This window comes from Syngnathoides biaculeatus, chromosome 13 (genome assembly GCF_019802595.1).
Source record: "Syngnathoides biaculeatus isolate LvHL_M chromosome 13, ASM1980259v1, whole genome shotgun sequence".
In the NCBI taxonomy this organism is placed as follows: Eukaryota; Metazoa; Chordata; class Actinopteri; order Syngnathiformes; family Syngnathidae; genus Syngnathoides; species Syngnathoides biaculeatus.
The window spans coordinates 6,052,691-6,338,925 of NC_084652.1; the positions used below are offsets into that span (position 1 = coordinate 6,052,691).

General features: G+C 43.0%; 11 protein-coding genes, 6 long non-coding RNA genes and 1 other non-coding gene across 31 annotated transcripts; 10 read left to right on the forward strand and 8 right to left on the reverse strand.

Moving 5' to 3' along the window:
• Positions 1-7,349: 7,349 nt before the first annotated feature.
• On the reverse strand, positions 7,350-23,571 carry mfsd14a2 (major facilitator superfamily domain containing 14A2). Its single transcript, XM_061838271.1, has 12 exons — positions 23,216-23,571; positions 20,233-20,328; positions 18,198-18,260; positions 17,661-17,788; positions 17,463-17,577; positions 15,911-16,129; positions 14,473-14,586; positions 13,845-13,916; positions 13,650-13,762; positions 11,760-11,857; positions 11,508-11,665; positions 7,350-10,222 (listed from the first exon to the last, which is right to left on the reverse strand). Exons 1-12 carry the CDS (start codon positions 23,297-23,299, stop codon positions 10,010-10,012), a joined length of 1,473 nt encoding a protein of 490 aa, XP_061694255.1. The 5' UTR covers positions 23,300-23,571; the 3' UTR covers positions 7,350-10,009.
• A 627-nt stretch (positions 23,572-24,198) lies between these two features.
• myo9b (myosin IXb) lies at positions 24,199-58,709 on the reverse strand. 5 transcript variants are annotated; one of them, XM_061838267.1, is made up of 42 exons: positions 58,450-58,709; positions 58,295-58,338; positions 56,049-56,781; positions 52,582-52,676; positions 52,454-52,516; positions 52,264-52,363; positions 50,763-50,863; positions 49,245-49,368; positions 49,039-49,128; positions 48,842-48,958; positions 46,987-47,121; positions 46,768-46,880; positions 46,530-46,671; positions 44,944-45,133; positions 44,738-44,813; positions 43,458-43,550; positions 43,272-43,311; positions 43,100-43,198; positions 42,938-43,018; positions 41,716-41,826; positions 41,520-41,642; positions 41,303-41,452; positions 39,488-39,633; positions 39,048-39,389; positions 37,574-37,655; positions 37,243-37,440; positions 35,939-36,045; positions 35,753-35,835; positions 35,243-35,427; positions 34,207-34,314; positions 33,949-34,119; positions 33,837-33,878; positions 33,339-33,450; positions 32,224-32,297; positions 31,963-32,155; positions 30,695-30,823; positions 30,322-30,427; positions 30,094-30,225; positions 28,995-29,118; positions 27,640-27,734; positions 27,441-27,565; positions 24,199-26,346 (listed from the first exon to the last, which is right to left on the reverse strand). In XM_061838267.1, exons 3-42 carry the CDS (start codon positions 56,778-56,780, stop codon positions 26,141-26,143), a joined length of 5,535 nt encoding a protein of 1,844 aa, XP_061694251.1. In that variant the 5' UTR covers position 56,781; positions 58,295-58,338; positions 58,450-58,709; the 3' UTR covers positions 24,199-26,140. The 5 variants fall into 5 exon arrangements, with proteins under 5 accessions (XP_061694251.1, XP_061694249.1, XP_061694253.1 ...); XM_061838265.1 differs by having other exon boundaries at positions 24,200-26,346; positions 58,295-58,708; XM_061838270.1 differs by having other exon boundaries at positions 26,210-26,346; positions 27,429-27,565; positions 58,295-58,708.
• On the forward strand, positions 58,626-61,373 carry LOC133510407 (uncharacterized). 2 transcript variants are annotated; one of them, XR_009797603.1, is made up of 4 exons: positions 58,626-58,737; positions 58,859-58,893; positions 59,318-59,475; positions 60,452-61,373. It is a non-coding gene; the product is annotated as an uncharacterized LOC133510407 (long non-coding RNA). The 2 variants fall into 2 exon arrangements; XR_009797602.1 differs by having other exon boundaries at positions 58,859-59,475.
• A 278-nt stretch (positions 61,374-61,651) lies between these two features.
• LOC133511074 (uncharacterized) lies at positions 61,652-85,696 on the reverse strand. 3 transcript variants are annotated; one of them, XR_009797786.1, is made up of 5 exons: positions 83,046-85,696; positions 81,020-81,215; positions 67,578-67,661; positions 67,100-67,417; positions 61,652-62,228 (listed from the first exon to the last, which is right to left on the reverse strand). It is a non-coding gene; the product is annotated as an uncharacterized LOC133511074 (long non-coding RNA). The 3 variants fall into 3 exon arrangements; XR_009797785.1 differs by having other exon boundaries at positions 61,654-62,228; positions 67,100-67,396; XR_009797784.1 differs by lacking the exons at positions 67,100-67,417; positions 67,578-67,661 and having other exon boundaries at positions 61,671-62,228; positions 83,046-85,628.
• Positions 71,620-81,181, forward strand: LOC133511073 (uncharacterized). 2 transcript variants are annotated; one of them, XM_061839664.1, is made up of 3 exons: positions 71,620-72,638; positions 73,933-74,543; positions 81,045-81,181. In XM_061839664.1, exons 1-2 carry the CDS (start codon positions 71,739-71,741, stop codon positions 74,425-74,427), a joined length of 1,395 nt encoding a protein of 464 aa, XP_061695648.1. In that variant the 5' UTR covers positions 71,620-71,738; the 3' UTR covers positions 74,428-74,543; positions 81,045-81,181. The 2 variants fall into 2 exon arrangements, with proteins under 2 accessions (XP_061695648.1, XP_061695649.1); XM_061839665.1 differs by having other exon boundaries at positions 81,048-81,180.
• Positions 85,697-87,010: 1,314 nt separating the features above from the next.
• Positions 87,011-90,485, forward strand: LOC133511075 (uncharacterized). The gene is made up of 4 exons (XR_009797787.1): positions 87,011-87,268; positions 87,834-87,997; positions 88,113-88,302; positions 88,979-90,485. It is a non-coding gene; the product is annotated as an uncharacterized LOC133511075 (long non-coding RNA).
• A 2,817-nt stretch (positions 90,486-93,302) lies between these two features.
• On the reverse strand, positions 93,303-97,455 carry LOC133510899 (protein-lysine 6-oxidase-like). Its single transcript, XM_061839362.1, has 6 exons — positions 96,897-97,455; positions 95,731-95,839; positions 95,511-95,648; positions 94,887-95,043; positions 93,628-93,723; positions 93,303-93,554 (listed from the first exon to the last, which is right to left on the reverse strand). Exons 1-6 carry the CDS (start codon positions 97,453-97,455, stop codon positions 93,432-93,434), a joined length of 1,182 nt encoding a protein of 393 aa, XP_061695346.1. The 3' UTR covers positions 93,303-93,431.
• Positions 97,456-99,562: 2,107 nt separating this feature from the next.
• Positions 99,563-117,207, forward strand: LOC133510451 (uncharacterized). Its single transcript, XR_009797610.1, has 3 exons — positions 99,563-99,625; positions 99,809-99,878; positions 117,126-117,207. It is a non-coding gene; the product is annotated as an uncharacterized LOC133510451 (long non-coding RNA).
• Positions 103,252-107,518, reverse strand: LOC133510450 (nicotinamide riboside kinase 2-like). 2 transcript variants are annotated; one of them, XM_061838350.1, is made up of 8 exons: positions 107,481-107,518; positions 107,316-107,406; positions 105,724-105,772; positions 105,305-105,482; positions 105,151-105,222; positions 104,960-105,066; positions 103,836-103,921; positions 103,252-103,693 (listed from the first exon to the last, which is right to left on the reverse strand). In XM_061838350.1, the coding sequence occupies exons 1-7, from the start codon at positions 107,504-107,506 to the stop codon at positions 103,836-103,838; spliced, it is 609 nt and encodes a 202-aa protein (XP_061694334.1). In that variant the 5' UTR covers positions 107,507-107,518; the 3' UTR covers positions 103,252-103,693. The 2 variants fall into 2 exon arrangements, with proteins under 2 accessions (XP_061694334.1, XP_061694333.1); XM_061838349.1 differs by having other exon boundaries at positions 103,252-103,696.
• Positions 109,055-129,720, reverse strand: LOC133510448 (caytaxin-like). Of its 3 annotated transcripts, none has more exons than XM_061838345.1 (14): positions 129,591-129,720; positions 122,581-122,719; positions 120,223-120,330; positions 119,519-119,571; positions 119,162-119,374; positions 118,564-118,722; positions 117,358-117,460; positions 117,161-117,292; positions 117,004-117,090; positions 115,817-115,915; positions 115,696-115,722; positions 114,993-115,040; positions 114,702-114,750; positions 109,055-109,637 (listed from the first exon to the last, which is right to left on the reverse strand). In XM_061838345.1, the coding sequence occupies exons 3-13, from the start codon at positions 120,297-120,299 to the stop codon at positions 114,711-114,713; spliced, it is 1,038 nt and encodes a 345-aa protein (XP_061694329.1). In that variant the 5' UTR covers positions 120,300-120,330; positions 122,581-122,719; positions 129,591-129,720; the 3' UTR covers positions 109,055-109,637; positions 114,702-114,710. The 3 variants fall into 3 exon arrangements, with proteins under 3 accessions (XP_061694329.1, XP_061694328.1, XP_061694330.1); XM_061838344.1 differs by lacking the exon at positions 129,591-129,720 and adding an exon at positions 125,203-125,341; XM_061838346.1 differs by lacking the exon at positions 129,591-129,720 and having other exon boundaries at positions 122,484-122,590.
• On the forward strand, positions 124,624-133,579 carry LOC133510453 (uncharacterized). Its single transcript, XR_009797612.1, has 3 exons — positions 124,624-124,928; positions 129,600-130,109; positions 133,328-133,579. It is a non-coding gene; the product is annotated as an uncharacterized LOC133510453 (long non-coding RNA).
• Positions 133,580-135,255: 1,676 nt separating this feature from the next.
• Positions 135,256-140,409, forward strand: LOC133510449 (retinal homeobox protein Rx2-like). The gene is made up of 3 exons (XM_061838348.1): positions 135,256-135,770; positions 137,265-137,515; positions 138,885-140,409. The coding sequence occupies exons 1-3, from the start codon at positions 135,488-135,490 to the stop codon at positions 139,323-139,325; spliced, it is 975 nt and encodes a 324-aa protein (XP_061694332.1). The 5' UTR covers positions 135,256-135,487; the 3' UTR covers positions 139,326-140,409.
• A 419-nt stretch (positions 140,410-140,828) lies between these two features.
• On the forward strand, positions 140,829-146,527 carry LOC133510452 (uncharacterized). Its single transcript, XR_009797611.1, has 3 exons — positions 140,829-141,122; positions 145,729-145,805; positions 146,392-146,527. It is a non-coding gene; the product is annotated as an uncharacterized LOC133510452 (long non-coding RNA).
• On the reverse strand, positions 143,330-196,772 carry LOC133510447 (dynein axonemal heavy chain 8-like). The gene is given in 94 exon segments (XM_061838343.1): positions 143,330-145,969; positions 145,972-145,999; positions 146,353-146,474; positions 147,878-148,067; positions 148,489-148,641; positions 148,719-148,875; positions 149,655-149,815; positions 150,760-150,861; positions 150,948-151,064; positions 152,190-152,345; positions 152,537-152,689; positions 153,859-153,932; positions 154,005-154,207; positions 154,760-154,875; positions 154,952-155,073; positions 155,390-155,580; positions 155,674-155,926; positions 156,007-156,112; positions 156,696-156,878; positions 157,107-157,262; positions 157,332-157,487; positions 157,563-157,731; positions 157,874-158,001; positions 158,075-158,212; positions 159,537-159,752; positions 160,014-160,184; positions 160,825-161,001; positions 161,096-161,199; positions 162,437-162,555; positions 162,961-163,187; positions 163,305-163,469; positions 163,555-163,708; positions 164,647-164,777; positions 165,665-165,787; positions 165,866-166,058; positions 167,395-167,558; positions 168,864-168,973; positions 169,058-169,271; positions 169,764-169,886; positions 169,966-170,100; positions 170,174-170,316; positions 171,354-171,585; positions 171,649-171,789; positions 171,907-172,148; positions 173,102-173,348; positions 173,422-173,583; positions 174,112-174,246; positions 174,403-174,510; positions 174,581-174,667; positions 174,755-174,942; positions 176,322-176,500; positions 176,612-176,781; positions 176,869-177,093; positions 177,643-177,804; positions 177,929-178,033; positions 178,201-178,303; positions 179,644-179,807; positions 180,091-180,244; positions 180,574-180,773; positions 180,868-181,108; positions 181,300-181,437; positions 181,515-181,615; positions 182,652-182,714; positions 182,796-182,909; positions 183,002-183,106; positions 183,178-183,413; positions 184,403-184,529; positions 184,598-184,835; positions 184,837-184,961; positions 185,534-185,609; positions 185,693-185,799; positions 186,509-186,597; positions 187,254-187,392; positions 187,467-187,586; positions 187,770-187,886; positions 187,999-188,079; positions 188,163-188,350; positions 188,506-188,641; positions 188,712-188,831; positions 188,905-189,004; positions 189,463-189,539; positions 190,704-190,901; positions 191,681-191,827; positions 191,924-192,022; positions 192,096-192,203; positions 192,293-192,406; positions 193,287-193,463; positions 193,547-193,707; positions 193,779-193,956; positions 195,235-195,377; positions 195,455-195,539; positions 195,895-196,026; positions 196,117-196,200; positions 196,566-196,772. Coding segments are annotated over 93 exon segments (13,671 nt in total). The 5' UTR covers positions 196,144-196,200; positions 196,566-196,772; the 3' UTR covers positions 143,330-145,712.
• Positions 196,773-197,585: 813 nt separating this feature from the next.
• LOC133510706 (calreticulin-like) lies at positions 197,586-202,018 on the forward strand. The gene is made up of 9 exons (XM_061838944.1): positions 197,586-197,769; positions 198,017-198,118; positions 199,019-199,222; positions 199,307-199,401; positions 199,480-199,689; positions 199,775-199,888; positions 201,001-201,144; positions 201,253-201,345; positions 201,420-202,018. The coding sequence occupies exons 1-9, from the start codon at positions 197,673-197,675 to the stop codon at positions 201,612-201,614; spliced, it is 1,254 nt and encodes a 417-aa protein (XP_061694928.1). The 5' UTR covers positions 197,586-197,672; the 3' UTR covers positions 201,615-202,018.
• A 113-nt stretch (positions 202,019-202,131) lies between these two features.
• Positions 202,132-202,203, forward strand: trnae-cuc (transfer RNA glutamic acid (anticodon CUC)). The gene has a single exon. It is a non-coding gene; the product is annotated as a tRNA-Glu (tRNA).
• A 95-nt stretch (positions 202,204-202,298) lies between these two features.
• LOC133510705 (epidermal growth factor receptor substrate 15-like 1) lies at positions 202,299-223,749 on the forward strand. 3 transcript variants are annotated; one of them, XM_061838942.1, is made up of 23 exons: positions 202,299-202,438; positions 202,968-203,009; positions 203,098-203,187; positions 203,570-203,617; positions 203,713-203,808; positions 204,751-204,810; positions 204,902-205,027; positions 205,319-205,378; positions 205,452-205,706; positions 209,118-209,275; positions 210,360-210,537; positions 211,508-211,590; positions 212,754-212,826; positions 212,914-213,075; positions 213,157-213,354; positions 213,889-214,050; positions 214,132-214,240; positions 214,308-214,426; positions 214,503-214,563; positions 216,127-216,212; positions 217,800-217,863; positions 219,927-219,961; positions 222,395-223,749. In XM_061838942.1, exons 1-23 carry the CDS (start codon positions 202,436-202,438, stop codon positions 222,539-222,541), a joined length of 2,415 nt encoding a protein of 804 aa, XP_061694926.1. In that variant the 5' UTR covers positions 202,299-202,435; the 3' UTR covers positions 222,542-223,749. The 3 variants fall into 3 exon arrangements, with proteins under 3 accessions (XP_061694926.1, XP_061694925.1, XP_061694927.1); XM_061838941.1 differs by lacking the exon at positions 202,299-202,438 and adding an exon at positions 202,464-202,634; XM_061838943.1 differs by lacking the exons at positions 202,299-202,438; positions 219,927-219,961 and adding an exon at positions 202,466-202,634 and having other exon boundaries at positions 222,395-222,537.
• Positions 223,750-228,681: 4,932 nt separating this feature from the next.
• Positions 228,682-230,993, reverse strand: klf2b (Kruppel like factor 2b). The gene is made up of 3 exons (XM_061840146.1): positions 230,597-230,993; positions 229,519-230,425; positions 228,682-229,426 (listed from the first exon to the last, which is right to left on the reverse strand). Exons 1-3 carry the CDS (start codon positions 230,666-230,668, stop codon positions 229,251-229,253), a joined length of 1,155 nt encoding a protein of 384 aa, XP_061696130.1. The 5' UTR covers positions 230,669-230,993; the 3' UTR covers positions 228,682-229,250.
• Positions 230,994-286,235: the final 55,242 nt, after the last annotated feature.

Genomic DNA, 286,235 nt, shown 5'->3' on the forward strand with positions numbered 1-286,235 from the left:
TAACATAATTCATAACATTGACATAAAACAACAGTAATAGTTAAAAAAAAAAAAGATTACCCTTGATTTGGGGTTACAAAACAAGCTCATAAATTTTATCGGTAAATATGATGAGGTGAAAGATTTTTAATGGTTTCACATTCATAACGCCCCCCTGAGGGCTCTCTGTAACTACAACGTGGCCTGCGACAAAAATGAGTTCGACACCCCTGCAGTTCAGTATTTTACCCAAGAAAAACAAAGTAACAGCGTCGTTAAATTGAATGTAAAGAATTAAAAAGTTTGGGTGTCATGATGTCATGTTTCAATGGTTGCTGAAATTGTGCTGCGCCTACTAGTTGCAGAATCCTTGGGCAAAAATCCTCCTATCCCATTGAAATGAATGGAAATGCCATTAATCTGTTCCACTAGCCCGCCCCACCCCCCCCAAAAAATGTGTAAGATTGCTTTTGATATGAAAAATAGCACTCAAGAGTGTTGGGCGACAATGAAATACAATGCGCTACTGTGCGCACCGTCGTCACCCGGGGGCAGAATAACAGCCAAAAAGACAAAATACACAGATTTCATGGTGCAGCGTGATGGAGACTTTGCTGTAGTAATGTTTTGGGGTTTTTTTTTCAGAGAGGGTTAAAACATTTATGTGTGTGTGTGTGTTGTGATATTGTCTGTCTCGATGCGTTGCTGCACCATTTGTCTTCAGATCTAGTATTGCATGAAGGGTTATCACACCTGTGACCTTGAGGCCGTCCTGAGGCGTTTTGCATCGTATGTTAGCATTAAACTAGCAGACTTACGCATGGCCACGTTAGTGTACACGGACGGCACAGGTGTCAAACTTATGGCCCGGGGGCCAGATGCAGCCTGCCACATGATTTTATGCGGCCCGTGAAGGCAAATCATCTGTCAACTTCTACCATTCTTGTAAAAATCTGTGGCAAAATACCCTATTGTCGTATATCATAAATGATAACATTAAGATATGATGAGCATTTTCAACAACTGACGGCACAGGTGTCAAACTTAAGGTCCGGGGGCCAGATGCGGCCTGCCACCTGATTTTATGCGGCCCGTGAAAGCAAATCATCTGTCAGCTTCCACGAAGCTTGCGAAAATCTTGGGCAAAATACCCCATTGTTGTATATCATAAATAATATCATGGAGATATTATAAGCATTTTGAACAACACACTACGCTTGATTTCTTATTCCAAAACTAGTTAATTAAAGTTGCGTGTAAATATGATGAGACGATTAAAGATATCGATGGTTCCACAGTCATGACGGCCTTCGACAATGCGGCCCGCGACAAAAATTAGCTTGTTTAGCTTGATCGAGAGCCTGCGATTATTTCACCGCCACGTACGGATGAAGGCTTGCGACTTCCCCCCCGGTCGTCCCCTTTGAAGCAAAAACAAACGTTGGGCTCATGACTCATTTGTTGCTTGCGTGCGAGCAACAAAAAAAACAAAACAAAAAACACGTCGATAGTTCCGAAGTCGTAATTGAGGCTAAAGGTAGATCGCCGGACCCGAGTTCACACGGTCCTCTCGCGCGGCGCCGGCTCGCCTGACCCGAAGCCGACGCGCGTATTTGATTCAACGCTTATTTGAAAGTCAATCACTGCGGCGGGCGAATTAGCAGCTCGAGGTGATGGTGGCAAAACATAACAAAAACAGACGAGTGAGAAGAGCTGAGATGTCTTTTTCCATGTTCCTGTCCGGGATCACGCGGGAGGGGTGGAAAAAAAAAAAAAGGGGGAGAGAGGACAAAAAAAAAAAAAGTCAGCTTCCGCTTTTCAACAATGCTTTAAGGATTTTTCTATGAGAATCTTCACAGATTCCCGTCTGAATTCAGTCTGGTGGATTCAGAGGGGAAAAAAGGTGAAATCGGATCGTGGGGTCGACAAAAACAAAACAAAGAAATTTAAATTTAAATCTACCCTAATTTCCGGCCTACAGAGCGCACCTGATTATAAGCCTCACCCAGTACTTTCGTAAAGGAAATACCATTTGGTACACGCATAAGCCACACCTGTGTAAAAGTGAAGCGCGACATATTTACAAAGAGAGACGGTACACAGAAAGCGTTTCCAAAGTATGAATACCTTTGTTTATCTTAACATAGCAACAACATGGTAAAACGAATAGGGCTGGTTAAAAAAAAACAAAAACAACAAAAAAAAACCCAGCAGCGGCAGCTACACAGTAGCAACACGGTAGCAGAGCACAAACAGAGCCAGTTGAAAAAAAAAACATACCTAAATCACTGAGACGCGACAGGAACACAGCACAAACACGCTAGCGCGGCGCTCACACTAGCGCGGCACTAATGCTAGCACAGCGCTAACGCTAGCGCGGGGCTAACAGGGTCAGTTAAAAAAAATACTGGTAAAAATCAGAGATGCGGCAGTAACACAGCAGCAACACGCTAGCACAGCATTAACAGAGCCGGTAAAAAAAAAAAAAAAAATACCTAAATCACTGAGAAGCAGCAGTAACACAGCAGAAACACGCTAGCGCGGCACTAACGGTAGCGCGGGGCTAACAGAGTGAGTAAAAAAAAAAAAAAAAAAACATACCGGTAAAAATCACAGAGACACGGCAGTAACACAGCAGCGCAAACAGGGCAGGTTAAAGAAAACAACATACTGGTAAAAGTCACTTCCTCGGCACATGTATTCCACCGGTCTCACTCTAACCTTCTGCGCCTGAATGCCCCTTGCGGCCATCAGAAAAAAATGCACAAACTGACCGCATAAGCCACAGGGTTGAAAGCATGTGAAAAAAAGTTGCCGGAAATTTACGGTACTACATGAACTAAAATGGAGCTGGGAGGGGTACACCGAAAACTCGCAAACCTTTAACGTTACCTGAAGTCCAAAATGAAAGGCAGAGGAAATGAAAAGTCTACACACCCTCGTTGGAAAAGACCAAGACAATGCATTTGGAAACGTTTCCCAGCGCTAATGCGACTTGCACCACTCGGTGGATTTCTTCCTCTTTTCAAGAGGGGGGGATCAAAATAAACAGACGGGATTGCATAAGTGTGCACACTCTTAGAACTGGGATGTGGGGGGTGTCCAGAGTGAACCGCTTTTAACATTCAAATTCGTGTCACCACATTGCTACTTTATTTTAAAGCGGTACTCAATAAGTTCTGATGTTCTAGGAGGCTTTCTAGCAGATGTCAGGAGGTTTTGCGTGAACACCGACTGGAACCTTTTCGGAACTGTTCAGAAATCCTTCCGTCACCTTGTTTCCCCAAAAGCGGGATCCAATTATTAAAAGTAGAAGCAATTCGGGTGAGCTCGGCCCGTTTTCCTCGGAGGACCCCCCAAAACGTGCAGGGGACGCCGCCGCCTCCGCGTGTCCCCGCGGGCTCCCTGCGCCTGCGCCAGGAAGTCACGCGCGGCGTGCGTACGGATCATGGGAACGCGGGCTCGGCGGGCTCCCGCCCGACCGCGAGAACAATAAGGTTCACGCATGATTCATCCCCCGGGCTCTTCCTCGACGCTCGGGTCTCGCTTCCCCTTCCCGCTTCGCGAGGCCAAGATTCCTTCCTGCTGCCAGCGTCGGAAAAATACAAGGCGCGTGATGGACGCGCGGGGCGAGGCGCGCTTTTTTAGCCGCGATGGGACGCCGGCGGCCTAATTGAAGCCTGCGTGGTAAATGTGCTACGACAGCAACCCCGCATCACAATACGTGACCCCCGCCCCCGCCCCTTCGAACTCTCAAGTGAAGCGACCGCCAAAGTGCATTGAAGTTTGTGAGGCCCTTTACGTGCCTCATTCCAAGAACTCTGGAAGAATGGCGTCTTGCCATCGGGGCGAGCGTTTGTTCTCATAATGGATTTGCTTCAACGGCGTGGCTCAAACCCATTGCAGGGGTGTTCGTTTGAAGGGGGCGTCTTTTTCGGGGAACCCTTTTGTTATTGTTCTTTTAGAAAATACAGTTTTTACTCAAATACAGGCCAAAAAAATCAACTGCAGAGTACACATCGTGCTGGCTCAAACAACTCCAAAAAAACGTGGGATTTACTTGCATCCATTATCTGCTGCTTTTCCGGGTCAGGTCGCGACTTCCCCTTCCCCAGCCACTTCTTCCAGCTCTTCCGGAGGGATCCCGAGGCGTTCCCAAGCAAGCCGAGAGACATAAGTCTCTCCGGCGTGTCCTGGGTCGTCCTCGGGGTCTCTTTGCGGTGGGACATGCCCGGAACACCTCACCAGGGAGGCGTCCGGGCCGTGTCCCTAGAGCTAGTTTCTGTTCCCGGGGATCGCATCGCCAAGGTCCCCGCCCAACTCACTTCACACCCAGGTGGTGAGCCCATGGGAAGGGGGACCCATGTTACCCCTTTCGGGCTGTGCCTTCGAGCCCCACCTCCAGGCCTGGCTCCAAAGTGGGGCCCCAGTGACCTGCATCTGGGCAAGGGAACCCAAGATCCAATTTTTGTACTCATCATAGGGGTTTTGGGGTCGTACTATGTCTGGTCCCCCACCTAGGACCCGTTTGCCATGGGTGACCCTGCTCGGGGCATGAAGCCCCAGACAACTTAGCTCCTAAGAACATCGGGACACACAAACCCGTCCACCATGATAAGATGACGGCTCGAGGAATCATCAATTTTCTTCACTGCTTATCCTCACGAGGATCGCGGGGCGTGCTGGAGCCTATCCCAAATGTCAACGGGCAGGAGGCGGGCTACACCCTGAACTGGTCACCAGCCAATCGCAGGGCACATCGAGACAAAACAGCCGCACTCACATTCACAATCACACCTTGGGACAATTTAGTGTCCAATTAATGTTGCATGTTTTTGGGTTGTGGGAGAGAAACCGCAGTGCCCGAAGAATCATACCCAAAAAATAAATAAATAAATAAATTCTCCAAATAGCTGCTCAAACTCAACTGCAGAGTCAAGCCTATTAAAAACGAGGACTTCATATGTGAATTCTGCTGAGCAAAAAAGTGAACAAAGAAGTCTTGAAAACTTCTGGCACAAACGGAATGAAGCTCGGCCGCGGCTTAACCTTTAAGAGTCTTATTATGAATATAACCGGGATTATCTCCCAGGTCAAAACCTCCAAACAGCTGCCGCTCCTCGCGCACACTTTGCTCGCATCAGCACATTACGGCGACACGTAATCAGCACCGCGTGCTTCGGACCGCATCGGATGAGCTTTTTATTGCACCTACGGTGTATTCTGTCATTTTATTGCGAGGCAAACAACATTTTTAAGAGGTGCAGCCCTCACTTGCACAGCGTCCGCGACTCGAGCGTAAGAGAGAGCCCGCGTGGGAGAATTCCAAGATGAAAACGACCGCATAAAAAGATTAAGGCTAATCTTAATTTTGCTATAAGACGTTTTGATGATCCCGAAGACCTTAGGGAAAATATCGAGACAAAAGTTCTTTTTTTTTTGGGGGGGGGGGAGTGTACACCCAAGAACATCATACCAACAGTACAATGCCAAAGGTTTACATATACTTTAAAAACATTTTTTTTTTTGTCTCAGATTGAAGTCAAACCAGATTAAACCTCTCCTGTTTCAGGTTAGTCAGGATCACCAAAATTATTTCATTTTGTTAAATATTCAATATTTCTGCTAGAATCCTGGCCCATTCCTCCTAACAGAACTGCTGTAACTGAGTCAGGTTTGCCTATACTGTATACAGTGAAGAAAATAAGTATTTGAACACCCTGCTACATTGCAAGTTCTCCCGCTTACAAATCATGGAGGGCTCTGAAATTTTCATCGTAGGTACATGTCCACTGTTGGAGAGATAATCTAAAAAGAAAAAAAACAAAAATTACAATGTATGATTTTTTTTTAACAATTTATTCGTGTGATACAGCCACAAATAAGTATTTGAACACCTGTCTGTCAGCTAGTATTCAGACCCTCAAAGACCTGTTAGTCCGCCTTTAAAAGTCCACCTCCACTAATCACCCTGAATCAGATGTACCTGTGTGCGGTCCTGAGCTGCATAAAGACACCTGTCCACCCCATACAATCAGTAAGACGAGAACTTGTAACATGGCCAAGACCAAAGAACTGTCCAAAGACACCAGAGACAAAATCGTACAACCACACACGGCTGGGAAGGGCTACGGAGAAATTGCCATGCAGCTTGGTGGAAAAAGGTCCACTGTTGGAGCAAGAAGCGAAACATGACGGTCAATCTCAATCGAAGTGGAGCCCCGTGGAAGATATCACCTCGTGGGGTCTCAATGATCCTTAGAAAGGTGAAGAATCAGCCCGGGACTACACGACAGGACTTGGTCAATGACCTGAAAAGAGCTGGGACCACCGTTTCCAAGGTGACAGTTGGTACTACACTAAGACGTCATGGTTTAATATCAAGCGTGGCACGGAATGTTCCCCTGCTTAAACCAGCACATGTCAAGACCCGTCTTAAATTTGCCAATCACCATTTGGATGATACAGAGAAGTCATGGGAGGTTTTGTGGTCAGATGAGACCAAAATGGAACTTTTTGGTCATCATTCCACTAACCGTGTTTGGAGGAAGACGAACAAGGAGTTCCATCCCAAGAACACCATCCCCACTGTGAAGCATGGGGGTGGTAACATCATGCTTTGGGGTTTTTTTTTCTGCACTTGGGACAGGACGACTGCACTGTATTAAGGAGAGGACGACCGCGGCCATGTATTGTGAGATTTTGGGGAACAACCTCTTTTCCTCAGTCAGGGCATTGAAGATGGGTCGTGACTGGGTCTTTCGACATCACAATGACCCGAAGCACACAGCCAGGAAAACCAAGGAGTGGCTCCGTAAGAAGCACATCAAGGTTCTGGCGTGGCCTAGCCAGTGTCCAGACTTAAGCCCAATATTAAATCTTTGGAGGGAGCTGAAACTCCGTGTTTCTCAGCAACAGCCTCGAAACCTGTCTGATTTCGGGAAGATCTGTGTGGAGGAGTGGGCCAAAATCCCTCCTGCAGTGTGTGCAAACCTGGTGAACAAATACAGCAAACGTTTGACCTCTGTAATTGCAAACAAAGCCACTGTACCAAATATTAACATTGGTTTTCTCAGGTGTTCAAATACTTATTTGCAGCTGTATCACACAAATAAATCGTTAAAAAAAATCCTACATTGTGATTTCTGGATTTTTCTTTTTAGATGATCTCTATCAGAGTGGACATGCACCTACGATAAGTGGGAGAACTCGCAATATAGCAGGGTGTTCAAATACTTATTTTCTTCACTGTATATTTGTTGAAATAAAGCAACTTTTATTTGAAACAATCATTTTTTTTATAAAAAGGAAATTAAAGAAAAAAAATACCATCTTTAAACCCAGAACAAAGTCAAACAGAATCGCCCAAGTTGTACAATAAACCTTTAATAAATAGCTTCATTAGTTTCCCATATTTACATCATAACCACCTCGACTTTAAATGTCGCCATTACTCGTTTTCTTGGCTAATTTTAGGCACACAGAGAAAGAGGGAGGGGCGGGGGGGGGGGTGAGTTTTCATATTCCATTTCTTTGTCGTACGTTCAAATGTGCAATCAGAACCACCCATACTGAGAAAGAAGAAAAAAAAAAAAGGGGGGAGGGGGGGGGGATTCCAAAATAATTTTTAGGTCACTTATACAGTCTGCTCAGGCTGAACAATTTACACTGTGTAGCGCCGAATATACATTTTAGTCCAGTATATGATAAATAAAACTAAATTACCGTCTTCTAACATCCCCTTTTAGTTATGCTTAAAAAAAGTGAAAAAAATATTATATAGCGGGCTGCAACAAACTGGGGGTCCATAGAATGCCCCTCCCCCCGCTGCACAGTTCATCTTAGAACGTGGACCCGAAGAAGAATAATGTGCGTTTAAAACAAAAATGTCACCAACCAAAGTGAAATGCTTGTCATGTGAAAGGAAATAGATGTCTGATTTTTTTCAATCATTACTAAAAAAAAACAAAACATTTTTTTAAAAGGCTATACATATTTATAGAGATTTAAAAAAAAGTCTTACATCAGCAGCAAACAAATTAAGACAAAACAAAAAAGCAAAAAATAAAATTGGCACAAATGTCAAACATGGCTGGCGAGTGACTTTGAAATGCACTTGAAACTTTTACACTGACACAAAAACAATAGAGGTTAATGAAGCTGGAGAGAAAATGCCGCCGCAAGAAATATGATAACTTAAAAGAAGCAACAATAGCCTGTGACACATTTTTTTTAACACATTTGAGTGACATCACGCTTAACTGAGTCGAGTTTGAGAGCGACGGTTCCCAATCTGGGAATTGTGGGCCTAAAAAGAGGTCCACAGTCCATTTTTTTCAGGCCGGGGAGGAGTTTACAGTATATGTCCATATATATAGCAATAAGACAAAATTTTAATGTGCATTGAGCCGATATGCACAAAATATAACCTGTGATGGAGACGAGGAAGGACGTAGTTGGAAATTGAGGTGCGAAATTGAGACGGGAGGGATGAAGTGGGGCGAGATCAAAATGAAAGGCAACAAGATGGGGGGGGGGGGGGAATGTGAGATGCCATAGGAGGAGGAAGTCGAAATTAAAAGACAAGGAAGTTGGGGGGTGGAATTGAGGAAGTGGGGCAAATTCAGGTACACGGGGTAAAAGTGAGAAATCAGGGAAATGAAAGATGGCAAGCAGGAAGTGAGGGTAAAAAAAAACAAAAACAAAAACATGTTTTGGGGGCTCCGATGGGAGCGATATGATCAGATTACAGCGCCTTGTCAGACCGCGGTCGTCATACAGGTTACGTAATATCCATAGAAATCTATATACTATATTTATCCGAAGTCACTTCAAGGCAACGTTTGTGGAATTTAAAAAAACAAAAACAAAAAAAGTGGAGAAAACAACAAATTGTACAGTCGGCGTGTGCGTGTGATGAGAATGAATGGCAACAGCAAGGCTGCAAAATGAGGGAAATTGCAAAAACCTTCCACGGGGAATTGATAAAAAATTGACACACAATGATGGCCGCCACTTAGTAGGGATCGTAAATATGGTTGGGGAAATGATATTTGAGCATCCCGGCTAAAGCGAAGTCATGTTGAATAAACCGCGTGGCATGAAACGCTTTAAGGCGAAGCTTAAAAAGTTGGAAAGATGAGTTTTCATTTTCATGTTTTATCAAATGGGACTTTTGGTACTTGGTGTGGATTTCGTTACATTTGGAATGGATTTGAGGACAAGACCACGTTCACATTTTTTGCTCTTCTGTGAAAATTTGGCTGATTCAATAACTCAAAAGTTATCTGTTGAAATATCCATCCACTTTCTTCGCCGCTTATCCTCACGAGGGTCGCGGAGAGTGCTGGAGCCTATCCCAGCTGTCGACGTGCAAGAGGCGGGGTACACCATGAACTGGTCGCCAGCCAATCACGGGGAACATCAAGACAAACAACCAATCACATTCACAATCACACCGAGGGGCAATTTAGTGTCCAATTAATGTCGCGTGTTTTTCGGGATGTGGGAGGAAACCGGAGTGACCTGGATGGAGAAAACCCACGCAGGAAAGGGGAGAACATGAAAACTCCACACAGGTGGGTGCGGGATTGAGCCCGGGACCTCGGAACTGTGAGGCCAACAATTTACCAGCTTCTCCGTGGTGCCGCCCTGTTGAAATCCATTTTTTTTCGTTAATTGTATAGAATATCCCTTTTATGGCATTGATGTCTTTTGACAAAACTAAACGCAATTTATGCTTATCACTTCCATAATTCCCCATCTAAACACCCCACGGAAAGTTCACCGGGAATTTTCCAGCCGTTTGCGACCCTGGTAAGCAGTGATGACGAAAAAGAAGGAAGAGAGCTTGAAGCTGATCCGAGTGGTTTCTACAGTGGTTTGCGTTCCCGGATCCCCGGTAAAGTTTGTCCCCCACCCCACCCCCCTCCCCGACTGGCAGCATGTGACGAGTTACAGGTAACAGATTGAAACCCCACCACCACCCCTCACACACACACACACAAAAAGTTCAAAATGTGGTTCGAGGTTATACGCTGCTGTCGTCCAGCAGAGGTTCTTTCCCCTCGGCCCCGCTGCCCTGCGGACTGTGCGAGTGGCTCTGAGCCCCGTTGCTGTGCTTCTTGTAGGCGCCCGGGCGAGCGCCGGGCCCCGTGTGCTCGGGGATGAACAGCGCCACCAGCAGGGAGAGCAGCACTGAGCAAGCGCCAAAGAGGAAGGGAGGCCCTGGGATGATGGCGCTCTGAAAGGAGGGACGGCGACAGGCACATTAGCTCCACGAGATGGCGACGTGGGGCCGAAGGCTTGTTTACCAACAATGTTTTGGTAGCCGTGTCCAAATTGAGAAAGCAAACAAAAGTCTCAAGAAAAAATATGAGTCAAACATCTTGATTAGCTAGTTATTGTTTTTATTCCCCCTCCTGCGGTTCACTCGACGCACTAAAGTCGACATCTTCCTTATCGGAGTTGAAAAGCCTCGGAAAGTCTTTGAACCGTTGGGCTCCAACAAATTCTTGTTCTACATTTAAAATTATAGTCTCGCGACAAAAATATAATCTTGCCACATCGTTAAATATGCCGCACGGTTCACATCGCAGGAAAAAATTTGCGGCTTGTCGCCTGGAAATTATATTACCGTAATTGGTTAGGCGACTTTTTTCCCCCACACGATTTCAACTCTGTGGTTTATGCGGTGATGCGGCTAATTTGTGCATTTTTTTTTTTCCTAACGGCCGCAAGGGGGGACTTGAGTGGAAAAGGTAAGCATGAGACCGGTGGAATATGTGTGCCGAGGAAATGGCTTTTACTGGCCCTGTTAGCGCTGTGCTAGCGTGTTGCTGCTATGTTACTGTCGTGTCTCAGTGATATTTACTGGTAAGTTTTATTTTAATCGGTCCTGTTAGCATTAGCGCTAGCTTTAGCGGTTAAACTCTTTCTGTGTGCAGTCTTTCTTTGTACATACCTTGTGTTTCAATCTGGGCATACGTATGTACCAAATGGTATTTCCTTTACAAATGTACTCGGTGAGGCTTGTAACCAGGTGCGCTCTGTAGGCCGGGAATTACGGTGCTTTAAGTATCATACGAGCGGGCGACAAGATGTTACTGAGCCTTGCAAGCTAGTGCTAATGGTTGTGTGTAAAAATGCTAATGTCCCGTTGAATACATGATCTGACCAGAGCAGTTATTTCCTACCTTTATGGACCAAAGGCACAAAACTGTACAGATGAAAAAGTCTCAAAACTGTTTTGGCTATTTTGAGGGGTACTTTAAAGTCTGTTATTAAGAGGCCCCATATCTCAGTGGTTAGAGGATTGGTTTGGTAAGCCAGGGGTCAAGAGGTCGTATCTCAATGGGGCCTCCACTCCCCGAGAGGGGTTGCGTCACGAAGGGATCCGGCGTAAAAAACCGCGCTAGACAAATATGAGCGTTCATCTGAGATGTCACGCAGTGGCGATCCCTAACGGGACAAGCCGAAAGAAACTTTTACTTTCAAGTCTGTTATTTCTATTCCCTGCTCGTACCCACCTCATCCGTTGGGTTGGCCATGTTGGGCTTTCCGCCTTTCTCCGAGACGTCCGCGTCGGTCAGCTCCACGTGGAAAAGGTAGAAGACGAAGCCGTAGAGCGCCGGGCCCAGGCCGTTGCACAGGCCCCGGATGCCCGTGATCATGCCCTGGACCACGCCTGCGGGGGTGAAAACAATGGTAAACAAACAGACGGGGTGGGGAGCGTCACCAATTGCTGTATCCTGTGAACGACTTCAGTTGTGTTGACTCACCTTGTTGGTCTGGGTCGGCGTTCCGAGACACAATAGCGCTGATAGCGGGGAACGTGATGCTTGACATGGCTGCGACGGCGCCAGCGGCCCACATCATCCTGAAACACAAGAGGATTGCGACATGACATGACAGCTAATAAGACACTTTATTAGATACTTTCGGCACAATTGCGGCTACATCTGTCCACAGAGTTATTGATATAACTGTTGCGATCCAAAACAGCAGCAATTACAATAAGTTCCATAAATATTATGACCAATGACTGGATGAACAAGTTAACGTGGCTCCAAGATAAGGATCAGAAATGCACCCAGGTGAGCAATTACTGTGGTCAGGTTAATGTAAGAATTGCATTTGTTGATGTACTCAATGTTGGGGTTTCCCTGGGCGCTCCGGTTTCCTCCCACACAATCAAAACATGCATTAATGGGGGACTCGAAATTGCCCTTAAGTGTGATTGTTTGTTTCTATGCGGCGTGTGATTGGCTGGAAACCAGTTCAAGGTGGACCCCGCCTGCTGTCTGAAGTTAGCTGGGCTAGGCTCTAAGCACTCCTGCGACGCTTGTGTGGATAAGCAACTCAGAAGCGATGGCTGATGGATAGATGATTTATACAATGCCTCCCCCTGGTGGCAATAGCCGACATTATAACAACAACAGCAAAGTTACTTTGAAACAATACTTTTAAATGTTACAATTTTTTTACGTGCTTTGAATCATGTAAAGCACACCGAGTTATGTTACGTACGAAATTAATTATACACAGACGTGATTTGACTGAATGAAAAGCGACTGAAAAATAATCAGGGGGTCTGGGGGCTGCAAGCGTGATCAAAAGATGATCACCAATTTTAACGTGCAAGTTTTAAGAATTATATTATGAAGGAAATATATCTAGTACACCTACAAATACATTTTATTCTGTTTTCAAAATGTACACAATATGATTGTTCACTATTTAGGGACAAACCTTTACCCCAAAAAAAATGACATTCAAATACAAATTCAACCGAGTAAACTACGAAATTGAATTCAGATTTGCATCATGGCATGCAAGCGTGCTTTCATTGCGTGTGTATCGTATCAATTCAAAAATGTTTTAAATTCTTGTTTTGATGAATGATTGAAACGCATTAGTTTTATTAATTCTTAACATCATGTGTCGTTATCAGTAAAGAAGATAGATTTTGCGAATGTAGTCGCTTAACAGAGTGGTAACTTCCTTCTTTCCAACGGCATCGACAATTGCTTGTTCCGTCCAATCCCATCGGACCTTATTTTTTTACATATCTATCAATTTCTTTCACTCGAGAGGCGTCCTTCCTCTTGAGCACCGTCATCACGATCACTTGAAAACGGCCCCGTGATCTGCCTCGTATACAATGAGCGTTTTCATTGGTCAGGAGGAACACATTCGACCAATCAACAGACGTGTATCTAATCTTCTACCTTGCTCGCAAAAGTCGAACCGGAATTTGAACGAGGGTGGATTCTGGCATGGGGTACGGTCAGAATATTAGAGAAAAACTGAAGTTTATAAAGTTTTTTTTTTTTTTTTTTTTTTTTAATCAACACAATTTAAAAGGACGGATTACCACCTATAAACGGAAATATCACGTCTGTATATATAAACATTTGCTTTGCTTCAATGCATCTTGGTACCAAAGAACAACGTTGAAGCGAGGAGAAGACAGGCCAACGGCGCACGTAATCGAAAAGTAGTGCTAGGTCGCCAACTTGTGGTATTCGTAGGCAATTTGAAACTTTTTTTGGGGTGGCATCAACCACTCAAATTTTCTATATGCGCAGTAGGTCACGGTTCCTCACCCCTTATGATGGATGGTACAGCGCACACAAGAAAACAGGGAGGGCCTGTTGACGTTCACTTACCAGGGCTGCGAGCCGAAGCCATACCAGGCCAGCTGCAGGATCTGAAAGCCGAGGCCCAGCAGGATGGTGTTCTTGTTCCCGATGGAGCGCATCAGGATGCCCAGCACCACAGTCTACTTGACAAACACACAAAGGTCAGCCAGGGGAACACACGTGACCTGACTCAAACTAATAAGACTACTGATTACTGCCGACCTGAGCTAATATGGAGAGGATCCCCACTACGGCGATGAAGGCGGCCACAGTCTCCGATGAGAAGCGGATGACCTGATGAGTGTTTGGATTAAAAAAAAAAGTCAGAGGGTGTTGTGTCAACCTTGTTTGTTGACTTCATCAATAACAGCTACGACAACATCACCAGCCGCAACATTAGCTTGTCAACTCGTATATTTGGGCCACAAACACTGGCATTTGTCAAACTTAGAGGACACGCGAAAGCCTTCGGGCACGTGTGTGAGCGCACTTCAGGCTGGTTCAACCAGTTTATGGAACGCTATTTGCATAAACTGACGTGGACAAAGATGCTGGAACCTCAAAAGTAGGTGGAAGGATCGGCTTGCGTAAATTGACACTTTAATTAATTGTGGGATTTTTCTTCAGCTGAGCCTTCAATGAATTACTTTTATTTAAAGTAAAATTAGAAATATTTATTACTGAATCCCAAAATGGGAGTGTAATGATTTAATTCCGTTTATGTAACGTGGGTTTGCTGGTTTGAAAGACAACGTGTCCTCAGCTCTTCTGTACTACATTTGCCTTCACAAGTGTCACCCAAGTATCTACGCCCAATGATGATCTCAATTGGGTGTTGCGGACGAGTTACCTGTCTGAGATAGAGGAAGAAGCTTGAGTACTGGCCCGCCTCGGGGAGGTAGGAGAGAAACACTGTGATGCAGATGAGCAGCACCGTCGAGTCCTGGCCCACTTTGCGTAGAGACTGAAAGGCGATAACGGCAACAATGACTCCAGCGTTCGCACATTTGCAGCAAAAACTCCGCATCAGTATAAATTTATCAACGCACTTTTTAGCCATCGTATACAAGATAATATTTGTTGTACACAATTTTTTTTTTTTATGTTCTTGAATAAAAGTTCCTACAAGATTATTTTTTGTTGCTGGTAATATAAAAAAGTGAATGCAACAGTTGTAATTTTTTTTTTTTTTGGGGGGGGGAGATTTTTTTTTTTTTTTTAAATGAAATTTGACGAAAGTAACATTTTCTAAACTTAAAAAAAACAGTCACAAAATTGGGCCGTTTCTCATTTTGTGAACAATTTTGTGAGATTATTTCAATTAAATTTGCTCACGGAATATGGTATTAAGATTGTGAAAGTGTTTTATTTTCAAGTATAAAATGTTCACAAAGGAAAGATTATATAAAAATGTTTTAAATAATGGTCCATTTATTGGACAATTAAAAAAAAGTCAATTTTAATCCATCAATTTTCTTAGCCGCTTATCCTCACAAGGGTCGCGGGGAGTGCTGGAGCCAATCCCAGCTGTCAACAGGCAGGAGGCGGGGGACACCCTGAACTGGTTGCCAGCCAATCGCAGGGCACATGGAGACAAACAGCCGCACTCACAATCACACCCTGCTGCAATTTAGACTGTCCAATTAATGTTGCATGTTTTTGGGATGTGGGAGGAAACCGGAGTGCCCGGAGAAAACCCACGCAGGCACTGTGAAAACGTGCAAACTCCACACAGGTGGCGCTGGGATCGAAGCCGGGACCTTAGAACTGTGAGGCTAACGTTTTACCAGCTGATCCACCACGCCGCCACAATGAATAAATAAATTTTTTTTATCATGGAACAAGATTATAACAGGAAAAATATACTGTAATAGGGAAAAACATAACCCAAAAAATAATGTTTTTTTTAATTGTAATAATTGTCAATATTTATGATTTTAAAATGAAATTGGTCCTTTATTTTTTTTTTTTTAATTGTATAATAAAATCTGCCCAAGCGACATTCACAAAACTTAATATTTTATTCATAAAATTAAAATTGGCCATGTAAAAATATTGCATTTTTAGTTAACATTTTTTGGGAGGGGTGGGGGGGTTGGGGCAGAATTATGTGCACTGAGAAATGTGCACCAGAAATTCATTTATCCTTTAATCGCTCATCTCTCAACGTTAACCCATATTAAATTACACAACTAACCACGCCAAAGCTGTCCTTAATTTATTTTGAACAACATGTACGTCGTTGTTTTGCTTTTTTATATTTATTTGTGTTAAAAATTGTGACTCACGGCGAAAGGATCGGCCTGTTCCCATGAGATGGGCGCGCCCCACGACGCCGGGCGCATTTTCTCCGGAAGCGACTCGGGCACGGCTACCAGGATGAAGCAGATGTCCAGCAGCGCAATGGCCGTGGCCAGGATCACCACCAGGGTGTCCCCGTAGGCCACCGACAGGTAGGCGCCGATGGCCGGGCTGGTGACCAGGCTCGCGGCGAATGTGGCTGACACCTGAGGGAAAAGAGTGTGGCGCAAACACAAAAAAGAAAAAAAGTTGTTAGGTGGAGTGATATTTTTGTGCCTTGCTTTTCATAGTGGTTGTGCAAACCTGTTTGTTTACTTGCTTGGGTTCAAGCCAAATCATTAAGTTTTCTTCCACCCATAATGAGTGGCCAATCGAACACCAAGCATACACCTTAGCGTTGTCATTTCTACCTTATACAAGTCTATTATACCAATGTTTTGCAACATTTATTAACCCCAGGCACACATTTTACGTAACAAAAAACCTCAGGGTCCAAACTAGCAATGTCACAAGAACTGTGAATACCACAATAATCATGACAGCTAAATGTACTTCCAAGTCTAAAAATCTGGGCCTGTTTTCAACATTTGAGTCAACACAAAGATAATATACTTGCACGAAGTCATGACTTGTCCCATCTTATGAATCCCAAAAAGGATTGTTTTTACTTCTGCCATTTTATGGAAGAGCATTTACCGTAATACCCGTCCTACAGAGCGCACCTGGTTATAAGCCTCACCCAGTACATTTGTAAAGTAAATACCATTTGGTACATACATACGCTGCAGCCGTGTAAAACCCACAAGTGCCCACATTGAAACATGAGGTATTTGCAAAGAAAGACGGTACACAGAACGTTTAACCGCTAGTGCTAACATTGTCAGTAAAAATAAAACTTACCGGTAAATACCACTACGTAAATATCAGAGTTAACGCTAGAGCCGCGCTAAGCGGGCCGGTTGAAAAAAAATAACATACCGGTAAAAATCACCAAGACACGGCAGTAACACGCTAGTGCAGCGCTAACAGGGCCGGACCGGTAAAAAGTCACTTCCTCGGCACATATATTCGGTCTCACTTTTACCTTTTCCGCACGAGTGCTCCCTCTCGGCAGTCAGAAAAAATGCACAAATTAGTCGCATCGCCGCATAAACTGCAGAGTTGAAAGCGTGTGAAAAAAATGTCACAGCTTATAGGTCGGAAATTACGGTAATGGTTTTGCCTGTCTCTATAGGTCGCTAGTATAGATAGGTGAACAAAGATATACCATTTTTTCCGGACAACAAGCCGGTACTTTTTTTTTTTTTTTTTTTTGCGAACCCTGCGGCAGATTGAACGTTTCGATTAAAATTTCATTTTTTTTGTCGCTAGAGGCTATGAGTTTAAAAATACAACAAAAACTTGCTAGAATGAAACCTTAGTGACACCACCCACAAATAAATCATTAAATACGCCTGAGAAAAGCAGCGGGTTGTCGTCTCAAAAATATATCTTTGAAAAGGAAGAATATTTGAATCAGATCTCACTGGATTTCCTTACCAAGCCGTACGCCGTGCTCCTCTCGTGTTCCTGCGTGATGTCGGCCACATACGCAAAGATGACAGAGAAGGTGACGGCGAAGACGCCTGACATGGAAATGACGGCAAAGTACCACCTGAAGGAAAAAGCCGGGTCAGAGCGAGATTGACATTGGGTGGTCCGGCGTCACCTGTCATCCTTATGAACCCACTCACTTACCAAGGGCTGATCTTCATCAGCGGGATGGGGGCGCATGTGAAGAAGACAGTGAGCAGCAGGAAGGACTTACGACCCCAAACGTCCGACAAGGCCCCGATGAGCGGCGCGCTGAGAAATGACAACAGACCCTGTGGACAAGCAGAGACGGATAAGTCAACTGATAAGACATGATAAATTGTATATTCATCTCATATTTTGGGAAGTACTTGTAAAAAATATAGGTTTTATAAATGTTTCTAGCATTTGTGCATTTTTTTCTAACATTTGACTTAATAATTTGAAGATGTGTATTTTTCCATCTAATCTTTCTGTAATATTTGAGTATTTTGGGGGGATATTTTTGCATTTCAGACTGCACAAGTGTCCCTAAAGTTTTGACTCGAGCCCCTCTGAAGCAAATCCCCGACACCTTTCATGTAGCAAATTGCCGATAACAGCCTTGCTTTGATAACGGGCGATGTAAAATTTTCATCGCGTTTATTTCTGATCTCAAAATATTGGTAGAATCCTTTGTTCTTTCGTGCACACGTTGCTTACCTTGACGCCATGGATGAGGCCATTCATCAGGAATGTGTGGCGGGGGAATGTCTGGTGCAATACCTGCAAAACAATAATCAGAAAACGCAACGTGAACGCAAGATTGAAGTAGGGAACAAATAAAATAAAGACACAAATAGGAAAGGTGGAGGGTTAAGTGGAGTTCAAATCAATGGTCGCACAGTTTAGAGTCCACACGTTGTTACGTGTGCTGCGTAGTTTGCTGCACTGCTGTTGCGTTATCTTGTGGCTTTAAGGCACACAAGTGCTGTGGGAATCCAAATAAGTGTGTAACATAAAGGCTAGAATAATTAAAATACGTTAGGAAGAAAACAACAGTGAAATGAAAATATTAAATAACTTACAATATAAATGATAAATAGTATGAGTTTAAATCTGAAAAATACATGACAGTAATGACTAAATTAAAATAAATACATAAAATGAAATGACTTAAATAAAATAAATATGTATGACAATCCTGGTTTAAGGTGTAAATAAAAGTAACATTAAAAATGAAAATTAAATCTAAGCTATTAAAAGTTTATAAAAAAAAATGGTACAAAAACCAAAACAAAACAGGTAAATACATTCTATAAATTGAATGAAAGTAAACCATGACTAACCCGGCAAGGAAAAAGGTATGGCCCAAAAAAAGACATCAAATTGACAGCGCATACAATACAAACAAATTGAGTTACTGGTATGATTTGCAACATCTCATAAAATCGGCAAAATGTTTCCTCATTATTTTCCAAAGTGAAAGCGGATGATTCCAAATGTCTTATTTGTGTTTTTAATCAAACAATGAGATAATCATTCTGCTTTCGAAGAGGACTTCAGAAGTATGAAAATATCTACTACTGAGAGGCCGAAATTATGAAGATAGACAAATTTGAGTTAAACTCGAACTCTAAACGGTTTATCAATTATCCAAATAGGATGCAATTAATCAGATAATTGATCGTCAATTAATTATTTCGTGCAACTGAAGAAAAATGTAACAAACTATGTTGATATGGCACAAATTAATAAAAAAGAAATTAAAATACTGTATAGATAAATTACATGACTAAATTAAGAAAATCATACACCGTTTATAAAATTTAATGAACTTTACACGCATTAATCTGGCTTGAGCGAAATAGAAAAAGAGCAAAACAGCAACAAAATGAGTAAAACAAGTCATATGAAAAAGGAAATATTGAAAATTAACTAAAAAAAAAAAGGGAAACAAATAATAGACATAAATTTGAAAAAAATAGATACAAATTAAAACAAGTCTGAGCCCGCAACAACAGGATGTCGATTGTGTTCTCAGTAAATATTGGAAAGAAGCCCTCATCGCCCCCGAGTGAAGGTTGTTGTTGGAGATGGATGCGAAAGACACAAAAAAGGCCCACTTGCCGGCTGCGCGCGCCTTGTGATTGGCTCGCGGTCTCAATTACATACATACAGTTTTTTCGAGGGGAGGTGAGAAGGTAATAGCAGGAGGCACTAACCCCGAACAACAGTAAAAGTAAGTTTCTTTCGGCTTGTCCCTTTCGGGGTCGCCACAGCGTGTCATCTCAGATGAACGCACATATGTTTGGCACAATTTTTACGCCGGATGCCCTTCCTGACGCAACCCTTCTCAGGGAGTGGAGGCCCCAGTGGGATACGAACCCACAACCCCTGGTTTATCAAACCAGTGCTCTAACCACTGAGCTACAGTAATCGTCAACAATTATGTTTGTGGTTACAAGGTGACTTGATTAGTATAAGAGTGACAACACTTTGCTTGCTTGTCAGAAGACGTCGTTTTACTGCATTCTATTCATTCCTTACTTCTTTATACCCGGCAAATAACTACAACTAATTGGATGTTCGTCATGATGTGCCCGCTTTAGGATTAGGGAGACAGCATCGTCATCGTCAGAAGATATTTTGTTACTGGATGGCCTTCCTGTGTTTAGTTTGTACTTTCTTCAATTTGGAATTTGGAAAAAAAAAAATGAGAAAAGACAGCTACCACGAAGCCCAGCGGTGGCCTTACCGTGAGCATGGGGGTGGTGAGCAGACCCCACGCAAAAAACTCCAGGAAGATGACCACCACGGCGTGGTAAACACTGGGCTCGCCGATTCCCTGAGGCTGCGTGGATACGTGGAAAGGACAGAGGGAAAAAAACAACACTTAGCAAATTCACTTCATTGTAGCCTAATTTCACAGCGGTTGGCTGAAAGGAATTCATGAGCCTAATAAAAAAGAATTCATAAAAAAAAAAAAAATAGAAATGTTACACATCTAAAAACATTCACAGTAAATCAATTGCTAACTTAATGAGCTATGACCCAAAAGTAATAATAATAATAATAATAAGCATATCATGTTTTTGTATTCTATCACCCCACGCCCCTGGTTAATACAATGATTTTATCTATTATTAATCTATAATCAATGCTCACTTCTTAATTTTATTAAAATGATAATTAAGGGGCAACCCGGTGGATCAGCTAGTAAAGCGTTGGCCTCACAGTTCTGAGGTCCCGGGTTCAATCCCGGCCCCACTTGTGTGGAGTTTGCATGTTCTCCCCGTGCCTGTGTGGGTTTCCTCCAGGGCACTCCGGTTTCCTTCCCACATCCCAAAAACATGCAACATTAATGGGACACTCTAAATTGTCCAGAGGTGTGATTGTGAGTGCGGCTGTTTGTCTCTCTGTGCCCTGTGATTGGCTGGCAACCAGTTCAGGGTGTACCCCGCCTCCTGCCCATTGACAGCTGGAATAAGCTCAAGCATTCCCCGCGACCCTCGTGAGGATGAACTGCTAAGAAAATGGATGGATGGACGATAATTAAGGAACTATATATCGAATAGACTGTTAAATATATTACCTCCACACTCAAGACACTAGCGGCTATTGAACCGGCCTGTGCGCTTGTCGCTCACGTAAATAACGCCTCCATCCACACTCACAATGCGTGTCAGCCTCCCGTCAATGGATGTTGCAGCATCCACATTAAATAATAATGGGCTGCTTTGCTATTCACTCGTGTGCGGGTTATAATGGAAGCCTGCGTAGCCGGGACAATCGGCATTATTGGAAGCGAGGGCCTCGCTGGAGTGGAGCCACAGCATTTCCGTTGTACTCTGCACACCAGAACGTCCTGACAGTCCAGATGTCTTCGTAAACACCCAGATCTGTTCATACATTAATCCACAAAACAATAATGCGTCAATTATACTACCTGTGCAATCTTTACCTTTGCTACTTGCATGAGATTTACAGCAGCCCGACTATAACCTGTGACATTTCACGGATTTACTGCACCACAGAAGCTCAAGAGAAAACAAGCGGCGGTGCAAAAGCAACTTCTGGCGGCATCGAAACAGCTGCTTACATAAGTGCCATTGGTGTATTTATAGTATTGCTAATAATCACCCTACCAAACATGTGAAACACACTAACTTATTAAAACACTGCAAATATATTTAAGTAGAGTGTGAGTGACTGGAAATGAGCTGTGGCCAAACGCAGATCTTGGGCAAGCATGTTTGTGCGTGCTGCTGTTCAATAAATGGTACACAAGTGCATCGGTAACTCTCTACTCTCCCACAAGAGGGTATTACTGCAAGTCTACTGAAACAAACAATGCAACTTGTACTGTTATTCAATGTTAAACTGGTGTGGTTGTACTTTATTTCTTCAAAATATCACAAATTATTTATGTTACACTCACTTTAAACCAACAAAGTCACAAAGCTAAAGACATTTTGCAGCCATATTGTATGAAATTAAATTTCACTGGGGCGGCACAGTGGCTCAGCTGGTGAAGCGTTGGCCTCACAGTTCTGAGAACCCAGGGTTCGATCCCAGCCCCACCTGTGTGGAGTTTGCATGTTCTCCCCCCGCCTGCGTGGGTTTTCTACGGGCACTCCGGTTTCCTCCCACATCCCAAAAACATGCAACATTAATTGGACACTCTAAAATGCCCTGCGATTGGCTGACAACCAGTTCAGGGCGTACCCGCCTCCTGCCCGTTGACAGCCGGGATAGGCTCCAGCACTCCCTGCAACCCTTGTGAGGATAAGCAGCAATGAAAACTGATGGATCGATGGATAAATTTGACTACTTTCAATTGTCATGGTCCTCCTCGGTTTCAAAGCCTTTTTGAGCATGTAAGATTTTGATTTCGTGTTTAAAAACATGAAGTATAAGTTTCAAAGGCAATTTTCAAGCGATAGTTTTTTTTTCTTTACTGTTTAAAACTTGCGTAAAAGTGGGTCGCTGTGGTTGTCGTGGGACAACGGGTGAGAACCACTGCTGTAAAACATTTATTCGTAAAGACTCAAAGCACACTTAAGGGGACATTTTTGGAAGAGTTTCCTCGTCTCTTGGTAGGAACTTTAGCCATAACTCCACTAATGTTTTGACAGCGAGCGTGCTAACTTAGCTAACAGACAACGACAGACCGCGATCTCCGTCTTGTCGTTTTCTCGTCGGTCATAAATGGTGAGCGAGTTCAAAGTTTCAAGATTGTCCCCCGAGTTGTGGATATACGTCGGCCACGACGTGTCTCGAAACTTGACGTATGCTCTGGGGTGCTAACGTGTAACCAATTAGCTTAGCATCTCCCATCACTTTCGCGGGTGGACTAAATTTGGTGAGCGAAACATCCGCCAGGGAGGGCGGTTGATCGTTTAGAGAGAAAACAACAACAACAAGCAGGGCTTGCTCGTCTGTGCGGAAGTTTTACTTCAGTTTAGAGGAGGGGAAAGCCCCAACAGTAGCCGAGTTGACGTGTAAAACCAACGGCAAACATACATCGCTAGGCCCGTCAGCTTAACGGTTAGCCGCCTGGCCGTGTTTCCACAGCGCCGGGCTAACGGTAAATATTAGCCCACTTTAAAAAACTATAACAAACGCGGTTGAACACAGAAGGGTTACTGTTACTTTGAAAATACAGTATAACATTTTTTTTTTTTTTTTTTTTTTGCAAGTGAAATCCATTTCCGGAAAAAAATAAATATTTAACTCACACTTCCTCCATCTTTTATGATAATTTTCTTGGCCAGAAGAATGCTGCGGTTGAGCCGCTTCTTCTTCTTTTTCTCCCCCGTCATTGTTCGCTTGTGCCCATCCTCGGCGGTCAGCGGCTTATCGTCATGGCGCCTCAATAACAAAACGAGTGGAACGATCCGCCGATGTCGACGGCTAAGCTCATTACACCCAGTCGAAGGCAAGATAGCGGCGAGCTAACTTGGACGGCGAGTCCTCATTCTCCACCACAGCGACACCACCTCGCTTCCGGCACTCTTCCGGAGACAAACGATTGCCCCGCCCCTTGTCCGAGCAGTCCAGGCCCAGCGATTGGTCGGCCCGGCAAATCGGCGCATCATTGGCCGAAAAGAAATCAGTCGGTTACGAGTGAAGCGGACCATCACGGGTACGTCCGGAAATGAACTCCGTGGTTGCTCTTTTACCCTCCGGAACATTCGGAAACTCCGCATGTGTCGTTAGACGCCAAGATAAATTCGACAAATACATGACACTTTGTTCCTACCTCCCATTTTCTTCGAAGTGAATATCAAAAGATTGTCCATTTTTTTTTTTTTTTTTTTTTTTAGCATAACCTGATCATAATGGTTTTAATCAGTGGTCTCAAACATGCGGCCCGCGAGCAATTTGCGGCCCCCACCTTAACATGACAGTATATTGGTCGTGCGGCCCTTGAGTTTTATATGGATGGCACTTTTGCAGTGTTGTGTGCGGAGCGGACCAATCGCAGTGGGGTAGATGGCTCGCTGGCGTGTGACATCGACTGAGCTTGATGCAAGCAGGGAAACAATTTTGAATGAGAAAGTTGCAACAGCGTTGCCAAGGAGACACACGAGTTGTAAACACCAGCGTCCTTCATCTTATTTTGTGTTTTAAAAAAGAAGTTTGAGAAGATACGATTGTTTTTAATATCTACTTTTAATTCCACATAAATCCATGTGCACTGAGGCTGTGGCCCAGCCTCAGGTAGACACCACCCCCAGGGGCCCCAAGTTAAATTGGAGACCCCTGGTTTAAATTATAATTTACAAGTCTGATAAATCTGTTCCAAAGAAAAGAGCCTGAGCCCGATTTATTTCTTTTACTTTTTACACGTAAAGCAGCAGATCTTTTTGAGACACATCGTCATTGGGCCCGTCCACTAAAGATTGTTGCAGAAACAGATGTTGACAGTAGTGTCATGTAACCCATGTAATTTTTATGGGATTTACATTAGCCTTATTTTGACCTATCCCAAATTGCATGGCATAGTATTATTTTAACGTGCATACGTTTTTATGCGATTTATGTCCGCTTGTGAAGCTTCTACGGCAGGGGTGTCAAACTCAATTTCACAGAGGGCCAAAATTTTAAATCGAACAAAGCCGCGGGCCAAGGCTGAACAAATGAACCTTCTAATACGGCACCAAACAGGTGGGACTGCCTCAGGGATCCGCAATGAGCCCCCTTCTTGTTTGCGGTAGTAATAGATAGGCTGACAGATTAGGTTAGACTGGAATCCGCTTGGACTACGATGTTATTGTGATCTGCAGTGAAAGCAGGGGAGGAGGGAGAGGAACAATTAGAAAAATGGAGGCTCGCACTGGAAAGGAATGACGATTAGCCGAAGTAAAACGGAATATATGTGCGTGAATGTGAGGGGAGGAGGAGGAGTGAAGCTCCACGGAGAAGCGATGGCGAGGGTGGATGACTTCAAATACTTGGGGTCAACAATACAGAGCAAATTTTGTCTGCAACTTTTATAGAGTTGACAGTTGTCTTATCTAAACACTTGCAACCTTGACATGATTTATTTTAATCTGTGCAAACGTTTAGATTTACAATGCTCAAACAGCTGCAACCTTTACAGGATTTACCGTTGTCCTGTCCTAACATATGTGTTTCGCCTGTTTTTTCAAATCTGTAATTTTTGGGATAGGATTTCTGATAGTTTTATCTTAACCTGTGTACCATTGATGGGTTTTCACAAGAGAAATTTGAATCATTTAGTGATAAATTGCTTTTTAGGTATGTCAATTAAGTGTTAATGTTCATTTTAACTACCGTATTTTCTGCACTGTAAGGCGCATCTAAGAGCCTTTAATTTTCTCAAAAGCGACAGTGCGCCTTATAATCAGGTGCGGCTTATATATGGATCAACATTGAGCCTTTAGCGCAGCCCATCTAATGGCTACATAACGTAACCCCAGCCTCTAACTGTACTGTCTATTCTATGCGCCTTATAATGTGGTGAACAAAGTTTTAAAATAAGCCCGTCATTGAAGGTGCGCTTTATAGTGCGGAAAATATGGTCCTCTAGTACGATGCAAGTGGCCAGTTTATTACAATAATCAGATCAAAAGTAATTAGCTTGCCATGGATGCTATTTATAGAAAATAGGCAAGCGTGCACATGTGGAAGAAAAATTGAAACAAGAAAATATCAGTCTGAAAAGCAACAATAGGTAAATTGTATCAGTCAAAGGGGGGAAAAAAAATCAGATGGAAATACAATGTACAATATGAACTTTTGTACAGTTACAAAGATTTTTTTGTTCGTATAATCGTAGCTCATACTTGGTCATAATTAGTATCTTGATAAAACGTGGAATGTACAATAAAACGGCAGTGGCGTCACGCTCAAAAAGGGTCGGGAAGTCTTCTGAGGACATGCGAAATTTGTTGGGAAAATAATACGATGCAAATGTTCATTATCCATTACTGCAGCAAATGTCTTTTGACGCATGAATTGTGTTCCGAATGGCACGTGTGGCCGCCTCAAATGTGCTGGCGGGGCTGTAGGTTGTCCATCCCAAATGTGACAGATTTTGGGGAAGTATGTGGAATCATCTATTAATATTTCCATCGCAGTGCCGGGTATCGGAAAATTCTAGAAGGCAAAAAGCGCACTCGGCGACGAGGTTGCCGTTAACTGGCCGTCGCCTTTCTCTCTTCCTCCACCTCTTCGTCAATGTAAGGAATGTCCAGGTTGTCAAAGCTTCCGCTGAACGCTTTGTTGCCGTCCGCGATAGGTGAAGCGACGAAGTACGCGGGCTTGACGACGTCTTCCGAAACGGGTCCGACGTTGCTCGTCGAGTCGACTGGCGAGTGCGCGCTTGTCTTTGCTGCAGTCACTGTACACCACAACGTTATACGACGTCAAGTCGACTGGAAAGTTACGGAAGGTCAGAAACGAATCGCTGGGATGAATGAAAGTGTGGATATTTAAAATCTCTCTCTCTCTCTCTCTCTCTATATATATATATATCTCCATCTATCTATTTTCTTAACCGCTTATCCTCACAAGGGTCACTGGGAGTGCTGGATCCACTCTGAGCTGTCAATGGGCAGCAGGCGGGGTACACCCTGAACTGGTTGCCAGCCAATCACATTCACAATCACACCTAAGGACAATTTAGGGTGTCCAATCAATGTTGCATCTTTTTGGGAATGTGGGAGGAAACCGGAGTGCCCGAAGAAAACCCGCACAGGGAGAACATGCAAACTCCACACAGGCTGGTCTGGGATCTTTCTTTCTTTCTCTCTCTCTCTCTCTCTCTCTCTCTCTCTCTTTCTCTCTCTCTATACACACACACGAGTGGTATATTCAAGAAAGAAAAAGTCATACATTTTTAAGAAAAGGGTCATCCAGTTTCAGGATGAAAGTTGTATTTGAGAAAAAAAAGCTCTACATTTTACATTTAGTATTTAGGAAAAAAAAAAATATATTCAGGAAAAGTTGTTTTTTTTTTTTTTTTTTTTAATTTTTCGAGGAAAAAGTTAAACTTGAAGAAAAAAGGTTTCATATTTTGAGAATAAAATGACAAAAGTCTTGTACTGCCCCCCAAAAAAGGTATGCTTTCAAGAAAAAGAAGTGATATTTTCAGGATAAAATATTTTTGGGGGGTAAAGGTCCTGCATTTTGAAGAAAAAAATCTAGATAAAATATTTTCAGGATAAAAAAATTGTGGATTTTAAATGAATATAAATATTTGAGACAAAAAAAAAAGTGTATTCAGGAAAGGTTCTTCCATTTAAGAAAAGAAAATCATGTTTCAAAATAATATATATTTTCAAGACAAAACTACTACATTTGTACATACATTTAATACATTTGAGGAAAAAAAAACATGTAGAACATTTTTGAGAAAAGTAGTGAATTTTGTCCAAAATTTGTACGACATTTAGGGCAGGGAGGAAGGTTAGGCCTCCTTACCTCCCTACTGACCTTCCGAGTCCAGACTGCCCAGATGGTCGTCCAGACTTTCGGTGCTCATGGACGACGACGAGTCGAGGATGTCGTTGTCCGAGTTTTCCTGCTCCAGATCAGGTAACGTGCAGGCTAAGTCCAGCCTTGGGAGATGAATGGATCAGCTTTAGAAAGGCCCCAAAAGAGTAACAGAGCCCGTGAAGCCGGTGGCGCTTACTTTTCCTGCTTGATGGACCGGATTCTTTCAATGAGAGTCCTCTCCTCTGAATCAGTCTGGTCAGGATTTTCCAGCTCAGATTGTTTTTCCACAATCTGCGGGGAGAGCAGCGAAAGGCCACTCATCATTTCACAAGCCTTGCTAGGTGCTGCTATTTTGGTTAGCAACAGAGTTTAAATTAGATTGGTTAAACCTCTCGTTTGTTTTCAAACCACAGGAAACCCGGGCGGCACAGTGGAGGAGCTACAGTAGTAAAGCGTTGGCCTCACAGTTCTGAGGACCCGGGTTCAATCCCGGCCCCGCCTATGTGGAGTTTGCATGTTCTCCCCGTGCCTGCGTGGGTTTTCTCCGGGCACTCCGGTTTCCTCCCACATCCCAAAAACATGAAACATTAATTGGACACTCTCAATTGGCCCTAGGTTTGATTGTTAATGTGGCTATTTTTCTCTACGTGTCCTGCGATTGGCTGGCGACGAGTCCAGCGTGTACCCTGCCTCCTGCCCGTTGACAGCCGGGATCCTTGTGAGGATAAACGTCCAAGAAAATGGATGGATTATACACCAACTGGATGTCTTCGTGGTGCTGATATTTTTGTGAGCAAAGGGGCTCCGTGTTTGCGTGTGAGTCTCTTATATATTAGATTTTTGCCCAATATTTTGCCCTATTTTCTATATTTTTGCATGTGTTGTAATATTTTTTGTACTTGTAAAATGCTTCTCTTTTCAAAGAAAGTATTTAACTATTTGTTAATGTGTAAAATGCGTACTTTTCTCCTTTTTGTATTTTAAAGTCCTTTTATTAGTATGTGTCTAATTAATATTGATCAAATATTCATAAGATTTCTAAAATATTTTTCTGTTGGTAATAATGGATTTTTGTGTATTTTTAATATTCTTTTGATTATATTTGTGTGTTTATTTTTCGTGTAATTTTTTTTATCCACTGAAATTAATAAACAGTATTAATTTCTCATTTTAGTGTTTTTTTTAGTAGATATTTTTTTTTGTAATATTGTGAGCATTATGGCTTGGATGCCCGTTAAACTAAGGGTGTACCTAATGTTGGGTTTGTCTTTTATCCAATATTTGTGTATCCTTTTGTTCAATATTTCCATATTTTTGGCTATGTTTTAAGGTAATATTTGTAGGATAATTGCTTTGCCTCTGACTAGATTGTGCTGGTGTGTCAAATATTTTGACTGGACCACTTATATCCACCTCTCTGAAAGTTAACAATTAGGCTTGGCAGAGGTCCGCGCTTCACTGAGTGCATTTGTTGTTTGCCCAGTTTAATAAGAGGATAAAAAAAATTAATCAGAACCACTTTTCTGGTAACCCCCCCCCCCCCCATCTTACTGTGTTTTGTCTCTTCAGCTTGAGTTGATTGATAGCCACGTCCTCGGCGTACTCCAACTGTTGAATGTTCTGCAGCGTCTCCTTGTAGCGCCTGAACTGCTCCGAGATGAGGATCTCCACGCACCTGAACGCAGACACATGTGAATGTGCAATGCAAACACGTGTAGTGTGTAGAGCAGGGGTGCACAGACTTTTTTTTTTTTTTTTTTTTAACCCCAAGATCTACTTTTCAAGCAGCAAGTGAATGTTATGTTCCCTCCTTTATTTAAAATACAGAATTAGCTTTCTATGCACTGTATTGTCTGTGCTTTCATCCTGGAACAGGCTGTGCCAAGGTGTAATTTTAACATTACACGCCGTCTCATCCTGCACTTTCTACTTTGGCTTCAGACCAAATATTTCCCACTTGGGAAAAGAGAAAATTTCGTCCAAGTTTAACCACTTTTACTTCGATTATTCACATTCACCGACAGTAATTGCAGCATTTCCTTTTTTAATTATCTTCATTCAAATCTAAAATAAACATAAGCAGTATGTCTAGCTCGTCTTTGCTCTACGTTGCCCAGACTGTGTTGCTAACTAAAGCAGCGGTGGTGGACGCTGTCATTATAAAACCCTTTGATGGGCTCCGTGAGTACTGCAACATTTGTAATAGTGAGTGTACGTCTTTAAGAGTGGCAAGGTAAACTAGGAAAAAGAAAGTGTGGCGGGACAGTGGTCGTTCTTCGAGAAAGTTCCGTGTGCTGCCTAAAAGAAACCAGTGGCTTCTTCTTTTCGTTTTTTACAGTACGTATATGAATTGTGCTATTGGATGCAGCAATCAGTCATCCCTCACTCATTGAATCACATTGCAAAATGCCAGAAATTGAATAGCTGTATGTTATACTTTCAATTTGCATTGGATTTTTTTTTTTTTTGCGTGCAACGCAGAATATCTGGGAAGAGACTGCATGAGTGGTGCACAATTGCACACGCGCGCAGTTTAGAGGGAACATTGGCTGACGTCTTTTTTTTTTTTTTGTTTTTTTTTTTGGGGGGGCGCGCCGTCCTGCATTGAGCACCCCTGGGTGTAGAGGATAGAGAGTAGAGTGTGACCCACGTGGTCGTCTTAGCTACGTCCTTCATGCCCAGGAAGGGGTCATCGAAGTCGGGCGAGCGCAGGATGCAGGGCGCGAAGACGATGGCGAGGGAACTGGGTGTCATCTTGTTGGAATCTTGCTCCTTAGCCACCCTAGAATCACAAGTCGGCTCTGTCCAAGATGCCTTCCAAAAAACCCTTTCAACATTGTTCCACTGCCTGTAATCGCCGTCTGAAATGCCTTTTTACCGGACAAGGTGTAAGATGAGCCGCTCTAATGTTTTGTAATTGGAGAGGGGAAGTTCATCCACTTTTTGGTAAACGGCACGTATTCTCTCAGCCCGCTCTGGGAATTCTGCAAACAAAAGGGTCAATGAAATTCCTGAACACATGACAGAATGTTCTGAATCCTCCCGTCATGCAGTGATCCTATGAAAAGACTGCATCGGAGCTGTACCAACAGATGATAGAATTGAAATGCCCGAAGAATCGTTTTAAATCTGCCAAAGTACTGCTTGTTGTGATATAACATCATAACTCAAATTTTTGCTTGGAACGACAGCCCGTATCTCAAAAACCCAAATCTCATCGAGGTAAAGTACCGCCGTACGTACGGACTCACCCACGGCGTGCAAGAAGTCGCTGTAGAGTGAAAAAGTCATGAGCGGGTCAGGCAGCTCTCGCAGCCACCGTTTCACAAGGCCTGTGATGGTATGGATGGGGTAGTTGTCCAGATTGGCTGCCTCGGGGTCTAACAGGACAAAACCAGCGAGAAGTCAGCAAATCCTGAATACTTGGGTCGGTGCGTTTTGAAGGGCCCATCTCCAAAGTTTTATTTAAATTTTTTTTGTGATGCCAAGGGAAGTGTTTGACAAGCATAGAACAGGAAAAGTGACGTGTTAATACAGGAAATTGCTAAAATATCCATAACATACACCATTTTTTTCCCAAGCAGATGGTAACAATTAAATACCTCACCCTGAGTTACTTAAACCCTGTTTTACACTTCTCATTCATCTCAGCAATAACTAAAATCCACCATTAGTTGACAGTAGTGCTCTACTTTACATCTGTCAAGGGGTCTGAAAACTGACTGGTTTTATTCATCACATTGTTGCCATACCAGACTTGAAAAAAATGTCGACAACTATTTCAATATTTTTGCGAAACATTTTTTAATTGAATATTTTTTACCCTTCACATTTTTTTTACACTTCCATGACAGTTAATATTTTTAGGCTGATATTTTTGCTCGTTTTATGTAATATTTTTGAATTATTTTCATTTTTTTAAAATCTGTATTCATTATATTTGTACTTGAAGACATTTTTGTAATATTTCACACCTGATTGCTTTGGGTCTTGTTAGTGTGCCTATTTTTGTGTTACGTGTGCAACAACCAAAATCTAACCCCTGAGAAAATAAAAGCTTGACATTTTGACCCAGGAATAAATTATTTTTAAGGTATTTAAATGTTACTCTATCATTTTAGCGGCACGGTGGAGCAGCTGTTGAGCGTTGGGCTCGCAGTTCTGAGGACCCCGGGTTTAATCCCGGCCTTACCTGTGTGGAGTTTGCGTGTTCTGCTCGTGCCTGCGTGAGTTTTCTCCAGGCACTCCGGTTTCCTCCCACATCCCAAAAACATGCAACATCAATTGGAGACACTAAATTGCCCCTAGGTGTGATTGTGAGTGCGACTGTTGTCTGTCTCCATGTGCCCTGCGATTGACTGGCGACCAGTTCCCTGCCTCCTGCCCGATGACGGGTGGCATAGGCTCCAGCACTCCCCGCGACCCTTGTGAGGATAAGCGGCTAAGAAAATGGATGGATGATATCGATGGAAGGCTGGATAAGCCATGTGCAATAGCGTTGAGAGTAGTCACATCCTACCCATCTCCATGATTTGATGGAGCTCCCGGGCGCGGCAGGCGGACCCCGACTTGCGGTAGATTCCCTCCGTGTAGAGGCCGTTCATCTCCACGTACATCAGCAGCAGCTCCACCACTTTGGGCACGGGATTGGTCTTGCTGGTCAGAACGCACACCTGCACCCCAAAGTGAAGGGCGCCGGGAACACAGTCATCCTGCCACAAGACATATGCAAATTAATTTGTTCGTGTGCGTCTAGAACCTTTTCTAAACCGTCTCTCACCTGCCGAGCGCAGCGTGTTGAGCAGTCGGTGATGATTTTGCTCAGGCATTTTTTGTGGCATATTAACTTGCAGGCTACGACACAAAACGCAAGTATCAGTCAACCGTATGACTTGAAAGCACACTGATCAAATGTATGAAATGAATAGACAACAATTTTCAAAACATTTTGAACACTCTCCTTATAAGCACAGGAAGTCAACTACTATTTAATAAAACAAATGAGAACTGATAACAGGTTTTGACTGCAATTTGGTTTAATATTGTATTTATATTACTAACATACTGTTTAGTATATTTGTATACATTTTTAAAATTGTATATATGTATGGTTCGTGTAATATTTTTGTATTACTGTATGTTCTTTTTGTGTAATGTCTATTGTGTTTTTCTTTCAACATGATTTTTTTCTGTTTTCATTTAATAATGATTTAGTTATTTTGGGATTATTCCTAAATATTTTTTGCATAATATCAGTTGCATTTTTTCCAAATGTTAGTGTAATTTTTTAATCTTTCATCTTTGGTTTTTAATAAGGGTCTAATACAGTATTATTTAAAAAAATAATTTGTTTCCCCCAATATTTTATGTATTTTTTTCTTTCTAATAATTGTGTATTTTAGTAATAATTTGTATTACATTTAATATTTTTGTCCATCTCATATGATTGTATATTTTCTGTAGTTTATAATTTTGTGTATTTTTTTTAATCCAACTTGTCCTCAAATGTATGTATATGTCAACTCAGATTTGTATATTTTTAAAACTCTAGACCAGTTTTAGATTGTTCTTACGTTTTGTGGAATACTTCTGATTATTACTGATATTCTTTTCAATTTTCTAATATTATGGTTGCTTCGTGATTGTAATTGTACTCTTGGATTTGCACTCTTGTATTGTTTAATATTTTTGTTGTATATCGAGCATCGCTGCTTGACCTCTCAGATCGTTCCACAAATTGCACTCGGATTTTTCTTTGCGATATGGTGATAAAACTGATACCCGTCATCATTTTTGCTCACAATCATATGAAATTTCAATAGCATTTTTATCTCTCGTTGCGCATGGTGTACTAAACGAAGTGGCGCCGTGATTTTCCGTTTCGTGTAAACAAACCGCTGCACACGTAGGCTTTCTCCATTGCCCAGATGTAGGAGCCGCACAGGTCACATGACTGCATGATGGTCACTTGGTAGGTGCTGAAGCGGTGATCGAGTGGACTATCAGGCTATCAAAACAAAATATTTTTAAAATTATAACTGCATATATACTTTTTTTTTTTTTTTTTTTTTTAAACAATGTAGACCACAGGTGTCAAACTCTAGGCACGGGGGCCAGTTCCAGCCCACCACATGGTATTATGTGGCCCGCAAAAGGCAAATCGTCTGTTAACTTCCATGAGTCTTGTGAAAATCTCTGCCCAAATTTCAAATTGTAATGTATCATAATTGATCATATTGAGATCTTATAAGCATTTTTGCGCTCCCAAATGATTTCCGATTCCAAACATAGTTCCAAAAAAATTGTGTAAAAATAATGACGCAATAGTGGGCCGCGATGAAAATGAGTTTGACACCCCTGATTATTTTAGACGAATGTGCACATTCATCTTACACATTTGTGCTTTTTTCTTCTCTTCTTTGTAGTCTTGGTGGCCTAAAGAAAGCCACAGGGTCAAATTTACAGGATATTTAAATGTACGATACGCGGTAAGACAAGAACCAACCTTGTCCGGCTCGGAGTCCATCCTCTTGAGCTCGCCCCTGATGAAGCCGTCCACCATCGACTGGAACAAGTTGACCACCAGCGACACCTCGTTCTTATTCTTGGGGCCGGCCAGAGAACTGACTTTGTTTTGGTAGCCTTTCATCAGATCTTTGTAGCCGATCTGAGGCTTCTGCAGAAGGCACGGAGAGCATGACTGGAGGAAAAGGTCCAGGGTCTTCATCTATACTGCAAGGGGACACAGAGGAAGTACACTGACCTGGACAGAGAACATGCCTTTAATGGTCTCTCTGAACTGCATGGTGGCCATGAGGAAGATATTTTCTGTTGGTGACAGCTCTTTGATCCGTAGCCGCAAGTCATTCATCTGTGGAACAAAAGCCAAAAAAGTAAAAAATGGCATTCAAGTTATATAGACTCACTGTACGATTTATACAGGATAGTTATGAGCTACATGAAAAAAATATACTAGCCTTTGCTAAGATCATGTTCACTATGATAGAGATTTACATTTGTAATATCTGCATTTTGATCATCTAATAATTTTCTAATTTTTGTATTTTTTTTTTTACATTTACTCAGTTCTGTATTTTTCATCAAATATTTCTGTATTTTTCTGGTAACGATATTTCATGGTACATACTGTAAAATGCATGGGTCTTGTATTTGTGCATTTTTCACTTTTTTTGTACTTTATTTACATTCACATTCGTGTTTTCCATGATTATTTGTGCATTTTTCATATTTACACATCCACTTGTATTTTCTTTTTCCAAGAATTGAGTGTGTATATATATTTTTTGTATTATATATAATCATACAAGTGTAGATACAAACGTGCATATACACGCACAGATGTATTCACAAACACACACACACACAGGTGCACGCATACCTATAAATATACACACACACACAGACTTATTTTTAACATTTTCTACGCTTTTGGGTCAACTATTTTTTACCTTGTCTCTCATATATTCTTATAATTTTTGCAATCCATCAAGGGAAATTCAATTTATTTGGTAAATATCCATTAATTTTCAAAGACGATTTCCACAAAATATGATGCCATAAAAAAACAACTTAGGGATGGCTTATTTGATTCAATTGGATGATGTACCAAGGTGTTTACCTGAGAAATGACATCTCTAAATTAGAATGAGGTGGGGGGGGGGGGGGAGAGACACATTATCAGTTAATGTTATAAAAACACGTGTGCAAATAATGGCCTGCTTAATGTCTCCTGTTAAAGCTGCTGAAAAGTTGCAAAAGGTGTGTCCCATTGCCCTCACTTGGTTGCCGAGAAACTCGTCCAGGTTGCGCAGCTCTTTGGGGTCTTGGATCTCGCGGTCCAATGAGCAGTTCCACTGCGGGGCTCGCGTGGCCCGACTGATTTTGATGGTGGGGTTGCGCGCTGGCCGCCCGGAGTTCTGCTCGGGCATCTTGTAGGGGTCAGGCTTGTAGCTGGCGAGGGTCACTATAAGGAGACAATACATTTCAATTTAGTTAAAGGTCCTGTATTTAGGCTATTTAGACCTCTATAGAGTGACCTCTCTTATATGGACTTAGTATAAAAGCGTCAATTTCAATTAAAAAAAAAAAAAATAAAAATAAAAAAAAATAAAAACACCTTACAAGATATGGTTTTGTCATTACGATTGTCCAGAAAAGGCCCCTTTGCCAGCCACTAGTTGGGGGCATCATAAAACCAATGCTCTGGTCTTACTTTTGCATCGCTAAGGTTCAACGTGCTGTACACTTAAAAACAAAAGAACAGCTTCATCATTTAGAAAGACCCTTACTAGATTTTTCTTGCGAGGGAACGTCAATGTTGGTGGGTATTTTAGGTGGCCGCTTGCGAAGGAATCTACCAAGGCGCCAAATTCTGCGGCAAATAAAATCTCCTATCAGCAACGTGTTTAAAAAAAAAATCAAACAAAAAAATCATACAAACAGGTGGGGGCATCGTGTAGTGAGAGGGATTTTACTTCTCAGGGGTAGTGAGCGGCGACTGGTTGGATCGGTGTTGTACGGAATCCTCGTTGGAATTCGTGACAGGAAGGCTGTACCTGGACCCGTCTGGCTCAGTTCGTCTCTACGAGGCAGGCAATTGTGTCAGTTGGGGTAAAATTAATAAAACAAACAAATAAATAAATACATAAGGTGAGTATTCCACCTCTTTGGAAGCCGAGCCCACCTCCTGCTGTTATGTCACCAGCAGACTACGGTATTTGCTTGGCAGTCAAAGACTTTCACCATTGAACAGGTCACCAATTGCCATGCAAAACTGCTCTAAATGTTACAGCCACCAGCCCTATTTCTGCCTCATGCATTTTTTTTTTTTTTTTGCGTGGCATTATTCATGTGCACACAGACACACACACACACACACAAAATGGAAATACATTTTTTTTGACGAAAATTTATTTTAAAAAAATGTTTTCATTGTTAGTGGATAGTGTTATTGAAACACTTTTTAAAAATCTAGTTCTTTCCTTTCATTGATGATGCACTGTACCCATTCAAGATCACAATTCTTTAGCCATAGAGAAATACAAAAAGCAAAATTAAAAAATTCCATAAATATTTAAATACATCTTGGTAAAGATTTTTCTCAATTAAAATGACAAGGTATATTACCCTTTAAAATTAAGTGTTGTACTTTTTATTCAAGCTGCTTTCTTTTAACAATGAGGTATTGTACCCATTTATTTACTTGAGACATAAGGGTCTCTCTTTTTGACCTGAATTTGAAAAAAACTAAATTAATTTAGATAAAATTAAAAAAAGGTTTCAATACATAACTAGATATTTTTTTTTATTTTTGGAGGAGTATGACTTTTTTTTTTTTTTTTTTTACACAAAAGTAGTTGAGAAATAACTCCAGGATCACATGATTTAAAAAAAAATAAATAAATTAAAGCAACAACAATAACATGCATACTATTTAAAATGCTAATCATGACCAGAATAATTTTAGAGCAGCCTGGTGGAATTCGTGGTTTACACATCTGCCTCAAAGTGAAATTTCAGCTTAGGTCCTCCTGGTTGGGCGTTGCATGTTAATGTACTGTATGTATGCACCAATTTAGGGGGAACTCCAATTGTACACTCATGATTCAGAAACAAGCGGTTGAAACACAGAAGCATTTCCTTTTCTTTTCGAAAAAGCAACAGTGCATTTAGCTATGCTCTATGACAGGTCCCACAACGTTGCAGTGGTCCATCTCATTCAGGGCGACATGCACACATGCAAGACGTGCAATGGGGAGCAGCCTCCTCCCCTCTGTACCTTGACCAGAGATTTGAGGCCGCGGACATCCGCGCTACTGGCTGAACTCTTCAAGGTGGACGCGCGGGGACTCAAAGGGGGAAGCGGAAAGCTCCAGTATTCGCTCTCCTTGGAGCCGCCAAAGTTAATCATCAAGCCGCTGCGGGCGTAGGCTAAACGCCGCTTGCGCTTGGGATTTTTGCGCAGGCGCACCCTGACCTGTCAGGGGGGCCAGGGAAAGCGATGAAGCATGATTGCTAAAGAACTTGTGTGGTTTAATACATAAGGAGGCACCATTTGCTCGTGAAGTACTAGTAAAATGAAAATAAATGTTTCTAAAATGTGACATTACCTCGCTAGCAGACGGTGAGCTGTCAGAACCGGACGAGCTGATCTTGGACAGTTCATCGGCAGACATGGACTTGCCCTTGTGCCTGGGGTGGACACCAACATGATTGGAATGGAAATTTGTATCTTTATGTGAAGTGCAACCATATCCATGTTGTGGGTACAAAAGTTACAAAACCGTCTCCCTTCTGCATGTGGCTCAAAAAAATATATATATTCTTAAAACATCCCTAAACATCATCCATCCTTCCTTCCGGAGCAGAATATTCACAATGCCCGAGACTTGTTGTGCTGTTGGTTGTCACAACAGACGAGATAGATATTCAAAGAGATCATTCGATGGAATACCAGCTGAAAAGACGAGAAAAGATCGATGGATTTCGGCAATTAAATGTGATGGATGGTGCCCGACCAAATGCACATGACTGTGTAGCGATCATTTCATTTCAGGTAGGAATTATTCTTCTCAATCTCGAATTCCCAAGTCGTATTTATAATGCCAAGTTGGCTCGTTTGAGAACAATGCATAAAAAAAAAGAAAAAAAAAAAGACGGAGTCGTCTCCAATATACACGGAAGCATGTTGCGGCCACACATTAACCTTCAGTGAACCTCTCCTCAACAGGTGTTTTTTTTTCTTTTTTTATAACCATTGTTCTCAGATGAGCCAAAGGCGTATTTAAAAACAGAAAATAAACCGTCGGTCACAGTAATGTTTACGAAGGTTAACGTGTGCCTGCAACACACTTCCGTGTACGGGGGCGGAAGCCTATCCCAGTGGTTTATTTTCCTTTTTTTCTTCGGTTGACATTGCTGTCTTTTTCTTTTTTTATCCACCCAATCATAGTTGATGAATTCGAGTTTGTGTAAAACCAGGGGTCATTTATTTAAATATTGGTATTTGTATTGAAAAAAATCTGAGTGGCTCCATGACTATGTGGGATTTATTCTTGATTGAGAACAGATCCAGCAACAAAGCATTTGTATGCGTCCTGACATTTATACGCTTTCAAACTCTTCCGTGTAAATCTCAATGACTTATTCACCAGATACATGTGTAGATCCAGTTGTCCAAGACGAGCAGAAGCGAATTAACGGTCCAATTTCTTATCGGCGAAAACATCGACTTTGGCATTAAATATGGGTCCTCTATGCCGAGTGACACTAATTTTTCCACGTAGCTTCGTTTATTATCACCTTCTAAATGTCTGACGGTATCGGACAAAACTCTGGGCGTCGTGCTAAAAGACATATTTTCGTGCCGTCTCCAACCGACTTAGCATTGAAGCATGCTTTGCTAGACCGTCAATATGGCCAGTCACGTGACTTCGGTGACGTAGGTGCAAGAGCTCTATACCAGTGGAGTCTGTTGAACACCCCCGCCTTAAAAAAATAAAGAATAAAAAAGAAGGGGAAAAAAAAAAAAAAACTTCGACACTGGACATCTAGTATTTTGAAAGTCAGACATGAAAAACTTACTGAAAGTCATCTCTGCGTTTAAGTTGGCGCCTGTTCACCTCCGGACTCGACTCATCACTTATTTTTTCCCGCCACCTCTCGGCCTTCTCCTTAAAATTTCCCGTGTCTTTGTAGCGCTGGAGGGAACTGCTCTTCTGGGACTCACCGGCGCCGTCCCCATCATCGCTACCAACTTTGGGGTCCAAAGGCAGTGACAGGGGCCGGGTGAGGGGCGGGGGAGAACCGCGGCCTCCTCGCCTTTCCTTGCTTGCAGGGGACTGACCGTTGTCAGCGTCGCCCTGCTCGGTCCTGTTGGGGCTCAGCTCCACTTTGTGTTGTCGACGTATGCCTTTTCTTGACGAGCTGTCGGGGGTGGGGGTGGGGGGGGGTGTCATTTCAAGTGCTCTACTCACGAGTATGTTATACATAATTACGTGACACGGTCACTGAAAGGAGGCTACCTGGCTCGTGAGGGTCGACTTCCGGTTGACATCCCTTCCGTGCTCATCTTGAGCTCCTCCTCCGGCTTCTTGAGTGAAGCCTGCCATGCAGTCTGGATGACCGAGGCCGCCCTGTTTCGGTTCTCCTGAAACTCACGCCAATTCCTCTGGAACAGTAAAAGTAAACTGTATTCTCTCTCACCCTCAGTCTTCTCTTACTTCATGACAGTAAAAGTTTTAAAAATGATTCTAGGTGAGCTGCACTTATATCTTTAGTGTGGTTAAAAAGCTCTAACTCCATGCATTCTACAGTACCATAATTTTATTTTCAACGTCACTACAGTACAAATCATCCATCCTAACAGAGCTCGTGCATGTGACGTCACCATTTTCACGGCGCCATATTGCCGGTCTAACAGAGATGGTCGACATTTTGGGAGACATTGAACCGGAGCAGAATATTCACAATGCCCGAGACCTGTTGTGCTGTTGATTGTCACAACAGACGACACAGAGATCATTCGAAGGAATACCAGCTGAAAAGACCAGAAAATATTGATGGATTTCGGCAATTAAACATGATGGATGGTGCCCAACCAAAATAGACACACGCCTATTACGTAAGAATTATTATTCTCAATCTCAAATTACCAAGAAGTATTTATAATGCCAAATTGGCTCATTTGAGAACAATGCGTATTTTAAAAACAAATCTGTCGCAGAGGTTTACGGAGGTTAAGTGTGACCACAATCGCTTCCATGTACGTTCCATGGAGAAGACTGAGTCCTCTTTTTTTTATTTCAATCATAGTTAATGCTTGCGAGTTTGTGTAAAACCAGAGGTCATTTATTTAAATATTGGTATTTGGATTGAAAAAAATCTGAGTAGCTCCATCACTATGTGGGATTTATTCCTGATGAGAACCGATCCAGCAACAAAGTATTCGTGTGCGTCCAGACTTTTATATGCTTTCAAACTTTTCCGTGTAAATCTCGACGACTTACTCACCAGATCTAAGTGTATATCCAATTGTCCAAGACGAGCGGAAGCGAATTAGCAGTCCAATTTCTTATTGGTGAAAACATCGACTTCGGCATTAAATACGGGTCCTCTATGCCGAGTTTATCTCATTTTTCTACGTACCGTCGTTTATTTTCACCTTCTAAATGTCTGACAAGATTCTGGGCGTAGTGCTACAAGACATATTTCCGTGTCGTCTCCAACCAACTTAGCATTGAGCAATGCTTAGCTCGACCGGCAACATGGCGAGATAAACAAAAGTCGTGTGATTTTATGGCGTAGGTGCACGAGCTCTACAGCTAGAGGCGTGAAAAGTATTGCCCCTCGTCAGTCTTTTATATTTTTGCATAGTTTCCACACTTCAACGTTTAAGATCAAACAAATCACAAAGAAACTTGGAACAATATGTAAAGAACTTCAGATGTCTGTTGCCTCAGTTCAGGACTCAAAAGTAAGGAAGAGCCTGACAAAGTTCTGAGGCAAAAAACAAAAACAAACACCAAAAAATGTAAGCATTGATTTTACTTTTGCGAAAGGACATTTTAATTAATCCCCAGACCTTTTTTTGCAGTTTACATTTACTTGTCTTATCATTGATTGATATTCTCATTTTCTTGATGTTCTTAAATTATAACGCGGGGGAACTAAAGATCGCTGTAGGTCTTCCATCCTTCGTGTGTCTTCAAGTCTGGTGCAAGGATATCCGGCTCGCGCGTGAAAAAGCTAAAACTACATTCCTTCTACACGACTACAAGCATCCATCCTTATAATGACTTAAATTGAAATCATACTCTCGTAGTAAATATGAAACCTACCTGTATGATGAGCGAGGCATCTCTCTTCTGCAGGAAGTGCATTCTTATCAGACACGCGCGGAACCAGCGCTGGAGAACGACGATGTGACGCATCACTTCCTTGTTGAGTGTGTCCTGCAGCAACTGTCTCTCCTTTTCTTTAAGGAATACCTATAGTAACAAAGTCTTAAGGAACAGGAAGTGATGAGGGACACTCTTCCTCTTATTTCTAGCTTACCTTGGTTTTTCCTATTTGGTAGGCCGTTTGATCCAACCCCAGCCTTGTGAATAACTTAGTTATCTGTTCAGTGTACTCTGTTGCCTCCTTTGGAAGTAATATTTGGAATTTTTTAACAAATTCCTGTCATAGAGACACAGACGTTAGCTCTCTAATGTACTGAAAACCAGACATAATAATACCAACAAGTGTGCACCTGAAAAGTATATTTGGCATTGTAGCCAGACTTCAGCGCATGAACCACGTGTAGGATGCCGGTGTAGCGGATTTGGTGTCGCAAAAGCTTGTCGTCAACGTGATTTTCTTTCTGTAAAAAATTTTTTTTAAAAATTGAAGCTAGAAGCAGCAATCAGCGTGCCCACATCCCATTTTTTCATATGGACACTTCCAAATGATCACCAAACTTTGACACGTTCAGTCCACATTAGATGGCAAAGGCAAACAAAACTGGCAACTTCACGGTCCACAGAACAGCGAGGGCCTATTTACTAACCAGTAGGTCACCGTGCCGCCCGATTTGAGTTTAATTTGTTCAAATTCTCTCGTCGGTGTTAAAGGATGGGATCTCCCCCAAATGGACGACTCCCTGTTCAATTTCAGGCATTAACCCTTGAGACTGGGGACTCCGTTGTTGTACTGGGGGATTCAACACTCACGTGGGCAATGACGGTGATAATTGGAAAGGCGTGATTGCAAGGAACGCTGCTCCCGTGACCAAAAGAACAAGCTCACATATGAATGAAGAAAATTTCCACCACAGGGTTTCTGGGCTCTCCCTTGGCGACAAGGCGAGAAGCCGAGTCATCCGAGAGGGCATCAGAGTCTAGCCACTGCTCTTCTGCATCAGGAGGAGTCAGATTAGGTTTCTCAGGCATCTAGTTAAGATTGGACGCCTCCCTGATGAGGTGTTCCGGGCACGCCCCACTGTGAGGACACCCTGGGATGACCCGTGAAACCCATAGAGAAAGACTGCCTCTTGGTTTGGCTGGGAACACCTCAGCATTACCCGGAATGAGATGGCTAATCTGGGTGGTGAGAGCAAAGTCTGAGTATCCCTGCTAAAGATAGTACCCTCGCGACCCATCCCTGGAAAAGTGGCAGAAAATTAATGCATGGATGGTCCCTGAGACGTTTTTGTGTCCGTTGTTGAAATGCTCACCAGATTTTGAGCTGAATGGTAAACTGGGATTGGTGAAAATTGGCTTTATCTGTTCATGGGAAAATATAGGCCCTTGTGAGGATAAGCGGCACAGAAAATGGATGGATGCAAAACCTACACCAGGATACTTACAAAAAACAGTCAAGTTTCGGTCATGTGGAAGTACCCAAGATTAAGAGTCCTAGATATCTCATACTTTGGCCCAAAATATATTCATGTGGACAGCAAAATGATATATAAAAGTATATGCAAGGTGTACCTTTTCTGCATTAGAGCGCAAGCAGAAAATAAAGAAAGGTTCAGCTTTTCTGACAGTGTCCATCAGCTTTGCGAGTGCTGCCTGTGAGTAGAACAAGGAGTGTAAATACACGTTTAAGTTTTTGCTTTCATAGGGTAGTAAATAAAAACTAAGCCGACAGACCTCAAACTGCATGCAAACGGTCGCTGCTTCAGGCTGACGCTCTGATTTCCAGGTCTTAAAACCCAAAACGTGCTGGAGTGAGCGCAAAGTCATGAGATTCTAATGGGAGGGGGGACAAAAAAAAGTCAACCCTAAGCCAAGTAGAATTGTAAAACAACATTTTTTTCTTTACCTTTGGAATGAGTTGCTTCCGTCGACCGGCTTTAGTTTTCCTGCACAAAATGTAGGGTTAGGGTTAGAGTCTTTATTTACGCAATGTAGGTAGTACCGTTTCAGTTATCAACAGAGTTCGGATAGTTTAGGTGAATCAATGCATTTAGGTAACAGCAGTTAAAACCCATTTTTTTTTCCCACTCACTTCCTCTTTTCATAGTCGGAAAAGATATCCTCAAAGACGTCAAGGGGATGTTCGTCAGAGCGATCGAAGGAGAAGTCCAGTGTACAGCTGTTGCTACAGATGTCAAACAATATGCTCATAGTGACTTGAAGTGAGGTGCAGACTTACAGGAACTAGTACGTATGTAGAAAAAAAAAATCTGTATCTTATCATATAGCAGTCTTCAAGGGACAGAGAGATATTTATGACATACAATTGAATCCCTTCTGGACATATGACTGAAAAAAATACATATTCCCACTGTGTTCCGATAGGTCAGGGGTGGCCAGACTTTTTTTTTTACCCCAAGATCTACTTTTCAAGCAGCCAGCTTCTCGCAAGTTACCGACGATGATCATGCTCCCAAACATTTTTATGTTTTACTTTTAATGTTATGTTGTCTCCTATATTTAAAATACAGAATGAGCTTTTTGTGCACTGCATTGTCTGTGCTTTCATCCTGGATCAGGCTGTGCCAAGGTGGAATTTTAACATTACACGCCATCTCTCCTGCACTTTCTACTTTGGCTTCAGACCAGCCCTTTCCCACTCGGAAAAGAGAAAATCTCATCCAGTTTAACCACTTCTACTTCTATTATTCCCATACCCTGACAGTCATTGCATCTTAAAACAACAGCATTTCTTTTTTTTTAACTTTCTCCATTAATATCGAAAGTAAACGTAAGCAGCATGTCTAGCTCATCTTTGCTCTACGTTGCTAAGAATTAGTTGCTAACTAAAGCAGCGGTGGTGGATGGTGTCAGAAAACACATTGATGGGCTACGTAAGTACTGTAACATTTGTAATTATGAGTGTACGTCTTTAAGAGCGGAGGAGAGGGGGGTGTAAGGTAAACTAGGAAAAAGAGTGTGGCGGAGCAGCGGTCGTTCTTAGAGAAAGTTCGGTGTGCTGCCTAAAAGAAACCAGTGGCTTCTTCTTTTCATATTTAACAGTATGCGTGTGATTTGTGCCATTGAATGTAACAACCAGTCATCCCTCACTCATTGAATCACATTGCAAAATTCCAACTAAATAGCTGTATGTTATACTTTCATTTTGCATTGGATTATTTTTTTTTTGACCGATTGACCAAGAATGGTCGATCGCGATCGACGCATTGAGCACCCCTCCTATCATCTATTCTGATCATGACTTTAAGTGGAGTGTGCATTTCACACACGGAACCACAAAAGAATAAAAAAAGTTTTGCAAAATAACATCGGTAGCGAAAAAGCAAAATAGAGATACAGGAAAATTCGTACCTGGAAGTTCTGTCCATGTGGCTGCTACTATGTTTTATGTCTTTGAGAGATTTTCGAGAGGGGCGTTGGGCGACCACTGAGGTGACAAACACAAAACACACGTATGAGTCATACGCGTGTTTGTGCGGAAGGGCGTCCACCACGTGATAAACGCTATGACACACGGTGGCCGCACTTTGGCACAATTATCAGCGAAAGCTACCAACTCTTCTCTGCATGTTTGCGTCCCAGGTTCTTGAATACTGCCAGGATGTGGAAGGTGGCTCGGAGGACACCCCAACGGAAGACCGCCTCGGGACTGGATGCCACCAATTGGTGCAGAAATGCCCGCTCGCTGCCACGGAGAAGAGATATGACCTCAGGCCTCACATGCTCTGTGTTTTTCTCAAGGAAGCCCTACAATAATACAAAAGATGGTGATTAAATTGTCAGTGAGATTGTCATCTTCTTGACGCTATGAAGATACAATGGATATCATTACAATTACCTGCCTAAATATGCATATAATCATCCAAAAAAAATTGTGGAATATGTTTTCCAATGATCCGGGACGGGTCACTGCGGCACCACTCTGGAGCCAGGCCTGGAGGTGGGGCTCGAAGGTGAGCCCTTGGTGGCTGGGCAGGCACCCAAGGGGGCTAGCCGGGCACAACCCTAAAGGATAACGTGGGTCCGCCTTTCCACGGGCTCACGACTTGTGGGAGAAGGTCACAAGGGTCAGGTGCGGTGTGAGCTGGGCAATGGCCCAAGACAGGACTTGGACGTCGGATCTCTGAAGAGAGCTCTCCTATTTCTGTAGTTAAGGTCACCAAGGTGATTAAACAGCTCCTCGGTGGCAAGGCTTGAGGGTTGGATGAGATTTGCCTGGAGTTTGTAAAGGGTTTGGATGCGTGTGGGGTTACCCTGCTTGATACGTCTCTTCAACACAGGGTGGACATGAGGGACAGTGCCTCCGGACTGACAAAGTGGGTTGGTAACCCCCTCACCTTTTCGAAGCGGGACCAGAGGATGTGTTCCAACTACAGTAGAATCATACACCTCAACTTCCCTGATAAAGTCTATTCAGGTGTCCTGGAGAGGGTCTATCGGGAAGTAAAATCTCAGATTCAGGAGAAGCAGTGGGGTTTTCGTCCTGGCTGTGGAACAGTGGACCAGCTCTAGACCCTCGGCCTCCTTGAGGATGCATGGGAGTTTTGTTTTGGGAACTTGGAGAAGGCGTTCGACCGTGTCCCTGGAGAGTCCTGAGTGGGGTGTTTCAGGAGTATGGGATAGCGGCAAATTGGTGGTGCACATTGTACGTTGGTAGAAGGGTTTTCCTGATTTTTTTAGGTCAACTTTGGGGGTGCGCGTTATACTCGAGAAATTATGGTATGTCGCCTTCTCCCTGGTCAAGCTTTTCATGTTGGGTGCATCTTTTAAACAGATATCGCCAGATGGGGTATTTTGAAAGCATTGTAGTATTCCTGTGTATATTGGAGTGAGATTTTTCAGGCATCCAAACTGTGGCATGTTACTATGAAATGCTACAGACACACACTGACACACACACGCATACGCACACACCTGACAACACTCATTTCAGGGAAGGCTATTTGTTTCTCTCATACAAGGATTCCAAGAATTTAATTTAATAACATAATGTAAAAATACTCCATTTTATATACAAGATGGGAATTCATTGTTCCAGTACTGTAGTTCTTTTAAGTAAGGCACCATAGATTATCCTCTTATTACAAGATCTCAAAGAAATGTAATAAGGTCAATTCTACAGTGGTGGGATAAATAGACTCACCTTGATGGAATACGTAACACTGCCAGCAAAGTGTTGAATGACAAACGACGACTCACGGTCAACAGAGGCTGCAAAGAGTGAGTTGTCCTTGAACTGCAGTACTAACTTGCCCAAAAGCAATTTGTCTTTTGCTTGAGGAAGGCTAAGAGAAGCATAAACACAGACATTTAAATCTACTAAAGTGGCTTCTATTATACGTTGCACAAGGGAAAAGAACTTTTAATGAGTGTGGTATTACGTGCTCTCCTCATCCAACAGGTTGAAGAGGCCTTGACTGATAAGCTGAATACACATGCTGTTGTCGCTGTACTCAAACCTTTGCCAGCTGATGCCTTCTGCCTCGTAATCTTTCTGTAAAATTGTTGTTACGATCGCATTCAAGTCACACACACACACACACACACACACACAAAAAGTGCTTTGCGTGTGTGGCACAAAGATTAGCAGTTTTTCCTACTTGCTGAAATGTGAAGATTTGCTGGTTAATGTAATACTGAAGCTTCTCGTTGCTGTAGTTGATGCACAGCTGCTCAAAATGGTTTGTGTGCAAGTTTTCCAGGCCAAAAAGATCCAGGACCCCGATGGACAAGCACTGTAACAAACACAAGGCAAGATAGAAACGTGAGGTAATGCCACGAAACAGAGGGTAACGCAACAGTACATACTGTGGAACAACATTAGATATCGTCGCATATCATAAGATAATGTAACATACCGGTACTTAAAATGTAACTTCCTCCAATCTCCAATCTGTATGTACGATATAGTAGCATACCATAACGTCATGTAACTTACGATAGCATAATGTATTGAAGCGTATTGTATCCTACTGCCGTGTGAAATAAGGCAACGTGAATGACTACAACATACCGCATACTGTCACAAACCTAAACGTGGCATACCATGTTGATGTATGTAACATACCCTGTTTGAAATTCTCAGCCCCTAACCCGGGGGGCTATATATAATCTGACATGATGTAACATAGCATAATGAAACAAACTATAACCTAACATACTCTAACATGAATATAACATGGCACAACTTATATCATATAACATACTGAATTGTGTCACTGTAACTTACCAAAACATTCTACAATGTAACCAACATAATGTAACCCAGGGGTGCCCAGACTTTTTTACCCCAAGATCTACTTTTCAAGCATGCAGCCTCTCGCGATCAACAGGGGAGGGGAGAGCTTTTTTTGTTTTTTTAGAATGACCAATGATGAAATGGAATGACCAAGTCACAAAGATCTACCCACTACAAAAATGCAAAACATATTTAAAGCATATTGAGGATTCTTTGTGTGTAAATGTATGTTTGTGTGCCTTGCATAACCGCAAGTTAACGTTGATGATCACTAAACAACATACGAATAAAAATGCGCACCTGGGCTGTGTCACTCATGTCAGTGGATTCGTCCAACTAACCTTCCTCACTAAACCTTGATGTCCTTCCACACATCAGCCATGGCTTCACGGCGCCATTTAACTGTACTCCTTTACAGCTGCATGGATTTTATTGAAGATACTATTTCCGCCTTATTTTTAAAAGATCGGAACGAGTCAGCGATGCCACTTTTACCATTTCTCCGTCTTGGAAGGACTACTTGTTATTAATGATGATGTGACAAACCCGGAACGATGCTTCAGTGGCAGATTTCACTGTTGAACCATATTGTGGGAAAAGTGACTGCTGTGCGCCCAAATTGGGATTTTAGTTCATTCACTTTTTCCTTCTCAGCTTGCTTTTCGGCGGAATCTCGGTGTCTTATTTTCCATAAACAGTTCAAAAATGCCGCTCCACATTTCACTACAGTGGCAGATGAGGCAAACGCACTTCGAAAATGACATTGTTAAAAAGTTGGCTGCCTCCCATTCCGTATGAAACTGACATGTTTTTGTCTTCTTTACTGTAGCATCCATACTCGTTTAAGATTTCTTAAGCGAGAGCTTAAAATAGGGGGGAACTCACTGACAGCGTGTTTTCCTGAACTGTTGTTGTTTGCACATGCACAATAATCTTAAGTTAAAAAAAAATGCAGCCGATGTCTTTTTTTTTCCACCATCATGCCGTCGCAATCGACTGAAACTGCCACTCGATCGCGATCGACGCATAGAGCACCCCTGATGGAACCAATTATGTCACAAAGTAGCATCCCATGTGACATACTAGAACACAGACGTAACATACGGTACCTCATTTTAGCATATCACAGAGTAATATATTGTAACATATTATACAGTAACACACTATGAAGCATAAACAATACAGACTGTTGTGAAGAAAAACAAAAAATGACTGACAGAAACTGATTCCTCCATGTCCCGCCTGTTCAGCATTGCATGGTTGATGTGAAGGATAATCCAGTCGAACAGAGCGCCGTACAAACACTTGGCCATGGAGTCCCGTACCGCCAGGGCCTTGAAACAAAAACAATAATAACAAACTCCAGTTACAAACTTCAAGACGCAATGCAAAGAACCGACAAGTCAACGTGTACCTCCTGCAGGGTGTACTGTGAATACACCGTGTCATTGTCGCTTGAAACTCTCCTCTCAGTCAAGGTCTTCACCAGCAGCTCCTTTCTGACCTGAAATGAACACAACCAGCTTTAATTTAGCGCGGTTGCCGGCGCACATTCATTCTAATCGAAGCACATTCAGGGAAACATTATATATGCGTAATCGTGATCTTCTCCCCTCATACCTTGAGGAGGTCTGACAAGGTGGACAAAATTTCAGCCGGCCCCGCCTCCACAGCTTTGTTGTTTTCTGGCAGGGTAAAGGTCACGTTGCCCAAAAGCAAGATGGCAGAAAGCGTGGAAAATATGCTGCAGACAAGCACGTACACACTTTTAATGAATGTAAACGTAGCGTAAATCATTTACAAACACTGCTAATATTGCGTGGCGGCGAGTCAATTAATATTCGGCATCAAAACGGACTTCATGCTGTCACGCGCTTCCTTCCAGGCAAGCCACATTTTTGTCCGACTCGGCTCAACGAGCTCGGACTTGTCGCCGATACCATTACACGCGGCAGAAACTGGATCGGGTGAAAGTCTTTCTGATGTCATCCTGACATCATTCTACCACTTGGACCCTCTAATGAGTAGCTTTCCAGGTTGCACCTGTGGTGTTGGTCTTTTATGATTACTAATACTTTGGGGACCTGACTTCCATTATTCACTAGTGTTAAGTTTTTTTTTTTTCCTTCGCATGAAAGAGCCTCTTAAATGAATTATAATGTGTAAAAATGTTCCCTGCATGGTAATTAGGATTATCTTGCGTTTTCCGGTGACCTCTGGCGTACACTTAGACATGACCACTCCATTATGTCTTATGCATCATTTTCTATTATGTATTGAACACCTACATATTTGTGGTTAGCTTTCACAAATACCCTATTTGTTTTTTTCACCCCATAGAACCTCTCTTTGGCTAGGTGCTTAAAAAAAAAAAAAATCAGCGGTTTTTATTATCCTCTAAAATGCCACATGACGGTGCCAAAGGCATGGCTCATAGTGAAGTGATTGGTGTCAAGGAGGTAAGAAACCCTGGTGCGTTATCAATGTCTTTGGATGTTACGTAGGTGGTTTAGCCTGGGTTGTTACTGGAAGTTATGAAACAATCTGAAAGACATTTCTTTTTACGTATAATGTTCGAAGATGAGTTTGAAATGATACTGAAGTGTTGTGGGAATCATAGCTCATAGTTAGAGCTCAAACTATTAATAAAAACATTTTTAGGGGATTTTTATTTTTTTTTTTTTTCATACACCGGTGGCGGCACCGTGGTCCAGCTGGAAAGCGTTGGCCTCACAGTTCTGAGGTCCCGGATTCAATCCCAGACCTGCCTATGTGGAGTTTCCATGTTCTCCGCGTGCCTGCATGAGTTTCCGGTTTCCTCCCACATCCCAAAAATCATGCAACAATAATTGGACACTCTAAATTGCCCCTAGGTGTGATTGTGGGTGCGGCTGTTTGTCTCTATGTGCCCTGTGACTGGCTGGCAACCACTTCAGGGTGTACGCTGCCTCCTGCTCGTTGACAGCTGGGCTAGGCTCCAGCACTCCTGCGACTTTCATGAGGATGAGCAGCAAAGAAAATGGTTGGATGGATATACACTGATATATAAATGGCATTGGTTGGACACTCTCCTCTGCGAATATTCTGAATTTGCTGTATTTGCAGGAAATACGGGAAACTTTAAAACGGCATACATACTGTTTTTTGGTGGAAGGCAGGAAGCCAACCATATCCATGGCTTGATGGAGTCTTTTGTACCCCTGCACGAGCTTCTCCTCATCATCTAAGCAAAGGTCTTCCTGGAAAACAAGAAGATCAGATAGAATGATAAAAGGTATCATTTTTAGCATCTTCAATTTACCTATCATGCATGTTTTTGGAAATGAGGAAGGATGCCAAGAGAGCCTGCAGAAACTCCACATAAGAACAGGGAGAACATGCAAACTCCACACAGGAGGACCCCGGACTAATTGGAAACAGAGAGCTTCTTGAATGATCATATCATAGGGGTAAAATACTGAAAGGTAAAAAATGGGAGTGCAGAAATATCTTTATTTGGTAAATTTTCTATTACCGTAATTTCCGGCCTATAAACTGCCACTTTTTTCCAAACACTTTCAACCCTGCGGCTTATGCGGTAATGCAGGTAATTTGTGCATTTTTCTTTCTAACGGCCGCAAGAGGGCACTCGAGCGGAAAAGTCAAGATTGAGACTGGTGGAATATATGTGCCGAGGAAGTGACTTTTACTGATATGTTTTTTTTTTTTTTAACCGGCCGTGTTAGCGCTGCGCTAGCGTTAGCGCTGCGCTAGCGTGTTGCTGCTGTGTTATTAACGTGTCTCAGTGATTTTTACCAGTATGTTTTTTTTTTTTTTTTTTTCAACAGGACAATTTGAAAAAAACGATGTTTTTTTTTTTAACCGGGTCTGTTAGCACAGCGCTAGCATTATCACAGCGCCAGCGTGTTGCTGCTGTGCTACTGCCGCATCTCAGTGATTTAGGTTTTTTTTTTTTTTTTTTTTTTTAACCAGCCCAGTTCGTGCTACTGTGTTGTTGCTATGTCATAGGCTAAGCGAAGATATTATAACTTTGAAAACTCTTTTTGTGTACCAAATTTCTTTGTAAATATCTCGTGTTTCAATGTGAGTTTCAATGTGGGCAGTTGCGGAATTTACACAGGTGTGGCTTATGTATGTACCCAAATGTACCAAAATTTACAAATATACTGGGTGAGGCTTATAATCAGGTCCGCTCAGTAGGCCGGAAATTACGGTAACCTGTTTTTAATATCTTTTCTGCAGTGTTACGTTTGAAAGTGGGTCATTTTGACCCATAGATTTTTTTTTTTAATCATCCGATATGGATGTCCGATTCAGTAGAATGATTCCATTGTTTTCTGCTCAATACGTTATGTTCCTCATCCAAGGTCAGCAGCTTCTTTCAGATAAGAAAGCTGAGATTTCAGAGGCCCTTCGAAGGCACGTCAATAGACCTGAATAGAAGCTATGTCAGTTTCTGGCAGTGAATTGCCCTCTCTTTGTTGTGTAAAAACACCTTGCTGACATCACAGCATTTTGCCTGATGTAACCATACAACCCATCACTGCTTAAAATACAATGACTTTTCATTGACAACGTCATTGATTAGTGTAAAATTCAATGCTCCGACCCTCCCTTGCTTGAGAAAGAGCAAAGATACCTGCTTGAGGTAGAGATAATCCTGAGGCGCTAAGAGACTAAACTCTTCACGCTCTTCTTTGGATGCTCCCGCCAGCAGGTAATAAAAGACGTGGTAGTTCCTGCATGTGTAAAAAAAGTCATAAAAGCTTTCGTTAGTGGACAGATGTTACTGTATAATGACTGGATCTGAAAAGTTAGTTTATTCTTACCGCTCTCTCTTATCTCTGTGAACCAGTCGGCACTTTTCGAGGAGGTACTTCTTGATAACAGCCCTGTCGAGAAGATTGCGTTAATGCATTCCTTGCAGAATATCCTCCAATAGTACGCAACGCCTTACCCTCGGATAACGCCGCTCTCCAGGTAGTTGAGCTGCATGAACTTTCCAAAGCGACTGGAGTTATCATTCGCGATAGTCTTTGCGTTGCCAAAAGCCTGTTGGAGACAAAGGAAGCCCGTTTTTAATCATAAATGTCGATGTGTGACGGTGATGATGAGCATTTGTGGGTTAAATGACTGGGCATGTCTATCATGAGTAGATCTAGACTTAAATAGATGTTTAAGAGTCAATCTGGTGAAAATACACATTTCGAAACCACTTTACTGAGATACCTGAAATTTGGTAGGTGTATTACTGTATATTTTAAAAAATCCCCAAGAATCCATGGCCAAAAATACACGGGAAGTGTGGCCATTTTAGGTCATATTGTGGTGAAAATGAGACCCCAGTCGTCCAAGGGTGGGAACCTTTGTTCCTCATTTCATCGTCAGCATAGCTGAGCATCGTGTCTTAACAGGCCAACGCGTAGGTAAACTCCAGTGCACCTGAACAATGTACTCACGATACACGCCTGGCACGTACTGTACAGTAGATGGAATATATGGAATCTTTCACTTGGATGTTTTCTGTTCGGTCTCTTAAATCAAATTTGGGTATGCAGGAATGAAGATGGAGAGAAAGTTACTACACGGGGAGTATTCTCAACCGGGTAACAACTTAGTTGATATCAAATGTGAATGCTTAGTGTCAGCCGTCAACTAATACTATAAATACAAAGGTCTATTTTTTATGTAATGTCTTGTGGTAAAAAGAATAATCTAGGTTACACGTTTGCATATTGACATCGTTCATGACGACTTTTACCAAACTAGTGCACAGACCTCCACCAAGGCCTAATTTAGAATAAACCTCTTGTCCCACCTCTTGTACTGGCAGGAACTTGATGGCTTGCAAAAATTCAACTTTTGCTATTTTTTAACAATTCGAGTGGAAAGAGAAATACTACCATATCCTTTTACAAATACCTTTACACATTACAAACAAGTAGCAGGGAATTTGTGCGCGTGGGCATGCACGTCTGTGTGGTGTGATGCGGCGCGCGTATTCCTCAGCAAACCTGGCCAAGCCTGTTCTGACACGTTTCACCTTCCCGCTCTGGTGTTACCTCTCCAAAAGGCAACGCCCTGCGCATTCCCATCGCGGAGCTCTGCGCTCCAGATACAAACAATGCGCTGCTCACGCGAGTCACCGCGACAAAGGGGAATCCTAGACGTGGAGGGGAAAAGTGCGCCGAAGCATTTCCATTAAATCGTCGACAAAATCTCCACAGACACACAGTTTGGAATCCAGCGGCAGGGTTCTGTTGGCCTATCACTATGGTTCCATTTGTGACCCAATTATGAATGGGATGTCAAAGGCCACACCACTACACATTCTCTCTTCCAATTCTAAGAAGCTGACGTAATTATCCTGGTAGTTTGTCTTCCCCCTTTGTTACTATCCCAAACAACTACCATCATACATTATTTATAGGATTATAGTTTGGGGATTATTATCCATCCATCCCTCTTCTTTCACTTATCCGGGTTCCGGTTGTAGACCGCTCCGACAGTGCAGACTCGGCCCCCATTTTCACGCTTTGCACAAAAATACGTGCTGACACTTCTTCAAAATCATTGAACAGGTTTGTTGTGTTCCCTGTTTTCGAACGCACCGCTGGGTTCCGTGCAGGTCAGGTTCTGCCCACACTCAGAAGCCGGCCAAGTCTCATAATTTGGCCTAGTTTCATATCCGTCAAAAGTCAAACAATGTCACACTGACGTGGGAACTGAAAACAAAAGCTGATATGACCGCTGACCGACTGCTACTTTCAAAAAAGGGTGTCAAAGTGCCACAAACTGACAGTAATAAAACAGGAAGATCGGCTAGATGTTATATTATTGTCTGATTGGCCAGATTATCTTTGTTCATCTCATTTATCGTTGTGAAAATGTATGTACTAGATGAGTCCCGAACTCAAGGCCACAAAAGTAATTCAGTTGCGCCTAATGGAAAATGTCAAGGTTTTCCATTTTCCAAGCCGCTTATCCTCACAAGGTGCATGAATTTGATATTAAACAATGTTTTTGCTCCTGATACCAGTTTCATAAATTGAGAAAAAAAAAACTACCATTGAATAACCCTTGAAGGGAGTTTCTCTTAAACAGGTCACCACGGGGCTTCCAAGCTTTGTGATCACGCGGCATTTTTTTTTTGTCACAGTCAGATGTCAGAAACGCAAACGTACGGCATTTCCTGTACTGCCTGCTTTCAGTTTTGGAGCAGAAGTGAGTATGAACGCGTCCTAAAAAAAAAAAAAAAAAAAAGAGGATCTGAGTCAAGAGGGTCTTACAAAATATGTAAAAATCAGTACTTGTGACAGGTTGCTGATGAACCAGAGATACAAAACAATGGAATTTCAAATGTTTGTGCTTGTTTGCCTTTTACGTCTACTTAACTCTTACTGTATCTCGTTTGCACTAACAATACAATGGAATCCTACAACAATTGGCATATTCAATCTGAATCAAATGTGTCAACAATTCTATTGTTATATGAAATTTGGCACTGGAAAGTACAGAAACAAGTCAGTCTAGAAGGATGTGTGCCAATCTAGATTGATAAAGATTACAGAGATGGATAGACTGACTGGTTCACTGGTCAAACCATTGGTTTATATTGTTTTACTTTTAACATTTTTCTCTAATATTTATGCATTTTTAATTGAATATTTTCACATTTTTTTATTAAACCTAAAATATATTTCCAACATATTTTTACCTTTTTTTAAAAAGTATTTTTTATCTACTGTCATTTTTTTTCTACTATTTGCATCTTAAAATCTTTTTTCAATTTTCCCCCCAGAATGTTATGTATAAATATAAAAAAAAAATCATGTTTTGCATTTTTATTAAACAGTTTCTATCATTTTAAAGTATTTGCCATAATTCCTTTGTATTTTACATTTTTTGTTTGTGACTATTTGTGAATCTCATACCTTTTGTTGAATAAAATGTAATTTAAAAAAATCATTTGTTTTCATCTACAACAGGGGTGTCAAACTCATTTTTGTCGCAGGCCACATCATAGTTATGGTTTCCCTGAGAGGTGCCGTTATGACTAAAACCATAATTTTTAATCGCCTCATCATATTTACATTAGTTTTGAATCAGAGCTCAAGTGTAATGGGGTTTTTTCAAACATTGTTCATGATTGTTAACACAAAAATAGTTAGAATATCTCAATGTTATCATTTATGATGGGTGACTTGGAAATTTTGGTACACATTTTCATCATTTCATCATGGAAGTTCACACGGATGATTTGCCTCCGCGGGCCACACAAAATCATGGAGAGGGCCAGATCTGGCCCCCGGGCCTTGAGTTTGACACCTGCGGTCTACAAGGTCGTGTTATTTCGAATATTTTTATATTTATTAGATTTTTCTTTGATGAATTTCTTTGAGCAATTTGTACTGTGAGACCTACCTGGAGCACCGGACTGGACCCGAGGATGATGCGCTCCATGCCGCTGCAATACGTCTGCTGGCTGAGCGCCGTCAGACAGTGGACCAGGTAGCTGCTGCTCTCCGTCTTGCCTGATCCACTCTCGCCGGAGATCACCATGCACTGGTCCACTTTGCGGTTCAGCATTGTCCTGTAGGCCATGTCAGCCACGGCGAAGATGTGCGGGCTGAGCTTGCCGAGCGGCTGGTTCTCGTACATCTTGACGTACTTCGGGTTGTAGTACGCCGGGAGGAATTTGTTCGGGTTGAGCGCAATGAGAACGTTGCCAGCGTACGTGTAGATTTTGCGCTTGAGGAAACGCCGCCGTAAAGCCTCCACGACTGTATCCTCGGTCACGGCGGGGAGGCAGCAAAGATCGTCATATTCCTCCGCGGGTTTCTGCTCAGCCTCCTCCAGGACAAAGTAGTAACCGAGGCTCAGCGGGTGCCACTTCTGGGCCTCCGGGGGCCACAGCAGGACCCTCTCGAGGGGTGAGTCGTCGACTCTCAGCCGCCGCTCCTCGCTCCTGCTCGTCCTCACCTCCAGCAGGCTGTACCGGCGAGTGGTGTCTAGCCCCAGAGTGACCACAGCGTTGGAAACCACCGCCCCGGCCGTGTCCTCTGGGCCCACTTCCAGCGGGCAGTGGGGGGCCGCATCCTTAGACAGTCTCTGGTAGATCTGCACGACACGGGCGTCTCCATTGGAAGTGCTCATCCTGATAGAGAGAAGCAGCCAGATGGAAGCCAGAAATGTAATATTTGTCAACAGTAGCTAAACCACTCACTGAATAGATGATCAAATATGATTTAACTGTGAGCAAATTGTTCATCATTATCTTGCAATTGCTTAAAGAAATACATGAGGGATTTGCCTATGGGACTGATAAACCAAGCCAACATTGCCCAAAATATTACAACAAACACGGTATTTAAAAAATACATATGTATTTAAGAAGCCAGTAGAAAGCCGTTTATTCAACAATCCATCCATTTCTTTGCCGCTTATCCTCACAAGGGTCGCGGGGAGTGCTGGAGCCTATTCCAGCTGTCAGCGGGCAGGAGGCGGGGTGCACACTGAACTGGTCGCCAGCTAATCGCAGGGCACATAGAGACAAGAAGCCGCACTCACAATCACTCCTAGGGGAAATTTAGAGTGTCCAATTAATGTTGCATGTTTATGGGATTTGGGAGGAAACCGGAGTGCCCGAAGAAAACCCACACAGGCACGGGGAGAACATGCAATCTCCACACAAGCGGGTCCGGGATTGAACCCCGAGACCTCAGAAATGTGAGGTCAACGCTTTACCAGCTGATCCATCGTGCCGCCTTGTTCAACCATTATTCCGTTTACTTTAAAAGTGCAATTGATGATAAAAAAAATACTTGCAATGTCTCAAATTAATATCAGTGAGGATAACTTACAATTTTGGCATTCATAGCAAGAAACAAAGCTGGCATGATTCGCTTGCACGGACCACATAAAATGATGAGGCGTGCCAGATCTGGCCCCCGGGCCTTGGGTTTTACAGAAGGGCAACAACTATGGATCACATGATCTAAAATGATCAATAAAATGCCTTTTACCTAGTTGCTTTGTTGTAACAGATGCATATTAGATTTTAGTTTTCTTGGGGTTTTTTTTGGGGGGGGGGTTTCTTCAACAGTTCATGTCTTTTACATCTGACTGGAGAAACTGAAAGCAAAAACCTCTCTAATTGAGGCAGTTGTGGTTACAAATATTGAAACCACAATGACAGTCTGAAAGGTGAGCACGGTTTATTAATAAATCATTGAATCTAGAATAGTAGATACGTATGTTTTTATACATGATTTAAGAAAATTTGTCATTTTTATTTGATTATGATTGACGGGATAAATTGTCTGAATCAGCTAAATACAAACCGAAAAGATGTTTTTTTTTTTAATTTCTGAATCTAAAAATGTGTAAATTATAAAGCATTTTAGGCAGGTAATGTTATCAAGGTAGTGTAACGTTAATTGTCACATATAAAATAACACATAAGTTTGACGGAGCAATGGCGGATCCGTTTACTTTGTGATTCAAGTTGTATTAATTGTGTCGTATAAATAAACTTTAATCGCTGACCTTTGAAATGAATCTTTTCCAATCTCAAAAATTACCTTCACGCTGAAGTCACACCCTATCAACACCGCTACGTTGGCTGAAGTAACATTTTATTAAAAAAAAAAAAAAAAAATCAAACTTACCTTTAAGAATAAAACACTCATTTCATCTCGGAAAATGAGCACTTCTGTCAATGGAGGTTGGCGGAATTCAATATATTGTTGATATATATAAACACGTTTAAAAAAAATCCAACGGCACGACAGGTGGGAAGAAAAAAGATGAAATTTCTTTTCACCTGCGCTCCCTTGCGAAGGTATACCGAAAGAAACACTTTCATTCAGTTATAAATGACGCGGACCAACTTGGGAGCACTTCGGCGTCGATAGCGTTCCTTTTAAAAAAAAGAAACGGGAAGTGTATCGGGAGAAGTTTGGACGATTCGTGTGACGACTTCTCCTGCTGTTGATCGTCGTCAGAGGAAAGTTGAAAAGTTACTTCCTACATTTTCACCCCCACCCTCCACCACCGCCACATCCCCAAGAGGAAAACCGCTCAGAGTTGTGTCTCAAATATATGTCACCTTGTAAGGAATATAATATAAATGTAAAGCGCAAGCGTCAGGTTTATAGGTTTAGAGTTTGCGAGGATTAAATTGTGAACGGCACGTGCACGCTAATGAAGCTAACAATAACATGTCATTACAGGTGTACTTGTGGGATCGGGCGCCCCCCAGATGCAGGTACGTATCACTACACTTATTTTTCCAGGGCAAACCTGATCCAAAGTATGTTATGAAGTATGTCGTGAATTTCATTTCATCTCATTTACATGCAGCGTGATATGACTTACTGGCATTTCTTGCACAAACAGATATTACAAATAACATCCATATGCTTTCCAGAATGCATTTCTACCATTTTAAACAAAGCTTGATAACAAATTAAAAGATACGACCTTTTTTTTTTTTTTTAACTTAAATGGTAATCACTAGGTGGGGCATCTGGTAAAGTGTCAGTTCTGGGGACCCGGGTTCGATCCCAGCCCCCCCTCTGTGCAGTTTGCATGTTCTCCCTGTGCCTGCGTGGGTTTTCTCCGGGCACTCCGGTTTCCTCCCACATCCCAAAAACACGCAACATGAATTGGACACTCTAAATTGCCCGTAGGTGTGACTGTGAGTGCAGCTGTTTTTCTCCATGTGCCCTGTGATTGGCTGGCAACCGGTTCAGGGTCTACTCCACCTCCTGCCCGTTGACAGCTGGGATATTCTCCGGCACTTCCTGCGACCCTTGTGAGGATAAGCGGCAAAGAAAATGGATGGATGGTAATCACTAATTGTGAATCTGATAGCACAATAACTCTCATTTTAATCACAAATGCTTTATTCTTTCTAATATTTGCTCTTATTTAATATGTATTTTCCGAAGATTTTAGATCTTCTGTATTCCTAATATTTGTGTATTTGTCAAATAATATTTTAACAGTTATGGAATAGTGGTACACACGGCTGACTTTGGGGCGGGCAGCGTGGGATCGATTCCCGCTCCGTGAGGGTGTTGATATCTGCACTGCGACTGACTGGCGACCAGTTCAGGGTGTAGTCTGCCTTTCGCCCGAAACTAGCGGGATAGGCTCTGGCTCTCCCACAACCCTTGTGAGGATAAGTGGCTTGGATAATGACATGAAACATAACAAGAAAAATAACAGCAACGACTACAAATGCACTCCACATAATACTGTAAATATAACAGGCTAAGAGTACAAAAATATTACGACAAAATTTTGAATATGAGAAGAAATATGCATTGTATTACAGACAAATACACAAACAGAAAAACTATTCAAAAATGTCACCTACACTATTAGATTATTTTTGAAAATGTTTTCTAATGTTTGTGTATTTGACTGTAATGCAATGCATATTTCTTCTCACATTCAAAATTTTGTCAGGATATTTTTGTACTCTTGCCGCGTTATATTTACAGTATTACGTGGAGTGTATTTGGAGTCATTGCTGTTATTTTTCTTGTGATCCAAACAATTTTGTTTTAATTTTGTCATGTCATTATCCTCAACAGGGTTACGGGAAAGCTGGAGCCTATCCCAGCTAGCTTCGAACGAAAGGCAAGAACACACCCTGAACTGGTCGCCAGTCAGTCGCAGGGAAGATAGCGACACCATCGCTGAGCGGGAATCGATTCCACGGTGCCCGCAACGAAGTCAGCCGTGTGTACACTACACCATTAGTGATTCATTGTTTTAATAATTATTTAGTTAGTAAATCCTACTCTTTTCAAAAGGTCAAAAGGTATCCAGGGCAAGGTTACCTGAGCCCGCACCGCCATGATGTCACTTGTCGCCCGGACGCTCCCGCGGCAGAAACGAGGCAGCTGCGTCTTTTGTCGTCGTTTCCCGGCTGCGGGTAGATGTGTCACCTGTGAGGGGTGCTGACAACACCTGCGAAGTTCTCGCCTTCACGCCCCGGCCGGTGACACCCCTTCAGGATGGATCGCATTATGACGGGAAAACACAAATAAGGTCGTGATGATCGCAACGTAAAAGGAAATCGAACTGATGTTCACCATCGGGAAGGTTGGGGTGGGGCTTTGGGAGGTGGGAAATATTTGTCGCTCCCAAGGACCAAAAAAGCCAATAGCTGCTGTGGCTTAATAAAGTTTAAAAAAAATCCTTGATTTTTTTTTTTACCTACTGTCGATTTCAAGTATACAATGATCCATTTGTGTTTTTGGAATGTGGAAAGAAGTACCAGGAGAAAATACACGGAAGAGGCAAACTTCACACAAAAAGGCCAGGGGTCAGATTCAAACTCCTAAATTCAGAAATGTGCGGCAGACATGCAAACCAGCAGGCCACCGTGCTGACTGTACTTGTTTTATTAGGTTTTTTTTTTTTTTTTATGTCCAGTGCAGTATATCCATCCATTTTCTTAGGCGCTTATCCTCACAAGGGTCGCGGGGAATGCTGGAGCCTATCCCAGCTGTCAATGGGCAGGAGGCAGGGTACACCCAGAACCGGTCGCCAGCCAATCGCAGGGCACATCGAGACAAACAACTGCACTCACAATCACACCTACGGGCAATTTAGAGTGTCCAATTAGTGTTGCATGTTTTTGGAATGTGGGAGGAAACCGGAGGGCCCAGAGAAAACCCACGCACTCACTGGGAGAACATGGGAACTCCACACAGGCGGGGCCAGGGTTGAACCCGGAACCTCACAAGCGTGAGGCCAATGCTTTACCAGCTGATCCACCGTGGCACCTATTTTAATAATATATATATATTAAAATATATATATTTTTAAATTTTTATTGGTTTTACTATATATCTTTCATATTTTATTGGCTCAAATTAAGTGTAGATTTCACAAATTTAGGCTCTAATCTATCGCTGTTTATTTTACTTTGAATTTAGTATTAATGTAGTACACTTCAAAAATAGTAAACGTGTACTATTTTTCATATTTATTGTTTTGTATTCAAATGGGACACATTTAGGACACTGAAAATTTATTATACAGTCCCAATTTTTATTTATTTGCCTAATTAATTGATTAATCAGCTAATTAATTAATTAATGTATTTATTTATTAACTACCCAAATAATGGAGGCATTCAGACAAAATCAACTTGTTGACTTTTCCTTTTTTTTGGGGGGGGGGGACTATGCGGAAGCTTCTGAGTGTGAAATCAGATCCGGTCTGGAGCGACGGGCAGAGCACGGCGAGGATTCCTGGGTCCGGGCTAATGGTTTAGCTGACCCCCAAGAGGCCCGACCGGTCCATTAATGCGGCCATGACTGGTAGACTTTCAAGGTAAACTACTGCAAATGACGCACGTTACAGCACGTTGGTTAAAAGCCTTAATGTGTTATTGCATTTAAAATGTTATTTTTTTTTACATTTTTGTCTTATTACTACAATGTCACGACCCTTGTTCCACTGAGGTGTCTATTAATAGTCTGACTTTAAGGACGGTAATGAGGAACTCGTGTGTACTGTGCCTCCTCCGTATAGAGTACAGGATGTTGGCAGTTAACTGAAGCGTCTCGTGTGGCGAGTCTGCAAAAAAAAAAAAAAAAAAAAAAAAAAGACAGCATGAGTTAACCGAAGACAAAGGAATTTGCCGCCTTTGTCTAAAAACACGGCGATGGCTGGATTTTGCCACAGCTCCAAGAACCCGTGCCTGTAAAGTGACAAAGCAACAAGTCGTAACTTGACATTTTTGACCAAGAAATGTTTTTACGCATAACCCGGCGAAGGCCAGATTTTGTTGCTTTCACACTGCAGCTCGGTGTTGCAGTTCAACACGTGTCGAACTGCGACGCAGCCGCTTTTTGCAGGCAGTGGGAAAGCGGTGAAGTACTTGTCGCCTCCTTGAGGCACAGAACAAAGTCAGTTAAATGAGATTCTTCACATTGTCAACTTGGAGAAATGTGATAGAGAAAGAAGGAGGGAAGGTTTTTGGATGTTCTGCTCGGAATTTGGAAGCTGGACCATAGAGGGCACTGTTGCCTTTATCAAACAAACCCCCCCACCACACCCCCCTCCCCGATATGACTAAGTGGCCAGACATTTGGGCTTTTACACACAAATATAAGAACCATAACACAATGAGTTATTTACGTATTTACCTTTAATACAGGATCGAGTGAAAACAGGAAATTGCTGTAATGGACTGTTCAGACTGGCGATCTTCAGCTGCGCGCCCCCTTAGCTACAGTTGCCATGCCCCATAATCTACTAAATGGCGACTGAACATAACGGGTTTGAACTGGATTCTCTTTTGCATATTCCAGATCATTTTAGCGTATGTTTTTTTGCCAAATGCGTCAGACTTGTCCAAGAGAGTTCTACAGAGAGGTCTCCATTATTTCCCACAAGGCTATGTGCATGGAATTAAGATTTTGGCCGGAGCAGGACGCAATGTCAGAATTACAGCGAAACGTTGATATTTTTTACATTTAGATGTACGTGCGCCTTAATCCATCGTAGACACTTCGTCAACTGTGTTTTAGGCTTTGGAAAATGAATCAAGCGGGCCCTTCGTAACCTAGCAGGATATCTTTCCTCAGAATGGCACGCATCTGAGGACCATTTTCTTCGGAACATAAACTTTTCCAAGCGCGCGCTACTGACAACCAGCATTGCTTGTACGACAATACGGCAAGAGGGGCGTGTTAAGACAACGCGGCTATCTGATTGGCTATTATTGTAAGAGTGATTGACAGGTCGGAAAGGTCCATCGCGTGTGCTTTCACCATCCACCTTTGCCTCGTGTACAGAACCGAGCAAAGGCAGCATGTTGCTCCAACCACGTGCTTTCTTTTACACAGTGATACATTATTAATGTTGTAAAAGAACCTTTTATACAGAACCCAGTAAAGGCGAGCTATTAATACAAGTGTATCCACCTTCTTCCAGGAAATCAGGTTCAGAACAGTAACAGAAGACATTTATCGGTCTTTGCCTTTTACGCGGAACCCAGTCACGACGGAATATTGCTCGCACATGTGCATCTCAGCACATCAATAACAATATTAAGTATGGCATATACCATACGTACTATGCTACGACTTTTACCCAGCAACACGGTATCATAGTTGTGACATATATTCACCTTTGGCTTTTTTTTTTTTAAAGATATGGCTACAACTGCGTGTCTTATACAGGCGCATTCCGCTTTCGAGGTTCCACTTCGTCTAACCGTCTATGTATTGTGCTCAATTGGACCACAGCGCGAACGGCTTCTTCCGGATTGCCTTCACGCCAGCGCGGACGATATTTCAGAGACGCCACGGCGCTCGCAGACACGCCGGCACTAAATAAAAGGCCGCCACTTAGGAAAATAAGAGGTCCCATCAGCTCCGAGCCAAGAAAGGACGCTGAAGCGCGCCAGCTCCGCATTTTAAAAAGCAGACATCTTCTCCGGGCTTGGCTCTTGCTTCTTGATTGGTTTCAGCCAAGGTCTCACAGCGTTGGCCGCCTCCCTTTTAGCAGCTGCTTGTAGAAGTACTTAAAGGACTACTCGAGCTTTCTCTAAATGAGGTCATCCATCAGTTGAAATTGTAGTCGCCATTGTTGTTTATGGCAATATTCCAAAATGGATCGCAAGCCGTGATGTTGGTCGACTGCCAAGTTATTCTAAATTTGAGCGCGTTATTTCGGAACTGCAGAGCTACATTTTAACAAGTAAAACGATTAAGAGGACAATTTTACAGTTACATTTATTTTTATCCATCCATTTTCTTAGCCGCTTATCCTCACAGGGGTCGGGGGGAGTGTTGGAGCCTATCCCAGCCGTCAACGAGCAGGAGGGGGGTACACCCTGAACTGGTTGCCAGCCAATCGCAAGGCACATCGAGACAAACAGCCGCACTCACATTCACACCCAGGGGCAATTTAGAGGAAACCGGAGTGCCTGGAGAAAACCCACGCAGGCACGGGTAGAACATGCAAACTCCACACAGGCGGGGCAGGGATCGAACCCGGGTCCTCAGAACTGTGAGGCCAACGCTTTTCCAGCTGATTCACCGTGCTGCCCGTTTGTTTTTATTTCCATTTTCATTGCTTGATTCAAATTACATAAATCATGAATGTCTGCCTCACAGTTCTGAGGACCAAGATATAAATCCTGGCTCTGCCTGTGTGGAGTTTGCATGTTCTCCCCGTGCCTACGTGGGTTTTCTACGGGCACCCTGGTTTCCTCCCACATCAGAAAAACATGCACGGTAGGCTAATTGAAGACGCTAAATTGCCCGTAAGTGTGAATGTCAAGGTTGTTTGTTTCTATGTCCCTTGCGATTGGCTGGCAACGAGTTCAGGGTGTACCGCTCCTCCTGCCCGAAGATAGCCTGGGATTGACTCCAGCTCTCCTGCGACCCTAATGAGGATAAGCGGATCAGAAAATGGGTGGCTGTTTTTCATTAACTTGTTTTTTTTCGTTTTTTTTTTTTACATCTCATCAACAGTTGGTCTGGCCCAGCTGACCATTTTAAAAATGAAATGTGGCCATTGAGTACGACAGATTGCCCGTTCCTGCTTTTGACGCTCAGTGAATATCACAAAAATTGCCGAAATCTTGTGTGACAAACTTTTGTATTTGTTGAACGCCAAATTAGACCCCGTTTGGGGAATTCAACTTCCGGGGTTATAGAAATACCCAAGATGACCAATCAGATGCTCAGTGGCATTATTTCTGTTTCTTCTCACAAAAGCAAATAGCTTCTTTGACATACAGATACTGGAACAAAAGTAAATGCGACATTTGGTCATCGGCCTTTGTTTGTTTGTTTTTTTTTTTTTTTCCCCCACAGATCCCAACGAGGGCAGACGGGACATTGCTGCAACTACGACACGCCGTTCTACAGTCATATAATTAGACGTCCGCGACGTAGAAAATGCCTGTGGGAAAGCAACATTGTTTTCGACACAAAGTGTTGCGTGTGTTTAACTTCGCATCCCTCTCAGGACGTTCGAATGCCGTCACACACAAGCCTCTGTTGCGGCTCAGTTTTTGAGGCTTCGAGGTTATAAACGGCACGCAATTAACTAGTTTGCTTGTTTACTTTTATGAATGGAGCACAATGAATTAGTTGCTGCAGCAATATGTCGGGATGTGACACAAGAAGGAACAATCGCTTCCATCCATCCATCATCTACCACTTTTCCGGGTCGGGTCACGGGGGAAGTAGTTTCAGCAGGGATACCCAGACTTCCCTTTCCCCAGCCACTTCTTCTTCCAGCTCTTCCGGAGGGATCCCGAGGCGTTCCCAAGCCAGCCGAGAGACGTAGTCTCTCCAGCGTGTCTTGGGTCGTCCTCGGGGTCTCTTTCCAGTGGGACATGCCCGTAACACCTCACCAGGGAGGCGACCAGGCCATGTCCCGAGCGCTTGTTTCTGTAGCCAGGGATCGGATTGCCAAGAAAGTTTTGGCCACCGCCCAACTCACTTCGCACCCGACCCCTATGGCCCCTTTCATAGGTGATGAGCCCATGGAAAAGGGGACCGATGTTACCCTTTCGGGCTGTGCCCAGCCGAGCCCCATGGGTGCAGACCCGGCCAGCAGGTGCTCGCCTTCGAGCCCGACCTCCAGGCCTGGCTCCAGAGGGGGGCCCTGGTGACCAGGCTCCAGGCAAGTGAAACTGAGATCTAATTTTTGTACTCGTCATAGGGGTTTTGGAGTCGTACTTTGTCTGGTCCCTCACCTAGGACCTGTTTGCCATGGGTGACCCTAGCAGGGCCATGAAGCCCCAAACAACTTAGCTCCAAGAAACATCGGGACACACAAACCCCTCCACCACGATAAGGTGACGGCTCGAGGAATAATCCATCGATCCATCAATTTTCTTTGCCGACGTGCCCGGAAAACCTCACCAGGGAGGCGTCCGGGAGGCATCCGAATCAGACGCCCCAGCCACCTCATCTGGCTCCTCTCAATGCGGAGGAGCAGCGGCTCGACACCGAGCCACTCCCGGATGACCGAGCCCGGACACCCTGCGGAGGAAACTAATTTCTTGTATCTGGGATCTTGTTCTTTCGGTCACGACCCACAGCTCATGCCCATAGGTGAGGGTAGGATTGTAGATCAACTGGTAAATTGAGAGCCTTTCGACTTAGCTCCCTCTTTACCACAACGAACCGATACAAAGTCCGCATCACTGCAAACGCTGCACCGATACAATCGGTTCCCGTCGTATTTATTGTTGTTCATTTGAGTGTTTTAGATTTATGAACTTGAAGTCTATTCAAGCATTCACTATAATTCCGACTGCGTTAGCACAGCTCAGTGACAGACTACGGCGCTTTGCAGCTATTGTACACATTCGGGTTACGTCGCCAAGTCGCTGCGGTATTAATGGAATTCCACCATAAACCAACAAACCATAAACCAAAATAGCAGTGACATAAGGAAAGCGGCAGAAAAATGCTGACCTTTACATGAAATGTTGGAGGGACTAATGAATTTAGCAGTCGTCACTTCGCATTCCAATCACCAGAAGCTTCTTCTGTGCGGCGCTGTCCGTTTAACGAAAAATGGAATGTGCCTTATGTGGGTCAGCGCGCGTGAAAAGAGGCTCCTGCTGTTGAATCGAAAATCGGGCCCCCGGATGACCTTGGACTGTCCGGCGTCAGGACGGCCTTCACGCCGGATGACTGGATCAATGTCATGCGGCGAGGAATGGTGCACTTAATAGTTGGTCACCTTTGCATCCCATCATCCGAAGGCTTCTGTTTTAGTCAAGAAAATGGCTTTGGTACATGTTAATGAACAAAGAGTCAGCGCATCGCGGGTATCTGATACTTGGAAATAAATTTTCCCGTTTTTTTTTTTTTTTTTACTTGCGAATAATCCCATAAAAATGGTAGAAGGCCATTACAATTGCATTAGAAGTGATGCGGGTGGATTTACCTCTTAAAATGCACTCCTGCGTTTTGGAGCAAAAGCAGATGGGGACGGGAAAGTTGAGTGCTCGGTCCTGGATGGCAGCGCCAGCTGTGGCCGTCAGCAGAAGTTAATTAGGAAATGATTCAGTTTCTAATCAAACATGCTACCTCGGTTTAATTGCCTTTTCTAGCACCTGCTAGAAACACTTTCTTTTCAGTCATGGTTTGTGTTCATTGAACACGTCCTCGTTACATTTTGGGGCTCGCGTCTTATAATTGGATGCGTACATTTTTGGATTAATGCCAGATCGTATGCTCTTTCCTTCCCTCAATTATTAGCTGAAACCTGCTCTTTTAAACACTAAACTTTTTTTTCTAAACACACCGTTGTCCAGTTGACCGCTAAACGGTTAAAACTAGCGACAATCGTTGATCGGTCTTCTGTTTCTCTTCAATTGATCTTTGGTCTCTTCCGTCGATTACGTCAATCTTCGGTTTATTTTGCAGACCTTTGCTTGATCCTCGGTTGATTGGTTGTTGAGGTTCAGTTGATTTTCAGATGATCTTCAGATAATCCTCAGTTGCTTTTCGGTTGATATTTGGTTGATCTGGTTGCTCTTCTATCGATGGATTAGTCCATTAGATAGGTCATTAGGCAGATTGATCATTTGTTGCTTATTTTGCTATTTAGCCTAAAAGCCTATGAAATAATCTACATTATTATTGAATTCATCCACAAGATGAAAATAAAGTGAAAAGGGAGATAAACATGAACTGTGCTGTGGTTCATTAATTGGTCACCAAGCATTTTCAGACTACTTTTTAATAGATGTCAGGAGTAATCTTTACATATCTTCCCTCGTGTCAAACAGTCAGGAGTCAATCTAGAACCTAGATTCTAGATGAAAGTATTACCCCCGCCTCACCCTCTATTTTTTTCTTCATCTCCTCTTGGCGAATGTAATTTCACGCCAACGGGACATGCAGTCGCGAGTAATTCACACTTTGGTTTTTGTTAGCCTCTGCCGTGACAACAACTGTTGGCTGTGCACCACGGGTTCTTAAGGCATCCCCCCCCCCGACCCACCCCATCATCACCCCGTCCATTAGTGCTTTTTGCCATTGTCTCGTGGATCTCAGGACATCTTAGTAGCCTTGCTTTTGTCCCCGTGGCTCGGCACATCGAGACAAATTGGCTGCAGCACCCTCAGGTCTCTTCGTGCTCATGTACATTATCACGCGAAATCCTTTTAACGCACAGTCATTGGACACTGACTGAACTCAAAGACTAAAAGTGGTACCTTGAGGTTCAAACGCCCCGAAACTGAGGCAGTGTTGATTATTTGCCGGGTAGTACTTTGTTTATTTCCAGAAATAAAACCACATGCCAATCCAAGTGTGCCTGGTACTTCACAATCAAGGCTGCACCGCAGGGGCTAATGTACCCACACTCAAACGAGGCCAACCTCATCTGAGGAGGCGAAGTGCGAAAAAACATCTGTCAGAGATTTGTCGCCAAACAAAAAATAAAAAAAGGCCAGGGCAATGCAACCTATGCGGCACATTTTCAAAATGAAATGTATGTAATACGTACTTTTTTGGTATCAAATATCCCACAGACAGCTCCACGACTTGGTGGTTGGCGACCGCATTTCTAGTACACTGAACACGTGATTATAAAAGCGCACAAATTTGCATGCAGTATTTTGTTTGCCATTCAAAGTACAGTAGACGGAATAGCCTTTAAGAAAAACTAGAACCACATTGCTCGCAATACACCCTGGCAAATCTGCAAGGTGCCAGTTTGTCTTTCCCTACATAATTATGAGTGATTGCAGGCAAAACATACAGTAAGAACATAGATAACCAGCAAAAATGACAATTCTTAAGCAGACGTTAAAGTCCCGCCAGCCGCGCTTCCGCTACAAACACAATCAGCAGATGGGAGCAGACTGCTGGTCCTGGTGGGACAAATGAACCCCCTTCATCCTCCTCTGCGCTTACTCTCAGTACAGTGCTCGTCCGCAGAATCCATTGTTACCAGAGTTCCTGTTATTTTCTTTGAAAAGAGACGCTGACTGCACTTGGTGAGGACATGAGAGCCTCGGTGAAGGCGCGCTACTCTGAAGTGTTTACTCCTCCTGTGCTTCAAAGTTTTCGTCATTCAAAGAGTGACTTAGCGGTAATGAAATGAACTCTTAGCTGTTATTTCAAAAGTCTAAAACTGTGGTTTAAAAGTTTGGAAAGTAACGGAGTCACAAGGTGTCACACGTACTGTACATATAGGTGCTTGAAATTTGTAAAAGAAATAAAAATACTGAATTACGGTTTGAGATGTGCTTGAATTTTTTTACCGTAGTTCTTGAATCAGAATCTGCTTGAAATTTTTGAAAATGCTTGAATTTTAATGGTAATTTGAGGGCATCTAAGAATTAAGACCTGGTCATGAAGTACAGACAGGATTTGTACAGGTGTTGGACTTTTTTTTTTTTTAATTCTTGTCTTTTTCGTTGACTCTTTAAAGTTCGAGAGGTGTTTTTATTTATTAAATTAATTTTAATTCATTCATTAATTTTAGAAGTACTACAGGGTGAAATCGATGCTAAAAAAATACTGGAAAGTCAAATGTCCAAGGTTTAAGTGCTTGAATGTTGAATATTAGCTCTTAACCTCAAAATAATCTAAAGTACCTTGAACTATAATAAAAAGCATGATTTATTTAATAAATGTGTCTGTGTGTCAACGTTCCAAATGTTGCTTGACTTTTGAATATCAGTTTTTTAAAATTAATATTACAACAGGATTTCGGTGGGTGCTTAAACTTCTCAAAAAAAGTTTTAGCGTTTCTTTTTTTTTTTTTTTAAGATTTGAGAAATTGTTATGTTTTGGTTCACATTTTGATTTTAATTTAATAATTTTAATTGTAATCATGTTAGCCTTTTTTTGTTAGTTTATACTAGTAAAGGTCTGCGAGTACATTATTTTTAGTTTCTTTTTTTGTTTTTTTCAGTGACAGAACTATGGACATTAGGGAAAGTTTTGTGCAGGTACGTTTTTATTGTTTTTGTCATACCGAGTTATAAAAACCTTTGTAAATACAGTTTCTGCAAAATGTCATTTCTCATGTTTTATTTTTCCAGTTCGTTGAAGTACCTGTAGTCCAGCACAGTGTGAGAGTGTGTTTGCCACCTCATTTAAACTGAATGTGTTGCCCCTACAGCTGAATGGAAAATGGGCGTAAGGATCCGTTTCCCCAGACGTAAGGTGCGAACGTGCGGATAAAGATAGCGCGACTTTGGCCGAGATCGCAAAGGACAAAAAGACGGTCCGATGTAGGTAGCACGTAAGCGTGTGGTGCGGAATGTTCCAGGCAGTGTCAATGTCTCCTTGAATCAGAGCGCTGCCCACTTCCACGCCGGCGTTGTCGGAAACCCCACCTACCCCCCCCCTTTTTTTTTTTTTGCTTCTCTCCTCCCACCCCCTTCCCTACAATCCCCTCCTCTCTTGCTCCGTCTCCGGCCAAGGAATCTCGGGCAGTGTTTTAATTGCGCCGCGCGTTGTAAGACTTCAGTTGGGCTGATGGACTGAGCTCCAGAACTGGTTCTCTTTCTCTTGAGATGTCCAAAGCCGTATGGTGCCTGCTACTGCAGGACCTCTGGATGAGGAGACGAAAGAGGGGGCTGCAAAAATCCAGGTACGGCGACTATATGTGAGCGGATGAAGACCGAGTAAGAGGTGGAGAAGAGTGGAGGGGAGGGGAAGAAGCCGGAATACAGAAAGAAAGAGAGAAAGAGTGAGAGAGAGAGAGAGGGAGAGAGAGAGAGAGCGACTCCTCAGGCAGCAAATTAGACAGAACTGGGAAGCGTGAGCGCTAGAAAGACAGAGAAGAGAGGGAGGGAAGGAGGGAAGAGGAGGACAGGGGCCCCGTTCAGGAGAGAGGAAGAAGGAAAAAGTTGGGTGAAAGAAAAGAGAGAGGGGAGGGAAACTGAGCTGGAGAGGAGAAGTGGGGGGAAACAACAGACAGGAAGGAAGGGGAGGGAGATGTCTTGGGTGGAGGGAGAAGAGGTGGTGTTGGGGGGGGGCTGGGGACAAGTTTTCTCTTCTGGAGGTACTGGATGAGGAAAACAGAATGAGTGAATGACGGGACTTCACAGAGCTATTGGAGGTTTTTCCAGACCCGTTTTCCATGCGAGCCTCTTTGGACATGTACACCGAAGGCGCACAAGCAACGGGACACCGGCGATTCCTCCAGTCCAACGGCACCGTTGATCTGTGCCCCTGCCAGCGCTGCGCCCACCATGGTGGACCGAGGTACCAAGCAGACCACCCGCATTTGGATGGCCGCAGAGACACCCAGCCTCTTTGGGTTAAGGACGCGGGGGGGAGGATATCCAGAGGCGGTCATTGCAGCCCCCAGAGACGGCCCGTGTTTCTCGGCCCTCTCATCCAGTCGAGTGACTTGCCCCAGCCCAGTCCCCCGTGGGAGTTGAACCCTGCCCAGTGGAGCCACTTGCCGGAGCCTGGCACTAGACATTGGCCATCTTTCAGGGAGCAGTGTGACTGTGTGACCGGACACAACCACGCCAGGGCACATCCCTTTCAATTCCAGATACCACATCCACTCCCTCATCTGCGTGTCAACGGTCCAGCGTATGGATTAAGCAGGACTATGTTCTATGATGAGTTTGTGGACAAAGGGGCCAATGGTTCTGCTTGCACCCCACAAAATGGCCATTTGGATCATCCCTTTCCCCTGGTTAATGGGCACTCCGCACCAAAGCCTGGACCCTCAAAGAGAAGAGATACCTATTTTGACTCTGGCGGATCAGATTGTAATGGACACCCTCACAAAGGTTTCTTCCCAACCGAAGTCCCACAAAAGCACTTGAACCGAGACAAACCGAAGGGGATTATCGGCCGGAGCCCAGTCGTCATCAGTACAGAAGCGCCGGTCTCCAACCAGCACCAGGAATTGGGGAAGCAACCAAGAGGGCAGGATTCAGTGAGGGATCAGATTCGACAAGTGGTGACGGATCTGGAGGACGTGTTGGGGGGGTTGAAGCAAGTTCACGTGGAGATGAAAGAGGTAGGAGTCTTCTCTTGTGGGTTTGTCCTCATTTTTCCAATCAATATTCCTCGAGATATTATGATACTGAAGTCCATGAATACTGTTCTAGGTCAGGTGGTTTTGAGATCAGTCGTCATCGATACAGTTCTCTGCCAGTTTTTTTTTCTGCATGGTCACAGGACAATATCAGGATGTATGACGCTGTGATTCAAAATAATTTTAACTTGACTTTTTTGGAATCTTCCTGGTGAGCCCGCCTTGAGACTGATACGAAATGTCCGATCCATATCCTTATTTTCTTGATTTACGCGTGCTCTCTGTCTTCTTGTTTTGGAAATCAGCATACGTGTCAGTCAAAAGTACAACAACAGTGGAGCAACATATAATTTGTCGGTCCATAATTCTGCCCGTTTGCAACTGATCCAGTGAGGCTTACATTATTATTTTTTCATGAAAGTCTTTGATGGGACCTTGTTTTGTCTGATCTGATTCATTTTGAACGTTTCTTGTTGTTGCTTTTTGTCTTGTTTTGCCGTCGTTGCCCCTTTTGTTTTTATTCGCTTGTGGTGTCTATGATCGTCTTTATGATTATTCTGCAAAGTGTTATATTTTGAATCCTTTCAAAACCAGCTCAGATCTCAAACTCTTACAATGAATAATTTACACATCTAAAGCGTATATTTGTAAAATTGTGCTTTAACAGGGGCGGTATGGTGGGTCAGCTGGTAAAGCCTTGGCCTCACAGTTCTGAGGACCCGGGTTCGATCCCGGCCCTGCCCGTGTGGAGTTTGCATGTTCTCCCCCGTGCCTGCGTGGGTTTTCTCCGGGTGGGCACTCCGGTTTCCTCCCACATCCTAAAAATATGGAACATTAATCTGACACTCTAAATTGCCCCAAGGTGTGATTGTGATTGGCTGTTTGTCTCTCTGCGCCCTGCGATTGGCTGGCAACCAGTTCAGGGTGTACCCCGCCTCCTGCCCGTTGACAGCTGGGATAGGCTCCAGCGCTCCCCGCGGCCCTCGTGACGATAAGCAGCAAAAGAAAATGGATGGATGGATGCTTCAACAGAGGAGCATTGTAGCATTTACCTGGTCACATTCTTGTAACAAAATTCTATGGTTGTGGGGAATTAGTCATTGATGGACCAGAGTCGTGCTGGAACAGGAAAGGATCTTCCCCCAACATGGGTCAATTGTCCAAATGTCCGAGGGGTGTGTTCCAAAGGCAACCGCTATAAAAGCTTATTCAAATATTCAAATGAGATTTAGAGCATCAGTGCATTTGTATGAGACCATCCATTTGATTCCATTAGGTCATCGAGCAGATTGATCATCTCACGGCCAACATGGATCTCGGCGAGAAGCCGCGCAGCGTTGCTTACGGGTCGTCAAGCGGCGTTCTCGTAGCCGTTCACCGAGGGGAACTCGTGGCGTCGCCCCAGTCCGGTCGCAGGGCCGCCCCGGTCGAGTGGTCGAGGCGTTCCGACGAGGAGCGCATCATCCTGAGGACAAACTCTCCATCCCCGGTTCACATGGCGGCAGTGGTCAAAACCCGCTGCTTCACTCAGCCTGGTCACGCTAAGGACCTCAAGCATGTAAACGGGCATCCGCCTCTGCCGGACCACGACTACAAAGCGGACAACCCGGAGTCCCGTTCGCAGAACCTAAACCCCGAAATTGTCATCGGGAACAGCACTACGATTCACTCGAGGACTCAAAAGCCTCCGCTGTATCCGCACGAATCTACCAAAGCAGCCAGGACCGCCGAGTACGCCTGGAGGGGCCGCCAGAACAACAGCATGGTGTGAGGAAGGGGAGAGGCGGCGGCGGCGGCCTGCACTGGTGCCATCGGGGGGCTTGAAACATGAAACCCTGCGACAGCAAGTGGAGGTCAGCGAACGAGCACGCAGGAGAAAAACTCAGGGTGAGTTCGCACACAACAAGACCTCTTTCATACTTTTTACAACAGTGGCGGTTGTGCATTTGAGTACGTGGGCCTTCACTGGGGACGGAACCAACTAACTTAATCCATGTGTACTACTACCGACACCGCACAATTATAGACACAATTCAGTACTATACAAGAGAAAGAGCAGACAACAACTGCGACACAAACATCGTATGGAACAGTTTGTGATGAAATAACCTTAAATACATCAAAAAGAGAAAGAGGCCACAAAACACTAGTAAGGAGATTTGATTGTCGGGAATAAATGAAAACAATTTCATGGAACAAAGTCTTTGAAAGAATTCGCGTTGTAACTGTTGGTCATTCCTTATCCTGCGCACGACTGCGTTACGCCGTTGATGTCGACCATGTTTACAAACAGCGTCGTCGCAGTCGGCGACTGAATTGCGGCTGGCTTTCCTGTGACTGGAAAGGGTTTATGTGTTTTTGCCGTGTATGTGTGTGTAGCGTCTAAGCGTGGGCGGCAGGCAGGGCAGCATGTCTGCAATTGTTGATGTCACATGACTTCCCAGTCTGCACTGTAAAAGCTGTCCTGTTTAAAAGATCCAAAAGCAGTGGTTGAAACCAAGAAAATAAAAATACATAATTACAGTACTTGAGTACATTTCTCAGTTATCTGTCCCTTACTTTTGACTTTCACTAACTTTTGTACTTTCTACTCCTTTCTTCGTCTTAAAAAGTTCATTTACTTACTTTTCCCAACCCCTGCACATGATGTAAAAAAAGACTTACAAAGGGGTAAATCAGGCACTCATGTGACGAGTCCGACCGCGCTCGTGCGCCTCCGTGCTCGCAAATCTACACAGTCGAGCACGAAAAATCACGTCGCTTATTTTGTGTAGTCTTGACATTAATTAACGTGTTTATTTCATAAACCAAACAAGCCTGCTCCTAAACAATCAGTCTTCACCCGGAAACAGGAACTGCAAGTTAACCGTACTGAGCGTGTACGGACGTTAGGCCGAAAGCGCATGTTCAGAGCTGCTTCACGTACTGCGAGCGCATTTACGTCGAAAGTCATTAACATAATGAGCCATGCCAGAGGAAATTGAGTTACACCAGTGGTGCTCAATGCGTCCATCGCGAGGCAGTTTTGGTTGATCGTGTGATGGTGTGCCCCCTCACCCCCAACAACAATACATCACGATTGCCGACAGGAATTCTGAATTTGAAATTTTTGTTTATTTTAGTTATGTATTTGTTTTGTTATATTTCATTTACAGTTATATTAATCCAATAAATTATTTTAAAGGGGAAATCCAGTGCTTTGCATCAACAGTGTATCAAGTAGGTCATGTAATATGTACTCTATTTTGACAATGTGATGTTAAATTCTCTCTCATTTAATCGTGTTTTGAGAAGATGTTTATCGACAATTTGGAATTTTCAGGGGTGCTGCCATGTTCGCGAGTCACATGACCTACGTGCGCGGATGTGACGTGTACCGTGACGTAACAAAGGCTCAATTACATGGGACACCATTTATGCCCAGCGCCGATTTCTGGTATTTATCCTCATCTGATGAAGACATAGCAGTATCGGTTGATCGGGAAGACGGAGGAATACTTCCATACAGATTTGAACCTGTGGCTGTAATTAATATCGAATATTCGTCTGGTTCTTAGGGCAGAATGACGCGGAGTCTGACTACTCGGAGGCCTACGCGCGGGACATAACTGCGTAAACAAAGGTCCCCGGAGCTCCGGGCTAGGAGCCGCGGATGATATGGAATGGCGCGGAGTCTGACGGGCTTCGATGTCCGGGGAGGGCTTTAGCCAAGCTTCGGTGGCGGCGCAGGCCTTTAGCCGAGCTTCGGCTTCCGGGGCTAATGGCCTCCGCCGCCTGGAAGCTTTACACACTTATGTCGCGCGTAGGTCTCAGATTAGTCAGACTCCGTGTCATTCCACCCGAAGAACCATCCGAATATTCAACATTCATTACAGCCACAGGTTCAAGCCCCAGAAAATTTGTAATTGTCGATAAAAATCTTCTCAAAACTTAATTAAATGAGAGAGGATTTAACATCACATTGTCAAAATAGGGTACATATTACATGACCTACTGGATACAATGTTCATGCAAAGCACTGGATTGCTCCTTTAAGGTCTTGAGATTCCATCCCTAACTCAACTTTATCGCGCAACTTTATCCGCGAGCACGACTGACCACACCCGCACATTTTTCAAATCCGAGTGACTGGGTAAATTCACGACTGAGATTTTGATTGTTCACGGAGACTTGCGGGAAAAACTGACAGCCGTCACATGGAAGAATGTAAACTAGCGAGGATTAACGAGTCTAACGGTGATGACGCAAGAGATATTCCCCATTTACCTTCGAATGAAGAGAATTGCTTTCTTGAAGGATGAGGCAGAAATAATTGAGCACATTTGAAAAAGACAGGTATGGTATAATTTTCTCATTAGCCCGTGTGATTTTTTTTTTTTTTTTTTGTGAGTTCACAACAATAGCACCGCTCTGGGAACACATTTCTTTTATAGCCTGAACTAGCGCGATCCAACTTTTTTTTTTTTCACATCTCAGTATGAGCGCCACGCAACTTGATAAAAGAAGGATTTTTTTGGTGCCGAGATTTTTTTTGCCAATGTATCAAAACATGAATAGCGAAAATCTGTAATTGTTGCTCCCTGAAGAGGATTAGAATAGTCTAGAGATGCCACGAGATTGTGCCAAGGCAAAACTTTTATCACAGACACGGCTTTTGGCGAGGCACAAAAGCAGTCAATTTAAAAAAAAGTTTTTAAGTGACTAACAGAATAGTTTGAAAAGAAAAATCTGATCTGCAAATATTATGCCAATATATGTCTATCTATACAGTATATTTGTATATATATCTTATTACTTAAATCACCGAATCAGTGCTTCTACTTTTGCCAGGGTTTTTGTTATGATTATTATTTTTTTAACTTAAGTATTTTTACTTCTCCTTGAGAGCAAGTACAGTGTGTGAGAAATGTTTCCACGTCTGCCCAAAAGTAGATGCCTCTCTGCTATCTTGAGATTTTCAACTCCGCTAGGTACAGTAATTACATTTTATATTTTGTCCATTCAGCATTAAAATCAGAGACCACGAAGGCAGATAAAATCTCAAAACTTTTTTTTTTTTTTCCCCCCCCCGCAGCGCGCATTAGTCATGCCTGAACTGAGAGTTGGCGGCGGCTCAGACGCGCATTTTGGCACAAAGAGACCCCCGCGGCCTATTGCCTGCAGTCACGTGACGCGACGGAGGCGTCGTCATATTTACAGGATGATCGCGGCTCTGACTCAAAATTGCCATCATTAACCCGCCGACGACTTTTCCTCTTAACGGTGATTACCCATTACATCCCAAGAAAGCCTCCTCAGAAAGCGACCCCCCCCCCCCCCCCCCGCAAAAAAAAAAAAAAAGACCACCTTAGCAGATGTTGCGGCCGACTCCCTGCACTTCCCTCTTGTGCAGAGTATGCGCAACTGCAGTGTATTTTTCTTTTTGGGCAAGCACAGTCTGGTTTTAATCATAAAACCCCCTGGCCACCTGCCATACGAAGTGAGGCGAGCGCTCGGTATATTTGCGGCGTCCCTGCAAACCCGGTTGCGCCTCCTCCACCGCACTGAGGGACGGGAGTGCGTTTAGCTCCGTCGAGTTTGTTCACTTTGATAGGTTTTTTTCACTCGCTTTTGAAGCAGACGTACAGTTTAATGCGATTGCTTTGTTCGCTTTGCCAGCTTCCTCCCACAAACATGGCAACTGGGTTTGGTGGGCTCGAGATTTGGGGTCTGTAATAAATTTCATCCATCCATCCAATCATTTTCTTAGCCGCTTATCCTCACAAGGGTTGCGGGGAGTGCCGGAGCCTATCCCAGCTGTCAACGGGCAGGAGGCGGTTTTCACCCAGAACTGGTTGGCAGCCAATCGGAGAGCCGCACTCACAATCACACCTTGGGGCAATTTAGAGTTTTTGGGATGTGGGACGAAACCGAAGTACCCTGAGGAAACCCACGCAGGCACGAAGAGAACATGCAAACTCCACACAGGCGGGTCAGGGATTGAACCCGGGACCTCAGAGCTGTGAGGCCAACGCTTTCCAGCTGCCCCACCGCGCACCCCTGCATGAATAAACTTACTTTATTTATTTTTAACAAAACAAAATGTTTTTTTCCCAGCAATGAAGTCCCATTTTTTTTATGAACAAAAGGCATATTTTCCCAAGAATTACATCTTCAATAATGAAAGGCATATTATTATGAGGATGAAATGTTTCAAATTAATTTGTTTGGATATGACTTTCATTCCTCACTCATCTCTGATTTAATATTATAATAAATTTTGATTAATATTAATACATTACTGTATAACTATCTTTAAAATATTGTAAGATTTTTATTTTTACAAAATACCTTCTTGTTAAGATTACAACTTATTCTAAGGATTATCTGAAATCATCCATCCATCCATTTTCTTTGCCGCTTATCCTCACAATAGTGGCGGGGAGTGCTGGGGCCTATCCCAGCTGTCAGCGGGCACACCTTGAATTGGTTGCCAGCCAATGACAGGGCATATCTGACCTTTTAATCTAAACTTTTTTTGTTCTTTGAATGTAACAATAACAGACTCAATGTGGGGGCGCTGAGCTGCGTAATTTCACACTTGATCGGTGGGAAGGTCCTCCAGACACCCAACTATTTGCATATAGGCAAATAAAAGGTTTTCGTAATTTGTCCCCTTGAGTGTGATCGACTTAATTAGATTCAAGTGATGCCGTTGACATTTTAAAGCGCCAAATGCCAAGGATTAATCACCAGGAGTGGGTCCAAATGTTAAATGGCTGCCACAACAGATTGGGTGTAATGTTACTCAGGCACGCGCGCGATCCGATTCGCGTCGAACGAGCCCGGAGAAATTCTGAATTCCAGAAAAATGTTATGGGAAAATCAACCACGACCAAACTCCATTCATTTGCGTTTTCCCAACATTTATTAAATCAAGGTACATATTTTACATTAAAAACATGCCACGGTGCAGCATCAAAAAGTGTCACTAACAAATCATGAAAAAAAAATGAAATGGAAGAAAAAAAGTCCCAACCTACTGTATAGGAGTCATAAATTTATTTAGGCAATGTGAAATCTGGGCCTGTTAAATTCATCACGGAGCTGCTTAATATATGTCACCGGCATGGATTACAGTTATAACAAATATTTTTTTATTTTTCCCACAGCACACCTGATGATCTTTTTGTGGATTTTTTTTCGCCACTAATTAAAATTAAAGTAAAACGCAGCCTCAAACAAGTAAGATTTCAGTTTATGGATGACAGCCCCCCAAAATTGACATGCTTTTTATCTATTATTATTTCAATCAAACTTCTTTTACTGAATGAATTCTGTGAAGGAATAAAAATATAAATGCAGATATTGCCAAACCTACGCAATTAGTGTGCCGTGAATGTATTTCATTCAATATTTACTGGTAATTTTAATTTGAGTCACAGAGTATTTTGAAATAGCCATTCTGTAATTGTTACATCATTCACAATTCAGTCTAAAATAAAAAAAGTCAAAATATATAAATAACTCTTACTTTTAAATTAATTATAATATATATAATAATAATAAATTTAAATTACTCCTGTATTTTTTATATAATGTTATGATGAGAAATAGAGTACTTTATTCTAGATTTACCAAACGCATTTTGCATACATTATTTGCACCAAGCACCCGCTTCAGAGCAGTACTTAAAAATCACCTTCTTTGGTACTTGTAGGCATGCTTCAGTTTTGCTCCTGATCTGCATCACATTGATTTCCGCAAGTTGTTTTAATCTGATTTTGATTTTATTTCTCTGCAATTGGCAACCAGTTGAGGATGTACCCCGCGCCTCCCGCCCGTTGACAGCTGGGATGGGCTCCGGCGCTCCCCGCGACCCTCGTGAGGCTAAGCGGCTATGAAAATGGATGGACGGTTTTTATTCCTGCAAGTTTATCTAACCCCGACCTGATTTTATTTAAAGAGCCTGCAGCGGTACCGCAAGCGGTGCCTCGACGCACTTCCAGCCTCGCTCATTTATCGCGATCCTGATGCAAAGCAATCCATTTTCTTTCATTTCTTCTCATCAAGGCATCGGTTTTCTTTCTATGTGCAGGTGTGAAGGTCTGAGCTCACCATTGGTTGGTGCCGAGACTCTCCCACAGACTACCACTTGCTAATTTGATGTATTTATATAAAAAAACAGAGAAAAAAAAAAAACAAGTGAAGGGAACATGACTCACAAGGACACTGAAAAGAAAAAAAAAAAACTGTTTTTCAGCACAGGAAGAGATGAACACTCAGCTTTTTGGTAGCCCGCCAATGTTATTTAACAAGAAAATCCTTGAGAAGAAGTACAGCTTGTATGGGTGGTTCGATGTGATGAAAAGATGTGAACTCACCAATGTTACTCATTTCTCTTTCCAGCAGGAGTAGCTGTGGAGCGAAGCGAGGGGAAAAAAAAAACACCCTCCCCCGTGAAAGTCGGACGGTTCCGCCGGCGGAGCTCCCAAACCAGTTGACAGATAATCCCCAACCCAACAGGCGCCGCGAGGACGTGCGCCCCGATTCCCGGATTCCGGGATACGGGCCATCCGGCTGGGAAAAAAATGATACCACTCATTGTTCCGTACATTGAGTCATAGACATATCAACTGCTTAACCAGAAACCCTAAAAAAAATGACTTTGATTAAAATAAGGGCGCGGTTATCCAGTCATGTGTTGGCCTCTGACAATCACCAAAGATGGGTTTCCTGGACTTTTATCAGGAGGTGTCCACGAGATGGAACTTGGGGTTCAGCGAACCGAGTTGCAGTAAATTATTATCCGGTATCATTAAAAACAAAAGTGACCGACCGGTGCGCCAATAAAACAAACATACGGAACATCAATTATTCCTCCCTAAAGATATTATTGAGATGTATCACATGACTCAAACATCATCAACAAATCTAGCGTGGTCTCGGTCTTTCCTCGTCTGAGGCAAGGCGACCACGGCAAAATATTTTCGCTTGGAAGCGCATACCTTGAGTTAAAAATTTTCCAACTTCCAGTATAGAGCTCGTGCACCTACGTCATCAAATCACGTCACCGACCGGAAGTGCCGGTCAGACAAAGCATTGCTCAATGCTAAATCGTTTGGAAACGACTGCGAAAATACGCCTTATAGCACGACGCCAAGAATTTTGTCCGACACTGTTAAACATTTACAAGGTGATAATAAACGAAGGTACGTGGAAAAAAGAAAGACACTTGGCAAGGAGGACCCATATTTAATGCCAAGTTGGTTCATTTGAGAACCTAAAAAAAAGAAAGTCGTCTCCAATGTACAAGAAGCGTGTTGCGGCCACACGTTAAACTTTGGGAAACTTCTCCGTGACAGACGCTTCTTTTTAAAAAGAAAATGGATAGGCTTCAGCCCCCGTACACGAAAGCGTGTTGCAGCCACACGTTGTACTTCAGGAAACCTCTGTGTGACCGACGGTTTATTTTCTTTTTTTAAATACGCATTGGACTCATTTGAGAACAAAAAAAAACATCTATCGGAGAGAGGTTTACTGAACGTTAACGTGTGGCCGCAACACGCTTCCGTGTACATTGGAGACGACTTTCTTTTTTTTAGGTTCTCAAATGAACCAACTTGGCATTATAAATACTTCTTGGGAACTTGAGATTCAGAAGAATAATTGCTACCTGAAATGAAGTGATCGCTGCACAGTCGTGTGTATTTGGTCGGACACCATCCATCACGTTTAATTGCTGAAATCCTTTCTGGCCTTTTCAGCTGGTATTCCATAGAATGGCCTCTTTCAATATCTATCTCGTCTGTTGTAACAACCAACAGCGCAAGTCTCAGGCATTGTGAATATTCTCCTCTGTTTCAATGTCCCCCACACCTTCGAGCAGCTCTTTTTGACCGCCAATATGGCGCCGTGAAAATGATGACGTCACGTGCACGAGCTCTGTGTTACTTTGGCTGTGACTTCCACACGGCTATTTTTTTTTAATCATACGGAAAAAGATTCAGCTCATGTTTGTTTTTTTTTTTTTTTTTTAGCGGGGATTAAAATCATTCATCACTTTGGGGAAAAATAGTCGCTGGGGTTTTCGGAAAACTGGCAACTAAAATGCTACGTTGACAACACTGACTGCAACACTGCACTTGTAAAAAAAAATGTTACTCGTGGTTGAATGTTGCTGTATAGATAAATATTAAATTCAATTAGAGTTCGGTTGCTGTTTTAAAACCGCTTGCAAGAATTGATTGTAGACTCATTTGACAAATTCATAAATGGGGTGTGATTATTACAGTGTGTGGTTGTGATCAACTGTCACATAGAACACAATCGGATTGAATTAAAAAAATATATCAGCACTACAATACTGAGCAGGCATTAATAGTGTAAACAAGCCAAAGTTAACCATACCTGTTACGTTGACATATTTGCACTGAGGTCCCTTTGCTTATGTTTGCTAGTCGTTTTCGTATGAGGGATGGACAACTGTTTTTAAATTTCCAGATGTTGATCATCCAAAATAGTTTCAGCACAGCTCCTGAAGCCCAAGCCAACAGGTCAGCGCAAAGCTGAATGCAAATGACTGAGGACGAAGTACAGGCACGTTGGACCTCCGGTGATTAGCCGTGGACAATCACGATCCGGGACGGATCTTCGGATGCTAGCTCGCGCTTGCGGTTCACCGCACAAAAATCACCACCCGCTCAGGTTTTCCCTCAAAGATTCGCCTCTTCGCCGCTGCCTGTCCCGGAGGCCTTTCCACATTTTTTTTTCCTGGCTCGCTGTCGCCACGTTAAAGTCCAAGCTGTGGATTTGCTGTTGTCTGTTGTAACCTTATACCCCAAATCGTGGTTCACTACGTTCAATGCGTCAAATGCTGATTTTTTTTTCCCCCCCGGTGAGGTTCAATCATGACAAAGGAGGTGCAACGACCAGTTCATCACTGTGACCACCTGTCTATATGAAGGCGTCCATCTATTTAATTTCCAAAAACTGCTAACGTAGCACTTGAAGATCCCAGCTGGGATAATTTATAGGCAGCGTGCATACATGCACAACCACAAGAGGGGGTACAAGCTCTTCTTTGGTCCTAATTTTTTTTTTTACACTAATTCGCGCGTCTAAAAAAAACGCACAACTCTCCAACGACTGACCTAAAAAAAACAAACAAAAAAAAAACTGGATCGCGCATCCACATCTAGCAATATGGAGATTGGTTGAAACCAGTTGGCCGCCATCTTGGTACTCCCAAAACGTCTGGAGGACATGGTTTACACAGGTTGGATTATGGTGGGGGTTTTTCCTCAAAGTTTGGCATGTAGAATTAAAACTGGTCGTGTGAGCTGGATATTTTTTTTTTCAGTTCTGGTAACATGAAGGATTTTTATTTCAAACAAAAAAGGCTAAGTGTAAAGGAAAGACATAACACCGTGACTACCAAGAAACCTTCCATAAATTACATCGGACCTGATTTCCGTGACATGTTAACTTTTCCCAAAATACGCTGTGAAGCACTATCATCATAACACAGCAAAAAAAACCTAAGCATTTTTTGTCATAAAAAAAATTACATTTCAAGTCAAATCAGTTTGATATATTTTTGGAAATAAGGACTCGCAATGGGCAAATACACGCTAAACGCAATATTCATTTGTTGTCTCTGTGACGTCATATTTCAGACAGAAAATTTTAACTTGTTTCCTCGGATTTGAAAATCAAATTCAATTTGCAGAGTTCTGTATTATGCAATTCATCCAAAAAAATTTCACAGAAAATGTGTTTTTGTACTTATCCATTGATGAAGTTTGGGAAAATATTTACATCGCTTTTTCGGGAAAACCCGTCAGCCTATAAAGGTGAAGCAGAGAGTCAACAACCGTAAACAAAGATTTGTCCGAGTGAATTAAGCTCATCAGAAAATATAAAAACCTTTACTAACAAACTTGAACAGTGTCAAAGTAAATCTTTCTAACTTACCTGTGGAATGTTTTCTCACAGCCACCAAACTGGCAATTAACTCAGTTAATCGCTGTCCCTGCTCAGGTCGGGATGGTTGTTTTGGGAGTATCAAGATGGCGGATGGCGGATTTTTTTTTGGGTCCACCACCATGACCAACATTAAAATGGACTCCCATAGTATCCCAAGTGTTCATCAAATACTAGACAGAGCTTAGAGCAGCGGTGTCAAACTCATTTTTGTCACGGGCCACATTGTAGTGATGGTTTCCCTCAGAGCGCCGTGATGGGGCCGCAATACCTCAACTTTATCATTCATGGTATGAAAATTTTAAATTCTAGTACAGATTTAACAAGAATAATGGAAGTTAACAAGCATGATTTGCCTTCGTGGGCCAGATAAAATAAGGTGGCGGGCCAAATCTGGCCCCCGGGCCTTGGGTTTGACACCTGTGGGTTAGAGTGTCCTATAACCAATATTTTTTTTAAGCCAAAGTAATATTTGAACATTAATGCCGCACTTGTACTTCAATTATAACTCTGTCAAAATCTATTGCACATAACTTGATTATTATCCTTCTAAATATATCTTTAAAAATAAATGGTTGTTAAATATTAAAGGCAAATGTATTGAACTGAAAGTTAAAAAACTGAACTGTATTTGGGCCGTGATTCTTTCATTTATAACTAAAAGGAGTTTGCGTACCAAACTTTGAGAGTAACTGCTTGAAATGTTCCGGGGGAAATAAATGACTTGTACATAGAGTACAAACAAAGCTATCTTTTGCAACGTGATTAATTTATTATAGTTAACGGCAGAATGTCAGTGGCAGCTAGAGTCAAGGTAGCTATGTATCACTAAAGCTATTTTTTAAAAACAATGGATTTTTTTTGGGGGGGGGGGTTTACTGTACGCTAGATGAGATGGGAGTGCAGTAAGGGCGAGTTCTTCTGTGTGTCTGTGTTTCTCCACTAAATCATTTTGACATCTCAATTAACTAGCGAAAGAGATAACGCAGCGCCGAATGTCCCACATTACAACTTTGAAATAAAAAAAAAAAAGAAGTGATTCTCGTATTTCAGTGTCCTTGTCAAGTGATTTAGGGGAGATGAATTCCCCAAAAAGTTTTGAGTCGCAAGGAAATCTCTTGTGGATCAGAAGGTGGCACTGTGTGACCTCATCCTGTCTCAGGGCTTCCTCTTTTCCTCTCTTTTTCCAGCACGAGCCACCTCGGACAGGGTTTTGGCCAGCATCTGCACGTGTGTTTGTTTAAATCTTGTCTGAGAATTTCACCCGGCTGCTCTCGCGAGCTCCTGCTGCTATCACATCTTGACGCGTTGGCCCGACAACAAATGCAGTGATCTCTGGGCCAAGTGTTTGACTGACTGATTGCGAGTCTGTCAGGGTAAGATGATCATACAGTATGTGGGTATTTTTTTTTTTTAAAACATCTTCCAAATTAGGCTTTTTCTGTCACACACCCAAAATGCGAACTGGCCAATCGCTGCAGGCCAGAATAAAAGTTCCGTGCTTCCCTGAAGTATGAATGTCCTGATTTTTAAGGGGATTTTTTTTTTTTTGAGACACAAGCTGTCGACTGGCTGAGTTTTTTCTTTCATTTGCAAACCTAAACTTGAGATATAAGTACTGTACCACTCGTCCTCAAAAAGAGGCTTCAAGTTGTTGATTGCCACGAGCAGTTGGAGTTAACTGTCAAAGCAAACGTAAAACAAAAAGAATTACACACGGTTGTGTATTTGAAAACAACAACGTCCATCAAGCACACAATGGAAGCCACACGAGCTAACAGCTAGCTACAAAAATAACACCAGCTAAGGATGTTTAAAACAATTTTAAGAAATCAGTGTGTGCCTGTGCGTGTATGCTATTAGCATATGTTTTTATTGAGTACAATATTCTAGAAGGTTAGTTTCCTTGATTAAAAAAAAAAAAACTGTTCCCTTTTTTTGCGGGAGAACTGGAACAGATTCCTGGATTTTCCATTCATTCCAATTAGTGAGAGAGGGTTTGAGATATGAATGTTTGACTGCACCTGTAGCATCTGTAAAGTAATGTGATACAGTTCCCTTGTTAATGGATAAAACTATCTGGTCTGTGGTCTAATCCAAGGTTAGCAATTTACTGATATTATCTTTTGCTTGTTCGTAGCCTTATTAGCAATGCAGTTGATTGCATATTTATTTTCTGTCTGCCAAATGTAAAAGGGAAGAACATTGCCTCATCCACCAATACACTACAACAATAAATTAGTGTGACGCTGTCGTTAGCTCATTAATTGGCTAAAGCTATGCACCATTAGCATATGGTCATGTCATCTGCATAATTAAGCATATCTGAGAAAAAATAAACGGCCACACTTTGGTTGTCTCCAAGGTAAACGATGTTCTAATATTAGCTGTAAAATTTGAATAATGCCGTGGTGCTGTTAGCTTAATATTTAATAAAACTGTGTGGTCTACTGACTAGTGATATCAATCTGTCCAAAATCAACAGGCACTTGCACTCGCGTCCTCCAACATAAGCAATGTAGCCGACTTGTAAAATGCTGTTGTTGGCCCAAAACATGATGAGCCTGTAACCGGGTAAGATAGCTTAGCTGCTGGCTACGTTTGTAACTGGCTAAGCTACGATAGCTGCTGGCAACGTTTGTAACCGGGTAAGCTAACATAGCTGCTGGCTATGTTTTAACAGGCTAAGCTAAGATAGCTGCTGGCAACGTAGCTGCTGGCTACGTTTGTAACCGGGTAAGCTAACATAGCTGCTGGCTATGTTTTAACTGGCTAAGCTAAGATAGCTGCTGGCAACGTTTGTAACTGGCTAAGCTAACGTAGCTGCTGGCTACGTTTGTAACCGGGTAAGCAAACACAGCTGCTGGCTACATTTGTATGCAGGCCTGTTGTGTTGGGTTTTTGTTGTTGTTGTTGTTGTTTTTTTGCTTTTGAGTGATTGAAAAGCTAACTAGAGATTAAACCTGCTTTGCAGATACACTGTTGCTTTTTATAGCCTTTTGCTCTGCGTGATCTATGCTTTAGCTTCCATCTTTGTTTCAATCAATCTCATTGTACCTCTGTGATACGTGACCTTCAGACGCTCACATCCCCGAGCCTGCCACCGGCGGTTTACAACCCTGGCGCGGTAGCAGTCAAGGCTTTTAAATCACGATGGAAGGGAGAATGCATTTTTGCCATTTTGTAAATACCGGAGTTGCTCTGGAATTTCAGACGGCGAACCAAGAACAACACTCCATAGTCTCCTCGCTTTTGTCGACCGGAGGATGCTGTTTCGCAAGACTCTCAAGGACGCAGTACTCAGCTTGCCTGATATTGGAGCAGCTTGTTGCCAGTGTTTGCAAAACACACACACACACACACACACAAGTACAAAGGTAAAAAAGGTGAAAGAAAACGAAACTACATACAAAGTTCTTTCACTTTTATATTCATTGTTTTGTATGGTTTTATTGAGAATACTTACTTAATATAATGCATGTGGAAATGCAGATCCGGTCTTTTTCATCCTTTTACTGAACACCAGTCGACGAGGACAACACATAAAAACGATGAACACGTTGACGTTGGAACTGCTGTCGGCCACAGCTCATGCCCAGACGCTCACCTGCTAACTTGTTGAAATCACTCGTCAGCTCATCAGGCCCCGCCTTTTAAAGGCACGTCCATGCATCGTTCACAGGTGGTTCAATACGCGCAGTATTTAAACTCTCGTTTTTTTTCCTCCCCGCATCAGTTCAAATACGTTTCCAATTGGTTTGAAAAGTGTATTTTAATAAGTTTAAATGAGGTGGCACGGTGCGTTAGCTGGTAAAGCGTTGGCCTCACAGTCCTGAGGACCCAGGTTCGATCCCGGCCCTGCCTGTGTGCAGTTTGCATGTTCTTCCTGTGTTTGCATGGGTTTTCTCCGGGCACTCGGGTTTCCTCCCAGGTCCCAAAAACACGCAACATTAATTGGACACAAAATTCCCCCTAGGTGTGATTGTGAGTGCGGCTGTTTGTCTCGATGTGCCCTGCGATTGTCTGGAAACCAGTTCAGGGTGTACCCCGCCTCCTGCCCGTTGACAGCTAGGATAGGCTCCAGCGCTCCCCGCGACCCTCGTGAGGATAAGCGGCAAAGAAAATGGATGGATGTCTATATCGGGGATTTTCACCAAGTGCAGCTGGGTTGATGAACATGCCATCACAGAACAGATAACTGAAAAATCTACTTAAGTACAGTAAGAAAGTACTTATTACTTGTGCGTTAATTCCAAATAGTGACTTTCTATACTTTCTATAGCAGCACAACAGAATCTAAATTAACACAGCGCGGTATCGGTACGGCTAACCTCACAAACTGTGATCTTTCCCACCAGGCCTTCTTCCTGTGGGTGATCGGGAGCGCAGGAAGACAAAGAAAAGCCTTCCAGACGCAGTGCAAGGAATCAACAAAGAAAAGAAACAGCAAATCCTCAAGCAAATACCACCCAAGTCATCGTACCACCCAGCTCGAAAGGGGAAACATTTCCTCGCAGGTCCCCCCGCTCAAGAAGAAGCGTTCCAGCACGTCTGCGTTGACGTTGTTCTTAATCTCAGGCGGACGACAGATGCCGAGGAATTTCTCTGCCCGGTGGCTAAACGGGACAGCCGAGATGCTTTCTTCTGTCCCTGTCAGTTCTCACATAGTCCTGGCTTTTTGTAGAAATTCGACCCTTAACGCTGAATCCCAAAACTTGGCTTCAGAAATGTCTCCAAACACCTCCCGGAAACGCTCTGTCCTGGTGACATGTTCCCAATTTGTGTGCAGTGAGCTCCCCAGTCGAATTTTTCTGTCGACCTGACAACCGTTTTTTCCCGCCACCATTCGCCCAAAGGTGCGAGGAGAGGATTAGCTAGCGTTGGCTAACAGAGGCTAACATCAGAGTGACGCCCGACAAGCAGACGAGGCTCGTTGGTCGATGCTGGGAAAACAAAGTGGTAAACTTTTTAAGAAAGTTCAAAGAGAATTGCCGATCGCTATTGGCAGTGTTGGAAGTTAACGGCTAGCTTCGCAGTGTAAGGTGTACTGTACTTCCGGAAGTACCAATTGAAGTTAACTCAAGTGCGCCGTAACCTACAGGTTTTTCCAAGTTCATTTTTTGCTTTCTTTTACCGGCAGTTTTTTTTTTTTTTTTTTTACGAATGGGGAAAATTCTATTCATCAAGGGAAGAATTACATTTGCGGCACTACCGTAGCATCCAGCGTAAAAACTGTGCCAAACAAATACGATCGTTCATCCGAGATGACACGCTGTGGCGACCCCTAACGAGACAAGCTGAAAGAAAAAGTATTAGCCCATATGCACTTGAGAAAAAAAATGAGAATTCTGTATTTATGGATCACTTGGTCAAGAACTTTATGGAATGGCTAATAGAAAATTGGTTATTGGTATTTTTATGGACTGTCGCTTACAGTGACTAGCTCGCACATTATAAGTTTAAAAGTAAGACTTGGCACATTGTACATACCCAGTACACTGTACCCAGCTGGAGTGTGGTCCAGATCCAGATGGTCAGCTCTGCCCACCTGCACGCTGTCTTGTATTTGCACGGGTCAAACTTGGCATTGGCAGCGTTTGAGCAGTTTCGCAGCTACGCGCTCGCGCCACGCTCGGTGAGATCCTGGCTCCACACGTCGGTGTGAAGGTTCGCAGCTTTTCTCTGCGGCACGACATCTTTAAAATGACGCGCGGGTCCAAAAAGATGGCGGCCAGCTGAGCCGGGAGTTCTGTGCGTTGTCCCGATTTGAGAAATGTGCAAAAGTTGAACCGTCGTGTTTTCGGCGGCAAGTTCTCTCAAAGTCTGTATAGCCATCTATAAAAATCATGCTGAAATTTATTGCCACTATGTTTCATGACTTCTGTTTTCAAAATAATATTTGTTGTGTAAATATGTACAGTCTATTAACAATTACATGCTGAGTATATTTTGAATATAATCAAAAATGAGTTTATACCCTTGGACTACCGGCTTCTGATGCAGACGTTATCATTTCGCGACTGTTTTCCATTTTAGCTCAACGCACATCCAATTAGCCGGCCGACCTTGTCTTGAAACAGCAGTCTGCCGGTCCAGAACATTCCAATTTGAACGGAACCGGACAGGACTTGGGCAGACTTTCCAGACACTTTGAACAACACAGACAATCTACTCTGGCAAGGAAAACGTCTTGGCAGTGTCAAATGTAAACCATTTTAATTGGGATTTATTCCGCTGCATCTCTGCCTCGGTGCGCTGGAAGTAGCCAACATCTGCGCCTTGACGCCGCGCCGTTTGTTCGCTCCAGGTTTCGCTCGTTATTTCCACCAAAACATGCAGGAAAGAAACAAAATTAGCATGATGACTGACTCTGCTGTGGGTGCGTTGGGCTAACGGCAGCCAAATCCACGTTTCAGTGAAGATTGTCTTTGCCGGCGGCGGAGAAGGCCTTCATTCATGCGACTTCGCGCGGGCCTGTCAGCAAACATGCCGCCAACTGTCGGCTCGGCAACTGTCTCTCGATCTGCGGCCGCCGTGCCGGAGCACTACAGCAAAAATACCTGGAAAGGAAGTCCTTTGAAGGTTGTACTTCAAATAGACCCGCCTCAGTTCACAGACGCTGTGGTTTACACCCAGACATTAGACTAGGCCCATTTGAAACACCACTTGCTAACCAAAACAGCAGCAGATTTACAAATGATAAATGTTGTGGTAAACATAATCGTGTGCTGCAGGGAACATTGATGCAACTTTGTAGCAGTTTCTCCAATGTTAAGTTCAATGGTGTTGCTAACCAAAACAGCAACACATACTATAATACCGATTTGCATTTCAGTGGACTGCGACATGTGGACATGTGGTTTGTCTTCCGGACAACAACTTTGCACACAGTTTTTATAACGACGATTAGCGTTCCGGTGGATTGCAAGGTGCGGACACGCCACATTGTCGTGTAGCTTGACGTTCTTGTTGTGGAGATCGACTTCGCATCACTTCCGTCAGTTCAGAAACGTTATTTGCCGAGCAAAACAGAAGACAAAAACTCCCCCTCCTTATTAAAGTCTTTATTGTATCGAATCTGACAAACAATAACATTAACAAACGTGTTCAACTGTTATTAACATTTTGAAACGACTCTAAGGCATATTGCACATCCTCTCTGAACATTCCCTACGTGACACTCTTGGCTCTCATTTTGTTAAAAATCTCAAATTAACAAAGAGTTGTGGAAGGTTGAACAGTGGCATTTATGTCCCATCCATCCGTCCGTTTTCCAAGGGATGCCCAGGCTTGCCCTTCCCCAGCCATTACATCCAGCTATTCTGGTCCCGAGGCGTTCCCAGGGCAACCGGGAGACAAAGACTCCCCAGCGTGTCCTGGGTCGCACATGGGGCCCTCCGTCAGGAGATGGGACACACCCGGAACACCTCACCCGGAAAGAGTCCGGGAGGTATCCCATCCTGGCTGGCTCCTCTCAATGCGGAGGAGCAGCAGCAGCTCAACGTTGAGCCCCCCCCCCCCCCCCACCCACCCCTCCTAGATGAGCGAGCTTCTCACTCGGTTTCTCGGGGAGAGCCTGGACACCCCCCGCGGAAGAGACTCATTTGGACTGCTTGTCACCGCCATTTTCCTTTTTCGATCACGACCCATTTATGTTCCGCACTTTCTAAATATTCCTACAAACCCATAAAGAAGTTCTGCATTAGAGCCACTCGGAAAAATGATAAGTATTTTATTTTATCAGTTTTTTAATAAGAAAAAGTGGCATCTTTCCTTGGAGATATTTTTTTTTCCAGGAAAAAAAATATTTTCACGAAAAAGCTACATTTTTGACAAAGAAGTCATGATCTTTAAAGATTGGATTTTTATACTTTATTACATTATATTATTTTATATTTTTATTTTAAAAAGGGATTTTGTATAAATAGTTGCATATTTTCAAGATTAAAAACAAAATCATGAATAAAAACTTTATTTAAAAGATAAAACTCATATGTTAATGTTACTTTGCTTAAATTTTTTTTCATTTTATGCCCAAAATGCACCAAAATCTGCAGCTGAAATATATATAATAATAAATAAATAAAATATTATTATCTTTGGAAGGAAAGATAAAACATATAGCGCAACGGAATACATCAGTGAGCAAGAACTAAATAATTTATTTTCTTAGTTTTTTTAACAAGAAAAAGTTGCATCCTTCCTGGGGGATATTTTTTTTTCAGGAAAAAGATTTTCAAGAATTTCAAGAAAAAGCTACATTTTTGACAAAAAATCCCGATCTTTAAAGATTATATTTTTACATTTTATTACATTATATTATTTTATATTTTTATTTTAAAAGGGGATTTTATATAAATAGTTGTGTATTTTCAAGATTAAAGACAAAATCATGAATAAAGACTTTTTTAAAAGATAATAATCATATGTAAATGTTACTTTGATTTTCTTAAAATGTATTTTTATTTTATGCCCAAAATGCAGCAGAAAATATATAATAATAAATAAATAAAATATTATTATCTTTGGAAGGAATAATACAACATATGGCGCCACAGAATACATCAGTGAGCAATAACAATTATTAAAAAAAATAATAAAACACATCTAGACCAATGACATATCAAATACGAAGAAACTACATCGAATGCGACATCTGGAGTTTGAATATACCCCCCCCCCAAAAAAAATAGAAAAATCCCATGTCACGAATTGCTGTTGAAATTTCATGAATTTTCAGTCCCCAAAAATTGGAGTAAAAAAAAACGTGAATAAACCTTGACACTCGCGTCGGACGCACGCGAATCGCTTTCAGGACCTCGTTAGCCGACAACTGCGCGTCTGAACGTAAACGCCCGTGTACGTGACGTCGCACCGCACAATGTTGTTGCTGAAGTCCGACTCGAGTACGTGGAAATTGGGATTGACGGTGATCTGATAAAAAGAAAATATGAATTACGACAGCGTTTCACAGGAACAAACTCATGTTTTTTCCCCCTTTTTTTACCTTCAGAACGTAGTTTCCCGGCTTAACGTCGGTGATGTCGATCCACTGGCAGTCGATGTTGGCGGCGTAAAGGTCGTGACAGCCCGGGCTCAGTCCCTGAAAACAACATTTTTGAACAAAACATTCAATTTCCTTCAATTTCACCTCCACGAGATGATCATTAAAATCTCGCAGAAAACCTCCAAACTCAAAATCACGCGAGTCTTGTGAAAATGTGCCAATGTCACGTGAGATTTACAAATCCGAATTCAGACAACATTTTTGAAAAATATGCTCGCACACTTGCATCTACAGGAAAGCCTCGGTTCTCAAACCTCCCCGTTTTCGAACAAATTGGTTTTCAAACGAAAATTTTCAGATTTTTTTTTTTTCTGTTTTCGAACGAAAATCACTTTGGTTAATAAAAACGTTTACAAGGCTGGGGGCCGAGTTGCTACTGATACGGTAATGCACTCCCAGTCTCCATACTCTATTAATAATGGATACATTTTAAGCAAAAAATAAATATATTTCAGAAATTATTTTATTATATAAAGTACTTAAACTATACATGGATTTCTACTAAGCAGTTTATTATCAGGAAAAGCTAAAAAAAATGCTTTAAAAAGCCTAATTTTTTACACTTGGAACGCATCATTTCTTTTTCCATTCATTGTAATGGGAAACAATGATTTGGTTTTCGGACAAATCACTTCTCGAACTGTTTTCTGGAACGGATCTTGGTCGAGAACCGAGGCGTCACTGTACTTCATTTGAAGAACTTTGTGAGATGTGCCAAAATCTCACGATATCCTGCACTCTTTAAGATGATTTGCCGAAGTCTCATGAGATTTGTTGAAGGTAAAACTAAAATTGCTGAAATATCACAAGATTTTCCCCCCAAATTTGTACGGATTCGCAGTCTGACTGAAACCTTCGGAACGAGTAAAGTTGGATAACTGTCATGCATCGGAAGATTGAGTGAAGTCTCGCGAAATCTCGTGAGATTTTCTGAAGTTTCAAATCCCCCCGTAGTGTTGGAGGAAGTCATGTAAACCTTTGCGAGATCTCACAAAATCTGCTGTACGTCTCCGAAGTGCTTAAAGTCGAAACGATCGGAGCTCAACTGAGTCCGTCAAAGGTGGCACAAAACTGCGATGGGTAAATCCGCATGAGATTTTATCAGATTTTCCGGAATCCGGTATTTTTTTTTTCAACATTTTTGGCACTAAACGTGCTAAATCAGATCGGGAGTTTGGGGCGTTGAGGGGTGGCCTCACCTGCGTGTGGGCTGTGCAGGCGTAGCGCCGGCGGAATCCGGCGTCGCACGCCGTGTCCTCCAGGCAGAAGCTGGCCTTGTGACCCTCAGCCACCTTGCGGCCGCTGGCGGCGTCCAGAAGGTCGTAGTTGCTGAAGGCCTCCATGCTGTGGTAGTGCCTGAAACAATAATCAGAAAAAAAATAAATAAATAAAATTGAAGCAGGAGATGAGATCAAATAGATCCACCCATAAAATAATAGGATAATAAGTAAATAACTAAAACAATGTAAAGATATACAATATAGTCTTCTCAAAGTATCACATTCAGACTAAATATGAGGTGAAATGATCGTCCACAAAAGTACATAAAAATAAAAAAATAATAAAAATATGCAAATAAAAAAAATTACATAAATTCACCTATAGTTTACATCGAGGAAAATTCACAGAATTTAAGTCTAAAAAAATATTATACATACAGTACATAATTGTAGTTGGACAGCTGGGGGCCCCTGAAATGATCAGGGCCTCTTAAGAAGGTATTATTTTCCAAAAAATGATCATAATTATCATAATAAAAAGTGAATGTGTCATTTATTTGGAGTGTGGTTCCTAAATCCAAATGGGGGGGGGGGGGCACTTACTGGTGACAGCTGTGCCAGTCCCACTGGTGCCTGGGCTTGACGGGAAGGAAGTCGGCCGTGCCCTGGTTCTTCACTTTCTGCGGGAAGCGGAGGAGCACCCGGAAGTCGATGTCTCGCACCGACGGTCCGTAGGCCGACCTGCAAGGGCCCAACATTTACGCTTATGCTCACAAAAAAAAAAAAAAAAGCGGTCTCATTGTGTGCGTTTGTGCGCGCCCACCTGGCCAGACAGTCCTCCTCGGCTGCACAACGCAACGCAAACATCTGCATGCGCTGGATGTACGCGCCCGCTTGGACGGCGTACGGGTCTGGCACAAGGTCGGGAAGCCCTGGGAGGACACATTAAAGCGGGGGTGTCAAACTCACTCATGTCGCGGGCCACATTGTCGTGACGGTTTCCCTGGGAGGGCCGTTATGACTGTGAAACCATGAAAATCTTTCGCCTTCATCATATTTACACAAGAAATTTATGAGCTAGTTTTGGAATTACAAATCAAGATTCATGTTTTTTTTTTTCAAGTATTGCTGATGCGGGGTACACAATAATGCTTGCAATATCTCAACATAATCATTTATGATATGACAATTTGATATTTTGGTACAGATTCTAATAAAAATTATGGAAGTTAATACTCATGATTTGCCTTCGCGGGCCACATAAAATCATGCGGCGGGCCGGATCCGGCCCCTGGGCCTTGAGTTTGACATCTTGCATTATGCCGTTTTGATCCCAAAACACATTCAAGGTAAGGGCGGAGAACAAAGTGAGGGAAGTGACAAAAAAAATAATAATAATAAAAAACAGGGGTGGGAAACCTGCGGCAGGTGGGTCATATACAGTCCACCGGATCATTTGACGCAGCTGGGCATAGAATTCCTAAAACCAAATTAAAACATATATATTTTTGTTTTTTTTCTTCAGATGTACAGTCACTCATATTTCTGCTTTAATGTCACGTAAAAATAAAACATGCCCTTCACCTGAATTGTTTTTCTTTTTTTATGCAAAAAAATAAACCTCGTGTTTGTTTTGGATTGCAATAAAAAGCGATGACTGTGTCTTATTTCAATAAAAAGGAGGAAAATGTATCCTACATTGGTGCCTTTTTTAAAAAAAAAATATGGAATGAAAAAACAAAATAAAATGATATAATACAATTGTAATAACCATTTTATATTTTAAAAAGCTGTACTAAATTTACTATTTATGCAGGATTAGGAAAGCAATATATACAAATGACAAGATATAATAAATGTTGAAAAATAAAAATGCTAAAAAATACAGCATACTACACCCTGAAAATACAAAATATATAACTACATTTGAGCCATTTTTTTTTTTTAAATTTTAACCTTTATATATAATATGCGCTGTGTGGGAGCTACCGTTTTGGAAGAATCTCGTCCCGTGTCCCGCGTCCGGAGGTGGTCGCCCGCGGGCTCCAGATCGCGACCCGGGCGGGTACATGTTGTACAGCACCGAATTCCCGTGGGGCGACTGCAGCGAGTCGTCGTTAAACATGTCGTCCGCTCGGTCCGCGGGGTTCTCTTCCAGCGGTAGGAACGGCGAGGGGTGGCCCGGCTCCCCCTCTGCCGGGCGCCTGCCGGCGGTCGCATCTTCCCGGAGTCCGTGCGGCACCGAGCCGTCCACGGTGAGCCCGTCGGCCCACGCGAACGTCGCCCTCCGCGACGGTGGCGCTCGGGGGGCGCCGGCTTGGCCCCTCCCCCTGGTCCGGCTGCTGACGTAGACGCGCGCCGGAGCCTGGAACTCGGAACCGGTGCTGACGAGACTGTGGATCTGGCCGTTGTTCTCCCACTGGATGCGGTGACGCCAGGGGCCCGCGGCGTGCGCCGGCTCGGGTTGCCCCCCTTGCCGCTGCCCGCTGATGACTTGGACGAATCCGCGCAGGGAAAGATAGAAGAAGAGAAGAGACGCAATTGCCATGGCAACCGCAACACCAAGCCGAACTAAAAACAGAGAACAGTTAAGGGAGTCCACGCGCGTCACCTTCCTGCGTGTCGATCCACTCGATCAAGGCTCGAAGTGGGCTGCCCCCCCCGCCCCCCCGCCCCCCCTTGACGCCCCCCCACCACATTTTTCTTTTCTTTTTTTTAGGTCAAAATTCAGCCTACTGAGCTCCTGATGGTCAAACCTTCTTTAACCCTTCACTCGATGGAAGTTTGCTGGGTAAACTTTGACGCTTGGATGTTAACCTGGGGGGTGGGGGGAGGGGGGTCCTTGCCGGCATTTTCGACACCCCACTTACCCGCGAGCGGTAGCTGTGGCAGCATGAAAGGCTGACGTGTAATTAAAGCACATAAAAACCCCACTGATATTATTAATATCATTATTATTTGAAATGATACTCAAAAGATGAGGAAATACTACGAAAAATCCACATATCGCAGGTTAATTCGTCACAACATCGTGGAAAGGGCGTCCTCTTGTGGTCAATATTTTGTCAACATTACTCGAATGAAAACATCTTACAATAACATTATTTTGTAGAGAGGTTCCAAAATTTTTTAAAAAAGAAAAAAAAATAATTCAAATATTTTATGAATAAAAATGTATGCTGTTTTCATTTAAATCTCTCTTTCTAAATTTCTCTCTCTCTCGCTCCGTCTCTCTCTTTATGTATATATTATTTGTTGATGGAGCTGTAAAAACAATTTAAAAAAAAATTCAAATAAAATTAAAAAAACTTTTACATTTTTTTGTGGCGCTTAGGAAGCCAAGAAAATTCTCAAATAAAATTGCTTAAAACCCAACATTTCCAATTATTTGTGTATAATAAAATAAAAAACATTAGCAATTCTTTTTAAAAATAGCGCTAAATAAAAAAATACTTGATGCAGTTCTAATATAAAATACAAAATACACTTGAAAAATATTTTGAATGACATATTGTTAGTTTGCTGATTGAGTTCTAACATTGAGACGAATATTCGAAATAAATAGCTCAAAATCATTTAAAAAATACATTTTTCTTGACTCAGTTTTAAAGTTCAAAAATCCAATTATTTCTTGTATATTTAACCGAAACTATATATTAAAACAAGTACTGCAAACACGTGCCAAATATTACCAATATACCACAGTATAGTAAAATGTACCTCATGCAGTTAGAATAGAACAGAATATGGAATGGGAAAAAATAATAATGTCGATGTGTGCCCTGCGAGTGACTGGCGACCAGTTCAAGGTCTAATTCAATTTATATCAAATGGGAAATCCCGCGACCCTTGTGAGGATTACCGGATCAGATAATGGATGGATGGATATTATAATATTATTCGGAAAGAACACACGGCGGCGCTCTTGCCTCGCTGCTCCACCCTTTCCCACATTTTGGAAAGCTGAAAGTTCACGAATTATTTATTCCATCAAGTACACAAGTTTTTTTTTTTTAATACAGCACACAATGGTGTACTTTTATATATTCTTATTATCATAGATATATAGATATTTAAAAAAATTCTTAAAACTATATGGTATACCCTGGTAAAGATGACTTGATAAGAAAAATATTTTCTTGAAATTAAAATTGATAAGAATAAATCACTTGTTAACTCATCAAAATTGTCCCCCCCCCCCGTCAAAAAATCCATTCCCGACACTGAAAACCAACTTTTTTTTCCTGTATAAAATGATTTTGAAGTTTTTTTCCATCTCTGATATATATATATATATATATATATATATATATATATATATCTCTGAAGATCAACGTCTATGGCAATGAATGGCTTACAAGGTATTTAGAGGGCTTTAGTTTTACCCTGGAACAGATCGTTTGCGTCTCCATTGATTTTCTTTGTGGGGGCGGGGGTGGCTGTGAAATGGCAGCGTGGACAAGTACAGGAATTTGTGACGTGGATCACACCTCACAGCGTTGACATTGTCACATTGTGTCCCGTCCACGCCCCCCCCCCCCCCCCCATCTCGACAGAACTCCGCGGCCCACCAAATAGGGCCAATCGGCATCTTTCTATTCTGGGTTCCCCCCTCCCGCACCCCGCCCGCCGGCTTTATAAGAGCGTGGCAGCCTGGGCACTGGTTTGGCACCAGACCTCCCAGAGCAGGACATGTAAAAGGCACAAAATAATTGCCAGTAAGTATTATATATGATATGATGCTGAATTGAGACTTGAATTGCGCGCGCAAAGTGAAGCAATCACATCAAAAATGGTACCACACCAAAAAATGAAGCAAACTAACCTCTTTAACGTTATGCTATGGAAATAAAAATTGCACTTCAATACGTGACACTTTGGATATTTGTTATAATCTGTAGGTGTCCTCCATGGCCACGATGATGATGATGATGATTTATGGAACTTAATGATAAGAGCTGCACTCTGCAGGTGAGATGCTGAAAACCTTATCGTGCAATGTGTGATCAGATCAGGTTAGATAGATAGATAGGATAGATAGATAGATGATAGATAGATAGATAGATAGATAGATAGATAGATAGATAGATAGATAGATAGATAGATAGATAGATAGATAGATAGATAGATAGATAGATAGATAGATAGATCGATAGATAGATAGATAGATAGATAGATAGATAGATAGATATAGATAGATAGATAGATAGATAGATAGATAGATAGATATAGATAGATAGATAGATCGATAGATAGATAGATATAGATAGATAGATAGATAGATAGATAGATAGATGTGTGAGAATTTTACACAGCAGCCTTCACTTTTCGTCTCGTGACTTTGTCTCTAAAAGCATCAGTGTGCCCGCAAAGGACACTTGATAGTTTATTCTAGGAAAGCAACATGTCTGTGTGCGTGCGTGTTTGGAAAGTTTTCAAGTCAACATAATGAGAAAATATAAACATAATTTAAAACACATGACAGTGGCATGGCAAAGTCCAACAATAAAAGGGCGTTTATGAATGGCCGTGTCAATCGAAAGTGAACTTTATAATCTTTTTGATTGACATTTTGTGCAGTTCTGCTTAGTTATACAATGTTATTCATGACTTTTTAGACATCTGTGATTTGGAAGTGCGATGACGGGGGCCACCAATTTTGTTGTGTTGTTGTGTGTATGTAAAACTGGGACTATTTTGAATTTTGTTATTTATTCATTATGTATATTATAACTGCATTTGTAATACAATGCTCATACAGAAATTATGTTAACTTATGGGACTGCTGATTGTTTGATTAGTATTTTTTTAATCAAAAAATTGTTAATTTGAGTCTTGAATAAAATACAATGACATAATCCACTTTATAGCAAAAATATTTTTATTAATAAAATGAAACTTCTAATAAAAATAAATATATAAAAATACAAAAATGTGCTTGAAAAAATTTTAACATTAAATTTAAAAAACAAACATTTCTTTGTCAATAATACAACTTTGTTTTAAATGGAAAAATACACTATATTCTCATGTTGGAAATTTTTATTGAAAAAAAAAAACATTTTCATCATTATTATTAACTTTAAAATAAATTAATACCAATAGATACGCCTTAAAAATCTTGATCAAAATATTAATAAAGAATAAAATTTTCCTCAAAATATAAAACAATTTTAAAGAAAAATGTTATATGTCAAGTTATAACTTGAGAAATATCTGCATGAAAATCTCAAGGAACGTAGAATTTGTCTCTCTCACTTTTGAGTACAACAAAAATGGACTCATCATTATTTATTACATTTGGATAAAATAAGTCTATATTTGAATACATGTTGTTTTTGTGCCTCGTAAGTTGTGAAAAAATGTTTCAAAGGGGCTGGAGGAGTTTGCACTTATTATTATTATTATTATTTAATGACGCGAATGACGGCGTTCACTCAGGACGCTCAAGTCATCGCCACGTTCATCTCCCGTGGCGACCATGTAAGGATGGGCCGACTGTATTTTTGGGTGGTTGCTACGGCAGCGGCTGACGTTGAGCTGTTCCACCCCCCCCCCCCCCCAGACTCGTGGTCCGGTGGCATGTTTTTAAAAATAACTGCCTCCCTCCTGACACCTCAGGCACTTGGCCAGAATATAACGTGTCAGGCCAGCTGCCATCTACTCAAGGGCTGGCATGTCGAGACCACCCCGCGCCCCCCAAACATATCACAAGATCCCCTCAATATGGTTTTGGAACATACTCTTATCGATTTGACAGCAGACGTACTGTACATTTTGTTCAAATGCATTGACAGTGTTTTGAAAAAAAAAAAAAAAAAAAAAAAACCATGCTTAGTTTCCATATTTATTCAACTCAGATATTACATTATAAATCAAATTTTAGCAGCTAGACTTACGAGTGAATTTGTATTTAACCATAACGTATTAATTTTGACTAGCTTGTTATACTAGCTTAATGCTAACAATGCAAAACTCAAACTGACGGCCCGGAAAATCAGTTCTAGATTTTTCCATCGCAGCAAATTGTCCAGGTTCTGAAAAGCAAAGCAGCCCCAGACCATTAGACAACCATATACATGTCATAATATTTTTCTATGTGTTGATGTGTTGATAAAATAACCCAAGAATGGTTCATGGACATCATAATCCTCATCCCGCGGAGGTCTGGATTGAGACTGATACTCAAAATCAACGAGGAAAATCAGATCACAGACTGATCTGCCCTCAGTTGAAATCCCGTAAGACGGGTCAAAATGAGTTCCGGTAGTGTGAGTAGCCTCCATGTACCAGTACTGTAGAGTACCGCAATGCCTCGGCACGTCCCTGATGAGACTGAATGTGGCCCCGAGGGATCTCTTCCCAGACCTGGATCAGAGGAGCATCTAACTCCTCAACAATCTGTTGTGTGACGTCGCATTGGTGGATTGTACGATACATGATGCCGATCGCATACTCAATTGGATTCGGGTCTGGGGAACTGGCAGGCCCCTCGGCTGACACATGAGACCGAGCATTCCCATGCATCAAATCATAGCTAATCATAATTAGGTACTGAATTACCAGGTAAAAAAAAAATCTTGTGATTTAACAAGAGGTCACTGACTTTTTCACATTGGATTTTTTTCATTTGAATAAGATCGCCATTTAGAAGCTGCACTCTATATTTACGTGTTTTGTCTCTGTGAGAAAACTGAAATAAAATTACCCCGATGAGCCAAGACAAAGCAAAATGTTAAACATTTCCTGTTCATTAGATATTTAAAATATACAATATATCACAACATGCTATATATCATCAATATAATGAATTATTTGCAAAGAAAAAGACTATATAAATTAAACATATGTACATATGTAAGTACATGCATGTATGTACAATAAACATGTACATACATGCCGTAATTACTTTTACTTTTTTCACACGCTTTCAACCCTGCGGTTTATGTGGTGATGCGGCGCCAGTGTTAGCGCGGCGGTAGCGTTAGTACGGCGCTAGCGTTACCGCACCTGGTTATAACCCTCGGTAAACAGAAATAGTTTTAACGCCAGCGCCGCGCTAATGCTAGCACCGCGCTAGCGTTAAACTCTTTCTGTGTACCGAGGTTTATAACCAGGTGCGCTCTGTAGGCCGGGAATTACGGTACATATATATTTAGATTTAGAAAAACAAATATTTGTTATGGATTTGCAATCATCTAAAATTAAATAGATAAATAAAATAGTAAAATTTACTAACAACTCTTACATATCTATTGGAGGTGTGCTGTGTGTTTTTTCATGACAAATGGCCATATTATGTTAATGTGTCATATTTGACATTGCATTCAAGGTTCAACTCAAGGAAACGTACGTAACCAGTAATTTTAGAGATTTAAAACGTCTCCTGGCATTTCAAGGCAGCTTTTAATGCAGACAAAATGTAGCAAAAAAAAAAAAAATACAAGGTCACAATTTTTTTCTCCCCTGGAAGTTGGTTTAGATCATATAAAAAAAAGTTTATGTCATTGGACTTGATCTAATCTATATTGTTATAAAAGTGCTAGTGTGTGAAAAAGACAACAGGAAACAGGTTGTTGCATTCCTCTGTTGACTTTATGTGCTTGTGATGTCGGTTCAACCCGAGCCGACGGCACGGGTGGCTTTTTAACTTTTGGGGACATTGATACAAAAGAGGGTGTGTGCTGCTCGGCACAACTATTTACACATCCTACGAGGCGTACGTGTCATCAAAATGGTCGTCGTTATTTACATTATCTATACACGAGATCCTGCCAGCCGGGTTCCTGCTGTGAAAAGACAAAAAAAAAAAAAAAAAAAAAAAGTTCATGAATATTTTAATAAATATACAAAATGTAATGTGGAAAATAATACACAATGATTATGACACGCATGAAAATAATAAGAATCATAATAAATGTACAGTACCTATGAGTTGTTGAGAAGGGCATTCTGGATGCTCTCAAACACGACGGAGTAAATGTCGTCTTTCGACATCATTCCGTCGAGGTGCTCTAAATAGCAGGGAACAGTTTGTGCTTGGTCAGCTTTTCGGACGTGACAGAGGCTGCAGACAAGCTAATTTTGCGCTCGGTGCGAGCGAGGGATTGTCTTGGCGGCGAAACAATAAAATGGTCATGCCAAAAAGTCGGTCGTTTCGCCGCCGTTTTGGGAAGCAGATCCTTGCTTCGCCCAAGTGGAAAGCAAATTGTGGTTTTGGAGTAATGTTTGTTTTTCTTTACTAGCCTCTGTGAGTCCGTCGAGCAACAAATGGCTACAAAACCATATCAGAGGGAGCACATTGTATATGTCTATGTTCATATTATAAATCTGTTGGACTCTTCATTTTAGGGTTTTGGGTTTGTTCTCTTCAGTCCAGTGATTAGCTTGGTTTAGTAGTCAAGCTAACGTAGCAACCTATTCTTTTCCGTCACGTAATTAGCTAATCTTTGCAGCCAGACGAGCTATAGCAGGTAGGGTCGCTTGTACATTAGTATTGTTATATAGCATATTCTTTTGTGTCTGAAGTTTTGCTAATTTTTCTTCTTCTGATTAATTTTCTGCATTTGTGCTATTAGCTAAGTTGGTTTAGCATGCAGCCTGACATTACAGCTTATTCTTTTCTGTCCAGTAAGGCTAATTTGGTAACATATCTTGTTCTATTACATAAAAAAACTCGCCGTGTTCGTTGGTCCAATTAGCCACGTTAGTTTAGCATTGAGGCTAAACTAGCAATCTATTATTTTCTGTTCAGTCAGTAGCTAATCTGCATAGGTAGGCTATCTTCAGTAGGGTTAGGTTATACATTGCCCAGTACTGTAATTACAAAGCTAGCATGTTCTGTTATTGCTAAATTGTCTCGTTTTTAGTTTGAGATAGTTGTAATCCAAGGATTAGCCAGGTTTAGCAGTCAGTAGACAGGCTTGACCTATCCTATTCAGTGAGTCGGACAGATTAGCGGTATAGTTTTAGAACATTTCCGATGGCACATTTTTTTTTTTTTTTTTTTTTTCGAGTGATACAGAGCCTTCCAAAGGGAGGCCTTAACATACCTATTCTGTCACACTGGCTCTCCATTTGTTTGCGGTGCTTCAGATACATGGGCCAGACGTGGCCATCAAACAGACCGGGAGGGTCAGGAACGGTGTACGTTCTCGTACTGCGGAGAAAGAAATCAGAATCGTATCAGAAGACTGTCATCACGGCGGCGGTTGTTGTGATGATGAACCGCTGAGGACGGTACCTTCTTCTCTTCTTGCACTCCTCATAAGGAAGCGAAACGTAGAAACACCTGTCGTAGATGTCGATAAGAGGCCTGCAGAGATATGCGGTCCCGTTATAAAGTGCATTTCAGGTCTTGATGTGACCAATGACGTGTCAGCAGGAGGGTGACCCACTTGTAGTTGTAGATGAGGAAGCCCTCCACGATGAGAATATGGATCCCGTTATGGTCCGAGTCGCATTCCTCGGCTTCGGGTGACAGGCTGACGCCGTGGGAGCGGGCGAACTTGATTGGGTTTTCCTGCCAGCCTTTCACCGTGCTGACCATGGCCTCCATGTCCAGGGCCGAAATGACTGGCGGGGGGAAAAAAAAAGACAAACAAAAACCGGTCTAAGCACATTGCGCCTCACCAATGTGCTGTTAACACTCATTAGTCACTGTTAGTAAACGTCTCTGGTATTCATATGGAACACCGTGTCAATTTATCATTTTTTAGGTTTAGGGTTGGCTGGTTACCAAACCAAAAGGGAAATGTGCAGGAAAGGAAATGTACATTACTGCATATGGTTTTCCTACACGAAAATCCATTCTTACCATCCCACTGTCTAAAGCCGTCCTCCCCGACTTCTATTTGATCGGGTTTCTGAAATAACAGTCACCAGTGAAACATTGCTGCAACCTAGTAACCCGTCGCAGTCGATCACGCCTGGACAGGGCAAGTCAAGGACCCGACTCCAACCCAAAACAGTGCAAGATCTTTGAGGGGATTATTTGGGTTGGATTCGGAAAGGGACAGTTTAGCATATTTAGAAGCGTGGTCACGTTCCAGAGCAGTGATCCTTGAAAAGATTGCGAGAGGGACAAGGCAAGAACGCTATGAGGCTGTACAAGGTGTCTCGTAGCAGAAGAGGGACAAGCTAAGGTAAAATGTTTTTGGGGGTTAATTTGTACAGATCGGGTATCTTGCAGATTGGTGAAGCAAGAGAGATACGACAAAAATAAAAATGAAAAATATTTCAGGGGTTCATTTGAAGGCTCTGCAAACCAGGTAAGTTCGAGTCTTAAATTTGGAAAAACCTGCGCACCAAAACAGGGATGAGGTAAAAACATTTAGGGGTTTAATTTGGAAAAAATGAGGCTCCAAAGAAAAAGTTTTTCAAACGTTAATTTGGGGGATACCTGGAACTAGCTCATAGAAAGGTGACGCAAAAGAGGGGTAGCAGATTTTCGATATTTCAGAGGAGGAGAGAGATCGAAAAGGGGGAGACAAAAACATTTCAGGGGCTTAATCCAACAAATCCCATCGACTGTGTCCCTTTCAGGATAGAAAGTAAATGAATTGGTGGGGGGGGGGTTGTTATTTGATCCTTTGGATCAGGGATCACTGAACGTGTAGTGGTAGACACGGCGGATTCCCACTCAGTTACTGTAGTTGAGTGTGATGTCTTGCGATTGACTGGGGTCAGAATCAAGGTGTCTTCTGCCTTTTGCCCACAATGTTTTGGAATGGACTTTGTACAAGGTTCAAGGTAGAACATGAATGGAATTTCCCTCCATTTTGAGACAGTTCTTGACTAGGTTCCTTGACTAGACAATCATCCATGTGCACCACTACACTATCAATGACCCTCACTGAAACTTTTGATAGTAGCGGTTGATAGCTAGTTCATAGGATCTGTCGAGTGACCCCCACTTCTCCCACCGGCACAAACTTTTATCTCATCCCACTTTTACATTTCTGCCCTTTAAGATACCCGTTGCACATGATCCAACGGACACCCCAGTGAAATATTTTGAAGCCATCCTTTTGCCGTAAGATACCCGGTCTGTGGAATCCCTTCAACATTTTTGTCCGTCCATTCTCTACCGTTTCTATCACGGGTGGCTATCCCAGCCGACTGTGAGTGAAAGGCAGAGGACACCCTGGCTCAGTTGCTAAGTTTCCTCCACAGCGCACAGTAAAAATGAAAAACACAAACAACTCTACATTTGATTTGGTAGCCAATCAAAGCTGGAAACGTTTTTAGGGGAATTCACGACGGGGACGCCGGGCCCTGATGATTGGGCTGTCCAGGAGACAATCAGTCGCTTGTGTTACTAGGATACGGCCATGACAGGACAGAATTTTAGGTTTGCGTCCTTAAGTGCAATCACTGCAGCGTACCTTCATCGCCATCAACGCTTACCTTGAAAAAGTCATCCTGGTGCACAACGCAGCAGTTGGGCAACGTCCTGAGCAATCTGTTAGTCAGGGTGGTCTTGCCACCGTTGGTCACTCTGCGGAATGGACAATCGGAAATGTCTTGGGGTGTAAAAGAAGCGTGAAAGCGTGTAAAGTCACTCAAACTCACCCTCCAATGCCAATGATGAATTTCATGTTGGTCGCCTTTTTTTTGGGGGGGGGGGGAATTCAGTAAATAAAAGATGGGGAACCCCACTGCGCTAAATCTCTTGTCAAAGCCTCCTCCTCCCTCTCAGACATCAACCGTTCCCCCCTTTTACTACTTCATTGATAGACAATCTCAGTATGGACTATTTAAAGGATGAGAGCTGCCCGGAGCACCAATCGGATCGCTTCTCCTGGAGGAGGTTGGGTCTCATTTGCGTTGCGAGGTCCCAAAAAAAAAAAAAAATCTTTCCACCTGAGAGGAGGGGCAAGGGCAGGAATGTGGCACCTTGGACGCTTCTTAAAATTGTGCTTCGATGCCAAGCTGCCAACACGGACGAGATTTTAGCGACTCGTCCTAAACTGACCTCTTCAAACGAATCGAAAGATTCGGGGAGTTTTCAAGGGGAAACCCGTGATGGCGCTTTTATGGCTCTATATTTAGCTCACTGGGAGTCATCCAAATTTCCACTGCAACCGATTGGTCCGCGAGGCAGCGTGCCATGTGACTGGTGGTCCGGGCAAGTCTCTAAGGGGTCCGAACTGCTGACTAACTAAACGCGGCACGCACTGTAAGCTCCTGTTTGGTTATGGTTAAAAATGAAATCTTATCTCCGTCCCGTATATTTGCCAAGGAAGTGAACTTTGCTCCCAGATATGATTACAAATATAATTGAGACATGTTACATGTATGTGAGAGATAATTACACTGCATATATACCATATATACACTGGGGCAGAGTTTATGAGCGTTGGCGTGTGGGTTGGGTTGGTTTTTGGATCGGGATCGTAGCAGTGGTTGATGTCAAGATTTGGATCGTGCTTGATCTCAATCTTCGCATTTATAGAGTCAGGGTTGGGGTCGGGTTTAGCTTTGGGATTAGCGTTAGCGTTGTCACACATACTTGAATCTTGTCTGGAGTTACAGGGAAAACCAAGTCAGTCACAGCAATTCAGTTCCCCCCCCCATAACTCTAAATTGTCAGTTCATCACCAAAAGAAAGCCTCATCAGTTAATTGTAGACTGAAATGACTTATTTAGGTCCAGTTACAGGGAAAACCAAGTCAGTCACAGCAATTCAGTTTTTTCCCCCCCAATAACTCTAAATTGTCAGTTCATCACCAAAAGAAAGCCTCATCAGTTAATTGTAGACTGAAATGACTTATTTAGGTCCAGTTACAGGGAAAACCAAGTCAGTCACAGCAATTCAGTTTTTTTCCCCCCCAATAGCTCCAAATTGTCAGTTCATCACCAAAAGAAAGCCTCATCAGTTAATTGTAGACTGAAATGACTTACTTTGGTCCAATTAAACGGTCCCTATCAGTCTCCTTCCTTTATGTTTTGGACCATGTTCTTTTCTATCCAAAGTTTAGCATTTAGTATTGAAGCCCAGCAACCTGGCTCGTGTTTCAAAATCAGAAAATAACCCAAAGCACGAACGACGAACGTGAACGCGGCTATAATGTGTTTATAGTGGCCCGTAAACGTTCATTTAAAGACGAACGAGGGTGTAGTAAATCAGTCACGGGACTATCAGGTGCACATATGTTATTTATAACTTCGACCCGGAAGTCCCAAAAAACATTCAGCGAATGAGGTAAGTACCAGTGGGTCAAGGTTGCATACAGGGAAGTAGATGGTTACAACGGCATGCGGCATGACACGTTTATTCTTTCTTGACTTCTTTTTTTTTTTTTTAAATATAACGAACAGGATGTTCCATTTTTAGTAAGAAGACTTTTATCATCTTTGAATTAGCTTCATTTGTCATTGATTTCCATCTGGCAAAAACAACGTAAATGAAAGAAAATAGACATCACCGGGCATGCCACTTCTGCCCTCGTCCGCGGAGGGTTCAAAAAAATAATGACATCATTGCACATGACTCAACCACATGGCATTCATAAGAACCAAATATGTAAGACACCTCTTTTTTCCCCACCTCAAAAAAAAATATATATGTACACATTAAAGCAATAAAGCTTTTCATTTGGAGCTTGCATGAAGTATTTACAGTACACCGTATCCTTGACCGCAATGTGAGCGACAAATGATTGTCTTGCGTGTTCCACATCCAGTCGGGCCGCGTGCCATCTTGAGCCGTTGTCACCGTTCGAAAATCTGCAATACAAACACGCGCAATTGTGTTAGTGTCCAATCTTATATTGAGAAAAATTGAAAAAAAAAATGCAGACTGTCAGAAATATTACAGCACAATCCCAATATAATAATAATGATCACAGAATATACATCAATGTTGTGTGCAGGTTAAAAACAGGGTCAGTGTCAGCGTCAGGTTAAATATTAGACAATATGAAAGTATGCGGCGGTTCGGTGGTTCGGTTGGAAAGCGTTGGCCTCACAGTCCTGAGGTCCCGGGTTCGATCCCAGACCCGCCTGTGTGGAGTTTGCATGTTCTCCCCACGCCTGCATCGGTTTTCTCCGGGCGCTCCGGTTTCTTTGCACATCCCCAAAAAATGCAACATTAATTGGACACGCTAAAATTGCCCGTAGGTGTGATTGCGAGTGCGGCTGTTTGACTCGTTAGCAACGAATTCAGGGTGTACCCCGCCTGCTGCCCGTTGACAGCTGCGATAGGCTCCGGCACTCCCCGCAACCCTTGTGAGGATAAGCGGCTAAGAAAATGGATGGATGAAAGTATGCCTCCAGGCAAATATACTAACTCGTACGTGCAGTTCCTTCAAAATTTTAAGCATTTTTGGGATTTATCCCCGCCCCCCTACCCAACAAAAAAAAATGGGGGGGGGGGAATTGGACCATCGGTGAACCCACAGATGCCGAATTGCAAGTAGAAAAATTTGCGTCGAAATAAATTATAGCGCAAAGATAACTGCTGGAAACGTGCAAAAAGTATGTATTCCTTATTATGGAGCTGGAGCGTTAACGCGCTCAGTTTTCCCGATTCGTGGGGGGGCTAAAACAGCACCGGATAAAGCACTTTGGAGTCGTTCATGGCTCGCCTCTCCCCTCGCTATATAAAAACTGCGGCGAGCTCTAAGCCAGTGGGATATATTATAACAGGATCTATTTTGTCGGCCGGCGCACGTAGCTACAGTATGCGTATCCACGAGAAAGATGCCTGAGAAAGCGGCGACTTTTATTGACGCCGTAGCCTCGGTATTTGATTGACAATAGAATGCGATTCAACTCTGAATTTCAATTCAACTCGGTTGTCGCCACAGCATCAACCGAGGTGAAAGGGGAACGTATGAAATGTCGGCTACGGCTTAAGAAGCGAAAGTGTGTCGGGGCGTCTTCCCCCGGGCCCGAAACCCCGTTGAGCTTTTCCAGACCAGCCGAAGGCCGACGAGATGCGCCGGGACGCGGGCGGCGCATATTTCCTCCCATTTCAGGACACCGAGTGCGACGCGGATCAATTTGCCCGGCCCGGATTGCCCTGGGGGCTCGCTGTTAAAAATAGAAGACATTCGGTCGCATGCAGGACGACTTAAAAAGATTAACAGCTGCGCTTTATGTAACGCTGGCGTCCTCTGGGGAATATGAGGTGTGAGGATCATGTGACACACACACACCGAGCTGGGATGTGACTTAGCACACGTTAAGTAAAGCAACAAAGCGTGCATAGTTAATCCGTCATGACGGAACTCGAATAAATTCCCATCGTACAAGTGTACAAAGTAAAAAAGAGGTGAAGTGCTGCTCGGTCTTTTGGTACAAGTGTCACCAAAAAAAAAAAAAAAAAAAAGCAAAATAGAATAATTCCTTGAGAAAAACTGGAATTTTAACCACATATAAGGGAAAAAAAGAGGTCAAAGATCTTTTGGTACACACTCAACCCAAGTGAGGTTTTGTTTTGCAACCTTTTAAGCGTGGATCTTTGTCCGTTTAATGGAAGAGTTCATCACTGAGAACTAGCGTGTGCAAACTCATTTTTGGCTAACTCATAAAAAATGGCTTCGGTTTTTTCAGTTTTTCAGGGTGGGCTGCAGCCCTGGATCCCACGTGAATATATCCGGCCGTGCACTGAGCAGTCGCCCGATCACGTGTCTTGTATGACGTTTTATATGGGTCACAAATTAGAGCGGAACACCGAGCATAGAGTACAACCATCTTTATTCATTTTGGCTTTATGAATAGAGATACTCGATGAAGTGCAATACTTAAAGGGGAAGTCCACTCATTGAAAATAACTGTATCAGATGGGTCATTTCCTTCGTACTGTAACTTTAAAATAAAGATTTTCATCAGATATCATTTAAGGTTGTTTATATCGGCAAATTTGAATGTTTCGGGTCGCTGACATTTTGGAGTCACATGACCTACGTGCGCGGATGTGACATGTGCTCAACCTGAGGCAGGCGGCCGCAAGTGAGCGAGCTTCGCCCGGCAGCCGGCCGCGAGCAAGCGTGCTCCGAGGGCCGGCCGCAAGCGAGCCTTTGTTTACGCACTTATGTCCCGCGCGTAGGCCTCCAAGCACTCAAGACTCCGCGTCATTCCGCTCCGAAGAACCATCCGAATATTCAACATTATCGACAGTCACAGGTTCAAATCTGTATGGAGGTATTCCTCCGTCTTCCCCATCAACCGATACTTCTGTTTCTTCATCAGATGAGGATAAATCGGAGAAATCAGCGCTGACAATAGCTGCGTGGGAACGTAACGAGCCTCAGGTTGAGCACATGACACGTCACATCCGCGCACGCAGGTCATGCGACTCGCCAAAATGTCAGCGACCGGGAATATTCAAAATTGGTGGTAATGATATCTGATGAAAATCTTTTATTTTAAAGTTACAGTACCAATGACATGACTTATACTGATACATTATTTTCAATGAGTGGATTACCCCTTTAACCAGGAAACATGTCAGAATTTCTTTTCAGTACAGGCTACGGGCTGCAAAAAAAATGCACACTGGACCGCAAATGTCCCCGAGGCCCAAGTATGGGCACCATTGACTGATACTAACATAAAGAGCTCTGGCACCCACGCGAAGACACTCCTGACTTTCTGAAGTATTTGAAGGTCACGTAGTGTTCGGGGGGGGGGGGGGGGGGGGGGGGGGGGATGGTGACTCTGGAATTTGAGTTAACCCAGCGCAGTGCTGACGAAGCGGGAAATGCAGTATCGCAGTAACTTCGCTTTCGACCGGTATTCCCTTGAAAGACGACGTCTTTTCCGTATTCGTTTCGGTACTTCAAAGTTTCAAAAATGGAGGTGGCCCGCGCCGAGTTCTCAGCGGCTCGATTACCAACGCAGCGTCAATGCGACGCGTGATGTAAAAGGAGAACCGTGTCTTTTGTGTGGGGGTGGGGTGGGGGGTAAGCATGCGACCCGTTATTCAACGGTATTTTTCACTGCCTGTTCCAAATAACTAATAACATCTATCAAGTTGCAATACAGCGTTATATATAATTATTAGTAGCGGAGATGTGACGTGCGGAGGCTCCACGTTGGCGTGCCTTGCTCAAAGGTGCGAGTTTGACGTCATAGCTCACTGTGCACCCCCCCCCCCCCCACACACACACACACACAGCTGCTCTCTTTCCCCAGCGACTGTAACAAAGTAGCGCAGCAGGCCCACTGAGCCCAGAACCTCCCCTGACATTCCGGCAACTTCTCGACGGCAGAGATTTCGTCTGAGTGCGCTCCGACTCGAGCACCGCGGGTGGAACGTAGGCGCTCTCTAGTGGTATGAAAACAAATGCAAATAAACATAAAATACTATCGAACATAGAGCAAATCTTTTCGCTGTTCATAAAGTTTGTTTATTAATATTGTTTTTTTTTTTAATACAGTACTGTGCTTTTTTTGTTTTGTTTGTACATTTCGTGTAAGGTTTAGGATTGAACTTTGAAATACAGTACATTCCATCTACATTTGATTGGTTATTGAAGTAATTACTTTCCATACTCAAGAACAGTATTAATGTTCAAACTGTGGTAATTCTTCTTTATGAGTGATCCAACTTCCCCCAAAAAATATTCAACATTTTTATGCCCTGAGCTGAAATAAAAAATGTGATCTACGACTGCTACATTGCGGCAGCAATTTTTCCTTATTTTTTTTTAAAAGAGGTCTACTGCTTGCTGCAACCACTTGTAGATGAATTTTAGTGTCAAACTAAACATCAAATACAGCGAATTGCAATTTGTCTACTGAATGTCTGCTAGCTTAATGCTAACAGAGGATGGAAATGACAACACACAACAGCTAGCCTGGCATCCCGCAAACTAGGGGTGCCCAGACTTTTTTACCACAAGATCTACTTTTCAAGCAACCAGCCTCTTGCGAGCTACTGATGCCGGGGGCGGGTGGGGGGGATGATGATGATGCTCCCAAACCATTTTAAGGGTAATGTTATCCTACCTCCTATATTTAAAATACAGAATTGGGTTTTTGTGCACTGTATTGTCTGTGCTTGCATCCTGGATCAGGGGGTGCCAAGGTGGAATTTGAAAATGACACACCATCTCATCCTGCACTTTCTACTTTGGCTTCAGACCAGCCCTTTCCCACTCAGAAAAGAGAAAATCTCGTCAGGTTTAACCACTTTTTCTCCGATTATTCACATACTCCGACAGGCAATGCATCTTAAAACAACGGCATTTCTTTTTTTAAACGTTCTCCATTAATATCAAATGTAAACATAAGCAGCATGTCTAGCTCGTCTTTGCTCTACGTTGCCCAGACTGTGTTGCTGACGAAAGCAGCGGTGGTGGACGCTGTCATTATAAAACACATAGATGGGCTGCGTAAGTACTATCACATTTGTAATTATGAGTGTACGTCTTTAAGAGCAGGGGGGTGTAAGGTAAACTAGGAAAAAGAGAGTGTGGCGGAGCAGCGGTCGTTGTTAGAGAAATTTCCGTGTGCTGCCTAAAAGAAACCAGTGGCTTCTTCTTTTCATTTTTTACAGTACGTAGGGGAATTGTGCCATTGGATGTAACAACCAGTCATCCCTCACTCATTGAATCACGTTGCCACAAAATGAATAGCTGGATGTTATACTTTCAATTTGCATTGGATTATTTTTTTTTTTTGCGCGCAACGCAGAATATCTCCGAAGAGACTGCATGAGCGGTGCACAATTGCGCACGCGCACAGTTTAGAGGTAACATCGGCCGCTGTCTTTTATTTATTTTTTTGGCGGCGCGCCGTCCCGCGATCGACGCATTGAGCGCCCCTGCCGCAAACGCTTACCTTTGAATGTCAAATGTCGCGGCCAATCTCGGACGTCACGGGCTTCGGCCTGGAAGGACGGGGGGAAAAACAAATCCGAGTCAACAGGACAACCGTAATCGTCTGTTCCTGGGTTAAACTGTCACAGAAACCTTTTGTGACAATACAGCCAATGGTGTCGTGTCGTGTTCGAAACTTCTTAATCGTAGCGCATAAAAGCGCTCATAAAAGCATGACGTAATAATCTTCAGTTTCCTTGGTGACCGCCGTTTAGCTGACAAGTCAAAATGTGCGTGTGCCGAATGAGGTCACCTTTCTTTTGGCGGCGGCAAGTTGGCGTTTTGCTGCTCTTGCTCCAGTCTGCACACAAACAGACGCACTTTTAAGCTCCATATTAACAAAAGCAAAGTTATCATTTGTGTCAAATAATCACCAATTATTTAATTGTTTTTCTAATTAAATGCTTCTCAGAAAAACAAAATCATATGCTATTTAATTTTTTAAAAATATATAATGAAAGTTACATTTTATTCATAATGAATAAACATATTATTCTAAGTACTCTGAACGAAACTTGTGTTATTTATTATTTAATAGTGAGAGAATTCATTATTATATTTAAATGCATGTAACAAAAGCATGAACATTTTGAAAAGTATTAGTTAAAAATACTACATTAGTGAATGAAATAATGACTGATTAAACAAAAACGTGCATTTTATTAAAAAAATATATACATCATGAAAATTATTATAAAAATACACAAATTAGTTTTTTATGATTTAAGGCTTCTGTGGAAACAAATACATATTTTACATAATGAAAATATAGTGTGAAGAAAAATGACCTTACGTTATCGTAATTAAAAGCTTCATAGAAAAAAATGTAAATTAAAAAAATACAGCACATTTAACAAAATATTTTTATGAATAATTCAATCATTACAATGAGCATGATGTTGCACAAATGAAATGGTAATTAACGTCATAAGTTCTTAAATTGTGCCGTCACTCACCTGGCTTTGACCTTCTCGTCATCGTACCTGAAAGAGTCGGAACGGACAGTCGGCATGACGTAACTTACGCTATTCTTGTTGTTGTGTTTGTATTATGGGGTGGCGGCGCTCGGCTACTCACTGCAGCACGCCGTCGGGCACCTGCACGTGTTCCATGGGGATGAGCAAGCGGAGCTCGCCCAGCGTGTGCACGTAGCGGATCTTGTCCAGGAACTTCACGCTGCGGCGCAGAATGACGCGTTCGGCAAATCAACTTGATCAGGCAAAACATTCGATTTTTTAGATGGATTCAAATTAAACTACAAACTCTGTGACAATAGTGCAGTTATTCAACAAAACATAGCGGGACCGAAAATAATGAGCTCATTTCCATTCCGTCAGATTTTCTCAAAACGCGACAATATTTTACACATTCTGCATAACAATTATTACATACTTGGAAGCACAGCTCCACATAAAATAATGCATTACTCATTTTTTAATGATATATAACTTATTTTGTCAGCAACATGCACTTGTAATTCTACATTCATGGTCATTTTATATATGTGCAATTCATTTTCCCCCCTGAAACCTTTAATAATAATAATAATGAATTATCTTGCAATAATTGTAATTTCATTAATATTCAATTAATTAAATATTTGGGTATTTATTTATTTATTTTTACAAATATGATTCTAAAAATTGGGATCTATTAAGCAATTGTCCCAATTTTTGGAAGCGATGCTTAATAATTAGGTACATTGTAATAACAATGACTTTATTCAATAGGTACTTACATTGTAATAATTACTTTAGTCAGTGGTTATTTATAAATACTTGTTGAAACAAATTTTGACAAGCAAAATTGGGGGGGGGGCTACTGAGTTATGTTCCTATAACTGTGCAGTACTTATTTTCTCAGAACTGAGTTAATATATTCAGTGTTGTTAATTTTGTTATTGTATGTTAATTTTTTTTGTCAGAAGCCTTTAATTTATCATCTTACTATACCTATAATAAACCAAGGTTTATTATTCATGGATTTTTTTTGGGATGTTGTTAAACACTTTTGAACGTGCCAAAAATTTATAAAGGTTTTTCTTTTTTTCCCTCAGCAGCCACATTTCCAACCTGCGCCTGCTGAACGTCCAAATTTACATAGGAAATCAGTTTCAAATCAATTTGGAACGAAGCCGTTCGAGTGATACCTCAAATTAAAGGTCTTGATTAGGACTTTCAATGTCAGTGATCAATATTACTCTAATTTGATGACAAAATGACAGAAAACCTTAAAAAATGTTTTTGCCAGAACATGTCACTGACCTGATGAACGGCCTGGAGATGGCCAGGATGGTCCGGATGAACCACGTCGGGTGAACAATGATCAGACACTTGAGGTTCTTCCTCAATCTGCAATGACGTTGACTTTTTTGTTTCCTTTCCAGCGTCATTTCACCTTTGGCTGTTTCAAGAATCTTACTTCCTGTCAATCATCTGGTAGCATCTCTTGAGCCAGCCGATGCCGGGCATCTTCCTGCGGGGCGTGGCTCCGTTCAGGTAGACGATCATGTAGTCGTCGGCCACCAGCAGCTCCAAGCTGCTCACCACGTACCTGCGCGCACGCGTACGAGCGCGTGAACAAAAGCCGGCTGTGGGCGTTCCTGCCAAAGTACTCACAAGAAGAGGTTCTCCATGATGTAGGAGTAGTCGTCACAACTGCTGTCAGGCAGATAGCAGGCCGCGAACACGATGATGGCATTCAGGCCTTCCCCGTAATAGCCTGAATTGGGGGGAGGGGGGAATGAAATCATCATAATAACTGCAGCGGGGCTTCATAGTAAAAAAAGTGCGGGTGCGAGAATGTCTCCCGTCAAAAATGTGCGGCGCTTCATTACAAACGTAAAATGTGCCAACGGAGACCCCGGACCGTTGAACAGCTGACCGTGAACATCAAGCAAGAATCGGAAAGAATTCCACCTCCAAAGCTTCGACGATTAACGTCCTCAGTTCCCGAATGTTTATTGAATGTTGTAAAGAGAAAAGGTGCTAAACATGATCTTTTTCGGAAAGTGTTGCAGCCGTGCGTCCATTTCTAAGTTAATGATTATTTTGTAAAAACCATAACGCTGATCAGTCTGAGCATTAAATATCTTGGCTTTGTTGCGTATTCTAATAAATCCGAGTTGAACACAATTTGCACATCATCGTATTCTGTCATGCCATTATCCAAGCTGCTTATCCTCACAAGGGTTGCGGAAAAGCTAGAGGCCTATCCCAGCTAGCTTCGGGCGAAAGGCAGACTACACCCTGAACTGGTTGGCAGTCAGTCGCGGGGCAGATATCGACAGCATCACTGAGCGGGAATCGATCCCACGCTGCCTGCAGCAAAGGCAGGCGCGTGTACCACTACACCATCAGTGACGCCCATCATTGTATTCTGTTTTTATTTATGTATTACCCAAAGTCCCAACGTCATTGGAATTGGGGTCATATTGTACCATATTTGAGAGTGATTAATATCTAATGGCACAATAACTAAAGTATTTTATATTGTAATTAGCGTGAATAGCATCCTAGTTGTAGTTAATTGTATAGTACCACAATTTTGTATGTATCATAACAAATTGTTTCAAAATTGGAGTGAAACGCATTATTTCTTATAAGAGTTGTATCGAAACACACACGGAGTGTATGGCATCATATTGCAACATAACTGAAGCGATTGGTATTGTATCATAATTGGAGCGCCTCATAATTGGTAGGAATCAGATCATAAAGTAATCGGGGCGCATCAAAATGGACGAGGGGGAGGTCGGTCGTTCTGCAGGTACGGGCAAACGTGAGTTATGACATCCGAGGCGCGCTGGCGGCGTGGCGGCTCACCTCCGTGCGTCACCGCCCTCAGGTAGGGCCTGATGACCTGCATGTCGATGCGCTGCTCCTGGTCGCCCACGACGACCGTTCGCCACAGGCGGCCCGTCGAGTCGCGCTCCTCCTCGCCTTCGCCCGGGAGGCACTTGGCGCTGGCCACCGGGGTGTCGTCTGGATGCAAACAGGAAGTGAGTGCTACGCTTTGTCGCGGATTCAGAGCATTGCAGATTTCTGACCCCCCTCCCCTATAAAAAAAAGCCGGATTGCTACGTAACAATGCGCCATCCCCAGCGCCACGATTATGGACCAATCAAGCAAAAAAAAAAAAAAAAAAAAAAAAGCAATTTACCCCTACTTTGCTGTTTTTCACTTTTCGCAGGTGGGTCTGGTACCAATTAACTGCGAAAAACGAGGGATTACTGAATTACACTTTTTGTTCATATGGACCATTTTTGGTACAGCATTATGTATTGGTATTACACTGTACTTCCAACACATATTTGTAGCTGTTGTTAAGAATGTTAAATACGTATTGAAACTGTATTGTGTCTTTGATATTTGACTTTTTGATGTCATTAGCACGCGGCGGAGTAACTAAGCGTCCACTCGCCTTCCCACTCCAGTTCGTTGGCGTTACTGGCGAAGTCCAGCGAGTCGGTGTCGTCGGGGGTCTCGATGTCGTCGACGTTGATGTCCAGGTCGTCGGAGAGCAGCGAGCCCTCGCTGTGCTCCAGCGACAGGTTCATGTCGGGGGCGGTCAGCGTGCGGCGCTTGGACTGGTCCCTGGCTGACCCGCCGCCCACATTCAGGCTACTGGGGACGTCTAAACCAAGATTGCGAGAAGGTTAACAGTGCATGGAAAAAAAGAAATGAAAATACATGAAAGCATGTCCAAAGTTCAAATTAAATTTGATTACCAATTCAATTAAATGTAATTAAATTAATTTAATTTAAATAATTGAATTACTGTTTCTGTTGTCTGTGAGGCCACACGAGGAATCGCCGTCTTCGGGTAGAGGCCTGTGTAGACCCACAACTTTGAGAAAACTTGCACCACAAAAAATATATACCGTAATTCCCAGCCTACAGTCCGCACCTGGTTGTAAGCCTCACCAAGTACACTTGTAAAGGAAATACCATTTGGTAGATACATACGCCGCAGCTGTGTAAAAGGCGCAAATGCCCACATCGAAACACGAGATATTTACAAAGAAAGACGGTACACAGAAAGAGTTTAACACTAGCGCTAACACTCGCGCAGCACTAACGGTAGCGCGACGCTAATGCTAGTATTGTGCTAACGCTGATAAGGCCAGTTAAAAAAAAAAAAAAAAAAAAAAACAATTTACCGCTAAAAATCACTGGGACACGTCAGTAACACAGCAGCAACACGCTAGCACAGTGCTAACGCTAGTGCAGCACTAACATGGCCGGTAAAAGTCATTTCCTCGGCACATATATTCCTGTCTCACTCTTACCTTTTCCGCTCAAGTGCAGCCTTGCGACCGTTAGAAAAAAAAATACACAAATTAGCCGCATCACCGCCTAAACCGCAGGGTTGAAAGTGTGCGAAAAAAGTTGAGGCTTGTAGGCCGGAAATTACGGTATAGGGTGCAGCAATTCCGTAGGTTAGAAATATGTATCTGTATTTCCCCAAATACTAGGTGTTACCTGGGGAAGTCCTCGTCCTGCCACTCGTCCTTCACCTCCATGCTGTCCATGCGTAAAGTGACCTCTGCAGTCCCCATGGCGGACGGAGGTTGGTCAGGAATCGGCTCGCTGGGGGGGGGGATGGGAACGACACAAAACGGCGTGCTCAGATCATCAATGCCATTACCCGAAGCTTGTTTATTATTTTTTTGGGTTAGTGGGGGGGGGGGGGGCACTGCTCGTAAGGTTGACTTTAAAGTCTAAAAGTCTAAAATAAGGTTGTTGGAGAATCTAGTTCTTCTTCCAAATTAACCCAAAGCTACCTTTAAATTTTTTGACATTAGGTTACAATAATTTCCCGCCTGCAAGCAGCAACTTTTTTCACACGGTTTCAACCCTGCGTTTTATGCGGTGATGCGGCGCTACCGTTAGCGCACCTCATTATAAGCCTCGGTGCACAGAAAGAGTTTAACGCTAGCGCCACGCTAACACTAGCTAACTCAGTGTACCGAGGCTTATAACCAGATGCGCTCTGTAGGCCCGGAATTACGATATATTGTAATATTAAACCACCTTTTATCAAGTCTAGTCGTGCTTATTTATATATCGTAGTTCTTGATAAAACTGACTCACAGAGCAACACAAAATCCAGATTAATGACATTCCCTTATCAAAAGCATGTTTTTCTTTGTGATTTTAGATATTAGACATTTTATAAATCTGTAATTGTGTCGTAGATATTTTATTACATTTGTGATATTAGATAAATGTATCTTTTGGAATTCAACTAGATTTGTTCCAATCAACTGAATGTGTCTTTGACACTAGTTTTGAGGTCTACGATATTCGACTATGTTTTCTATTTGACTGTCTTGGATAAAAGACTATATTAATTTTGCAGACAATAAATTATTTGTCTTTATACAGGACGTCTTTGATTTGAGACAACATTTGCCATATTCAAGTGTATGTCTATGAAATGAGTCTAGATGTGTTTTGATGTGAGTCATATAGGTCACAATATGGCGATCAATGCACTCGTTGGCGATCACGCGTCAATAACGTGCGCGTCCTAGCTAGCGGAGTTCATTGTATGGTCCATTTGTTCACTGGTTTGGCAATGATGTGTGAAAGAACTCACAATTAGGAGGCTAAAAGGCCTTCTGGCGACAATACGCTGCCCACGTTGATGTGATCAGATTCAAAATTAGATTTCCTAGCAAAAAGCGTTGTGGGACAAAGCTGAAACAGAAATTATGGTACATGTTTATCAATTCACATGGCAAAAGTATCCACGGCTATTATGTTATTGTGGGTTATTGAACGTCTTTTAGCTTCACTGAGGACTCGTGTTTACCAAAACACACGTCAGCACTTAAATTTGTCATTCGTAATGTTTACAAAACGGTATGTTAGCTTCAGGTAAAAGAAAAATCACTTTTGATGAATCACCAAAAATAAAATCTTTTCACTAGACCCAATATTGTCTTTGTCTTTACCAAAACATGGTATGTACGTTCTTTCTCCTGTCTTGTCTTTGGTGTTTTTACGTATTACCTTCTTAAATACTGTTCATATTTGATGTTTAAAGTGTGTTAACTTTGTTGAAGACTCAAATTTATCTAGGGATTTTACAAAAATGTGCGTTAGCGTTCCCAAACATGCTAAATTCTCATGTTTCTGTAACTGTATGCTAGCTTCACTGAAGACTCTTAATAGTGTGTAATATTTATAAAAACATAGATTATCTTTCTATAGTCCACAACTCTTATGTCTTTAATGTTTACACAAAGTTACAAGAGCTACACTGGAGACTCAGTTGTCTTTGAAGTTGACATAAACACGCATGCTCGCTTCAAAAAAGATCATATCGTGTTAGCTTTACTGAAGACTCATGAAGTCCTTGTTGCTTAAATGCTACGCTAGCTTTATTTGAACTCGGTCATCTTTTATATTCACAAATATATATCTATAACACTGTCTTGAAACACGCATTTTTATATCAAATCAAATGCAAATCAGTATGATCAAAAATTAATTAATTTACAAAAATGTGTTAGATTCGAACTCTGTCCAACATCTCCGAAAATTGACTTTAGCTATATGGAAGACTTGCGATCATCTTTGTGATGTTTACGAAAATGCTTTCCCCTGAAAAATAACAATGAATGGCCCTCAAAGTTTATAAAACTGTAGTCTTGAACGTCCTTGATAGTTCTAAAAACGCCCGTGGCGTGATTGACAGGTGGGCGATCAATCCAGGGCGTACCCGGGCCTCTCACCTGGTGTCAGCCGGGACGGATTCCGAGGTCGAAAAGAAATTCAGGGAAACCAAAATATGATTAAGACGACAAAGGCAGACCGCGTGCGTGTACTCACACGAGAGGGAGCGAGCGAGCGTCTGCCGACGGACGATGCGCCTTCAAAGACGGCTGAGCATCCCCCGCCTGGCGGAGGAGATCCTCTGGGAGCCCCGCGGTCCTCTCAGGAGGGGGAAGGCCACCCTTTCAAAGCCATCCTGATTTTTGGACAGAAAGAAAAACATGAGAAATTGTCTTGCGCGTTTCACCTCTGCGGAGCGGCCCCTCTGCTGAAGCCGCGCCCCCTCTAATCCTGCTGATGTCATCCGTATGCCGCTTATGTAATCAAACTCGCCTCCTCTTTAGAACGCGAGGGCCTCCGGGGTAGCACGTTTCTCTCGTCGTCACGTTCCTTTTTATTTGTCAGCCGCCGTGTTTATTTTTAAAACGCGCTCATGGCGCCGGCCGGGATGGATGGAGGTCTCCGCTCTGCTGTTTCCAGGCAACCGCATCCTCCTCCCGCTCCTCCCTCCTCGGCAAGCTTTTTAAGCTCTCATTCTTCCTCCCGCCGCACGTTAGCGTTCATCCTCTCTTCCCTCCCTCCCCTCGCCCGCTTTCATCACAACGCAATAAGCTCTCCGGGCAATGACTGACCGAGGCATTTGTTTGCGCAAAGTGCTGTCAGCTGGGATAGGCTGCGGCACTCCCGTGAACCTTGTGGGGATAAGCGGTTTGCAACATAAATGCATAAACGTGGAAAAATTAAAAACAAATGGAAACATTTAAACAAATGAAGCAAAAAAAAGAAAGATACAAAATAAAAAAACATATAAAAACAAACAAAATAAAAACATATATTTAAAAAAGAAGACTTGAAAAAATTTAAAAAAGTACAAATTTCAGATAAAATGCAAAACGATAATCAAATCAATCATTTACAACTTTGAATTAAAAGTAACTCTTAAAAGTAGTAAATAAATATTCGGGTTAGGGTTAAAATAAAATACTAATTTAAATTAAAATAAAAGATGATTAAAGTACAATTTTGGTTTAAAAGGTTTTAAATCAAAACATGAATTAAAAGTAACTCTTAAAAGTAGTAAATAAATATTAGGGTTAGGGTTATAATAAAATACTAATTTAAATTAAAATAAAACATGATTAAAGCACAATTTTGGTTTCTAAGGTTTTAAATTAAAACAGGCATGAAATATAATAATAAATAACAAAATGAATAAAAAAGAAAATAAGAACCAAAATAATTAAACTGTTACATTTTCAATTTTAAATAAAAGTAAAAAAATACTTTTTAAGGTGCAAACTAAATATTCAACCAAATAAAAGTAGAAATTGAATTGAAACATTTTGAAATTAAAACATTAAAAAATAAATGTAAAAATCTGTCTGCGAAACAAATTGAAAGGAAAAAATAAAAGCAATACAACTAATCATTCTAATCATTTATTAGGATAGTTCAAGTTTTGGTCAATGGATTCTTTTTTTGCAGCAAAAAAATACATATTAAAAATAACAAATATCAAAAATAAAAATAATGAACACTTAAAATTTAAAAAATGCAAAAATTAACATTTAAAAATGTGAAAAAACAAAATGGAAAACTACTCATGAGAAAATAAATGAATGGAAAAAGCTCAATTCATTGTAAATAGTGTGTGTTTATTACATTGTTAATATACACTGTAAAAAACATAACAACAACCATACTTCTCCATAACAATGGAATGATGAGTTGCTTAGAGTTGTATGCATAGTTGAGACCAGAGGTTGCCACTAGAGGACGTCGTAGTGCATTTGTGGCTATAGTGCAAAGGGTTGATGACTGTCAAAAGCCAACAGGCCCTAACCCTGAACAATCCATTTCGCATGACCCCCCCCACCAGCAATATTTAACCCTGTGATGATTCCGATAAAAGAGCAGCTGCAGACATTTCTGGAGAGGTGTAGTGGCGTGTGAAGACAAACCATGACCTACATGTGCATTAAGCACAGATTAGCACGCCCGATTAGAAGAACTTGCCGTGGGCGTTTCCACACACACACACACACACACACACACACACCACACACACACACACACCACACACACACACACACACACACAAATCAAATTGTCAATTGGACTGTGTAAACTTATGTCAACGATGTTGATCAATGAGGTGAAATTTCACAAAGCGATAACAGATGACGGCGGATGTCAGTGCTCGGAAGCCACCAGTAGAAGCAGCCGAACATTCATAAAGTGCTCACTTAACACCCCCAGGGGGCACCATCGAGGGGCGTCATACAGGGCGGCGTTCAAGCTACTACCGCTAGTCAGTGTACTTAACTTAAGATTTGATGATGAAACATCGAAGATCTTCTCAATTAAGTTGCAGTATTATCTTAACTGAGGATATATGTACGCCTGTGAGTATTTGTTGTTTATTTCCGTCTAAATTGACAACTGTAAAGTTTTGCAATTGTGTGTTAGCATTGAGCTAGCAGAGAGTGAAATTATGAGGTAATTCTCTTTCGTTTCACGGTAAACTTCAACTGGAAGTCACAATAAACAACTTGAAGGAAGCACTCGGTCATTTATTTTTCTGTTTTACTGTTTCTTATCTGCCAGACTGCTGCTTGTTGTGATGTTTGCGACTACCATGTAGCTCTTGTGACTCAATAGTGTTCAATAGCTTCCTACCTGGACAAGCTTGAGGTCACGACCAAAACAGAAACTCAACAAAGACACATTTGACTGCTTTGTCTGTCGACTTTTCCTCTTTTTTGACCGTCCGCGCATCACTAGTCTTTATTCATTCCCGCCTCCTCGCTTGTGTGCTTCAATTAAAGCCAAAGATCAGACAGCTAGTTTCAAAGCTTGAACTTTGACATCAAGACCAAGCTCGTGCGTAGCAGACGCCACTCGCTTCCTGCTCCACGCGACGCGCTATGACATCAACGGATGCGAGCGCGGCTTACGGGGGCAGCTTTTAGGTGTCTTGTTTATTTTATTTGGGCTCAAATTAGCCGAGGGCCGAAGAAGATCGGATTAGCGTCGTAGGCGACCGTTCGGCCAGGTCCTCCCGTGTCAGGATGTCACTGTTTAAACACGCCTCTTAGCCTAGCGCGCTTTAAAACAATAATTATTTAATCACATTAACATCTCCAGCCGCTACGCTGACATCATCTTTACGGCGGCGGTTCAAATCAAGCCGTCTTTCGATTAGCCTGAACTTTCCACGGATAGAACTAAAACCGGGGCAGTTAAAAGGTGAAAAAGATGGAGGAGAAGCACGTCTCCAGCCGAGAGATCAAGCGCAAGAGTGACAACGTGTGCCAAGCTGCGCGTAAGCTCATTAAAAGAGAGGCCTGAGAGACCCCCTTCGTCGAGGAATACGCAGGACTGACAGCAGTACCAAACACTCGGAAGCATAAAGCCGTGATGTATTATTCCAGACAATATTTGCAGAAATGACAGAACAGAAGCTGTCAAATGAAGACATCCAAAAAGCTTAATAAAAAAAAATCAATGAGCACAAAGATTAAATCTTGTGACATAAAAAGATTGTAAATCCTAAATATAAAATGGAAATATTGTGGAAAAATAACAGAAAAAGTAAAAAAAAAAAAAATTGGAATAAAAATAAAAATCTGTCATGCAGGATATGTAAATAATACATATCTCCATCGAGCTATGGCCTTTGTCAGGAGCCTGAAGGTCGCGACGTACTGGACTCTTTTCCCAACCGGCATTTTGGGTCTTCTCGGATGTGGTTTACCGCAATCTCTATTGATCTTGTATTTTGGGCCTGCTCTCGCGCTGCCATGATCGGCGCCTCCGTGCCGTCTTTCAGTCCGGCCTTTTCCAGCCACCGGAATGTTTTCTCTACGTCAGCCACTTCTTGAATTTGTCAGTGGTACATTCCATCCCGGTGCTGGTGATTCCATGACAGCCCATCTGGCTCCTGCTCCTTGCCCGGCTTTAGAGCCTGGATAGTGCCTGTGCCAGTTTGTGTAAAGCCTCAGGGTTTTTTTTTTTTTGGACTTGGGGTAGAACCCTCAGTGCATTGCAAGCATATTTCTTGTTCTCAATGTAGCTAATGAACAGGGTCGTGTTTCTGGGACTGATTGCCCTGTGGAGCAGTACCTGGTGTTTGGCTCCTTTGGTTTTATTACCATTGCTTCTCTGTGTTCTGCTCATGTATCGATCCATATCCCTACTCATTTTGGCCGCTATGAAGCCCGATAAGAGCTTTTCATGTGGTGCTGAGGTAGGTTATGGGCTGGGAGTCTGATGGTGTCATTCCCCTCTGGGGGTCCTACATAATGAGGACCGTCTGATCGCGGGTTGGCCATTCTGGGTGGGTCTCCGATTTTAGGAGCCGGTTCATTTGTGCTGCCAGACATTCATGGAGACCAGTTAGCTGCTTCAGTCAGGATGATGAACCATATCAGGCCCTGCTTCTGTCTACCTCTTCATTTTGGACACTCTTGCTTGGATATCCGCCGCTACTGGTTCTTGTTCTTGCAGGTTACTGCGGTCTGCTTGTAAATTTGCCAGCCAATGGACATTGGTATTGCTTGACAGCCCATCCCAGATACTTTTCCAGTAATGTTCTCTCTCAGCCTTGGGTGCGAGTGTTTCGATCTTCGCACCATAGGTAGGTTGATGGGGAACATTATGCTCCCGGTCTGTACCTCAGTTGTGCATCTTTTCACGTGAGTAGCGAAGGCGGGAAGTCTTTGCTTGGCATGTTATTCTTAGTTTCACACTTTTTTGTTTTGTTCTGTTAGGAGGCTCACTTTTTAACATAACCCATCCATACATGCGTATGTCAGATAACTGCTGACTAGCGCGATATGCTAACATAGCACTCTATGTTTTTAAAGAGTCCTGCTTCTTGTTAAAACAGCACAAACACTTTGGTACACCCAAAAGCACCGCAACAGTCACCGAAGACCCAATTCGAAGTACAATATGTGCAAAAAAATTGCTGTCTGTACACACCACTGGAGCATTCACGATAAGACTGAAAGGTTGCTGATGCAGCTCCACGACAGAAAAACTGATTCCAGTTCCATACGATGATCCCCTTGACGGGGTTGCCACGGCGCCGGCGAAGCTTTGCTTCCTCGCCTCGCTCTTTGAACCTTTAACAACCCTCCCCCGATGTCAGGTCACTCTTCACTGACCTACACCTCACATCTATTACACACACAAATAAGACTATCTAATAAATGAACTTTTTTTTTTAACCTTGAGATATTCAAGAAATTGCACCATACGCAACAGATATTGAATACAAATGTATTCCCTTTGAAGGATTAATATTTGCATCAAAAATATAAACTAACATTTTCATGTTACTTAAAAAAAGAAAAAAATATCTTGGATTAAAATGTCGCTGATGAATTAAATGTAGATGGCAATTATTTTCATGAGATGCAAAAATGAAAAGTATTGAATACGCATTGGAGGATTGAAATGTACGTAGACAACAATGACTTAATTAAATCCAAATTAACAGACAATATGAAATTTGCCTCGAGGGATTAAAACTTGAATAATGAAGTCATTAAAAATATAATTTATTGAATGAAAATAAACAGGAAAAGATGATTTTTAACCTTGAGGTGGTACAACCTGCGTAGTAAAATATAATAAATATGTAAAAAGTTAAAGTTGAAAATTTTATTAATTACATCAAGATAAATTATATACCATACATTAAATTCACATTAAAGTTCAAAGTTCAAATACAGTACTACAAATAACGTATGGATCTAATTTATGACAAAAAACTAAACTGATGCATGTTTAAAAATTTTCTCAGTCACTCTTCAGCTATATTTGTGAAGTACATGACATTATTTTGGGGTGTAGTATAATATTTTCTATGTCAGAATAATAACTTAATGACATTTCTCTGGCAATGGTCCGGGCGAAGTGACAGTGTTATTGTCGCCTTCGGGCGAATCATCAAAAGGTATCCAATGTGCGTCGCCAGGCCGCGTTAAGGACGGCGGCAGTCGCTGTAACGTTTGTCGGGCTCGTCTGAGAGCCGAAACAATCCTGTGTGCAATACGGGAGCCTAAGCTGGATGAGGTTTTAACCCCTTTGCCCATTTTGGCAAACTCAAAGATTAAAAGATAAAGCGGCAGAAAAGCTCTCGAGGTTTCTTAAAGGCTAGCCAAACAATGCGGTCTGCTGCACGATGCTAACTAATGGGCTTCATAAATACCGTAATTTCTCGAGTATAATGCGTTCTGAAGTATAATGCGCACCCCCAAAATTGACCTAAAAAAATCTGGGAAACCCTTCTACCAATGTACAATGCGCACCACCAATTTGCTGCTCCCCAAATGATCAAAATATTAGGAATCATCTGTATTTATATTTTGTTAGGTTTATACTTGTATTGTTTTTCAAAAACTGTCTGTACAACGATCATTAATAATAATTATTGTGCATGTGCTGATGTTGTGGTAATATAATCCATCAACCAGCTAAAATAAATGTTCAATGATGGAACAACATTTTATTAATACTGTTGACAACACGTATTGCAGTCTTAAAAATATAAACAATTTAACAGTTTAACGTAAACCTTTTTTTGCATTAAATATTTGTGCACAACTAGTCGTTGTAGTAGACATTTTTTCCCTTAGTTTAAGTTAAAACAAACTTATGGAGAGTCTTTTCTGGTCTTTGGTGCAGTAGCAGCAAATATGCTACGCTAACGGTCGTAAAATGTGAAGCCCCGCCGCGGAGGTCACAGAGTTCAGACTGGGGGGGGGGGTGCACATTACCGTAATATATATAAATGTGTAACATAAGACATCAACATTTTTTAACTCGGTACCTATATATGACTAGGCAATGTGATTGTATTTTTTCATTTTTCATCCATACCTATATATAATGCACTCTATTAACTTTTTGAAAATACTTTTGGAAAAAATTGCACATTATTTTTGAGAAATTACAGTATTTGGAAGGCTGTGACAATAAAAAAAAAAAACATACAGTCATGACATTATTTGACCTCTAAAAGCAATTTTTCACGATTACCGGTATTTGGGTCTTACCTTCCGTAGACATGTCTTGTGGACGGATGAAACACAAGTGGCGCTGACCTGAGAACACCGAACCAACTGTGAAGCATGGAGGTGGCAGGATCTTGTTGTGGGGCTGTTTTGCTACCTCAGGAACTGGACCGCGTCATAAAACAGATGACATCATGAAGAAAGAACATTACATGGCGGTATTAAGGCAAGATCTCGAGATATCAGCCAGGGACTTAAAACTTGGTTGCTAATGGGTCTTTCAAATGGACAATGACCCTAAACATACTGGAAAAATGGTCCAAACGTGGCTTTGGGATAACAAAGAAATCTTGGATTGGCCATCACAAAGCCCTGATCTGAATCCCGTCAAAAACGTTTGGGAAAGCCAACCGACAAGCCTGACTCAGTTCCAGCAGTTCTGTCAGGAGGCCCGGCCCAGCATTCCAGCAGAATAACTGTCAGAACCTGGTTGAAGATTAGGCAGAACCTTCGACCCAAGTCATGCAGTTCAAAGGAAATTCTACTCCATACTAAGGAAACGTATGTAAACTTTTGACCTTAAAGAAAATAATACAATATTCTCTCTCATTATTGTGGCATTGAACAAAACAAAATAAATGTGGTGATCCTGAGTGACCCGAAACAGGAGAGGTTACGTCTGATTTGACGTCAGACAGTAGGATAAAAATGTCAAACCTTTGTAAACTTCTGGCACGCCGATGCAGTTATCTCTCCCCCTGCCCTCCTGCTCCCCTTCCCTCCCTCCCTTCTCTTTCTTCCTCTCCTGCCTCGCACGCTTCCTCCCTTCTTCCCTCGTCCCCCTCGCAAGCTGACACAGCGCCTTTGCGGCGTTAGCCGCTTTGTGGCTAATAGGATGTGGCGGGCTTAAATTGTCATCTGATAAAACTAAGATGCTTGGTAGCTACGCGGCGTCCGCTTAACCAATTTGCATTCAATTAGGATAATGGTGGGGGGAAAAAAGCAAAGAGGGACAGCTTTAATATATTAATGTGATAACATGATTATCAATTTCCCTCGGCAATCACTGGCCCGGTGTCAATAGCGACGCCGCAGACGCTATGACGTCAGCGGCGCATTTAAATGATTGCAATTGGGTGCAATTATCTTCCGGTCTTTAAGCACACAATGTTTTCGGTAAAAATTAAACTGTACCAAAATATAATAAAAATATACCAAAATTTAGAATTACAGAAATATATTTCCACAGTATTTTTCTGCATAAATTATTGCATCTTACAGTGAACCACCAGTCATACATTTCAATAACTAAACCTTTAACAAAAAATATTTTAAGTATATAAAAATTACATTTATTAAAAAATCTTGGAATGTAAAATGATTTGATTCTCAATATTGTCTGTATTTTTTTATTGTAGCATATAGCAATGTAGCTTCCATTTTATTACCAAATAAAGCTTGCTCGCCACATCACGCTGCATAACTTGTCCGTGATAAAAACATTTTTACAAGTTGTGAAAGTTGACCTAATGTATGAAGAGTTTGTTTTCAAAATGAAAATTTTTCATTTTGAGAAAAGGGCTTGGTATTGAAGTGAAAACAATAAACTCAATTTACGTTTCTAACTATTGGGCGATGGAAAGAGATGCTAAAAAGTAACTAAACACCATACTACAAAAAAATATTGGCTTTAATATCCACCGAGTTTTTTTGATGACAAATTTCATTTTTTCTCCAAAATGAGACATATCCAAACATTCTATTCTTGGCAAAGTGAGACATATCCAAATTTCGACTTAAACCTTCAGGAGCAGCTGTATTTTTTTTTAAAAAATCAGTTGCTTTTGATAGGCTATCATGAAAACTATTTGCCTTTCAAAATTTCAAGCATTTTTAAAATAATATTTAAGACTATGACCACCACATTTAGAGAGTTAGGTATCAGAAATAAGGGTCAGTCACCAGCCACAATTTTCACAATTAGCTCACTTATGTCAGATGTTGAAAAAGGAAATGAAAAAATGGGAATTTCTTTTAAAAAGGTGTTTTTCAGTTATTTAGAAACTGTTTGTTTGTTCAGTATGAGGTCTTGGAAAGGCTGAGTTCACATCATTGTAATTTTGTGCATCTCGGATGCGATTCTGCAATCCGACATCTGCAGGCATTGATTCATTTTGTTTATAAGTTGATGTGAGATCATTGAGAAAGTAAACTGCTTCAAACCAGTCTACCAAGGTTAATATGGGTTGCGAGGGGTGCCAGCAGAAAAAAAATAGGTAGTCGATCTCATACACACGTCTCCAAAATGAAATCACTTTCAAACTCACAAATTCAATGTTTGAAATCTGACTCATTGAGTCTGCTTTCTTTTCATTTTATTTAGAGCTGTAAAATCAAACTCGGCATTAGCATCTCTCTCAAACGTGGGCGCAGCCATTTTGGATGATGATGTGGAAGATACCGGAACTTCCGTCGAGACGAATTCTGATTGGATGCCGCTTGCTTCAGCAGCGCACGCTGATTGAACGAAACGATGTCGCATTTTGCTCTGAATAAGATCTCGATATGTCGCATTTTGAAATAAAACGCAATCTTCCTTGGCTCATATGGAACGATATGTCGCACTTTTAACAAAAATCAGAGTATCCCGACAACTACCATTCGGAGCTGGATAATTTTGGCGCGAGTTTCGTAAATCTGAAAAAAATGCCTATGTCGCGTTTTGAAAACAAACTCTTCACATGTTAAACAAAATTATTTGATTTAATTAAATTTACAATTTAATTTTGAGATATTTGTAACATTGTCTGTATTATTTTTATTATTATTTTTAATTACTGATTGGCTGGAAGGAGTGACTCCATTTTATTCATATGGTCCATTTACCACTAATTATATAGTGAAATATAATATTTACAAATATGTATTTTAAATCCATTTCTTTGGAGTTTTATAGTTATTTTTTCTGATTAACTAATAGGAATCACGTGGTTGTACTTCCTCATAGTCATGCATCTGGATTTCATTTGATTACTTTCTGTTTTCTAACTATCCAAAAACATTTCCAAAATTGTAACGATGAGTAGACTTTGTGACTTTATAAATGTTTATTCTGACCGTTTTTAATTGGTGACTGGTGGGGTTTCTTTCCCGGTAAGACAGAAGCAGTATGATTTTGATGATTCTTATGCAAAATGAATGCGTCAAAAAATGTTAATCGTTAACGACATCCGCCGTGCGCCGTCTAAGCTTGTTGGCAAAGAGGCCCGATGTTGACGTATGGTTTTAAACAGCCTCAGCACACGCGATACAAACAAATCCTTTGGTACAATTTGTACGCTTGCGACGACGACGGAGAGTCTGGATGAACCCCCAAGTCGTGTTTTTGTAAAATGTACGCAAAGTTATTTAAAACCAAGAACGTAATATGCCATGTTGTAATAAAACCACCCAACGGGTACACGTTTTTACATTACATGTCTATTTTAAAATTAACCTAATATTCCTTTCCCCAAAATTTGAAAATAAAATAAGAAAGTCTTTTTTTTAAATTTTGACAAATCTATTAAAAACTAAAAACGGAATGTAATCCCAAATACGGCCTTCTTTACACAGTATTTAGCTTTATTAAAGGCTTATTACCTACACAGAGAGTGAATGAATTTCGGAACAGCGCCACAAGAAAGTTCCCGTAAAAACAAAACAAAGATAATGAGGATATTTTGAATTCAGCTGTAACGTAACAACGGATTATGATTTTTTTTTTTTTTTTTTTTTAGAAAGCGTCATGGCGTCCTAAATATTTGATGCATGGCGGGAGGAGTGAGGTCAGAGGAAATCGCCAGTGAAGTCCTTAGGCTCATTAAGCAAACGGTCGATCCATGCAACACCTCCCGCTTGGAGCTGCGACAGCTCGGATCGGCTCGGCCAGCTGGCACAGCAAGAAAAACTTGAAAAGCCCCCCCCACCCCCAAAATCACCCACTTCTTCACCTTTCCTTTTTTTTTTTTTTTTTTTTTTTAATCTAACTGTCCTGCAAGGTGTTTTTCGTCGGTAAACCAAAAATGCTCATGGGTCAATTTGACCATCTGTATGTTGGAAAAACTCATTCACTGCCATTGACGGATTTAGACGTCAAATATCTCCATCAACTGGGAGGGATGGCAGTGAATGAGTTTTAACCATCAAAATAATGTCACATTTTTTACATTTTTGTAATCATGACAACAGAGCACCGGCACGGTGGCTCAGCTGGAAAGCGTCGGCCTCACAGTTCTGAGATGCCCGGTTCAATCCCGGACCCGCCTGTGTGGAGTTTGCATGTTCTCCCCGTGCCTGTTTTCTCCCACATCCAAAAAACATGCAACATTAATTGGACACTGTAAATTGCCCCTAGGTTTGATTGTGAGTGCAACTGTTGTCTATCTCTATGTGCCCTGCGATTGGCTGGCAACCAGTTCAGGCTGTAGCCCACCTCCTGGCCATTGAAAGCTGGGATGGGCTCCAGTACTCCCAGCTGACCCTTATGAGGATAAGCGGTTGAGAAAATGGATGGATCATAACAACAGATGTACTTTTGTGTATATTTGTAAATCGCATTTGGGAGCAATAGACAGAAAAAAAATGTCTCCAATTGTAAACTTTTAACCGAAAATGGAAATAATTTGGGAGTCGTTCCAGCGGCTAAGAAAAAAAACTAATTGACCTGCTGAATAGCAGGCGGGTTTTAAAATGTGGTTTTGGTGACAAAAAGGGAAAGTATTTGGGAGGTTTTCTCCAGTAGCTATGCTGCCGGGTAAAAACGATTCTTCTGAAATTATATTCTTTAAACTTGAAACTTTTAAACGGGTGAATTTGACCCCAAAACAAGTTGAGTTTTTTTTTTTTTTTTATTTGTCAAAAAAAAACCACTCTTGCCGTTAACGTTACGGGTGAAATTGACATAGTTCAAAGTCCAAATAATAAGAAATTTAAATGCTTAGCCAATGAAAAGAGCTTTGCTTTCTTGATCATAATTCACCCCCCCCCAAAAAAAATCTCTAATACCCGTTCATGATCATTCCATTTTTTTGTGGATCGAATTGATCCCTTTATTTATCGCACATTTTTATCCTCCCCATGCTGAGCGTCCTTTACCGGATCTTTAATGTGTTTGTGATGATGCAAAAGTGAAGTTTAAAGTCAAACCGGGTCCATTTTGACCCGTAACACGACAGAAGCGAGTTGAACACGGTTTTCGGTGGCAAATAATCCAAAAGGGAAACGAAACGATTCGAGGGTGTTTCCAGTGGCTAAGCATTGAAGTTAAAAGTCCATCCTCTTGTGTCTCTGGAGTGGGTAATGAAGGGATTAGCGCACAACTCTCGTTTGGCGGCCTTTATGTGGCACACAATGGCTTTTTTTTTTGAAAGAAAGTTTTGTCAAGGCTTCATTAGCGACGGCCTCCAACCGGGCCTTGAATGTGACGCACATTTGGAGCAATTACTTGGGCAGAAAACAAATGTCAGTCATTCTTAAAGGGGAAGGATCCCAATTAATACACCTCTTAATCCCTCCCTCTGTTTGTCTTCCTTTTCGTGATCCATTGTGCTTTTGGGTTTTTTTTTTTTGGGGGGGGGGGGAGTTCGGTTTGCTGATGAGACGCCGCTGTCACATTTGCTCGCTTGCGGGAGAGGTGGGAGGGGCGGGGGATTTGGAGGTCTTAACGTGGAGCAACAAGTGCCACTCGAGACCGGATAGTGTCAGGAGACAACTTAAGATGTTGCGGGCAACGTGCGTAGCCTGCGACTGGAAGCGAACGTAGGTAAGGTCGCTTTTGTTTCTTGGAATCCAACGGTCCGTTTTCCTCGGAAGACGGACATGACCGTCTTTCGGGCGTCAGCCGGACAAATCGCAAAGTGATCCGAGCGTCCCCCCCACCCCCCGCTAAAAAGGCTCGGATGCATTTGTCAATGGATACCCTGGCAATGGTGGAAGAGGGTTGCCTGGACAACTATGACATGGCAAAAGGCGCCGCCGGGTCCAGTTCTGGGGGCAGAGTGCACAGCATCGATGTCATCCTGGGTTTCGCCAAGGAGCAGGACCCCCTGCTTCACCACCACCACCAAGTCCACGGCCACGACGACCACAAGCAGAAGGAAAACTTGCAGATGGCCGACAAACACGATTCGTACGGGCGTCTCTCGGAAGTGGCCGACAATTCCCAACATCCGTCCTATCACGGTCAGTCGTTAAAGAAAAACTTGAACGCCGTGTGAATCGCTGCACTTCCATTCCGGAGAGGATTTAACACTTTTGAGCAAAGGTTTCTGTGGGGCAGAAATGATCTTTATGGAGTGGAAAAGTACTGTAGATTTCAATTTTTTTTTTTCAAGTCTAAAATTGGAAATTATTATCAGACTTTTGTAACAAGTCCACTTCAAATATATATTTTTTGTATGCAAACTTGTGAATGCTTTGACAGTGCCAAAAGGTTCAAAAGCATTTTTTTTAAATGATCCATTTAAAAAATGTATATATTTTTTAAATTCTTATCTTAAATATTTGTGACTTTATAATAATATATAAATTATTATTTATAAGCACATTATAGAGAAGAAACTTGTGAACTCTAACTTTGGTGGCAGAAGTTCATCGAAAAAATGATAACATTGTAAAAATGATAAAAATGGATTGGAAAATATTTCTAAAATTACACAGATATAGATTACAGTATATTTATACGTACATGTTTTTATTATTTTTTTTATGTATATAGATAAATAACTGATAATGTGTAAAATGTATTTAAATGATCAGCACAGTTAAAACGTGTGAACCATTTTAAAGTGGTAGCAAATGCTTTAAAAATATATAATCAATTGATAATTAAAAAATTAAATTAAAAGAATATATATTTTATTTATGAATGACTTTTTTTCTTTCTTTTTTTTACAACACGTGAGTAAGAGAGTTTGATTAGTTCATTTTAAGGCATTTTTGACATTTTGTAGCCATTTTTATTTTTATTTTCAACGTGAGGCGTACGGGCCTTTTCGTCAAAACAAAATATAATATAAAATATAAGAGATGGAAATGCAATATGACAGAAGACCACAACGTGGCCCTTGAGGACCCGCATGGTGACCACATGCGGCATTTATGAAGTGGCAAGCGGCTGATTACACGACGTTTATTTACTCCCAACCCTAACTGACTGTAAACAATCGTATGTTTGCAATCACTGTCTTAGGGTAATCTTGTATGTAGCATACTGCACTCAGTGGATCTGCTCTATGAAATTGCTACGGAAACAGTTTCATACATTTACAAGTTGCATTTACCCTCATGAGCATTGAGTATCCAGTATGATTGAGCGTAATCCGAATGACAAGGTCTATCCAAAATTCTTCTATTAAATCTGCTCCTAACTCCTCCGACATTACGACGTCGCCGAAAGCCAGAATGTCTTCTTTAGTTTTTCGTAGACACAATGCGGACTGCGCGGAAGGATTAGAGTAGGATTTAATTGACAGGTAGCATCTGTTCCTGTGGGATTACTTTAAGGGAGGAATTCAGTGAAAGATGTCATGTCACTTGGCGCTCGCCAAGACCCCCCGCGGTCCGGTCCTACCGCCGAGGACGGCAATCAGATTTCACTACTATTATCTCCAGAAATGCTTCGCGGGGGGGGGGCATTTAGTAAAATAACCCCAAGTGTCTTCTCCATCCTTTCAGCGTCGGATTTATTCTCCAGCGATAAGTGCGATGCTGAAATGAGCAGCATGCAAAAGGACCCGGCTGAGGACTCCCCCAAGGCCATCGGGGAGGAAGAGCACGGCAAGAAGAAGCACCGCAGGAACCGCACCACCTTCACCACCTATCAGCTGCACGAGCTGGAGCGCGCCTTTGAGAAGTCCCACTACCCGGATGTCTACAGCCGTGAGGAGCTGGCCATGAAGGTCAACCTGCCCGAGGTCCGGGTGCAGGTAAGCCCGGATTTAGATTTCGCCTTCCCCACAAACGCTTGGCACCAGGATCTTAAACCCAAAGCCCTCGGGTCTAAAGCCAAGTCCTACGAAATTGAGCTACTTTGCCGCAAAGGAGTTAGGAGTTTGGTGCTTTAAGTTAAGGACACTTTTGGCGGTGACGAGGAAGTGAACTTGCCTCTCTGGCAACTAGTCCAAAGTTCTATATTTTAGTCCATCGCGGGTGTTAAACCTGCAAGCATTTAGCCCAAAGCCAAGTCCTTACAGACCATCTTACTGCACTTCCAAAGCAGTGGGGTTTTGGTGACTTGCTCAAGGACACTTTGACAATGCTTAAAATGTAAATTTGTCGCTGTGGTATCCAGTCCCAGATCTCATATTGTCACCCAGAGCAGGTCTTAAACCTGTAGCAATGTGGTCTAAAGTCAGATCTTACGGTATTCCAGAGCAAATCAAGGTTCAGTACCTCTTGGTGAACATTGGTATTCCCTCAGTATTTACCTCTCGCAAGCAACCAGTTCCCATGTCCACATCATAGGTCTTAAAAGGGCTTAAACCAGCAACCTTCTGACTCAACGCCAAGATCGATCTGTTATGTCAACGCAGGTAGTGGTTCAGTGCCTTGCTCAAGGGCAGTTTGACAGTACCTTAGCTTCTCTCTAGTGACCTGTTCCAAATTCCAGATCAAAACAGATTAAACCCATAAACCACTGGTCCAAAGCCAAGTCAGACAGAACTGCCCTCTCTCTTGCAATCAGTTCTAAGTCCCATTGTTTAATCTGTAGCAGATCTTGAACCTGCAACCATGTGGTCCGAGGTGAGAGGTGTTGTCTCCCAGAGTAGACGAGGGTTTAGTCCCTTTATTCGTGGAACTTTGGCAGTACCTCAGCATCTGTTCCAAATTCCACATTTTCTGCTCAGGGAAATACCCCAGTCCCAAAAATAAAATATAAATAAAAACAAAAAACATTGGCACAGTGGCCGCCACTTGATCACCGGGACTCAGGTATTGGTTTTAGATCTTCTGTCCAAAGCCATGTAGTTATGGACTAAGCTACTGCAACCAGTTTGAGGACAGTGCTTAGCTTGAAGCGACCCAGAAACAAGTTTAAAGTTTCATATTTTAATCGAGCAAATCTCTGGTCTAAATCCTTAGAGACTAAGCTACAGAGATCCTAATAGTTTCAGTTCAGCGCCTTGCTCAAAGATGTGGACATGTTAACCAGTCTCAAGTACTTTATTTCCAGTAACGTCAAATCTGTAATATTCTGGACTAATACCAAGTCCTTAGAAACGCAGCCCCGGACGGCATACAACTGAGATTCTCGTCTACTACTGGTCCAGCTGAGTGAATTGTGTCTACGTACAGGTGTGGTTCCAGAACCGGCGGGCTAAGTGGCGACGTCAGGAGAAGATGGACTCCGGCACCATGAAGCTTCACGACTCCCCCATGCTTTCCTTCAATCGACCACCGATGGCACCCAGCGTGGGGCCGGTGGCCAACCCGATGCCCCTGGACCCCTGGCTCACCTCGCCCATCTCCAGCACGACGCCCATGCACGCCATCCCCGGCTTCATGGGCTCGCCGCAGAGCCTGCAGCCGGCCTACCCGGGCCACGGCTTCCTCAGCGGACCGCCCGGCCTGGTGCAGGGCATCCAGCCCATGGGAGGGCCCCCGCCCTACCAGTGCCCGCCTAGCTTCAGTGACAAATACCCCATGGAGGATGACAGGAGCTCCAGCATCGCTGCACTCAGGATGAAGGCCAAAGAGCACATTCAGTCCATGGATAAAACTTGGCAACACATGTGATTCCCATTTCTTGTGGGTTTTTTTTTCGGGGGCGGGGGGCTGCTCCGGTGAATGTTTACAAACTCTGGACTTTGAATGTATTCTTACCTGGGAACCAGGAATTTTTGGGCGACCATTTTGTGTTTAGACCGTGAATATTATTTTCTAAATTTTGTGCCAGGGGTAATACATCGAGGGCAAAAGAAGGCTCGAATATCTTTAAGAGGTCCAGGAACCTTTGGGGTCAGGTATACGGCTTCGAAAATATCTGATTGGGGCCTTTTTGTTCCATCAACTACCGTGATTTCCGGCCTACAAGCCGGGACTTTTTTCACACGCTTTTTCTAAATTTCGTGCCCGGGGTACTATATCGGGGGAAAAAGAAGGTTCTAATGTCTTTAAGAGGTCCAGGAACCTTTGGGGTTGGGTCTAATTGGGGCCTTTGTGTTTCATCAACTACCGTAATTTCCGGCCTACAACCCGCAACTTTTTTCCACACGCTTTCAACCCTGCGCTTTATCCGGTGACGCGGCTAATTTTTGCATTTTTTTTTCTAACGGCCGCAAGGGGGGCACTCGAGCGGAAAAGGTAAGAATGAGGCCGGTGGAATATATGTGCCGAGGAAGTGACTTTTACCGGCGCTTAGCGCTGAGCTCGCGTTAGAGCTGTGCTAGCGTGTTGCTGCTCTGTTACTGGTGTGTTTCAGTGATATTTACTGTTAAGCTTTATTTTAACCGGCCCTGTTCGTGTTAGCACTGGTTTTAGCGCGGCACTAGCGTTAAATTCTTTCTGTGTACCGTCTTTGTAAATATCTTGTGTTTCGATGTGGGCTTCAATGTGGGCACTTGCGGCTTTCACACATCTGCGGCGAGCGTGTGTACAGTATGTACCAAAAGGTATTTCCTTTACAAATGTACTCGGTGAGGCTTGTAATCAGGTGCGCTCTGGAGGCCGGGAATTACGGTACAAGGACCAAGTGGGAATATGACTTATGCAAATAACTTTTTTTTTTTTTTTTAAAAGATTTAACATTCATTTGAAATGTGGCCATGACGCGTTTTTGTCATCTGCGTTGAATACACAGATTAGATTGACATTTATATAAACGGACAAACGTCGTTCTCGTTAGTTGTACATCGCGACTTTTTAATCAGTCAAAGTGAACGCATCCAGTCAAGGCGACTGATGTGTACTTAGGTGTCACAATGTTCTGTATGAATAAAAATGAATGTCTTGTCTGTCACTTTAAATGCACCCACCTTCATTTTTTTTTAGTTTGGGACAGCGGTAGCGCCACACAGAAATTTTTGTCTTTCAAACCAGTTACTTAGCAACATCAAATTTTCTCGGCATGTCTATCATGAGGACCCCCCCCCCTCATAAAATGTTCCAAGGACTCAGTTCCAGAATTTTAAGGAGGGGCTTCCACTTGGGTTTGAAGCAACCGCCTTTGTAAGTCATTTTGTCCATTTCAAAGAAAATAAAACTAAGCTTTTATGTCATTGCTAGCAAATTTGACGCATGTTTACTTGACAGAAGGGCAAGGCTAAACTGCCAAGGAATTGGGAGATTTTATGCAACCGGCAATACTGACCCCCCCAAAACCCAAACCGAAAAAGACAAACTATAGAACACCCTGGACTGGTCGTGAGTCAATCATAGCGCACATATACATATCGTAATTTATAAGCCTGTAAGCCTATAAGCCGTGACTTTTTTTTTTCCCCCACACGCTTCCAACTCTGTGGTTTATGCGATGATGGGGCTAATTTGTGCATTTTTTTCTGACTGCCGCAAGGGGGCACTCGAGCGGAAAAGGTAAGAGTGAGATCGAAGGAACAGATGTGCCGAGGAAGTGACTTTTACCGGTCCGGTGTGATGGTCAGAGCGCTCCCGGTGCTGAAAAGTCTCCTTGTGATTAATGCGCGTGCGCGTTTATTATGTAAACTTCCGGCCAGTCTGAAACATCCCCATCCATGGTTCAACACGTGCCATTCGACAACTTCTCGCCGAGCGTTCATGTTCGCTATGGGCGTCTCAGAAAGACGAACACGGCGAACGTACGTTAGGGTTAGGTTATAATGTATGTTAGCTCCCTTTATGTAGAAGGGGAACTATGAGACCGGGTGATTTCCCAGTAAGCATCTGCTACGTACCCAGAGTTCCCCTGTTAGTAACGCATGCGCATTAATCACAAGGAGACTTTTCAGCACGGGGGAGAGCTCAGACCGTCGCACCGGCCCTCTTAGCGCTGCGCTAGCGTGTTACTGCCGTGTCTCAGTGATTTTTACTGGCATGTTTTTTTTAAGTGGCCCTGTTAGTGCTGCGCTAGCGTTAGCGCTGCACTAGCATTAGCGTTAAACTCTGTGTACCGCCTTTGTAAATATCTTGTTTTTCAATGTGGGCACTTGCGGCTTTTACACAGCTGCGATGTACGAAATGGTATTTCCTTTACAAATGTACTGGGTGAGCCTTTCACCAGGTGCGTTCTGTAGGCCGGGAATTACGGTAGCTATAATTTGTCATATTTTTTGCGATACCACAACCCTCCCACATACATTCTCAATTGGAACCGAATTGCAACATTTGTATTTTCTATACTTTTTCCGTACCCGGCAGGCGCAACACGAGATAGCAAAAGGAGGCCTGGTGCAAAGTTAAAAAGAGTATAATCTGACCACTCAGAGGCTAATTTAAACAGACAAGCCTGCCTCTTAACACCTAATTACTGCTTTTAAAGCGATTAAGTCCAGATCTTCAGTCATAGACGGAATGCCCTCAGATGCCCCTCAAAAAAAAAAAAAAAAAAAATCCCTTTCATGACCTGATTATCAACGAACGAGACCCTTTAGATTATTCTCCAATGTGATTATCTTTCAATGACGGGAACAATCACAATCAGGTTTCAATGATTTTGAGTTTGAAATTTTCATGACGGGACTGCCCAAAAAAAAAAAAAAAAAAAAAAACCCAAATGGAAGTTACAGTAGCGCCACTGTAAGACTTGTTTTTCTTGACTCGGCTGCTCTTAATGAGAGGCGGTGTACAATGGGCTGGATGGCGGCCCACTGTGGATATTTGCCAGGCCGTTAGGCAGATGAGGCTCCACTCCATCAGGCCTGAGAGGGGGGTGTCACAGGAGACACATCCCCCCCCCACCCCCCCGCGGCTCGCTAATTGCCCCGTGATGGACTTTAGCCGTCAGCGAGTTGTTGGCGGTTTTATAAGTTAGACCTGTCCTGAAAACCCCAAACACTAAATGAAAAAAAAAAATTAATCGACAGACAATGAAGCCACATTACCTGCACCATCCGGATAACGGCTGAACTGTTCGGGGGCGGATCTTATGGGACTACGTCATTTTGAGTAGTACAAAGAAGAGGGACAGTGGATTAAAAAAAAATAATAATTCGTATGATGGCAATGAATTTAACAACTCACATCATATTAACTATATATTCATGTATTTATGCTCATTTTTTTAATAAAAAAAAAAATACAACACTTTAAAATCTGACACCTAAAGATTTGACTTTTTTTCCCCCCCCAAAGTCCCTAGAAAATTATTGTTTTCGGATTGAAAAAAAATAATAATCTGGATACACATTTTTGGGAAAACATGAACATATAGACATCTCCCAAAATTATTTATTTATTTTTTAAGTAAAAATAGACCTTGTTTTTGTCAACAAATTTGGAGATTCAGTACATTGATATTATTACCTTACTATGAATGTTAAATGATAGCGCGGCGTTAAAGTTTTATTTGAATGGCACTTTTACAGTGTTGTGCGCGGAGCCGACGAACCGACCAATCACGGTGGGGTTGTGGCTCTCGGTGGGGGTGACATCGACCAGGCTTGATGCAAGCGGAGCAATATTTTTCATTGAGTGAAAATGAATAGTGGCGTTGCCATGGAGACTTTTATTAGTAGTTTTTCACACAACTTGTTTACACCAGTTTCCTTTCTTATTGTGTGTTAAAGAACACAAAATTTTCTCATTGAAATTTTGTGCATGTGCGGCCCAGCTTCAGCCAGAATGTGCCTTCAGCGGCCCCGAGGTGAATTGCGTTTGAGACCAGCTAAAAATTATTCATAATTGCATTTTTGAGTGTTTTCAGAATTCATGAAAAAAAAAAATACAAATTCAACAAATAAGAACAGTCCTGTTGCCTCTGTTCAATCTTTACAGATTACCATGATCTGGGTTAGTATTTAAAATCTACAAATCCCACAAAACCAAAACAAAAATCCGCAAACTCATTCTCATTTTTTTTTAATGCAACAGTGTTGCATTAAATTAACTGTAATTAATTAATTAACTGTAAATAACAGAGTTGAAACTAACGGGCAATTATGCTACTTGAATAATGTGTCTGTACCTCAAAAAAAAAAAACATTTTCAACATATAGATAAACCGAAATGAGAAAAAATAGATATTTTGAAACACAAAAAGAAGATCTCACCAATTTTGGCAATACGTACATGGATTTTTTTTTTTTTTGGGAGGGGGACATTTTTCAAAATTCATGTGTTCTTATTAGAGACCCAATGGAATAATTCTTCTCAGAAACCCAAATAATATAGATATAAGTATATCTATAAGAACATCGAACATGTACTGTATCTCCTTTAAAAAAAACAAAACACAAATCTCTTGCTTTTGAATGCAAAGAAAAAAGGTCTTTTCAACAATAAAATGCCCGGATTGCTTGTCAGGTGAAAAACACATTCCCCCCTCCCCCCCAAAATAAAATGAATAAATAATATTCAAAAGTGAACATACTTGTTAAGACTTTTGGGGCAGGCAGGACGTTTCCTATTTGCAGCCACAGGATTCCGCTATGAGAAGGAAAGAATGAGGATTAGAAAGGGAGTCGAGATTTGGGTCTAAAATTAGTCAAGGCGCCATCAACGCACCTTAATTTAGCAACGGCGGCCACTTCGGTGGGCATTAATGACGCGCACGGTGATGTTATTTGCTCGGCCGAGCGTGAGCGGGGGCTCCGGTTAACTGGCCCGCGAGCAGACGGGGTCCGCGGCGCAAATAATAAGGGAAAGGAGCGGAATTAATGAGGTTTGATGCGGAGCACTACTCAAAAGGGGGGACGCCGGGTGACATAATTGGGAAGCGCTCGGGAGGGCGGGGAGCGTTTGATGGCTGGCGCCGCTTGCGTTTCTGCTCTCTGCTTCCAAAGGCCAAGGAAGAAATGAACAGGAGACAAAAACCGAGGTTGATACTTTACAGGGAATCACGACTAGTGATGGGGGGGGGGCGGGGGGGGAGAGAGCCCTCTTGTGGCTGTGAAGCAAAATATTAAAATGCAATAACCAAAATAAAAACAGGTCTCAGTCGCACGGCACAATACAACAACCCACCAAATGGTGGGCAGTCAGGATATGCACATATCCCCACATTTTTTGTGTGCAATTTTGTATCATTTTTATCAGAAATAAAATTGAAAAAAAAAAAAGACATTTTAAAAAGTGGTTCTTAAATAATAATTGTGGACATACACGCTTTTGTTGACTCAAAATATCGTGATTTTTGCAATCAATAAATCGAAATTACAGGGGGGGGATACAAATACACTGTGTGGATATACGGGAATATTTTAGGGGGACAGTCATGGTATACATGTATTCTGAAATATGCTGTATATATTTATGAAATTCTAAACAGAATGACATTTAAATATGTTGCAGGTGTTATTTTAAATAGAATGTCATTGGTGACTATAAATGTTGTGATTTTGTAATCATTAACCCAAAAAGAATATTTAGGGGGATAGTCCCGATATTCATGTATTCCCAAATTGTGTAATACATTTGTAAAATTCCAAGTACAACATTTTTTTTCCATTTCTTTAATTCTACGTTTCAAATTGGCACATGCTTTTGTTGATACTCAATCTTGTTATTTTGCAACTCATTTCTGTCCAAAATGCAAAGTCCCATGTGTATGTATATGATTCACAAATCAAGGGATTTTTTTTTCGATAATAATTCTACGCATGTTGTTCCATTTTGACTATGAAGTATTTTATTTTTTTATATGTGGCACTTACAAAACGTTGAGGATATTGGACTTACAGGTGAAATTTATGGATGAACGTTAAATGGACTCTTAACCTTAATATCTTAATTTTATTTGAGCTTCTGTAAACATTTTAACGCATATCAAATTGTTCGATGCTCCGGTACATTTTTTGCACAACTTGCTGTTCTCTAACAAAAACCTAAAAGCCAAAACCCAGAACTCTTTAGTGTTCCTGATCAACAATACCCATTTTTATTCCGAGACGCAAAAGAAAGAAAAATCTGCCAAATTTGACGTTTATTATTATTATTATACAAAAGAGACGTGTTATGGTTGAAAATGAGAAGCGTTTGATGTGTGTGTACTCATTTGATGTCACAGAGGAGGGCGACGCCTCGCATGATCCAGTGGTCGGGCGGGTGAGTGGTGCCCAGGATCACGGCGGTGATGTAATTCAGGTCAGTGCGTTTGGGCTTCTTATAAATGGGGCACACGTAGTACTTGGGGTCAGGGGGCGCGGTGGAGTTGATGGCGAACATGTGGATGACGGGCAAGGCCGTAAAGAGCACTTTGGGCGCCGACTCGCAGAGGACCGACTGCTTCTTGTCCCAGTCGGCGCCTCCAGGAACAGGCCGTGGACGTACACCCCTTCCTGTTGGGCAAAGGGCCGTGGCGTGAGTGTGACAAGCTGCGACTTTTTTCACACGCTTTCAAGCCCTTATTCGGTGATGCGGCGCTAGAGTTAGCGCGGCGCTAGCGTTAGTGCGGCGCTAGGGTTAGCGCACCTGGTTACAAGCCTTGGTACACAGAAATAGTTTAACGCTAGCGCGGTGCTAAACTCTTTCTGTGTACCGAGGCTTGTAACCAGATGCGCTCTGCAGGCCTGGAGTTACGGTAAATTAGTCTCAATTCCCACGAGAAGTTTCCAATTTGAATTTTTTGGGGGAACTTTCCTGAAATTTAGTGGACATTTTATATTGATCATCACGTGACTGCATGGCTTACGTCTGGATCGGCCTTGATCTCCTCCTTGGTCTTCTTCAGGACTTTGTTATTCAGGGTGACCGAGTCCAGAGCCCAGCCTTTGTTGGCCCTGGTCACCTCTTGCCTCATAGCAGTGAGGAATCCTGCACCACACAGTGACGTGACGTCGGCGAACGGGAATTTGTATCCATTCAGCAGAAAGTCAATCTTTTGAAGCATCAGCAAAAAAATGGTAGCGCTCCACCATTCTGTATCATTTCTGTAATTATCCATCCATCCATCCATCCATCCATCCATCCATTTTCTTTGCCGCTTATCCTCACACGGGTCGCGGGAGTGCCGGAGCCTATCCCAGCTGTCAACGGGCAGGAGGTGGGGTACACCCTGAAATGGTTGCCAGCCAATCACAGGCCACATAGAGACAAACAGCCACACTCCCAATCACACCTCGGGGCAATTTAGAGTCTCCAATTAATGCATGTTTTTGGGGTGTGGGAGGAAAGCGCAGGAATGGGGAGAACATGCAAACTCCACACAGGGATTGAACTCGGGAACTCAGAACTGTGGGGCCAATGCTTTCCAGCTGGTCCACCGTGCCGCCTCTTTGTATCATTTTAGATTTAATTCGGTGTTTGTTTTTCTTCTACCTTGGAGACTGTTTTGTTGGCGGTCCTTGAATGCACCTTATCGTAATGGAAAATTCAAAGTGATTTTTTTTTTTTTTTTACTTTCCTTATGCAGTTACTACGGTAATTGCCTGTGTAGTTTAATTTATAGCTACAATTTTCCGGTATTACCTAACATTTATTACTGTGTTTTAATTCCGAAATTGTGTTTTTATTGACTTATACACTTTGTGGAAAATGTTACTACATTATGTGTGATGTGTTAATGCGATATTAATCACTATGCTAGCTAACTATTGATGGGGCTGGTCAAGGTGTTTTGTTGTATTAAATATTTCAAACACAAATACGAGACATTCATGTAACAAGGGTTCATGACTGTGTACATGCTAGCTGTTGATGTGCTTGCTAATTATTCTGTCTGTATTGTTAATGAATCACCATTTTTATTTTAAAAATATGATTTTAAAGTCGGGTGGAACAGTGGTTCAGATGGTAAAACGTTGGCCTCACAGTTCTGAGGACCCGGTTCGATCCCGGCCCCACCTGTGTGGAGTTTGCATGTTTTCTCCGTGCCTGCGTGGGTTTTCTCCGGCACTCCGGTTTCCTCTCACATCCCAAAAACACGCAACATTCATTGGACACCCTAAATTGCCCCAAGGTGTGATTGGGAGTGTGGCTGTTTGTCTCAATGTGCCCTGCGATTGTCTGGCAACCAGCTTAGGGTGTACCCCGCCTCCTGTCCGTTGACAGCTGGGATAAGCTCCAGCGCTCCCTGCGACCCTCGTGAGGCTAAGCGGCAAAGAAAATGGATTTTAAAGTCAAAGACAAATCCACACATTTGTCCAAAAATTGTGATTTTTACATGAAATGTTAACAAATCCTGATGTGTCATCTACAGCAGTTTTTAAAATACTCACCCTGTGGGTTGAAGAAACCGGTCATCCAAAAGGTTTTGGGTCGCCGGGTAAACACCCAGGTGTAAAATTGCCGGTTCCTGTCCAGGAGCTCGGTGAACCAGAACCCGATAGTGGTGGACTCCCACGAGAGCTTCCGCCAGAGGTTGGGCACGCGGGCGTCAAAGATGTTGTCCAAGGCATCACGCAGGGTCTGTGAGGAAAAGACAGTATCAGATGATATGTTGAATCGCGCCTTAATCTGCATTTATTAAAGATTTTAATTGGAGTGTTATGGAAGAGATCTTTTAATGACGACTTGTTAACTGCTGAGCCCTCTTGAACTCTGCGGTGGATCAGAAACACAGAATCCAAGATCAGGATTATTGTACCCTCCCAGAGGACGACCTGGGTTGGGCCAAGTGCCAAGTGTCAACCATCAGCACCTACCAAGACACTTAAACACCCTCATCGTGGACCCGCCACAATGTCGTGTACTCGGCAGAGAAACGTCACTTTTTAGCCCATACTGCCTTGTTTCTTCTTCAAGGTGTACTTTCATTTGCCATGAACTGCAACAGGTCACCACAAGTCTGCAGTACAAATCGGTACAAAAAAAGAAGTTGTGGACCAACCTCGCTCATGATGATAGTGCCCTCGATGGCCAGCTTGAGATCCACCAGAGTGCTGCGGACCACAGAGATGATCCTCTGCATGCGGTCCACCTCCTGGCGCAGGAAGATGTTCATGGGGTTCAGGGCCCCCATCTTCTTCAGATTGGCTCTGACCTGACGCCGGCAAACATGCGCAGTTGAACGACGACTTCAGCGCCGACGCTGACGTTTGCCGGGAACGCAATCCCCACCTCGTGAGGTATGTAGTCACGCGGCAGTTTGTCCAGCATGTCCTCGGCCATGGCGTACACGATGCTCTCTCGGGTGGCCCCCGACCCACCGCCGCTCTCCTTGGGCTGGATGTTGGTGATGGTGTCGAGCACCTCGGCGGAAGTATTTCTCTGGTAGCTGATGGAAAACATCCCACAACAGACACGTTTTTTTTTTTCTTTATTGTCAATTGCATTGTATTTTTATTTAAAAATGTAATATTCTACTTGTTTTAATTTGATGTATTTTTACTCTGGATTGTAAACATGTATCTTTTTATTACATCTTTATCTTACTGTATTGTATTGTTGCTACTGCCCCTACAACAACCGCGGCTACGCGGAAGAAGACGGATGGACGACGAATGGGGACCGTATTTTCCAGCCTATAAGCTGCAACTTTTTTCCACACGCTTTCAACCCTGCGGTTTATGCGGCGATGCGGCTAATTTGTGCATTTTTTTCTAACGTCTGCTAGGGGGGCACTGGAGCACAAAAGCTAAGAGTGAGACCGGTGGAATATATGTGCCGAGGGAGTGACTTTTGCCTGTCCGGCCCTTTTAGCGCTGCGCTAGCGTGTTAGTGCTGTGTCTCAGTGATTTTTACCAATATGTTTTTTTTAACTGGCCCTATTAGTGTGGAGGTGCTAGCGTTAGTATTAGTGCGGCGGCACTAGCAATAAACTCTCTGTGTACCGTCTTTCTTTGTAAATATCTCGTGTTTCAATGTCAGTTTCAATGTGGGCACTTCCGGCTTTTACACAGCTGCAGCGTATGTATGTATGTACCAAATAGTATTTCCTTTACAAATGTACTCGGTGAGGCTCGTAACCAGGTGCGCTCTGTAGGCCGGGAATTACGGTGTATTCTTTTCCATTTTATTTCATTTCAGAAAAAGGTAACTTTTCGAAAAACTTACACGATGTCAGCGTTGGGGTGCAGCCCGAGGGCTTGCGTGGAGTCCACAGCAGGCAAGCCCTGAATATATTCCACATACTCCTCAATGGTTTTACAGATGGGGATTTGGTACTCGGTGTAGAAACAGAAGGATGGGTCCAACATTTTTTTACTGAACCACACCTGTCACAGGGAAACATTGTAAGAAAAAATAATTAAAAGGAGGAACTTGATACAATTCCAATAAATAAATACGCAGAAATGCAATTTAAAATTAAATGGGAAGAAATGTGCAAAAAATGAAAAAAATCTAATGAATGCAACGACTGTAGAAATACTGTAGTAAAAATGGGAACATTTTAATGAATAAAGAACAAAAATAAATACAATTTAAAAAATATTAATTACAATAGAAAAATTCTAATAAATAGGTACCATGAAAACATGGATACAATTAAAAAAGTGTATTGTTGGTTTACAAAATTATAATTGATTATAAATACAATCAAATAAAACTGTACTTTGATTTTGCAGTTGTGTTTTTTAGCAAGCCTTACATTTAAAAAATTTGAAATAAATGAACAAATACAAAATAAACCGGGGAAATGAAAGAAATACATGAAGAATAATGGAATAATAATGGGATGAATAACAAAAACAAAGGTAGAACCTTGGTACGGTTCCCGAGGATTTATGGCAATGAGGACTACAAAACAGACCACAGAGTCTACCTGAGGCCAAGGTACGTCGAGGGATCCTGGTTAAAGTAAGCCCATACTACATATACAATACATACTAAACTAAAAATTTGTGTGGAGAAACGGCAGCCAAAACATACTGGTATCCTCTCTTATCGGTTTAATCGATAGTTTTCAAATAATCAAATGGGATTTTTCATTTGTTAGATTAGTATTTCGGAATAGTACAATGTATAGATTCCCTTCTGATTTGGTAGTCATAATCACTTCATGACTGTAAAAATGAATAGCGAATGCGGCTTTATGAGGCGAGTCCTTGCAGTCGTTACATTCCATTTTGCCAAGGTGACGTTCAACTCACGCAGTCATCGTGACATTGCCAACCCCTCGTATTTACAGGCATGGTCAAAGGTTAAAAGGGTTCCTTACCCGGGCAAAACATTTGAGCAGCCGTTTGTCATAGTCATCAGTGACCCTGCCTCCGTACTGCACTTCAGCTAGCATGTAGCGCAGCGTCACCCAGGAGACATCCTGAGTGAGGGAAGATGTTGGGGCAAAAAAAGGTGGTCCGGATAAGTGTGGTGTGTGTGTGTGTGTGTGTGTGTGTATGCGCTCACCTTTCTGGGCCCGCAGTCATCCAAGTGTCTTTCCACAAACTCCACGCTAGCTGTGAAGTCTGCAGAGTTGAACTCATATGGAATGTTCCATCCCAGCGGGCCAAATTTACGCCGTTCCTGTGACCATGAACTCAACATGTCAACAACTTTTCTTTATCAATTAATTTGCTCATTATTTAGCAGTTCAAAGTTGTTAATACTATGCTGTAACGTGGTTACAGCCAGATCTATGTGACAAATGTATTGAATCACCCAATTACTTATAGTTGGTGTTTGGCGACTATGTCACAATCCTCCTCCTGTTCACTACTTTGTCCTCCCTTTGTGATAACAATAATTGTTACAAGTGTAGTTTATTATACTGTTACACTGGGGACAACGCGAACTTTGCATCGTGTTTAGCCTTGTTAGCTACCCAGCAGTAGTTTTGAGATAGCTGGGGCAAAATAGCGTGCCCCAATCATTTCCCGATAGTACGTGAACGGCGGAAAACAAGGTAGTCGAGCCACTCTTGAATGTTGACCTGCCATGTTTTTTCATTTATTTATCAAATAATTTATATTAAAAAAATTGTGTTTATTTATTCAAATGCATTTGTGAAAAGTGCACTGATGGTGCTTCAGGAGACAACTATTTTTAGGTACCGTAATTCCTGGCCTACACAGCGCACCCGGTTGTAAGCCTCACCTAGTACATCTGTAAAGGAAATACCATTTGGTACATAAGTAGCCTCCAGCCATGTAAAAGTCACAAGTGCCCACATTGAAACCCTCATTGAAACACGAGATATTTAGAAAGAAAGACAGTACACAGAGAGTTTAAGGCTAGTGCTTCCGCGCTAACGCTAATGCCGCCACGCTAATGCTAAAGGTAGCGTCACGCAAACAGGGCCATTTATGAAAAAAAATACCGGTAAAAATCACTTGAGACACGGCACTAACACGCTAGCGCAGCGCTAACAGGGCCGGACCGGTAAAAGTCACTTCCTCGGCACATATATTCCACCGGTCTCACTCTTACCTTTTCCGCTCGAGTGCCCCCTTGCGAATGTTGGAAAAAATGCACAAATCCGCCGCATCACCGCAGGGTTGAAAGCGTGTGAAAAAAGTCGCAGCTTATAGGCCGGAAATTACGGTAGTAGTTGACGTCAAAAGTTTTCAAAATCTCTGCTTTAGAACTTACAAGCCATTTCTTGGTTAAATAAAGCTTCCTTCCCTCTTTGCACATAACTGAGCATGGTACCTGTACGGCAGAGTGCAGAAAGGCCACGCCGTAAAGCAGCGGCTTCCACGTGGGCAGGTTGCTGACTTCCAGCTGGTTTTGCGAGATGCTCACGAAAGTTCGCTTCAAGCTGGCGCGAAGTCCCTGTGGCGGGTCGTTGGTAAACTTGATAGAGGACTAAAAGGACACACGTTCCCAAATAAGTGTTGTGACATTTCTTAAACAGTGTAAAATCAAGAGTCATCTTTCTAAAAAAAATTGTACATGACAAGATCTTCGACTGCTAATATTTGAAATACATAAACACAAAATTATGCAGTTTTGAAACAAGGAGGTCCAAAGGGAGGTATTTCAAATAAAACGGCCACCTGTAGGAGTGTGATAGAGAAGAGGTCGTGTGGCTCTGTGGTGACCCACACCCTGAAGGTTTTATGGACGGTCTCTGTGACTGTGACGGTCTCCAACAATTCGTCCATGAACTCCAGGCCCAAGTGACAGTTCTGCAGGAGCACCCAACCCCCCTGCGAGCATCAACGTAGGGTTAGATGAGAACGTCAAATACACCGGGGCGTAAGAGCGCACTGAAAAAAGAACGGCTTCCATTCATCTGAAGCGCATTTGTAGTTCGAGTTCTTCTATGGCTTTTTGCTTTGTGTTGTGAGCACTAAGCTAGTGTTTGTCAATGTTGTGCGGTTTACGTAAACACATGTAGTTCTCTTTGCTTTGTATTTGAAGTTTATAAAGGTTAGGGCTGAATGAATACACGAATACCGTAATTCCTGACCTACGGAGCGCACCTGGTTATAAACCTTACCCAGGATATTTGTAAAGGAAATACCATTTGGTACATACATACGCCGCAGCTGTGTAAAAGCCGCAATTGGCCACACTGAAAGCCACAGTGAAACACGAGATATTTACAAAGACAGTACACAGAGAGCTCAATGCTAACACCGCCGTGCTAACGCTAACGGGGCCAGTAAAAAAAAAAAAACATAGCGGTAAAAATCACGGCAGTAACACGTTAGCGCAGCGCTAACAGGGCCGGACCTGTAAAAGTCAGTTCCTCTGCACATATATTCCACCGGTATCACGCTTACGTTTTCCGCTCGAGTGCCCCCTTGCGGCCGGCAGAAAAAATGCACAAATTAGCCGCGTCACCGCAAAAACCGCAGGGTTGAAAGCGTGTCAAAAAAGTCCCTGGCCGGAAATTACAGTACATGAAAAAAAGGCTAGTGGAATACAAACTCAGTAGGGCTCTGAGATCGACTGACTAAGTTCTAATAATGGTGTGCAGAGTCCAAAGCAAGCATAAAAAAAAAAAAAAAAAATGGTATACATTGCCAACAGAGGTGACGTCAGCCCCAAACCCAGATTAAAAACTTTCTTATGTGTTGTAGAGTACTTCCACTTTTTAGTCATATTTCTTGCAATTAAAAGCCATTTATGAAATCCGCGATACAAACACATTTGCTTAGCTTTTTGTTTAATCAACATGATTTGGGAGTGGGAAAATACATTTTAAAGAAAGCACTTGAAATGAAGTCAGGAATGGGAAAAAAGTACTATTAGGATCAAATAATTCTAAAATCATTGATATAGCTATCAAATGAAACAAAGTACTGTAATAAATTCAAATTATAGAGCATTCTTTGGTTGAATTTGATCCACAGTATTATTATTTTCATACCTCTGCCATGGAGATACTGACGAGCTTCCTTGCGTGCACCTCTTGCCCTTGCCCCATGGAGATCGACCTACATCCTGGGAGACGCCACAAGACAGTGACACTGGGGGAGTCCGGCATAAAGAAAAAAAAAAAAAATAATTGCTCACCGATATTGAGCTTCTTGGCGAGGGCTTCTATTTGGTTGGTGGGATCCGAGCCCATGGAGAGGAAGCAGATGAGCGGCGTGCGGATGTCGCTCTCCTCCCACGTGCCCAGCAGGTTCAGCAGGACGGGCTCGGCAAACTTGGCCCCCATGGAGTCCCCCACGTACTTCCTGGCCTGAGCCAAGGTGCGGTCCGGACACCAGGACCTGCCGAGGGAACCAAAACGCTTTCAACACGCTATATAAATATAAATATAAACGGATATGTAATGACGCAGAGACCAGAACAGTCCAAACCACCACTTTTTTTCAGCTTGTCTCGTTAGGGGTTTAAAAAAATAAATAATTTTACTCCACAAAATTAACAAAAAGGGCTACACAGTGGAAGAACTGGTCAGAATGTTGGCCTCACAGTTCTGAGTATCGGGGTTCGAATCCCGGCCCTGCCTGTGTGGCGATTGCATGTTCTCCCCGTGCCTGCGTGGGTTTTCTCCGGCCACTCCGGTTTCCTCCCACACCCCCAAAACACGCAACATTGATTGGACACTCTAAATTGCCCCGAGGTGTGATTGTGAGTGCGGCTGTTTGTCTCTATGTGCCCTGCGATTGGCTGGCAACCAGTCCAGGATGTACCCCGCCTCCTAGCCGATGACAGGTGGGATAGGCTCAAGCACTCCCGCAACGCTTGTGAGGATAAGCATTTCAGAAAATGGATGGATGGATGGATGGATGAAAAAAGACAAAGTTGCATTGTGATACCTGATCAGCATGAGTTTACTGAAGACGTCTAGATTGTTGTAACCATCTGGGATGACACCTTCCTCCGGGGCATCTCCATTGGCCCACACTTTCCAATGCTTGCCACCTTTGCCCACCTGCAACACGGAACGAGCAACGCGGCGTGACGAGACCCTCGCGGAATCGAAAGCCGTGAATCGCAAGAAAGCTGACCTGATTGAGGATGCTCGAAAACTGCGGCAGTTTACTCAGTTCCACGAGGTTCAGCCACACGATGTCGAGGATCCAGCTGAAGGGCTTCGGCGGGCACGCCTTTAGGTCCAGTGCGGCGCCACCTGGAGGAAAAGCACTGGACTAAAGCCCTGGAAGCTTACTTTTTTCTTCCAATCTAGAAATGTGGCTCGTGCTCACGCGTAACCCTTCATAAGAAATATAATATACTGCCACAAAATAAAAAAACAACAATATTTTATGTATAAGGGTATAGATGTTTAATTTCTAAATGTGGAGAGAAGCAACCATAAAATGAAACATCCTATTCTCTCTCTGGTAAGAAAGAAAAAAAATATGATGAAAACGACGTGTTTTCTGAAAACTGAAAAACAATGTGAATGAAAACCCCCAAAATAACCTTCTTTTTCTGAGCAATACCTTTGATAAGAGTCTGAAATTGGCTGTGCTGTATTCTGCCATTCTGCAGGTCGATCTTGAGGGCCATGAGCATCGTGAAGATGAACTTATGATTCTCGTACAGCCCTCGCACCGTGTACCTGAACACCTCGAACGTCAAGTATTCGATGATGTTGGCGATCCGTTTGGTCGTTTTGGCCGACTTCTCCGACCTGCGAAATTCACGTTCACGATCCAAAAATATTAACGGACCAGGGGGAAAGGAGGGCGACGGCCCCTCCCTGACAAGAAAGAAGCGACTTTACCTTGCCAGCGAAATGTCGAAGATTTTGAGGAACTGACTGAGCGAGGTCTGGTACATGACGTTGACCATGCTCATCTCGGTGATGAGGAAGTAAAGGATGCTGCCTCGGCACGCCACCGCACGGTACTCGGACTGCGCCGCTTTGATCTTCTCCTCCGCCTCGGCCGCGACGCTCAGCTTGACGCTCACCTCGGCGGCCGTTTGCTTGGTGGTGCTCAAGATGCCGATCATGGAGTCGTCGTCCACCAGAGAACCTGTGGAGCACGAGGACGGGAAGCGTCCCCGAAAGTATGCGACCCCTGACGGACGAGAATTCACGGGATGGATTTGGGACCTTTCGTGGTGCTAAGTTTGTACAGCAGGTTGTCCTCCAGCTCCTGCATCTTCCTCTTGTTGGACGTTACATCCTCAATTAGTTTCAGTCTCTCGTTCTCCAGTTCCTGTCAAGAGTGTCACAAGAGCTGAAGACACGTTCTTATCAGTTCAAACAGAAGTTTTCAAACATTGTGACACTTTCCTTGTTTTTTGATGAAAGATAAAACATTTTCAAAAGTTGAATGCTTCAAAATTTATGATTAGTAAGGGGGAAGCTAGAAAGACACCGAACAGGATCAAAAATGGAAAGACAGTCGGTCTTGATGGCATACAAGTGGAGATTTTGGAGAGGTGCCCGCTGAGTTTTTTTTTTTTCAACTTATTTAATAGAATACTAGCGCGAGAGAGAGCAGACTTCGATGGTTTGGACATGTCCAGAGGTGAGAGAGTGAGTATATTGGTAGAAAGGTGCTGAGGATGGAGCTGCCAGGCAAAAGCCCGAGAGGAAGACCGAACAAAAGGTGGATGGATGTTGTGAGGGAGGACATGAGGACGGTGGGTGTTAGGGAGGAAGATGCACTAGATAGGCTTAGAAGGAAAAAGACGACATGCTGTGGCGACCCCTGACGGGACAAGCCGAAAGAAAAACAAGAAGAATACTTCAAAATTTAATAACAAATATCCATGCTGAACTATGGACACACACACCTTTTTCTCAGCGAGGATGACGCGGCCCAGCAGCTGGTCCTCCAGACCTTTCAAGTTGACCGTGAAGTCAATGATGGACGTCTTGGCGCTCACTTCCGGAGTGTACGACGGATTTGGCAGTTTGGTGGTGATGTAGAGCCGGAACTTGTTGGACACATCCACGTCTTTGTCTCCGATTTTCACCTCCACGCGAAAAATCCACAAGATTAAATTGGAATGGCCACATTTTCACGATTCGCTGAGTACCTTTGCTATGAGTACAAGGTTAAAGTCGGCATTTGGATATTTCCAATACCAAAAAAAAAAAAGGAAAAAGGAAACAACTGAAAACCAACAAAATGACACCATCTCATTGGGTGTCACAGAAAATAAAAATAATAAAATTCCTATTCTGGCATTAAATGGAATCACCTTAAAGTTAGAGCCAGACTTGAAGAAGTTTTTCTCCAAGATGTTGTCAAGGGCCGGGTCCAGTTCCTCGCCCACATCTTCGATAAGTAGCGGCCTGCCCAAGGATACCGAGTCCTCTAAATGCGTACGGAAGAACTTGTGGTTGAGGGACGTCATCTAGAAGCCAGACAACACCCGGCGTGAGTTTTGGGGTTTTTAATCGCAGTCGTGATGAATGAACCATACCTGCAGGTTATTGGCCTTTTCCTTTGCAGCGATCCAAGTCTTTCCCTGAGTCTGGGGATCGACCAGGAGAGGATACCTTGACGCTTTGGTGACGATGATCCCGTTTTGCACCGAAAGGTCATCTCCGGGCAGCCCCTGAAGATTCCACTCGCTGATCTAGAACAGACAAACACAAATTCTTGTCCCCCCACCCATGAATCCAAACCGTGGCCTTATTTTTCTCGCTCTTACAGTAGGAGCGTCCACCAGTGTGGCGATCAGGTTGAGGTTTTCCGTGAAGGGGATTTTGTTGGACACCAGCTCGTTCTTCCACATGTCCAGCAACATGTCGCGGAAATTCTGGTTGAAGGGGCCGCAGTAGGACAGGAAACCGGTGAGCTGCAGGACATCGCCGACCAGTCTAACCGAGGAAAAAAAGAAAATAAGACAGATAAGATTCAAACCCTCAACCTCAGAACTGTGAGGTGGACGTCCTAACCACTAAGTTAAGGTGCTGCTTTTTTCCTTTGTGTTTGTGATTTAAAAAGACGATTTCCACCTACCTTTTTATCTGAGATTTAAATTCTTTGCTTTGCTGAGTCCAGCGGACTTTCTCATTACTCAGTCCGCCGATGAGATCGGAGGCGGCCTGCATTTTGTTCTTACACATCTCGGAACGATCCAGCAATTCCTAATGGGAATTTCTCTCGAGTCAGCAGTATGCACGATTTTTACAGTTCAACTCTAGAGTCAAGCGGCCCAACCTGTTTCTCTTTGCTAGCAGCGTCACTTTTCGCCTGCACCAGGGCGAGCTCGGCTTCCTTCTCGGCCAGCGTCTTTTGAGCCGCAAGTTGCTCACCACTGGCCTTTTCGTAGCGCATGCTTTGAATTGCCAGATTTGCCTAGCCACAAAAAAACAACATACGGTACATTCAGAAAATGCCATCACGCTATTAAGAAAATGCTAATCGTTAAAATTGCATGAGATAGCGGTTACTGGTTGGGATCGTTGAGTATGCCTTTGACCTTTATTTATTTTAGCTGTAACACTGTAAAATGATTCAGCAAAGTTCGAATGAGCTTAAAGGTCAAGTGTCATGAAATGGATGATTTTTTAGTATGTTATATATTAATGAAAAAACGGCAGCCGACATGGACCCATCTGTTTTTTCACCACAGAACATGATTTCGACGAATACAGCTTTTTGTAACTCCCGCCATAAAAATCCTCAGAGGGATTTGTTTTCGAGAAGAAGCAGGAAGTGACGTATGGGGCAGGAGCGCCCTCCAGTGGACTCGTTTGTTTCTACGAGTTTTACCTGCGGGAAGGTTACTCGTTGTTCCTTCGTGTGAGCCAAAATGCCGGCTCGTTGCATTGCTGGATATTGCTCGAACACTCGGGAGGATGGATTTACCCTTCATAAGTTTCCAAGAGTCCCGGTTTGTTGTGAAAAATGGATTGCACGGGTGCAAAGGACGAGAGCTTCGTGGGTTCCGAATGACAGGTAGGTGTGTATATAGCTACAAAAAAAAAAAAATAATAGTTTGGGGCGGACCACGTAATCCGTCTCTCATAATGTAACAAAAGATCTGCGTACGTATTACAAGGGTGATAAATGTGTCGATGTACCCGTCGGACGCTGACGTGTTGGCTCACCGGCGAAGCCTACTGCTGGCAATGGCGCACTCAGCCGCATGCTCCGACAACAGCGTAAAGCGGCCCGGCTCGGCGCCTTTGTAAGCCACCTCGGAGGCGAAAATGAGGCGATGGCTCATCTCCGTCGCGGAAGTGGATCAGACAGGGAGGCGGTTTGGCTGTGATCGCATATCATCTGAATATGGCTCAAAACGATAGGGTAATATTGTCCCGGTAACTTCACTCGGTTGTGTGATGTTCTCTTCTTCGAAAAGAGCTTCCGTGTCAGAAGAGGCGTGTTCGTCTCCCACAGTAGGGGCCACAGCATGTTTTCAACGGCGAATTTCCGGGGTGACGTCACGGACAGGAGATCCAGCCAATATGGCGACCACTTGGATGTCAAATGACACTTCCGCAACTTTGCGCATGGATGACGCGCTCTACGCTCATTTTTATTTATTCGTATGGACACAATGAAGTGAATAATGTTATATGTATTTTTCATTACAATATCTATTTTGGAATGTTTATAGGGATGACACTTGACCTTTAAGCATGCATTATGATCATCAGCGACGGTTTCGGCTTACCTTAAGCGGCAGCACTTCCTTGTTAATGTCGTAGAAGGTGGCCATAGCCCTGGTCCACGCGAGCAGACCGGCCACACTGCCGCACACCTTCTTGGCGTTTTCCATGGTGTAGTCCTCCATATCGAAGTAGGGCTGCAACAGCTCCACCATCTCCTCGTTGATCTTATCCTTATTGAACAGCTGCAGCGACGTCAAGAAACCCGTGTTGCCCATCAGCTGAAGAAGACGCCAAGAAACACAAAGGTCAAAAACATGGAAGGAACACATTATTCCTTTAAATTATTGTTAACGTTTTATGTGAGGGATGTGCTTCTTGATGTGATTGTGTTTTTAGATGATTGTTATATGGATGAAGCAGTTTAATGGATGAGTGCTCCAGTTTTGTAGTACTTAATGCAGTGATAAAGGCATTCTGATTCCGGACATGTTAAACCCAAAAGAAAAATGAAAAAAATGATAGATCTGGATCAAACGCACCCTGAGAGCATCAGTCCACGACGGCTTGATACAGGTCCCCAAGTTGGGATCCACCACGACAGTCTCCACTTTTTTTTGGAACAACAAGAGGCAGCAGTCCATGATCCTCATGATCAAGTGCGGAGGCTTGGCCAGTTTCCTCACCGTGGCAATATCAGCAGGCTTAATGGTCTGTCGGGAGATATTTTAAAAAAAAAAAAAAAACACACACACCATCAGGCAATGCACTCAAAAATATGTCTGGAACAGGTGAGCGTGGGTGACCGTGATAGACTATTCCAAATCCCGTTGAACATACTTTGAAGTGGACTGGATTTTTTTTTTTTTTCTGATTGAAACAGCACACTTGAAACCGAGGCAACCCCAGCATGCTTTGCGCCGCTAAACCTGGATGTAAATTGCGTTTGAAGTGCACGTTTAGTGTCAATTATTTCTCCGCTCATCGTTTTGGTTGTTTGGTTGTCTGCTTGTTGTGCTCTTCTACTTGCTGTGGTGGAATGATTTTGCTTTGGTGTGACACCGTTGGTGAGGATGACGCGTTGACTGGTGACTTGCTTGCAGCGGTCGTCGTGGAAATCAAAGTATGAGCTCACTGGCTCGTGAGCGCCACCATGCCTACAGTGCGCTTTGTGTATATGTTAAATACTGTACTACATATTATGCGCCTTATAGTCAGGTGTATATATATATAATACCATATAATATATGGTGATATAAATTTATCTTCAGTGTAAATAGTGCAATAAACTGGTCAAGTTGCCTGACACTAAAGCTTCATGAGCGAATTGGTATTGATATGAAAGAAACCGACATTCAGTGCATTTTCGGCCTCTTGCAACGCAGGCTTGGCCGCCTCCAGTTTTTCCTCGGCGATGGCCTTCTCCACCGTGATTTCGTTGACAATCATCTGAGCTTTGTCGCTCACAATCTGGACCTCGTTCTTGATTTTGGTGGCTGCCTCAGTTGAGATCATCACCTCGGCTAATACCTAAAATGTACAACATCTTGTGTCATCTTTGTGGGATGGCAGAATCGGCGTTTCTCTCTTGTAAAGAGTTGAGTTTATCTTTTTTTTTTTTTACCTTGTCAGCTTTGGCAGAGGCCACAACCAACTCTTTCTCACTGACTTCTAGCTCTTTGGAGAGCTTTGCCACAGACACGCTAGCTTCCATCAGTTTGTTCAAACCTAGCATGAAGATATATAATAACCTTATTAATAGAGCCAAGAGACATTTACTGTAATTCCTGGCCTACAAGCCGCAATTTTTGCACATGCTTTCGACCCTACAGTTTATGCGGCGTTAGCACGCAGCTAGTTTTGGCACGCCGCTAGCATTAGCGCACCTGGTTATAAGCCTTGGTACACAGAAAGAGTTTAACGCTAGCGCTCAGCAGGCTGGGAATTACAGTACTTCTATTTATTTTATCTACGTAGCCACATTTCCACCTCATGTTCTTGGGTTTTATGTATCGCTCCACTTTTGATTCCAGAGACAAATCCACACATCATCTTACATCCAGTGCCCGTCTAGAGTTTTCCACCTGAGGTTCTGTGAACCTTTGGTTCGTGGTGTATTTGATTCCAGGGACTAAAATCTCCCTGGAATCCAAAGCACCCATTGTGACTGCAGCTGCATTCTCAAATAAAGTTCAGGAATCTATGGATCTCTGTACTGACGATATCAGTGACTTAAAACTTTCCTGAAACCTGCAATACGGTGTGTGTGTGTATATAAAACACAACTTTTCACAACTTCATAGAACATTTGATTCTCTAACTTTCTAAGGACCTGGAAAATGTTTTTTTAAATTCCCGAGACCTTTGTAGGTTTTTCATGACCATCTGAATCCTGACACACTTTTCCATCTAAAGTTCTGGGAGCTTTTGGTTCCAGGAACCAAAATACTCCTGTAGCCAAACGCAAGCATTCTATCTGTAGATGTATTTCCACCTTACTATCTAGCAACCTCCATTTCTTGGTCCTCTTAGTGTCAGTGTGTGTGTAAATATCTGTATGTACATTTCTACCAAATGTTCTGTTAACATTTGGTTCCAGGAGTAAAATGTTCCTGGAACCAAATGTGCCTATCCTGTCTGAACCTGCAGGGACTAAAAAATTCCTGGAACCAAAAGTATGCAGTGTGTCTGTAGCTGTATTGCCACATTAAGCTTCCAGAAATTATGAATCCCTGTACTTTTTGCAAAAACATTCCTGGAACTAGCTGTACCCATTGTCTGTATATACTTTTCTATCTTAAGTACTGGGATCTCTTGGTTTGTGTGACTTTCAGTTCCAAATCCTAAAATGTTCGGGGAACCAAAAGTACAACGTATCTGTAGCTACATTTCAACCCAAATTCCCGGATATTTCCGGTTCCTGGCACGTTCAAAAATGTGTCTCGGTTTTGGTAATTGTGCTCACCGACATTCATGCGCTCGGCGAGAGTGTTAATGTGCTCGTGGTTTTGATGGTAGAGCTTCTTGTAGCCACTGATGAAAGACAGATATGATTTTGGGGTGACGTGAGTTCTCCTCCTGAAGCTGTGAAACAAAACAATGCACGTGTTCAAACTTCACAGCAGACATCGGGAAAAAAAAATCAAGTTGAAATACATCAGAGTGAAAGAGTGTGCTGCAACTGCTTAGCGTGTCTGCCTCACAGTTCTGAGGACCCAAGTTCAAATCCCGACCTGAGTGGATTTTCTCTGGGCACTCCGGTTTCCTCCCACATCCCAAAAACATGCATTAATTGAAAATTCAAAATTTCCCGTTGATGTTAATGTTTTCATTTTCTATGTGCCCTGCTATTGGCTCGCATCCTGTTCAGAGTGTACCCCGCCTCCTGCTCGTTGACAGCTGAGATAGGCTCCAGCACTCCCTGCGACCCTTGTGAGGATAAGCGGCTCAGAAAATGGACAGATGAAAATCTTCAAAAATGGTTCTTACCGTTCGAAGTAGCTTTCACACGTCTCAGACACTTTGCGGTGGTACACGCCCATGGTGGTCACCATGGAGGCTTTCACCTCTGAAGAGCAAACCACGGGAAATTCTGACAGGAAGTGATGAGCCACCGCCACGAGCGCCTCCTCGGGCCACGGGGCGAACCAGTCCATTGTGCACCCAGAAATCAAGCCGGGGAACTTCAGAGACCTGGAGCGGAATTTTGGTCCCACCTGTGTGTACGATTGATCAACAAAATGTAAATGTATTCATATATTCACATACAGATAATATTTTACTCTTCATGTTATTTGAGCAACTTTTTTTTTTTTTAAATTATGGGAACATACCGGCGAGAAGCACAAGACAACGTGGAGATTCTTTCGCGCCCGCGATATGAAGTAGTCGTAGAGGTTGTCGAAAGTGGGTGGAATACGGGGAAATTCCTTTTTCATCACTGGGATCAGGTTTTGGGTTATCTCTTGGATCTCATCCTTTGCAAAAAGGTTGGACACCTGTCCAGAGATGAATGATGGTGTTCAGGGCAGTTCAAATGGAAAATCTTATATGATGTATATTTTAGCTAAAATGGATTATCACCTCTCCAGAGGAGAGAACATTATTGAGGTACTCCAGGAAGGCCTCCTGCTTTATTTCATTGTCAGTAAAAAGGAATGTGATGCCGCGGCCTTCGGCACCGCTTGATTTGTACAACTTTTTCAGATCCTCCATGAAATTAGATATATTGTAAGACCTAAGGGGTAGAGACAAAAGAGTGGCATATGTCATTCATATTGCAGTGACCCAAAACAATCCATCCATCCATCCATCCATTTTCTTGGACGCTTATCCTCACAAGGGTCACGGGAGAGCTGGAGCCTATCCCAGCTGTCAACGGGCAGGATGCGGGTTAAATCCTGAACTGGCTGCCACACTCGCAATCACACCTTGGGGCAATTTAGAGTGTCCAATTAATGTTGCATCTTTTTGGGATGTGGGAGGAAACCGGAGTGCCCAGAGAAAACCCACGCAGGCACGGGGTGAACATGAAAACTCCACAAAGGCGGGGCCGGGATTGAACCCGGGTCCTCAGAACTGTGAGGCCAACGCTTTACAGCTGCCCCAATCGTGCCGCCCTTTCTAACTGAATCGCTAAAAATATTTTTCAAACCGGAACATTTCTTGAATAAATGGGGATATATCATCAATAAAAAGATTCCACATTAGGGTCCCCCCTAAAAAAAATAAAAAGGCAACAAACTAAAAGTAAGAGAGAAAAGAAAACCACAGAAACCATGGGTGTCGAACTGCAAATACGCTGGGGTCCACTGCGGTTGAGGTTTTATTCCCCTCCATTTTTAAGAACGACGCAAAATATTACAAAAGCATTTTATCATTTTGTAGAATGCGGAAAAACATGCAACCCATTCCAGAAACAACAACATACAAGAAACAAAGGGGGTGAATGCTTATGCAAATTTAAGATTTACATTTTTTTTTGTCCAGGTGGTTTTCACTTTTAATAAACTTGCACCCCAAAAAATATAACACTTGTCCATTGTTTCATGATGGATTACTCTGTTAGAAGTTTCAGTTTGAAAAATATTTTAACATTTTTAAGAGGACTGCAATAAGGAACTATAACAGAGAGCATTTTCGAGCTGAAACCTGCATCTTTTCTCTGCTTCTTACTTGGTCAGTGTGATCTGGTTCACTTCGTATCCGGCAATATATGAGGCGAGACGAGTCAAACTCTGCTTCCCGGAGCCTCCCACGCCCACGAGCAAGGCGTTGCCAATGTCTGTGCGAATGATGCGTGAGATCTGTTGGAGGAAGAACAGTCAGCTAATTGCAATGCGTTCCCGCAGTAAGCGTCATCCCGCGTGCGGACAGTGGCGGTAAGTGAGCAAGTACAAATACTTTGTTACTGTACTCAAGTAGATTTTTCCGGTACCTTTTTTAGAGTATTTTTCTAATGAGGTTTTACCTTTACGCTCTACATTTCAATCAAATACTGAATCCTACATACAGCATAGCCTTACTTGTAAATCCTCATTTTGACTTGGCTTGTTACTTCTTTCAACCTCTCGCGATGATAACATGACATGACTAAAGGAAAAAGTCAAATGGTGTTGAGATTTCGTTTGACCGATTGATCTTTGAGTCGTATAAGGTAGAAAAACAGAACCAAGCTATTCCCGATCCATGGCGCAAATTATGAGAACGGTTTGAATTTTTCAGCACTTACAATTTATAGTCAAGACATTGTGCCATTTATTCCATCGTATTTGCAGCTTTTGTTTACTGCAAAAGGAAATGCAAAACACAAAGAGGTAAGGTACCTTAAATTCTTTCAGTTAACATTCATTTCATTTTGGATTTTGACATTTGACAATTTCACAAGATTAGCAAAGCCATGTGAACATGTTGTTTTGTTAGCAAGTCCTGTGATATTTCTTTTTTCTGGGTATGAGCACAATGCACCTTAAAAAAAGAGGGAGACAATTTTTTGGTGCAAAATTATAGAAATGGGTATTATATACACATTAATACTTTAAGAACATTCAGTCAAAAATGACTTCTATTTAAGTGAAGCTGTTGAATCAGTACTTCAACTTTTATCAGAACAAAAGTAGTGTATGTGTATTTTTACAAGGGCAGACGAGTGTTAGTACTTCTGCCACCTGTGTGTATGTGGACTTCCTCTGACCTTGACAAGGTGAGTCATGGCATCTGTGAAGAACACCAAGTCCATGTGCGAGCCCCTCACTTCGTCGTTGTGCTTTGCCTGATAGAACCGCAGCTTCTCCTCGAGGAACGCAAATGTGGGCACCTGACGGAACGATTCCTTAAGCATAAACCATCGGCGGAAACAAAACCGGCGTATAGCGAGTGGGAGTTTTTCCCGTACCAGCTCGTAAATTTTCGGGGCGTCGAAGCAAGCGTTTTCGTCCTCCTCTCCGGTCGGTTCGGGAGCCTCTCGCAGGAAGTCGACAAAGTACGGCTCCTTGTGGATCACCCCGACGAGGCTGGGGTCGACGTGCTCTTTGACCACGCGGGTTATGGAGCTCTCAAACCAGTCTTTGTCCTCTGGACAAATGAACCTTGAAAGACGAGTGACAATTTCAGCCAATTGAAAACAAAAACGTTTTCAATTTGACGTTCTCAAAATACAGCCCGATATAATCTTAAAAATGTTGTCTATCTTTAGATTTGTATTGAAATATGTGAACAATGGCAAAAGATGTCCGGCTGGATACATTACATTGAGGTATCATTTCTACTTAATTCATTTCTACATCTATTTATTTATTGTGTGAAATGGCTGTTATCATAAATAACGAGTGAAAGTAACCGCATTGATTACATTGTACGTGACTGTGACCTTTTTTTTAACCATATGGATCATTTTTAGTCGTGTTCTTGTGCTACCTGCTAATTATCCATAACAGTCGAAATGATCCGTCACAGGACATGCTGTACATGCGTGCATTCATTTGACTGTGGTTTATTTCTCACTACAGTGTTTATTTCTATTGTGTTAAGTGGCAAATATCATGAATAACTGGTGAGAGTTATCAATTATATGATAGTAAACACTGCGTATGTCCCTTTCTGTAACTAACTGAGCATCCAGAGGACGTGTGACTGAATAATTTCTCATCGTTCTGAATAATTTCTCATCGTTCTGTTTATTTTTATTGTCCAAGTTGGAGATTATCACCAATCACTGGTGAGAGGTGCATTAATCATACAGGACATGTATATTGGATGCATGTGCCCTGGATTTTTTTATATTATGGTCTATTTCTGATGGAATGGTGGTTAGACTGTCTGCCTCACAGTTCTGAGGACGTGGGTTAAAATCCCGTCCCCGCCTTTGTGGAGTTTGCATGTTCTCCCCATGCCTGAATGGATTTTCACCGGCCACTCCGGTTTCCTCCCACATCCCAAAAACGTGCATTGGGGGTTCAAGGAAGACTCTAAATTTCACATAGAAATGAATGTGTGTGCGAATGCTTGTTTCTATGTGCCCTGCAATTTGTGGCCAAACAGTTGAGTGTACCCCATATCCGGGATAGGCTCCAGCACATCCGTGACTCTTGTGAGGATATGCGGCTCAGAAAATTGATGGATGTTCTAGTTCTAGTTGTGTTAATTTATATTATGCAAGCTGGGGATATCATGAAGTAAATAACTTGACCTGCTTATGATCGGGATTTTTTTTTACTTTGTATATTATTTCACGTTTTTGGACTAAATGTTTCCATTGTGCAGTGGCGTTATCGTGAAGAACGATCATATTACAGTGACTGACACATCTAGGCTGGAGTTCACATGTTTAAGCCTCCCAAATCCGGAGTAGGGATCATCAGTGCACACACGCGAGCCAAATGGGGGAATTATCTGGTGTGAGTATTCCCTAGTTTTTCTGCGTACCTGTCAGCGACGACTCGCGTACATTCGCTCTTGAAGAGGGCAATGAGTGTTTTGAAGTCGTTGCACTGCTCGGCCTCCACCTTCAGCATTCCTTGCCAGATCCTGGACAAGTCTCGCAAGTTGAAGATGTAGTGGAACTTGGAAGGCGTGGGCAGCATCTTTATCTATTGTACACATATGCAGTACATCGGGGGTTCTTACATTTTTTTACACCAAGTTACATCAGTAAAAGCACTTTGCTCTCCCAAGTAGCACAATAATGACCAACTCTATAAAACAGCAGTTAGAAGACCCAAAAATAAATAAAAAACAAGGCAGTTTGAATTCAGAAAGTGTATCGCATAATGCTCGATTTGAACACGACCCTACCCCTCAACAGAGAAAAAAATTACCTAACGCTTAAATTATTGCACATAAAAGTTAAATTCAACCTAAATGTACTCAAATGGCTTAACACAGGTTAAGCCACGGTAATGTAAATGACAAGTGTAATTCAGTAATTGATTTGCTTACCACAATAGGGACACCGCTTAACACTGTTTGAGAATCACTCTAATGGAGGGGTGCCCAGACTTTTTTCACCCCAAGATCTACTTTTCAAGCAGCCAGCCTTTCGCGAGCTACCTACGAAGCGTGGGATGGTGGGCAATTGGAGATTGGTGCTCCCAAACCGTTTTAAGGTTGTTATTTTGCCTCCTATATCTAAAATCCTGAATTAGCTTTCTGTGCAGTGTATTGTCTGTGCTTTCATCCTGGATCAGGCTCATTTTGCACTTTCTACATTGGCTTCAGACCAGACTTTTCCTTCTTGGAAAAAAGAAAATCTCATCCAGTTTAACCACATTTTCTTCGATTATTCACATACTCTACAGTCATTGCATCTTAAAACAATTACATTTCTTCTTTAACTTTTTCCATTAATATCGAAAGTAGACATAAGCAGCATGTCTCGCACGTCTTTGCTCTATGTTGCCCAGACTGTGTTGCTAACTAAAACACATTGATGGGCTGCGTAAATACTGTAATATTTGTAATAATGAGTGTACGTCTTTAAGGGGGCGGGGGGGGGGGTTTTAAGGTAAACTAGGAAAAATAAAGAGTGTGGCAGAGCAGCAGGCGTTGTTAGAGAAGGTTCCGTGTGTTGCTTAAAAGATACCAGTGGCTTCTTTTCATTTTTTACAGTGCGTATGTGAATTGTGCCATTGGATGTAACAACCAGCCATCCCTCACTCATTGAATCATATTGCAAAATGACTACAAAGAGACCGCATCAGCGGTGCACAATTGCACACGCGCACAGTTTAGAGAGAACATTGGCTGACGTCTTTTTTTTTTTTTTTTTGGGGCACGTCATCCCGCGATCGACCAAGACTGCCTCGCGATCAACTCGACGCATTGAGCACCCCTGCTCTAATGCATCACTTCATTTAATTTCCTTCCAAAATAATAGCATTTCCCAAAGAAATTACCTTGGTCCACTGCCATAAAATCCTCCCAGCAGACACGAGCTTCCTCACCATAGCTGTTATATCTGCCTTGAACTTCCTGCATTCGTGGAAATAGCCACAGCCGATCACACCTGCGCGTCACATACAATGGGACAATCATAAAAAAAAAAAAAAGAGGTCATATTAAAAGTGTCGTTTTGAAGGACGATACTTACCGAAAATCTTGTCAATGGAGGTATTGGAAGGCAGGGTGCAGTTGAAGACGGTAAACTGCCTCTTGAGCCTCTGCGGGATGTCATTTCGCCCGCCGCCAGGGTGAATCATGGCAGCGAGCATTTGCACGTCCACGATGGTGATGAAGTCACCCGGTTTGTCCAGATTGTACATTCCGCCCATTTCCATCATTTGCCGGACTATCTCGTTGGTGATCTGCAACAAATTCATGAGCCCAAAATTTATACTTTAAGAGAAGACTAGAAAATAAGACTCGAAAGTTAAAAAAAAATTAGATGATGGGCGAACAGTTATTAGTAATAATATGCTCACTATTTGCACGATTTTTCCTGTAAAAAAAAGTGGCCAAGACTCTAAGCCATTGAGTAAAAGACAGAAGTTTAAAAAAAAAGGCTAGTTTGAGTATTTTCTACCTTTAGACAAAAACATCCATGTAATTTTATTTGATTTTTTTTGTGTTTGTGCTGGTGATTTCTGTAAGTCTTCAGCTGACATTATGAGGTCCCTTTTTTTTTACCTCATTGACCATTCTGTGCTTTTGCTCATTGGCCGTGCTGAGCTTTCTCTAAATGTGTCAAACCATGGACTGATGCACATCAAGAATTCTTAGAGATAGTATTGCAACCTTTTCCAGCAGTTTTCAACAAAAAATCTTAATCATAGGTCTTCTTGTCGACAGAGACGCACCTGATCTCCCCATTCGTTGACAAGCGGCATGTTGATGTCATCAACAAAGACCGACATCCTGCGCCCGCCGGGGGGTCCATAAGTGCTCCCGATTCTCTTCTCTATGTAGCTCTCGATAGTGCGCTGTCGCAACAAACACGTACTTGTTAACCAAAACTCCGTCATTCCTCATTTCGGAAACAATATTTAATTGTCATACCACCTGAAACATAATGGGCTCTGTGGCAGAGGAGAAGTTGAGTGACTTAAACAGGTCTGTCTCAGGGTCAAATTTCTTGGCATGGCTTTTAATCATCACCGTCTTGGCCGTCCCTTGCTCGCCAATAAGCAAGACAGCCTACAAAAGGGTTTTTCCAAATGAATACATACAGTCTGTATCTTTCCACAGTTTCAAACAAACCGCAATTCACCTTGTATTGCGAGGCAATCGTTTCCAGCAAAAAAGCCGTCCTGGTGTTATCTACATTGGGAACCAGGATGGCGCCGTAGTCTGGCACGTGATCTGTCGGATACTCGTACTCCCCTACATGCATGTTCCAGTGGCACCACTGCCCTGATAATGCAATGAAAACAGCTATGTCTTAAGAACTATCCTTAAAAATGTATTTCTATTTTGCGTGGCGGACTGCCTCAAGTAAATAAGCCACAACTGCACATGAGAATAAGCAATACAGCGGTTAACTGAGTGCTACGTTCCCTGGTCTTTGGTGAGTGAGGACGTGAAAGTAACAGTTTTCCATCTCTGGATCTGCCCTTGGACTAACTGGCAACTAGTCCAGAGTGTAGACCACCTTTTCCCCGAATTTATCTGGGATAGCCTCCAACTGCCAACCATCCTGAGCAGGATAAGCAGAATATAGAATGGATGGCTGGAAAAAGGCAGCTAACTAAAGGTTTACATGGCTGTGTAATATTTGCAATTCTTGGAATATTTTCAAATGTTTCCAAATATTTGTTGTTTTCCCCAGACACATTTTGTTCTTCTTCATCAAATGTGTCACTTGATGGCTGTGACTGGATTGGAGTGTACCCCACTTATCGGCTGGAATAGGCTTCAGCTCACCTACAGTCATAATGAGGATAAGCGGTGTAAAGAATGAATAAATGGATTTCACTTGATGGGTGGACAGGCGAGGATGAAGGGCAAAGTTTATGAAACAGTGGTGAGGCTGGCCATGATGTACGGATTAGAGACGGTAGCAGTGAAGAAACAACAGGAAGCAGAACTGGAAGTGGCAGAAATGAAGATGTTGAGGTTCTTGCTCGGAGTGAGAAAAGAGCTCATTAGAGGGACAGCCAACGTTGGATGTTTTGGAGACAAGGTTCGAGAGAGTCGACTTCGGCGGTTGATTGATGTTGTGAGGGAAGACATGAGGACAGCGGGTGTTATCGAGGAAGATGCAAGAGATAGGCTTAGATGGAAAAAGATGACACGCTGTGGTGACCCCGCACGGGACAAGCCGAAAGGAAAAGAAGAAGCCTGGAGAGGCAATGCAATGCAGAGTTCCAACTATTTCTACAATTCAGCTAAACAAGCACTTCAATTATCAATGATATCTCGCCTTTAGAAGCCATATTTTATGAACGTACCATCTGTCCCAACCATGTATTCAAACATAGTTTCTCCTTCTTGCGTGTGGGGGAGATCAATGTTGCTGCCGTGCTCTCGGAAAAAACCCTCCATTTTGTCTCGGTCGTCCAACTCCAAGAGGGCCCCCAGACTCCACATGAGGCCAAAGACGAAGAGGCGCTCCAAGTGTTTGTCGTTGACCAGACCCCCCATCTGCTTGGTCGGGATGAGGCCCTCCAGCAGATTGCAAGACTGCAGGGCGACGGATGAATGAGAATCCAAGTGTGTGGTGGTAGTTTCTTCAGGTTGATGTACCTGCATGATGTAGTTACACTCCAAAAACGGCATCTTGGGTTTGAGGTTCTGCCTCATGTATGAATAAACGTCCCAAAATATCCGGTCGTAGAGAGTAATGATGTGCTCTGCTTCGTCAGGGTTACGCTTGTTTGTCCATCCCTAAATATAAACAGACAAAAAAGCAACAAGATTAAGATTTGTCGTTTATCCGGGTCATTTCATTTTTTAATGGCATTTTATCCATTGAAGATGATACTGTACGCCTCTTTTACCTACCTTGAGGATGGGTTCCCAGCTCAGAGCCGAAGAGCTCATGAAGACCATCCCGACACGAGATACGGTGGCCGGGGAGGCGTTCTCAATGTTGTGCACTTCGAACACCAGCTTGCAGGCTGGCGACATGGTGATGCGGTCTCCGTTTGCAAGTGTGAGGGTTTTGTTGTCGTCCAGCACAGAGTTGAGGTTCTCAATCCAGATGGCGTCCACGGGACCGTCCAGGACGATCCATATGATCTCGCCTGAAAGGAAAAGCCACAACGATTGGAATCTATTAGCTCAACACCTTCTTCTGGCGTGTTTTGGGACTGTTTGGTTTACAGATAAACTGTGAGGAAAATCTCATGTGATGTGTATGCCTGTTTCAAATTGTAATGATCGTTATTACCATATTTAAATTCTCCGAGAGTAGTAGTAGTTTTCGGGTTCTACCATTGGAACAGTAAACAAATGGACAAAGAATTTTTTTCAGTATTTATTTTATCAGATAAATTTTGACATATTTGGAGGATTATTGCTTTGGCTCTCAAATTTTGCCTTGTGCCACTCCATTTAGTATATTCCAGGTATATTCCTCACAACACAATTGTGCCAATACTACCGTAATTTCCGGCCTATAAGTCGAGACTTTCGCTTTCAGTCCTGCAGTTTATGCGGTGATGCGGCGAATTTGTGGATTTTTTCTAACGGCCGCAAGGGTGCACTTGAGCGGAAAAGGTAAAAGTAACAGCGGCGGAATATATCTGCCGAGGAAGTGACTTTTACCAGTTTTACTGGTCCGGCCCTGTTAGCGCTGTCCTAGTGTGTTACTCCCATGTCTCAGTGAATTTTACCGTTATGTTTTGTTTTTTTTTAACCGGCCCTGCTAGCATTAGCACTAGCGTTAGCGCAGCACTAGCGTTCCTAGCTCCTTCTGTGTACCGTCTTTGTAAATATCTCGTGTTTCAATGTGGGCACTTGCGGCTTTTACACACTTGTGGCGTATGTATGTACCAAATGGTATTTCCATTACAAATGTAGTGTGTGAGGCTTATAACCAGTTGCGTTCTGTAGGCCCGGAATTACGGTAACTATACCACAATCATTTATCATTTTGCTCACTGTAATCATGAGATGAAATGTTCACGCTGTCTGTTTGTAGGATGAATGAAAACTTCTATTTTAGAACATCTGAACATTTGAATATGCATCTCACCTTTCTTGCCCTTAAGCGTCCTCCTCCATAGGGTGGAGAAGATGCCATCTGTCCAGTCGTTGGTGGCGGCGTCGAGACGGCCGAACATCTGCGGCGCGGTGATGGCCTTGGGGTTCATCCGCATCTCCCTGTGGGGTGTTCCACACTCGGTGAGCGCTCGCATGAGGATGTTGATGACTGCCGTCTTGCCCGCCCCGCTCGGCCCAAGCGTCATCAGGCCGTGGCGCACGAGGGAAGCCTCGTAGAGCTGTTTAGAGAAGTCACAACAATTTATCACCCTCAAAATCGATTCAGAGCTGACTACTACGTTTTTGCGATACCTGAACTAGTTTCAGGTTCCAGTTGGGGTGGTTAACCAAAGCGGCGAGCTCAACTTGATTCTTCACCGCGGCTTGAAGTTCATTGTAGGTGCTGTTGTCTAGCTTGATGCCAGGGAACAAGTCATTGATGAGACTGAGGAAAAGAGGCTCGTCCTCATCTACCTGAAAGTAGCATCAACATTTTATATTGTGTGTCTTGAAAAACGATTCAAAAATAAACAATTACATAGAGGGATGCACATGTGTGTTTAGTGACATCGTACGCACTTTAATGAATGTAGTGCATCCTCCACAAGTAACATGTACTGTACATGCTTTCATTGTCTTAATGGGTGCTTGGTTTTCCTCTACCCCCTTCCCACATCTGGGCTCTGGTTCTCCCTTTAAAGTAATCCCCAGGTCACGATTTAGGAATTCACTTCACCACGTTTTATTTCCACAAGATGGCACCAAAGCTCTAACTGCCAAAACCCGGACTGAACCGGTAGATCTCAACTATTCACGGGGGATCGGAACCAGCCACCCCATCATTTTAAAAAAACACGAGGATAATTCACACCCCTCACCAAACTGTATTGAGAGAAAACAACAACAACAACCTAAACTACAATACATTATTACATAACACCAAGGCCAGGTTTTCCCAAATTATGTGCACCCCTGCTTTGATCCATTGCGTTCATCTGATACCAATTTCGACAGATTCATGTCACGCAGCACTCTCATGACGGTGCTGGACTCTGAGTCGTCGGGTCGGGCCCTCTTGCAGGCCCCCAGCGTCCTCAGCACGGACAGGATATTCCTCAGGCCAAAGTCGTAATGCACCTGAAACAAAGCAAAGCGGGGAGAGGGTGTAATACAATCTCTACATTTTGTTGCATTGGATGAAAAAAATGCAACCATAAAAAAAATCCGTGACATCAAGGTGCAGGTACTGCTTCCCTGATAACCTCATAATTTTTTTTTTTTTTTTGCATTTACCTGTTTTGTAAGTTGCTCTTCACACAGTTTGTAAAGCACAAAGAATTTCTGGGCTAGAATGACATTCTCGTTAAATCCACAACTGGCCAGTTTGACCCTCATGATGATCTGCCAAAGACACACCAAGACCGTCATGAAAGCGCACACTGCGAGTGGGAAGCCAAAATATTTGGTGTACCTGTCGATCGGGTACCATCATGGAGACTGTCCTGAACTGCACTTTCAAGTTCTCAGGGAGTTCCTGACGACCGGCGTAACCAGGATTCTAGGCAGTGAACGTGAATTCACCATGAACATGTTGGCCCACACATTTGACGCTGTTAATCCTCTCATTTCGATTTGTATGTTTTACCATAGTGATGAAAAGTCCAAACTCTGGATTCAGGTCCACAACGTCGCCGTCCGTGAAGACAAAGGTGCTTTTGTGCGTCTTGCGAGCGACCAGAACGATGTAAATTTGCTGAGCGGCCACAGACAACACTGGGAGGTCGATCCTGTTGAATTCGTCAAAGCAACCCCACGAGCCTGACTGTGCGAGGCCTGAAAAAAAAAATGCCAATTTTCCGAGTTATTAAATCCAAGCTTTTTCACGACGAGTCTAAGCAAACTGAATGCTGCACAGTAAAAGTGGATTTATTTTATTTATTTATTTTTTTTGGGGGGGGGGGGGTTCCCTACTAAATTTGGGCATGCTACAAAACAAATGTTTACCAACATGCCCAACTTCCTGTCTTTTCAGGCATTGTCTCTTTTTTGTGGGTCTACCCATGATAGAAAATCCATAAATGCTAATAAAATCCATGTTGCTTGGTAAAAATGGGTTCAGAGATGGGATTAAAAAAAATAGCAAACTAATAATTTCATGTGATCAAACTTCACCACCACACTCAACCCCCACACAATGGCATCATTTAAAATTGTTTGCAATCTAGTGACATCCATCTGTCTGGTGGTGAAAAAAAAATTGAGGGACCCTCCGGAAATAACTAAAATTACACCAAAATGGATGACTTCCAGAGCATTTTTCAGGCATTGCTTCGGGAGAATTTTTGTCTCTTCATGACAGACAAATGTTGTTAAATTAAACTGGCTTCAGAGGGTACATTTTGAAAACATTTGGCAGGATGATACCAAATGTACATTCTCACAAGGATGACCCCATGATTAACCGCTGGAAACCAAAATGGCAAAACTTTATGTTTTTACAGGTGTGGGTTAGTGGGTTGTTTGTGGTCATATTTATGATTGACAAACCTGCCAAATTTATTTTACTCAATGAAAGTGGCCGTAGGGGCTGAAATTTCCCAAAAAAATGGGGACAGATAGTGAATGTTAATTTATACAAAAATGACCTTAAAATGGGGCGGCACGGTGGATCAGCTGGTAAAGCCTTGGCCTCACAGTTCTGAGGTCCCGGGTTCCATCCCGGACCTGCCTGTGTGGAGTTTGCATGTTCTCGCCGTGCCTGCGTGGGTTTTCTCCGGGCACTCTGGTTTATTCCCACATCCCAAAAACATGAAACATTAATAGGACACTCTAAATTGCCCCTAGGTTTGATTGTGAGTGTGGCTGTTTTCTCCATGGGCCCTGCGATTGGTGGGCAACCAGTTCAGGGTGTACCCCACCTCTTGTCCCGTGACAGCGGGGGTAGGTTCCAGCACTCCCTGCGACCCTTGTGAGGATAAGCGTCTACGAAAATGGATGGATGGACCTTAAAATGTCTGCTTTGTGTTTTTTGGCATGGGTTTCTTGAGACTTTTTGTAGGTGACCTCACGACCAACCGACCAAATTTCATGTCGCAAACTGAATTTTCAAAACATTCCAGGAAAAGGAATGTATTCAGAGTTTTTACACCTTACTTGAGACCTTATACAATAAAGTAAAAAGACAATTAAGACACCATAATGTCTTTGTCTACCTTTGTATATCCTGCCAAGTCCCCTGAAGTCCATTTGGTCAGAGCAGTTGAAAACTACGACATATTTTCCCAAGCACCGACCCATGTCTTTAGTGGTCTCAGTCTTTCCCGTGCCAGCTGGCCCAGCAGGGGCTCCTCCCATGCTCATGCCCAGAGCCTGGGACAGCGTAATGTAGCACCTACACACGTGCACCAATCGAACTTATGAACAAAATTAGAAATGTAATGCTCATACCAATGGGCACAAGCGGTGTAGAAATAACGACGACAATGACTACACGTTATCTTGCCTGTCAGTCAGTGGGGTGATGACCAGACGGTCGGTGCATCCCAGGAACTCATTTTGATACACAAAGTCGACATTGGTGATGGACACGATGACCTTATCATTGTCATTGTAGTAAAATCTGCTTTGCTTCAGCCACTCAAAGTCACCGGTAGATTTGACCGATTTTGCCACCTGAAGGCAAAGCAATGTGAATACATAGTATATGAAATAAAAGTCAAAAAGAAAATGACACAAAATATGAAGCAAGCGTAAGATTACCAGCTCTTCAAAGATGTCATATTGGTGCACGTGGATGGTGACCAGGGTCTCATACTTGACTCTGTCGAACTTGGTCAAGTCGTAGGTGGTCTGCTTGATGAGCAGTCGGAGAATGTTCAGGAATTTCTTTTTGGTGAAGATCATCGCTTCCTTACTGAATTCGGCATTTTCCAGGGCTTCCTCTGAGTCCCTTGTCCAGAGCATTTGGATTCCCAGCAGACCCACCTTCGAGAGGAAATGGGAATATGGGTAAACACCAAAAAACACATTCATCATCGGCAGCAATGAGTTTTTGTGACACCCCATTCTCCCGATGGCAGCTCCCAGAGTAATGAAAAAATAAAAAAATACACCAGCCCTAAAAAAAAAAAAAAAAAAAAAAAAAGTCTATTTCACATTAGCAATGTATAAGTTAGTAGACCCACAAAAATCCCTAGAATCCATGCCCAAATTGAGACAACCAGTCAACAATTTTATGTAGAAGTGGCCATTTAGGGTCATTTTGGCCTTTTCGAGGTGAAATATTTAGCTAATAATTCACAATCCGACTGATAGAAGTTATGTATCCAATAACAACACTCCTGAAACTTTGATTTCTGTCAATCGACCAACATTCACACGAAGATGTGTGGGTGCATTCTTTCCCAATCCTGTTTATTATCATGATTAGCACTGTAAATTCAGTTTGTACGTGTCGAAAAACTACACAAAACCCACTCGGTGCTGACTTCCGTTGAAGCACCGGAGTGACAAATATTTCCCCAGATAACAGACCTGCGCTTGGAACTTGTCGAGAAAAGATATGAGTTCAAAATCTTCGTCGTTGATCACGTCATCCGCCGCTTTTATGACGGTGTGGAGCGACGACTGCTGCTCCGCCAGTAGCTTCCCCAGCCAGTTCTCCACAGGACCCTGCGCCATGACCGGTTTGTCTAGCTGAACCCCCACAAACACACATCAAATCGTAAAAATTAAATATTCTTTAACGATAATAACTGAAATCAATAAGAAAATCCATGCTAGCAATCAGGTGGTCCATAGCAACGTTTCGCATCCGTACCGGCAGTTTCTCCGATTCTTGAGACAAGACGGCCAAAATGCTGTCGTACTCATTGACGTCAAACTCGGCTTCATTTACGTTGTCAAACACACCAAGTAGATGTGACTGAAAGGGGGAAACAAAATTGTTTCAGTTCATTCATTTTTTTCTAATTTTGCGATTTGGTTTTCCCGGTCTATACAACCTGTAACAAATGAAAAACACCATACTGTGTGTCCAATGCTTTTTTTCAAGTTAGACAGTTGTGTGTGTTTTTTTTTTAATGTACTCACCTGAATTGTGTGGGAATCGCTTGCTTGCCCGAGGATTTCCAAGAGGGCGGGATCAGACACGAAGAAGAATCGTGGGAACAGCAGACGTTTTTTCTCGAGGTACCTGTGATGTTAGCACTCGAGCATTACCAGAAGACTTTCTTACATAGACTCATGTAACTTTCCTGGTGCCAGTAATGCAGATGAGCCAAGTAGGTGGAAACTTCCACAAGCAAACATTTCTTTTTTTATATACTACCTCCTCTTGGCCCAAATGCAAGTGACTACTTGAATTGATCCACACGATCATTTTTTTAGATCCACAGCAAAATGTTATGGCCTATACTTCTTCTTTTCCTTTCGGCTTGTCCCGTTAGGGGTTGCCACACCGTGTCATCTTTTTCCATCTCAGCCTATCTCATTCATGCATCTTCCTCTCTACCACCAACTGCCCTCATGTCTTCCCTCACAACATCCATCAACTTTCTCTTTGGTCTTCCTCTCGCTCTTTTACCTGGTAGCTCCATCCTCAGCACCCTTCTACCAATATACTTCATCTCTCGCCTTTGGATATGTCCAAACCATCGAAGTCTGCTCTCTCTTGAACCTTGTCTCCAAAACATCCAACTTTGGCTGTCCGTCCAATGAGCTCATTTCTAATCTTATCTGCTGACTCCGAGCGAGAACATCAGCATCTTCATTTCTGCTTCCTGTTGTCTCTTCAGCGCCGGCCCCACTATTGTTTTATAGACTTTGCCCTTCATCCTAGCGGAGACTCTTCTGTCACATAGAACACCAGTCACCTTCCGCCAACTTTTCCACCGCGCTCGGACCTGTTTCTTCACTTCCTTACCGCACTCTCCATTGCTCCGGATTGTTGACCCCAATTATTTGAAGTCGTCCACCCTCGCTATCTCTTCTCCCTGTAGCCTCACTCTTCCCCTCCACCCTTCTCATTTGCGCACATATATTCCATTTCATTTCAGCTAATCTTCATTCCTCTCCTTTCCAGTGCATCCCTCCATCTTTCTAATTGTTCCCCACCTATACATGACCCTTATTTAAAGTCTCACTGATATCACATACAGTGAGTGAACCCCGGCAGTTTGGCACTTGCAATATCGCCAATTGGCTGAATTATGGGGTAAACTATCTGCCATTATTCACTAAAAACTCACAAATTTGCCATAAAAATATTACTATGACACCATGCTAGCATCTTGGTATTGAGCAGCTAATGTAGTATAGTGAACTGAGGTGAGGCACTTTAAATTGTCAGGTCTAACAGAATAAAATATATTGTGCCATCTACAGGCAATTCCAAACATTTCTGGGTACGTGTCAATTACTTGCACATTTTTCGTTATTTGCTGCAGGGATCAGTCCCTATTCGCCGGCAATAGTACTGTACTAGTTTTGGCGTATCAAACGCTGTCAAAAAAATGACTTCAAGCAAATGCTTACCCTGTGAGGGACTTCTGACAGAAGTCCAGTTGCTTCTGAAGATCTGGTAGGATCTCCCCTAACATTGGATCCCCAACACAGCATTCCACCACATTGGGGACGTCCCGCGCTCGCTGCATGATGTTGATCCATGTTGAGTCAATTTGTTGAAACCGCTCCGCTTCCTATTACAATACAAAATAGAGATAGACTATAGTATCAGTCGATCCATCGCGCTTGACCTCTTTTAGTGTTGTGGGTGAATTTGAGGAAGGAGCATGGGAGGAGGCTGAAGACATGGGAAAAAAAACTATGCCAGCACATAGAGAAAATGCAAACTCCACACAGAAAAGTGTAAACTGCGGTTGAACCCTGGGCAGCGAGGTAGACATGCTAACCAGCACACCACGTGATACCCTACCTAATATATTGTCATTTTCAGATTAAAAACTACACAAGAAAGTTTACCTGAGGCAGGTCTTTGGCAATGTCACCCCCAACGAACACGGCCTCCAAGTAAATCCACAGGTTTTGCACGATGACCCACTGCTCAATGACGTCTGTCGAAGTAGAGAGCTTGGAGACCCAGTCCTGGATCTCAGCTTTGTAGAATGTGCAGTACCTGCAGGCAGAAAGTATCACAATAAAGTTTAATTGGAATGATGGGACAAAAATATACTTCAAAAGATCAGCCTGACTGGGTTGATTGCATATAAGAAATGCAGTATAAATTGTCATTAATGTGAATTTATGATGCAATTCTAACTTGTGAAGTGGTTAAAAATGAAAAATAATAAAAAATACAATTCCCGGGTTCTTTATTAAAACACACAAGAGGAAAAATGTCTGTTCTTTAGTTACCGGTCTCGTGCCGCAATTTTGCAGGCTCTCCGAGAGAGATGAATACAAAAAAAAAAAAAAAAAAAGCTGCAGACGTGATTCTCCTCTCACCGGTTGCTGAGCAGCGATCCGAGCACCATCAGACTGTCCTCGAGAGTTGTGAGAATTTCGGTGGTATCGCCGCCTCGCAGCATGAGCTCCCCCCTGTCCTTGAAGTCCATCAGCGTCAGGTTCATGTCATGCCACACGGCTTTCACGCCCGTCAACTTGGCCTCGATGTCCCTCTCTTTCACAGCGGATATGCAGATGTCCTGAGAGATGTGGAGAAGAGCGGGGCGTCGTGAATAAAACGGTAAGCTCCACGGGAGGCGAGGCAACGAGAGAAGATGACTGTGGAACGCCAACCTCGATGTCATCCTTGTACTTCAACAGCGGCGCCTCCATGATATTCTCCAACGTGCACGTGGGTGACTCAACCTCGAACTTGTGACCAGTCAGGTTGGAAATCTGATCCCAGTGCCTGCTGATCATGGACTTGTTGGTCATCATCTCCAGCAGAGGACACAACTCATTGAAGTCGTCGATAGTCTGCTTCAGGTCCATGAAGGCTTGCCACTCCTTTAGACCCTTGGGCAGCCTCCGGCACCTGAAGATAAAGATTAGGTAGTTTGTAATTTACTGGATGTATGAAAAGAGTGAGTATCTATGTATCAGTGAGTCAAAAATGTCATTTTTTTTGCTCTTCGTGGTGGGTCTTGTTCCCTAACCCCTATACATAGCGAGGTCTTGCTGCAGGGGTGGAACCTGCCGATGCAAAAATTGAGAGGCAAGAGTAACCTGTTCTGAAAGTCCATGAGTTCATTATTGATCTTATCGATATCCACTTGTGTCCACAGGAGCTTGGAGTGACCATTGATGGTCTTCATCACAGTGTCGTACAGGCCGTAGAGCTTCTGTAGCAGATCCAGCTCTTTCCTATGGGAGGAAAGCACATTTAAGCATACAGAGGTCCTTTTTTTTTTAAGAACGTTTCAAATGCTGATTCTTTGTACTTTTTATTTTGAAGACATTCATAGTCAGAGACTGGCAGGCCGAGGAGCTGTTCACCGGAGTTGTACGTGGTGAAGTTTCGCCACAGTTCAGAAAACCTGGCCTGGAGCAGGAACAAATATAATGAGCACAAAATCAAGACATAAAATAACTGTACATTGTTAGTTACTACATTGGACAACATTGTAATGATAGCACTACATGGTAAAAGTAAATAAATTAAAAAAAACATTAATAAACCATTTGTTTCTATATGGGGATTTAAAGAAAATACAAAATACATCCATCCATCCATTTTTTTGCCACTTATTCTAACGTGTGTCGCAGGGAGTGCGGGAGCCTATCCCAGCTGTCAACGGGCAGGAGGCAGGATACACCCTGGACTCGTCGCCAGCCAATCACAGGGCACATAGAGACAAATAGCCGCATTAACAATCAAATCTAGGGCCAATTTAGAGTGTCCAATTAATGTTGCACGTTTTGGGGATGTGGGAGGAAACCGGAGTGCACGGAGAAAACCCACGCAGGCACGGAGGAGAACATGCAAACTCCACACTGCCGGGATCGAACGTGGGTCCTCAGAACTGTGAGGCCAAGGCTTTACCAGCTGATCCACCGCTCCGCCATACAAAATACAATGTTTTTTAAAAAGGGTAAAATAAAATAAAATCATCATAAGGTAAAACAAATTGCAAATAAATAATGTAAAACGTATTCTAAAAATACAGCATATGGAAATTAATACAGAGCATAAGAAATGCCACAAAAATAGCTGCTGACCTAATATCCTTTTTTGTATTCAACCTCTCAATGGATTATAATGATGTATGTTCTATAAAAAAAGTTGCCGCATAATTTTAAAAATAAAGTTGTACTGTATTTTTTCCAAAGTAATTATAATACTACAAAAAAATTAAAGCCATGTTGGTTCTTGGGGATTTTTTTTTAAAGTTAAGTTTAGGAGAAAACTTATTTCAGATTTTTTCATATTAAGAGAGCATTTTTATTTCAATTGCTATTTTTTACTGAGAAAAAAAATCTCAAGATTTAATTTTTTAAATAAAGGTAAAATTTTACGTGATTATAGTCATCTCTTTAAAAAAAAAAAAAAAAAAAGGAGCAACAACTTTCACAAGTACCTGGAATTTCTGCAGTCTTAAGCTGGCTTCTTTGGGTTCTATTCCTTCAACCATGGGGCCAGACTGCATTGCATTCAGAAATCAATTTAAATATGCATGTACATCGTCGTTCGATAAATAAATAGATTGGTGATTCCAGCTTACAATGTCATATTCGTCCATGTAAGTGTCAACATCTTTTTCAAAGACGCTGACCCGCTCCAGCAGGTCCTGCTTGAGGCTGGGCTGCATGCAGAAAAGCTGATCTTGAACGGACATCTTGGAGGGAAAAAACAAAATGGCTAACGTGAAAATGATCAGAGAAGCTCGTCAATGAATTACAATTCTATATTTTTTACTGTTTCACTTACAGCCTTAGACAGAAGCCTGTTGAAGAAACGGCCTAGTCCGTACACCTCTCCGGATTCTTTCTCAGGCATTTCAGCTTCATAAAGGAGCAGCACTTCATAGGCGTCCTAAAAATAGCCAAAACGTGACTTGTCGGCTCTTGTGTAAAAGAAAAACGCAAATGGAAAGCAATTTGTACTTGAGTGGAAATCAGCGTTATGTCTGTGTTAATTTCGGAATCCCGCAGGTTGGACAGCGTCTTCATGGCGCAGCGAACATCGTCCAGATTTTCGACGGAATGTGACAGCTGCGTGAAGCTCCTGTGCGTGTGCAGGCTGATGTTGATGATGTTCTTGCGGCACTCTATGCGCAGGTATTTGCACAGGAGCCTCTTCCAGGCCTTGGCCTCGATCCTGAGAGACTCCTTTAAGTGATCTGATTAAGGAAAGCACATCTAACATTGATATTGGGTCTTTTTTCCGATAAGAAAATACTACAGTCGTGTGCCTTGACTTATGAGTTCAATTTGTTTCGTGGTCATGCTTGTAGCTCTGGTAATGCTAATATTTTTTTCCCCATTAAAATGAAAGGAATCACATTGCACTGTTCCAGCTCCCCCCAAAAATATTTTTGTGGGTCAAAAAACCTCCCCTATCTCGGTCAGACGCTAGCAGGAACACCCAATATGTATTACAATCAGGGGTACGCACAGACCCAAAAGTGGTCCTACAACACTTTTCCCATTGGTGTAAAAATGACCCATTTTGTTCAGGCATTTCATTTTTTGAACAAGAACAATTTTCCTGTCGATAACTATTTTTAGCTAGAGGGTAGCGTTGCCCAGCATCCGCCGGTCGCTAAATACTTTTGCCGTGAACCTTTAGGGAACTTCTGTCAGCAATCCCTCCCTAAATCCATCCTGGACTTTTCATTTTTTGCATCGTAGGGCTATTGTCCAGCAAAATCGTTGGTTTTGGATTATGTCACACTACAAGAGGTTTTGTCATGACTCACAAAATGTTGGGTTTGATGTGGAAAATGACCCACGATAGCACTGGGCCAATAGCAATTCCAAATATATGACTATATTAAATAGAATATAAATATTTTAAGTGTGTGCATCATTTCATGCATTCATTTATTAGACTTTAAATTTAAAACACTAACTATGTTAAGTATGCCTTAAAATCTTGCTATAAAACTTTCACTCAGTTCTTAAGCCATTATTAGTGCTTCAAAGCAGGATTTCAAAGCACAGTTAAGGTTTCAAGTTGGGGTTTCAACCTAAGGTTATGGTTACAAAATAAGGTCACATGGATTGAAGACATGGTTCGAATTCTGACTTTGGGATTGAATATTAAGGTTTCAATTCCAGTCCATTGGACTCTGATTAGCTGTGACACTAAATGTGGTTTTAATCTTACCTGTTGACAGTTCAATCATCCCAACAACGATGACGTTCTGGATTTCCTCAATTTGGCTCTCGAACACATCGTAGTGCTGCAGTTTACTTTTGATCTCCATTAAGGTCGGCTTGCTGTCCATGAAGGCCTTTAAAAAAAAGTGCACAATTGTCATTCAAATTTATCACAAGAGTACACTAACATTAATCCCAATACCTTGATGACACGCTCCTTATCCTCGCTCCATAGCTCCTTGAACTTTTTGAAGCGCTCCAGAACACTGGCGGCATTGTCCCTCTGCAACTTCAAGGCCGACTTCAAGACGAAAATGACCGCTTTGATATCCTCGTGCTGAACGACGCGACTGTAGAAGTTCAACTTCTGTCGATCTGCGAGAGGGCAGAGCGTCAGGTCAATTTAACGGCGTGTCGTTTCAGTCCCAAGGTGACTCACCATCAGTCGTGGGGCGATCATGTCTGTATTCAATCTCCCAGCATTGAATGCCCTTGTTCACGTCCAAGATCAATTCAATAATTTCAAGTATGGCTTGATGAATCTTGTCTACAGTGGGGACCATCACCTGCGGACAACCAGAAATCACACAATAAGCGCCATCAATGTCAAAAATACGGTATTTTCCGCACTATAAGGCGCACCTAAAAGCCTTTAATTTTCTCAAAAGCCGACGGTGCGCCTTATAATCCAGTGCGCCTTATATATGGATCAATATTGATCCTTTAGTGCAGCTCCATCCAATGGATGCATAACGTAACCCCAGCCTCTATTATGACGTTTATTCTAAGTGCCTTATAATGCAGTGCACCTTGTATATGTAAAAGTTTTAAAATATGCCAGTCATTGAACGTGCGCCTTATAATGTGGTGTGCCTTATAGTGCGGAAAATACGGTATGTTGTGGTAGCGTTTCAAGGCAGGCATAGGATTTCAAATTAGGGTTTTGCGTCAAGGTTGGGTTTCCAAACAACATTTTTCCAAGTTTGAGTCCAAAAAATCTTATCAAACCATAGTGTAAAGCTTGTTAGCGTAGCATACGCAGAAAGTCAACTATGCTGTTTTCACACACCAACTCTGCAAATGTTTCAGTGGAGAATTGCTACAGAGAGACAGCTATTGTTTCCTGCGGTTTACTCACCACATTGGGAGCATCCAGATGCACTTCAGATTTCATCATTGCGACCCAGCCAGAGTCAGCCCTCTTCTGGAAAGCGCTACAAGCCCCAATGTTATCGCGAACATCCACAATCTACCTTGGTTGTGTCTTAAATAGCAATACAGACAGGAAAAGACTTACTCAGAGCCACAAATTCTCCTCTCCAAGGTCTTCAAGGATAACTTCGTCCTTTCCACCAATGCATCCAAAATCCTGGCACCGAAGGAGTCGTATTGCTTTGTGAAGTCCTGAAATTATTTAGTTCAAGCTTGAATAATCTTGTGTGAAGTCAAATAGGGCTAAACCTCTCCTGTAACAGGACAGTCTAAAGCTCCTGATAGGTTGACTGACACGATGTGAGTTAATTGACAGCACACCTGGGTATGTATTGAAGACCACACCTCAAAAAACTATCCTTTGTTGTTTGAAACGATAGGAAAATCAAAAGAAATCAGCCAGAAAATCAAATAAAGAATCGTGGCGCTCCAAAAGTCTGGCTCATCCTTGGGTGCAATTTCCAGATGCTTGAAGGTGCTACATTAACATAAGACATTGTGTTGGGTGAATCTGTATGAGTTCCACTTTTGGAATGGCACTGCTAAAATCAAATAAAGTTATCCTACAGGATTTGAATTTACTCAAATGCACCTACATGTTTACGTGAAAATTCACTGTCCCAAGTAGTTTCTAATGGCATAAATTATGGGCTGCAAATTGTAGCATAACATTAACTTAGTCGGGATACATTACATAGTGTTGGTAAACATTATCGGCAGCTTGTTCCTTCAAATATTGCTGCTGGAAAGGACCCCAGGAACCAACCATTTTGGTTTTAAACTAATATGCTAGGTTAGCCTATGTTGCAATTTGTGTTGAGTAAAATCCACCAGAAAGAACTCAGCCCGTGGAGCCAGTTTAATTTAGATCATCAAATTTGCTTTGGTTGCCATTTCAAACCTTTTCAAATCGCGTCGCTTTGTATTTCTCTTGGCTCTCTGATGTCGGTGCCTCATGTGCATCGGAGGTCCGATGGGTCTCCTTCTTTGCTACAATGTGAAACCAAAACCATACATCAAAAAAAAAAACTTGTAGGCAACAACATTCGACAAATCTGTCTGTTATAGCCAAGGAGAGTGTTTTTGGTCTTACTGCATTATCGGAAGGATTTACCGTAATTTCCGGCCTATAAGCCGTGACTTTTTTCACACGCTTTCAAACCTGCGGTTTATGCGGGGATGCGACTAATTTGTGCATTTTTTTCTAATGGCCGCAAGGGGGCGCTGAAGCAGAAAAGGTAAGCGTGAGACTGGTGGAATATTTGTGCCGAGGAAGTGACTTTTATCGGTCTGGCCCTGTTAGCGCTGCGCTAGCGTGTTACTGCCGTGTCTCGGTGATTTTTACCGGCATGGTTTTTTTTTTACTAATGCTAGTGGCACGCTAACAGGGCTGGTTAGCGTTAGTGTGGCGGCGCTAGCATTAGCGTGGCGGCGCTAGGATTAAACTCTCTGTGTGCCATCTTTGTAAATATCTTGCGTTTCAATGTGGGCACTTGCGGCTTTTACACAGCTGTGGCGTATGTATGTACCAAATGGTATTTCTTTTACAAATGTACTGGGTGAGGCTTATAACCAGGTGTGCTCTGTAGGCCGGGAATTACGGTACTACGTAACTGTTTTGATATGGAAAACAGACGTGAGAGTACCTGAGCCGATTCCGTCCGGGACTGTCTTGGTTTGCTTTGACTTGTAAATGGCGTTAAAAACTTTGCCCAACTCGTTCACCGCTTCCTTAATGTGTAAGCACTTAAACTCTAGTGCCTTGACGCCGTTCTTGCACAGATTCTAAAAAAAATAGCAACGTGAATACTTTATGCAGCGCTATTCACTCAGGAATGAGTTTTGACGGTAGCTTTTACCTCGTTGACCTCGATGAGAGGCTGAATTGCAGAAGCCCGATCTTCGGGCAGCTCAATTAGAACGTTCATTGAGAGCTCTTTAAGGTAATCGTCAATGTGAAACTTACAGATGTCTTTCACCTGGAAAAAGTAGAAACAATGACTCACAAAGCATAAATCCTAATTTGAAACCATAACTCAAAGTTTTGTGAAACTAACCAGTATTTAAATCATCGTTTCAAACATACCAAAGTGAAAACCCAATTTCAAAACCTATAACCTTATTTGAAATTCTGCGCCAAAAACCGTAATTTAAAAATGTACCTTGCTCAAGATTAGCTTGAGCTCAGACAAGGCGTTGTCAATATTTATAAAGTACTTGTCCAAGAGGAGAGACGACCATGTGACCATCACTGACCCGTAGCGAAGCAGGGACTCCATCTTGTAATTAGACACAAACATACAATGTGACTGATGTGTAAGTAATTATATTCTTTTTCTTCTAAGGAAATTCTAAAACTCTTTAATAAAGCTACATCAAAAAACAGCTTACTTGGTTGGTTTTTGATGTCAACAGGTTAGTAAAGTCCCCTGGTATCTTGTCACAAGTTTCTTTGTAGTCAATCAAAATGGTCTTCATGGGGAAAAGCACATGGACACCGTTAAATTGTTTTCCACATATCGCAAGGACAGCTATCGATGGAAAATTAGACTGACGTGAAGGCGATGGTGATAGGTCTTCAGCTGTCCCTGTATCTTGAGGAAATGCAACGCCTGCTTGGGAACGTCCAGGCCCATCTTCACCAAATTGCTGGCCTCCTGAATGGCTTCGCTTATTTTAGGATCATAGTTGACCAAGTACTTTCCCGTCACAGTGCAGCGGATCAAGAGTGTTGTATTCAAGGCTGTCAAAATCCAAAACATATATGGAATGGAGAATATTACCAGGCGTCTTTTGTACCAGTACATGATAATCTGCGACTCTGCTGACCCTTTTTAACCACCGCAACCCTGACCTCAACCCCAAACAAAACAAAGTTACAAACTCCAGAGAACAAACCAAAATCCAGCTTTGACACTTCAGTCAACCACGCTTTGTGGTTGTCCGCCTCAAAGTGTTGCAACGCGGCCGTGGTCTGATTGTACATTTTGACCACGGTGCGTCCTTCGGGGGTGGTCAGGATGTCAGAGTTTTCCTGAAAAGAGCGCAAAAATGAATCAAACTCATCCTAATACAGACATTTTTTTTGGAATAGATAAGCTTACACGTATGTACGATATCGGCTCGTGAATTTTCTTATAAAGATGTCGGGCCCAGCGGAGTCTCCCAGAGACGGGCGGCATGTTTCGACCCAAGGGCGGGTCTTCGTTTTGCTTCTCAAACAGCTGCGACAAAAATTAATGAACACATGACATGAGCATGAAATAGTTAGGGTAATAACATCGTACAGTTCGCTACCTTGGACACAGCCTCTACTTCGGAGACATAGAGCTGGAGAATAGAAGCCAACGCAGTGGGTATTTCCGCCTTTAGGCAGGGAATGTTTAGTTTCTGAAAACTACAACAACAAAAATGGGAAAAAAAAGTGAAAAACATCCATCCATTTTCTGAGCCAGTTATCCTCACGAGGGTCACGGGAGTGCTGGAGCCTATCCCAGCTGTCAACGGGCAGGAGGCGGGGTACACCCTGAACTGGTCCCCAGCCAATCAGAGGGCACATGGAGACAGACAACAGTCGCACTCACAATTGCACCTCGGGGCAATTTAGAGTGTCCAATTAATGGTGCATGTTTTTGGGATGTGGGAGGAAACCGGAGTGGACGGAGAAAACCCAGGCAGGGACAAGGAGAACATGCAAACTCCATAATGACAGGTCCGGGATTTGAACCCCGGTCCTCAGAAATGTGAAGCCAACGCTCTAACCAGCTGCTCCACCGTGCCGTCAAGTTAAAAACAGTTGTACTTAAAAAATATTCTACTCAAAATAACATTATGCAATGTTTACTTTCGACTCACCGCTGTATCACGCCGAGAGCTTGCTGGGACGAGTCGAATTTGACAAAGCTCGAATTCATGAATGCCTTTAGCTGCTCCTGTAATTAAAAATGTAAAGAACAATTTGTCACAAAGGACAGAATGGAAATCAAAATGACACAACCATACTTTTTATTTCAACAGGTACTTTTTTTTCTGGGAATGTTTTCCCATTTTAAAGATGATTTGAAAGTTATTTTATTAATCAAACAGTTCTTTGTCTTGGCCCCTCTTATGTAGCAGGCTTGTTAAGCAGACTCTGTTAATTTGTAATAATTTGTTAATTTGCTAAAATGTAAAAAGAACTGTGGTGAAACAACAATACATATCTCCCTTTGTGCTATCTTAGGTATGTTACCAAATTTTTTTAAATATGTATATATCAAAATAGACAATATACAGATATAAAGACAAGATGATCCCTTGTTTAAAAAAATCAGATAAGAACTAAAGATTTTATGTTCCATTTTATGTCACGAAATTGGTCTTAATTTACTTGTCCAGAAAATGTAAATATGTAAATGTATGTAAATCACTAGGCAATGCGAGACTGAAATCTTGATTCTTAGGTAGATTTATTTTTTTATTTCCCGAGACAAAAATGTGATGTTTAAACAGCCAGTTTCAGATTTTTCAATGGCGGTTCAATGGTTTGATTTTCCGGGCCAAGCCGTGACCAAGTGCATTGTCAGAATTACTTCAAATGTCAGAGAAAATAATAATAATAATAATAATATTCAATCATGTCCATACTGTTTTCAATCATGTCTGAATTCTATAAAGCTGTGATTGATTTTGACACCAAAATAAAGGAACATTTTCATTTTTGTCAGAAAATTTCATCTGAATGGAAAATTTCAAAACCAATGTGGGAAAGGAATGTTCCAAAATCATCATCAAAAAAATGATAATCTTACACAAAACAATGTGAAAACTCAATTTTAGTGGATCTCCTGCTAAATCCTAGTGCGGGAAATCCGGCGCAGGGAAATGGAAAGAAATTGGCAGACGTTTTTCTGGTTTTGGTAACATACCAGTACCTAATTTCTATACTCGTCAAGTTGTACATTAGAATTATCGTACAGTATATTATAGCATCATCCTAGAAGCAGAGGGGCCTGCTTCCATACACCACAGTTGGATACGAGTGTTAAAAGGAGGACAAAAAAGCAATAAACTGTGTACTGTACTTTGTACTCTGGAGACTTGGATATATTATGTACCTCCAGGTTACTTATGTGAGACATAAATGTGTCAAAGTCGGCTTGAAAAGCCACCGTCCTCGATGCAAACACGTCCGCCTGCTTGTTCTTCAAGTCGGTGGAGACTTTGCGGAACTGACCGGCCAGCGTCTCGATGCCCTCGATGTTGGACTTGGCCAGGCACTCGAACGTCTTGAACACGGACATTATTTTGGTGATCTGCAAAAGGTATATATGTTAGCTCAGCAATGTTACCATTTTAGTGCGTTTTACCAATTATTTAATGTAATCTAAAATCTAATTTGAAATAGTAACTTTCCTACCATAGTTCTTTCTGTACAGTAGCAGTCACTCACATTTGAAAAATGTACGGGTGTGGTCAGTCATGCCCGCAGATTGAAAGTTACGGGTGTGGTCCACCAGTCATGCCCGCAGATATAAAGTTGCGGGTGTGTGTTCTGGTTGTAATTATGAGTGTACACCTTTAAGAGTGGAGGGAGGGCGGTGTCAGGTAAACTAGGAAGTAGAAATAGGCTGAGCAGCAGCTCATTGTTAGGGACCGTCTGCTTCCGTGTTAAAAAACAAAAAACAAACGTCATGCTGTGGTTCCCTGCGCTGGATCTCATGTGCACTGAGAGTGTGCGACAAGTGCGCAATTGCGCAGTGGCGCAGCTTAGAGGGAACATTGGTCAAGACTACACAAAATAACCCACGTCTTTCAATATCTATGTATTTCTACTCGTAACAAATTTTAAGTGCGTGATTTTTCGTGCTCGACTGTGCAGATTTGCGGGTGCTCCGTACTTGACTAGTATTTTAGCATACCAAGTATGAACATGCTAGCATTTTATCAATTCACATTTGTACTCTTGACTACAGGGCAGTGTAAATTTATGTTAAAAATACTGTATGTAAATCTATGTAAAATCCACGTTTTCTAAGGCGTGTTTCTATGTATGTGGCTGAATGGTAGCATCTTCAAAAGAAATGCCACATACATGTTCGAGGCGATTGCAGAAGACCTCAAACTTCCTCAACACATGCATCTCCGAGAACACAAAGGGCCGCCGTCCAGGGATCTCCTTTGCTTTTTCTTGCGTTTTCTCCAAGCAAGACTCATACTCCTGATACAAACCGAGGCACTCCTGTCAAAAGATCGATTCATAACAACAACAACAAAAATAACTCCTATGATTACAGTACATCTGACTCGACATAATTTGCATGGCTGTTGTCCTTACCTGTATTTTCATCACAACATCTTTACCATCTTGATCCCATATTGATGCGCCATTGCTGGAAATGTAGCGCCTGCATGCTATGATCATTTGATTTGTAACCTAATTGCATATCATGAGAAATAATTAATACTTCATTCAGCTACGCGTGTGTGGCCCGGTCAGATTCACGCACTTTGATGAAGATGGCTGATATCTTCTCACTGGTGTGGTAGTACCGAGACACCGTGTGGATCATCTGAACGGCGTTAATGATATTCTGCACGCTTTTCACAATGGCGGCCTGACAGATACACACACAATATTAAATCATCTTAAACTGACCTAACCAAAAGCTACGTAATCATGGGGGAAAAAATTAAGACTACATACTGGGTCACTGGTGTAAAGAGGCTGGCACACTTTCTCCACTGTGCCCAGGAACTTGACGTTGTCCTTGGCCTCGTTGTAGTTGTCCGTCACCCGAGCTTCCAGCAGGGGCCACGTCTGACCAAGAAAACCAGAATGCACACTTTTGTCGTACGCTGACTCACTGTACAAGTTTCATTTGTTCCTTCATCACAGTCATAAGTCAAAACCCTCCCGTTTCAATCATCTTTTCACAATGATTCGTTCCAGCCTGTTTTCCCGGTTTCTGGTGTGGTAGTGTGGCCACCAAGAGGCAGTATAACACCGACATACAGACAACCAACAAAGAGTTTCCTTCACTCAAGTAGCTGCAGTAATAGTAGTTTCGCTCAGCGTATTGTTTGAAATACACATTTTAATTCAGTAAGTGTTTTTACATTGTCTGTCTACCATTTGTGTTCACATATCCATTGCTTTAAATGTTAAACAGCAAAATGCTGACGCTAACCTTTAGCCGATCTTTATCGTGTTTTGTTGGAATTAAGCTAGCAGACTTTCCTTTGCAGAAGGATTCACGTTTTTTTTTTTTGATAACTCACCATTCGGATGAGTAGGGATTCTTCCAAAGATGTTATGAGAAAAAATTCACACAAAACTTAAGTGAAATAAAATGAAATAATGGTATCAAATCTGGATACAGTATTTCCAACAGGTGGTACTCATCCGAGGATGATCAACCCAAAATTATTAAGATTGTACACACAAATGTTAAAGAATAAAAAACACAAATACTGCACTATAATAAAATGAAGATAAAGAAATATTTACTATACCAAATCATTAAAAAAATATGTTTCTATCAAAACGTACCGATGTTAGTAGAAAGTCCGACAGCAGTTCTTTCACAGACGATCAAAAGACTGCATTTTAAATTCAAACATTTAAATTCCACCTTCCACAACATTTCTCATATTTCACTGTACGACGATTACTGTCGTGACCGAGTATGGGCCCGTACTTGCAGTGCTTTGGAACGATTGAGTCTGAGCACGGTGATGACCGCCTTGCACTTGGCACCGTTGATGTGACTGAGGATGAAGTTGAACTTCAAGAACGCCTGCCTCCAATAATCCAGCTCGCTCAGCGGCCCCTCCGACAGGAGACCAATCTTCAGCGCTTGAGTCTCCAGCAGGACCTGCTCATCGCAGACAAAATGGAAGGTGTTCTCCACACAGAAACCTTCTTTCCGCCTGGTTGTTAAGTCTTTATTTATCCTACCCGGTCAATTTGATTGTGCCACTGTCTCAGAATATCTTCCAACTGTTTAACCGTGTCAGGGTTTGCCGCTGCTAACGTCATATCTTGAAAGGACTCTATTTTATTGAAGTCAACGTTCTTGGCTTCGGCAAGTTTTACACTCTGATAGCTCATCTGGATCACTAGAGCAACAAATGTAAAAGATGACGGCAACTAAACCGTTTCATCATGCCGCGGACGACGTGACCCTCACCATCCAACCCCATCACGCTGTGCTTCAAGATGTGCTCGAAATCTGGCTTAATCTTGGCTCTGGGCTTGGATTTTGCAAATTTCAGCAGTGCTTGGAAACTGGGGAGCAGGTTGTTGAAGCTGTTCTTGATGGCTTTAGGGAAGCCATCGCGGGCGTCGAACATGGAAAAAAAGGTTTCCTGGAAAAGGAAAATGATGGAGAAGCTCGATAAACAATTGTATGACATCCTGTTTAAAAACAGCGGCGTTGTATGTGACGATGATTTATTTCATTTTCAAATGAAATACATTATATGCTGCTGACATTTTTTTTGCTCCATGGAAACTGGCTAGGTTTAAACACTTATGAGCTGGTTTTGCTGTCGACATGAAATCTGTCATTTAAAAATGAACAAGAAATTGATTCTTGGCCTTCAGCAGGGGATTTACACATCTATATTCACCTCTTAATCCCACTACAATTATGCCATAAATACAGAAGCCATCAATACTGTATAAAAATACAATATAACATCGTAGAATAACTAAAGCACAGTGAAAATGCAATATTTCAGACTATATATATAGGGTGTCCCCCCAAAAAATTATACACACTTTAAAAAATGGTATCCGTACATCCATTTATGTGTTAAAAATTATTTGAATTACGATAAACATCAGGCGGCACGGTGGGTCGGCTGGGTAAAGTGTTGGCCTCAGAGTTCTGAGGACTCGGGTTCAATCCCGACCCCGCCTATGTGGAGTTTGCATGTTCTCCCCATGCCTGCGTGGGTTTCCTCTGGGCACTCCGGTTTCCTCCCACATCCCCAAAACATGCAACATTAATTGGACACTCTAAATTGCCCCAAGGTGTGATTCTCTTGATGTGCCCTGCGATTGGCTAGCAACCAGTTCAGGATGTAACTCGCATCCAGCCCGTTGACAGCTGGGATAGCCTCCAGCACTCCCCGGGACCCTCATGAGGATAAGCGGTAAAAGAAAATGAATGGGTGGATGGATAAACATAAAATGTACAATTATTTAAAGTGCATATACATTTTTTGGGACACCCTGTATGTATGTATGTATAACATACTCAAGAGAGATGCTCAATTTCAAATAATAATAATGTGCAAATCAATACAGATGTGTTTTGCTCATCGATAATGGCTGGATTTGCTCCGACTAACCAATAAGAAGATGCCCTTGGGAGGAGAAGTTTTTAACGTCCGGTTAAAATTAAATTGTCCATCAATACTGATTCTGAAGGCATTGGGTAGAATTAATTGACATAGCAACACGGAGACTGAACTGTGATTGGACATTAAAAACAAAACAAAAAAAAAAATTACAATGCTGCTGACTATTTTTGCTGCTCCTCACATCCACATGAAATAATAATTAATGTTGATAAACTGCACAGTCGCACCTTGCGCTGCTGCTTAAAGCAAATAAATAGATTTTGGATTCTGCCCTACCTCGTGTATGTTGTCTGGAGTCACAGCAACATTCACCCGGATACGCGTGAAGGCACAATAAATGCCCGTGAGGGCCCTGTCCGATAAGTTGGCGTAAGCGAGACGTAATGCTTTCTGGGGCCCGGGAATCGGACGACCACACTCTGAGGTTGAATTCAAAACAGTTCTAATGTGATGAATGCCAATAAAAAACTGATCACCTTTTAAGGATGATACCTACCCATCCCGGGATGTTTTTCCTCTTGATATACAAACGAAAGGTTAGGACTTCCATCGATAGCAAAAAACCTGTCAAAAGGAGAGAGCTACACACAAACACAGCGAGAACATTTAAAAAAAAGACATCAATTAATCCACACCGAGATAAAAAACTAATAGTTTCACAGTTGTAAGAAACTACCCTAATAGATCTTGATGCATTTTGTGCTGTTAGGCTGTTGTACCACTTCAAAACCAATTAAAACAAGTTTACAGACCCAGATTCATTGGACTACATTATAGATCGAACCAAACTAATCCATCTGTGTATGTATTGAATTACTGTGAATCTTAAAAATGTAAAGATGACCACATTGTGATGTTCTAAGCCGCGTGTGTAAGTGTAGCTGCTCTACTACGATAGATTGACAGTTGATGGAAGTGTATCCAGTACTTCCTCACCGAGTAGTCCAGAATGAATTGTTCCACTACTGATGGTGCCAAGTTCAGTCTCAGGGCCAGCATGTTAATCACGTAGTGGTGTGCAGGGCCCAGCTGCTCCTTTCGCTCCTTTCTCACATGCTTATAATTATCCTGAGGATGACAGCGGTCACATTAACGCTAGGACCCACCAAATAAATTCCATTTGTTATTTTTCTCCTCAAAATTTGGATCATTCCATACATGGGTGTTCGCTTTGAGGGACGCCATTATTTAGAGTTCTAGTTGAGTTGCCACTTCGCAGGTAAGCGATTCTCCATCTTCTGCCTGGATTATTAAACAGCATCATAAATAGCCACACTAACATCCTCAGTATTACACACAATATTCAAATTAATCCATAAAATGCTTTCCCAAAATTTATCACCTCAAGGCCCAATTGGTTCCTACCCAGGGTAAAGAGCACTTTAAAAAAGTAACTTTTAACAAGGTGATGTACGTAAGAGCAAACATAAAACAGAATTTAAAATATATTTTCTTATTAAAGTACACAGCTCATGTCACAGCAATATATGTATATATTAAACAAACTCTCACGTGGTTTTTTTTTGTTGACAGTGAATGAATGATATTTTGAATAAAATTAAAATGAATGACATTTTAAATAAAATTAATGACATTTGAGTGATTACCTGAAACATGGTGCGTTCGCGTTATGCTAACGTTCGTTCTGCTACTTTTATTTTACTAATAAACAAATTAGTTTTGAGTGAAACGAGATGGTTTCCCCCCCAAATTCGACCCCTTTATTGTCTTTAAACGCTTGCTCATTGTACTTGCTTCTTACGTTGTGCTTGTTTTTGCTGTTTGTTTGGAGCATGCCAATTTCGACTGCTCGTAGTACGTGCGCGTACTTTGAGTGGCGTGTCTTACGTCATAAATACGTCACATGCGGCACGTCTAGTGGTGTGTTTACGATACCGGGAAAGGTGGATGTCTGTACGCAAATCAACTCAGGTGTTACGGATTTATGACGACGTCTTTGATTCATTTGAAAAGCCAGTGAGGAAAATATACACAAATATTAGCGGCGGCCAAGTCAACTACAAAGCACTCTTTTAAAGCCAATAATATATAAATATAAATATATATATATATAGTTCACCTTTCATCACAACCATTCTCCGAAGAAATCAGTGTTCACCACTACGTAATTTCTGTGTAAAGTTTCGTAAAATGTTGTAAAAAGACTGTTGTTAATGTACTTCTATCTCCCTTTTTTCCCTCCAGCCTTGTTCTTTTTCATTACTTTATAACAAGCGAGCAAACGTTCATAGAATATCCCTGTTTCCTAAGGTTCTGAATGTCACATTATGATAGCACGGCACGCGCGACCTTTTGTCAAACTTTTACTTGATAATATTTTCATAACATACAACAAATTCATTGTACATGTGTGATATTGTTAGAAATTATTTTATGACTATAAAATATAATTAAAAAGCACAATTTGACCTCAACAACCACGAGCCATGCAACAACGACTAATAGCGACATCTATCGATGCACTGACGGTATAGCGTGAAGATACTTTTCGGTATCTTCGCTGATCTTGGATCAGCGCTGAGAAGCAACCTATGTTTCGTGGTCCGCCGTGATTGGTTGAGCCGCGCCGTGTGCTCGGCCAATGGCGTGGGGACATCTGTTAGCTTGAGCTTCTCTGGAAAGACACCCAACTCCGCCGTCAAGTCTCTCTGAAAAGACCCCCGAAAAGGACAACACCTCCGAGGCGAGAAAGGATGGGCAAAATGCAACTTTTGGCTGCCGTTGCGGTGTTTTTAGTCGCATACGGTGCGCAAGCCAAGGTGTACTTTCGGGAGGAGTTCGCGGACGGCGGTAAGATGGACGGACCAAAACCGAAAGTTCATATTTGGCTGTTAAATCGAATATTGCATTTGCTAATGGCGCGGTTCCCCACCCCCCGTTATTCTTCAAACTTGTTGAAGCTTACCAATCTATTACCACGCCGTCTGTTGAACGTTGCGTCGCCCCTTAAGTGGGCGTCAGGGGGTCTTTTGGTATCTTCTCTTGCAAACTGTTAAATCATATTTTTCCTTATTACATTATGTTGTTCGTCATTCAGATGGATGGAGAAGTCGTTGGCTGGACTCCAAGCACAAGTCTGACTACGGCCAATGGAAACTGACGGCTGGGGACTTCTTTGGGGACGCCGAGAAGGACAAAGGTGGGCACTGGTCCCCTTATTCTGCGTAAAATTATGAGTTTAATGTTGATTTTTGTGCCTTTTCTCAATTGAAACATGGTGATGATCGCAGTTATGTTTTTTTCAGACAAAGAGAAAGCAAAACTATATGCTGTAGGAGAGCGATACAATACCAACAAATTGACTTATTTGCCAGTTTAGGGATCAGATATTGACTGAAGGGGATAAAAAAAATCAATAGAGGAATGAATGATGTTGATGGGATTCTGCCGCTTAGGGTATTGACCTTCGGCACAAGTCACATTTGATGAATGCCGTTCATGTATGATGACTTATGCGGGGGCAACGTGGTGGTGAGGGGGAAAATTTACACCCTGCCTGCATTTTGTTTTGTCCCCGGGTCAAAGACGCTTTACCAACCCACATTGCATATCAATGAATGTCGTCAAAGGGGCTGTACCCCCGGCAGCTGTGGCTACGCAAAATACTTTGCTTCTGATTGCCTCTCATTTGGGCAAATTCACATTTATCAAAACAGGGGGTCTAGAATTTACTGCTTCGAAGCAAAATGGCCAACTTCCTGTTCAATTTCTGCTGCGGTTCCTTAAAAGTCTCCTTTTAGAAAAGATGTTGCCAGGGCAACACTGGTGCCACTGATTAGTAAAGGGCAGACTCTGAAGTGCTCCCTGGAAAGTTTTGGAAAAATTAGCGCCCCCCCCCCCACACACACACACACACACGCTCTGATACAGGAATTTCCCAAAAGCGTACACACCATGGCTGGCGCACGTAAGAATGACAACCTGTCCAACCAGCTAAAATATAGCTCATCCACATTGAGGATAAAAGCTGGAAAAAAATCTAAACCTTAAATTCTACAATTTTGTTTTTAACTGAAATTTTACTTGTATTTTTTGGTAGGTCTCCAAACAAGCCAGGATGCCCGATTCTACGCGTCATCAGCCCGCTTTGAGCCGTTCAGCAACGAGGGCAAGAGTCTGGTCATCCAGTTCACCGTCAAACACGAGCAAAAGATCGACTGCGGCGGCGGCTACGTCAAAGTCTTCCCGGCAGACTTGGATCAGGCCGCCATGCACGGGGAGTCCTCCTACTACATCATGTTCGGTAATTGTCGAACGTCGTCAGCGCGAAGGTTGAATGTTAGGCGAAGTACTCGTGACCTCAAGTGATTGTTCATGTCTCACGCAGGTCCGGATATTTGTGGCTACAGCACCAAAAAGGTGCACGTCATTTTCAATTACAAGGGCCAGAATCACCTCATCAAGAAGGAAATCAAGTGCAAAGTAATTTCATAACTTGTATTGAGGCTCTGTCCAAGCTCTAGATCATATTTTCCCTCATCATCATATTCCTCCTTTCAGGATGACGAGCTGACCCACTTGTACACACTGATCCTGAATGCCGACCAGACCTATGAGGTGAAGATTGACAACGAGAAGGTGGAGTCCGGCAGCCTGGAGGAGGACTGGGACTTCCTGCCCCCAAAGAAGATTAAGGATCCTGAGGCCAAGAAGCCAGAAGACTGGGACGACCGTGCTAAGATCGATGATCCTGACGACACCAAGCCTGAGGTAACGAAAGAGAAGGAATCTTTGGGGCTAAATACCAAGAACTGATGAGTTCAACTGTTAACTTTGGAAATGTTTCCTCTTCCAGGACTGGGACAAGCCTGAAAACATCCCTGACCCCGATGCCAAAAAGCCAGACGACTGGGATGAGGACATGGACGGCGAATGGGAACCACCCATGATCCCTAACCCAGAGTACAAGGTAGGTTATAAAAACTGACCGTTTCGCCCAGAAGCTTCATTTTTCCCCAGAGGTTAAAAACGGTCTTAAAGCCCAAGTGTTCTCCCTATAGATATTGTAATTAAAAATACATATTCTATTATTCACTTCAATGTTTATACGAAAAAGTTAACATGAGAGGAGAGTGCGTCATCTAAGCGCAAAGTTACGGAAGTGTCACTCGCCATCCAAGTGGTCGCCATATTGGCTGCACCTACTGCCCGTGACGTCACCCCGGACATTGGCCATTGAAAACTCGCTGTGGTCCCTACTATGGGAGATGAACGTGACCCTTCTGACACGGAAGCTCTTCTCAAAGAAGAGAACGTCTCGCAAACTGAGTGAAGTGACCGGGGCGATATTACCATATCGTTTCGAGCCATTTTTAGATGATATGCGGATCATGGCCAAATCCCCTCCCAGCCCGATCCACGTCCGCGCAGCGGGGATAAAAACAACAACGCCGCCCACCCGCGAGTGATGACGTACAATCAATTTTTCGCGATAAACTGGATCTTTTGGGAAAAGTATGAAAAGGGAATCCATCCTCCCGAATGTTAGCAATATCCAGCAATGCAACGAACCGGCATTTTGGCTAACACGAAGGAACAACGAGCTACGTTCCTGCAGGTGAAACTAGTATAAACAAACGAGTCCACTTGAGGGTGGTCCTGTCCTGTCCGTCACTTCCTGCTTCTTCTCGAAAACAAATCCCTTGAGGATTTTCATGGCAGGAGTTACAAAAAACCAAATACGTAAAAAAATCACGATTTGTGGTGATGGTGGGGGGGGGGAGACAGATGGGTTCATACCGGGTTTTTTTTTTTTACCCATTAATAACATACTAAAAACCCCGGATTTCATGACAGTGGACCTTTAAAGAACCCAAGGAATTAGATGAAATTACACTTGTGGATAAGTGCATGTAAACCAAACTCCTCCTGCCCCATGGCGACAACTTCGCTAAACATTCTAATCCCGTGTTAGGGACCGAGCCCTGCCGCATAAATCAACAAGTTATCCCCCCTCCCCCCGAAAAGCTTCTAGATGCCACAATAGTGATGAAAAATAACTGTATATCCTTTGTGTTCCAGGGAGAGTGGAAACCCAAGCAGATGGACAATCCTGACTATAAAGGAGTCTGGGTGCACCCCGAGATCGACAATCCCAAATACAGCCCCGACTCCACCATCTATAAATTTGACAACGTCGGCGTGATTGGTCTCGACCTTTGGCAGGTGGGTGGGGTGAACGTTGGCTCGGTTGCGAAACGCCACGGCGACGCGAAGCTCAAGGTCGTTGTGTTTTTTTTTTTTTGTTTGTTTTTGGGGTTTTTTTGCGTTCAGGTGAAATCCGGCACCATCTTTGACAACTTCCTGATCACGGACGACGTGAAGGAAGCTGAGGACATCGGGAACGAGACGTGGGGCGTCACCAAGGTATCAGGCGTGCTGTTGCGGAAATTTCATATTCTGAGATAGTCGACCTAATTATGACCTGCGTTTGTCCACAGGAACCTGAGCGCAAAATGAAGCAGGAACAAGATGACCTGAAACGGAAGGAAGAGGAGGAGAAAAACAAAGAGCAGGAGACCCATGGGGAGGATGACGACGACGACGAAGATGAGGATGACGACGAAGACGAGGAGGAAGAAGAGGGACTTTCAGAAGCGGATGAGGACGACGCAAAGACCAAAGATGAGCTTTGAGGAGCTCTTACTTTCCGGGAGAAGAAAAAAAAACAAACTGTGTACATTCCAGGGATATCGTGGCTGGTGTGCGTCCTCACCCTAATAAGTAATAAAAAAACAAAAAAAAAAACCAAGGAGGATAAATGTCACTTTGGCCACTATGTCAACAGGGCGTCTCCATACTACTGACTAGACGCACAATTTCAATCACGTTTTTCTGAAGCTTCATCTTCTCGAATTGAGGGATCTCTCCTTCTGATTTCGTCCTGGCGGTTTTTTTTTTTTTGGTCTGGGTGAACGGTGAATACTGTACACCGGAATATGCAGCAGTTCATTCATATTTAATTGGTAACTTTTGTCTTTTGCTGTTTGAAAACAACTGTACCTGTCACATGACCCAGAAATAAAGGATACAACTGTAATGTTTCTCAAGTCACTCACTTTACAATGGAAATAGAAATATAAAAATATAAAAGCTAAGTGATAGGTAGGATTGTAAGACAGTTTTTATACATTGCCATACTGACAACACAAGTCCCTGGTGGTCTAGTGGTTAGGATTCGGCGCTCTCACCGCCGCGGCCCGGGTTCGATTCCCGGTCAGGGAATATTTTGGTACATGCAGCAATTACTTTTTTTTTTTTTTTTAAAACACTCGTCAGTTTGAAAGCAACAGGAAAGGCACCTGGTTTCCTTACGTGACATTTCCGTGCAACCCTGTTTTGAAATTCACCCACAGGTCGATAATCGCCAGTTTGGGTCATAGCAGGAAGTCTAATTAGCAAATTCTCGCCTGTGTACGTTGCGGGGAAAATGCAGTAATGTTGATTTGTTAAACAAATGGTAAGTCCTTGATGAAATAAAACATACGATTCAAATAAATTATGTTTGAGAAATACAAAAAGAGAATAGCCAACGTTGCGTAAGGGAATAAAGAGTATCTCGTTACGGGCCGTTCGTGCCCGCGCCCTGAAGGGGCGGACGGTCGCGCGCTCCCGAGACACCAGGAAACATGGCGGCGCTCATGACACTCGGCCAGGTAATTACTTGTCAACCAGCTTCGAAAAGTGTCTTTTTTCCACGTTTAAAGTTGCCCAACGTGCCGCCCCTCCTAAGTTCACATATACAGGATTGTAGTTTGACTTGTGTGCGTTGTATTCCTCGTCTAGGGCTATTGACTACTTTTGTCGGCGCGTATAGTCACCGAGCTTGATTTCGTCCGGAAATTACCCTAATAACGTTCACGCCGTGGCTAATTAAAACAAACAAGTGCCACCAAACATGGACGCAAAACGACACCACCGCCGCCATATTCCAACATTATCATCTTAAATCCTTTTTTTTTAACCACTTTCCCGTCCTTCCTCTCCAGTTATCGAGTGGCAACCCAGTTTACGAAAGCTACTACAGGCAGGTGCGAAACTGGCACGTCCTCGACTTGATTAAGAAGCTCGACCCAAAGTTTTTGTTTACGTCACCTTTACACTGATCTTGTTTTCTAGCTCGATCCGGTGAGCAGCGGCAAGATATTAGCTGGGGATGCAGCCCAGTTCCTGAAAAAGTCCGGGCTGTCAGACAACACACTGGGAAAGGTTTGACATCCATGATGTACTGCACTTACTAACTTACTTACTTACCTAACTTGAATTGCGCTCGGGCAAATATTTTACATTTCATCAAAAAACTCAAGTATCAAATTTCAGTATCAAATCACTCGATTAATCATTTAGAGACTTTTTTTTAAAACTTTAAACTGTCCTTAAACAGACCTTTTTTTTCTCCCAGGCTCTCAGCATCAATCAAACTAAGATATTTGCAAACCAAATGTCCATATATTTAGTAAATTAATGAACTTTTAATGTGAACTCCTCGTCATCTCTCCAAGTACATGGCACAGTGGTTGGGAACCATGTTATACTGTACACTCGTGTATTTGTTAGCTTTAATGTCACTTTTTTTTCCCCCCCTGCAAAGATATGGGATTTGGCTGACTCGGAGCGAAAAGGCTATTTGGACAAGCGGGTAATGCACAGACTTTCTTTTGTACATAATGTGATGTAAGTGAGCGTGCCAACGACGTGCGTGCCAGTCACTGGGTTTGCCTGCCTCTCTCTCAGGGTTTCTTCATTGCCTTGAGACTGGTCGCCTCGGCACAGGCAGGGCATGATGTTAGCCTCAGCAACCTCGCCCAAACAGTGGCACCTCCTAAATTTGTAAGTAGCAAAATGAAGGATGTCTGAATATCTCGGTAGCTTGGTATTGGCATGTAGGGTTTATTGAGGACTTAACCTTGTCCTCAGGTGTGCTTAGGATGAATGTTTATCAATATGTGCCCTGCGATGGGCTCCATTTCCCCCAAAACCACGGTGAGGATAAGCACAATGGAAAATGGATGTTTAGAGTTTAGTATTCATTGGCGACGAGATTAGGTTCACTTGCAATCTAATGAAATTCAAGATGATTTAATAAATCGACACTGCAGAACTATAGTCATGCTAGTGTTGTGTTGCAGGTCCAAAATGCCCCCATGTTTTTTTGTTGTTTTTTTTTTTTTTGTGCGAAAACACATTTACCGCACTAGATATTGACTTAGTCGTCTCTAATGGTGTGGCAATAGTTACGCTATATTTTTTATTGATGATTAAACATGCGGTGGGTCGAATTTGGTCAGTGCCCTTAAAAGTCTTACATTTTGTAATAGGCCAGATTGACCCAAAAAAAATACATATATCGACTGAATGGATAGTTCTGTTCATGAGAGATACGTTTATTGGGATTTTTGGAAAATCTCTCTTTTGTATTATTATTATTATTATAAACACACCCCAGGAGAAGTTGGCCAAGGAATATTGTTGCTGTTACTGCCAAAAAATGTAACATTAGGTTAAATGAGCAGATAATGTGAGTAGCGTAACAAAACATTACAATGTAACCAAAAATTTCCTTTCAGTCTAGTTGGAACCCACTACAAACTACACGCATGATATTCATCATATTATCATATTATAAAATTATTAGCAGTACAAACAAAAATATTATGTAATGTTTGATGAGTCTTGTTAGGAATGGTTTAGTTAAAGTTTGGCTTGTAGATGCGATTCATTAAATAATGTCCCTCCCCATAAATTTACTAAATTGCACGTTGTTCCTTCCAGCGAGACACAAGCAGCCCATCGTTAAGCACGCCAGCATCCGACTCACATTGGCCAATCAGGGTAAGCGTTTTATTCGCCCATCACTAATATGTGACTCCTCGTCTGTATCTTCTCCTTCTGCTCTCTTCTAATTCTCTCTTTTGATTCCCAGCCGGATGAAAAAGGTAAATTTGAAGGCATTTTCGAAAGTCTGACCCCTGTAAACGGGCTCCTCTCTGGGGATAAAGTCAAGCCCGTCTTGATCAACTCCAAACTCCCTATGGATGTATTGGGAAAGGTGATGGCTCTTGCTATTAATCTTTTCATAATTTATGTAGACAATAGCTTCTGGGTATTTTCGTTTTTTTCATTAGTTTCCCTGTTTACTTTAGAAGCAGTTTACCTCACGTAATATAATCTTATAGCAATGGATAAGAAGGCCAAAATCAACAATGAAGCCATGTATCCCATTTTCTCAATCTGCCTTGGACAAATGACATGAAAGGTTTTATTTGTGAGGTGCTCAGATTTTGCTCAGACTTGTCACATTGAAGAATGAGGACATTTTTTTTTTTTTTTTACCCTGCAGATTTGGGACCTGGGAGACGCAGACAAAGATGGCTACTTGGACAAAGAGGAATTCATCGTGGTAACTTGCGTACTTGGCAGTTAACACAAAAATGTGTTTTTTTCCGATTGTTAACGCAACTTACCATTTTTAGGTCATGCATCTCGTGTATCGGGCCATGGAGAAAGAGCCTGTGCCAGCCGCCTTGCCCCCGTCCCTCATTCCACCGTCCAAAAGGAAAAAGGTGGCGGGAACTATGCCCGGCGCCGTAGCCGTGCTGCCCTCCAGGTCCGCATCATTTGCTCTCAAGGACAGCACAAGAAGTAACTCCCCCCTCGCCAGCGCGTCTCCCTTCCCCAGCTCGGCGGCCAAGTTAACGGCAAAGCACTCTTTTAAAGCCAACAAACCGGTATGTTGCTTACTTACTCTACATATGATGTACAGAGAGTGAAGCTGAAAGAGGAGACGAGAAATTGACTTTGAAAAATAGTTTGCATTGGTTTGCCTGCACACGTGTCAGATGGGAAATTCCCAACCAAGTGAATATGAGCTGCTTTTTCATAATGAGAAAATCCAAATGATTCACCAGGACCTCTCTTCTTCCAATCTTTCCAGTTTTCTCCACTTTTCTATCGTAGTTTCTCATCTCGTTTGTAAATCAAAGCCTTCCACCTGCCAGATGAATCCCCTCCCCAAGACCTTTGTCATGGTCCAAAACTGCAGCTGTCACCCCACATCTGAAACCTGATTCAGACCCCAACAAATACAGAACCCCCCGCACCATTTCCAATCTCCCATTCATCTCAGAATTCTTGAAAAAAATAGTTGCCACTCAACTCCGCTCACACTTATCACATAAAAGCCTCCACAAGCCTTTCGAGTCCCTTTTTCGCATCCCCTCCAGAGTACCAAACGGCTCTAATTAAAATCACCATTGATCGCCTCATTGAAGCTGACTTGGTTCAATTTAAATCCTCATCCCCCTTAACTAGAGTGCGGCCTTTGACACCATTTTACACTCCACCCCGCTCAATAGTCTCAATCTGCATCGGCCACAGCTCCCTCGCCTTCCCATTTGTACAGTACATCAAAGGCAACATTCGATTTGGCTAAAATCCACTTTATTTGTCCCCTCCCCAGTGGCTGCAGGTGTTTCACAGGGCTCTCTCTTACGAACCCTGCTCTTCTTCATCTCCCTTCTTTCTCCGTAAATTTTAATATAGCATTTCATTGCTTTGCAGTTGATACCCAGTCCCATCAATCCTGCAAACCCAAGAATCACTTCTAACTTCATGAAATTAAAAGGCAACAAAACAAAAATTCTCAACTTATTCACATTATCCGAAGTTCAGTTTCTCCCCCCCATCCCATTAGGTCATTCTTTGGGTTCCCCTTTCCTCCAGGGTTAGTTTCTAGGTATCACCGTCGAGCGCATGCTATCATTCCATTCCCATATCAATAACACACCCCTGTCTACTTAAGACCACCTGTGAAACGTCAACCAACTCTGCCGTTCCCTCACTAGACAGACTCCCTTTGTTTTGATTCAGTCTTGTCAAATCCCATATTGAGTAATGCATTCTCCTCCTTGGTCTCCTCAAAAGTCCCTCCATACGCATCAACTGGTCCAGAATTCTGCTGCAAGTTTCCTCCTCAAAATCCCCCTTTCTTCCACATTAGCCCCAGTCTTCCAGGAACTTGACTTGACTCCCAGTCAATCCTTTCAAACTCTTTATACTTTCAATGCCGTTCACAGCATCAGCCTTCCATATTTGTCTGACCTCCTCCATATCACCACTCCAGTCTGCACCCTCAGGTCTACTATCCACCTGACTGTTCGGCCTGTTTACCTCAGCACTATGGGGAGTTGAGCTTTTAGCAGGTCTGCTCCTCTACTCTAGAACACTCTACCACCTAACCTCTGCAATTCATACTTGTTCAATTCATTATTTCTTTAAATGTTACAGTTTCAAGTAGTTATCCATAAATTAGTAACTGTTACAATAGTACAGGATGTTAGAATTGTTTAGGACATGTATGAGGGCAGCAGAACAGTGGTGAGATGTGCCGTAGGTGTGTCAAAAGAATTTACGGTGGAGGTGGGACTGCATCAGAGCTCTGCGCTGAGCCCCTTCCTGTTTGCGGTAGTAATGGATTGGCTGACAGACGAGGTTAGACTGCAATCCCCTTGGCCCATGATGTTCGCAGATGATATTTTGATCTGCAATGAAAGCAGGGAGCAGGCAGAGGAACAATTAGAAAGATGGAGGTACGCACCGGAAAGGAGAGGATTGAAGATTAGCCGAACTAAAACAGAATATATGTGCGTGAATGAGAGGGGCGGAGTAGGAAGAGTGAAGGTCCAGGCAGAAGAGATGGCTAGGGTGGACGACTTCAAATACTTGGGGTCAACAATACAGAGCAATGGTGAGTGTGGTAAGGAAGTGAAGAAACGGGTCGAAGCAGCATGGAACATTTGGCGGAGGTGTCTGGTGTTCCATGTGACAGAAGAGTATCAGATGGGATGAAGGGCAAAGTTTATAAAACAGTATTGAGGCCGGCCATGATGTATGGATTAGAAATGGTGGCTCTGAAGAAACGAGGAAGCAGAACTGGAGGTAGCAGAAATGAAGATGTTGAGGTTCTCTCTTGGCGTGAACACGTAGGATAGGATTAGAAATGAGCTCATTCGAGGGACAAAGTTGGCAGTTTTGGAGACAAGGTTCGAGAGAGCAGACTACGATGTTTTGGACATGTTCAGAGGCGAGAGAGTGAGTATAATGGTAGAAGGGTGCTGAGGATGGAGCTGCCAGGCAAAAGAGTGAGAGGAAGACCAAAGAAAAGGTTGATGGATGTTGTGAGGGAGGACATGAGGACAGTGGGTGTTAAATAAGATGACACGCTGTGGCGACCCCTAAAGGGACAAGCCTAAAGAAAGAAAGAAAGAAGATCCATAAGTTAGTAACATATTAAAATTTCAGGCTCAACATATGGGGAACTTTCTAAGTGCTGAAGGAGGTACATTCACTCGTCATCCGTATTATATACAGTTGAAGGCTTAGATGAAGAATCTTAGTTATCATATAATTATCAGAGATTAAGTGATGATGAATTTCAGTACCAGTGTTATTGTAAATTGAAGGCCCAACCAAATATAATGGCATGCAAATCTCATAGGTTCTCTGACGATGTCAAGACTCTGTTGAGTGAAAAGTATGTGGATACATTTTTGATCGAAAGGGCAGAGACGGCTTGGGCAGCAAAATTGAAATTTCACATGTGCAAACTATTCCTAATCCAGTGGCTCAACTCGTTTTGCCACATTGTCCCATTCTTCACCTGCCGTTTACTCTTTCCCTTGTTATTGCTTTAGGGCTCTTTCACTTGCGACACGCTGACAAACAGGTTTCACTGTGAACAGGGAGCAAGGCCTGCAGATGACATTTTTCCTGCTTCTTATAGACACTCTTTTTGTGACACCACTTTGTTAGCATTAGCTTTAATAGGGAAATGACTAAAACACATTTTTGACGTTTTGAATATCAATGTTTTGTATCAAGTTTCTAAATTCTGGTTAGAGAAACTCTCGATGGTATGAGGTGAATTCACCGCACTGTTACCTAGCAGTTTGGCAAAATTCTGAATGACTTGCTCACGGAAATAGAAATTCATCATGTAATGTCGCTGGGTAGTCACTCCAGGGACCGAACCACTACTACATAAGTAATTAAAAAGTCAATTTCTCTTCCTGTCTCTTGACTCCATAAGACCGAGAAGCTTTCATTGAATGATAAGTTCTGTTTGCCCTGTTGAATGACAGCCAGAGCACCAGTGGGTGGTGCCGATTGCCGACAGGGACCGATATAATGACATCTTCGAGAAAACCGACACGGATAAGGACGGATTGGTCGATGGAACGGAGGTCATCGAGCTCTTCATGCACTCCAGCCTCTCGCAGACTATGCTGGCACAAATTTGGTAAGGGTGTAACTCATTTTCCACATACTGGTGCGTCCCGAAGAGCAAAGCTAAAAGCTGTGGCCAATTTATGAAGCGCACACACCTGTCCTAACATAAGAAAAGTCCTACAACAGGGAAGGAACACTTAGACAATATTTTTATAGTGTAGTCCTGCAGGTGGCGACAGTGCACATTTCAAAGTGGGTGGTACTTGTGCAAGTTGCCACTTGCCTCCCAAGCGCTTCAGCAGTTGACTCAAATGTAAGCAGACAATTACATTTTTCTGCCGTATCCCATTGTATACGGTCCTATAATGTTAAACAATTTCAAAAATGTTTACAATTGTATTGAGTGAAACCAAATTATAATACATGCTTTTATATACTCACACCTGTTGAAGAACCTTTTGACAGCAATTACAGCAAAACAAATGAAGCTTTATCTTCTAGTCTTTTTCCAAAATGGAGTAAAATAATTTTTGCCCAATATACACTACACAATAAGGACCTGGTAAAACCTTTTTAATATCTTTTTTTAAAAATTAAAAATGGATGTGTACATGCTGTGTTCAGGCCCTTTCCTCAGTAAATTGTGGGAGCACCGCTAACAGCAATTATATGGGGAAAAAAAATGTAAATTTTATAAAAATTCATTTCAAAGTCAAATTAGTGCAAAACATACAAAAAATAGGAGTTGAGAGTAAATAATTCTGTTCGTGTAAATAGTAAGGAATAAATACAGCTCAGCAAAGAGACGTTTAGACTTGAAGTTGGTTAAAATTGACAGAAAATATGAGCTCTGCAGATAAAGGTTAAGTAACAAGCAACCAGGCCAGTTGTGGTGTTGGAAAAACTTTACATCACATTTGCACATGGACTATTACAGAAAAATGTATCCTAAGTCAGGTTATGTAGGGTTTCATACATGTGGTAGGTTTTTTAAATTGCTATTCTGATTGATTATGAAGGCATCCTTAAACATTTCTCCAGATACAGGAACTGGACCTTACTAGAAATGTTTAGTACTCCTGCTTTACGTGTGACTTTGAAGCTCATTCACGGAGGGGCATGATTACCGTGTTGGATGCGTGTCGCTTGTGCAGGGGGCTCGCCGACACCAAACAGACCGGCAAGCTCACACAGGAGCAGTTCTCTCTGGCCATGCACTTGATCCAACAGAAGATCACCAAAGGCATCGATCCGCCAACCTCTCTCACACCAGACATGATTCCGCCCTCTGAGAGGACGACGGGCACGGGGGCATCTTCGGTGACGCTTCCCGTAAGTCTTGACTTTTAACCGCCCTTGTTCACCCTTGTTTTATAATTTAAGTTTGTGCTTTCTAACTCAGTCTAACCAAGCTGTCCTACTTAGTTTTTGCATTTTTGAATATGTTTTGACCTGCTTTGTCCTGTCAGACTGAAATTTGGTGTTTGTTTTTTTTTTATTTTTATTTTTTTTTACGGGTGACCTGACTATGAATAAGGTCCACTCACTTCTGCTCTCACGGTATTTGCTTTTTTTTGCCACCAGTAGGTGCTATTGCTCCATCCAGCCTCTTCCAGGAAAAGTAATAGGGAGTAGTTAAACCAGTTTAGCTGCCCATGTCAACTTGTTTTTTTAATGCCAGCAAAAGATTATTTAGCAATGCAATTTTGAAGCTTCTGAATTTGGAGGGGTGACTTGATGCCAGTCAACTTTTTCAGCTTTGCATTTCCCAGCAGCTGAGTCATTTCAGTATGTTGTAAAAGGAGCTGGCTTTTCCCAAAGCATTTTTCCAGATGTTGCATAATAGTATTAATAATGTGATTGAGACACTGGTTGGTAGATGTTTGAAGTGAAGGTGAAATAATGCCATCTAGAGCTCGTAAGTTGTTACTTTTATTTTTTCCTAATACGGATCTCTCTTAGTTTCAAAGTTCCATAGGTACTTTTAAATTCATGAGGTATATAAAATGAATGACTGGTCCATGTTCTCTATCAAACTTCCTCGAGCTGCATTTGGCATGACATCATGATTCAAAATGGTGCATTCCTTTGTGTCATTTCTTCAGAGTGCTTTTTATGTATTGTGCGACTGTTCAGACTGCTTGAGATGCATTTCCTTCCTGTCTTTTGTTTGCTGTACACATCTCCAGGGACCTCCTTCACAGATCCCAATACCTAATTTGTCACCCCTTTTCTTCCCTGTTTCAACATCATTTTTGTTTCTCGTACATTTTTTTTCTGACCTTTTCCCATCCTGCCTCAGGACTTCACGGCCATCGAGCCGGCAGAGCTGACGGGCATCAAAGAACTGGATGACCTCAGCCAGGAAATAAGTCAGTTGCAGAGGTGAGCCCCTTGAAGCAGCCAGGAGGAGAGATTTGTTTCTCTTCTTTTTAAAAACGATGGGATATAAGCTCTGTGAAACGACAAGCTCATATTTATTTTTCGTTATATCAACATTCATGAGACCCGCTGCTGCTGCTGATATCAGCTGTTTCACAAGAGAGGTACTGCCAAGCAAAGCAGTGTATGCAGTCTTCATTAGAAAATTAAACCAGCCTACTGTATTTTTATACATACTACTTTAAATCACAAAGCATAGCAATGCAATACTCTTTCACGTGTTTGTCCATTTGCCACAACTTACACAATGACAAAAGCCATGTCAAAAATTGTGGCTTCGTTAAGATTATAAGGCTCGGTTTTAATCGAGGTTTAACTGTATTTTTATTTTATTATTTGTGTAATTGTACGATGCAGCAGATTTCAGCATACTTGGAATGTCTCCCTCACTGTTTTGGATTCAAATCTCACTGCCCACCTTCCTGTGTTGAGTTTCTGGGGTTTTCCCCATGCTTGTATAGGTTCTCTCCGAGTGCTGAGTCTTTCACTCACATTCCAAAAACCTGGCTCATTGAGGGCTATGCATTGTCACTGCTCATAAAGTGTCAATATGTGCCCTCCGAATGATTGGCCACCAATCCAGGATGTACCCCACTTCTCGCCCTAAATCAGGTGCATAGGCTCCAGCTCGTCAGTTAATGAGGACAAACTCTTAAAGAAAATGAATGGATTGACATAACGGTATAACAAAAATCCTTATGTAGCTTGGCTCCATTGTGACTGTTGATCACATTCAAAAACAGAATGGGAACAAAATGCAAAACAAAAAACTGATTTTCATTTGTGTAAACAGGAATACCTGTAATGTCAAAAAAGCAAAGTTAGATCGAGTTATCTAGTGACCCAAGGGTAGATGGTTCGAATCCCGGCTCCGAGTGTCTGCACGTCAAAGTGTCCTTGGGCAAGACACTGAACCCCGTGTGTGGGTGTGGGTGTGTGTGGGTGAAAGTAAGGCTTTATAAAGTGCTTTGGGCACTGTGATAGTGTAGATAAAGCGCCATACTGTATAAGTGCAGTTGTTTTACCAGTACACCCCTGGTATGTTAGTCTAGAATTAGATTTTCTTCATAATACTGATTGATATCTTTTGCGTGTTTACCCTTTAGAGAGAAATTAATCCTGGAACATGAGCTCAAAGAAAAAGAAGAAACCATCAGAAGGCAAAATCATGCTGTTCAAGTAAGAGGAATCCCCCCAAAATATGCTTGAGAAACGGGGCAAAAAAAAGGAATTTGTTCATACTGTATAATATTGTTTTGGATTCAGAATATGCAGCATGACTTGGACAGGGAGAGCGGCAGCTTGCAGGATATCGAATCCCAGAAGCAGGGCGCCCAGCATCGTCTGGATGAGATGGACCAGCAGCGTTCCAAGCTGGAAGGGATGCTAAACGACGTCAAGCAGAAGTTTCAGGAAGAGTCTCAAACGGTTCGTGTTATCTTTGAGATTTTTGGGGGACTTTACAGGAAATGAGTCTTGAAATATCAAGTCCTACGTGTTCCCTCGCAGATTTCCACCCTACAGAGCCAGATCCGATCCCAGGAGAGCGACCTTCGGAGCCAGGAGAAAGAGGTGAACCGCACCAAGACGGACCTGACTCGCCTGCAGGATGAAGAGGCCCAGCTAGAGCAGAGCCTGCGTTCGGGGCGTGTCCAGCTGGACAGCATCATCAAGTCTCTCAAGAGCACCCAGGAAGAGATCAGCCAGGTCAGAGAGAACCAAGACTACATCTTTACATAATGGTGAAAACGTTCACCTTGCCTTTTGTCTGATATATAGAAAAAATAAGTAAATGAATAGATAAATATTTCTTCATTAAAAATAAAATGTACTCTGATAGTCAAAATGCTGAGGTTTTTTAAGTTGATTGGTCTTACACTTTCCTTAAAGATTTTTTTTTGAAATTTTTGAAACATTTGAGTAGCTTCATTTGTTGCAGTATTTAGCATTTAAGTTTTGTTTCATTTTATAGCGCAGTAAATCTCCAAGGGTTTACCCCCCCCCCCCAAAAAAAAGCTTGCAAAGTACTGCGTCTGCCGGTACTGCACTTCTGCTTTGTGCTGACTAAATAATTCATTAAGGTTTAAATCAAAAGGGGGGCAAATACGACAAAAGAAAAACAGGGTTGAGCAAGGCCAAATCCTTTCTCGTCTCCCAGTCAGGTGCATACAACAATAACACTTTTTTTTTTTTTTTCTATGTGGATGAAAGTGTGTCTTGTTTTTCTGGCGGTGCTTTCAGGCTCGCAGCAAGCTGTCACTGATCCAGGAGAACCAGAGGGAGTTCACCAAGACCATCGAGCAGTACAACAGTGCCTTGCGAGACCTCGCCGGGGGAAACAACTTCGTGGACACGAGCCACCTGCTCTCAGAGAAGGAGAATGGTGCCTTCAGGAGCGGAGGGGTGGGCATCCTACTCTTTGTGGTACATTGATTTCAAATTTGATGGCGGTCTGACTGGTAACCCTTTCCCCTCACCCTTCAGGATGAAGCATTCAAATCAAGGATAGCCATGTTCAACACCAATTCTGCAAAGGGCCCTCCAACAGACCCCTTCCAGATGGATGACCCCTTTAAAGTGGACCCCCTCAACGGTCATTCTAATGAATGAGTTCAGAGAGTAAAACCTGTTTACCATACTGACAAGCTCTTTCCTTTTAGATCCCTTTAGAGATCCTTTCAGGGAAAGTGATCCTTTCAAGGGGACTTCATCTGCTGATCTATTTAGCGGAGCAGCAAGCTCCGACCCCTTTGCAGGAAAACCTAAGCCGCCAATAAAGGTGACATTGGGGAAATACAAGGTGTTATGTAGTTGGTTTGAGTCCCATCGCTCAATTTTTGCTTTGTTCCTCTCAGCCTGGCTCTGTCCGCGGTCATCTCGGCTTCTCGTCCAACAGCCCACAACCAAAGCCTTCAGGTACCACATCGCTATTTGTTCTACCTTTTTGTTCATTCCAGAAATGACAACTCTCTATCGGCAAATCAAAAACCTGCAGGGTGTTTGGCACAGACTATGTAAGCGGATAGTACCATGCTATGCCATTGAAAGTGTGCTTAATAGTGGGAATGTCCTAGTCACATGTAATAGAAATAGTCCCTTTTACACTAATGATGAAAGTGACAATTTTGACTTTTTCTGGCACTGAAAAAGAATTGGGATTAAATCTTCTCGCCAACTTTAAACCTTGGGAATACTAAGGGTCTTTGTCGGTAGTCTGGTGCCACCATAATCCGTTTTTGAGATAACTAATGTTGTGGAACGAACTAATTTGTATACATACATACAGTACATGGTCAAATGCCAAAAGGGGGTACTTGGTGTGTTGTTTGTGAAAGGCCCAGAAGTGTTTTCCATACGACTTACAGTCCAAATTTTTGACCACAAGTTCCCACTGTAGAAATGGAACTTTGTCATACGCCATGGAATCGTGACGTTCTCCCTGCCCGTCGTCTGATGACAGTATCCAGCATTTTCTGGCTTCTGTGTTAATTTCTTGAGATCTTCGTAAAAGAGGGTACTGTAAACGCGGGCCGATGCGTACCAACCCATACTGCTTTGTGGAAAAGGCGCTTTTGGCTTGCGTATAATGGTCACAAATGTCATGCCTCTTATTAAAAGTAGGAAACTTTATGGAACACTTCTTTTGGGTGAGATGTCAGGGTTACAATTTTACTCTCCACACCTTCAGATGTTCCTGCGGTAAGGGGCTATTTTTAGACGAGGGCCTTCTAATTTAACTACAGGCAAGCTAAAAATACCCCCTCGTTCACCCACCTACTCTGGAAAAACAGGAGGTTGGCAGGAGCCAAACACAACAAACAAAGTCTGTGACTGTACGTGGACATACTGTCACTCCTTGAAAAGCCCCCCCAGCCTACCTTAGCCCTTGCTGCACTTCGCTCTCTTTATTCATTGTGGAAGTTGTTTTAATTCAGTGGCAAGGGTAAAAGGGGGGCCAGCTAAGCTGCTGACCAGCGCGTTGCCCGTCATCAAACGAACACAGACGCGACTGTGGACCTGCATTGGCTTACTGTGCCAAAAAGAAAACACGCAGCCGGCTCCACATGAATGGGCCCTCTTGTGGTTACACACTCACAACAAACATATTCACTTACAATGTTTTGTTTTTTTTCCACTGTAACCATCTGCACTTTTTTTTTTTGGACTTTGCTTTTTCATTAAGTAACATACCACAAAGCTTCAAAACAAGCCAGGCACAGTTCTGGCTTAACAGTGCTCTAACTGATGCCTTTAATTTGCTAATCAGATGCATACGTCAGGTTAAACAGAACCCCCTCCCTCTGCTTTTTAGGATTTGGCCAAATGTCATGGAACGTTTAGCAGCCGTGGGGGCCCTAAAAATAGCACACGGGCCCTCAGTGAAGTAAAGCATCATTTTTAAACGTGTGGTCTGTGACTGAATTTCATGTTAAGTTTTGATCAATTTTCCACAAGCGTTTTAATGTGCTCCTTTTGCAGAGCCAGTCCGGATGCCGAACAACCTCTTCGCAAGCAAATCTTTGAGGAACAACACCGGATTTCCAAATTTTAGCCAGTTGTCCAAGGTCAGCTTCAAACATAATGGATTTACATATTATGGTTCGATTGACACAATTCTGTATGTTTTTTTGGTCTTAAGTGACAATTGCGATATGCATCATGGTTCCATAAATGGGGAAAAAGAACCAATTGATTGGAATCAAGATTTTTGCAATTGTGGATACAATTCTGATACATTGGAAAGGAGAGAAATTAACATTAGCCGAACTAAAACAGAATATATGTGCATGAATGAAGGGGCGGAGGAGGAAGACTGAAGCTCCAGGGAGAAGAGATAGCGATGGTGGACAACTTCAAATATTGGGGGTCAACAATCCAGAGCAATGGAGAGTGTGATAAGGAAGTGAAGAAACGGGTCCAAGCGGGTTGGAACAGCTGGCGGAAGGTGTCTGGTGTTCAATGTGACAGAAGAGTCGCGGCTAGGATGAAGGGGAAAGTTTATATAACAGTGGTGAGCCCGGCCATGATGTACGGATTAGAGACGACAGGAAGCAGAACTGGAGGTGGCAGAAATGAAGATGTTGAGGTTCTCGCTCGGAGTGACCAGGTTGGATAGGATTAGAAACGAGCTCATTAGAGGGACAGCCAAAGTTGGATGTTTTGGGGACAAGGTTCGAGAGAGCAGACTTTGATGGTTTGGACATGTTCTGAGGCGGGAGACTGAGTAAATTGGTAGAAGGGTGCTGAGGATGGAGCTGCCAGGCAAAAGAGCGAGACGAAGACCAAAGAAAAGGTTGATGGATGTTGTGAGGGAGGACATGATGACTGTAGGGTGTTAGAGAGGAGGATGCACGAGATAGGCTTAGATGGAAAAAGATGACACGCTTTGGCGACCCCGAACGGGACAAGCAGAAAGGAAAAGAAGAATGTGCATGATAGCTGGCTGCAACTAACACTAATTTTACCATATGTGCAAACTTAACTGATTTCAGGCCTTCAGATGACACACACAATCTGGTTGTGTAAGAAATTTCAAGTGATTTGAGTCAGAGTACGGTGTTCAACAAAATGTGTCCTTGGGGGTTTACTCAACTGCAGATGGGGAGGCATCTACTGGGGGATGTATTGCATTGGAAGCATTGTTTGAGTGATATTTTAAAAAATAGATGTATTAAGATTTATGTCAAATCAAGTGACAGCTTGAATCATAATAGACTTTACGGAGTGATCACAGGTAATACTGTGCAGGGAACTCATTTATAACAAGCATCGTGACTCCACACATTAATTCATCTGGTATTTAGATGCATTAGTAGGTGCTTTTGTTTTAGTTAGCAACATAGTGTCGTTAACAGTGTTACATTAGTTGTATCAACGTAGAAAAATGTATGTTGGAGTGGAGGTGTTTATTAGCACTGCGTGACTATAGGGCACTGACTATTTGAGGAACTTTTTTTTTTTTAACACAGTAATTGCAGTTTCTGTAGTCATTTAAACGGCTGTGATGTAGTATGCCTCACTCATCACACTCTTTGTTTCTCTTCAGCCTCAACCACATGCATGAACACCATCTGTTAGTTCGATGCCAGAGGCTGTTTGTTGAGTGACGTTTTTTTTTTTTTTTTTTAATCACTTTCCTGATGTGTTCACAGAAGTCTGACCATCCTGTTCTGCCATCAAAGAACAGCGCACCTAACCGGCCTGCCCCGCCCTACGGTAAGCATGGCGTGTCTGTCTGAGCAGGACTCAATAGCAGGCAATCATTCCAACATACATCGCTTGTTAGCTCCTCGCACACCCTCCCTGAGGGTTTGATTGCGACGGTTCCTTTGTGTGCCAGGAGAGCGTACCAAAAAAAAAAAAAAAAAACAAAGTGCCACTTCCCTAATTGAGTTGCGAGCTACAACGAAAGTAGTTTCTTCTTTGAAGTTGTCAACAGGAAACCTGTGGCTCTGAGATATTTCATGAGCTCACAAAGTGATACGACCCTCTATTTCAAGGGGACATATTGGCGAAAGTGAACGCTGTAATTGCTTGCTCACAACTGGTTGGGTTTTTGCAGTGTCTTCCTGCTCTTCAACTGTGAAATAAACAACCAAGTAAATGTTTTACTTCCTATTTACCAAAGTGTGTCCGTGAGCATGCTCTTCTCAATGTTGAAGGATTGTGACATCAGAATTTGGGTAATTTACGCATTACTGCCCCAATAATCAATTTCTCCCCCACTGACTTGCCCACTGGGCACGGTGAAGATCCACCATTTTCAAGCAATGGCTGGACTACATGGACACACTATCGAAGCCAAAACCCAAGTAGCGTTACTGTGTGAGCTAGTGTTATCTACATTTGCTTCTGCATCGGCGTCGATGTATCAGCTGCAAGTGCCTTATGCACCTATCCACTATACTAAATGACATTTATAATTCGGCATCTTAGTCTCAACCCAATAATTCTGCCCCTGGTAACAAAAATATTCGCAGTTGACCCAATGTGGGTCTGTGGGCTGAGCAGTGGCTCTTCTGCATAAGACAGGACTGCCCCCTCAAAACAGGTCAAATTCAGTGAGGCAAAAAAAAAAAGAGGTGAAAAGTATTTTAATTCTTTATCCTTACAGTATTTTGTTGGAAGTATTTAAAAAGATTAAGCCGTCCGGGAACTGTTTCAGCAAAATCCAAATGTCTTCTTGAAAACACTTCAATCGGTGAGGGAATCACTCAAATCGACACGCTGTGTGCGTGTGGTTTTATGCATGTTAGTTATGCGAAACCCGCACGTTGTGCCCATCGCGTGCCCTTCCCCTGTGACCTCGCAGTTGTGCTTTTAAGCAGAAGCGGTGGCGTGAGAAAGTTGCCGTTCCCCTTTGCTTGACCACGCAGAGTGGCAGAGGTGTGTGTGTGCGTGTGTGTTTGCGTTTGTACAAGATGGGGAAGTGAGAGCCCCAAAGCCGTGGGTGAGCTAAAGTATAGTAAGACGACAATAGTTGAAGTCCGGCCTCCGCTAAGTCGAACGTTGAAATGTTCAAAACGATTGAAATAATTTGAAGGGAATTCATATACCGATACTGTCACCTGATCGTGTATTTATAGATGTAGCTGGAATTATGACTTTTAGAAAACAACCACGCACACTTGTGGAGGTAATCCCATAGATACTGAGTTTTACTAGATTTGCCAATGTCAAATTTTGCATATTAAGGCATATTTTTCAGGAGATTTTTTTTTGTTGAATTCCAAATTGTACTGTATTTGGAGGTTGGACTGTAAAAAGACAAATAGTCTCTTCGCAAACTGTCAGGAAACTAGTCATTTTCTATTCGGTTTTGAGTGGTCATGCATGGGCCAAGGAAGATATCTGCCAATGCCTAAAAATGGGATTTACACCTTTTTTGTCCTGATTCTGACCATAATGTAATCTGCCATGGATGGATCTTTAAAAATGGCAGAAATCAATGGAGGGATTGGATAGAAAGGAACATCCATGTGTTTTCTGCATGTGAGTGGGAATGACCCCCACAACTGTTCTAGCAATGCTTCAGTTTTTCTACGTTAGCCCTTACGGTTGTTAGACACCCACTTTTCACATAGAGATTCTTCAAATGTTGCAGTTCTCCCCCTGGACTCGCTTTCGGTTTGAATCTGTCCTGCTTCTTTTGTTTATGCATGCTTTCAGCTTGCCACACTTCACTTCCTGTTAGTATTGTGTAATAGAATATTGCACATCTGGATTTAAAGTGCTGCTCCAGAGCAGCGAGTCAAGTTTCCTTTTTTTTACTCTGGCAGACTCGCATAGAGTTCCCAATGATGGTCCCGTGTCCGTAAGTTTGCTTCTGTTTTTTTTTTCCCTGCATGCCCCCCAAGAACCAACTATGCCATTGTTTGAAAAGATGGCTTATTAAAAGTCTCTGGCACTGCATATGACTTTGCCACGTCTCGTTTCTTGGTGTTTGCTATGGATGCGAGACAATGTCTGCATGACTGACCTTAACACCTTGCCATTTCCATGCCATCTAATCTATGATTCCATCAAGCAATACAGTTGTGTTTTTGTTGTATATCCAGTACCTTACAAAGAAAATGTCACTCATGACGCGTTACTTTTACTGTTGTGGACGGATGGTTACACCTGGGTGATGCCTTTTCGAATGAATTAACAGGTTACGTACCCCATGAGGGCTGCCATCCTCAGGCTAGGTTGCATTCTTTTTGTTTACAAAGTAGCACGTCAGTAAAGCACAAGACTTGTATCTAAATGTGTATACCGATGAGCTCACTTAAAAAAAACAAAAAAAAGTCTTTGTTTATATTAATAGTTTAAACGTGTGTCAAACTCAAGGCTTGGGGGCCAGATGCGGCCCACTGCATGGTTTTATGTGGCCCGCGAAGGCAAATATGTATCAACTTTTAAGATTTTTGTTCAAATCTGTACCAAAATTTAAAATTGTCATATCATAAATGATAACGTTGAGATGTTACAAGCATTTTTGTGTTACCAAACAAGAATATTTGAAAAACCCGTTACTCTCGATTTCTGATTCCAAAACGAGTTCGTAAATTTCGTATGTAAATTTGATGAGGCGGTTAAAGATTTTTACAGTTTCACAGTCATAACGGCCCTCGGTAAGTAAAATGTAGCCCACGACAAAAATGAGTGTGACACCCCTTGTTTGAACCCTAAATACACTCCAAATTATGCTCTCAAAACCAGCGGCATTTCAAGTGCATCTTACGCCATCACCCTTACAAACAAATGACTTACCAATGGCAAAGTCATGGTTAGTAATTAAGGATTTCAAAGTGAGGTCTAACACCAGCTTCCCCAAATTTTTAATTTTAATATCAAGGCATCTGTCCTTAATCCTTAAATACTAACCATGACTTTCCCATTGGCAATTTTATTGCATCTTTGACTTAGTGATAGATACTTTTGGCATCTGATCTGTTCATTTACACCGTTGATCGTGATCCAGACCTTACTCTGGACCAGGGCTCAGCAACCTTTTTGAGGCTGAGGGCGAATTCGTCACCACCGGTCGTATGAAGGGCTACGTGACTTGTTTGCGGCAAACTTCAGACTCGGTTCATTACACGTACATAAAATATTTTTGTTTTAATTTATTGTAGTAAATGACAGAGTTATTTTAAATTTTTAATTCACGTAAGCAAGTCAGATTCAGATTTTAAAGCACAAATAATGGTAAGAATTTGTGGCCTATGGTATTTTTAGAACATACCTCGCGGACACCTTATATGGTCCTCGCAGGCTACCAATTCGCCCACGGGCACCGCATTGGGTGACCCCTGCTCTGGATCATCTTGACGTTTACCGCCTTGCTCTCGGATAGCAACAGTAGGGAGCTTCGCCTGGCTCTAGGACCGCCACGACAATCTTCCTTCACGCTGTTCGCTCGGAAACTGGCCCGCTAGAAGCCCGCGGCCAACGCTAGGCACTCCGCTGCTAACTTGGCATTTGGAATGCATCTTATGGCATTACAGAAAGAGCAAGGAAATGTGTGGATAAGTAGGTTTTTCAGCAAATGGACTTTGCAATGCTCTACACAATGTTATACAGCTATATATCATGATGAAATGGTGCACAGTGGCACATTAAAAAAAAAAAAAAAATGGCTGTTAGTAGTAGTAGTAGTAGTTAAGGTAAAGAATATGACGACCAGAAAACATACTGAAGGATTTGAATTAAGTAGCCTATTTTGTAAGGAATTGGAAGTTGAGCTTTGTAGAAAACGTTTGATTGCGCTCAAATCGCTCTTGAATGGCATTTTGATGCATGCTGGGTGTATCTTTGTCTTCCAGTTTGTATCATCTACAAAGATTTTTCCTCTTTGGGCCAGCATGAAGAGTTGTTGTAGGCCTTTTGTTTATTTTTTGGGGGGTGGGGGGGGTTATTTTCCTACCAGCATATTGAAGAAGACCAGGTAAGGTCGGCCCAACGGTCCGCTGCCACGTTTTTGCATGCGCCCTGATCATAAACAGCATCTGTTCAAAACAGATATTCTTGAGTTCGCATGTAAACAGGTCAATGTCTGGTGTGCTTTCATCAGCTTTATTTCTTTTGCTTTTTGCTGTATCATCAATCTAAGCGTTCTGTTAAATCATCACGCTCGTGTCTTGGATGGCCTTTTTCCGATCAAATTTGCATCCAAAGTTCAGTCCCGTCTCCACGTCAACTTTTGCGTTTTTAGTCTTTGCTTCATTTCCGCGGCTAACCTCTCGTTGTTTGGCTCCTTCAGTTTGGAAGTGAAAGCCAGCAATTGGAGTGGGCCAAGCGGGAGAGCGAGCGCGAGGAGCATGACCGGCTGCGGAGACTGCGGCTGCAGGAGCAGCAGGACCTGGAGCTGGCCATTGCGCTCAGCCGGGCCGAGGCCCCCAGCTCCTGAGAGGGCCCACCTACGAGCTCCTTTCCTTCGGACATTTGCACTGACACCGACCACACTACCAAAAGCGCCCACCCCCCTGCGTGCAAGAATCCAGTGACGCCCCCGCCGTGCTCTGGCCTCATATGACTCCGCATTTAGCATGTAATCTATGTCCATTGCTCCCAAACGACAAGGCAACTATAATCATGGCCAGGATGGTTCCTCTTGATGTCAAGTGTGGCTTCATCTGGACACAACATAGCGATTTAGGGAAAACACAAAGCAGATGGGTACGCAACGCTGCCTTATTCCGAAGCCTGCACAGGAACTAACTTCTTTTTTTTTTTTTTTTTTACTATTTTGTTGTATTTATAAGGAAAGGTATGGATGTGTCAACTAAATCAGCTGTTTTTAATCACCTTTTAGTGAACTAGGAAGGTTCCTTGTTTTTGTCTGATTTTTCCACTTCCACCTACTGTATTGTTACGTTACACTGCTGGATGTTCCTAATGAGATCTAATAAAAGAGCTGCTTCCAAAATGTGTTCAGTAATATATTGAGGTGCTCATATTTTGGTTCCTCTCACCGCTGCAAACTCCAACCACAATTCTAAACTATTCAACGAATGTTACTTACCGTGTCCCATCAAAAACAAATGACATTTTTTCATGCCGCTCTAGTAATGGACCTCATTAGATTTGTTCAGGTGTACTTTATGAAGTGAGCAGTGTGCACATCTTGCTCAGTGAATTATATATATATTTTTGTTGTTGTTTCTTCCCTTGCACTACAATGCATTTGTACCTATTCATGTATACGCCTTAAATCTAAAGCAGAAGTGATTTTCCAACTTGCTAGAAGCTTTAATATTAATATTGCATTAGAGTTGTCAATTGTATTAAGATCAAAGCACTAATCCAAACACTCCATATATATTTATTGCCTTTGTAAAATGTGTGAAACCTCTGGTTCTGTTACACCCGTCATCACATCTACCTGAAGTTCTGTACACTATTTCTGTTTGCTGTTACAAGATCGCCTATTCTGCATTGATTTTAAATCTTTGTTCCCACCCCCAATCAACAGTGTCTCGTAATATTTAAATAGATACCTCTAAAAGTCTGTACTCCAATCAGTTATCTGGCACATAATGGTTTTTATATACTGTATATATGTGAAGATGGATGAAGATTACTAATCTCATTAATAAATCTGGTATTTAACATTGATTTTGAGTGAGTGAAATGTGAGTATTCATATTTGAACTAAAAAAATAAAGTGAAACGAGAGTGATACATTTGCATTGACCACTTGCAATATTTTTAGACACTTCCTTCTTTTTAATATGAACAATGCTTTTGTTCTTTCAGAATAGTACAGTTCTTCTCCAGACCAGCTGGTCCCTCTTGGAATGGATGAGACTAACATGCAAAACTACTGAGTGAGTGGCCTTCTCCTTTTTTTTTTTTTTTTTTTTTTTTTGATGTATTGAAGATGCAACGTTTAGCCCGTGACTCGTCACGTACCGCGACTGCACGCATACTCCACCGCAATAACATGATTGATGTCCTCACTTTCAACTTTGTTGCGAGACGTTTCACAAAAATGAATTTTTGAAGGGTAGTATTTAAAATGTACCATGTTGGGATGACAGCCATTGAAAAGTACTACAAATGTCGTAAACCCTGCGATACCGGCCTCCTTGGCTTAGCTTACGTTCCAGCGCAATAGACATCATGTTGCGAGCATAACATTTTCATTTTGCGTGAACAACTGTCAACGTACAGTGTTCCCCCCACCTATTTGCAAACCTTTTTAACGTATCCTCTTTTAGTTGTTGTAAAACTCACCTATTTGCTCTCTCTGCTCAAGCCAAAGCCATGTCTAATGTAAAAACGTAAAATTATGTTGGTGTAAAGAAACTGTTGAAGTGACAGGAGGATCTTCATTTAATCAGGCCACATCTTTGTCAGAAGATGAAAAAAGTGCTTTACTACCTACCTCCGGTCTCGTGCGATATATAAGCAGGGTTCCCACACGTCCTGGAAAACCTGGAAAGTGATTTACCAATTTTCCAGTCATGGAAAACACATGGAAAATGCAGGGATGAGAATTTTATATCATTGACAACTGTTCATACAATTAGGCCTATCTGTAGCACTGGCCCTGTAGATAACACATTTTATCGCTCACTTTTATATTTCATGATCTCTCTCGCTCTAATATATATATATATATATATATATAAATAAACAAATTACTGATGTACTTATTTCTCAAGTATAATTTGTTAGTGCAGTAGCCTATTTGAAATAAATTTCACTCAGTCTACATTTTTACGTCTGAAGTTTGGCAAAATTATTTGGGTTGTTTGGACTCATATTTTAAGTTTTCAAAACATTATGATTGCCCTGTATTTACACTGTTAGAAGTAACCAGAGGTCACCATTTAACAGTGCCCCACGTGACGCTACCAACCAATCAAATTGCATATTCTCTGAGAGCAACTTTGCTGCCCAGTGATCCCATGTGACTTTGTTGCTAGATTGACCGACTTTTCAGAACCAAGTCACGATTTATTGTCTCCAAAGCACCACCAAAACTACCAACTTTGTTCAAGTGCTGTATCGCAGTCTGTCGAGTGTGAGGTTTTTCCTACCTCTCTCTGTTTAACTGCTTAACTAAAGGAAATTGTTTTGGTCATTTATTGAACATTTCAAAATATTTTGTGGAGAAAGTACAAGAGGAAAAGAGGGAGAGGAATAAACATTGCACACTCTGGTTAAATGTACAAAATATCAGGTACAATTGTAGAAAACACGTCTCCAAAGCTGGGGGGGGGGCAGTTACTAGTGTATGTTGTGATAACTTGACTCGCACTGTAGCAGCTGAAAATGTCCTGGAAAATAATTTCAAGAAAAGAGTGATAAGCAATTAGAACCTTTTGTGGGGGCTAGCATTCTTTGAAAAAATGTTGCTGTCCACACAGGGTTTAGTCTCTATCCCCCGCAAATACTGGATGAAAACTAACATAATTGTACTGAATACAGTAAAACTACTTGGAACTTATTTTTGGAGGATGTGAACGCAGTTCCACCTTGGATCGTTCTCCTCCGTTTGGACTTTTTGAGATTCTTTGGTTTCCCCCCCCCACAACCAAAAACATCTAAGTTCAGTTTCCAGTCGTTCCCACTGGCCACACCACTGGCACAAGATCTTGATCCGTTGCCTGGGGTGCGACCCGGTCGCTGTCCGCTGCTCCTCTGGGATGTCTTAAATGCAGAGAGCAAATCTCCTGCATATCTACAACGAGGAGGCGCCTTCCTGAATGTGAATAAAGGGTTGACGACAAAGTGCAAACCGCTGGTTAACGTTGAAAAGCAGGAAAGCCAGGTTTGACTGCGCCAGAAAACATCAAATCGATGTTGTGTCGTCAGATATTATGAACAGAAGAAAACTCAGGTTAGCTTTTAGTGGAATAATGGTGAGGAAAAAAAGCAAAGAAGAAACTGATCCAAAGAGTACAAAGTGATTCTGTGGAGGCAGTTTTATGGCATGCGCATTGTGTCTGTAGAGTACGTACGTTTGCAACGCCCTTCCACCCCCCAAAAATGATTGAAGATCAAAGTTCCAGAAAATAATGCTCTCAAAATCGCTGTTTTTGCTTCATGGTAGACATTTTTCAGTGTTTACCACATGATCGGAGTCTATTTGTGGTGGTGGGTATGCAGCAGTTGGCCACGGGTTTCCGGAGTGGGTGGGGCTGGGCTTTAACGCTCACCGAATAACTTAGAATACATTAAAATATTGCACTAAAAAAGTACAATTTGTTTGAATCAAGAAATACAAAGGAATTCATATAAAATGTGAAATCAATGAGCGCGCGATACTTTTCTGTTGATAGAGCATGATGCAGTGTAGTCTTGAATAATTAGCTTCGTACATAAAAATTGACAGTGAATGAAGTGGTCCATCCATCCATTTTCTTAGCCGCTTATCCTCACGAGTGTCGCGGGAATGCGGGAGTCTTTCCCGGCGGTCAACGCCCAGGAGGTGCGGTACATCCTGAACTGGTTGCCGTCCAATGGCAAGGCACATCAAGACAAACGACCGCACTCACGATCCCACCTAGGGGCAATTTAGGGTGTCCAATTTATTTTGCATGATTTTGGGATGTGGGAGGAAACCGGAGTGCCCGGAGAAAACCCACGCAGGCACGGGGAGAACATGCAAACTCCACACAGGCGGGGCCGGGATCGAACCCGGGGCCTCAGAACTGTGCCGCCTGGATCAAGTTGTATCTGCAAAATATTTACTGTTAATGTCTGAAACAAGCATTGGAAGACTAAACAGGTCTCCCCCCCCCCCCCCCCCTAATTTTAAAAGGCGATGGAAACAAGCTCAGATGAAAGAAAATCATGACAGTGTAGTTCTACTTTTTTTTTTTTTTTTTTTTACTTTTCATAAATGTCATACTTAAATGAACATAGCAGCACTTTCACTTTAATATTAGCATACATTGTTTGGGTGATGGGAAAAGAGTGATTTTAACACAAAACGTTTATTTGTTAGCAGCGCAACTAGATAATTTTTTTTTCCTGGACCAAAGTAGTTTTCAAAACATGCAGTACTGCACATAAAATGCCAATTGAATTATTTTGTTGGAACTTTTGTAAAGTTATTACAATGAAGAACTTGTGGGTTTATAGTGCAGTCCCGAGGCAGGATGAAGTGTAGTAGGACACTTATTCGGTCTTGTATAAATATTAAACATAACAGTTGCACATATAGTATATCCTTTGTTCCACAAAGACCAGATACACAACTTTAAAACTGTATACATTTGAAAATTGAAATATTGATATACTGTACTGCTGATGGTGTAGTGGTACACACGCCTGCCTTTGGTGCGGGCAGCGTGGGATCGATTCCCGCTCAGTGATTGTGTCGATTGATACCTGTCCTGCGGCTGACTGGCGACCAGTTCAGGGTGTAGTCTGCCTTTCGCCCGGAACTAGCTGGGATAGGCTCCATCTTTCCCGCGACCCTTGTGAGGATAAGCGGCTTTGATAATGACATGACATATACTGTACCGTTGAAACTCAAGTCATTAGATGAACGGTATTAGAAAGGGAATTGACGGTACGGATCATTTGTTGACCACTTCGAGGCACAACATCCGCTCCGACAAAAGGCAAAATGTGTGGCGAAAAGCCCAAATTTATTCGTGACAGGTCGCCACAAATAAATGTATCTGTGCGGGAAACCCTGATTTATAATCAAAAATGTTTGGTTATAAATATTCACTGGTGGTTATGTAACTTTACAGTAACTTGAGCTGCTGGATCCTGGCAACATTTCAAGCGTTGACGTGAAAATAAAACTTGTCAGAGCAGTATTTGCACGCTGAGGGCGCCATAACTGGGCCTGTCTCCGCCCCGACCCCAAAATGACTAGCTACGCCTCTGCCTGGAAACAGAAATACGTACTCTGCATCAAATGGTCCATTCCTAAACGTCTTTTTTCTTTTTTGCCTCAATGTTTTAAAAGAAAGCTCAAAGCTTATCCGTGAATCTCAACTTGATTTGTTTTATTTCAAATTCGTCGGGGTTGTTGTACTGAGGGGGGGGGGGGGGGGGGGGGTTGTCTGACCACTCTGTCATTGTGCAAATACTGATTGGTACCTTGCTTGGGTGCACTTAATGCTTTTGAAGCCGGTCTGAAATGACACCGTTGCGCCGGACTCAGCAGCTTTTTCAAAGCGCACTGTGTAATTGTAGTATTAAGGGCCCCTTTTTGATGTGCGACTATAATTGGGAGGCATCGCGAGGCGGAGTGGAAGACGGGCTCCCTGATGAGGCTTTTGCCGTGTACCCCCCTCTCCTTGTCCAGACGGCTCCGGGCGCACTCTGTAATTACGGAGATGGAGTGTTTGTATTTATAGGCTAAAGCCCGCAAGTGGCTGCAGCTTGTGTGTGTGTGTGTGCGTGTGTTTTGCAGCTGCAAAACATCACAGCAGTGGAAATCAAGCGCTCATATTTTAAAATGAAAATGCTTACACAATGGCAACATGTAAAAGCCACTCAAGCGCCGCTGCCGTTGATGCTTTGCAGGTTCGCGGGGAAGCCATTGGGAGCGAGTGAGGCCGAGCCGAGCAAAAGATGTTCAGTTTCATTGTTTTTAATATTTACAATAAATACACATTTGACAGTATAAAATCCATGTACATATTTATATAACTTTAAGTAGAAAATAATGCACAGGACATCAAGCCCTGACGGTGTACAGGAGGAGCTGGATTTAAGGGGAAAACAGCATTTAGGACCGCCGTTCAGTTCGTCCTTGGAGGCAGTTTTCTTGAGAGAAAAACATTGTCTATACACTGTGTGTATTTCACTCCTGTCATCAAGATTGTCTACTAACTGGTGGTAGTTGTGTCACCATGAGTTATTCGTTCAAACAGTAGCAGAGTTGTAGAAAGGCACTTTGTTTTTTGTGTTTAAGTCAAACAGATTCCAGTTGGAGAGTACGCTGTACAAGGGCCAGCCCCTTATTGGTCTGCTCTCATAGAACCAAAGTAGTACCAGCTACACGCTTGGAAAATAATAGATTTATATAGATTTAAGGAGAAGGGGGGAGGGGCACTTTGGTCACGTGGAGAACACTTTAAATAGGGGGAGGGGGTCACAATCACGACAAAAGTCTGGTTGTTGTTTGTCCAGTTCCTCCTTTACATGTGTCGCTTCATGTGTAGCGCCAAGTGGTCCGACCTGGAGAAGGCGCGCTCGCACAGATGACACTGGAAGGGCCTGTGGCCGGTGTGTTTGCGGAAGTGACGCGTTAACTCGTCAGAGCGGGCAAACTTCCAGCCGCAGCCTTCCCAACTGCAGTGGTATGGCTTCTCACCTGCCAGGGAAAAAAGTAGGAGGGGACGGTGATTCACAACAGCAATGGGATTAGAACCGCCGTCGTGCGTAATTACGTGGCGGTGAGCTTACCCGTGTGCGTCCGCAGGTGAGCCTTGAGGTGAGAGCTTTTGGTGTAGGTCTTCCCGCATCCGGCGAAGGTGCAGGTGTGCGTGGCGGTGCGCTTGCGCGGCCAGGTGCGGCGCCCGCGTTTGGGCTTGGACTCGAGCAGCTCCAGCGGCGACGAGGGCGGCGTCAGCATCGCTCTCTGCGCGCCCAGCGGCGGCTGCTGCAGGCCCAGAGCGTCGTCGTAGACGCCGAACGCCGGGTGGTGCGCGCCGTGGAAGGCCATGTGCATGTGCTGGTGCTGCTGGAAGGAGGCGTTGTTGTGGTACTTGTGCGCGGCGAAGCAGCTCATAGGCGCGCACAAGTCCGTGGCCGCCACCTGCTCGTCCGGGCTGAGCGGCGGCGTCATGCTGCTGCTGGCTGCCCGCGGAGAGACGGCCAAGCGCGGCTGCTCGAACGGCATCATACACGAAACGTTGCCCTCCTGCTTGATTTTGCTGCAGCTTTGGGGGACCATGCCCAACACGGGGCCGTAACTGTCCATGGGGGGCTCGACTTTGATGTCCTGGCGCGGGAAGTGCGTGGCGTAAAATCTGCCTTGCACCGCTTGTTGGGGGTTGCGCGTCACCGCGTAGCCGGCGTCGGCGCGCAGCAGCTCGGTCATGAGGCTGGCGCCGTACGGGGGCGGCGGAGAGCGCTGCTCGCCCGCTCCCGGGAAGGCAGCGGGCACGGCGGGGTCCGTCGTGGCGAATGCGCCGTGGTCGGCCGGAGCCACGTAAGCCGACGCTCCGTCGAGTATAAAATCCAGATCCAAGTATTTGCTCAGATCCTCGTCGTCTTTCTTGGGGAAGAGGTTGTCTTGCACGCCGTGGACCATCTCCAGCATGGAGCAGCTGCCGGCGGGGACCTTGTTGTCATTCTCCGCCATCCACCTCTGGAACGTCAAAAGCAGGCCATTTAGACAACCACGATTACAATCAACACGGGACAAGTCGTGCAACAGTGGGCTTCACGTCACTTAAAAACAAAATTTCACATTGTGCAACAACTTTAAAAAAAAACTTTGTTTGTTTGTTTTTAAAGTGAATATTCTGCTTCAACTTACGTTTTCCCAGATTTTCTCCCTTTGGTTCGTGAATGTGGCAAAGGAAGGTAGCATCACTCCCGATAAAGCCATTTTGTTGTTGTTCTTTTCTTATTTGTATTATAAGAAGTCAGTCCCGAGAAGTGGTTTCGCGCAATCCGTGTGCGCCTCGATTGCTCGTCCCAGCGGCTGCGGCACCAACCGCCACGCAACAAGTGTTCTCAGTGCAGTGAGTTTCCACTTCCACCGCGGACGCCTCTTTATAAAAGTCCTCGAGGCCGCCCAGGAAACCACGTCGACGTCGCGTAATTTTAGCTCTTTATAAAGCGGGGCTTTCTCTCGGGCCTGCTTGGTCCAGTCGTGCGCTCGTCGCTCCGAACGTGCTGACGGCCGCGGCGGTGGAGCGAGCTGGGGTGCCTTTAAAAAGCTAACCAGGGTGGGAGTGGGGGCGGCCCACGCGGAATGACGCACTCGCTCCCAGGGACACGCCCACTTTTGGAGCTGGAAAAAAAGTGTCAAACACACACATACACACAAGCGGTTCATATAGCAACCGTGGAGCATTACGTAATTTGGCGTAGGGGAGAAAACGGTGCTGTCAGGACATCACCGTCGTGATTTATGCACTTTTTTTTTTTTTTTAATAAAATGACAACACCGTTTAACGGTTTTTTTTTTTTTTTTTTTTGGGATATGCGTGGACGTGCACTCGCACAAACATAAGTCAACTTTTCCGGTCACATCTAAATGGAATCCAATGCGATCCAGTTCAACAACAGAATTTTCAGAACTTTGGGTGTTTATAATGTTTTGTCCTTGAATTAGTGAAGCAAAACATGAGATAACATGGCAATCGAGGGATGTCTGTCATATTTTGTCTCCCGGGTGCGCAAAATATTAGGAGCAGCCGTGGTTCCGCGTGCAGTTGTACAGACGAGAAACTCGAAAAAATGTTCAGCTTTGGTTGATATTGCGTCTGTATGATTTTATCTTTTGTTGATATTGTCCGTTGCCGCTTCTGATTGATCACTGCAATCCACCGCAATAACATATCCCAAAATATAGTATAATAATAAAATATATATCTTATAGGTGATCAAAAATGTTATTTCAAATGATTCGATATGTGAATTTGACAGCGTGTTTATTATTTTGTTTGGAGTGCTTCGAATACTTTATTACCTCGGAGAGAGACCAAATGTTCTTTTTTTGATGAAACTAAGAGCTGTGCCTAATGAAGTGGCTCGTCGTGCACGGCCACGCGAGATGCTGTGCGCGTGCGTGTTTTGGCCCAGCAGGCTTGTCCAAACAGGCGCCAGCGCGCGCAAGACCAGCCGCGACGTAAACACGATTTAAGGGAACGTGCCATTCAGCTGCTAATGGCGGGGGGCGGGGGGGGGGTCCCCAATTTACATCACAACTGCAGCGAGTTGTGCTTTCCAGCGTGTTCTCCCGGCATGAGCGATACTAGTAGTTTTGATAGCAGCGACCAGCCATGTTTGAAAATCAATATGAAATACATACAGTACAGTAAAGTAGCCTCAACTCTTTTGCTTGTAGCCGTGGTTTCATTATTTAAGAATAGATCAACTATATCAATTCACATGTCAGTTGATACGCTGTATAAATGTAAAAAAAAAAAATTCTGTGTAATACGCACAATTTGAGGATATTTTAAAATAAAAACAGGTGCTAACATGACAATTGGGCTCAGTTTATTAGGTACACCTGCACAATCTCATGTGAGTACTGCATTAGAAAAAAAAATTCTGCCTTTGCGGGGGAAAAAAATTCCACAATTGCACGGATGTAAAAATGAAAAAGACAATGTGTGGTAATAGATAACCACAAGCTACCCTGTTGGATAACTTAGCGTATTATAATTTATCAATAAGTATTATTATGCTTTCGGTTTGTTTTGGTTCATTTTATTTTTTTGTGCCAATGTAACAGCGTTACACGTCGACCTGAGTTTTGGAGGTACATACTTTTTTTTTTTTTTAACACATATTTAGGTGAGATTAGGTACACCTACTCAGACAAGCTGTATCCAAAAAAAAAAAACTGCTCGTACAAAAAAAAGGAACTACATGGCAGCAAACGACCACAGCGTACCCCGCCTTCATGTCCATTTTGATTGCAAGAGTGTGATTATAATTTTCATCTTCTTATTATTGTCCATTCCAAATCCACTGCATGATAGATTCACTGAAAACTAAATCGTCTGTAGATGTGATTGTCGGCCCCCGGGAATTAGCTGGCTACCAGTCCATGGTGTACACTAAAAGTCAGCAGGCGAGCGCAGAGGAGGCGGGGGGTGCTGTCACTTTTGCACAGTGGTGAGAGAAGACAGCAGTCGGCGTGATGATGTAAACAAACAGAACGACAACTCAACCTCGCGTCCAGCTGTCATGTTCAGCCATCAGCTGTGAGCTTTCCACATGCTGTGTGTGTGAGTGTGTGTGTGTGTGTGTTCACTGGAAAGCGATATCACGCCGCACGGATCCGGTAAGATCATATGATGACTTGAAGCCGCCTCTGTAATTTAGTTTCGCATAATAATCCTCACACAAGCGGCACGTGGTTTGGCTAGCGTGGCTGAACGATGAGTCCTTGCAGGTCTTTTCAATCGGTGATATTTTGAATGACTAATTTTGTGTTTTACTCCTTTTTGTTGTGTCACCTCAACAGCTGCTCGGTTCATATTTGCGGTAGCCTCTCGTCAGGTGTTCCGAAAGGTCAAAACGCTCTCATAAGCGACAGAAATAATGAGGGATTAGCATTTGTTTGTGTTTTTTAAGGCTCCTCTACAGGTGTGAGCTGGCATACAGTAGTACGCGAGTTTGGTATAAGCTATGAAAATGACCGACGGACACTTTACAGTGCTATCAGAAACAATAAAAGCATACATGTTTTTAAAAAATATATATATTTACAGTTGTTGCTTAAAAGAAGTTGATTTCATTGATCCCCGTAAGATTATTTCCCCCCAAACCCCCCCCCCCCAACCTCAGCGGCCGAGAGACGTGAGGTCAAGAAAACAAGACAACCGGCTCGTCGGGATTGAGTGTCACGTTTAACTTCTTGACCCGGCCGTCGTCCTTCACTCCGCGGCCTTCTGGCGGAAAGCAGAAGCCCGCGCTGTGAAAAAGTAAATGAGCAACATTTCTGCTGAAGCTTTACCAAGAATGTCTTTCCCGAATGCGCTTTTGCACAATCATTTTGTCATTGGGCAACTTCTGTGTGTGTACATTTCACAACTGTAAACGCGTGGCTGTTAACTTCTCCATACTATCAACGCGTTGTCAGGTGGTTGAGCGAGTCGCGAAGGCGCTGACGGGCCCCCCGGGCCGCCCCGGCTATTTCTTGGAGGTGCGTTGTTTTCTTTTTTCGCCCGCTTTCCCACGAGCGGCTTTTTGTGTTTTGTGCTTTGAGGAATCTGGGCGAGGCAGATGGCCGCCCCGGGTGCTCGAAAAAAAAAAAAAAAGTCATATTCGCAAACGTTCTCTTTAATGGACCTTAAGTGGTTGAGCTGAAGTTCCAGGAACTTTTACCTCTCGGGCAAAAGTACTGGGATGCCTCGGACCTTTCCCTTCAGGAAAGGGAAATGGATGAAGGAAGACGTTTTGATTTGATTTTTTTTTTTCCCAGAAGAACCTCCTCCAAACGTGGCTATCATCTATGTCAACCTGTTCCCCGCAAAAGCCGCATTTCCACCGAAAGTCCCACAAACCTTTTCCTCAAATGGGTTTCGGTCGGAGGCAGGACGGTGGTTCAGCCGGTAAAGCGTTGGCCTCACAGTTCTGAGGAACTGAGGACCCGGGATTGATCCTGCCTGTGTGGAGTTTGCATGTTCTCCCCGTGCCTACGTGGGTTTCCTCCAGGCACTTCGGTTTCCTCCCACATCCCAAAAACATGCAACATTAAATGGACACTCTAAAATTGCCCCTAGTTGTGACTGTGAGTGCGACTGTTTGTCTCGATGTGCCCTGCGATTGGCTGGCAACCAGTTCGGGGTGTAGCCCGCCTCCTGCCCGTTGACAACTAGGATAGGCTCCAGCACTCCCCGCGACCCTTGTGAGGATAAGCGGCAAAGAAAATGGATGGACGGATGGGTTTCGGTTGGCATGAAATCTAGATAAGTTTTTCAAATAGGGTTTGGGCCAGCAGAGAAGGCCTTGGTTGCCCAGACCTCTCGCTACTATCAAAAGGCCTGTCACAAATGGTCGTGCAGTGATTTGTCACCGTATAAATCCAAGTGAATTTTATGAATGGGGACAAAAACCAAAGAAAAGAGTTTGACACGGCCCGGACGGCTCACGATTTCCATGACGGTGACGTCGTTGCCGTTGGGTTCACGCCATCGCCAAGCATGCATCACGTCTGTGTCAAGTCTGTGAGAAGGAGCGTTCCGTCACCTCGGCGGGGGGACCGGCCCGCTTGCGTTACTTCAACGTCCGTGGAAAATCAACGTGCGTGTGAGCGTACGGGACGTCCCGACTGGAGCGAGAGGCAGCGAGAGTTTGAGTGCGAGCGGGCCCCGGCGCCGAGCTTATATAGCTAGTTATTTTTATCCGCCCACCCCTCGCTCATTACAGCCATTTCCCCCATCTCGGACCCACTCAGGAAGCACGTTTGGCTCCTTTTCCTGCTCGCACGCGGCCACATTCAAACGCAGGCAGAGAATGAGAGCATTGAGCCTCTCGCGGACCCCCTCCCTCCGCCTCCTCTTTGGAGTCAGAGAATGTTTAGCCTAAAAGATGAAGCACGTGCCAACAGTCCCGCATTCCAATGCCGCTCCAATTTCACACCAAAAAAAAAAAAATTGGGGGGAAAAACAGAACTGAATGTACACGATACGGACCAGTCTTGGGATTCGGCTCTTAATTGTTGGCCTTGCCACCTCCGTTTTTCCTGAATCCGTATGGACGATATGTACGGATCATACCCGTGTATTTACATAATATAATCACATCCCACACATAATATTCTCTTTCTTTTCAAATCTTAATGACTTTTTTTGTTTTTGTTAAAAAACAAAAAAGACACATACATTTGGAACAGAACAGATGTGCAGGACAGCTCCAAATACCTGGAATTCCACAGACAAATGGCAAACAAGGAGGCAGTTCGAAGAGTAGCCACAGCTCAATAGCTAAAGACAGCGAGGCAGATCCTTAATAGGTGAACGGGAAGTATTAGACGCGGGCTATTAACACCTATGCCCAGCCAATAATCAGATACCCCGCTGGCATGCTGCACTGGCTACTGGAAGAGATGCAAGCCATTGACATCGAGACAGACAAGCTCCTTGTGATGCACAGAGGGTTCAACCCCAAATCCGACATGCTGAAGTGGGAGCGTCCCAGGCACTATCAAGGACAGGGGTGTCAAACTCATTTTTGCCGCGGGCCACATTGTAGTTGCGGTTTCCCTCAGAGGGCCGTTATGATTGTGAAATAATCACAATTTTTAATCGCCTCATTTATATTTCCACCAATGTGGAATCACAAATCAAGGCTAAATGGGTTTTTCGACAATAGTTCATCTTTGGTAACACAAAAAATGCTTGCAATACCTCCAAGTTGTCATTTATGACACGGCAATTTCAAATTTTAACAAAAATCCTGGAAGTTGACGCACACGATTTGCCTTTGTGGGCCACATAAAACCATATGGCGGGCCAGGTCTGGCCCCCGGGGCCTTGAGTTTGACACCTGTGATCTAGGAGGAAACAACAGGTCTCCAAAAATACTTCAAGAAGATGGCCGCCAAGGTCGTACTACTAAATGAATGCTTCAGGCAACCGAAGCCTGGTGAGGAGAAGGAGGCAGATGGGCTGCCTTGGAATGACAAGCCCTTGAAAAGCATGGCATGAAAAAAGGATGCGCTAATCTTGGCAGCGCAAGAATAGGTCCCAAAGACAAGATCAATAGATGCTGATGCAGACTGTGCGGGAAAAAAAACAAAAACGCCCTCGAGAGAGTGCAGCATATCATAGTTGTGTGTCTATGATGCTGGGAGGCGAGGCATGCACTGAGCCGCATTGCCAACTAGACGGAATGTCTGCACAAAATATGGACTGGAGGTCCCAGAATCAAGATACCAGACAGCACCCAAGGTGTTTGAGTGAGAACAACCAGGCCAGTCCTACGGGACTTCCAGATCTAGAAATGGCGGTGGTCAACCAGCCTGACATCGTGGCAACGGATAATCGTCAAACGGGAGCAGCCGTGATAACTGTCGCAATCCCGACTGATTGCGACATCGGGAAAAAGGAACACGAAAAGCTGGAGAAATGTCAGGAACTCAATGAAGAACGACAGAAAGTGTGGACGGTGAAGTGCATACCAGCACATACCAGGAACGACATCCGACATCTCCGTCCGGAAAAGCGCAGTACTAGTATTGTAATCTTGTGTATTTTTAAATTTATTAATTATGATTTAAATTATTAATTACAATTATTTGTATGACATTAAAATTAGACAGCACTTTTATAATATCACATTTCTCTTTATTTTACAGCTAAGAATAATGAACAATTACCAAAAGTAATAATTGTTACAATATATATAAAAAATGAAATTATATATTAGCATTATTAAAATTATAAAATAAAATTACATATATTTACATTAATATAAAAATGTATTTAAAGTAGTTTATTTTTTCATGTATTTACAGTATGCATGCTATTAAAGAATGCACATTACTGACATTATTAATGATTTCAAAATATTTTGGATACTTAAATTATATCAAATTTTATGTGAACATAATTTATTTCAATAATGAATAAATGCATTTTATAGTTAAATAGAATCAAACTTTTAAAACAAAATACACTTTGAATCAACTTAACTGTACTGTGTGTGAGTGTATGTGTGTATGTATATATATGCTGTATATAATATGTGTGGGAATGGTGGGTATATAAATACAGATTTATTTACACAGTAAAATAAATTATAACAAAACAATGGTCTGTAAAGGCATTAGTGAAAGAGTTTTGTGTGGAAGGACCACATTTTAGTGGGGATCAACGCCAAATTGTCTTTTGTTTTTACTTCCTGGAATCTGAGTCGCCGATATCTATCGTCAATCTATCGAAGATTCAGTACGACACACGCCGATACCCGCTGAAGGAAGTCTCGCCGTGGCCATTAGCATCACCAAAGACGAGCGCAGTTTCACATTGACAGCCACCAAGCACTTAAAAAAAAAATGAAAACAAACAAAAAAAAAAACTGCCTTCATCTTAATTGCGCATATTTGCATAAATCACAACATGAAAGCAGGCCACGGCAGACTGTCTCGTCGGCGAGACGAACATCGCCCCGGGACTTTTTCGGAGGTGTGTGCATGTGTTCCTTACAGAAGACAAAGTGTCCTCATAGGTCCATTAAATAACTATTAGGTGCCATTAAATCCCTATAATGTATGATATATTCGCGATCATAACATATATTACATTGCAACCCTTACACATATGTGTAAATAACATGTCGGGGGCGGCGCAGCTTCCTCACAGTTCTGCTCTTACCCGCGTGGGTTTTCCCCCCCATATGTTAAAAAAACAGCAATAGGTAACATCCATAAATATTCCGCACCGCTTATCTTCACGAGGGTCGCGGACATGCTGCAGCCTACCCCGGCTATCTTTGAGCAAGGCGCGGGCTGTACTCTCCGAAGCAGTAACCAGCCAGCTAACCCGTTAATAGGTACGGTAAAACCTGTCGACGGATACGAGAAAAATCCTCAATGGGTATGATTAAAATGTCGATTAGCGTTGACAAAAACTGAATGCAGCACCAAGTCTAGCTAGCGTGGCTGCTGATAATAACGGCTGCATGTGGATATCGTTGAGCCACTGAAGCACTTCAGGGGCCACAATTTACTAGCTGTTAACACTCGGAGTCATACCAGCCCACCGCGCGCACACGCACAGCCCCGCTTGCTGTAAAAATGTTGTTTTTTTCCTCTCCTAAGTGAGAAGAAAGGCGCTTTTTATGTGATAAAGCAGAGCTGGCAGGCGGGTGGGCTGCCTCTGGGGTTCTTGAAGTGGCCCTCTGTCTGAAACACAGGTCCTTGAACACATCATGTTGCAAGTTATTGTGCACTTGCTGTATGCAGAAATGATAGGCTAACACGGTCGAGGCTGGTAGCTTGAAGCGCACGGAAAATGCGTGAAATTTGGACAAACTAAATAGTCTAATAAAAACCATCCCTGAAGAAACACAGTTGGCCATTTTGGTCTGGTCTGAAGTGGCTACGTTAAGACATTTTTGGGTGAAAATGTAGCATACATTTGGGTATGGAATATTTTTAATAAGATTCAGCCTTCAAAAGTTAGTTTCACTCAGCAACGTGACATTCGGTAAGCGCATCATTCATGCTTAGATACACACACAAAAAAAGTCTCAAGGTTCCATGCGCGAAAAAAGGACCGGAATTGCCATTGCCATTTTAGTTTGTGGCAGCCATTTTAAGGGTCATTTTGGTCGTTTCCAATGGACGAGTCCTCCTAGCTTGAATTCCTTTATTGCACAATTTGAGCTACATACACTAGACAGATGGGCGACGCCAAATTGAGAAACATTTTCAGTCTCGTAATTGTGGCGGTAGTGCGATGATTTTGCACGCAACGGGGACTATACAATAAAACGAGAGCTGTCCACCGATGCCCCCGCGTTCACACTTGAGTGCAGTGCAGCGACAGTGTCCCAGAAACCGCGGTGTCCTTTTCTGTTATGCTTCTTTCCACGGCCACGTTTGAACACACTGAACTAAACTGCGGCAGCTGTCCAAATAGCGTAAGGCACCGGGGCCCGGGACACAGGTTCCCCATTGAAGCCGCTGCTTGCCCCCGATTGAGTGATCTGGCCGGCAGTGCACTTTATAGTGTGCACACCTCCAAATGGCGACATTTTGTAAAAAAAAAAAAAATATATATATATATATATATATATATATATAGTGGCTAATAAAAACATTCCTGCCTTGTGGAATGCTTCAGGTATTTCCTCCCCAGCACCTGGTTACGATTCCTTGAGTGCACTGGTGTGTTTGCACAGGAAGGCGCTCTGTCAGAGAGGCCTCGCCGTTGCCGCCGTCCACGCTCAGTGGCGTTGTGTTGCGTTCACCGCGGGACTTGGCCAAACATGATAGCGGCTCCCGTGTTTGATGCCGTTTTGGAGGGGCCTGGGGGAGGGCTAGGCCTTCTCGTGGAAAAACCAATAAAAACAACGCAAACACAAATGGACTTGTACAGTTTTTACAGTCAGTGAATGGTCACGAAGTCGCCGTTGTGTTTTGTTTTCGCCACGTAAAAACTGAAGTCCTAAGCTTTTAATATTTGAATTTACCCGTTTTGGCCTTGACTTGACATTTGCTTGTAGCTCGTACAGCTATAGAGTGTCTTTATTGATTCAAAATGAATAGCCTTCAAAAGAATTCCTGAGTATCCATCCATCCATTTTCTACCGCTTTTCTGGGTCGGGTCGCGGGGGAAGTAGCTTCAGCAGGGATATCCACACTTCCGAATCAGATGCCCCAACCACATCATCTGGCTGAATTCCCAAGTATCAATTGGTCCAAGCAGTGTGGAAGTCTGGAAGATGTCTGACGTATTGATTTTACATGATTTTGTCTGACCTAACCTTTGATCTTTGCTACCTCACCCACAAAACATCTTTATATGCTCAAAACGTTCTTGCATCCCCAAAGACATTTCCCGAAAGTTTAACCGAGACGGGTCAAGTAGCATGACCGCTTGAGCTCAGATGTTTTGATTATACTGCGTTTACCTGATTTTACCTTTGATCTCAGCTAACACTGCCATTGAGTTGTCTCCCATTGCGTACCTGAAGGTCTTGATGGGTTTGCCCCGGAGCCGCCGGGCTGGGGACTGCCGGGCCAGTCGCTCCGGAATGGAAGCCAGAAGGTCAGACGGGTTCCTCTGAACCACGCTGATGTTATCACAAAGGAGCACAGGCGCATTAAACCTCCAGTAGAATGGCCGTAAAACATCTTGATTTAGTGAGGGGTGGGGGGAGTGATGAGAACTATGATACTATCAGTTTCAGTTGTATCAGTTTGTCGTCATCATCAGACGTCGATCAAAAGTCCGATTACGCGTATAATCCAACTATCAGATCCTCAATCGACGCAGATTTGGGATTAAGCTTTGCTTTCGTACGCATAGTCCTTTGGCGCAATTTTGTCTCCTCATTGTAAACACTGTACTCTACTTGTATCATAACTCTCTGCTCACCAGGCATACCACAATCCTCATTCTCAGTTCTAGCCGTGTTAACTTCTGGTATTAGCTCGTTAAGCAAAAGGTTAAGATATGTGATCATCTGCATCGTCATTTCAGTGAAAAGATGCACCTTGCTCAAAGTTTAAACATTGTATTATGAATAAAATAATGTTATGCCTTTGTTAGCTTATTAGCCAAAATGCTAAGGTCATGCTACTGACCAAAAGTCCTGTTTACTGAGCTGTTTTTCGAGCTCCATCGCTTTTGGATGTTTGTAAAAGTTAGGTAGCTTTGTAGGAGCAGTGATTGCTACAGTTTTTGATTAGATTTAGTGTGGGGTTTTTTTTTTTTTTTTGGGGGGGGGGTAGTCCCCTGTGCGAACCACTACCGATAGACTGTACAAAGAGTCATAAATTCCTGGGAGCAAAATAAAATCGTTTTGCGTTCGGTTAAATCAGTTACAGGGCGTCTTCAGGTTGTCGCGAAGGCTGACTAATACGGCCACGGTCAGCGGTCGGCATAAGCGAACGAGATCCGGCGCGGCGTGGATGGCGGCACGTGCGGGCGTTTCGGATTCTGATGTGGCAGGAAGCCGGCGTGCGCGGCGGCTAACGTAGCGTCGGGAGAGCGTGGCTTCCTCTCTCGCTGTCAGTTTGGGATGTAACCTGGTTTCACATTTGACACTTGAGTGCTCGCACACACGAGTGAGCAGAAAAGCCTGTCGGTTGGGCTCGCGTAGCTAATTGATGACTTTACTAGCCCTGCTTAACACTTCAACTGAAGGTTGGGCTGTTAAGCCGCCGGGAGGGTCCCCCCCCCCGGGGGGGGGGCACTCTGCTGCTCCTCTTTAACAACCCGTATCGCTCATCGGGCTTCCTCAAAGGCGCCGATCAGGCTGCGGATTTATGGTCCCCTCTTTTGTCACGCTTCTTATCAACGTTGAAAACTGGAACGATGACAACTTGATTAGAACACGTGCAACTCGGTTATTAATCATTGCAACTATGTCAGTCATCCGCACAGCTGGGAGCACGTTTCACGGGGTTGCTCTGAGAGTCAAAGTTCATAGTTGCCCTGGCTTCTTGACCCCATTTAAGCTTGAAAGCCCCCCACACCCTCCACCGCCCTCAACGACTTGACCACTTTTTACGCTGCGTTCGAGAATGCTGCGGAGTCAGAAATATGCGACTCGCACGTCCAACCTAAACATGGCTGACAACCATAATAAGCAAGTATTGGGTTTGTTGTCGATCGTTTTCGTGATGTATTTGAGAACACTGGGAAGTTTCAGACCTCGGACAAGCAAAACGTCCAAACGCTGCTCAAAGTTGGGGCAACTCACCGTACGCCCACTTCAAGAGTGCATCTGAGTCTACGCCACAGAGGTGTTGGAGACATATTTTTCAAGAGACATCTTGGACATTCTTTCCAAGATATTTTAATATTTTTATTTTGTGAAATGCTGTCATCGGAATACCCCAAGGATTAGGAATTATCGTTACACCCGCCACATCTTATTTTATTGTCTTGCTGAAGTTGTCCGTTTCTTGCTTCCCCACTCGACCGATTGTGGGGAATCCTGACTCGCTGCGGCGTTTTGGATTCAGAGGTCCGAAAAGTCCGATTTTTCTCAAACGGGCCATTCACCTCCCGTCACCCCACGTCCCGGCCGGCCGTCCCGAGCATTTCATCCTCGGGTCACGACGCTTCATTCACGCCTCGCCTGCTCCCATCCCCATCTAAGCTTCTTCGGCGAGTGTCGGCATGCCGGGAAGCTGGAGTCGTGCACTTCAACCCCGGTGGTGAGGCGACGGACGGCGGGATGAACGCTTCATTTAAACACCCCCTTAATCCCCACCCATCCCCTAATGGCAGCTGCCGCATTTCACCTGGAGGAGACGCATAATCCCAAAATAATCTACCTGCTGGTCATTTTTTTTGCACTTCATGCATTCCTGCGAGTAAACCCGGCGATTTTTCTGACGCGCTCATTGAGAAAGCGAATTCCGAGACTTAATAAGGCGTGATGGCGCGTCTCATAATGATAGCCGAGATGCAGGTGTCCTCGGCTCTTTTTTACGGTCGGATGCAGAGTGCAGCTGCTAACCACTTCCTGTTTTTCGAACAGCGAATCTTCTCTGCACTTGGGTCACTGTTTCCTGAAATGTGTCAGCGGTTGTGCGGTGAGCGGCGTGCACGCAAGACGAGGTGTGCCGCATGCGCTGCGGAGGCAATCACAGATCTCCTCTGCTGCAAATAAGGCGTTTGCAATATCGTGCACCCGGCGTGAAAGGCCAGCATGTCACTTTGTTGCAGTTGTGGAAAAAGTTCTGGGTCTGCATTGAAGCAGAAGTACTGATTATAGAGTTTCAACCGTTTGGTCCATTTTACTGCTTCACATATTTTATAGCTTGAAGTCGATTAATTGCCAATCATGCGTTTTTGTCATTATCTTCCAATCAATACTGTATATTTTCTTTATATTGACTTTCCACTCGCTCGTCTGCTGCCGTTCCCGGATTATAACGATCCGTGGAGCAGTCTTCATACATCTGCGGAAGTCCAAAATATAAAAATAAGACAGTTATAGGTTAGCCTGATTACTTTTTGGGGCGATTCCAATCCCCTTCTAAAAAGGGCACAAAGTGATGCTCAATTTTGGTAAACAAAGTGTTACATTTAATCATGCGCAATAACACTCTGGAAAAATGCGTTTACTTGCATTTTAATACAAAGTAGTAGTAATAATAGTAACAAGTAGTAATAATAACCCAATGACTGCGTGATATTTATGGGTGGGACACGATCAAAAACTAATTAATGAGAGGCATTGAAATTAATTAATCTGAATCACGTAACAATGTCCTGAAAACATTTTTTCCCCCTTTTAAAATAGTTTTTTTGTGAATGACTATTTCTACTCTGTAAAAATGCATTTACTTGCATTTTAATGCAAAACAGTAAAAAAATAGGTTGAAAATGAACTTGCAAAAATTACAAAGACCCAAAGATAAATTTCCATTTTAAGATGTTTTTATTGTTTTCCCCAGTACAGTACAGTACACTACAGGTATTGTCTTGAAATTTTTTTTATCCGTAGCAGTCGAAAAGTTGGATCACGTCATTGCGTGTCTGTGACATATTTTGCAATTGGTGCACCAGGAAATCGTGCCGGGGCAAAGGTTGCGCGTTGTTTGGCCTCACAGTTCTGAAGACCAGGCTTCAAATCCCGGCCCCGCCTGTGTGGAGTTTGCACGTTCTCCCCCGTGCCTGCGGGGGTTTTCTCTCAAATCCCCAATGTTGTTTGTCTCCATGTGCCCTCTGATTGGCTGGAAACCAGTTCAGGGTGTACCCCGCCTCCTGCCCAATGAAAACTGGGATAGGCTCCAGTACTCCCGCCACCCTTGTGAGGATAAGCGGCTCAGAAAATATTTAATTTGCTTTTAATCAACAAATCGATTCCACTTAACCACGAGCATGCATAAATGTGGTTTGTGTTTGTGGTTTCGGAGACGAGTTGTCGGCTTTATTGCTTGACGTTGAGAGCTGGACGACAATTACAAAATACCTACCTACCTTGTATTAAATTACAATACGATATATATATTTTTATTCATAAGAGATGTTTTTTTAATGTGTCAAATGTTTTTTATTTTTTTATTTTTTGTTGTTACATTATTTCTCGATTCGCGCTCACGTCAATTCAATGAATGGAGACTCCAGCGACAGTCGTTCAGCATCTCAAGTCAGCTTCGAACGGTTACAAAGCAGCCGAGTATCAAGTTGCGTCACAAAGGCAACCGCACACGCGCACACGCGCGAGTAACTCGGCTGGAAATAAATCTCCCCTCGACGTCTGCTTGCGGGACCGCGTCCACCAACTCTCTCGCGCCGAACCCTGTCGTTTACCTGCCACATGGCGACGCTCTGGCAGGAACGGGAGACATTTTAGCGGAGCCCCACACCCCACCAGCCCTCCCGCGAAACCCACCACCCCCCAGCTCATAAAATCCTGATGCTGAAATAGCCTCATCATCAGAGAGGGGCTGTAATGGAGATGGATGGCCGGGGTGGGGCCCGGTGGGAGAATCCCACTAATTATGGGGGGGAATTGTTCACATCCAGGGACGCTTTTTTCCGATTTGGATTTGTGATTATATGTTTAGTCGAAGGTGGTGCACGCACGGGGAAGGGGGCTGGTAACGTTTGAGTGAAAAGGCACATACACGGACAAAAAAGAATAACACGGCGTTCGAAATATAATCGCGTTTTCATTAAAGGAAGGCGGCCATCTTGGTGGAGTGATGCGGTAGGAAGTGCAATGGCGTTGGCTAAATATAGCATTTTTATTCAACCGTGTCGGCCATCTTTGTCCTTGGTGTGGCTTGTAATATGAAAACACGTTTAACACTAAAAATATGTTAAAAAAGGCATTTTTATCACAAAATGTTGGCCATGGTTGTGGTATGCGTTGTGGCAGCTCTCGGGAAGATTTTCCTTGTATGTTAGAAGGTATTTTATCCTGGGGTTTAGTCACTGTATTAATCACTTTGAATGATTGTGAATCATTTTATATTGAGTGATATACAGTTTACATATTTTAAACAAAATTTATAATATTTCAGACCTGTCGTGAACCAACGGAACAGGGCTGGCCCCAAATGCAGGACTCCGAGACGAGGGCATGATGTTAGGCGTCATTTCATTCAAAGCTGAGGTCATACACGTGTCAGCAGTCCGAGAAGGCAGAGGCGCAACAACACTAGGCTATACGCAAATTCCAAAAACATGAAGCGAGGTCTGATGAAACGAGGCCAACTTGGAAACATGAACTAAGACAGGACTAAACTATGGTGGCACAGAATCGCTGTGACGAGGATAGCTCACACTACACTTTCTATCGGTGAAGGAGATTCCTGCTGACGGTGAACGCAACTCACTAACTCAAGGCAACGAACTGGCAAATGCCAGTGACAAAACTCTAACTTAAATACTTGGTCTAATCACGTTGCCTCATGCGAAATAGCCGTGACCGTTGACAGGTGTCAGAGATGAGACCGCCCAAAGCGGTGGCCGGGCCACGCCCCTCTTGGCCGTGATCCATTCTTGCTCATGACAAGACCTACATCCTTACATTTTCCATCCATCCATTTGCTTTTGCCGCTTATCCTCACGAGGGTCGCGAGGAGTGCTGGAACCTATCCCAGCTGTCAACAGGGGGGGGGGTACACCTTGAACTGGTGGCCAGCCAATTGCAGGGCACATAAAGACAAACAGCCGCACTCACAATCACACCTAGGGGCAATTTAGAATGTCCAATCAATGTTGCATGTTTTTGGGATGTGGGAGGAAACCGAAGTGCCCAGAGAAAACTCACGCAGGAACAGGGAGAACATGCAAACTCCGCACAGGCGGGGCCAGGATCGAACCCGGGTCCTCAGAACTCTGAGGCCATCACTTTAGCTGATCCCACCGTGCCGCCTCTCCTTACATTTTATGTACAAATGTTTCACACTATTTTATGTTGCTCGTTTATTTTCATTAAAAATAAAACACTTTTACTTATAGTCGGGCATTTTTACCTGTTAGTATAGCTTACTCACAAAATAACTGTTGAGCAATAATTATGCTAAACAAATAATTCACTTATTTATTTATTTATTTGTTCATTTATTTGTACAGTCCCACATAATTTGTATTGACGCATATTTTCTTTCAATATACATGTATAATTTTTATTTACTTTGATCTGTTTTTAAACTGACAATCAATTAAGATTTCGGGGGGGGGGGGGGGGTCGTGTAATGGAGCCCTGGCTGATGAATTCACTGATTAACAGGCCGTGTTGTAAAATGCTGTAATCAGGCCTTTTTTTTTTTTACATTTTTTATTTGTTTTTTTTTTCTTTTCCTCATGCCAGCAGAGACATTATGATTTAATCAGCCACAAAGCGAGCTGATATCATTCCTCGGTGATGCCTTTGTGTCCCCGCCGCGCTCGCGTCGCATGTGCTGCTTTTCTTGGAATGTTGCGCTTTGATTGTTCTCTTTCCTGTGAGGCCCTCTCGTTCCTTTTGTCCGCCGCTAATCAGGGAGCTCCGAGACGGCGTCACCGTTATATTTTGGGCCGTGAACACAAACAATAAAACAAAACAAAAAAAAACAAAAAAAGAGTGAGCTGTGCAAGGCGTCTGACCACCTCTGTAATAGCAAAAACTTTCCTCTGTGGGGTCTTTTTTGTGCTTTTTAACCGCGGTGTGATTGACGACTGGACGCACGGTGGCCCGACCGGACTGCACGGGTGGCTTCTCACGCCTCCGCAAAACGTGTGAGGAGGAAGTTGAGGGAATTCATATGCAGAGGTGGCAAAAATACTCAAACGTCAAACTTAACTGAAAGCAAAAGTATAAGTTCTTGTGGTTAAAAAAAAAAAAAAAAAAAAAAAAATAACTAGAAGGGCTGATTCATCACCTCATCATAATAATCTATATCGAGTTGTGAACCGGAAAGCTTTTCAAAATGTATGCATTCCTACCGCGCCTGTGTGATGTTAATAAATGGATGATTGAACCTTAATCACTGTTTGAAAGAAAAGGGCGAAAGTATATTTTTGCAGGTTACTGTACTTGTTTTTGCAGGTGCAGATCTTGCAATTGTGTCAAGGCACCGTCTGACCTCTGTGTGACTTCTTTTCGTGCTTACAGGGCATGATCATTCATTTTGAATGTGTTTTTCTGTTTTGTTTTTTTATTAATACTCTTTCGTTGTTTTGAGGGGTTCCCCGGTTGCACGTTTCTTTGGGAAGGTGCGCAAATGTGGTAATAACGCACGCAGTTCTTCGGATTCTTTTAAACACCCCCGTGAAAAGTCTTCCATAAATCAAACATCATACGGCACGTGACTTGTACTCCCCCGTTAACCTTTTAAAGATCAACAGGTGTATGTTCTCGACAGGCAGTTTCAAGGTTCACCCTTGAACCTTGGTGAGCGACGTACCGTAAAAAAAAAAAAAAAAAAATACACATTTACGGCATTCGCAGTTTGAAGATTGCCACCTTTTCCCACAATATTACCCCGATTGAACGACGAATGCTGACTTGAAAGGTTGCTTAACCTCTTCAAATTTTGAAATATTTCCATTTTGTCTATTGTGAGTCATTTGAGGGAAAGTCGTCCAATTTCAGGGTGAAATAATGACATTTTGGAAATTTTATGTTCTCGGCACAGTACCTCTAAAGTGTAGTTTCACAACAACAATGAAAGCAGATGTGCTTACAAATGCTTCTTCTCTTAACTGTGAGAACTTTGCGCGGTCCGAAGGCCTCTTTTATACCGCCTCCTAAAATAAGCCCCCGCTCCCATTGGCCGAGAACTTGCCGAATCACATCAGGCCAATTAGAGAGTAACACTTCCTGAACGGCCAAAGATGTTTCCTGCCGATAGGAAGCGTACAGGGAGGCAGCGGGGCACGGGGGGGGGGGGGGGGGGGGGGGGGGGTGTGCTGTTTCCGCAACCTTCGAGACCTTCGTGTCGGGAAAAAATGATGGTTGGCGTCCGGCCCAAGTGTCTGTTTGGACTGTGTGTGTGTGTCTGACCCGCACGGGTTTTGGTCGTAGGCGCTGCCTGACTCACGCTCGCACACGGACGTGACTCCACAATGATCGCAAATTCTGACGTTTCTCACTTGGCATCAGTATGTTCGGCCGATAATTCATAATTTTTTTGGGGGTGGGGTACGGATTATTTTTCCATGAAAACAAGGAAGTTGGGTGATTGTCACGTGTTTTGATTGCAATGCCAGATTACATGAAAAGCTACAGATAATAAATTCTCACCTTCGTTTCCTGGTGTATTAACAATGCGGGTGATTGTTCATAACAAAAATGTCGATAATGATGCACAAATTTCAATCAGGTTTCTGTTGCCGGCTTTGGCGCGTAAGAATATTAATATATTCAAATCGCTAGCATCTCGCGAACTAAGCATTTTTGCGGCATTTTGTTGTGTTTTCGTTTCAGCGTGTCAGCCATTTTTGTGGAATGTGTTGTGATTGGACTTCCTTTGCAACAGTTTTTCCAAAACTGTTTTGAAATTGTGATCAAATACACTGGATTTTTTTTTTTTATGGCAGTATAGCTACCTGGAGTCCTCGGGTTAAGACGGTCTCGACCTAAGATGTTTCGACTTTACAACGCCCGTCCGCCGCCATTTTGGTTAAGACGGTCTCGACCTAAGATCTTTCTACTTTACAACGCCCGTCCGCCGCCATTTTGTCTGGCTAACGCTTCTCCGTGTTTGTGCGGCGGGAGTATCTTTGCATTTTTTTGCCCTCCTTTTTTAGAAATGATCGCCCCAAAGAAGAAAGCTGTCTTTTAGCAATGCTTCTGAAGCCAAAAGAAAGTCCATTACCATGGACACGAAGCTCAAGATCATAAAAGGATTGGAGAGGAGAAGGACACCAACACCTCCAAGGCTTCAATCGGTCGACCGTAGTGACAGTTATTAAAGATGAAGCCCATATTTTAGCGCATGTGAAGGGTTCTGTTCCTATGTCGATGATGTCAATGATCACAAAACAAGGTTCTTTGATTGATTGATTGAAGACCAGGTTCCTTTGCGTTAGCTAAGCACAGCCTCCCCTTCTTCTTCTCCATCCACCTCTCTGCAGTCATGCGAAGTACATCATCTTGTTTATTTCAACATATTAGCTTTTTATGGAAAGTATATTGATGTAAATTCTGACTGTTAAGGTGGAAATCCGACTTAAGTCGAAATCCAAGTTAAGTCGTAGGAACGGATCTCAGTTGTAGAGCGAGGACTCCCCGTATTGCATTTTCATCACAGCACATCAGCTGTATTTGCGGAATACGTTGCGCAAGCCTCGACAGCAAAAGTCTTACTCAAACTGCTTTGAAAGTCGACAAAGTTTTACTACCTACTTTTCCCTCGAACCCCTTCGGCCATCTTTGTAGCGTCGTTGCAGGCAGGGCTCAACCTGTTTTTTTAAATCATGCCAAAATATATCATTTTCATCCTTGTGTGTCAGGAATCTTTATGGAGTAGATAGTTGCAGCTCTCGATTCTCACAATGCTGCCCTTATCACTTTACAAAAATATTCTTTTTTTTTTTCATTTTCCTCACATCATATCATAGCCATTTTTGTGGACTGTGTTACGGTGGCACTTGCCGTGTTTTTGGGTCGAAGCGCAGTGCATTTAACGGGTGAGTTGAAAACAATGCATCGCCCGCCTTTGCCAACTTTCCAGCACGTCGGCCATATTTGTGCAGTGTGTTGCGGTGCGCCGTGTTCTTGTAGCCTACCCAACTAAATTCTATCCAGAACCCAGTAGACCTGAGCCGTTTAGTGACAATGTGACAACTTGGCTAGAATCAGACATCCTGTCTGAATTTACACTTCTGAGGTTGAACGCCAGCTATTACAAATCTTCACCTGTGTGCGTGTTTGTACGCCTCGCTAGCGAGGTTTTCTGGAAGCGAGGGGCCCGACTCTTGCGGCCGCAGGTTGCAGGAATGTCTACCGTCTGGACGGGAAAACGCAATCAGCTGAGATCAGCGAATTAGAGGCCGCTTACTCTTTCTCCTGCGTGCACACACACACACAAACGCACACACGCTTACCGACACACACACTTCAATGCTTTCAGCTGAGGAAAAATGACACCTTTTCTCTCGGCTATTTCCTCTGTTTTTACATACTCGGGTCTGGGGCTCAAGAGGCTCGCTTGTGTTTGTATGCGACAAAAAAACATAGAGGTCTTTATGGACCGACGAGAAGGTGAATGGTGCAATTCATCACGCGACTTTTGGGTCGAGGTGGAAATAGAGACGCTCGCTATCTGCGCCCGACAAGCGGTGCCGTGGACAGTGAACTTTCACCCCTGTTTGACACGATGACCGGCATTCCGAGTGTTTTGTTTTGTTTTCTCTTTTTTTTAGGGGTGGGGAGGAGCTGGAAGAGCACAGTAACTGAATTACATATCATCAAAACAGTACATCTACAGTATGATTTAGACCTAAAATGGCCAAATATGAGTCAGGTATAGAGTAATAAAAACCATTCTCCGTTACCATCTTCACATGACTTTCAATGCCAGTGAATTTCTACAACTAATGTAGTCCCACTACTTTCATGAAAATTGTTTGAGGACCATTTAAAGGGAATGGGAGGAGACGCTTTGATTGGCTACGGACGAAGCGGTCTGTAAACGTAACCCAGATCCGGCGAGCTACAAAATCATCAAAAGGGGTTCAACCCCGCCCCTAGCACACAGTCGTAGACAAACCAATGGTAGCAAAGAAGGACTGGGTGATGGAATCTAGCAATCCGTGATACTTGAATGTAATAAATAACATAGAATACCAAATTATTTGAATAACTGCATGGAGACTAGGTGACAGAGAATCAATAAATGCCAATGACCAGAAGAGCAATGAGTGAAGTGTCAGTCAATAATGGCATCGAGTTCTGTAGAGCTCGTGGACGTGACATGACCGTTTTCACGGCGCCATATTGCCGGTCGAACAGAGTTGCTCGACATTGTGGGAGACGTTAAACCGGAGCAGAATATTCACAATGCCCGAGACTTGTTGTGCTGCTGGTTGTCACAATAGACGAGACAGATATTCAAAGAGAGCATTTTATGGAATACCAGCTGAAAAGACCAGAAAGGATCGATGGATTTCAGCAATTAAACGTGATGGGTGGTGCCCAACCAAATACACACGCCTGTGTCGCGATCGCTTCATTTCAGGTAGGAATTATTCTTCTTAATCTCAAATAACCAAATATTTATGATGCCAAGTTGACTCATTTGAGAACAATGCGTATTTAAAAAAAAAAAACAATAAACTGTCTGTTTACGGAGGTAAGCATGTGGCAGCAATACGCTTCCGTGTACAGTGGCAATTTTTTTTTTTTCCAGTCTTAGTTAATGAATGCAAGTTTATGTAAAACCAGAAAAAATCTGAGTGGGTAAATCACTATGTGGGATGTATTCTTGATTGAGAACAGATACAGCAACGAAGTATTTGTATCCATCCAGACTTTTCTACGCTTTCAAACGCTTCCGTGTAAATCTCGACGACTTACTCAGCAGATCCATGGGTAGATCTAGTTGTCCAAGACAAGCGGACACTGGTTAACAGTCCACTTTCCTTTTGGCGAAAACATCGACTTCGGCATTGAATATGGGTCCTCTATGCCAAGGGTCTCTAATTTTTCCACGTACCTTTGTTTATTATCACCTTCTTCTAAATGTCTAACGGTATCATAGAAAACTCTCGATGTCGTGTTTTCGTTTCGTCTCAACGGACTTAGCATTGAACAATGCTTTGTTTGATTGGCAATACGGCCAGTCATGTGATTTCAGTGACGTAGGTGCTACGAGCTCTGTATTTATGTCCTGCATAATAAGGCGGGAACTTAAGAGTAAACACATAAAAGGCTCGGCCATCATAGACGTATGCTGTGGCTTCTATTGCCAGCTCGTCTTCCAGGGAATGGGATATGTTTTCGTGATTTTTTTTCTTCTTCTTCTTCTTCTTTCGGTCTTCTCCAGGGTCACGTAAACACCAGCGCCAGGCCTGAATGGGATCAAAGTGGTCATTAAAGAAGCCCACAACCCTGAGAAACGACAGAGCAAATAGCGTATGGTGGCAGGCGAAAAACACTAAATTTGGAACAAGGAGGCATATTCATTTCCCAGGGACGGGCGTCTTAGGCAATTGCCATTGAGCAACGGCAGCGCTTTTTTTTTTTTTTTTTTTTTTAAAAAAGCGACAGTAACAGGCTGCGAGTCTGAAAACAGGCCACGGGTTGTTCTCCGGAGGAAGCCCGTAAGCTCCTCAGATGCTGCCTTGGACCCGTGAGCGATGCTTGTGAACTGTGCGTGAACCTGAAAGAAGAAATAAGTCACACACGCCTCAGTACACATTCAATCCTGATCATAAAACTCCTGCTTATCACCAAATGAATCATTTTCCCTTCAATATTGAGGTCGTCCAAAAAAGAGCTGCGTCACGACAAAGCACGGCCCGAATATACTCCGCAGCTTGTAAAAAAAAAAAAAAAAGAAAAGAAAAGAAAAAGCAAAACAAATGGAATAGTACAGCGGAATAACAACTCTTACAAACAGAGCCGCCAGTTAAAATAATACGCTCGATTGGAAAATATGTGCCATGACATCGTCTCTACGAGCCACCGAGGTGTCATAGTTTCTGCTCGTTGCACCGCTTCCGCCAGCTGTTGTGGAACAGGGCGCCGACACGCAGCGAGAGGTCCACTGCGGACGATTCGGCAGTTCGCCGCCAATTGAAATCGATGCACGGCATGGTTATGGATGACCGTATTTGGATTTACAAGTAAGGCCTTGACAAAACATCCGTTCAACCTTCTGATCGAAGTTTGGCCCGGCGTTTTGGTCACTGGTACATAAAGAAAAAAATTCTGGTATTTTGGCGGACACTACAGTTACGACACAACTGACCAAAGCCTTGGCGTAAGGATTAACATATAGATTAGCCAATGCTTGCATTAAAACCAGCAATCGCCAGACCAAAAATCGACTACCTAAAATGTCTGCTCGCGGCAATGAAAAAATGTTAATAAAATTTTATCCGGACTGCCCGTTTGTGGCAGACGGATGTACCGTTGGGCCTGTGAAAAACATGGCCAAGAACAATAGAGGAGCTTCTGTAGGTGATGTTTAATGCACTATGACATGTGCAATGTACATGTGAGCTGAATGGTAGTTTTTTTTTTTTTTTTTTTAACCAAAATGGCAATTGCTACCACGCTAAGCTATCTGTGACAGTTAGCCGTTTAGCAAAAGCTGATTCAAATTTTGCATATAGTTTGTCTCTCACATTTGACAAGCGTGACCGCTCTTTTGTGCCTCCGTGCTCGCAAATCTGCACAGTCGAGCACGAAAAATCACGCGGGTAAAATTTGTTACGAGTAGAAAAAAAGAGATATTGAAAGACGTCGCTTATTTTGTGTAGTCTTGACATCTATTTACGTGTTTATCGGTAACAGAACAAGCCTGCTCCAAAACAAAAAGTGTTCACCCGGAAAAAGGAAATCCAAGTTAACCGTACTGAGCATGTACGGAAATTAGGCCAAAAGCACATGTTCAGAGTTGATTCGCGGACTGCGAGCGGATTAACGTCAAAAGTCATCAACATCATGAGCCATGTCGAAGGAAATTCAGTTACATCAGGGGTGTTCATTGCGTCGATCGCGAGGCAGTTTTGGTTGATCGTGTGATGGCGTGCCCCCCCATCCCCCTCCCCCTCCCCCTCCCAAAAAAGATGTTCGACTACCATCCACCTCGTCGCTTGATTCGGGTTTGACGAGCGCACGCACATAGAGGCGAATTCTAGCAAGCCGGCCTCCTATTTATGGCAACCCCGTGTTGCATGCACCCCCCCCCCCCCACAACAACAACACATCACGATTGGCGACAGGAATGTTTGTTACATTGTATTGTCAGCTTGTTGCCAAGAACGTCGATTATGTGGAACTAAACTTTCAGCATTTTCAAAACATTGCGGGTATAGACCGTTCGTGTTTATTCCTTGACAGGTCAGTGCATTTAACTTTTCTTCAGATAAAGTTTGTCATATCAAACATTGTTATTGATGAAAAATTTTAAATACCATTTTAAATCAAGTTCTACTAATATCAGTTGAAATGGGAAATGATCATTTCTGAGTTTGAAATTTTCGTTTTCTATTTCAGTTATGTATGTTTATTTTATTTTTAATTTACAGTTAGGTTATATTAATATATATTATAATTATATATTTTATATTAATTGTTAAAATAAAAAAATATACAGATTAAAAAAATATTAATGAAGTATTCATCAAAATATTTATATGATAATTCTAAAAAGATTTGATAGTGACAGGCTGACTGACAAGTAACATTGAGTGATGGCACTCAGCAAATTTAGGAAGCGCCTTCATCGGAATCCCGTAAAAGTTGGAGGGGGGGGCAAAGTGAAACGTTGCTTTGCATACTAACCGAGGTAAATGTAATGTCAACCGATCTTGGAATGTCTTTTTTACGGTCTCAATAAAAATAGGGACGATGTTTGCTAACTTGAATTTCCCTGCGCTTGAAACAACAAGCGGTCAGCGTTGAGTCAAGTAGCGGAGTTGACGCCAAGCGGACAAAAGCTGTTTTTCCCCCTTGGTGTGACCACAAATCAGAGAGACAAGCAGCAAACAATCTGCACTCATCTGTCAACTCGCATCTTTCTATTTGGGTCTTTGTGATTATGGCTTTCTCCGGCGGGGGCCCTGTAATTACGGGCCGGCTCCCCCCCCCCCCCCCCCCGGCCCCGACCGCCGTCCTCGGGCCGGCTTCACGTTACAAGCGCGGTTATCGACATGTGCGCCACGGAGAGGGAGGCGACGTCGGAGAGGACGTGATAAACTCCGCGAGGCTCCGCCTCCCCACTGAGGCGAATGTTCAAGAGTCACACAGAATTTACTGGAAGCTTCGCATCCTCCCCGGGGGATGCATCACGCACGGGGTACGTCAATCACTTTGTTGTGACGACCGTTCTTAAACTGGCGTCGGGTCAAGCAAGCTGTTGCTTGGCGTCCGAAAAATAATCTGCAATAAATTATGTCCTATCCCTGATAAGATTGTGATATATTATTCAAGTATTTTTTTCTTGTCAATACAAAGGAATCAAAATGCCATTTCTCTCTCGTATAATAACAACACAGTAATAAAATGGGTGTACAGTATTTTTGTTCTGTGTTCAAAATTTTTATTCAGACAAGGTGTTGGAGTCAAGCGTTCGAGCTGTTCAGGTCAAACCAATATCGCAACGTCTTAGAATGGGGAAACGTGCGATTTGGTGAAGCCTCTCAATGCCCACTATAGGGAAAAACCTTAACGTAGCTTAATGCCACAAAACTGTGACCAGTCGTCACCAAAATCTATGTGGACATTGCCACCTATGGCCACTTCCACCTCTGGAAATATCATAACGATCGTTCCCATAATTTTGATTTTATGGACGTTAATGCGTTTTCCACTCCTTACGCTCGCTATAGAGACAAAAACTTTGTGTTGGTTAATGTCATAAACTGCGATCAATCCTCATAATTTATAGTGAAGAAATTAAGTATTTGAACACCCTGCTTCTTCCACTTCCTTGATATGCTTCTTACGGAGCCGCTCCTTGGTTTTCCTGGTTGTGTGCTTCGGGTCATTGTCATGTCGAAAGACCCAGCCACGACCCATCTTTAATGCTCCGACTGACGGAATAGAGGTTGTTCCCCAAAATCTCACAATTCATGGCCACGGTCATCCTCTCTTTAATACAGCGCAGTCGTCCTGTCCCATGTGCAGAAAAACACCCCCAAAGGACGACGCTACCACGCCAATGCTTCATAGTAGGGATGGTGTTCTTGGGATCTTCCAAGCACGGTTTCTGGAATTATGACCAAAAAGTTCTATTTTGGTCTCATCTGACCACAAAACTTTCTCTCACGACTCTGCTGTATCATCCAAATGGTCATTGGCAAACTTAAGACGGGCCTTGACATGCGCTGGTTTAGGCAGCAGAACCTTCTGTTCCATGCATGATTTCAAACCATGACGTTTTTCTTTTTAGATGAAAATTTCCGACTGCTCCAAGATTTCTAAGTGGGAGAACTTGCAATATAGCAGACCGTTCAAATACTTATTTTCTTCACTGTATGTAGACATCTCTACCAATGCCCACTTGGACCTCTGAACATATTACTCCAATATATTAGATTTTATAAGCATTTTTCTCTCCTTACGCTCGCAATGGAGAAAAAGCTAAACGTTGGCTAACATCACAAAATTGCGAGCGATCATCACCGAAATGTAAGCAGGCATCTCTACTTATTCCTACGGGAATCTTCAAAATATCAAAATGATCTCCCCAATAATTTGGATTTTATGGACGCTTAAGTATTTTGTCAATCATCATAATCACCACCAGTGATCGGATAATTCGATACCAAATCGTGATGCGAGCGCTGAAAAAATGGCTCCAAGCATCGGTTAGTCTCCATATCAGTCGTCTGTCAGCAAGAGAAGACCCCAGGGACCAGTTTTTGCATCCTGCGTGAGGCCGCCGAGAAGACGGCCTGTGAAGCTAGCAGAAAAAAGGCCAGCAAAGGTGCAACCCAGGCCGCTTGTTAGGCATCCGCCCGCTCAGGTTCACATGTGCTCTCCATTAGGGCTCCTCTTTATCACCCTCATCAATCCATAAGTCGAGCGCTACAGCTTTTTGGCAATGCGCACCCGATATTTTATTTCCAGCTTGGCCTCGATGCTGAGCAGCTGTGTTGTGTTTTTTTTTTTTTTTTTCCCCCCCCCTTCCCCTGGTGCGCCCCAACTGTAACCCGCCGCAAAGCCCGACGAGATCCTTGTTCTTGGGTTTCACGTTTTCTCAAGGAGGAAACATCTGCGGCTTACAACGTGCCGCCGTGAATGAGAATGCTGACATTTTAAAAAGGAAAAGTGGTTTTCAGACTTGGATTTCGCCCTCTTTGTCAGGTGTTCAACAGGAATTGCCCCATTCCAAACAAACGGATTAGAGTGCCACAAAAAAGTCAACCGACCCGCACCGCTGATTCCTTCTTCTTGTTGGCCTAGACGCGACCTTACCAGCGCCCACCGGGACTGCGCAAAATGCAATCTATTGCCGGGGTTGTCAGAACTTTGACTTCTAAGGGCCACACACTCAAAAAGATTGGTAACATTCTGGCACCTCTCGATGCGGAGGAGCAGCGGCTCAACTCTGAGCACCTCCCCGAGGATAATTTCGACCCCTTGTTTCCGTGATCTTGTTCTTTTGGTCAAGACCCACAGCTGTTTGCCGTAAGTGAGGCTCTGTCTTCACCCCAACCGGCAGATGCTACACCAATCTGTCTGCCGGTCTCTTGTTCCATTCTTGCTTCACTTGCGAGCAAGACCCCAAAATAAGGTTTCATCCTCGAAGTGAAGATTGCTCACCACCCTTTGCTATCTGAGGACTTCGGTCTCAGATTTGTAAGTACTAATTCTCATCCCAACTACCGTATTTTCCGCACTAAAAGGCGCACCTTCAATGAAGTGGCCTATTTCAAAAGTTTTTTTTTTCATATATAAGGCGCACCGCATTATAAGGGGCATAGAATAGACGCTACAGCAGTGGTTCCCAAAGTCAACCTGTGCCCAAGCTCAACTTTTGCTGATAATGTAGTGCTGGACACAGCTATGCCGTTCTGGTACAAAGAAATACTCAATTTTAGTGGCTCACGTGCTCTTGCTTTTTATGTTTGCACAATAAATCAAAACGTGGTTCAAAATTGGAAAGGCCAATTCTCACGTCATGATTAGCTTCCAGACGATTTCGTTTTTTTCGCCTTCACACCACGGACCCCCTTGGAAAGACATTTTTCACCCCCTGAGGGTCCGTGGACCCCACTTTGGGAATCGCTGCGCTACAGTAAAGGCTGGGGTTACGTTATGCATCCATGAGATGGAGCTGCACTAAAAGCTCAATATTGATCCATGTATAAGCCGCACCAGATTATAAGGCGCACCGTCGGTTTTTGAGAAAATTAAAGTCTTTTAGGTGCACCTTATAGTGCGGAAAAATACGGTACTTAATACGCAGCCGTTAACCACTCCAACGAGATTCCAAAACTTCGATTCGGAACCAGCTCACCTGCAAAAACCAAAGCTGCAATACCGATGTCAACAAAAAGCACCCCCGAAACACAAATTATGTCTATAGACCTTATGAATGGCATCAGTGACAAAACCTTGGACGGAGTCTAAACTTCACTGGAAACAAATCCCAACTTGGAAATGCAGACCAAACTTTTACACCGGTACTAAGTACTGTGACCAAACAACACCTGCAGGACTCCCCGAGGGACACTGTCCAACGCCTTCTCTGAGTCCACAAATCTAGAAAAGCGCTCGATAAATATTACCAAGTGGTGTGGCGTTGCACCAAAGCAGACAAATGCCACTGGCTGCGGCAGTTGTGAATTATGAAATATGCTAGAAAAGCGACAGCGGGCCGCAGGCCGTAGTCGCGCACCGCCGATCAATTAACTCGGTTAGGTCGGACAACCTCATCGGCCGCCGCGTGAAAGCTCCACATCCTGTTTCAAAGAGGAAGTGAGGGTGTGCAGAGGAGCCCCCCCCCCCCCCCCCCCCCTTAACTGCGTGCGGTCGCTTCGGCAAACCTTCGAAACAAAAGCTGCACTCACACTTAACACAAAGTGCGCTTTGACGCTCGCCTCGCAACACAAATGCCCGGACGAGAGGCGAGCGTCAGTGGCGGATGTGGACGCCGCGATATCACCTGAAGACAACTGCCGTGTTGACGCAGTGACTCACTCCAGCTTTTCTTTGCTGTTTGCACAAGAACCGAAGAGCACGCGAGCAGCCGGACCGGCGAGATCCTGCTACGCTCAACTCGCGTTCCCACGGACGCAAAATGCGACACGTGCGCAAAGCGTTTTTTTTTTTTTTGCGTGTGGAGCCGCATCCTAAAATCGTTGGAATACGTTCACGGCCGGCAAAAACTGAATTTTTTTTTTTTTTTTTGCAATCTCACTATAAATTCCATCAAATGTAGAGAGAATGTATATTTTATACAAGTGCATTATTGGGCATATAAAATATTTCGCACCAAAGTATAAAAATTGTTTTATGCAATTAATTTCAGCATTTGATAGTGAATATAACGAGTTTAACATGCAAAATAAACGTGTATGCATAATAAATCCAAAATATTTATATATCATAAATATCTCATCATAATTGTTCATGCATGTTGTGATGTTTTATGTTTAATACAGAGAAGTGATTCAGCATGCTAACTGATGATTTACATCTGTGTTGAACATTAAAATATTTATATCAGCTGCCGGTAACTATTGAGTCATAATAACTAAGTCATCTTTAGTAATATTTAAATATATGTGATACACAGCAGCGGTTGAGCAGCAAAATGAATCATGCATTTCAAGCGTATGTCTTTGTAGTGCTACAAATATTAAAATCAAAATATTTACCTTGGTAACTTTATAGTCACTCATAACATATAAAACATTCATGCATTTTGAAATGTTTTATATTGAATACAGAGCAGCAGTGTTCGGATCACGAATGTGAAATAAAACACTTGCTGTATTGAATGTGAAATATTTGCACCTTTGTAAAATACATACAGTAATAATACACATTGATATTTCAGTATTCCAATTGCATTTACCCTCTGATCATCCTTTTTGAATCGTGACATTCAGTCGACCGAGCACTTACGATCAATCCCGCCTAGCAACAAAGTAGCAAACGTGTCATATCAGCAACGAATACGATTGCAGGGTCGCTAATATTTCATTCTCGTTGCGCATTTTTATATAGCAACTGCACTTTCATGGCGTACATTAGCAGACACGTCAGGAATCCGTCGCTGTCCGGACCTGCCCGGCGAGTGCCAGTCCACGTGTTCCGCATGTCCGTGTGCCAGCCAGCGCTGGTGACTCACAGCAGACAATGTTTGCCCAAGAAGCCGTGAGTCACCACCGCACGCTCGCAAGATCTTTTCTATGCCTCGACAACAACTTTTTTTTCGGGGGGAGGGCGTTTTGTACGATGGAATTTCTTAGAGCGTTCACCTGCACGCCAAGGACCACCGGTTTTTGGCTCCAGAATGTTTTTTCTGGAGGACTTTAGATGAATTTTTGCCGAGCTCGCTAGCTTGCACGGACAGGTCCAGTTCTGCATTTGCCAGAAGACTAAGATTCCGTAAGAATTTTTTTCAAATTTTGAATTCAGGTTAGGCTTTAATGTAGTGGTTAGAAGACAGGGTATGAGTTTAGATCTCGGTTTAGGCTTTTAAAGTGAGAGCTTCGATACTGGGTTAGGTTTTCAAGTCTTGGTCGTAGTTCAAGATAAACAGAGGATTTCAAATCTGGCTTTGTTTGGATTACAATTTTTGGTCTGTTATACGGTTTCAAATTGGTTTCTGTCACGACCAGAGCACGGGGTAGGACCTAAACGCAGGACTCGGGAGACGTAGAGGCAGTTCGGTTTATTTAGTCCAGTGTCGGGGATCAAGCGGGCAGTCGACGGGAGCAGCGGTAACCAGGACGTCAGGCGTAGAAGGCAGGTCAGCGGGCAGGCAGGGATCGGTACACGGGATATCGGGAACAGGATTTCGAGAGTGCGGGAACGTGGCATTAAGCAACGATCTGGCAAAGGCCAGACCGTACGTGTGGTTCTGTATAACTGGGATGTGATTACTAGAGACGAGGCACACAAGACAAGGGACCGGGACACGGCCAGGACAGTCTCTCAGTTTGGGCCGTCAAGCCTGGGTTAAGTTTTCAAGTTTTGCTTTCCTTTGGAATCCAAACACAATGGTGTCGAAGTTGCATTGCGCAAGATGGCCACCCACACACACACACACACACACACACACACACACACACACCACACACACACACACACACACAGCGGTACATGAACATGAGAGTCCGAGCCAAATCCTGGCCAAAGAACAAAGGTGGCGACAGTGCAACTGATACAGAAAATCTCTTATCTTTGCCCTCATGGACGCTTCTCTCAACTGCACTTGGGCGCAATTAAACACCAAACAGAGGGAGGGGGGGGGAGTTGTGGGGGGGGGGGGGACGTCCATAAAACAAGACGAGTGACTGATAGCTGCACTCGGTCTCTAATTAGCGGCTTTTACAAGAAAAGCCGCGGGGAGGTCACGCAGGGACACGGGAGCACCCCCGGTGTCCTCACGGCGGGTTCGCACTGAAGCCGCTGGTGACTTGGTTAACATGAATCACTTAATTGCGGCTGTTGTGACAAACGGTGACGGAGAGCGTCGCGTTTCAGCTTTGTTTCCAGCGTGCGCGTTTGAAACTTTCTTCGATCTTTTATTTATGTTTTGAGCTTCAAAGGGCAGGGAGAGGAATGTTCGAGGGGCTCTCGGGGAGATAATTCTGGATTACCTCTCACACATATTCAGATCTGATTCTAATGCACGTTACAAAAATGTTTTTCAGTACAGCGTCTGAGAAGATATCAGTCACGTTGCAGTTGTGAGCGTGAGAGCATTTCAGTCGTGTACGAGAAAATTTCAGTCGTGGCCGTGAGAGTTTCATTTGTGTGCAAGAACTTTTCAAAGCTCGAACTTTCGTATAACAAACTGCGTACGTGACGAGGAAAGCAGTCGTGCGTGTTGCATGAGAGCTGTTTAGTTGCACAAGAGGGCATTTCAATATGTGAGAGAGTTTCAGCAATGCACGTGAAAGTGATTTGGTGGGTGTGTACAAGTGTGTTTCAGTCGTACGTGTGAGGGTGTTTCAACAGTGCGTGCGTTAAAAGGCTTCAGTAATGTGTGAGAGCATTCAGTAGTGTTTTGTATGAGTGTTTTATTCGAGAAAGTTCAGCTGTTTGTACGAGTGCATTTTTGTTTTGGGTGAAACAGTGTGAAAGCATTAGCATTTAAAAATCATTTGGAGAGCCGAAGTAAAAATTAAGGACTGAAAAAATGTGGTTGCACAAGTGCCGACACCCTTCTCTCACTTTGGGTGTGATTTCACACGTCCCCAATCACTTTGGAGTTTCAAAATTAGGATTTCAAGCCATAAGACTTCAAAGAAGTGCTTCCTTCAGTCAGGGTTCGGGTTTCTTTTTAAAACGGGGTTAGCGTTTAAAACGTGTGTTTATTTTCTGCAGTCAATGTGGCAGAATATGACATTTAAATGCATTTGTTAAGAATGTAGTTTTGTCGTCTCAAAAAACTTGTCGTTCCCGCGTGTTTGACTGTTAAGAAACGCTGCCTCGGCGCTCCCTAAAGGTGTTGCAGCCCGCTTGCCATGGGAAATGCTCGCATCGCATTTGACCTCATCCGATTTATTGGACGCACCGCGATGCGTTCAAAGGACCTCTCTCGGAATTTCTGAGGGGAATTGCAGGGCCTCGCTTTCTGTGATTTAGGGTCATGTTGGAACGCGAGGCGGTTATTTCATTTTTTTTGGAGGGGGGGGGGAGCATCTTCCCACGAGTTACCGTCGGGCCGCTGATTATATAATTCTTCGTTAATGTTGGAGGACCACATTCCTGCGTCGATGTAGGATTATTTCATTTCAGTATATAAACCATTCGTCTTTTCATGGTATTAATATAGTTTTAATCAATACATTGTTTGAGGAAAAATTAAATTTGAACTGATATGTTATTATAATTATGACAATAAATCAACTTTAATCAAATATTTTTAAAAAGTTAAATGCACAGTATGTGCAAAGTTGTTTACTTATTTCTTGTAATATACACAATAAATAGATTCGCCAATCATTTAATAAAATGAAAAGAATAAATACTTTGCCATTTTTTCCCTTTAATTTACAATAAAAAATTACCAAGGCGTTAATAAATAAAAAATGTTAAACGTATATCTAAAAAGTTTTTTACAAGAACTACATTCACCAATTATTTGATTAATAAAAAATGTAAACTTAAAATTTGTAATGTAAAATTGTATTTACTTTATTCCCCAAATAAATCAACCAACCGATAAATAAAACGTTAAATGCACATTTTGTGAAAATGTTTTAATTTACAAATACTTTTGTAGTTTTCATTGCTACATTAAACAATTACTTTCAAACTTATATACTACATATACAATGATATACAATTTTAGCAAAATGCGTCATAAAATTGTTAATCTCTGTTTACAATACATAAAGCAATTATTAAACAAGCTGAATAAAATGAATTTATACGTCAGAATTTTTTTGGGTAAGAATTTACTTTTCCAGATTTTTGTTGACGTAAATACTTGGTAGGCCGTATTAAGAAATGGAGCAGGCCGTAATGGACTGGCTACGGAAACACAAAACACGCACACACACAGAATGTAGTAATAATTTTATAATCCGGTTGCACACAAAGCACACCCACTCCGTCATGTGACTGTACAAACACGTCCACGCTTGATTTATGGCTATTAACTGCACATAAATCAAGCGCATAAGCTCTCTGACGTGGCGTTTTTGACTCGGCTCACGTTGGACAATTCCCACTCGGGTCCTTCTCGCCTGACGTTGATGTATCAGCTCCGGCTTATCAACAGAAACGGAGATAAGCGCTTAAGTGGACGAAGAAAGAAAAAGGGCCAGTTTGCTGCAAAGGCCCCAAAAGAACTCAGCAAACATCGGCGGTGACATCTCGGAACCCTGCGGCCCAGCCCTCGGTGAGGGTTTTATCAGCGTCCAGCGTCGACAAAAGAAAGAAAATCCAACGGGACACGTTGCGTAGCTCACCTCCAGATCGCTGCCAGCGTTACTTGACGTCCAGAGCCGTCAATGGCTCGCTTAAAACAGCAAATTCGCTCCACCTGCTCTTGCGCGCTTTTTCACGTTTCCTTTTTTTTACCTTTAAGGGACACGGTAGTTCTCGTGTGTACAATATACTGTGTATGTATGCGATTTTTGGTGCTAAATGTAGCATTTTGAGTGCGTAATATAGTAGATCTGTGCTATTCGCGAGGGCTACTTACCAGGCTGGACCGCAAACGGTTAAAATCCGTGGATAATTGACACCCAATATTTTTTGGAACCTTTAACATTTTTGAATAGGTGTAATTGAACCATCAATAGGTGTTTTTGGTATTGGTCGCCCTGCCCCCACCCCAAACAAAACTTGCAAAAAAATTCGGAAAACAAATTTTGAAAAAAAAAAAATAAATCTGTATAATATCAAGAATAAAAATCGTGTATTACGCATTTATTGCACTTTTCAAGGCACTCAAGGACCGAGAACCGCCCGGGAACATGGCTGCCATTCTGCGGCTATGACCCATCCGACCACATTCATTCATATCATATATATATATATAAGAATAGCATTTTCATTGCAGAATATATCTCTTTCAAACCGAAATGTTGAATTTTCTCAGCAAAATATTTTTACAAAATTAGGCGGCACGGTGGTTCAGCTGGTAAAGCCTTGGCCTCAAAGTTCTGAGGTCCCGGGTTCGATCTCGGACCCGCCTGTGTGGAGTTTGCATGTTCTCCCCCCGTGGCTGCGTGAGTTTTCTCCTCCCACATCGCAAAAAACACGCAACATTAATTGGACACTCTAAATTGCCCCTAGGTGTGATTGTGAATGCGATTGGTTGTCTTGTCTCTATGTGCCCTGCTATTGGCTGGCAACCAGTTCAGGGTGTACCCCGCCTGCTGCCCACTGGCAGCTAAGAGTGGATCCAGCACTCCCAGTGACCCTTGTGAGGATAAGCTGTTAAGAAAATAGATGGATGGTCTCCAAAATCAAGCATTAAACTTTATATTGCAAATCATGGTGTTTTATTGCCTAAGAGATTGTTTTGAAGTCCAAATGCAGTACGTTTTAAAGCTGAAAGACAATTTTTTGGGGTAAAAAAAATCTATACAGTAGTACATTACAGTACAGTAGTATATTTTTACCCAAGTATAGGACACAGGTGTCAAACTCAAGGCCCAGGGGCCAGATCCGGCCCACTGCCTGATTTTATGTGACCCACGAAGGCAAATTCCATCTATCAACTTTCAGGATTTTTGTTCAAATCTGTACCAATTTCAAATTGTCATATCATAAATTATAATTTTGAGGTATTACAAGCAACAAGATTATTTGAAAAACCCATTCCTCGCGATTTCTGATTCCAAAACGAGTTCATAAATTTCATGTGTAAATTTGATGAGGCGGTTAAAGATTTTTATGGTTATATGATCATAACGGCACTCTGTGGAGAACCGTCAGTAAAATGGGGCCCCCGACAAAAATGAGTTCGACACCCCTGCGATAGGAGATGACCAAATTTGTATCAAGCCTGCCAGCTCCTCTAACATCTTGCTACATAATTTAATAGTTTATTTTCTTCCGTGAATGCCCAAGACATTTCTCGCTCAGGCCCGGTTGGTGGTGGACCGAAAATGAAAACAAAAAGCTAAAAAATAGAGATTGCTTTGTTGCACGGTGAACAGAATTCCAGCTCGAGTTTGCGAAATGCAAACCGTCGTCTTCTGCCTCATAATACGATGAGTTAGGCCAGCGATAAATCTCCAACGCACGTTCCAATAAAAGCTACCTGCACTTTGCTGCTTTCAAGTCCGTTTTTCCTACATGCGTGTTTTGATAACTGACCGTTTATGAGCAGCACGCTGGAAAAAGCACATTCTTCCCGGGGGGGGTGGCGATTTGCTTTTAGAATAGGACTTTGAATGCAACATGTTTGTGGTCGGGCACAGCGAAAAATGTTTCAATAAAAGATGTGGCGGGGGCGCCGCGCGTGGTTCACGCAGCTTTTGAGTGCTGGGAAGAGTTCAAAATGTCCTTTTCGCACTCAGAACAAACACGAGTCAAAAATGGGAAACGGGTTGATTTTAGTTTTCCGAATCGCCGCCACCTTGCTCTTGATGGGCAGAAACGTCGGGGTCTACGGCGGAGTCCATATTTACGCCTCGTTGTTAAGGAAAAAATGATATAGACACGTAAATATAGTATTTTCATTGCAAAAATACTTTTCTCAATATTTGCATTTGCATGGAAACGTATACCATGATGTTTTTATTGCAAAATTCTGCATGACAAAAACATTTTTATCTCAAAATAGTCCTTTAATTGCATTTTTATGAAAAAATATGTTTGTCGTTAGCAAAAGTAGCGTTCTCATGGATCAATATACAGTGTCAGTCAATTTCACGTGACAAAATACATTTTCATGATAAAGTATTCCAATACCTTTTGATGTCACAATAATACTTTTGTTGTGAAAAACAGACAGGTGTGGTGATTGTCAGATGAATTTAATTCCAAAATATGGGGCTGCACGGTGGTTCAGGCAGTAAAGCGTTGGCCTCACAGTTCTGAGTTCCCAGGTTCGATCCCGGACCCGCCTGTGTGGAGTTTGCATGTTCTCCCCGTGCTTGCGTGGGTTTTCTCCGGGCACTCCAGTTTCCTCCCACATCGCAAAAAACACGCAACATTAATTGGACACTCTAAATTGCCCAAAGGTGTGATTGTGAGTGCAACTGTTTGTCTCGATGCGCCCTGAGATTGGCTGGCGACCAGTTCCGGGTGTACCCCACCTCCTGCCCGTTGACAGCTGGGATAGGCTCCAGCACTCCCCGCGATCCTTGTGAGGATAAGCGGCAAAGAAAATGGATGGATGAATTGATAAACAGGTGACATAAAAAAATCATTAAACACATTACAATTATTAGTAGTAGTAGTATCATTATTGTTTTTGTTATTACTCAGCCAAGAGCTATGATATGTCACATTTAAAGGGAATGAGAGGAGCCGCTTTGATTGGCGGGGAATGAAGTGGGCCGTAGACAGACCCGCAGCGGCGCAGTACACAATATCGTCAAAATCCCAAAATAACATCAAGACTGAGATTTGAGCTGTCCAGTTAGCAGCGGTAACACCTCACGTGTGGATAATCAGCGTGCTCGATGCTAGTCCTGAATTTAGCGGTTTCACTAACTAACAACCTGCTTTCATTCATGCCTCTCATTAAAAGGGGGGTGGGCCCCTTTCTGAGAGGAGCTCAGACCTCACAGAGTCTGCCGCGGTGCCCACACACCCAGCCGTGTAGGCCTCACAGAGACAACTAAAATAATACGAGCGCTTCCCCTCACAATGCGGAGCCCCCCCCCGGTGAACAATGCGGGACTCCTGACGGGGGCAAACCAGCCCTGCGCGCAGACGTCTGGGCTGAGGGGGGGGGGGCGGATTTAACCCGAGGCCCTCAGGGGCCAGCGTACCTGACTGGGGGCAACCTGAGATGCAGGCGGGGGTGGGCTGGGGGGGGGGCACCACACACGCTTAAATAGGTTGCAGGTGAGCAAATATTCAAAAGAGTTATTGGTGGTTTGCTACTGCTTTTTTTTTTTTTTTTTTAGCACACTTAGAACTCATCAGAGGAAGAGCGCTCGGGATTTTGAATGGCATCCGATTTCATCAGATCAGGTGTGAAATCTGCAATCTCAGGACAGGAGAGATCAATGAGGATTTTACATTTGTTTTATTTGAGACTGTCGGTTTGGGGGCACGGTGGACTACTGGTTGGAGCGTCCGGCTCACAGCTCTGAAGGAGTTCGGAGAATGGATGGATGGATGTCAGTTACCAACTCAAATGAACAGAACAGAAGTTGAGGTTGATAAGGTGTAACATGCTAACAACGGGCATGCTAATCTAAATCCAGAAGGTGCTAGCGCTTAATGGGATAGATTTTACATCTATATAGTTGGGTAAGATTTTAAATGACAATGTAATACTAACGTACTTGTTATGATAGCATTATATTAGCATGATATAGTTAGCAACCTAAACAGCACTCAAGTAGATTGATGGGAAGTTTATATTTCCAAACAGGATTCGACTGAAAGTGTAAACATGCTAGCAGTTGGTATGCACAAATAAAAGCCTGAGCGCACAAACCGGAGAGTACTTTATTTCAGAAAGAGAATAGTCATTGGATACTATTTCAACTACAGGAAGTGCTTCTGTACAAAAAAGTATTTGCTCGGATCAAATGCTTACATGCTAACAGCTAGCATGAAAGCTAGCGAAACAATGAGTCCATCGTGCGCCTCGACATCCAATCCCGAACGGCGGCTGCCGTTGTCCTCTTGCTTTGTGTCACACGGGAATGAGGACGTTTGTTTACGCTTGTATTTGCTGCTATCATCACAAGGCATATTACAGTATATTCGCGCATACGCAAACACCGACAGTGCAAAGACTTTGTAGCTCTTTTTGCGTGATGATGTCACTTTTCATCTGAACGCTGTACATGTACGGTCTATCTGTTACTGTCAAAAAACGAACCTAGAAATGATCAAACACTAGCATGATAAAAGTTGGTATGCTAATCGCATAACAACAACGTGAGTAAAGAAAGTCTTAAGGCCATGAGGATTTAACACCTTGCGCGTTTGCGCAGTACTGTTTAAAAAAAAAACAAAAAAAACAATGAATTCATGAAATGAAAACTTGGTCCCAGGTGGTATGCTGACATTTACCAAGATAGCAATCTCGGGCGAAAAGAAATTGCTTTGGGAGATGAATCAATATTGTACTTCTTGCATTGTAGTCGGGCACCATTTCAAATAAGATCGTGTCAGACGCAAAACAGTCGGCATGCTAGCGAATTGAAAGATAGCAAAGCACCAAAACGCCGACATTTTGCCCTTCACTCAGCTACTGCGCTCACTTTACTCCGTTAGGAACAAAATAATAGCTAACCCAAATGCGAACAGTTGCGAGGAGTAGCCAAAGTGCATTTGAGGACCCGAAGCCTCAAAACAACAGCGACAAGCGTGCAGTCAAATAAAAAGCAACACTTCAAACAATTTTTTGGCCTTGAAACTTATGATGTTCCAAAACAACATCTCGCGGTCGTCGCGCTCTGGAGCAAAATCAAAACAAACGCTTTCGTTCCGGGGGTGCCAGGTTGCGAATTGCAGCCTTTCAATAACATCCGCCGGCCTCCCGCTTAACTCGCTTCTCCTCCGTGGTGAGTGACAAGCTGTAATTGCAGAATGCAGAAAAGCGTCACCCCCGCAAGATGCGTGGCAGATACGGCGAGCTTACGGCGGAACCCTGGCCGAGACTTGTTGTCCTTCTCGCTCCTCCGGCCACGCATTGACTTTTTTTTTTTTTTTTTTTTTTGATTGACAGAGTCACCTTTCAGAGACACTGTACTACTTATAAAGAATGACTTTCGTAATGGCAGGGTGTCACAGCCAGTGGTGTGAATCCAAAGTGGGTTTTTTTTTGGGAGGAGTAATTTGACCGCGTATCTAAATAGGCAAAACTGTAACGATGGTGGGAATGGCCGCTGTCGCCTGTTGGTCCAAAACCAAAGTCTTTCATGAGAGAATGACGGTAAATACTCTTGTCATCTGACACCGTTGCTTGTAAAGTAAGCCCCCCCCCAACACAAACTTCATGCCCCCCTCCTCTTCTTCAGTCACACCAACCTTCTGAGTTCCTTCAGTGGACTGAGAATAGCAGTAAAGTCTTGTTTGGGGTCTCTTGGACCCTGAAGATCAATATGGGCTATTGCAAGAGTTAGCGGAATGTTTTTGGCACGGATATTTTTCAAATCAATTTTGAAATTATTCGACACGGCACCGTGGATCAGCTGGTAAAGCGTTGGCCTCACAGTTCTGAGGAGCCGGGTTCAATCCCAGCCCTACGTGTGTGGCGTTTGCATGTTCTCCCCGTGCTTGCGTGGGTTTTCTCCGGGCACTCCGGTTTCCTCCCACGTCCCAAAAAACACGCAACGTTAATTGGACACTCTAAATTAGCCCGAGGTGTGCCCTGCGATTGGCTGGCAACCAGTTCAGGGTCTTCCCTGCCTCCTGCCCGTTGACAGCTGGGATAGGCTCCAGCACTCCCCGCGACCCTCGTGAGGATAAGCGGCAAAGAAAATGGATTGATGGATGGATGGATGGATGGATTCTACATATACCAACCCCACTCACAAAGTTGTCTGCCAAGAAACTTTGGACAAAGTGTGCTGGTCCCTCATATAGCAGAAATGCCCATCAAATTTGAGAGAAACACATTAATTTACACCAAAACTAAAGCAATAGACTGTTTTCAACCACATGACGACACCCGGGCCACCTGGCCGTGTCGGATGGGTTCAGTCTACCGACGCGCCGTTCACTTTATGGCTTTTGCATACAGATCGGAGTTACACAAATGTTCGTAAGACTGTTAAACGTGACGCACGGTGGCTAAAAAGACTTTGGAAAGTTATCGGGGCTCATCCGATGTCGTTTCAAGAAACCGTTACGACAAGAAGTGCGCTTTGATCGACAATATCGACCCATGTGCCTTGGAGAAACACAAATGGAGCAAGAATTTTGAACTGTGGGACGTCGGTGACCTATCCAGACCAACTAAAGCATTGCAAAGGTCTGGAGGCCTACAACCAATTCATGAATGGCTCAAAGAAAGACGGTACACAGAAAGTTTAATGCTAGCCCCACTGTGCTAATGCTAACGCGAGCACAGCCACTCTAATGCTAGCGCCACTGCGTTAACGCTAGCGATGCGCTAACAAGGCCGGTTAAAAAAAACATACTGGTAAAAATCACTGAAAATCACGGCAGTAACACGCTGGCGCAGCGCTAACAGGGCCGGACCGGTAAAAGTCACTTCCTAGGCACATATATTCCACCGGTCTCACTCTTACCTTCTCCACTCGAGTGCCCCTTTGCGACCAAATGGAGCAAGAATTTCGAACTGTGGGCATCGGTAACCTATCCAGACATCGCCAACGTTCTCCTCTTCTCGACTAGCGCTTATACCGTGGACCAACTAAAGAATTATAAAGATCGGGAGGCCTACAACCAATTCATCAACGGCTGGGTTTGTGATGCGGCGGTATCGATTGTAAGGAACCTGTTTCTCCACATTGCTAAGGTTCGTGTACCGTACAATGCAAATTCAATTTGTGCCGCGTGATTACAGTCATGGTTGTGTTAAATTATGTTGATTATACCAACGGAAGATTATTATTTTCGTTTTTGTTACTGAGAGGCAGAGAGAGAGGTTCGACTGGAACCTTTTTCTGCACTTCCACGGCTATTTTTCACTGAACTCACGAAACAGTTAGCGGTGCGGTAACTCGTTTTTGCAAATTTATTACAATAAAAGATTTTGGAGGGATGCATTGCATTCACACACGAGTATTATGTAGGCCCAAAAGAATACTTCACCTTCACAGAACTTGATTATTGCGTGTGAAATTCTAAAACGTATCCAATACTTACCTAGAACTAAATGCTCCGAGCAAACTCGAACATAAGGCGGCTAGTTCAGCTCTGCTGATACGAGACAGCCAGAGTTGTCGCCCGCCGTTTGGTTGCTAACTGCTCCGTTTTCTCGCACCTTTCGGAAATGATTCCTGCTTAGTTACGGTTTGTTTACGCGAATTCACCCCACCAAAATGGCGACCGCGTTCTCAACCGGAAGTCGTGTGACCTCAGTCGAAAACAGTCTAGACTAAGTTGAAGGTCTGTGCGGGAGACTGCAAAGTCCAGAGTTAAGGCATGCAGTTTGTTGATTGTCACGAATTTTATCCTTAAGATAACGCTCCAATGACGACAACGGCGCTAGAATCAGTACCTCGCAGTTCCTGTTTTTAACCACGCATCGTATTTACCGGAAGAAAAATGCCCCAAGTTTGCTCGCCAACTTGGGGCATTTTTCTCTGCACAAAGCAAGAAAATGAGAAAAATCAACTTTTTTTTCTCCTCAGCACACTGGAACTGCTGGGGCACTCCCCTACTCACCTCAACTCAACTTTTTATTATTATTATTTTGTGGTTTAAGCAGTTTTGCACTCATTGTGAGTCACGCCAACTGCAGCTTGCGCCATGTCAGCATTTCCGCCATCAAAGCAAATAGTCATTTTCAAGCTAGCAAGAGGTGCGACCATCCCGGTAAGCGCCGGCGTGTTTGAGTAACTCCGAACACGCACGTGGGGTCCGACGCAATCCGCCAAGCGAACGGCGCGTGCGTGCGCCCGGGCAGACGCTAGCATGTGCTAACAGCGCCGACGGGCGAAGCGCCGCCAGACTACGAGGTAGCGCATAAAAGGAAGCGACGCGTCTGTGACGGACAGCTGAGGCAAGTCGGCGCAGGAGCGAGCGGCAATTATCCCCTCGAGAAGCTTTGATGACTTTTTTTGGCGCTAATAAATACTAGAGGAGGGGACCGTGTGTGGACTTGTTCCTTAGCCAGCAGCGTTGTCTTCGGTCGGGACTCGATGAGCCGTCTCGTTTTCTACGCCGGTCCAATTTCAACGTTTTTCAAGGACATTAAAAAGGTTTTTTTTTTCTGGGTTGGGTTTTTTGAGGAGCTTAAAGATATGACTAGCGACGTTTACACAACTGAGATTCCTTGACTCAACACAAAAAGAAAACAGTTGTAACAAGGTGTTGTATACATAATACATACATCCATTTTCTTTGCTGCTTATCCTCACGAGGGTCGCGGGGAGTGCTGGAGCCAATTCCAGCTGTCAACGCCGAGGAGGCGGGGTACACCCTGAACTGGTCGCCAGCCAATCGCAAGGCACATGGAGACAAACAGCCGCACTCACAATCACACCTATGGGCAATTTAGAGTGTCCAATTAAAGTTGCATGGGTTTTTTTTGGGAACGTGGGAGGAAACCGGAGTACCCGGAGGAAACCCTCGAAGGCACGTGGAGAACATCCAAACTCCACACAGGCGGGTCCAGGGTTGAACCCGAGACCTCAGAACTGTGAGGCCAATGCTTTACCAGCTAAGACACCGTGCCGCCATTATTAGTAACAATAATCTTATAAACGTTTGTGGAAAAACTAACCGTTTTGTGTTCATAATAGCCTAAATTAAGTGTGATTTGATCCCAAAAAAAAATTCAGTACTCTTTTCAATGTCTGAAAGGCAATTTTACTGTACTGTGTAATAATACATTAATTATTGTGTTGTAGCTGTTTTTTATACACGCCATCGTTTTTAAATTGAAATTTTATTCTAATGACACTGTTGGAGAACATGACAGGTAGAAATTTTATATTAAATAAATGGAAATGTTAATATTATAATTTTTATTTAAAAAAAATAATGATAACAATGATCCAATCCTAAATCTATTATCTATCTTTTTTCTTCACTTTGTTCCACGGCCTCGAAGTCCACTTTGAAACGAGCTCAGTCGACGTTTCAGATTTACAGCGCTAAAATGCACCATCCAAGCATTTCTGAGAATGTGAACCGTCCTGAGAAACGGCGTGCCGCTCTCGCTGTTCTTGGCCGCGCATCCTTCCTCTTTGCATGGGAGTTGTTGACGCCCGCATCAAAACAGAGATTAGTCAAGCCCCTTGGCAGACGCTCGACGCGTCGGTATGGACGTTGTGCAGACCGCAGATAGCGTCGAGCTTTTGTGTGAGGGAGTGCGGAGGTTCCGCCAGGGTCAACGACACACAAACGTCCACGAATCCGCAATGTTCTTTCTGAAACCAAAATATGCTGTTGCGCCTCAAACGGGTAATTAGTCGACTTGTTACATTGTACGACATTCTTTTTTTTCCCCAGTGTTTCAAAGTGACACATCATCCCCTGCAATGCGGCAGGATTAGACTGCGATAGGCCGGGATCACGAGCGTGATTCACTGGGATTATTCCACATAGTTGCTGTCTGCTGAAATGTCAGCCGCGTGTAGGCGGGTTGGATTAAATCCAGACTTGACCTCATCGTACCTGCAACGAGGCACAGTAACTACCTTTAATCAACTGCGTTGAAAATTATGTCAAATTCACGCGGGGGAGACAAAGATGTAGAAGATCACACATGCCAGTCGGGAGATATTTGGTGGCTACCAAAGGAGGAGGCTACGCAAGGAGCTGATTGGCAGATGGGAAAGGAGTGGAGAAGGAAATAGAAATTCATTTGTTGATGCGCGAGTAGTAGGAACTGTTTGACGGCTACTGATGGCTTAGATGTAGTGGGGCCGGGTAGCTACCGTTGGAGAAGACAAAAGGAGGGTTAGGTGAGCAGCTGATTGGCTGAAGCAAAACAGGAGCTGGTTGAAGGATGCAAAGCGAGTAGGCTATGCAAAGTGTTTAGGATAAGGAAGGACACGACAGAAGGCGAGTACCGTAATTCCCGGCCTCCGAGCCCCGACTTTTTTCACACGCTTTCAACCCCTGCGGTTTCCGCGCTGATGCGGCTAATTTGTGCAGTTTTTTTCTAACGGCCGCATGGGGGCACTCGAGCGGAAAAGGTAAAAGAGGGAGACCGGTGGAATATATGTGCCGAGGAAGTGACTTTTACCCGTCCGGCCCTGTTAGCGCTGCGCGAGCATGTTACTGCCGTGATGTTCAGTGATTTTTACCGGTATGTTTTTTTTTTTAATCGGACCTCTTAGAGGCGACGCTAGCGTTAGCGCAGGGCTCAGCAACCTTTTTGAGGCTGAGGGCTACTTTGTGAGCACCGATCGTACGAAGGCCTACGTGACCTGTTTGCGGCAAATTTCAGACTCAGTTCATTACACGCACATGAAATATTATTGTTTTAATTTATTGTAATAAATGTCATTACAGGTATTTTAAAATTTTGATTCACGTAAGCAAGTCAGATTCAGAATTTAAAGCACAAATAATGGTAGCAATTTGTGGCCTCTGGGATTTTTAGAACTTACCTCGTGGGTGCCTTATATGGTCCTCGCGGGCTACCATTCACCCGCGGGCACTGCGTTGGTGACCCCCTGCGTTAGCATTAGCACGGCGGTGCTAGCGTTAAGCTCTCTGTGTACTGTTATAAATATCTCGTGTTTCAATGTCAGTTTCAATGTGGGCACTTGCGGCTTTTACACGGCCGCGGCCTATGTTTATACCAAATGGCATTTCCTTTCCAAATGTACTGGGTGCGGCTTATAACCAGGTGCGCTCTGTAGGCCGGGAATTACGGTACTTGATCGACGGATACAAATGGAGAAGGCTACGCAAGGAGCCGATGGGCATGGTAAAGAGATGCCCAATAAGATACAGGAAGTTAGCCATTTTGGTTCAAAGCAGGCATTTTAGCGTCAAGATGCTAAAAATATTTGTGATATGCCCCGCAATCTTAAAACAAAACTATAAAAACGGCCTCTTAAACCTTGTTTCTCTAAACAAAATACCGCAAAATAAAAGAACATCAGACCAAAATAGTCCACGGCGTTCAATTCCGCAGCGTTTCATCAGTGAAACATTCTTGTAAGCAACGTGCAGCACACGGGGGACTCGGTTGGCACCTGTCGTGGCGGCACGCAACCATTTTCTGGGCTAACGCTCCAACTGGGAACACTTTCGACTCGTAAAATCTGCCAAAGTGGACAATGAAGCTGTTAAAAAAAAACCAAAAAAAAAAAAAACTTGTATTGCGAAATGCCCCCCATCCCCCCGCGCCAACCCCAGCCTCACATAAGTCAAACATTTACAGACACCAAAAATAAACTTTTTTTTTCCATCCTCAGTCCATTGTGTAATTACACGGCACAGAGTTATCGTTTAGTGTATATTTGCGATGAGAAGGGTTTTGCGGGCTGAGGGCTGGTGGGGGGACATTTGTTACAATATAATTAAAGCAGACTTGACTTATTGTCCTTTCAATCCCCCCCCCCCTCCGAAATAATGTCCTTTAGGTGTTTTTATAGCTGTTCATATGTTGTTTTTTTTTCACGTGTCTTCCAGCCCCCGTTTATCATAGGAACGGGACTCGAAGCACATGACTTGAGAGGGCAATTTTGGGACTTGGAACGTGTTTGGCTTGAACTACTTGAACTTGAACTGCAGTTGCGCCCAGTGGCATGCAAAGTTCACCAGGGGGCATCCAAATGTGTTGGGCCGGCCAGCCTCCATAAATCATCAATGCATCCATCCATTTTTTGTGCCACTTATCCTCACGAGGGTCACGGGGAGTGCTGGAGCCTATCCCAGCTGTCAACGGGCAGGAGGCGGGGTACACCCTGAACTGGTTGCCAGCCAATCGGAGGGCACATAGAGACGAAAAGCCGCACTCACAATCACACCTAGGGGCAATTTTGTGTCCAATTAATGTTGCGTGTTTTTGGGATGTGGTAGGAAACCGGAGTGCCCGGAGAAAACCCACACAGGCACGGGGAGAACGTGCAAAAATCATAAATCATATATCCCAATGAAAACAAAGGGAAATGCCATTAATCCGTTACAGGCTCCCTAAGAAACCAATTGAAAAGTTTTGTTTTTTGCACAACATGGCCACCAGGGCCAGCATGATCCAGAATACCCGTTGTCATGAAGACAAAAATACTTTCGCAACGACTACGTGAAAGTGACTCAGTAAACATATCTTGAAGTCATTGTTCACAGGGAATAAAAAAATATAGCCCTGTGAGGATTGTTTGTCTATCAACATGTGTTGATGCACCATTAGTGTTCAAATATATCTTCCTTAAAAGGTTAATAACAGCATTTATCGATGCTAATTGTTACCCTGCGTTGTGTGTTAGCATTAAGCTAGCAGAAGGCAAAGTAGCATTGTTTTAAAGGCGCACTGTGTAATTGTTTTTTTTTTTTTTTTAATAGTTCTTCACTATCTGCCAACCTGCTGTCGGTAGTAAAGGGAGATGAGTTGAATTAGCCGCTACCGTGTAGAATTCATCTCAAATATTCGCCCGCAAATTCATTTCCGCCCACCTCTGCTGATCCGACACTTCATACGTCGGTCGTCATCCTTGCGCGCGATAAAAACTTGACCTGGTGGTTGTCGTACCTTCCCGTGCTGGGAAAGCGAAACTGAAGCGAGCGCATATTTGTGAAAATTGGGCAACGGCGGCAGCAATTTGATCAGAACCAAACAAAGAAGACGTTAATGCTATTCTCCTGACAGTCAGTTTAGTTTGTTAGTGTTCTTTGTTTCTATTTCTTTGAACATGTTAAAATCTGATCGGCAGCATCCCTTCAATTCGGCTTCTTTTTAGCCGCTCGCGTGCGCAGCCGGCGCGAACCTGCCGAGGCAATTTCCGCACCCCTCCCTTCTTTTGGACTGGGCAAACGTTCAAGCGGCCGCGCTCGCTCTCGACCCGACTTATGCAATTCCCGCGCGAGAGAGGTATTTTATTGAAGTGGTCGCCTGTTTGCCCTCGCATTAAACGGCCCGAGGAATGCATCCCCGCGTTTGCTTGAGGTTGTTTTGATGTGCGTTTACAAAAAGGAGCTCATTCACAGCTCGCCTGTGGAAGCGGCGGGGGGAGTCAAAGGCCTCGTTTGTCCTCGCGGGTAAACACTCGGCCCGAGGGGAGGCCCTCAAACATGGACCTCGCTCCGTCTTGTGTGACAATGAACAAATTGCCATTGAAAAGCACTTAGCGTGCGATAGCGCGCCATTGTGGGCCCCTCGGACACACCTGAGTAAATGAATGAACGGGCCAGAGCAGTCGAGGGGGGGGGGGGAACAAAGACGACCTTGAACTTTTAAACGCCGCGAGTGGTGCGTTCGACACACATGATGCGATGACAACAGGCCGGGGGGGCAGGTTGTACACGGGCCACTACGTGCTTGAAAATGCATCACTTGCACAATCTAATGACAGCCAATAAAAGAGCTCGTCAAAAAAATCAACATTCAGACTTACTACAAACTGTGTTCTAAAAATGTAGCCCGTCAAAATTGTTTCACTTTGCAACAGAAAATTTGGAACACAGGCTTGACATGATCTGAGAAAACTCAAGAAAAGATACCTAAAGTCTGCCATTTTAGGCGAGAATCCCGCACCAATCTTTTGAAAATCCAGCCCCCAAAGACACAGGAAGTGTGCCTTTTATGTTTATTTTGGGCATTTTCCAGGAATCTTTCAAAAATTGACTTGTACCAGAGGTTTTTTTTCCTCTTAATTGTTAGCAAGTTTGAACTATGTGTACCAGGAAGATAGGCGATGCCAAGTTCTCGTTGCTGCTTGTGGGTAGCGCATGACGGTGAAATTTGCTGACTGGCCATAAAACAAGAAATTCTTATAACGCAACTAGTTTCCAAAAAAAAAAAAAAAAAAAAAAACATTCAGTTATCAGGTAAAACAAAAACGTAACCTTGAACGCGAGGAAAACGAGACTAAAGCGAACGCGTGCTTGTGAGCAGTTTTATCGGAAGCAGATCAAGAAGACCTTTCTCCTGACCGTCGAGTTAATTCTGTTTCCTCGGATTTCCGGATCTGGGTCTCTGATCAGATTCGGTTAGAAATCGAGGTTGTCTTGGTAAAACTAAACATCAAACCATTGCTTGTAAACGTTAGCAGACAGGAAATGCGCTTCTCGAGATCACCGGCGCATCAAAACAAACAACAGTAACAAAATCACAGCGCAGGGTTCCGTGCATGTAGTCTGGATCTGATAGCTGAATTCAAACACGCCCTTCAGTGAGTCACTGTTGCTGGACCACTCCGGGATGCCTCGTGCGTGTTTTTTGTTTTGTTTTGTTCTTTTTTTTGTGTGCGAGGCATTCCCAGTTGAGGTGTGCTTGTTGGGACTGTCTGTCATGTCTGTCACTGAGCCCATCAGCGGCGGAGGTCCTGGCGGTCGCCCATCGGCGGCGCTTTCTCACAGTCGACGAGCTCCGCCCTTCCTCGCTGCCAGTCTCACGGTGTGTGAAAGCGTGTAGGTGTGAAGGCCTCACATTCCACACGCTCATACTTCACGTGAAACAAGTGAACGCTTGCGTGACTGAAAGACACAATACCCCAGCGGCTTAAGCTTCACGCGGAGAATCGCGCTCGCAGCGTGTCCTTGTTTGCGCTCGCGTTTGCACAGATTTGGTAGGGTATGTTGATGCTTCGAGCTGATTTGGATGTTTGCGGCCAGGTCGAGGGATCAGGTTCGGTGATTCCGGCATGAGTACAAACCTGCACCTCGTGCATCTCTATACGGGCGGTAGAACTGTTTAATTGTTCCCAGACAATCCGATTCGTTGGGAATCATTTGATCAAATTCCCCCATGGAAGTAAGAGACCTGGAATTAAACCTTCAAAGCAAAATGGCCGACCATCTGTTCAAGTATGGGCTCGAGTCCATGGAGATTTTTTTCATGCTGCCCGCAACTGTAGGCAGCGAGCCACCGCCTCGATACCATCGGTGTGTGGCACAATCAGGATTGGGTGGGTACCGACCACAAAACGAGCAGGTCGTTGAATATTAACTGGCAAAACTACGTCACGCCATCCACCCATTTTGCCAGCCTTGTGCAGTTTAATTGCATTCAATTAAATGATAATTTGCGTCCACTTAATAAACTAATTACAGCATGTCACAAAGTCATTACGACCTATTATGAACAAAGCATTTAAAAAAAACAAAATCTGATGGAAGGGGACCTTTAAAAAAAAAAATAATAATAATTTGTAGGGCAAGGAATCATATTTCATGGAATTAGTCAAAATGCATGCCTCTTTGTAAGGCAGCTAAACCATGTGAATAAATAATAATAACAACTACTAATACTCATAAAAAAATAAGTTTCACTTTGTAACACAAACAACCATAGGCGGTTATTTTAAGTTCAAATGAATGTCAATCGCCTCATTAAAAGCCACTAGAATCATGTGATATTTTTTTTCTCCTCCCAGCCATTCAGCAAAGACAAATGTTGACATCTAAAAAAAATTGTTGAAAAATAATGAAACAATTAAAGAACCTAACAAAGGCCGGCATGATGTACATTAGTGCCGAGTGTGCCATCAAAGCGTACAAAGTGTTTCTAATTTCAGACATGTACAGACCCTTTGACTTGATTGTACTGTAATCTCGATACCACACTTAAAGCGTTTCGGGCCAACCAGGCCTTCATCATTAAAAATGCCTCACATTTTGGTGACCCACTTGCAGAAAAATGTAGGCCAACGTGCGTCAGCTAACCGCCATGTTGGGCTTCTCAGGGTCTCCTACGCAGTCGACGCGGATTGGATTCCGTTTGGCTCGTCGGTCGGTCGGTCGGTCGGCGGCCATAAATTGAAAAGTGTCGGTGTACCGGCAGCTGTGGGAACTCCAAAAATGGTTGCTAATTGAACCAGCATGAAAGTTGTTTAGTGCCTGCTGCGGCGAGCATTCATCAGTCTGTCTGTCTTCTGCACACTGCTTATCGTCCCTGGACAGGTTGCTTAGTTTTTTGTTTTTTGGCATTCTGATCAGATTCGAACCCGTGAGCTTGTTGCTGCATGGTCACATTGCCAACCCACTGTGCTTCATTCAGTCAAATGCGGTAAATGTCAGGTAGGAAAACCGACAAAAAAAAAAAGGGACACTAAAAAGGTCAAAGTCGTCATGGTGCTCAATTGGATTGATCTGAGGTCATTGATCTGTGAGATCAAAGCCCTTAGCAACAATGGACCTTTCCGACCTGTCAATCACTCGTAAAATAATAACCAATCAGATAGCCGCATTGGCTTGACACGCCCCTCTCGCCGTATTGTCCCACAAGCAATGCTGGTTGTCAGTAGCGTGCGCTTGGAAAAGTTAATGTTACGAAGAAAGTGACATTGCGTCCTGCTCCGTCCAAAAATCTTAACCCCGTGTACATCTCCTCGCGTGGAATAGTTGAGACCTCTCTGTAGAACTCTCTTGGACAAGTCTGACACATTTGGGAAAAAAATATTACACGGAATACGCGTTAGAGAATCGACTTCAAACCCGTTCTGTGCAGTCGCCATTTTGGAAGCTTGTGGGACATGGCAAATGCAGCTAAGGGGGCGGAGTTTACGATCACCAGTCGGAAAGGTCCATTGTCACAATGCAGTTTAGATGATCGAAATTCAATATCCAGAGCGCCCAGTCAGATTTCTGAGATCTCGATCAAATATATTAAGCGTCCAATCAATTAATTTTATGCCATTCATCGAAGAAATGAAAGCTGTACATCTGCAGCCAGACAAATTTAATGGTCAAATGATCAAAAATAAAATGATCCGATCAGATTTATCCACTGGCATTGATCAAATAAAGCAAAGTATTGATTGATTGATTGATCAAATAGTAAAAGCCGGAAGCATTAATCGAGTTTAGCCAGTGTCATTGATTAAAAAAAAAAAAAATCAAACATTTAAATTATGTCATTGATCAAAGAGATTAAATCTGCGAAATTAATTTGATGTCATCGATCAAGCACCAGAAGCATCGGAACAGCTTGATTTACAAGTCCAACCGATATGTCAACAGCTAAAGAAATGAAAACCACAAATTGGTTTGCTCGTGCGTGATTGTCAAAGAGAACAGAGCCCCGGAGCGACACGTTGGCAAGATTCGGTGCCGCTGATAAGCGATCCGAGTCTCGGGCGTCTAAATGTGGTTTATCGGGATCTTATTACGTTCCTATCAAAGACACGAAAGGTTACAATATTTACATATATCTGGGGATTGCTATTATATGCTGGTGCAAAATATTAGTGTCACACTGAACTCCCCCCCGGACCCCCACTGTACCTGATGTGAACCCAAATGAGACTTTAAAAGCAAGGTATCGGAATCCCATTGTATCAGGTCATGTCAATTGCAGGGAAGGGTGGGGATGGAATTTCAATGGGGACATGTGTGCCTAAATTAGAGTGCGGCGTGGTCAGGCGGGGGTGGGGGCGTGGGGGGGGGGGGCACAGATGCAGCCGGGGGCCTGCGGCTAACGACTGGCTGCGCGCTGGGCTAACGCGCCGCGTCTTTCCACTGGTCGCGACGGGCGCTTCTGATGTGGCCGACCGCCTTGCCCCTGATGACGGGCTCGCATGTGTTCCTTGACCCTGACCATAATGGACACGGTTTGAGCCGCCGGAACAAAATTACAGCCCCTCTGGAATCTCGCTGTTATTATTTTTCCCTTCCTCCATATGAAAATTCAACATGGCAGCCCATTATAAAACCATCGCAGCCGAGGCAAATGGGCACGTAGGAGGCTAATTGATGATTAGCAAGGGCAGGGATGGCCGCCCGTTTGGGGGGAGGGGGTGGGGGGGGGATGTTGAATTAGACAAGAACAATCAACACATTTGACTAATTGCTTCCTGCGAAACCGCCTCCACTGATAGGTTCAACCCCGCCTCAATTGCGTCTGTCACTAACTCCCGGTTGGATGCTGACGAAATGACTGTTAAGATGTCCGGAAACTCAAAAAGAACTACACAAAAGTTTGAAGTTATTGTGGAAAAAAAAAAACATCAACGCACTTAGCAACCTGCCACTGTGGTTGCAATACAGTAGTCGCAAAAGTGCATGGCAGGCAGGAAGTAAACGCACCGCCTATCAATGCTTGGCAAAATGTGGCTCGAATAAAAACTTTAACTCGCTTTAACTGCTTTTTTAGATTTAAAAAAAAAAAAAAAAACACGCTTGAATATCTAGGCGAGATGTTGCAAAAACAAACAAACGAAAAAATCTTTCAACCTGGATGGAACTAGCAACGTTGTTTTAAAAAAATAAAATGTGTTGAAATAGTCACAAGGGTGTATGGTAGGCAGGCGGTGAACACGCCACGTGTTGATGATTTGCAAGACTTAGATAAAGATAAACTGTAAACCTGTATTTTTTTGTTGTAAAATATGTTAGATTAGTCACAGCATTGTATGGTAGGCAGGTCGTGACTGCGCCACATCGGTGCTTTATGGGATGGGGCTAAAACAAAACCTGTTCTGTTAGAGGCTTATTTTTCGGAATCAGGAATAACACATTCGATGAAAGCTGAGGAAAGTTTGGAAAGGGTATTCAAGCAGTCACAACAGTGTATGTTATGCAGTTTGAGGTGAAGAATTACAAAAAAAATGTGGGTAAAGTGTTGGTTTGAGAGAAATGTCTTGGAAAAGTCACTACAGTGTGTTATATGAATCGCTGTCAAAGACCAGAACACGGGGTTGGACCCAAATGCAAAAGACGTAGAGGCAGTTCGGGAAACGTTTTTTTATTCAGTCCAGTGTCGGAGTTCAAACAGGCGGCCCACGGAAGGAGCAGTAACAAAGTCGTCAGGCGTGAGAGGCGGGTCAAGTAGGCAGGCACGGGTCGGTACACGGGAGAGCAGGAACAGAATCAGGAGAGTGCGGGAAATGAGGCATGAGGCGAAGATCTGGCAAAGACCAGACCGTACGTGGAGTCTTATTTGTATCAGCCGTGATTACGTGGAACGAGGCGCGGGACCGGCACATGCAGGACAAGGACCGGGAGGGCCATGACAATCGCAAAACTGCATCGTTTGACTGAGGACTGTTTGTGGCAAAAAATGTATCGTAATAGTCGGGGGACAGTGCATGACATGCTGCGATCTCCGAGCTCCAAAACTAAACAAACAAACCCCCCCAAATTCTAGCATTTGACAGTGTTAGGCTAGAAAAGTCAAAACAATTAGTTTTCAGTATTATGCGAGAAATAGACACGATAGAACATTGAGGCTAGGAATTACAGGGAGTCCTCGGATTAAGACGAGCTCCACCTAAGACGTTTCGACTTTACAACACCCGTCCCCGTCCGCCATTTTGTCTGGCCGTGTTTGTGCGTCGGGAGTGTTTTCGCATTTTTCGCCTTCCTTTTTAGATATCCTGGCCCCAAAGAAGAAAGCTGTGTCTTTTAGCAATGCTTCTGCAGCCAAAAGAATGCCCATTACCATGGAAATTAAGCTCAAGATCAACAAAAGATTGGAGAAAGGAAGGAGACACCAACACCACCGAGGCTTCATTCGCCCGACCGTCGTGACAATTATTAAAGACAAAGCCCGTATTTTACCGCATGTGAAGGGTTCCGTTCCTATGTCAATGATCACAAAACAAGGTTCTTTGATACTTGTCGAGATGGATCGGATTGTGGACCAGGTTTCTTGGCAATAGCTAAGCACAGCCTCCCCTTCTTCTTCTCCATTCACCTCTCAACAGTCATGCTAAGTACGTCATCTTGTGTATTTCAATGTATTTGTTTTCTATAGAATGATGTAAATTCTGACTTTAATGTTGGAATCCGACTTGAGTCGAAATTCGAGTTAAGTCGCTAGCGTAGGAACGGATCTCGGTCGTAGACCGAGGACTCCCTGTACTATAAGAGCTGACATCAAAAGCCACAAAAATATCAATCCAGCTAGCAAGCTTACAATTGTAGAGAGGCCTTTGTTGCCATTCTATGGAAAGTACGTCTTAACGAAAGGGTAGAGAGAAAGACAACGTGTGAATTTACCGCCTTTTGAGGGACGAGTCGGTTCATCCGCAAAACGACATCAAAAACTTGTAAATTGCGACCATGTCGCTTTTCTGTACGAATGGCACAGGAGAGAAAAAAAAAAATACAACAAAAAGCACAAGATTGGATTGTAGTTTGATAACGTTTTGTACGTGCCACTAGGTTTTAAAATTAAAAATGCAACTGAAAAATTTTACGTTGTATTTGTCTATACATATTTTGGCTACATTTTAAAATTCAGTTATTTCAAAGTGAGCACATTTTCAATAGTTATATTTCAGTTTAACTTTTCAATGTTAACAAATTTGGCATATATACAAAAGATATATATATATATATATATATATATCAACCTTTCAAAATTCGACCGCAATATTTTCAGTCTCCTGAAACTCAACTGGCTAAATTTCGCTGCCTGTAATTCAACGTCCAAATTCAGTGTAAAACAGGCAGTGTTACTTCAGGTCACAGACGGTAGCAAAGGACGTCGGAACCCAACAACCAGCCAATCCAGTTACGTTTTCGTAGTACGTGACGTCATGTGACTAAGAAAGCGTCTTCGTCCTCTTTGTAAACTTCAGTTTGTTTGAGGACTGTTTGAACAAAACCCATTGGAATCATCCAGACAGTGCAAGAGGTGCTGCTATGACTCCAAAATTCAAATGTTGGGCTGAAATAATCACAACGCTGAATGGTAGGCGTGAGCTAGGAATACAAAATTTGCCTGAACGACGTTTTCTGTTCGAGGCGTGCGTAGTACGCAGCCGCGCTTCCAAAACTGACATGGAATCACAAAACGAGCGGTTCCATTTAATTAGCCGTCGTGCAAGTTTCATCCTGAAAACTCATCAGCGTGACCGCTGAGAAATGAGCCAAATGTGACTCATAAATTGAAATTGCTTGATATATTTAATCGGGGTTTTGCGGGACGCTAAACAGACTAACCGCACGGGGTCAACGCTAAAAAAAAAAAAAAATCCAGGCCGGCGCGGTCGCGGTGTCTGCTGAAAAGCTCGACACCCGAGAGGCCGCGTGGACGCTAAAACAGGTGGCGGAGCTGAGTTGATAGTCCTCATTAAGATTGTTTTTTTTTTTTTAGTCTTAACTTTGAGCGAGGATTTTGTTTTTGAAGTGTGGAGATAAAGATCGCGAAGATTAGCACGGCTTGGATTCGAAACGGGGTGACTCGGGGTCGTTTCGGAGGAGGGGGGAGTCGGCTCAGTGATGATCAAAGCAGGCGAGGAGGGGGAAAGGGAGACCCCCACCACCACCACCACCCCCCGAGGGGGTGATGTAGCCTCTTGTTGCTCTCACCGCGCTTCACCTGTCTCATCAGCTGCGTATCAAGGGAGAGGAAACACCAGACGGATGAGGGGAGGGGTCGCCGTGTTATAGATTCAAAACTTCCGACTCAAAAGAAGCCTTGTACGTACGTGGAATCCGAACACATTCTCGTTTGTTGACCTCGGGGGACACTGACGAACAAGTCAAAGTCAACTTGCGGTATGATTGTTACTCATCAGAAGATGTGTTGATGAGTACGCGCAAAGACCGAGGTTCTTCGTCACTGCGGCTTGTCAACGGTGAGCTGCAGT

Excerpts from the sequence above, each read along its gene's own strand:
- LOC133510899 (XM_061839362.1), bottom strand. The coding sequence starts at position 97,455 with ATGGCAATTGCGTCTCTTCTCTTCTTCTATCTTTCCCTGCGCGGATTC. Across the intron at positions 95,044-95,510 it reads GACTGGCACAGCTGTCACCA|GCACTACCACAGCATGGAGG; the intron begins GTAAGTGCCCCC and ends TTATTGTTTCAG. Across the intron at positions 93,724-94,886 it reads CCTGCACAGCCCACACGCAG|GGACTGAGCCCGGGCTGTCA; the intron begins GTGAGGCCACCC and ends TGTTGTTTTCAG.
- LOC133510448 (XM_061838345.1), bottom strand. The coding sequence starts at position 120,299 with ATGGGGACTGCAGAGGTCACTTTACGCATGGACAGCATGGAGGTGAAG. Across the intron at positions 117,293-117,357 it reads ATCATGGAGAACCTCTTCTT|GTACGTGGTGAGCAGCTTGG; the intron begins GTGAGTACTTTG and ends GCGTGCGCGCAG. Across the intron at positions 115,723-115,816 it reads GTGCCCGACGGCGTGCTGCA|GTACGATGACGAGAAGGTCA; the intron begins GTGAGTAGCCGA and ends CGACTCTTTCAG.
- mfsd14a2 (XM_061838271.1), bottom strand. The coding sequence starts at position 23,299 with ATGACGGGGGAGAAAAAGAAGAAGAAGCGGCTCAACCGCAGCATTCTT. Across the intron at positions 20,329-23,215 it reads TCATAAAAGATGGAGGAAGT|CCTCAGGGAATCGGCGAGCC; the intron begins GTGAGTTAAATA and ends GTATCCACGCAG. Across the intron at positions 13,917-14,472 it reads TCTTCCTCTATCTCAGACAG|GTCATCCGCTTCTCATCGGA; the intron begins GTAACTCGTCCG and ends AACACTCATCAG.
- myo9b (XM_061838267.1), bottom strand. The coding sequence starts at position 56,780 with ATGAGCACTTCCAATGGAGACGCCCGTGTCGTGCAGATCTACCAGAGA. Across the intron at positions 46,881-46,986 it reads AAATCTTCACATTTCAGCAA|AAAGATTACGAGGCAGAAGG; the intron begins GTAGGAAAAACT and ends ACAATTTTACAG. Across the intron at positions 36,046-37,242 it reads GCCTCAAATCTCTGGTCAAG|AGACGAACTGAGCCAGACGG; the intron begins GTACAGAGGGGA and ends CCTGCCTCGTAG.
- LOC133510450 (XM_061838350.1), bottom strand. The coding sequence starts at position 107,506 with ATGAAATTCATCATTGGCATTGGAGG. Across the intron at positions 107,407-107,480 it reads TTCATCATTGGCATTGGAGG|AGTGACCAACGGTGGCAAGA; the intron begins GTGAGTTTGAGT and ends TCCATTCCGCAG. Across the intron at positions 105,223-105,304 it reads TTCCTCATCTACAACTACAA|GCCTCTTATCGACATCTACG; the intron begins GTGGGTCACCCT and ends ATATCTCTGCAG.
- LOC133510449 (XM_061838348.1), top strand. The coding sequence starts at position 135,488 with ATGCATTTGTCAATGGATACCCTGGCAATGGTGGAAGAGGGTTGCCTG. Across the intron at positions 135,771-137,264 it reads CCAACATCCGTCCTATCACG|CGTCGGATTTATTCTCCAGC; the intron begins GTCAGTCGTTAA and ends CCATCCTTTCAG. Across the intron at positions 137,516-138,884 it reads TGCCCGAGGTCCGGGTGCAG|GTGTGGTTCCAGAACCGGCG; the intron begins GTAAGCCCGGAT and ends GTCTACGTACAG.
- LOC133510705 (XM_061838941.1), top strand. The coding sequence starts at position 202,608 with ATGGCGGCGCTCATGACACTCGGCCAG. Across the intron at positions 203,618-203,712 it reads AAGGCTATTTGGACAAGCGG|GGTTTCTTCATTGCCTTGAG; the intron begins GTAATGCACAGA and ends CCTCTCTCTCAG. Across the intron at positions 214,051-214,131 it reads GTGCCTTCAGGAGCGGAGGG|GATGAAGCATTCAAATCAAG; the intron begins GTGGGCATCCTA and ends CTCACCCTTCAG.
- LOC133511073 (XM_061839664.1), top strand. The coding sequence starts at position 71,739 with ATGCGAGCCTCTTTGGACATGTACACCGAAGGCGCACAAGCAACGGGA. Across the intron at positions 72,639-73,932 it reads TTCACGTGGAGATGAAAGAG|GTCATCGAGCAGATTGATCA; the intron begins GTAGGAGTCTTC and ends TGATTCCATTAG.
- klf2b (XM_061840146.1), bottom strand. The coding sequence starts at position 230,668 with ATGGCTTTATCGGGAGTGATGCTACCTTCCTTTGCCACATTCACGAAC. Across the intron at positions 230,426-230,596 it reads GGGAGAAAATCTGGGAAAAC|AGGTGGATGGCGGAGAATGA; the intron begins GTAAGTTGAAGC and ends TTGACGTTCCAG. Across the intron at positions 229,427-229,518 it reads TCACCTGCGGACGCACACGG|GTGAGAAGCCATACCACTGC; the intron begins GTAAGCTCACCG and ends TTTCCCTGGCAG.
- LOC133510706 (XM_061838944.1), top strand. The coding sequence starts at position 197,673 with ATGGGCAAAATGCAACTTTTGGCTGCCGTTGCGGTGTTTTTAGTCGCA. Across the intron at positions 197,770-198,016 it reads GGAGGAGTTCGCGGACGGCG|ATGGATGGAGAAGTCGTTGG; the intron begins GTAAGATGGACG and ends TTCGTCATTCAG. Across the intron at positions 201,346-201,419 it reads AGACGTGGGGCGTCACCAAG|GAACCTGAGCGCAAAATGAA; the intron begins GTATCAGGCGTG and ends GTTTGTCCACAG.